We start from the raw sequence: 256049 nt of genomic DNA, 5'->3' as shown, positions 1-256049 counted from the left end.
CAACAGTGCAAGAGGGTTCCCTTTTCTCTGCACCCTCTCCAGCATTTGTTGTTTGTAGATTTTCTTACATTTTTTTAACATCTTTATTGGAGTATAATTGCTTTACAATGGTGTGTTAGTTTCTGCTTTATAACAAAGTGAATCAGTTATACATATACATATATCCCCATATCTCTTCCCTCTTGCATCTCCCTCCCTCCCACCCTCCCTATCCCATCCCTCTAGGTGGTCACAAACCACCAAGCTGATCTCCCTGTGCTATACGGCTGCTGGCTGCTTCCCACTAGCTATCTATTTTACGTTTGGTAGTGTATATATGTCCATGCCACTCTCTCACTTTGTCACAGCTTACCCTTTCCCCTCCCCATATCCTCAAGTCCATTCTCTAGTAGGTGTGTGTCTTTATTCCTGTCTTACCCCTAGGTTCTTCATGACCTTTTTATTTTTTTTCTTAGATTCCATATATATGTGTTAGCATACGGTATTTGTTTTTCTCTTTCTGACTTACTTCACTCTGTATGACAGACTCGAGGTCCATCCACCTCACTACAAATATCTCAATTTCGTTTCTTTTTATGGCTGAGTAATATTCCATTGTATATATGTGCCACATCTTCTTTATCCATTCATCCAATGATGGACACTTAGGTTGCTTCCTTGTCCTGGCTATTGTAAATAGAGCTGCAATGAACATTTTGGTACATGACTCTTTTTGAATTATGGTTTTCTCAGGGTATATGCCCAGTAGTGGGATTGCTGGATCATATGGTAATTCTATTTTTAGTTTTTTAAGGAACCTCCATACTGTTCTCCATAGTGGCTGTATCAATTTACATTCCCACCAACAGTGCAAGAGGGTTCCCTTTTCTCCACACCCTCTCCAGCATTTATTGTTTGTAGATTTTCTGATGATGCCCATTCTAACTGGTGTGAGGTGATACCTCATTGTAGTTTTGATTTGCATTTCTCTAATGATTAGTGATGTTGAGCATCTTTTCATGCATTTGTTGGCCATGAGTCTGTCTTCTTTGGAGAAATGTCTGTTTAGGCCTTCTGCCCATTTTTGGATTGGGTTGTTTGTTTTTGTGATATTGAGCTGCATGAGCTGCTTGTATATTTTGGAGATTAAGCCGTTGTCAGTTACTTCATTTGCAAGTACTTTCTCCCATTCTGAGGGTTGTCTTTTCGTCTTGTTTATGTTTTCCTTTGCTGTGCAAAAGGTTTTAAGTTTCATTAGGTACCGTTTGTTTATTTTTGTTTTTATTTCCCTTACTGTAGGACGTGGGTCAAAAAGGATCTTGCTGTGATTTATGTCACAGAGTGTTCTGCCTATGTTTTCTTCTAAGAGTTTTATCGTGTCTGGCCTTACATTTAGATCTTTAATTCATTCTGAATTTCTTTTTGTATATGATGTTACGGTGTGTTCTAATTTCATTCTTTTACATGTAGCTGTCCATTTTTCCCAGCTCCTCTTACTGAAGAGGCTGTCTTTTCTCCATTGTATATTCTTGCCTCCTTTGTCAAAGATAAGGTGACAATATGTGTGTGGGTTTATCTCTGGGCTCTCTGTCTTGTTCCATTGATATATATTTCTGCCTTTGTGCCAGTACCATACTGTCTTGATTACTGTAGCTTTGTAATATAGTCTGAAGTCAGGGAGCCTGATTCCTCCAGCTCTGTTTTACTTCATGATTGCTTTGGCTATTCAGGGTCTTTTGTGTTTCCATACAAATTGTAAAATTTGTTGTTCTAGTTCTGTGAAAAGTGCCATTGGTAATTTGATAGGGATTTCATTGAACCTGTAGATTGCTTTGGGTAGTATGGTCATTTTCATGATATTGATTCTTCCAATCCAGGAGCATGGTATAACTCTCCATCTGTTTATGTTATCTTTGATTTCTTTCATCAGTGTTTTATAGTTTTCTAGGTACAGGTCTTTTGTCTCTTTAGGTAGGTTTATTCCTAGGTATTTTATTCTTTCTGTTGAGATGGTAAATGGGATTGTTTCCTTAATTTCTCTTTCTGATCTTTCATTATTAGAGTATAGGAATGTAAGAGATTTCTGTGCATTAATTTTGTATCCTGCAATCTTACCAAATTCATTGATTAGTTCTAGTAGTTTTCTGGTGGCATCTTTAGGAATTTCTGTGTATAGTATCATGTCATTGGCAAACAGTGACAGTTTTACTTCTTCTTTTCCAATTTGTATTACTTTTATATCTTCTTTGATTGCTGGGGCTAGGACTTCCAATACTATGTTAAATTATAGTGGTGAGAGTGGACATCCTTGTCTTGTTCCTGATCTTAGAGAAAGTGCTTTCAGTTTTTCACCATTGAGAATAATGTTTCCTGTGTGTTTGTCATATATGGCTTGTCTTATGTTGAGGTAGGTTCCCTCTAGGCCCACTTTCTGGAGAGTTTTTGTCATAAATGGGTGTTGAATTTTGTCAAAAGCTGTTTCTGCATCTATTGAGATGATTATATGGTTTTTATTCTTCTGTTTGTTAATATGGTGTATCACATTGACTGTTTTGCATATATTGAAGAATCCTTGCATCCGTGGGATAAATCCCACTTGATCATGGTGTATGAGCCTTTTAATGTGCTGTTGGATTCTGTTTGCTAGTATTTTGTTGAGGATTTTTACATCCATGTTCATCAGTGATATTGGTCTATAATTTTCTTTTCTCGTGATATCTTTGTCTGGTTTTGGTATCAGGGTGATGATGAACTCGTAGAATTAGTTTGGGAGTGTTCCTCCCTCTACAATTTTTTGGAAGAGTTTGAGGAGAGGTGTTAACTCTTCTCTAAATGTTTGATAAAATTGGCCTGTGAAGCCATCTGGTCCTGGACTTTTGTTTGTTGGAATATTTTTAATTAGAGTTTTAATTTCATTTCCTGTGATTGGTCTGTTTATATTTTCTAATTCTTCCTGGTTCAATCTTGGAAGGTTATACTTTTCTAAGAATTTGTCCATTTCTTTTGGGTTGTCCATTTTATTGGCATATAGTTGCTTGAAGTAAGTAGTCTCTTAAGATCTTTTGTATTTCTGTGGTGTCAGTTGTAATCTCTCCTTTTTCATTTCTCCTTTTGTTGATTTGAGTCCTCTCCCTTTTTTTCTTGATGAGTCTGGCTAAAGGTTTATCAATTTTGTTTACCTTCTCAAAGAACCAGCTTTTTGTTTTATTGATCTTGCTATTGTTTTCTTTGTTTCTATTTCATTTATTTCTGCTCTGATCTTTATGATTTCTTTCCTTTTACTAAGTTTGGGTTTTCTTTGTTCTTCTTTTTCTAGTTGCTTTAGGTGTAAGGTTACATTGCTTATTTGAGATTTTTCTTGTTTCTTGAGGTGAGCTTGAATTGCTACAAAATTCCCTCTTAGAACTGATTTTGCTGTGTCCCACAGGTTGTGGATTGTCATGTTTTTGTTGTCATTTGTTTCTAGGTACTTTTTGTTTTCCTCTCTGATTTCTTCAGTGATCTCTTGGTTATTTAGCAGTGCACTGTTTAGCCTCCATGTATTTGTGTTTTTTACTGTTTTCTTTTCTTGTAATTGATTTATAATCTCATAGTGTTGTGGTTTGAAAAGATGCTTGATACTATTTCAATTTTCTTTACTTTTCCAAGGTTTGATTAGTGACCCAAAATATGGTCTGTTCTGGAGAATGTTCCATGTGCACTTGCGAAGAAAGTGTATTCTTCCTCTTTCAAGGTAGAATGTCCTAAAAAAATCAATTTAGTCTATCTGGTCTATTGTGTCATTTAAAGCTTGTGTTTCCTTATTTATTTTCTGTCTGGATGATCTATCTCTTGGTGTAAGTGGGGTGTTAAAGTCCCACTATTATTGTGTTACTGTCTATTTCTCCTTTTATGGATGTTCGCATTTGCCTTATGTATTGAGGTGCTCCTATGTTGGGTGCATATATATTTATAATTGTTACGTTTTCTTCTTGGACTTATCCCTTGATCATTATGTAGTGTCCTTCCTTATCTCTTGTAACACTCTTTATTTTAAAGTCTATTTTATCTGATATGAGTATTGCTATTACAGCTTTCTTTTGATTTCCATTTGCATGGAATATCTTTTTCCAGCCCCTCACTTTCAGTCTGTATGTGTCCCTAGGTCTGAAGTGGGTTTCTTGTAGACGGCATATATAAGGGTCTTGTTTTTGTATCCATTCAGCCAGTTTGTGTCTTTTGGTTGGAGCATTTAATCCATTTACAGTCGAGGTGATTATTGATATGTATGTTCCTATTAGCATTTTCTTAATTGATTTGGGGGTTTTTTGTTGGTCTTTTTCTTCTCTTGTGTTTCCAGCTTAGAGAAGTTCCTTTAGCATTTGTTGTAAAGCTGGTTTGGTGGTGCTGAACTCTCGTAGCTTTTGCTTGCCTGTGAAGATTTTGATTTTTCCATCAAACCTGAATGAGATCCTTGCTGGGTAGAGTAATCTTGGTTATAGGTTTTCTCCTTTCATCACCTTAACTATGTCCTGCCACTCCCTTCTGGCTTGCAGAGTTTCTGCTGAAAGATCAGCTGTTAACATTATGGGGATTCCCTTGTATATTATTTGTTGCTTTTCCCTTGCTGCTTTTAATATTTTTTCTTTGTATTTAATCTTTGATAGTTTGATTAATATGTGTCTCAGCATGTTTCTCTTTGGGTTTATCCTGTATGGGACTCTGTGCTTCCTGGACTTGATTATTTCCTTTCCCATGTTAGGGAAGGTTTCTACTATAATCTCGTCAAATATTTTCTCAGACCCTTTCTTTTTCTCTTCTTCTTCTGGGACCCCTATAATTCAAATGTTGGTGTGTTTAATATTGTCCCAGTGGTCTCTGAGACTGTCCTCAATTCTTTTCATTCTTTTCTCTGTATTCTGCTCCCTGCAGTTATTTCCACCATTTTATCTTCCAGCTCACTTACTCATTCTTCTGCCTCAGTTATTCTGCTCTTGATTCCTTCTAGAGTATTTTTAATTTCAGTTATTGTGTTGTTCATCACTGTTTGTTTGCTCTTTAATTCTTCTAGATCCTCGTTAAAGGTTTCTTGTATTGTCTCCATTCTGTTTCCGAGATTTTGGATCATCTTTACTATCATTACTCTGATTTCTTTTTTAGGTTGGTTACCTATTTCATCTTTGTTTATTTGGTCTTGTAGGTTTTTACCTTGCTCCTTCGTCTGTAACGTATATTTTTGTCATTTCATTTCTTTTTTTTCTTTTTTTTGATGGTGGGGCTGTATTCCTGTCTTACTGGCCTGACCTCCAGCCTGGGAACCAAGATCCTGCAAGCCATGTGGCACAGAAAAAAAAAAAGAAAGAAAAGTAAAAAAGGGCAATACAATAACAAAGAATAAAAAACAAAATAAAATTAGAAAGATTAAAAAAGATATTAGGAAAAATAGAAATATAATTGAAACAACTGCAACAAGGTAAAATAAAACCACAACAGAAAAAAAAAAAAAAAGGGTGGGGTGGGAGGGAAACAAGCCAAAAGGAGCAGAACAATAACAAAGTACAAAGAACAAAATAAAATTAGAAAAATAAAAGATTTATTAGAAAAAATATAAATGAATCAACAACAATGAATCAACAAGGTAAAACAGAACCCCATCTAAAAGAGGCAAAAAGAAAAAAAAAACCCTTGGCTATGGGGGCGGAGTTTAGGCAGGGGTGGAACTTAGGCAGGGGTGGGATTTAGGGTGAGACAGGACCTAGGCTGGTGGGAGGTGATATTTGAGCGTGAGGTTGGGCCTAGGCTAAGGACCCACGCAGCTGGAAAAGGCCTTGGGGGTGGGGCCTAGGCGGGGCAACGTTCAAGCGTGGGGTGGGGCCTCTGCTTAGGACCTGCGTGGAAGGGGAGAGGCAGCATTTCCAAGGGTGGGGGGGGGCCTCCTGAGTGTGGAGTTCCGGAGTTTGGAGGTAAGGCCCTGGGTGAGGGTGTGTGGGTGGAGTTTAGGCCCAGCGTGTTGGAGGGTGTCTCAGGGGGTCTCTGAGTATCGAGGTGGGGCCCTGGGTGCGGGTATAGGGGCGGGGCTTGGGCTCTGCGTGGCAGGAGGGAGGCTCCAAAGGCAGAGGATTAGGCCTGGGAGCCCAATAGGCTCCCTGGGTGCCTAAGTGGACAGAGAGAGCGCTGGCAGCATTCTCTTCTGTTCCTCTGCACTGCCCCTAGCCCCACCCCCGTCTCCCCCATCCCCACTGGACCCCTAACCATGGGTGGGCCCTGCTGGGTGTAGGAACTCCTCCCCTCCCCCAACCACCCTTCAGGGTTGCCAGTCCTGTAGGTCCGGCCTTTACTTTTGCTCCCCCTTCCCTCCCTCCCACTCCCTCAGGACCCGTGCAGTTGGAGGGGGTGTAGGTGGGCAGAGGGTCAGGCCTGGGATCTCAGCAGCCTCCCAGGAGCTCAAGTGGGCAGGGGAAGCCTGGCCACGCTCCCTTCCGATCCTCTGTCCTCCCAGTAGTCCCCCAATTTCCCCCTTCGAGCATGGGATCCCTTTCCCTCCCCCAGTTGCCCCTCAGGGGCGCCAGTCCCATCCCGCCTCCACTTCCCCTCCCCCCTCACTCCCCTGCATGCCACATATCCTACCCGGTTGCTGAGGGTTCATCCGGTCCCCTTAGGTGTCCGTGGTCCCCCACCGGTGCCAGGTAGGTGCCCTAGCTGTTCAGAGATGCGAATTCCGTGTCCTTCTAGTCCACCATCTTGACTCTGCCCCCTCTTAATGATATTTGATTTAAGCTAATGTGAGATTTATTTTGAATTCCTTGGAGAGCACACTGTGTAGGCAAGGAGATGGGTGGAGGAAGGAGGTCCTACAGGGAAGGATGTCAGTGCTAACTCATACCGAGCAAGTGGAAACCAGGGCTGCATCACTAATGCAGATAGTTGGCAGGAGACAGCACACCCTTGGGGAATTTTGGGACGAGGTTGGGTGGATGTTCTGCACCAATAGCATTTAGAAGACTTGGTCAACAGAAGTGAGACTTAGTTTTACTTGAAATCAAGTACAGAATGCTGGAAGATCAACCCTGCCTTTTGAGGGGATCTGGATGAGGAAAAGAAAGCTTGGGTGAGCAGTTCCTGGGAATTTATAAATCCTCAGCTGTGAAAATTGAAGAGAACATAGAAGAAGGAGACCTGGAGGACTCCATGTGTGGCAAAGCCAGATTATTTCAGCAGAAAACTCAGCGGTAACACTGAGGCCTGGCAGAGTAATAAAGGCAGACTCAGGGAGGCTGGGGCTGGCTCCAGCACTGGGCAAAGGGGTACCACATTTACTTTGGAGATTCCATTCACTCAGCTACCTTTTATTGAATACACACTGTTAGTTATGCTATCCTGGGGAGGAGGGGGGAACCCCACCTTATAAAAAATTTTCATTTTTAATCAGAAAATATTTTTGAAATTCATAGGGGAAAATGTCTACCCCATCCATGTTTTACCATATTCCCACACTCCCCCTCACATATTTCACATCTTTAAGCAAAGTATGAAGTTAATATTATCGAGAGTGGGTTGTGGGCTTGGAGTCTATTAGGAAATAGATGATAATACCCTGGGGTTTTATGAAGACTGAATGAATGTAATATTAAGATTTGTTGAGAGAAGTATGGGCAACATCTATGGAGGTTGCAAATCCATATTTCAACTATTGTTCTTCCTCATAGCAAAGTTGCTGGGAACTCTGGCACGTACCTAACAAATGAGCTGATATAATTTAAGGCTGGGCCTCAGTACAGTCACTCACAGCTCCTGCCCGGGTATGGTTATTTTACATCTCCATGGGCCTGTCTTATCACTGCCTCTTGAATCTCCACAACGTATTCCTCATTCTTGTTTCCTGCTTCTCCAACCAACAGCTATTTTCAGCCATAGTTCATGAAACTAAGTGTATTAGTCTGCTGGTGTTGCCATACAGAATACCACAAAATAGGTATTTAACAATAGAAATTTATTTTCTCATAGTTTTGGAGGCTGGAAGTCCAAGATCAGGATACCTGAAGTTTTGGTTTCTCCTGAGGCTTCTCTCTTCTGCTTGCAACTGGCTGTTTTCTCACTGTATCTTTTTTTTTTTTTTTTTTTTTTTTTGGCTGCATGGCCCAGCATGTGGTATCTGAGTTCCCCAACCAGGGGACCCATGCCCCCTGCAGTGGAAGCTTGGAGTCCTAACCACTGGACTGCCAGGGAGTTCCCTCGCTGTGTCTTCACATGGCCTTTTTTCTGTGCACCAGCACCCCTGGTATCTCTCCCTCTTCTTATAAAAACAAGGACACCAATCCTATTGGATTAGGACCCCACCCTTATGCCCTTATGACCTAGTTTAACCTTAATTACCTCCTTAAAGACCCTGTCTCCAGATTTGGTCACATTAGGGTTTAGGCCTTCAACCCATGAATTTGAAGAGGATACAATTCAGTCCCTAACACTAAGCATGGTTAGTAGTCTCTGCTGGTCCCTAAGCATGCTTAGTAGTCTCTGCTGGGGTCAAGTGGAGACCTGCCCACATGCAGAAGAAAAGCCTCATTGGCAGGACAGGCCCCAGAGAGCAGATGAAGTAGCAGCTGTATCTATAGTGGCTGCCTGTGTGGCTCAGATGTAACAGAGGCTGAAGGAAAGACCCTTGATTAATGGGTGTCTCACTTCTCCACTAGCCTATTTCTGACACAACACTGAACTCAAGTCCATAAAATTGAGTTAATCGTGCTTCTCAGTTCATGGCACATTATCCTCATTAGTTGAGGCTCTTGATTTATTATTTTTTCTCACTTCATCTATTCCTATTACCACTTCCACGTTCCTTTCTCCCCATGGCCATCATCTCTAATGCATTTAACATAGTTTCTTAGACATGTATATATTTTTGAAATACATAGTGTTTTGTATATTTTTAATTTGTGAAACTGTAAACACCACTTTTGCTAATCAACAAAGAGACACAGTGCTGAGAAACTTTGTTCCCTAAAATCACAGATTGTTAGAAACTTTTCTATTTGAAATCTTATCAGTCAGACTGAAACATTCCACGTTTGCCTGGAGAATCTAAGTCATTCTGACACGAGAAGCAGCCAGGTATACACCTTCAGATAAGGGGTTTCTGGACACAACAGTCTATGTTTATCTTAACTGAGTAGTTTCCAAGAAAACAGGACCCTGAGTCTGCTTGTTGGCCCAGGGCTGATGTTAACCCCTTTACATACAGTCTTGCTTTAATCTGAGCCTCAAAACATCACTTCATTTAAACTCTACCTAACCTCTACCTTTCTCCAATATCCTATCGTAACTTGTCCTTTCCTGTGTTTGGTGGGACACTCACGTTTCCTCTGGTGAACGGTCTCCCTTGTTGCCGCAGGTTAATAAACTTGGCTTTGTTGGGCTACGGATTTGTCCCTGATAGTCTTGATCAGATAGGCTTAATAAAAATATACATGCATGGTATGACTAAAGATCTCATTATTTTTTCTTAAGAAAATCTGCACTAGTTTTTCAAAGAGATCTATCCGTGTTGTTATGTGTAAATCTAATTCATTATTTCCAATGACTGAATAGAATTTCATCTTAAAAACACATCCATATGCCACATGCCATATTATTTTTATCCATTCTCCTAGAGTAGACACCCCAGTTGCCTTCCGTTCCTTTGTACTACAAACAATGCATTTCCTGTTGCATTTTCTTTTACGGCCCTGCTTGAGGATTTTCTGGGATATGTATCTGAAGTAGTATTGCCAAGTTCTAAGGTGAACTGCCAGAATAGTTGCTTCAATTTACATCCTTGCCAGCACTTGGTATTATTGTCTACTTTCAAATATTTTCCAGTTTGATAAGTATAAAGTAGTATTCCATTTTGTTTTTTTGGGTTTTTTTGTGGTATGCGGGCCTCTCACTGTTGTGACCTCTACTGCTGCGGAGCACAGGCTCCGGATGTGCAGGCCCAGCGGCCATGGCTCATGGGCCCAGCCGCTCCGCGGCATGTGGGATCTTCCCGGACCGGGGCACGAACCGGCGTCCCCTGCATCGGCAGGCGGACCCCCAACCACTGCGCCACCAGGGAAGCCCAGTATTCCATTTTTGTTCTGATTTGTATTTCTTTAAGTACAAGTAAAGTCAAGCATCTTTTCTATGTTGGTATCCTATTTATTTTGCTTCCATGAGTTGACTATTACTATCCTTGCTCCTTTAAAAAAAACCCTGGGCTTTCTGTCTTTATATTTACAAATAAAGCATAAGAGCTAGTCTTTGCCTTGTTATAATTTAAAATTAAGCAGAAGTTAGAGAACAGTGGAATGCTGTACTATGTGATAATCCCTTGAAATTAGAACTATCATGGGTTGATGTTTTTAGAGGCAGTGGGAGAGATTTGGAAGCATAGGAAAGAGGTGAGTGATGGAGGAGAGACACACTCTATACTGTGGTAGGTAGCATGGACAAATGCCAGAGGAAGAAAGGTAGGTGGTGGTTCCAGAAAAAGCAAGACGACCAGCTTCAGTGGAGGGTATGGTTGGGATCGTGGTAATTAAATTTGGACAAATAAGATTTAATCACTAGGAGGGATTAATAGGTCCCTGAGCAGAGAAGTAACATGGTCAAAAGTGGTTGCTATGGTTTGAATGTTAGGGTCCCTCACCTCTGCCTCTCCCCCTCCCCAGCAACTTTATGTATTGAAATCCTAACCCCAAAGATGATAGTATTAGGAGGTGGGGCCTTTGGGAGGTGTTCTGCCCTCATGAAACAGGCTCCAGAGAGACCCCTTGCCCCTTCCACCATGTGAGGTCACAGTGAGAAGGAGCTTGCTGTGAGCCATGCTGGGCCATGATCCTGGACTTCCCAACCTCCAGAACTGTGAGAAGTAAATTTCTGTTGTTTATAACATACCCAATCTGTGGTATTCTTGTTATAGCAGCCTGAATGGACTAAGATAGTTGTATTTTATAAAGCTCTAATTTTACCCATGGCAAAAGGATTGAGAAAGGTAGACAAGTGATTAGAGTTGATAGTTGGTAAAAAGTGATCATCTATTTGAATTGAACAGAAAATATGAACTGAGTTGTTAATATTGAAGTTGAAAAAGAAAAGACAATTAGAAAGATTTAAGAAAGAAAAAGGATTTGGTGACACTAAGCAAAGGAAGAGTTACTAATTATTCTTAGATTTGAGTCTGAGAGACTGGAAGAATGAAGATATCTAAAAAAGGATAGTTTGGGAGGGGAAATAAATGACAGGGGAAGAACATAGAATGTAAGAAGAGAACATATTATTCACAAGTTCAGGACTTTTCTCCTTTGTTTTTTTTTTTTCCTATTATCAGACTTTTTTCAGGCCCTATTTTTACCTTTTCTTTCTGGCTCTTCTAATCACTCTTGATAAACTCCCATTTATAAAGTAAACACTATTTAACAGTTTCTCTCCATTCCCTTAAATCCTGAAAAACACCACCCAACCTTTTGTAAAAGTTGTCATGTTTCTGTGATACTTGAACACTATATTAAAAAATGGTGAGTACCAAATGATACATTTTATTCTAGTGATTAATTTTATATGGTTTGCTGAATGCATCTATGTTGTAGGCTTTTTGGCTAATATAATTTGTTAAAACACTCTGCAAAGTGCTGTCGCAATGACCATCTTCTGGGACTTGGAAATGGCCTTATTATACAGAATTTAATATTATTCCCTAAGGGCATTTATTAGAATGGAATTCTATATGTATTATTACTTCTGACAGCAGCCTGGCTCTTTTAGCCTCTTCACAGCTTGAGACTTTGGTAATTATGCTAATGCTAGCTGATTCATGAGGACAACTTCCTAAAGTGCACTTAATTAACTCGGAGATTTTGTAAACAGCTGTACATGTAGTTTCTGCAAATTGCAGGGATATGTCAATCTGACATGTGTACAGTCTGCCTTCCTAACCTCGTTACTTTTTACTAAAGCTGAAAACAAGAAGCTCAAATCTGACGTCTTCTGAAGTGAATGCTTGCAAAAGTTTCTGAGAAATGTCACTTTAGCCTCCATGAAGATGGGGACAATCTGATTCCTCCTGTTTGAGTCTGTTGAGCCAGATGAGCCTTTTAAGTTGATATGAGGGAAAATATTAAAGTTTGTTTCTTTAGCAAAGGGTACAGTTTTTCCAACATGTTGCTGCAATGTGATTTTGCTTGTGGGTTTGTTAGTAATGCTGACCAGCAGTGCTCTTCAGGGGACTCCTCTGCAAGTTGGGTTTTACATCCATCGGCTCCCTTGTTTGCTTCCCTTCAGTCCCAGCTGCTGGGTTGATTTGATACTTGACTGACTCATCACCCTACCTTGAATGAAAGTCACCCAACTTTTGACATTTTATTAAAATCTCATACTCCCAAAGTAAGAGACAAATTCATATACATGGAACATTTAACCAAGACTAACAGTGCGATGCAAGACTTTAACACACACACACAATCACACACACACACACACACACACACACACAATTAAGAGAAAAAGTTAGTGAATCATTTCAGAGCCAAGACCAACCTAATCAAAATGGAGAGAAGAAACATCATCAAGAAAGAACGGAAGAAAAATAACCTACTATATGCAATTAGGAGAAATACCAATTGTGCAAAGCTAATGACAATGGAGAATAGGGATGGTTTTTTTTAATAATCTTCTTATTGCCAAGGCAGAAGATCACACTCTCTAGGGTAAATCCTAGAAACTAAGCTAGGGATTTGCCTATGGTTTCTCAAGGGTCCCGGCAAGGTCTTTTCCTCTCATTAGTTTAAGCTACCATCCTGACTACAATCTCTTTGGGAACTAACTAGATTGTATCTAAAGGTAATCAAACATTTATGGCTTAGCCTTTTCTTTGACTTCAATCAGCAGAACCTCTTCCCCAGCCTCCGCAGAAGGAGCCATGCTGATGATGAGTGATTGACGGGTAGTTCCTCTGGGTAAAACTGCCCTTCTAATTGACTGGTGCGCTTCCTCTGCTGTAATAGAACTTGTTCGACATTTGGATGTTTCAAGTGGTTTCTCTGCTGGCTGTCTTCCTTTATCTTCATATTTTTTTCCTTTATCCTCTTCTTCAGAGTTTTCACTTTTTTTCTAGAAGCAACAGTTATTGAAAAGAATTGGTATTGAAATCATAATCAAGGACATTGGAGTCTTTTGATTAATATGCAATAGCTAAGGATCACCACTAAGACAAAGACTGTCTGAATTAAGTTAATAAGGGAATCATGTCTGCCATTGATTATCATTTAACTAAGTTTTCTGATGTGCTGGAGAATGGGGCTGAGCTATCACATTTGAATTCGGTGTTAGTCTACGTCACGTTTTTGTCCCTACCAAGGAATTCACTTCCTATTGACCCTCATGGTCTCTGAATTATTAGACTTAGTGCTCAAGACTCTTTGCTTTTTAAATATTTACTTATTTTATGAAGATGAAATTTTAAATATTTATCTTTTAATAAAAAAGTATTAACCAAATACCATATAAATACTCTAGAATCTCTGGTGTTCCTCCTGCATAAGTTCATGGGAGAACTTCAGGGAGAAATTCATATCTCTTTCCTAGTACAGTCTTCTCCATTTGTCCAATGGGCATTTGATATGGCTTTAGAAACTATTGTATTTAGTGTCATCTGTAGAAATTTCATAGTAAAAAATATACTATGCTCTTTACTGGTGATGCTTGAGATCAGTTTGAGAGAAGCTTGTACCAGGTATGAATGTGTACATATAAAGTTGAGAGCCTTACTTAACATACTGACTTACATAGTTCTTTAACCCCATAAGCCTTTTACACAAAGTATTATTTCCGTGCCGATTAAATAAGGCATTTGGTATACACTGATTTTCATTGCAGTGTTGTGTGTGTGGCAAAGGATGAGGCAAGTTTTAGTCTCTTGAGTGTGACTGACTTTTATAATATTTGCTTTACCAATTTCCTGAAAGAACCACAGCCTCCCATTTCCTACAGTTTTAGAGATAGCATAAGGAATAGATTCAGAAAACCTGAGTTCCTGCTGTTTTTCCGTATCTGCCCTCATAAGCTTATCATGAGAATCAAAGAAATATGAAAAAAAAAAAAGAAAAGCAATAACATTTGAGTTTCTTGACATTTCTAGGAATTGGGAGACAGCTTAGTGTAGGTGTGGAAGTCTGAATACCCGAGTAATAGCTTTTGCTCTATCATTGATTGTGATCTTATCCAAATACATTAATCTGGATCTTAGTTTCTTCATCTATAATATAAAAGCTTGGATGCAATCTATGTGGTTATTTCTGACTTTACATTAGTGATAGTAATTGAATGAATATTAGTGAAAATGTTTATTGGCTTACTGGTAAAATGTCATATATTTATAGGTATATATGTATGTCTATACATATACAGTTGATCCTCATTATTCATGGTAGTTTTGTTCTGTAAAGCTGCCACAAACACTGTTAGCAAACCCTGACCTATCTCTCCTAGGGGTAATGCAGGTTTAGGTTCCTACAAGCCTCTGGCTACAACATTTTTGTCAGCTGCTCAATACATAGCCTTGTGTTATGTGCGTTTCTGTTTAGAGACACCTTATTTGATATATATTGTTTATTCATTACACTGAACTCACAGCCAACAGTACTATGACTCATGCCTGAATGATGCTTATCTAACACACATGTTTCTCTGTATGGCACATCAGAGCATTTTTGTGCTTAGGAACACTAGGTGGTGCTTTGGCGATATGCTTGGGGGCCATTTTTTTTTAATTAATTAATTTATTTGTTTTTATTTTTGGCCGTGTTGGGTCTTTGTTGCTGCATGGGCTTTCTCTAATGGCAGCGAACGGGGGCAACTCTTTGTTGTGGTGTGCAGGCTTCTCATTGCGGTGGCTTCTCTTGTTGCGGAGCACCGGCTCTAGGTGCACAGGCTCAGTAGTTGTGGCTCCCGGACTCTAGAGTGCAGGCTCAGTAGATGTGGCACACGGACTTAGTTGCTCCGCGGCATGTGGGATCTTCCCGGACCAGGGCTCGAACCCGTGTCCCCTGCAATGGCAGGTGGATTCTTAGCCACTGCGCCACCAGGGAAGCCCCATGGGGGCCATTTTTAACAGTGTTGTGGGGGGAGAGGCACAAAAATGCAAAAAACATGGCAATAAATAGACCATGAAAAGATCACTTGTTTACAGTGTGAGAGTTGAAACAAGAAGGCAGAGTGTCTCCTTGTTCAACCTCAGCTGGGAACATGTGCCTCCAGCAACTTAAATTTTTTGCTGCTCTGCACATGTATGTCTGTGAATGACCCCCAAAACACCATAATTATTGATTTTGAGGTTACAAACACATTTTAGTGAGTAGGCAGATTCACAAACACAGAATCCACAAAAATGAGGGTCGACTGTATTTATGTATATATACATTAAAACTATCCATAATAAACCTGTGAGGATTAAATGTGATGTTATGTAGGCATACAGTAAACTAATAATAAGTGCTGTATATAAAGTATTAATTATTTGCATTAGATGAACCCAGATTATCCCAGTGTCTGAGATGGAATTAAAGTAGGAGCTTGTCTGGTCTTTAGTCCAGTGGTCTCTGTTACAGCCCTCCTTTCCCTCTGCCTTATTACCAGAACGGTTTGTTCTCTCTTCAGTGCGAGTAGTCTTGCAAGACCTGCTTTTCCTGAGCCTCCCAGGAGAGCTTTAAACTTTTTGGGTGTCTCTTGTTTTGGTGGGAAGAGAAAGGCAAGTCCTTTATTTGGACAAGTTGTCTCTGTGCCTGGAGCCTTGTTCTTTAGAAGCACTCTGTGGACAAGACAGAAAGGCCATTTCAGATAGCACTGTGAGAGTTATGGAAAAACTTACCAGAAATACTATCATTTCTCCTAATCTGTGAAGTTTTCAATGTATAACTGCATAAGCAGTTGTTTGTTAAGTGTATCTCATGGGTAAAGTTGATTGTACCCACCATAGCACAGTTCTCATCTTAGATTTTACGAAGTAAAACCAACTCCTCTCTAATGGGGTTTTAAAGGTTATACCTGGCTTTCTTCATGAGGAGCTTTTCAGAATCTGGATAATGCACTAGAATTTCTTGGAGGGTCCTTTTGTCCAGAGTTAAAAGATTGGCAAAGCCGTGGGCCACCACGTTGGCAGTTCTACGGTTTCCTCCTCTTGCTGCTAGAAGGCTGTAAGAGAGAAAAATGAATCTTTGCCACCAGTTTCAATCTTCCTCCACCAAAATCTTAAAAAAAAAAAAAATCAAATATTAGAACCATTTATACTGCTTCAGAGATCATTCCCTGGATGTGAGAGTTCAGATGAGTGTGCAGAGAGAGTCAAGATGTGGTGGCAAGAGAAGTGGCAACAGATTTCAATGCATTTTGCATCTAACTCCCACCTCAAATCAAGGCCTTGTAGCCATCAGAGCCCTGGGAGATTCTTCCTCCCAGATTCCAGAAGTGCAGACTCTCTTTGGACTGGGTATCCTCCATTTGCTCTTTCAGACTAACTTTTCATCCTTCCCGATCCTCTTTGCACTCCAGGAAGCTGACCTCTGTGGGCTTGATCTCTGATTTTCATTTGGGTTCAGCCAATGGGAAATACCAGTAGGAAGTCAGAAAGCAGGAAGAGAGTGGAGTTGGCACGTTTCTTCCCCCATACTTCCCTGCCAGGTCTTAAGTTAGCAATGGCTGCAGTTTCTACCAAAATCCACAGCTCCTGGCCATCTCCTGGAAGTACAACTCCCACAGATTTCTTTCTGGGCTCTGGTAATGTGCCCTGCCCTTGTCCCCTTGAGGCCTGGCTGTGGAAACAGCTCCCTTGTAGCTAGCTTCGAGATATATCACCATCTCTTGTTGGGTAGTCTTAGATTTTCCTTCTAATTTCCTTTGATTGGCTTCTGTCAGTAATTCCTTTATTAAAGTCTTCTTAGTTAACTTACTTAAGTGTACCTTCAGTTTTTTGTCTGGACTCTGACAGATCAAGCTCTGACATCAAATCTTAATGATACCCTGGTTACATTAGGTGAATTTAATCTCTTCCTATATGTAACTCCCAGATCAAATATTTTCTCAGTATCATAAATTGCTCTGTAGTATAGTCATTCTCATACAACTTCCCACTTGGAATGTTAGAGAATTCTGGACTTTATATCTCTCAGGGACATAGCTGGGGCATTTTGTGTTTGGGAAGTAACCAATAAATAGTTATAAAATAAATGAACACTCGAGTGAATAAAACAAATGAATATAACTTCTGTCATTCACCAATAATCCGGAAAATAAGGGTTGGTCTTTGAAAGCAAGACAAGAAAAAACACATTTCAAATGTGTAAAAAAAACACTACAGGCTCTGCAGTGAGATGGTAACATGAGATTCAGTCTCTCAGAGTCAACCATTTAGAAATGGAGAAAGAAGGCTCACATTAATAAAAAACAATCTCCAGAGGTGGAAGGGACCGAGAAAGCATTCTGGCAATAGGAATGTTCACGTTTTCACAGCCCTGCCTTTGGGGGCAATGAGATGTGAGAAGCTACGTGAGTGCTGTGCCTGAAGATTGATATCAGACCATGTGTATTTCTCCAGCCGTTGTTGCAGAAAAGGGAACATTTTCGCTGGCTGTTAATCATTAAAAAACTAACATAAGGTTTCAGCTCTGACATGTAAAGAGCTTGGAAGTTGTCAGTCCTGTCCTTACAACACGAAAAAGTTGAACAAACTGAAAACCAATGACTTTTCTCAGAACTGTCAAAGAACTGAAGTTGCAGGGTCAACTCCCATCCAAATCTGGGGAGACAGGTGAATGCAGAAAGCCACAGCCAAACCTGCTTACCTGGAACAGAAGCCCTTGGAGCTGTAACTGGTAGGAATACCTAAATGGTAATTTCGACAAATTGCTGTACGTTGAGAGTGAACTATCAAGAGAGGGAGAAACTCTGAGGGCCACAATTATGGGGAAACTGATACTTTTATAGGTTTTACCTTGAGAAACTTCAGCAGATTCTCATGATTGAGAGCCAAGAAAGATCTGCCTGTTGCTCGGGCAGTAGAAGGGGATAATTAATCATTGTAAAATACACCCAGAATATATTTGTTCTCCATTACAAAGGTCTACTATCCAGGGGAAAATATTACCAGAGTCTTATCCTAGCTGGAGGAAGGGCATTTCTCTCATCCCAGGCACCTCTGGCCTTCCTGCCTAAGGGGATAAGAAACACCTGTGAAGATCACACCCCAGGGACATAGATCCATTAAAAGACTTAGATTTAATCATAAAGTTAGAGCTTTTCCCCATACCTGAGCACTATACCAAAGGGGCTTCTGTATGGTAACATTGGGTTATAACTGCAAAATGCAGACTTTCTCTGAAGAGCAGTACTGAGGGAAGGCCAAAGTCAACAGAGGAGATAGAAACAAGGTCACTAGAGAAATTTAGAAGCTCTAGCACCTACAGCTACAGCAAACATTAAACACAGCCCAACTCCTAGCCAGATTAATATAAAACCTCATTCTAAAGACCTGTTTACCTCAGTTCCTACTACCTATTACGTCATGTACAGCTTTCAACAAAAATTACAAAGTACACTAAAAAGCAAGTAAAATACAGCCTGAAGAGCTAAAGAAAGCATTAGAACCAGACTGAGATATGACACAGATGTTGGAATTATCAGACAGAGAATTTAAAATAACTATGATTAATATGTTAAAAGATCTATTGGAAAAAGTAGGCATCATACAAGAACAGATGGGTAATGTAAGCAGAGAGATAGAAATTCTAAGATTCAAAAGGAAATGTTAGAAATAAAAAATACTATAACAGGGCTTCCCTTGTGGTGCAGTGTTTGAGAGTCTGCCTGCCGATGCAGGGGACACGGGTTCGTGCCCCAGTCCGGGAAGATCCCACATGCCGCGGAGCGGCTGGGCCCGTGAGCCATGGCCGCTGAGCCTGCGTGTCTGGAGCCTGTGCTCCGCAACGGGAGAGGCCACGACAGTGAGAGGCCCGCGTACCTCAAAAAAAAAAAAAATACTATAACAGAAATGAATACTGACTTTAATGGGCTCATCAGTAGACTGGGCATGGCGAAGAAAAGAATAGATGAGCTTAAAGATAGGTAGTAGAAAGTTCCCAAATTGAATGCAAAAAGAAAAAAAAGGAATGGAAAAAAAGAAAACCAAAAATCCAACCAGAACAGAACATCAAGAACCACAGGACATTTTCAAAAGGTATTTTATATATATGATATATACATAAACATGCATCATTCTCTAGTATTAGAAGAACCAGCTGAAGTAATAATGGCCAAGAACTTTTCCAAATTAATGACAGACAACAAATCACAGATCCGGGAAGCTCAGAGAATACCAAGCAGAATAAATACTCTCCCACCCCCATTCCTAGGCCCATCATATTCAAAGTGTAATAAACTAAAGACAAAGAAAATCTTGAAAAGAGCTGAGGGGGGAAAAAAGCCATACATATAAAGGAACAGGAATAAGACTTATAGTGGTCTTTTCATCAGAAACACTGCAAATAAGAAGAGAGTGGAGTGAAATACCAAGTATTGAGAAAAACAAAATCACCAACCTAGAATCCTATGTATAGTGAAGTTATCCATCAAAAGTGAAGGGGAGATGAAGATTTTCTCAGAAAACCAAAAACTGAGGGACTTTAACATTAGCAGACATACCCTTAAAGATATTGAGACAAATTCTTCAGGAAGAAGGAAAATGATACAGATTAAAAATTTAGGTCTACATAAAGAGTGAAAGACATGGGAGAAGGAATAAGCAGAGGTAAAACGAAAGTCTTTTATTTTCCTTATTCTTAATTGATCTAAAATATGACTTTAAATAATAAAGTAACACTGCATTGGGTGATTGTAGCATATGGATAAGTGAAATGAATGATATCAGTGTCTTAAGGGCTGGTAGGGAAGGGCTGTTATAATGTTCCTGCACTATGTGTGAAGTGGTATAGTGTTAATGTGAAGGTAAACTTAGTTTAAAATGTGTATGGCAAACACTGAAGTTTTTTGAAAAGAATTATAATTGATAAACTAAGAGAAAAGAGAAAATGGAATCTCCTTTCCTGAGGTTCTCCCCAAGACAAGCTCTGCCTTTGCCCTTTTTGAGAAGTAAATTTTACTCTGTCATTCATCCATCCATCCATCTACCTATCTATCTACCTACCTATCTTCCTGCCTATCTATCTATGAAATGGATGTTAATATTTGAAGGATAATGATTGGATGAGCCTATTTCATTCACATTCCTGTCGCCTTGGACATAGGGCAATCCAGTAGTTAGGCAGGGCTGGATGGCACTGGGGAGCTTAATTTGGACCTGAGACTGTCTCTGTGTGTGTCAGACTATGAGAGCAGAACGGAAATAACATATTTAAATGTCAAGTTATTTTGAGATTTCTCAAGCTTTAATTAAACTTGCCTACAGGTTACACATTTGGAGTGCTTGATGAGTTTTTGAACGGAAGAAATAGTCTGTCTGCCAGATGGATTTTGCCCAAACTCTCAGCAGTGTTTAAAATAGCATCGTTTTTTTCCCTCCTGTCCACAAAATGCTTCTCCAGCATTCCACCAATGGAAAGTTTCACTCATTAAATAGCTTAGTAAGAAGATCCCTAAATATTCCCAAGCCCACATAGTTTCTGAAAGAGCACGTGCTGGAGGACAAACAGCCGAGGTTAATGGTAAGTGTCCCCAGGTCAAAAATACTGAACAGAGCAATGGCCCAGGAAACAAGGGAATGGATTCTAATTCTAGGTCCACCTTTGTTTGCTGTGACCTTAAAAAAGAACTTAAGGACCTTTTAGATTTTTACTCCAATCATGTATTTATTAAGTGCCTATCATGTATTCAGCAGGTAAAGTAGTGCAAAAGGAAAAATAGTAAAGCATGGTATGGTTTGTGGAAAGAGTACAGATTTTGGAACCAGATAACTCTACGATTTTATTTATTTATTTATAATGTTTAATTTAAAAGAATTTAAATTGAACTATAGTTGAAATCTACCATTTATTAAGTGTATTTCTGAGCAAGATACTTAATCTCTCTTTTGGATTAACAAGACCACCTTTTAGTACCTTCTGTACTATAGGTATCTGATTATCTTTAGGGAGAGATAGGTGTGTTTTTTTTTTTTTTTTTTTTTCTGTACGTGGGCCTCTCACTGCTGTGGCCTCCCGCGCCGCAGAGCACAGGCTCTGGATGCGCAGGCTCAGCGGCCATGGCTCACGGGCCCAGCCGCTCCGCGGCATGTGGGATCTTCCCGGACCGGGGCACGAGCCCGTGTCCCCTGCATCGGCAGGCGGACTCTCAACCACTGCGCCACCAGGGAAGCCGAGAGATAAGTGTTTATAGACCCCTGACATTCAATTATGAAGGTGTAATTAGGTAAAACTCCTGGCTGAGAAGTTTTAAACCCTAATTTGGGGTATGTAACTGTAACAACTAACAATAAGTATAATAAATTTTATTACACAGGGTTCTCTAGAGAAACAGAAAAAATAGGACATATACAGATATATATAAAAGGAGATTTATTATGGGAATTGGCTCATGTGGTTGTGGTGGTTATGGAGTCTGAGAAGTCCCACAGTCTGCCATCTACAAGCTGGAGGCCCAGGAAGCTGGTGCTGTAATTCAGTCTGAGTCCAAAGGCCTGAGAAGGGGAGAAAGAGGAGTCTCTGGTGTAAGTCGAGGTCTGGGTCTGAAAGTCCAGAACCAAGAGCCCTGATGTCTGATGTCTGAGGGCAGGAGAAGATAGATGTGCCAGCTCAAGCTGAGAGAGTGAATTTGCCCTTTCTTCACATTTTTGTTCTATTCAGACCATCAGTGGATTGGGTGATCCCTACTGCATATAGTATACATATAGTACATACATATAAATATAATATGTACATGTGCACATATACATATAAACAAATGTATATATACATATAAACAAATGTATATGTATTTACATATACATATACATTTCTGTGTGTATATATCAGAAAGAGCTAGAATATTCAGATAGTCCCTAGTCAGTCATTCATTTCCAGCTTTTTTCCAGGGCTGCCACATACAGCATCATAAATTGTGCACTGCATACACAGACTATAATGTGACTGGAACACAATGTGCACAGCCCTTTTTCACAGAGCTAGTTTATCCAGAAAGCACTCACAAGGATAAGTAGAATACAAAAGAGCATAAGTTGAAAGGAAGAGCAGAAGAAAAACAAGAATGGAAACATAAAATGGGGTTCATGCAAAAATGCAAACTTTGTTACAAGAGGGCTTCGAATTTGGCTTTGTCTCTTATACCATAAAAATCGATGGATTCTTAGTTTTAAGACAGAAATATATGCTGAAGGGCTTTAGTAGAGAGGCCACCATGTAGCCTGGTGGACAACATGTTCATATTCTATTATAGATGCAAAACTAAGTTTGCCAGCACTGTTTGTGATGTGGTCCTCAGTAAAGGCTGTGTGTCACTCCAAAGTCCAGTTCCATAGGAGCAATGCTGCGGGTGGGAAGGGCAGTCAGTACAGTGCATATCAGATACTCATCTCTCTCTTTGTTTTCAGTGGTATCTAGAATATCTAGAGAAAAATCATCCTCTTAAACATTACCTTCCTCAGCTGGACTTTTGATAAATAGTTTTTTTCTATGAGTTTGAGATTGTACAGACCATTTTACTTTGGAGGCCAATCATGCAGAAGCATATAAGGAGTTCACTGTATAAATTGAAAAGAAAAGGAAAAAAAGAAATTAGTGATAAATTAGAAGTGTGTGGCAATAACATACTCCATAATGACCTAGATACGATGCCAAGTTCTGGGGCTATAAAGATGATTAACATCTGTCCTCAAGCCAAAAGGGAACCCTCCTACACTGTTGGTGGGAATTTAAATTAGTACAGCCACTGTGGAAAACAGTATGGAGTTTCCTTAAAAAAACTAAAAATAGAGCTATCATATGATCCAGTAATCCCACTCCTGGGCATATATCTGGGAAAGAGAAAGATCTAATTTGAAAAGATATATTCACCCCAGTGTTCATAGCAGCACTATTTACAATAGCAAAGACATAGAAGCAAACTCAGTGTCCATTAACAGATGAATGGATAAAGAAGATGAGATATAGATATAGATGTATAAAATGAAATATTACTCAGCCATAAAAAAGAATGAAATAATGCCATTTGCAGCAACATGATGGACCTAGAGATTATCATTTTAAATGAAGTTAAGTCAGACAAAGACAAATATTATATCACTTATATGTAGGATCTAAAAATTAGTACAAATAAACTTATTTGCAAAACAGAAACAGACTCACAGACATAATACACAAACTTATGGTTACCAAAGGAGAAAGGGGGGAGAGATAAATTGGGAGTATGAGATTAACAGACGCATACTACCATATATAAAATAAACAAAAGGATTTACTGTATAGCATAGGGAACTATATTCAATATCTTGTAGTTAACTATAACAGGAAAGGATCGAAGAAAGAATATAGATATACACATATATGTATAACTGAATCACTTTGCTGTATACCTGAAACTAACACAATATTTGTAAATCGACTATATTTCAATAAAAAAAAAATCTGCCCTCAAGCTGTTTGTAATCTAGGAGTGGGATAAGCGTGGGCGAGGGTTGTCTAGTCGACTAGCAAATATTGATAATAACATTAGTAATAGTAGTATTACTAGCTAATATTTTTAAGTGCTTACCATGAGCCAGGTATTTTTCTAAGTTCTCTTTTGTATCAACACATATAATGCTTTTCAATCCTATGAGGTAATTGTGTATTATTATTACTCTGTTTTAATTGATGAAGAAATGAAACCTCAGTTGAGGACCTCACCCAGAGCCACACAGCTCATTGTTGTGGAGTTGGATGCAAACCTAGACAGACTTCTTAAACAGATAAACACAATTCAGAATGATTAATGCTTTGATAACTGTAAAAAAATGAGAATGTTTCCTAAAATGAAGAAGTTTCTTGTCTAAAAGCATACTCTCATGTAGAATCGTTTCCTATAATAGAAATAAAACTATGAATACTATCTATGGAAAGAAGATCAATCACATCCAATGCTGAGTGAGAGATTACAACTTCATATATCTGTTCTCATTAAGCAAATTTCCAACTGGATTATATTTGGAGTGCAGGAGGTTAGGTCACCTGTGTAGACTTCTATGAGATATTCTTTTACTCTTTTCAGTGTTATTGGAAAACACTTTGTTGCTTGAAAATTTTTACCACTTCACTAAATATAAATCCTAACAAAACTTTTGTGGGTGAGCAAATATCAGAGGATGTTCTCGTGTCACCTCTGCCCAGACTGCTCGCTCTTCGCAAATACTTTGATAGTCATAAAACCACTGCAAGGCAACACATGTTAACCTAGATTTTTGAGAAAAATCTCTATGTATGGATTTTTATCGGAGTTAAAGAGTTCAGATTTCACAGATACAAAACAGTCCTCTTTCCCCCAGGAAGTCTTGATTTCAGAGTTGAATTGGCCTTAGAAGAAGTGGATAATCAGGATTTCCCTGGTGGCGCAGTGGTTAAGAATCCGCCTGCCAGTGCAGGGGACATGGGTTCGAGCCCTGGTGCGGGAAGATCCCACATGCCGCGGAGCAACTGAGCCTGTGCGCCACAACTACTGAGCCCGTGTAACAACAGAAGCCACCACAATGAGAATCCTGTGCACCGCAACCAAGAGTAGCCCCCGCTCTCCACAACTAGAGAAAGCCCACAAGCAGCAATGAAGACCCAACGTGGCCAAAAATAAATAAATTTATTTTTAAAAAAAAGTGGATGATCGATGAAGAATCTAGGTAAAAATTCTAAAGAAGAGGGGAAAAAAGGAATAACATGCACAGTTTATTCCTTGCCCTCTTTATTTATATCAAGTACCCAGGAGGATATATGATACTCTGGCTGGAAATTACTGTATCAAACAAACTAATATTCTAGCTTAACTATGTGTTTCTTTGGGGTCAAAATAGCTAACGATGTCATATATTAATGACCACATGAAACTGGTGAGGTAGGTTCTTACCTACACTTACTGACATGGAAATTGAGGTCCAGAATCTAGTGAAGTGACTTATTCCAGAACAAATACTTACGAGTTTCATTGCAGAAATTCAAATCCAAGACCAGAGCTGACTTCAAGTCATGGAGTCTTTTCTTTACACCCTAAACTCTAATGCTGCTAATGAAGCCATTGTTATTGTTCTAATGATAGAGATTTGCACATGGATATTAGAAAAATCAAGGAGGAAGCCAGTTGGGCTGGTCGTGATAAGCTCTACCAATGTCTGACAATCAGATTCTTTACTCCCTCTCTGCTATTCCAAATGGTGGTAAAGAGCCTTGATTTTCATAGAATTAGAGTCACCAGATGAAGTCAGTTTAGGAGGAGTCCTGAGAATATTTGAATACATGTTTAAACAATGGTACTGATAATGTAGTGGTTCAGAGGAATATTGTGAAACTTAGGTGAGGTTTGCTTTCTGCTCTAAGCAAAAAATGCTACACAAACAGAGACTGTATATTAAAGAAGGTAGTGAAAAATATAAACACATATTTTAACACAGGTAGTATGCACAGGATTGAGCCAGAAAAAAATGGAAATGAAAAGTTTTCTCCCTCAATATTTATCAATCTTCTTACCCCTGCTCATACTTCCAATGTATCTACTATTTCTGTCTTTTAGGAAAGGCAGGGTAGTGGGTGAAGGAATAACAGAATTATTCTGATGAAGAATAAGAATATGGAATTAAAATAGTCCAAAAAACTAAAAGTCTACCTTGGTACTCTCATTTTGAAAACTGAGTACTCAGGGAAAATAGGCAAACATTGCTTGGAGGGAACAAAGAGGTTTAAAATTATTCTTCAAAATATTTGGCCTTTTCACAATGGTATAGAGAAAATATTTGTTAAATATGCAGAATGGGTGATTTGACCAATATAGCTGGTGAAAAGTCAGAACTTAAATACTTTAAATAAAAGCCAGACTATCTAAAACATATATCACTGCCTAAATTCTGCCCAATAACTTGTTATATATGATGAAAAAAGGATATTGTACAATGAAAGAAACGCAGAAAATAAATATGATCACGTTTGTGAAAATAAATAGGCCCAGAGAAAATTAATTGATTTATCAAATATTTATTGAGGACCTATTATTTTCTAAGCACTATTTAGAGAAATGCAAATTAAAACAACTATTAAAGTGCAAAACCAACTGAGAATAATGAGGTAATATCACTGGTACTAGAGAAAAATAGCTATACATTGCATGTTGTATCTTAAATTGGTTCAGTTTTTCTAGAAAATCATCTGCCCATATATTCCAAGAGTTATAGAAATGTTTCTACCTTTTGACCTAGTTATTTCATTTTGGGGAATAAACTTCAAAGAAATAAAAGAAAAGCAAAATGTTCTTACAAAGATAAACGTAGCAGTCCTATTTTTTTTTTTTTTTTTTTGCGGTACGCCGGCCCTCACTGTTGTGGCCTCTCCCGTTGCAGAGCACAGGCTTCAGACACGCAGGCTCAGCAGCCATGGCTCACAGGCCTAGCCGCTTCGCGGCATGTGGGATCTTCCCGGACCGGGGCACGAACCTATGTCCCCTGCTTCGGCAGGCGGACTCTCAACCACTGGGCCACCAGGGAAGTCTGCAGTCCTATTCTTAATAATAAAAACTGACAAAAAGGGTACGAGGCTGAATATGCATATTCATGACAAAAATGAATGTGTATTAGTACATTTGCAAAGATAGAAGATAATTACGTTAATTTATTTATAACAATGACTATTTATTAGGCACTTATGTGCGCCAGGCACTCCCCTGAGGGCTGGGGATCAAGTGCAGATCGGGTGTGTGGTGTCTGCTAGGGACTGTGTCTGTGTACAAAATGGAAAAATACAGCCTCTCTGGCAAATGCAGTCCTATAGGTGTAAAGTTTGGCCAGAAAAATACCCCCTTTTGCAAAGTAAAGGGCACCTGTGCATGAGGGGGAGTGTAACAGTGGGGCTCATGCTCAGGAGTGGAGTGCAGGCTGCATTCCAGTTCTCTCAGGACCTGCCTGGACATCCTGATGCAGAGCACAACTGTCACAGCCATACATTGTAGTCCTGGTGCTTATGAGTTAGTGAGGAAGGAAGAAAGACACTGAAGAAATAAATGCACCAGCAAGTGCGTGATTACAAAGGTAAGTGTTCTGAAAGATAGGAATGTAGTCCAACTAGAGAATATAGCAAGGAGACCTGGGTGGTCCCTATAATGGAGAAAAAGAAGTCCTGAAAGTAGGTGAGATTAGGTTAAAGGGGTGGGAAACCTATATGGGCAGAGGTAAAAACTCCCCATGGCTGCTATGGAAAATAGTATGGAGATTCGTCAAAAAATTAGAACCGCCATATGATCCAGCTATTCCACTTCTGTATGTTCATCCAAAGAACACAAAAACTAATTTTAAAGGATATATGCACTCCTATGTTCATTGCAGCTTTATTTACAATAGCCAAGATATGGAAACAGCCTAGGTATCCATCAGTGAATGAATGGATAAAGATGTAGTGTATATACACAATGCAATACTACTCAGCCATAAAAAGATGAAATCCTGCCATTTGTGACAACGTGGATGGACCTTGAGGGTTTTATGCTAAGTGAAATAAGTCAGAGAGAGAAAGACAAATACTGCATGTTTTCACTCATAGGCGGAATATAAAAAGCACAAACAAAACAAAATAAATGAACAAACCAAACCAAAACAAAACAAAAACATAGATACAGAGAACAGAGTAGTAGTTACCAGAGGGGAAGGAGGGTTGAGGGAAGGCAAAATGGGTAAAGGAGGTCAACTATACGGTGACAGATGGAAGCTAAACTTTTGGTGGTGAGCACACTGCAGTATATGCAGAAGTCAAAATGTAATGTTACATGATACATATAATATTATAAACCATTATTACCTGAATAAAACAGTCTTTAAATTCCAAAATTAGGAAAAAATAAACCAACTCTCCATGGTTGGATGGCATGTGGCACATTCAAGGAACTAAAGTCTGGATTAAGGAGAGCAAGGGGAGTGGGCTACACCCTACAGTAGAGAGGTAGGCAGGGGCTAGACCCTGCAGGATCTTGTAGGTCAGGCAAGGACTTTTAGATAAAAAAGAACATGTGAAAACATTGAGTGGTTTTAAGCAGGAGGGCAATGACATGATCATACCTGTTCGTGAAGGATCCTTCTGGCTGCTAGTGGGGCCTGGATTACAGAGGGTGTGGTGGTTGGAGTGGGAGACTTGGAGCAGCCCTGCAGTTGTCCAGTGAGAGACGGAGGTGGTGTGGACAGAAGTGGGGTCAGTGGAGAAGGTAAGGTGCAAACAATTGGAGACACACTTTGGACGTGAAATTGATAGGTCTTTGAGGTGGACTGGCCATGTAGGGTGAGCTGAAGGAGTGTCAAGCAGACCTTTTCTTTTTCCCCAGTAAATTTCAAAAGTTAACAATGTAAAAAGATTAGTATTATATTAGTTTCCTGAGGCTGCTGTAACAAATTACTGTAAAACCAGTGACTACCAACAACAGAAATTTATTCTATCACAGTTTTGGAGGCCAGAAGTCAAAAATCAAGTTGTTGGCAGGGCTGTGCTCCCTCCAGGGACTCTAGGAGAGAAGGCTTTCTTGCCTCTTCCAGCTTCTGGTGGCTCCAGGAGTTCCTTGGCTGTGGCTGCATAACTCCAATTTCTGCCTCGGTCTTCACACGGCCTTCCCCTCTTCTCCCTGTGTTTGTGTGTCTTCTCCTCTTCTGTCTCATGTGAGGACACTTGTCATTGGATTTAGGGCCCATCCAAAAAAATCAAGAATGAGCTCACCTTAAGATCCTTAGCTTAATTATATCTGCAAAGACTTTTTTTTTCTTCTTTTTTTCTAATAAGTTCACATTCACAGGTTCCAGGAGTTCGGGCATGGATATATCTTTGGGGGGGCCAACATTCAACCTACTACAGGCATTATGTGAATACTCCTTTACATACACCCTTGTACAGGCTATCAGGACTGACCTTTGTGCACACATATTGTCTGCACACATTTTTTTCTCCACATGTCATTTGAGAAGCACTGAAAGGTCTGCCTTCAGTTCTCAAATAACCTCAAGCAGTTGCTCAATCTGAAGGATTGGTCCTTGTGAAGGCTTTGTACTCCATAACATCCTGCGTATGCTCCATCATTGAATGCAACCCATACATTTCACCACCTAGTATTGGAATCTTTTTGTTTCCTTGTCTTTTGTTTATAAGGCCCTTGAGGGAAGTGATTGTTTCTTGCTCACCATTCTTGTTCACCATGCCAGGCATGGCCTTCTTTGAGGCACTTCACATTATACTGTAAGGCGTAATGAATATAATTTTCTGCTTTTTTTTTTTATCAAATCACAATTAACTACTTAATTAATCAGAAATTTCTGAATAGCACCTGCAAATTATTTTGAATGGAGGCAGAATATCAATGAAAATCAACACATTGTACAGTTTTTATATAGCTGCTGGTGACATGAAGATGGAAAGTTTTAGTTCTTACATTTTAATAGCTTAGTCTGTTGAGGAGATCCATTTGAATGAATTGATTATAAATTAGTGGTAATTCCTGTAGTAAAGTCACTAATGAAATACTATGAAAGCATAGAACAAGGAGCAACTAGTTGTTTGGGGGGGGTTGGTTAGAGATGGCTTCAGAGAGATGACATCTGAATTGAAGTCTTGAAAGGTGAATAGGTATTTTCCAGGGGGAGGACATTCCAAAGGGAGATGAAACCAGTAGGGATTTCTATTGAAATCATAATAGCACTAGCAAGGATAAAAATTCAGATGCATTTCAGGAAAAGTGAGATTTTAACAGATGAAGAAGGAGGATAGGAAGTGGTTAAATACATTCGGTGAATAAGACTTGGCTATAATTGTAATTGTGAAAACAAACAGTGGAGTCAGTACTGCTACAAGGCTATCCCCCGGCAGACCCTGAGTCTCTCTATTAAAAATGGGGTGTCTGAACTCCTCAGATGTTAATTGGAAATGTGGTCTGCGTTTTCTCCATGACAGGCTGTAAATCTATATTTTAGTCAGTGCTTTGCTCTTTTGGATTAGTATATAATGTCCTTGAAAGCCCTCAGTTCTTTTCTTTCTTATTTTTTCCTAAGAAAAAAGAACCTTCGTTAAAAAGCTACATGATAGTGCTGGATTTAGCTCATTTTAAAAAAGGTCACAGGTTTTTTGAGTAGTAAACACAATTACTAGATCTTTCCAGTATCTAGATGTTTGGCAGGCATGCCTCCATTGCTGGAATAAATAACTAGAGCTCCAGGGGCATATGACAGCTGTGGGCCTGTGAAGCCTGAGGGTATCTGGGAAGAGGCAGATGTATCGTATTTCTCCTCAACCACAGCCAAGAAGAGAATCAAGGCAAAAACCTCCCTTTTGCTTGAATCAGCCAGATTACTGAGCGAATTTAGAGCTTGTCTGGTCTACTGGTTTCAATTTGGCCTTAGAAACCCAGTGGGTAATAGGAGATTTATTTGAGAAGCTGCTGTCAAGAATTTAAGATTCCTTTCAATTGCAACTCAGCAGCACCTGGATTGTATTCTTAGAATATTTCCTACTGTGATGATAATATCAGCAATTAACATATTTGTATTTATAAAGCTTTATTCTTCAGGGAGTACTCAACCCTTGGGAGAGGTCAGCTAATTAATTTCTGCAATGTTTGAGATTAGACTGTTGCTTGTTTTATGACCTTGAAGATTACAGTGATTATTAAGTCACTAAAATATTAAATCATTTTTGCAAGTACTCCTAGTAAAGAAGCGATAGAAAATAGGCAAAGAACACACAGATCTGGACATTCTGAGAAGTGTTTCCACCACTGCCCCAGAGCAAGACCCTCACACAAGTGCCCACCCAGTTTTAAGCAAGGAGGAAAAATAAAAAAGAGAAGGCACATTATCAACAGAGAATTAACATGATTCAACATTCTAAGGAAACCCTAATTATGCCAATATAAAGTCATCTGAAATTATTCATATCTCTGGAACTCTGAAGATAACTTCTTAGCAGCTATGAAATCAGAGGTTGGATGAACCACCTTTCTTCTGTGGTGTGGTGGAAAGATCACTAGGCCCTGATCCATGAAGCTCGTGTTTGAATATTGTCCCTTTCACTTACTAGCTATGTTATCCTGGGCCAGATAATTGACACCTTGGAATTGCAATTTTTCCAATCATGAAATGGATATGTTAATAACTGCCTGACAGTGCACTCTTGTCTTTACCCTAAGAGACAGCATCCTAGTTCAAGACTCCATCATCTTTCACTTGAACCACCGCAACTGACTTCTAATTGATCTCTATTTCATTCTCGTTTCTTTACTGCCTCTTTTGCACATAGCTGTTAGAGTGGTCTTCTAACATCATAATTCAAATTGTATCATTCTTTTGCCTAAAATCCTCCATTGGTATCCATTGGTATTTAGAATAAAATACAAATTCCTTACCATGGCCTAAAAGGCCTGTACAGTCTTGTCTTTGAGCACCTCTTTGGCCTCATCTCGCCACAGTGTCCCTTAGTCTCTGAACTCCAGCCATACTGACCTCTATGATGTTCAACCAGATACGCTTGCTCTACCTCTAGGCCTCTGCCCTTGCTATTCCATCATATGGGAGGCTCTTCCCCCATGTCTGGATGGCTGCTCCATTTACTCTCTCAAGTCTCAGTTGGAATATTATCTGTCCAAAGAGGTATCCCTGGCCATTATATGTAAAGTAGCATCCCCAGTCTCTAACAATTTTTACCTCTATAGCAGTTATCACAATGTGATTTTATCGTCTAGTTTATTTATTGTTAGCTTTCTCCCTCAAGACTGTAAGCTCTTGTTTACTGTTTTCACAGTACATTCCCAGAGTTTAGAGCAATACCTGACCGTCTAGCATGTACTAGGCACTCAAAATAAGTGTTTATTGGATGAATACATGAATATGTTTAAATACAATAATACATATGGAATGTTTAGCCCACAGAATGCTTGAATTTGCTGTCTGTAGTGTTAGACCTTTGTATCCATGGCTTGTGCATTCACATATGGGTCGTGCAATCCAGTTTATTGAGTCCTGGTGTGTGGAACCCTCAGATGAGGGACCCACAGATGCAGATGGCTGACTCTACTACGCCATTTTATTTTATTTTATTTTATTGCGGTACGCGGGCCCCTCACTGTTGTGGCCTCTCCCATTGCGGAGCACAGGCTCCGGAAGCGCAGGCTCAGCGGCCATGGCTCACGGGCCCAGCCGCTCCGCGGCATGTGGGATCCTCCCGGACTGGGGCACGAACCTGTGTCCGCTGCATCGGCAGGTGGACTCTCAACCACTGCGCCACCAGGGAAGCCCTTCTCTTCTAATTATTAAGATGAAGGACAAAGCGGTCAAGTAACAAAGGAGCAAAGATTGTAAGTGGTGGTACTGGGGTTTGGACTCAGGCAATTTTGTCCCACAATGATAATCATTATCACTCACCTACTCAAAACTATTGTGTTAGCCTGGCATTCAAGTTCTCCAACAATCTGACGACTAACTCTCCCAATCTCCTCTTTCATCATTCATCCATTCATTTATTCACACATTCATTATTCAACATATATTGAGCATCTACTTTATGCTAGACACTGACCTAAGTCCTGGGCCTAAAGGGCTGAATGAGCTAGTTCTTTTGGGGAAGGGAAAGGATAAATAGAAATGTGAAAATCCTTATTTTATCAATGCTGTCAGCACAATCAAACCATTGGTGAATTTGAATGGGAACTTTACTTATTTTATGGCCCAAGACTTTTCTTTTATAACAAATGACAGACTTCAATATTACAAGGTGTCTTTTCGATACCTGATTTCTCCAAACACTGCTCCAGCTTTCAGAGTAACCAGAACTTGAGCGCCATCAGCTCCTCCAAGAACTTGGACTTCTCCTTGCTTAATGATATACATTTCCTTGCCAATTTCTCCCTATATGCCAAATGTAAAGAGGAAATGGTAGTCACTTTATTCTTGACAATTATGCCCCAAATTAAAAGATATAAACTCTTTTAGAGGAGTAAATGTAAATGAAGGAAGCAAGGAATAGAAGTGTAATAATAATTATCTTAAGACCTGAGGTAGTTATGGACATCAGTTTGACATAACATGTGAAAGGAAATTACAAGGAAAGTGATACCTTCTAGAACCTGAGCACTGTGTGCCATCACTGGACAGGCAAAGATACTTCAGTCAGCACATTGTTTTAAGAATGGGATTGGAGAGAGGAAATAACAGATTGTAAGCATATTCACCTTAGCTTTGGTGACGGCTGCTATGCTTTGAAGAAGTTGCTTAGTTTATCCAAAGAACATGGGTTACAGTCATCTAAAGGTGAACTCTACTCTTCTGCCTATAGTACTGAGGTCTGATTTTAGTAATTGGGGCGTATGAGACCCTTAAGCTATTATTCTTGTTCCATGTTGAGAAGAAAGTGTTACTGCAGCAGGTTTATATATATCTTTATTGGAGTATAATTGCTTTACAATGTTGTGTTAGTTTCTGCTGTACAACAAAGTGAATTAGCTATAAGCATACATACATATATCCATACATATGGATACATACATATATCCCCATATCCCTTCCCTCTTGAGACTCCCTCCCATCCTTCCTATCCCAGCCCTCTAGGTCCTCACAAAGCATGGAGCTGATCTCCCTGTGCTATGCAGCAGCTTCTCACTAGCCATCCATTTTACACTTGGTAGTGTATGTATGTCAACGCTACTCTCTCACTTTGTCCCAGCTTCCCCTACCCACCCCGTGCCCTCAAGTCCATTCTCTATGTCTGTGTCTTTATCCCTGCCCTGCCACTAGGTTCATCAGTACCATTTTTTTAGATTCCATATAAGTGCATTAGCATATGGTATTTGTTTTTCTCTTTCTGACTTACTTCACTCTGTATGACAGACTCGAGGTCCATCCACCTCATTACAAATAACTCAATTTCTCTCCTTTTTTGGCCGAGTAATATTCCATTGTATATATGTGCCACAGCTTCTTTATCCAATCATCTGTCGATGGACATTTAGGTTGCTTTCATGTCCTGACAATTGTAAATAGCACTGCAATGAACATTGTGGTACATGTATCTTTTTGAATTATGGTTTCCTCAGGGATATGCCCAGTAGTGGAATTGCTGGGTCATATGGTAATTCTATTTTTAGTTTTTTAAGGAACCTCCATACTGTTCTCCATAGTGGCTGTTTCAATTTACATTCCCACCAACAGTGCAGGAGTGTTCCCTTTTCTCTGCACCCTCTCCAGCATTTACTGTTTGTAGATTTTTTGATGGTGGCCATTCTGACGGGTGTGAAGTGATACCTCATTGTAGTTTTGATTTGCATTTCTCTACTAATTAGTGCTGTTGAGCATTCTTTCATGTGTTTGTTGGCAATCTGTATGTCTTCTTTCGATAAATGTCTGTTTAGGTCTTCTGCCCATTTTTGGATTGGGTTGTTTGTTTTTTTGATATTGAACAGCATGAGCTGCTTTTGTATTTTGGAGATTAATCCTTTGTCTGTTGCTTCGCTTGCAAATATTTCCTCCCATTCTGAGGGTTGTCTTTTCATCTTATTTATGGTTTCCTTTGCTGTGCAAAAGCTTTTCAGTTTCATTAGGTCCTATTTGTTTATTTTTGTTTTTATTTCCCTAACTCTAGGAAGTGGGTCAAAAAGGATCTTGCTGTGATTTATGTCATAGAGTGTTCTGCCTATGTTTTCCTCAAAGAGTTTTATAGTGTCTGGCCTTACATTTAGGTCTTTAATCCATTTTGAGTTTATTTTTGTGTATGGTGTTAGCAAGTGTTCTAATTTCATTCTTTTACCTGTAACTGTCCAGTTTTCCCAGCTCCACTTGTTGAAGAGGCTGTCTTTTCTCCATTGTATATTCTTGCCTCTTTTGTCAAAGGTAAGGTGATCTTAAGTGTGTGGGTTTACCTATGGGCTCTCTATCCTGTTCCATTGATCTATATTTCTGTTTTTATGCCAGTACCATACTGTCCTGATTACTGTAGCTTTGTAGTATAGTCTGAAGCGTGATTCCTCTAGCTCTGTTTTTCTTTCTCAAATTGCTTTGGCTATTTGGGGTCTTTTGTGTTTCCATACAAATTGTAAAATTTTTTGTTCTAGTTCTATGAAAAATGCCATTGGCAATTTGATAGGGGTTGCATTGAATCTGTAGATTGCTTTGGGTAGTATAGTCATTTTCACAATGTTGATTCTTCCTACCCAAGAACATGGTATATCTTTCCGTCTGTTTGTATCATCTTTGATTTCTTTCATCAGTGTCTTATAGTTTTCTGCATACAGGTCTTTTGCCTCCTTAGGTAGGTTTATTCCTAGGTATTTTATTCTTTTCTTTGCGATGGAAAATGGGAGTGTTTCCTTGATTTCCCTTTCTGATTTTTCATTTTTAGTGTATAGGAATGCAAGAGATTTCTGTGCATTAATTTTGTATCCTGCTGCTTTACCATATTCATTGATGAGCTCTAGTAGTTTTCTGGTAGCATCTTTAGGCTTCTCTATGTATAGTATCATGTTATCTGCAAACAGTGACAGTTTTACTTCTTCTTTTCCAATTTAGATTCCTTTTATTTCTTTTTCTTCTCTGATTGCCGTGGCTAAAACTTCCAAAACTATGTTGAATAATAGTGGTGAGAGTGGGCACCCTTGTCTTGTTCCTGATTGTAGAGGAAATGCTTCCAGTTTTTCACCATTGAGAATGATGCTGGCTGTGTGTTTGTCATATATGGCTTTTATTATGTTGAGGTAGGTTCCCTCTATGCCCACTTTCTGGAGAGTTTTTATCATAACTGGGTATTGAATTTTGTCAAAAGCTTTTTCTGCAGCTATTGAGATTATCATATGGTTTTTATCCTTCAGTTTGTTAATATGGTGTACTGCACTGATTGATTTGCATATATTGAAGATAAACCCCACTTGATCATGGTGTATGATCCTTTTAATGTGCTGTTGGATTCTGTTTGCTAGTATTTTGTTGAGGATTATTGCATCTATGTTCATCAGTGATATTGGTCTGTAATTTTCTTTTTTTGTGACATCTTTTTCTGGTTTTGGCATCAGGGTGATGCCTCATAGAATGAGTTTGGGAGTGTTCCTCCCTTCAGCAGGTTCTTTTTTTTTTTTTTTTTTTTTTGCGGTACATGGGCCTATCACTGTTGTGGCCTCTCCCGTCGCGGAGCAACAGGCTCTGGACGCGCAGGCCCAGCGGCCATGGCTCACGGGCACAGCCGCTCCGCGGCTAGTGGGATCCTCCCAGACTGGGGCACAAACCCACGTCCCCTACATCGGCAGGTGGACTCCCAACCACCGTGCCACCAGGGAAGCCCCAGCAGGTTCTTTTATTCAGTTCTTGTTTATCTCTGGGGACTCTGGAGCCAGGGCAATGACATTTGTTCAATGCCTTGAGAACTAAACTCCTGGAACGTTCTCATAGACACTGGTTAATGTTATTCTGTATGCCTCAGGCAGTGTGGCAGGATGTACCAGGCTGTCAACACTGTTTAATGTAAACACAAAGATTTATGGTGTGTGATTTGTATCTAGTTTGGAGTCTGAACAATGACTGGTCATGTAGGTATGTGACCAGCCCCATTTAAAAACTCTGGACTCCAAGACTTAGACAAGCTTTCCTAGGCAGAGATATTTTTCTCTTGTCTCTATGGTCCACAGTAGGAGATAAAAATGCATTCATGTGAGCCTCTCAGAAATAGGATCTAGGAAATCTGCACCTGATTTCTCTAGTCTTTGCCTATGCATATCTTTTTCTTGCTGTCCCTGCATTGTATACTCTGCCTTAATAAATCTTAAGTGATAAATATAACTTTATGTTGAGTCATGCAAATTACTAAACTAGTGGGTGGTTGTGGGACCCTTGGAACACATCTCACTCCAGGATCCAAAAAACATAACTATGTTTTACAAGAGATCTAAATGGCACTTGGGTGAAGAAAAGCTTTTAAACTTTAAATAAGCCAGTTCTCATAATACTAGGCAAACTATTTGGATAACAGTACCTATATATGTCTTAGTGAGTTGAGTCTTGATCACCCTGAGCTATTAAAAATAGCATAAATACAATAATAAATTCTCTTATATTTGGTTCAGGAGGGGGCTGGATTATTTGAGTTCATAAAACATTCTTGTCAACCATATTTTCAAAGGAGTAGAATACACTAAAATTAATTTAGGATTAAACAATGTTGATTATAGTTTATGCTCTGCAATGGCTGAGACAATGTCTACTTTGTTCCACTGCTGAGCATAGGAATTATGACATAGGCACTCATTTATGAATAATTTATAATTCAGCTATTCTCTGGGAAGTTTTGAAATTCTTTAATACCAAGGGTTATTCTCCTGAACATTACTTATTGTCATATTATAATTGTTAGGTTAAATTTAAAGTTTTCAGACTCTACCTCTTAGTTAACATCTGTGACACTGAAATTCTCATTTTATCTCCCCATGACTTTTATGAGGAAGCTAGAGTAGGTATTATTATTTCCATTTTACAGAAAGAAAATAAAGGCACAGATTGGCTTACTGGCTAATATTTGGCTGAGTAACCGTTGCTCCATGATAGTAAATAGAAGCAAAAGGAAGCCTAGAATGCACATCTCCTAACTAAGCAATGCAAAAAGTATACTTAAATTTTGCATTGTGTATTTATACCTTCTATAAATAGATATATTTATTCCCAAATGTAGATTTAAGTAGAAATTCCAATACAGATAGATCTAATTATAGTTATTTCCACATTATCAGTGCTAATAATACATCTTGCATTTGCAAAGTACTTTTAAAATCATAATATCAGATTTTACATTGCTCCTTATTTTAACGCCTGTGTTTGTTTTATCAGAACATGCTACTTTGAGGCTTCCCTGGTGGTGCAGTGTTTAAGAATCAGCCTGCCAATTCAGGGGACGCGGGTTCGATCCCTGATCTGGGAAGATCCCGCATGCCGCGGAGCAACTAAGCTCGTGCGCCACAACTATTGAACCTGCGCTCTAGAGGCCGCAAGCCACAACTACTGAGCCCACATACCACGACTACTGAAGCCCACGCACCTAAATCCTGTGCTCCACAACAACAGAGGCCACTGCAATGAGAAGCCCGCGCACAGCAGAGTAGACCCTGCTCACTGCAACTAGAGAAAGCCCACGCACAGAAGCGAAGACCCAACACAGCCAAAAATAAAATAAATAAAATAAATAAATTAAAAAAATAAAGGAACATGCTACTTTATAGCTGCAAGGTATTTTCATAGATATTAACTCACTTATTTCTTGCAAAAATCCCAGTGAGGTCAAATAGGAAAGATATCATTATTCTTATTTAAAAATTGGTAGTAGAGACTTGAAAAGTTAAGTGTCTTGGGCAAACGTACGAGGCTGGCAGATGATAGCATTAGAACTAGCAACACCTATGTCACCTGATTATATTATATGTACAGATCATATCTAATGAATCCAATATCAAGACTGATCTCTTTAAAACCAACACAATATCTATGAATTATTTTAAAAATGAGCGAAAGTGTCTAAAAATTAGCTTTTCAAGAGATACTCCAAGAAGTAATGATTAGGACAGGGTCATATTCCTTAATTCTCTGCATGAAGTAATTCTCAAGGAACTGGAATGATTTTTCAAAGGCAGTTATTACAAATGACTGGAGGTAGAAGTACATAATGGGTACTTAAATATAGTTCAGCACTTTTAATTATTTTTTAATGGTCATTTCAATAATTTTCCAAGGAGATCTGGCATAATCAACGAACCAAAACTTCCACTATTTCTTGCATATTTCTAGGCTAATTTAAAACTTTCCTGCAAGTTTAATTGGCATTCAAATGAAGTAGACATTCCTTAGAGAGCAACGTCTGACAGCATGTGCAAAATAAGATCAAACCAAGCTCTTCTGGTCGGTTTATGTACTAATTTGGAGAAAGTGTAGAAATGCAAGCGCTTCATGTAACCCTTAGTGAGAGAGCACTTCAAATTTTCGGGGTTCCTGTGTAGAAGGCTATTTCCAAGGTTGACGGGCATTATGATGCTCAAATTAATTCTTGCAAATTAATCCTGGGAAAATTCCTAAGTACTCTTTGAAGCAGTCCAAACTACCCACTTGGTAAGTTTAAGAGCCATCCTGAGGATTAGATAGGTCAGCAAACTCAGTCCTGAGCCCTGCCATTTCTTCAATTATTTAAACAACTGCTAATGGAACATGTTTTCTTTCGTTTTTTTTTTTTTTTCTTCTTCCATTTTCCTACAATGATTTGGGGAAATGATAAAAAACAAAGCTGAACTTGGCTGTATAAAATCTGGACAAGTAACAACTTTTCACCTCTGTCTATGTCTACTCTTAATTAAATCCCTTCTTAAAAACAGAAACAAAGAAATGTGGCTTGGAGTCTCATGTCTTTTCATTTCTGCTCTTCCCTCTGCTTATTTTTTCCTTCCTTCATTTGTGTTCACTGACCTGTTTTTATTATTGAGTGATGGATGCGATGTGAGGAAGAAATTAGAAATGAGAACGCTGCATCTACTCTGCATTTCACACTTTGTTAAACAAATTTTCACTGATTGTGGGCCCAGATGCTAAAGTTTCTATGAGTTATCTCAATTTTCAGTCCCTGCTGCTATTGGAACAAATTGAAAGGCCATTTTGATGCATTAAGGTCATGTTATCCTAAATGCATCACTGCCCGAAAGGGGTCCTTAAACTGAGCTGTGGTTTGTATTTCCCATTTTAATGAAAATGATTTTATATCATCAGTATGCCCACATTTAATCTGGACTAATTTGTGTGGGATTCTAGATTCCTGGTTTCATTAATATCACAATCTCTATTTTTCCTCTTTACCTCTGACAGCTCCTACTCAGTTGCCCTCTGTGATTCTTCTTCATTGACCTCTTCCATAAATACTGGTATTCTTCAAAGTTACAGCCTTGGTCTTCTTTATTTACCTTTTCTTGAGCTTCTTATGATATCAGTTTCCATCATATGCCGGTTTCCAAAGATTTACCTCCAGTTCTGTCCTCTCTCACGGGCTAGACTGATTTCCACCTGTGCACTAGGTATCTCTACCTGGATGCCTTAAAGTACCTTCACTCTATTTGACTTTGTCTTTCACCATTATCCTAGTTGATCATTTGCTTCCATTCCTTAAACAAGTCAAGTTCTGTCCTGCCTCATGGTCCCAAGTCTTCATCTAAAATAGTGTCCTCTCCAGTTTTTTTTTTTTTTTTTTAAACTAGAGAACTATTTCTCTTCAGATTTTCACAAAGTTCATGCCTGAGAGCTTGACAATCTCTCCCTGTCTGAGTCCCCCAATCTAAAGTAAGTGCCTTTGCCACCACGCACTCTCCTGGCAAATTGTTTTTGCTGCATAGAAACTTAGCACATTTTGGAGTTACACAGTAATTTTATTTGTTTATTGTTTGTTTCTTCCACCAGGCCAGTGATACTCAACTTTGGCTCAATTTATAATCATCTGGGAGCTTTAAAAATATTGATATGTGGTCTCCACCCAGACCAATTAAGTTACTGGAGATGGAGCCCAGATTTCTAACTTCAGGTGATTCTGATGTACACTGTGAATTGAATACCCTGGCACTAGACTGTAAGCCCTTGAAGGACAAGAACCACCTTTTTATGCTCACTGCTGAATATATCCAGTACCCAGCACAGTGCCTGGCCCATAGTATTTCAAAATTATTTATTGAGTTTCACTGAATAAATGATACTAAAATTTTCTAGCTTTTGACTTATTGTAGTTCCATACACTCCCTCTGAAGACAGAGTCCCTTCCTTTCTGCCTTGACTCATGTGAATTCTTTCCTCTACCTGGAATGCCTGCTTCTTCTTTCTCCTGGTTCATGCTGATTCATTTTTCAAGACTTAGCTTGACCAGCATCTTCTCCAGGAAATCTTGCCAGTACCCCAGTGCAGAAGTGTCCTTACTCTGTGTCCTACCACAGCTTGTGCTTACTTCTACCATCTAGCACATTATTTTGGAATGATATAAGTACTTCTTACCCTCACTCATGTGTGAACTCCCCAGGGTTTTGGATCATCTCTCATTTCTTTGAACTGTTCATCTTTCTCTACTTTTTATTTTGATTATTGTCTTCACTATTGATTTAATATCTCAAGATGTATCTCAAGGTCCCAAGGTCATCATTCCTTCTCTCCCCCTTTGAGTTAGTAATCAGAGATGTGCAAAATTGTTTATTTTAAAGTTATTTGTAATAGCAAACACTTGGAATTGATTATGATATATTCATAGACTGGAAGATTATGCAGCTTTAAAAAGGATGTTGTAGATTACTTAATAATATGTAAAATGTTCCCATGATATATTGTGACATGACAAAAGAAGTTTCAAACATAAGCGAGGTATGGTGCCAATTTTATAAAACAAGCTCTAACTATCCATCAGTCGATATAAAAAGATAGGTTGAAATATATTAATAGTGGTTATTTCTGGGTGGTGGAGTTTTTGTCTTTGTGCTTTTATGTGTTTCCCATTTTAAAAATAATGAACGTGTATTACTTTGTAATCATAAAAAGCACAGTAAAATTAAAAAAAAATGACATTGATTATTTACTAACTGGGTGAGCTAAATGGAGGTAACTGATAGCTTGCTGAAGACATAAAAAGGGCAGAACCACCTTTCACTTCTGTAACTTTTCCCTCCACCTTAAGTATTTGGAGTTAATGGGGTGTGACAATTGATGATTTACATTTACACAAAGCAACTTTTCAGACCACCCACACTTATATCCTATAAGTAATGAAATCCATATTGTCTTGTTCCATTTTGAACTCTGAGAGCACATTATAGTTTTACAGAATTGTATATCATGATTATTTCCATACTATGGAATTCACCCTGGACAAGTTTTGTTTAAACTATTCTCTTGCCTTATATCTGAACTCCTCAGATGTATTTATTAGTCATGCATTAGAAAAATAGCATGAACTCACCTTTTTGCAGACAAAGTCACCAGGTAAATAGACAATGGATTTCAATCTTAGCAACATGTCATAAATCATCTGTGTATCACAACCCTAAAGAAAAAACAGAGAAAAATAATTCTCATAGACACAGCTAAAAGGCCAATATTCCAATTGATTTTAAAATGCAATGGAAATAAACAGTAATAGATGTTGTCTGTGTTAACATTAAAATATTAGTTGCCGGTGGATATGGACTTGTCTTGACCCAAAATTTAGAAAAAAATACCTATGATATGATGGCTAGAATTTAGATCCTGGTTAGATATATTCAGGTTTGAATCCTGTTTCCACTACTTATTGCTATGTATCTATGTATCTCATGTCCTCATTTTCTTAATCTGTTAAATGGGGGTGAAAATGTTACTAATCTCATAATGGTAAAATTTTACTCATATAAAACTTAACATAATGCTTAGTAAATGATAGGTATTAAAGATTACGGTAATATAGTGAACGATTGATTATTAATATATTAACACTGACAGATAAAAATCTTTGCTGAATATTTTTCTTTTTAATAACGTCTTTCACACTATTGTTAGATATTATTATTTAACTTTGCAAGCTTGTATGTTTTTCTTCCCGAACTTAATTGTCATCTTCTTAAGGCAGAGTAACTGTACATGAGAGATACAAAAACAATATCTGTTAAACAAATGACTGTTCATCTCCACTTCAATAGTGTAAGAAACAAATTTGATTTATTAGAAAATGTGTCTATATTTGTTTTCTGTCTAAATAATTGTAATTTATCTATATGATAGGCTAAAGAAAAATCTGTAGATGCTTCAAAACTCTCACTTTACATAGCGATTTTGAATCTTCTGCTTTCGTCAAATATTTTTATTTTTTCCTCTCAGAGCTGTTAACATGTAGCAGCTTTCCTTTTGTCTGTCCCTTAGGGGAAATTATTATTTTGCAGAGAACTAATCCTAATCAGTAGCAGAGGAAGGAGGCGGAAAAGTAAAGGACCTACCCCCAGTTTGTGGATTGGCTAATCATTCCTTTAGCAATCACAGGTTTCCATAATGATTTTGGTAGCAAACACTTGACCTAGATCCATATGAAATTTAAACCTTGGGGTTGCTTGACTGATAAGGAGAGTTAATGATTTATGATTGAAGTATTTTCAAGTAGCCATGGGTAAGAAGCATTCAGATGAAATTGAAGTTAGAATTTTAAAAATTTATTTGAGAAACTATAGCTTTTGGTTCTCTCGGATAGAAAGAAAGGCAAAAGCCAACAGGAATACCTTCTTAATACAGTCCAACAAATATTCATGAAAGCTGCTATGAGCAAGGCTTTGAACAATGCCCTTGGTGCAATCAGAGATGACAGAGAGTAAGTCTAATTGGGATAAGGTTTTAAGTATACAAAAAAGCTGTAATTTGTGGTAAAAGTTAATCATATCATAAGATATCCCAGGTAGGTATCCATACAACTTTCAAGAGGTGGGGCTATTACTTCTGTCTTGGAGTGGGGATGAGAGAGAGGGGAAGCATCAAGAAGGTGCTCGTGTGGGTGACACAATTTGAGTCATTTGAAGATGAGTATGATTTTTATCTGCCAAGATGCACAAAGGTCCTTTTAGGCATAGTGAAATGTACATTTTCTTTCCTTGTCATGTATTTGTTTTGTGCAAAGTATATAATTGTTATTTATATTTATTTTATCCCTACCATGTCTCATAGGTTATCATATTTGCTAAGGCAAATGACAAAGATTAATTTCCTTCTAAAAATTATTTTGTTTTTAGTAAAAATTCTCTAACTATATGGCTCATGTGCCCTACTTCTTTTAATGCTGTCATTGATTCACAGTAATTTCATTTCAGAAACTGGTGTTCTGATCACTCAGAACTCTCTTAGGAAAAAAAACAAACTGGCTTGATTTTAAGATTCTGCCCACTAAAGAAAGTTAGTGTCCTTGATATTTTAGAGAAAATTCATTAGAAATATATTTGGAAGTTCTTAAGCTTAAACATGTCTAGAATATCATTGCAATGAAGGTAACTCTCAATCATTCATATCCATGGAGAATAATAGCATTATAAATGATCAGAAAGAGAAGATATTTTTAAAAAGCCCACTTACATTTACTTTCACAAGCACAGTTTGATGTTTTCAGCATTAACTTTTAGTTATAATTTGTAGGCCAAAGTAAAGTTTTCATTCCTTGAACAATTCCTGCTGGAATGAACTTTGATGAAAATTCCCAACTGTATTAAATTGTATTCATAGGAATTACTAATGATTTTAAATGCTGTTTTCCTATGGCAATAATTCCATAAATGTACAAAGATGTGAGTGGCAGTATTATTTTCAGTACTGAAAAAACTGGAAACAACAAAATGGCAATCTGTGGACAGGTAAAAATATTGAAGATTTGTAGGTTGCAATACCATAAAGTGGTTAAAATCAATAAATCAGTTCTCTCTCTCTCTAGATGTGATTGAATTCAACAAATAATGTGGTCTGCACAAAAGCAAGCTATAGAATATATTCATTATGACTCCAACTATGAAAAAATCTGTACAAAATAATACTACCGGGCTTCCCTGGTGGTGCAGTGGCTGAGAGTCCACCTGCCGATGCAGGGGACACGGGTTCATGCCCCGGTCCTGGAAGATCCCACATGCAGTGGAGCTACGCCTGTGAGCCATGGCCGCTGAGCCTGCGCGTCCGGAGCCTGTGCTCCGCAACGGGAGAGGCCGCAGCGGTGACAGGCCCGCGTACCTCAAAAAAAAAAAAAAAAAAAAATACTACCTGTAATTGATGTTTATATAGATAAAAAGTAAAATAAAAATGAGTATTGGAAGGACATCCTTAAAATCATTTTAGTGGCAACCTCTGAGGAGGGAGAAAGGAGAATAGAACTGGCAAGAAGAATTGATGAGACTTTAACTTTTATTAAAATTAATAAAAGTAAAGTAAAACATGCATCCCAAGATTGTTTGTAGGAACAAAATCCTCTTTGAGAAGGAACACATTTCATCTTTTCTCTTCTTTCAGGTTAGCTCACTGGCAGAAAGCACTCTAAAGAGACCCAATTAATGGAAGTGTTGGAACAAATTAGGAGATAAGTCTTAAAATAGATTGACAAACAATTAGTACTTTCATCAGTAGAAATGCCCAAATACTTAAATGGAGAGCTGTTAGCTTATGGCTTGGATTTCCTCAGAGAAAAGCATTTAAACCGTTATAAATGTGAGTTTTTATCAATGTACTTGCATAGAATATGTATTAGCTATGTAAACAGAACATAGCAGTTGTATGTAATAAAAAAATTACAATTTAAGCTTCACCAACTAAGTGATTCTTTCCCCTAATGATTGCTTTGTGGATAGGTGCCACCAGCCTTGGGGCAACTGTGATTTATGACTAGATCCTTCCTTTCTGTATTTTGGCTTAGTGAAATCAAGTTTGCCTTATGAAGTCATTATGTTTTATGATGTATTTGAGAACAGTTATCTCCTCCCTCCCCCACAAAATGACTATTTTCTTGAGATACAGTGTGCTCCATTATCGTATGATAAAAAAGAATTACATCCCAGGGCTAGCATTTTTTTCTTTATAATGCAGCTCCATTTCCTTTATAGAAGTAATTAGGAAGACTTCTGATTCACAGAAAGAGCCCAGTCATTGTTTCATAAATGTTCCTTTTTTTTGTAAAGTGAGAGTACCTGTGTAAATGTCAATATTAACATTGTATTAACACAACATTTGTATTACATTTTATTTTCTTATTTTCATCTATTTAATTCTTTCATCCTTTCTGTGATGCTTGGCATTAATTAATATATTGTTAACACTCTTGGTTTTTAGATGAGGTAACAGAGGCTCAGGCAGTCTATTGACTATTTCACTAAGGTCACACATGCAAGAGATGTCAGAGGAAGAGACTCGTGTGTGTGTGTGTGTGTGTGTGTGTGTGTGTGTGTGTTTGATCTACATTCTGAGCAACTCAAGGGCAAGATTTGTATATTAGTCGCTTCCATATGCCCACGGTCCTGCCAGGGCATGGGGCATGCCAGGCACTAAATAAATATGGCCTGATGTATAGAATGAAGTTATTAGAAATTATTCCTTTTTCAACAATGGGAAATTCAGTGCTGTATAAAAACTGTGTTACAGATTTGAATAAGGCTTTTGGAGATTTGAATGAAGTTGGGAGAAATTTTATTTTTATTCAAAACATAACCTATACTTTAGATGATGGGCCTATACCCAGGAAGTTCTTCTTTTAATACTTGCAAGCTCTGAATGCAATTGTAAAGTTGGTAAAATTTACCTTTGGATGTTTACTTTCTCAGTCCTGAAGGATTCCTTCACTTCTAGGCTCATTCCTCCTTAAGTTCTTCGGAAAAGAACTTAAGATATTATCAGTAATATATAACTCACTGTAACTTTAAGTCACCCTTAAGTATAAACAGTCTTCAGGGCTCTTCTCAGCTCAGCCTTGTTTATTATAAAAGGACATGCTTTGTCACATCTTAAACTCCATTCCCACTAAGCAAATGATGGGTAATATGTCTAGGGCAGGAATTCTGAATCCAGTTACCCATGCTAAAGTCAAATGTGATAAATAATTTGCAAGGTACTATGATGTCATAACTTATTGAATTCTAAGTGATATCAGACCCAACCTTATGCTTAACATTTGCAAACACAAGTAAAGTCATCTCCATCAAGCTTTCCTGAGAACTGACAATAATTCTATTTTTCTAGGAGCCTCAGTATCACATAGTCAAAGTGAGAAGTCACAAGTTGGATGAAACCCTGAGGATGAATCTAATCCATCTTCCTATGATCAAGCACAGCTACACACTGATTTTACCTGTGTGAAAACTCCCCTGTGACTGAATCAGTTTTATTTCTCAGTAATAATAGCAATAATAACAATATAACTTACTATATCCAAGGTATTGAGATAAACACTTTATATGTTTTGAGTCACTGAATTATCACAGAACAGCTAAGGATGTCATCTTATTTATATAGAATTTCCCCACACTTCTGGGAGGCAGTAGAGAGCAGGGACTATATGCGTGCAGTATCTGGGGTACCCCACTAGTGCTTTGGACAGAGTAACTGCTCAGCATGTGTAGTTGAATGGAGTTCATCTGGGTTATAAGCTTATTGTTCAAAATACTTTAAAAAGTCTAGACACAATACCTTATTACGTTTACCACCAGGGTTAAAAATAAAGTTAAAAATGAAATGTAGTAACCCTCCCTGTAATGCTCTGATTTCAGGCCCTTGGAAGGAAATATGTGATTAGGATGTCACTGACAGGGGACCCTTGTGTGAGGGGAAGAAATAATTTTGCCATTCCCATTTCATTCCTGGCTCAGTCTGCCACTCACATACAAAATTCTTTCTCCACATATTTCCTATCACTGAAGTCAAAGCCTTTCCAGGCTCTACTTGCCATATAATGACAATGAGTCACAGATCCCAGTGAGGTGTCCTGTTTGGGATGGGTTCTCCATTTTTACCAAAGCAGCGTATTGTGCTTTCCTTGACAGACTGGTGGTACCAACATTCCCATTTTGGTGTCTTTCCTTTCCATTAAGCAGGGCGCTCTTTTTCAGTTTCTAAAGGATGCAATTTAAATTCTAGACACTAGGTGGCGCAACAGAACTTTTATTAAATTTTCTCTTATTTCTGGTAATTTAGTGGTAGAGGCAAAATGTGATTTCCCTAGCATTTAATTTGATAAAACGTATTTAAAAATCAATATAAAAATAATAAATCATCAGAAATGAGGGGAAATTGCCCAACCTCATAGAAATGAATCACTCCTTGTTAGGTTAATACTTGAGCTTGGGCTGGAAAAACATGCAATCTGAAAGGAAGAGAATTATTTTTGTGAACAATTTTTAAAAAATGACTATTCATCTCTAAGCTCTTTAGAAACTCTGATCACCCCATGTAGAAGTAGCAGATCTTACTAATTAACCATAGTTGATTGAAGCAAAGTTTTGGTGAAATTCTGTGACTTTAATTCTACCTGCTTTGATTAAGAGGGAGAAAAAAAAAACACATGAGATTCAAGGTCTTTTCTTAGTAGGAGAATAGCACAGTGTGTGTGAAATTAGGTATCTGGTGTGAAACTAACTGGCATGCCAAGTCTAAGTCTGTGAAAATCACCAAAGGATGGCCTTGAGCTTACATTGCTTTTTTTTTTTTTTTTTTTTTTTTAACATTACATTGCTTTTTGACTCTAGGGAAAATTCTCAGCGTCTTATCACTTATCCAGACAGGGCTGGTGGAGAACTGAAAGGTGGCTTCATTGAAGGGTTAAGACTGTAGACTGTAGCATAAGAAAAATCAGTGCTCAAACCCTGTCCCGTTGCTTCTAGCTCTTTGGCCTCAGTCAGGTAAGTAGTTTGTACTTTCTGTAAAATGGGGTTGGGGTTGGGGTGGGGGTGGGGTGGTCATAAACCTTTTCTCAGAGGCTTGCTGTGAGAATTAATTGAGAGAAGGTAACAAAGAAGAAAACACAGTGTAGCACACAATGAGAACTCAGTAAATAGCAGCTATTAGGTTTGAGAAGATACAAGTATCAATTTTAAAATTGGGGGGACTTCCTTGGTGGTCCAGTGGTTAGGACTTGGCACTTTCACTGCCGTGGCCCTGCGTTCAATCCCTGGTCAGGGAATTAAGATCCTAAAAGTCATAGAGTGCGGCCAAAAAAAAAAAAAAAAGGAAAAAAAAATTGGTCTTAGCAACAGCTTGGTTTCTTTGACAATTATATTCCGTACAGCTTGACAGTGTTTGGGGGGCTGTGACGGTTAACTTTGTGTCAACTTGGCTAGGCCATGGTACTCAGATATTTGGTCAAATACAAGTCTAAATGTCATTGTGAAGGTGGTTGTTTTTTTTTTTTTTTTTTTTTTTTTTTTGCGGTACACGGGCCTCTCACTGTTGTGGCCTCTCCCGCTGCGGAGCACAGACTCTGGACACACAGGCTCAGCGGCCATGGCTCACGGGCCCAGCCGCTCTGAGGCATGTGGGATCCTCCCGGATTGGGGCACGAACCCGTGTCCCCTGCATCGGCAGGCTGACTCTCGACCACTGTGCCAGCAGGGAAGCCCGTGAAGGTATTTTTTAGTTAAGATTAACATTTAAATCAGTAAACTTTCAGTAAAGCAGGGTACACTCCGTTATGTGGGTCAGCCTCATCCAATCAGTTGAAGGCCTTAAGAGAAAAAAGTCTGAAGTTCCCTGAGGAAGAGGGAATTCTGCTTCTAGACTGTCTTTGGACTTGAGCTGCAACATTAACACTTCCCAGGTTCTCCAACATGCTGACCTGTCCTGAAGGTTTTAGACCTGTCAGTCCTCATGATTGCATGAGCCAGTTTTTAAAATAAATCTCTTTCCCTGTCTCTCTCTCCCCCACCTTCTCTCTCTCTCTCTCTCTCTCTCTCTCTCTCTCTCTCTCTCTATATATATATATATATACACACACACACACACACACACACACACACATATCTCACTGATTCTGTTTCTCTGGAGTACCCTGACTAATACAGGGGCCATGTGAGTATTGGGTATAGCAAGGTATATGGTGACAGTACTGGGAATGAAGGATCATGGACAGTATGGACCTCCTTCATGTAACATTGTCCATATTATAATTTGTGATACTCCAGCATTACTTATATTACTTTTGTTAAAGCATTAGGATACTCACTGTTCCACTAATATATAAACAAGTTTCACAAGGCTAAAAGGAAAGAAATATAAGCACATTGTCCTTTTTGGAGTATTAAAAATGGAATACAATGCACAATTAAAGTTACAGACATATTTCTGGAAAAACTGAAGCAAGTTTATTTAGCATAGAATTATTATCTGGTGCTGCATTGCAAACAAATTCTACTACATCTATATCCCTTCACAAATTTACAAAATGGAGAAAAGTCCTTGTGAAATTTTTGACTGAAGGTCCAAGATACAAACTTAAAATATTCTTTAGGACATCTTAAACTAGGTATTTGTGAGTTAAATGATTTTCAAGTACCTTTAACTTATCCTAATCCTGAAGATTGGGAAGACACAAAGCATGCCTGCTAGCCTCCAATCTTGGTGTCAGATCTCTCTGTCTCTTTCTCTGTCTCTCTCTCTGTCTCTTTTTTCTGTCTCTTTCTCTCTCTCTTCCTGCCTGCCTGCCTTTTAAAGATCTGGAAGATTCATTTTCAGGGAGAATTCAAGATATGGAGGCTTTCAGCAGTTGAGTCACCCTTCTTTATTATCCCTGGATATTCTGATTTATTCAAAGTGTCCCCATTTTTTGTCTTTATAAAACTGAAATCTGTGCTGTCGGTTTCCTCCTTTCCAGCTTCCTTGGCCTATAGGATTGGGCCCACACACTATAGCCTGGCTTCAGTTGACCTTTCTAGATTCATCTTTTGTTGTCACCCCATGTTTTGGTCCTAATGAGTGATAATGAGGCTCCTGCCCGGGAGCCTCCCCCTTTTCACTCTGAAGCTTCCTGAGCATCCTCTGGGCACACACGCTCCAAAGGTTTCCTCCTTTGTGCCTCAGCCCCTTGAGGCCATAGGTGGCTCTCAGTGAACGGTGACTGAATCAGAAGCAACACGAGTCAACTGGGTATAATTTATGAGGTAAGCATATAAGATCCCTAGTCAGCATATTTCCTCCCTAAGAAAATAACAAATTTGTACAAACCACTAAGACTGTCTTAGCAAGATTTAGAAAAGAAATAAATTTAGAAAGCTTCCATACCTGCTTATTTTCTACTTCATTTGGCTTTAGGTAAAAAAATAATTTTTTCATTTAACAGAAATATAAATGGAAATGGTTTCTTTCTGGAAGGAGCTACATCTTTAATGGAAATGTCAGGAAAGAATGAATCTATATTTATGTACGTTAGCAACATGTGAAGATTTAACATTTTTTTCTCAATCAGATGTTGCTGATTTTATGGATTTCCAAAAATATATGTAAAAACAAAGGAAAAAACTCTGAGGTTGAAAACTGATAACTTCCCAGATCAGAGATAACCCCATACAAGTCACTGGTATATAATTTAAAGCTTTTATTTTCTTTAAAATGTAGCTGGTTCTCACTTATTCTCATTTATTCTCAATTAAGCTAGTCCTTAAGTTGTAAAAAATTTTATAGCATTTAAAAATACTGTTAATTTAGCCTTGTGGCTTTCATACCTTTTTTGACCGTAACTTGTAGTAACAAAGACATTTACATTGTGCCCAGTACACACATAGATATGTATATGTGTATTACAAAAATAAATAACTGAAACAAAAATTTTGTAATACAGTGCTTACCCTTACTTATGTGTGAGGCACTCTGATATTTTCTTGTCTACTTTATATGCTGTTTGTGACCCATTTAATTGAATTCATGATCCCTAAATGAATTGCAAGCTGCAGCTTGAAAACCATTTATCTAGATGAGCCTGTTAACCAAGGTAGAAATTCCTTTCCCAGTCTCCCTGGTAGAAGATCAGAAAACTGTTTGAATACATTCCGTGGTGCTTCTACCTCACCAGAGCTTCCACTGTGGCACTCGCACTAGAAATTGGGAACCACTTTCCAATTAGGAAACTCCTTTCCTATAATCTCCAGGAATTGACCCCAGGGCATCCTCCCTCCCATCCCCTCTCTTCCTTCCTAAGGCCGTTTAGGACACTGTACGGTAACCTAACATCGAGGGTGACTCTGCCTAACCATTTTACCATACAGAGTCTGCTTCTTCATCTTGCCCAAAATGGTATCGATTATGTATTTTCAAGGCATATCTTTCTGTCTGGGTTACATAATAGGGGATAATATCTAGTCCCTAGCTTAAAATCCATCAATATGTTGATTTGCCCAAATTTATGGCTCCAGCTTGGACCTCTCCTCTAAACTCAGATTTATTTATCAAACTGCCTACATGACATTCCATCTAAAGTCTAACTCTCACCTCAAACCAACACATCCAGAAACAGTCTATTTCTACCCTCGTCACCCTACACTTACTCTAAAATTTCCTATTTTGCAAATGGTATCTTTGTTCCTCAGCTTAAATCCTGAATCATCCTTCATTTCTGTCTCTCTCTCCCTTCACAAAATCAAACAGCAAAAACTGTGGGCTCTTCCTTTGAATACATCCAATATTTGGCCACTTTTTAACTCTGCTCCTACTATTCTGGGTCTGATCACCATCATCCCTATAGACGTCTAAAGATGTTATCCCTCTTTGGCCTCCCTGACTTCCATATTTGCTCCACAGAGCAGGAAAAAATCCCTTTCAAACAGATCTCAAGTAGATCATCTTCTGCTCAAGATCTTTAGTGGGTTTTGCATCTCAGAGTACAATCCAAATTTTATGCTACAGCCTCCAAAGCCCTCCATTAACTTGCCCCCTGACTCATCCTTCCTGTTTTTACTTTCCTCTGACTACTCTTGCTTTACATCACTCTGCCTTTGCTCCAGCCTCCCAGATCAGGGCTTCATCTTGTCCATCCTCCTGTAATATTCCCTCTCTGTCCATCCCTCCTCTCCCACTCCCAATATCTGCATAGCTCACTCCCTTGCATCCTGAAGTCCTCTGCCCAGATGCTCAATTGCACTTCATTAGAACAGACATTTCATGCCCAGTACCTCCCTCATCCTCTTTAATCTGTTTAATTTTGTTCATAGCATTATCACCTTCTCACATATTACATATATTTTTTTCATTCCTCTCTTTTGGAATTTAAGCCCCATGTGTGCAAGTATTTGTTTTTAGAAGTTGAATTCCTAGTGGCTAATATGGTGCCTGGAACATAGTAGGAACTTAATAAATGTTCGTTGAATGAATTAATTAAATAGACGAATCAGTAAATGCCACACACAGAATAAGTGTTAGGTGAGAAAAACTTCCATATAGTATAATGCATTGAAGAGAGGGCAGAAAATTAAAAACATTCAAAACATTAAAATTTTCTTTGCTATACATTTTTTCTTTTAAAAAAAACCCTCTAAATTTGAATTTGGCCATGTAAAAAATCTAAATCCTAAGCATTTGTATTGGAGACATGATTAGGCATGATTCTCCGACTGTCAGGCCAAACCAGAGCTAATCTGGGGCCTGATTTGCCATGCATTGCCAAGGCATATTCGTAAATGGGAGATGACATGTGTAGTAGCAAAGATATAGAGCTGTAGAATTTAATTATATTTAAATTAATGCAAGAAGACGTTGAAGAACTCTTCTTCTTTGACACCAGTTAGGAGAGAGAGGCTTCTAAACAAGTCATCTGCTGAAGAGAGATCCGTAGTTTATTTGATTCTAATTTCACATAAATTCTCTAGATTATTTTGATGTTGTAAACATAAAGGCAAAAAAACCATAAATGCTGTATTCAGCAAGAGCTTTTTTGTTTGTTTTGGGTTTTTTTCCAATAAGAATAATAGTTTATTTTATATCAGAACAATGGAGGACAGATGACAGGGAGACAATATAGTGTAAATGCTCAAAGAACAAATTATCAACCAAGAATTCAGCAAGAGCTTTGATTTTTACAGAGTAATTGATACAGTGCCTTCCTATGAATTGGAAAAACACTTGCCTTGAACAAGTCGACTTTGCTGATGATGCTGAAGTTCACATCAATGGTGAGGGCTAACTGCATTGTAGTTGGCAGTGTCTCAAGTAGGTCAGATTCATCTTCATAAAGATAAACACATCAATCCATAAAGGAGAATAATTAAGGAAAAAACATCAAAGTTCAAGGACAATTAAAAAAATAAAGGAAACAAAATATCAACTCTTTTTATAAACAGCTGCATCACAGTCTATATTTTCATTGCTTCTATTGGACATACATACTTATCATAATAGCACTATTACTTGCATGAAAGAAAAGAAGTATTTTCAATATTGGTGACATAATAGTTCTGAATAATTCCAGAATTTTGTGTTTGCTGAAATTTTAAAGCTTAGTGATGATGGGACAAAGGCTAGCGAACAAACTGGGATGGGAAAAGGATCTAGTTCCTATCTTCTGATTCTGCAGACCAGCCCTAACATCCTAAGGATGGCAAAGAATAATGAATACTGTGTAGCTTACAGAGTCCTGTCATGATCTTATTGGACCCTCATGACAACCCTAAGGATAAGTATTCTTACTCCTACTTTCTGGAAAGAAGAAACAAAAGGGGAACTGAAACTCAGAGAGGCTGTAAGTGATTTACTCATCTGTGCATAAGTGGTGGGTGGCTGAGCTGGGAGTGGAATCTAAAGAAGAAATCTGTTAAGTGAGTAAATTCAAATTATTGTTATTTACTTGCTTATTAACTCAATGAAGTATGTGAATACATTAAAGATTTTTCTACACGTGAATTAAATGATGGGCCTTCAGGCTGATAAAATGGTCCATGAATAAAACTGCCTATTTTTAGTCTGCAGTATATTATGGGTTTCTGAGAGCTGATTACTTTTGATGTTTTCTTGCATCCATTTTAGAAAAGAAAAAAAATTTTTATACTATATCCTTATTTTGATTCCAACATGGGTTCTAAATATGAAAATCTTTTCTATAAAAACACAGCTCCTTGTTTCCAAGGGTTTTTTTTCTCTAGTTCCTTCCTAAATGAAGGAGTTGGAGCAGTGTCCACAGGGACAGAGGGAAGGAGCCTGTTACTGCCCCTCTTCCTCCCTGCTTGAGATACCCGCAGGAATAGCTGTGATGTTTAAGAAAAAAGTTTGCTGTTTTTGTCATTTAGATTCAGGAAGAGGTTCTAAACCTGTGGTTGGAACCTCTTAAGACTGGCAGAAAGGAGAAGATAAGGTCCTACCGTCAACAACCAGTGATTCTTACCTGCTTCTAAGAAACTTTGTTTTGTTTTTGTTTTTTGAATTTTATTTTACTTAGTTTTTATACAGCAGGTTCTTATTAGTTATCCATTTTATACATATTAGTGTATATATGTCAATCCCAATCTCCCAATTCATCACACCACCACCACCAGCGCCCTGCTACTTTCCCCCCTTGGTGTCCATATGTTTGTTCTCTACATCTGTGTCTCAATTTCTGCCCTGCAAACTGGTTCATCTGTACCATTTTTCTAGGTTCCACATATATGCATTAATATACGATATTTATTTTTCTCTTTCTGACTTATTTCATTCTGTATGACAGTCTCTATATCCATCCATGTCTCTACAAATGACTCAATTTCATTCCTTTTTATGGCTGAGTAATATTCCATTGTATATATATGCCACATCTTCTTTATCCATTCATCTGTTGGTGGGCATTTAGGTTGCTTCCATATCCTGACTATTGTAAATAGTGCTGCAATGAATATTGGGGTGCATGTGTCTTTTTGAATTATGTTTTTCTCTGGGTGTATGCCCAGTAGTGGGATTCTGGGTCATATGGTAGTTCTTTTTTTAGTTTTCTAAGGAACCTCCATACTGTTCTCCGTAGTGGCTGTATCAGTTTACGTTCCCACTAACAGTGCAAGAGGGTTCCCTTTTCTCCACACCTTCTCCAGCATTTGTTGTTTGTAAATTTTCTGATGATGCCCATTCTAACTGGTATGAGGTGATACCTCATTGAAGTTTTGATTTGAATTTCTCTAATAATTAGTGATGTTGAGCAGCTTTTCATGTGCTTCTTGGCCATCTGTATGTCTTCTTTGGAGAAATGTCTATTTAGGTTTTCTGCCCATTTTTGGATTGGGTTGTTTGTTTTTTTAATATTGAGCTGCATGAGCTGTTTATATATTCTGGAGATTAATCCTTTGTCTATTGATTCGTTTGCAAATATTTTCTCCCATTCTGAGGGTTGTCTTTTTGTCTTGTTTGTAGTTTCCTTTGCTGTGCAAAAGCTTTGAAGTTTCATTAGGTCCCATTTGTTTATTTTTGTTTTTATTTCCATTACGCTAGGAGGTGGATCAAAAAAGATCTTGCTGTGATTTATGTCAAAAAGTGTTCTTCCTATGTTTTCCTCTAAGAGTTTTATAGTGTCCAGTCTTACATTTAGGTCTCTAATCCATTTTGAGTTTATTTTTGTGTATGGTATTAGGGAGTGTTCTAATTTCATTCTTTTACATGTAGCTGTCCAGTTTTCCCAGCACCATTTATTGAAGAGGCTGTCTTTTCTCCATCATATATGCTTGCCTCCTTTCTCATAGATTAATTGACCATATGTGCGTGGGTTTATCTCTGGGCTTTCTATCCTGTTCCATTGATCTATATTTCTGTTTTTGTGCCAGTACCGTATTGTCTTGATTACTGCAGCTTTGTAGTATAGTGTGAAGTCAGGAAGTCTGATTCCTCCAGTTCACTTTTTCTTTCTCAAAATTGCTTTGGCATTTGGAGTCTTTTGTGTTTCCATACAAATTGTGAAATTTTTTGATCTAGTTCTGTAAAAAATGCCATTGATAATTTGATAGGGATTGCATTGAATCTGTAGATTGCTTTGGATAGTATAGTCATTTTCACAATATTGATTCTTCCAATTTGGGAATCGCATTGTAATTTGCATTCTGAGGGCAGTAGCTTTATTGGCTTCTCAGTAGCACTAATTCCTAGTTTTATATGGTGAGGAGCAAACTAAAAGTTGAATCTGATTATTGTCAACTAGCACATTAACTTACTTTACATCTTTAGTAAACATTATTTTTAACTCCAGTGTTATAGTCCTAATAGTAGACACCATGAATGATTAAGGGACTATTAGAGGAGACCTGTAGCAGGTTGAAAATGGCTTGAAAGATTGCTGTTCTGAGTACTCACTGTGCTCTGGGAAGAGGATGATATCACAGAGAGAGCAAGGGTTTGGAGGAGAACAGGTGCATGTCTCAGTTCCGTTTAGGCCATTTGTCTAAGGACTCTGTGTCCTTGGCCAATTTTTTCAGTTAGGAGCTGCCATTTCCTTGTCTCCTAAGAGGGGGTTGATGACACCAAATTTTCCCCATTTTTTTTTTTGATGACGATTATATGAGCTAATGTGTGTAATATCTAGCATCTGGTGGGCACTGAATAAAATTTAGCCTTTGCTCTTGAAGGATTTGCATAACCCATAAGTTATGTCTGAATATTTAAGGAAAAAAAGCCCATGTTATTAAATTAATGCTTTAAAGATTATTTGGTTGTTTCCCAATCTTTTTCAAACCCAGTTAGTTGCCATTGCTGCCTTATAGGATTTTCATTATAGGACACGTTTTACAGGGTTTTAGTCAGTAATTTGCCGTGCTTACCTAGCATTCTTTGAGAGTCCCATGTATATTTATACCAAGTCCTGACCCGATTCTGCACAATCTTAGGAATGGAATAAGTGTTCATGTAGGCAATGGTATGATCCATGCAGGTGCGGAAGTTGCTCTGATTGGCTGTAGCTGCCCCAATTACATCTTGCATCTAAAACCACAAACATGGTCACTCCACACCCAGCAGAGGAAGTGGCAGAGTTACTGTAAGCCCAGTTGAATTAAAAGTTCTCACATGATACATTCTATTCTAATCCCTGACTACTTGATTTTTAACACACTGATATTGGGTCCTACTTTCAGCCATTTACCTATAAAATATTGGGCAAATCGTATCCTCTTTCTGACCCAGTAAGGACAATAGAACCTGTTTTACCTACCATGTGAGGTTTCTGTGAGGATTCAGTCACATAATGCATGTGACTGCACACAATCTTCTTTGCAAACTTGTATATTACTGCAAAGATGTTAGTTGATATTTTAAAAATTATATAGCTGTGCTTATGCAAGAAATGTGCAAAGAAAGTTGAGCAATTACCTGGCAGAACGGCTAGTCCATTTTGGTGAGTCTCGCTTAGAAAGCATCCTTCATAGATTTTGCAGTGTGGCTGGCTATATAGACTCAATTCATCATGAAATTGCAACCTCTATACTTCCCTTTGTGTTGCTTAGACAGATAGAATCAAATCTCATTATGCTTAAGGCATAGTATTCAGCAGAAGTTGAAATGTACTGAAATTACTGAAGCATCATCTACTGCTGTGACAATACTTAAGGAACTGTCAGGTTTTAGTTCTCGGATGTTTATAACTCAGCCATGAAAACCCACTCTAGGTTAAAAGCTGATCTTTAAGGCCTCAGCACAGAAAAGATATATAGCTTGACTCTTCATCTCACATAGAGGGAAGCAAGTGGTTGTAAATTTGCTTTGACTATGGGTTTATAATACAGAGGAAAACCTGGGCGTCACTTTCGCTCATTCATTCTAGTAGCTGAGCCTTTTCTGCTTATGGAAAAACTACTCATTTTTTGAGATCTAGATCAAATGGCTCTTTTATTGTGATGCCTTCCTCGGTTTCCATTTCAGAGTTAATAGGTTCTTCTGCTTGTCAAAAGTGTCTGCCGAGTAGCTATGCAGAGAGTCAAACTGGATACTTTTTCAGTTTCTAACCTACTCCTCGAGGGCTGTTCTTCAACAACCTCAGTTCCTAGATCTCCTTTTTCCAAGCCATTTCTGACAGATGATGAACATTACCCAGTCACCTAAGGCCTTGAGAACTGGGAGATCAGAGATTGGGTTGGGAAAGTTAATAGAGTTTTAAATTGGGATCCAAGGACAATTAAAAGCATTATTGATCAGTGTTGGGGGCGGATAATTTGTAGTGACAGTAATCTGAATGTTTTATGTGCAATGCTGAATTTTGATGGTGCAGATGAAGAAGACATATATTCTATGATGTGTGTTCCAGATTAGAGGAAGAAAAGGTCACTCTCTCTGAGTTGTATGTGAGAATAGAATATTGCAGTTAAAATGAGATGATCACATCCAGGGTGTAGTTCTTGGCGTGGTTATATACGGGAATTTTGAACAAGTGGAGGTTTTGTCCAGGGCTTTCTTACTTTCATTTCTAACTGTTCTCCTTCTCAGCACCTTTATTTAATTCACTGTGAGAGTTAAGGCACAAATCTCTATCTCCTGCCTCAATCTTTCTTTTTGGCTCTAGTCCTACATGTTTAGCGGCTTGATATTTCTTCTTGTTCCTTGGGTCCTCAAAATCACTGTAGGGCTTCCCTGGTGGCGCAGTGGTTGAGAGTCCACCTGCCGATGCAGGGGACACGGGTTCGTTCCCCGGTCCGGGAAGATCCCACATGCCGCGGAGCGGCTGCGTCCGTGAGCCATGGCCGCTGAGCCTGCGCGTCAGGAGCCTGTGCTCCGCAACGGGAGAGGCCGCAACAGTGAGAGGCCCACGTACCGCAAAAAAAAAAAAAAAAGTCACTGTAAAGGCAGGTGCAGTGTGGGGTATAAAGCTGCCCTTTCAAACTTTCATGTGCATATAAATCACCTGAAGATCCTATTAAAATGCAAATTCTGACTCAGTAGGTAAGGGGTGAGGCCTGAATTTTGAATTTCCCAGGTGATGCTTCTACTGTTAGTCCAAAGACCACTTTGAACAGAATTTTAACTGGAGCTGGACATAGTTTTTAATCTTGTAAAAATTTCCTTGGACATAGTAAGTGCTAAATACATGTTAGATTTTACTATTTTTATCAATATGATATGGCCTTATCATATGACTATGAATTACATGTATGAATTAGGGTTGCCTCTTAATCTCTTTAAACTGGGGTTGACTCAACTGCAAAACTGAGAAAACATTGAAGGGGGTCTGGCTACCTCACATATATTTTATAAAAATTTATTAAATAATATGATTTTTGCCATTTATATTCAAATTAATTGCATTTTTCTATAAACAAGCTTCCTATTTTCTTTTTAATATTTATTTATTCATTTGGTTGCACTGGGTCTTAGTTGCGGCAGGCAGGCAGGCAGGCTCCTTAGTTGTGGCATGCATGTGGGGGGAATCAAACCCAGGCCCCCTGCATTGGGAGCATGGAGTCTTATCCACTGCACCACCAGGGAAGTCTCCGCAAGCTTCCTATTTTCAATCACTGTTAATGTAATCTCCCCAGGCAGTAAGATTATAATTTGTGCTTGTAGTTTTTAACTGCTTGGTGTTCATTTTCCAAACCTAAACATTTTCTAAATAGAGTTTCCTTTACAGTCTCTCTCTCTATTCGATTACCATGTTCAGGCTGAAGTTGCCATATCCCTGAGCACCATGTTTTTTTATTTTCTGTATTTTGATTCTTTGATTTCTGGGACTATCCCTCCCAGAGTTAGCTGATTCCTAAAGATAGCAAGCTACTGGGAGTGTGCCTTTCATATGCAAAATAGCCAACCCTGAGCCCATACTCCCAACAGCCTTCTTTATTGGGCTCTCATATTCTAGGCTACTATCCACCTGCCCCAATTACTCCAGGGCCAGGTACCAGACAACTAGAGACAGTCCCTACACCCCAGCACCTGCTGAAATTATCCGAACTCACCAATCTTAAACCCCCTTACCCTGCTTGATCAGTTCCTTTCCTTGTGCCTCCCTATGTAGCCCTATTGGCAAGGTGTGACCCCCTCTTCTTGGATCTGTTTGTATAACAGACTGTCTTTTCAATGTAAATGGTCTCCTGATCTGTTGGCCTCACCATCCATAAATGATAATAAAACCTACATTTTAAAACTGTATGACCCTACCAATTTATATTATATTTGATTAATCTTCCTTAAATCTCTTATTTGTTAAAAATCCTTCCCTGGCTGATTTCCCATTGCCCTTAGGATAAAGTTCAACATCTTTAATTTAACATTCAGAGCCCTTAAAATATCTTGTCCTTACATACATCTCTAACCTTATTTATAGGTGTCCTTCACTCCCATCGTTCTGGTACTTCTTCTATTTTCTCAAACGTATCTTGTGCTTTATCATTATCTTTCACACACTGTTTCTGATTGATTGAACTATCTGTCTATAACTACTGAATCCTATCTGGTTTTTTAAATACATTCTCCTCTATGAAACCTCCTGGGAAGCTTCCCTTTTCTGACCTAATACAGAGCTTTCAAACTCTCCTCTGGAACTTACCAAGGATAGCAGCCCCTTGACATTCATGGATGTAGGATTTGAGTTATATTTGTTATCAGCTTCAAATATTATAATGAATAGTTTTCATTGCTAAATTTTGTTAAAACATGAGTTTTATTCTTACCACTGTCAGTGTGGTGAGTGGGAACCAATAATTTATCTAGTGGTAATAATCATTTTGTGATTTTGTCTAACTATTTACCCCGTACACAAATCTCAACATGGCTTTTGCTCTCAGACATATAATATGTAAAGTACCTTACAAGGAAGTATAACGTCTAAAGATGCTATGCTGCGAGCTTTTTATTTCTTGTGAATCTGGGAATTTACAAAGGTGTTGGGCTCTATCCCTTGCAAATGGCATCTACCTTGCAATAGAGTTATTTGGGTATTTGTTTTACTTTCTTACTAGACTGTGATTCCTTGAGAATAAGGCAAGGAGATATCATAAACGTTTATGAACCAATGATTTTTTAATTAAATTAATTTAGACAGCATTTGGTAGCCTCTGGTTTAAATGACTTTTGAAGTTGATTTTAAGCCAGGGATTTTATGACAATATTTGAAGTTTAAGTAAAAAAAGAGAGCTTCTAAAGTTTTCAGGAAACACCAAATAAGAAGTTAACTTAGAAACGTGACCCTCTGAGAGTCTAACGCAACACTCATTGTGTACAAGTCTTCTGAAAAATCTGATGGTTTAAAAATTGAAAGACAATGTTGATCTATTTACCTCCCCATTCAATTCATCAAAATAGATGGAAATTAGTAAAAAAAAAAACCCACCAGATAGATTTTGATTTTTTCTCTGTAAAGTTTATAAAGACTTGTTAGACTTTCAAAAATGACAGCATTGTATATCCAGGGATTCACATCTCAGTTTACCTGACCAATTAAGCTGGAGAACACAAAAACTCCAGAAAAAAAATTCAACAGTTGAAAAACAATTTCAAATGAAGTTTGTGGTTCTGGAAGGCCCCCAATGGTAATTAAAGTTCGAACTGCCCAATAATAACATCTCAGATACCTGTGAAAAGAGAAGATATACATTTTGCTCTTTACTATAACGGTAAAATGCCACTATGCTTGGGAAAATAGATTACTACTAGATTTTAACATATTTCCTGCTAATCGGGATTTTCTTTCTGTAGGCAGCATTAGCAAATACCATGTATACTAATGTAAACTTCTTTTTTAAAGTAAACTTCTTGATAAACATTGTGAAATGACTAAACAAACCCAAGGATGGTATTTACTAGCTGTTCCACTTATTTCTCGCTGCAAAGCAAATCACCCTAAAGTTTAGTGGTATAAAACAACAACTATTTTACTAGGCTTATCATATTGTGGGTCAGGTATTTTGTAAAAGGCCCCCCAGAGATGGCTCATCCATGCTGTATGATGAGTGGACCCTCAGGTGACTTGAATAGTTAGAGAAAACTGGGAGGACTTGATTGAGGCCAAAGTTCTGAGGCCTTGGTTCTAACTGTTGACGGGGTTCCTCTGTTCTCCATGTTATATCTGTTTGGAATGCCCAGGGTATCTTCTCTCACGGTCTGAGCCTGGGCTGGAATGGTTGGAACAGCTGGGGCTGGCTGGGTATTTTCATTCGGTCTCTCCTTATGTCTAGCTTGGGCTTCCTTACAGCATGGAAGTTTTAGGGTAGATGGACTTTTTGTCTGGTGGCTGGTTTCCCCCAGAGTGATAGCAGCCCAGGCAGTAGCTATAAGGCTTCTTATAACTCAGAAGCCCTGCAATGTCTTAATCTCTTGCCATGTATATTTGCCAAGCAAGTCCCTAAGACCAGCCCAGATTCAAGGGAAGGGATATTTGAATATACCTCTCAATAAGAGGAACAGTAAAGGATGTGAGGCTACCTTTAAACTACCCCACTAGTGATTAGTGAGGAATATCATAGACAACAAATGTGTTTATGGAGATGGGAGAGCCCTTTACAGTTTAGAACCAGTTATTTTTTACTTATGGGAAGTAGAGCAAGTAGGTATATACTTCTCTATTTTCTACTCATATCTTATTATGTTATTGAATATATAAACCGTGGCAGAGACAGAGGAAAACTGAGTTATATCTTAAAAGGGGAATTACTCTTGGGTGTAATAGGTAACTTATCTAGAAATTTAGTATTGAAGATAACCAATTATGCTCAGAAATATACTTGGTAAAGATTCTGTACCTAACTCGTGCAGTTGCAAATGGAGAGACAGATCATAATAGCCCAGATGGGAAGAACATCATGAACCAGGGCAACAGAAAAGAATATGATAAAGATTAGGACAGAACATATAAGATTCACTTAGCTATATTTGATCAAGGGTTTCATGTATCCAGAGTGAGGTGGGAATAGAAGTTAGTATTACAACCCCATTGTATATATATATATATTGTAATTTTGGTACACAATTAGGTATACTACTGGGTATATTCCATACAGCTCTGTTAACATGGTCTGGATCAGACATTTCCACTGAATCCTTGAAGAAAAATATCCCATATATAGAGACCATCTTCAGATGTTGTTACAGAGAGACATTTGGATTTAGTGGGTTTACTCTAGTTTCCAGAGTAAACACAGAAAAGCAGCACTTTTTACAGAATCCTGCCCTAGTCAGGCTTTTATTTCTTGTCTGGGTGTGCGACATAAACATTTGCAATTTAAGTAATGGTACATTTGTCTTTGAACAAGGATGGTCTTTTTCTTGTGAAAATAGATTACAATTTTCAGATCTTCAAATACTAAGAATTTGAGGTTTACAAAGAAAGAATCAAACTGCAGTTAAAGTCAGTATTCAAATAAAAACAGATCTAGAAAGAAATCACTTGTTTTGATATTCAACACCTTTCGAAGGACCTGAGTTTTTGTTTGTCTGTTTTACCTGGTAGATATAGGAACAGACAAAGAATTAACTCTTTGGTAAGGTTTGAAACCTCTGTGCCAAGAGAATAAAAATATTACTACTCTGCAATAGTTTTTCTAGCAGGCTTCCTTAGACTTACAAATATTATAGTGAACTTGATGTCAAAGAGAACCACCTTGAAGAAGTATGGAATGAATTTTATGGATTGCATTTTAACTTTTCAATTCCAATTTATAATTTCCTGTTACCTGATTTAGTGTTATCACAGGTCCTGGACCTGTGGGTCTCTTTGAATTAAGGAAATTTATTGACCCCAATACAGCCTAAGAGTGAGACAGGGACCAGATTCTCTCCCTACATGGCAATTGCATTTCAAGTGTTGAGATTACTATACCCTACAAAGTCCCTCCAGTGTTAAGAGGAGCAAACACATGAATTACTTTCTCTCATTTTCTTATTTATGGATGTTAGAAAATAGCAATTAAATGTAGAACTTAGGCATTGATTTTCCAAATCTGAAGGGTTAGCCTCAAACTATTTTTTCATACTGAAACAGTCTGCTATGTTAATTGGAAGTTTTCTGCCCGGATGCTTTGAGGTTTATTTTGGGATTCTTTTCTCAGTCATGTCTTACAGCCAGACATGCACAACCAAAGGTAAGATTTGTAATTTAATTAGATGGCATCTTATTGATTTTCTAGGATTAGCTTAATTAGTCAAGTGTATCCACCTCTAATATTTACATCCTGGGCAGATAGATCTTTTCAAGGAGATTCTATCTGGCTGATTTAATACATGAGCTGTCTTACAGGCTCTATATATACAGCCCCAAGTTAAAGCACTAAGGCAGAACTTGACATAAAACCATAAAAAAAATTTAGTGTGAAAATAGAAATTCTTCCTCTGTGAAACAAATGCAGCATTAAACTTTTCCCCCAACATTTTGTTTTGAAATATTTCAAACAAACAGAAAAACTGAAAGAATTTCACAGTGAGCACCGTATATCCATGACCTAGACTCTATTATGAACATTTTACTCTACCTTCTTTGTCACATATTCCTCCATTTTCCATCCATCAATCCATCTTATTTTTTGGATGCATTTCAAAGTAATTTGCAGACAGTAGACACTTCCTCCTAAATACAGTACTTCAGAATATTTATATATATATAAAACTCAGAATATACTTCAGAATATATATATATGTTAGAATATACTTCAGAAAAAAATATATGTACTAGAGTTAAGTATTGGTAAAGAGTTATTTTAAAATTTTGAACATACATTGAAAGCACAAATCTTAAGTATACTATCTGATACTATTTGATGAATTTTGACCAACCCGTACACCTGTGTAACCCAGAAACCCATCAAGACAGAGAACATTTCCATCACTCCAAAAAGCTCTCTTTTCCCAGTCAATCCCTGCCCGCACAGGCAACTACTGTTCTAATTTTTTTCTGTCTCAGATGAGTTTTGCCTGCTGTAGAATTTCACACAATGAAATTACACAGTATATACACTGTTGTGTAAGATGTCTTTCACTCAAAATAATGTTTTTGAGATTAGGTGTGTTTTTGTGTGTATCAGTACTTTATTCCTTTTTATTGCTAAGCACTATCCCTTGAATGACTATGGCACAGTATGTTTATCCATCTTCCTGTGGATGAACACCTAGGCTGTTTCAAGTTTTTGGTTCTTGTGAATAGACATTCTATGAATATACTTACATAATTTTTTTAGACATATATTTTCAGTTCTCTTGGGTAAATATTTAGGCTTGCAATTTTTGTTTTTAAGGTAGGTGTTATATTTAGTTGTAAAAGAAACTGTCAGATTTTATCCCTCCAACAATGTATGAGTTCCAGTTCCTTCATATTCTTACCCCAAGACTTGGTACTGTCAGTCATTTTAATTTTAGCCATTGTGGTGGATGTGTAGTGGGACATGCAACTTTTAAAAGTACCCAATTTGATACTTTATGACTGGACTTTTAAACTACCCCAATCCATCTTAGTTCTAGGTTTCTGTAAATTTATCACTGAAGGCATCGTATATGGAGGAGAACGGTCTCATTAGAAGATAAACTCCTCAAAGACAGGTATTACACAATAGGACTGTAATATATTTGTTAAATGACCTGAAAGAATAAGTGAAAGGTTATGCATACTTAGACTTAAGAACATAGGAAGGCTGTATCTGTGAGCACATCTATGCAATCCCCTTCTATACATGCTGCCAGCTGCCTTTCATCTCCCTTCTGGTCAACTGAATTCTGCTGTTCTGGAGGTTTTGTTACATTTTTCTAAGTGTCTAGTGTAAAGACCATTCTTTTTTTTTTTTTTTTTTTTTTTGTCAGTGTCTGAACTGAAGTATCTAGGGGACCCTGAGTTAATACCTTCATCTACCCTGGTCTCATCTTCCTCCTGTGTAAAAAGAAGGGAGTAAGTTATCCTAATTTTCCCTAACACTAAGATATGGAGATTCTGACTCTTTCTCCATCCCATCTAAAGTCATGATTCCCATGACAAACTTGCTTGCTATTTTTACTTTTTCTTTTGACGGTCTATGTGCTAGGTATTTGCTAAGAGGTTTGTGCACGCTGGGAAATTTATGTCAGAAAATAAATAAATTGGGGTATATATGGATTAAGGGACATTGGGAACATTTCTGGGTACCAAATAACCTTAACTACTTATGTTTTCCTTTTGAGCTAAGTAAGCCATTTCCTACTTTGTCAAATTCCACAGTCAAATGAAGGATGCCATCTACTTAGTATAAATGAAAATGACTTCTTGTCTTCTATTGAAATGAACAGACATTGTTATTCTGATGAGGATTAATAAAATAGTAATAAATGACTCATTTTAAATGCTCACAATGCTCCACTTATGCCCCACAGTTGCTGCATAATTCTAACTAGGAGAAAGTTTACAAGTCCAGTGACTTCATAAGCAACCTTCAATTTATAGGTCATCAGAAACCATCACGAGGGTTAACTAAAAAAATGCTTTAAGCTTACACGGTCAAAGGGTAATATGGAATAATAGAAGGGGCAGGTGATGCTTAAAAACTGTGGGAAAATGTAAGTATGTTAATAACTGCCATTTGCAAATTATCTTAAAATACATATAAATGCTGCTTTTAAAGACATTTTATTTGTAAGGATGTGTCCCTGACAGCTGGTAACAGGATTATTGGACCTTTGGTTTTGGGTGAGAACCCTCCTGTCTAAAGCAGCAGAGAATGGGGGCTGTATCATACCAGTGCTGTGAAATGTATTGAGGCTTGCTTTTTGGCCTAGAAAATGACTACTTTTTGTAATCTTTCCATGAGTAATTAAGAAGAATGAGTGGTTTCTTTTTCCAAGGAGAAAATGCAGATGGCCTATAGATATATGAAAAGATGCACAACATTGCTAATCATCAGGGAAATGTAAATCAAAACCACAATGAGATATCACCTCACACCTGTCAGAATGGCTATCAAAAAGAGCACAAATAACAAATGTTGGCGAGGATGTGGAGAAAAGGGAACACTTGTACACTGTTGGTGGTAAAGTAAGTTGGTATAGCCATTGTGGAAAACAGTATGGAGGTTTCTCAAAAAGTTAAAAATAGAACTACCATATGACTCAGCAGTTCCACTCTTGGACATATATCAAAAACAAAAACGAAAACACTAATTCAAAAAGATACCTGCACCCCAATGTTCATAGTAGTGTTGTTTACAATTGCCACGATATGAAAGCAGACTAAGTGTCCATTAACACACACTGGAATACTAAGCCATTATAAAGAATGAAATCTTGCCATTTGCAACAACATAGATGGACTTGGAGGGCATTATGCTAAGTGAAATAAGTCAGACAGAGAAAGACAAATACTGTATGATATGTGAAATCTAAAAAATACAACAAACTAGTAAATACAACAAAAAAGAAGCAGACTCACAAATATAGAGAGCAAACTAGTGGTTACCAGTGGGGAGAGGGGAGGAGGGAGGGATGTTATAGGGATAGGAATTGAGAGGTACAAACTATTATGTGTAAAATAAGCTACAAGGATATATTGTACAACACAGGGAATATAGCCAATATTTTACAATAACTATAAATGGAGCATAACCTTTAAAAATTGTGACTCATATTGTACAGCTGTAACATATAATATTGTACAGCAACAATAACTCAATAAAAAAATTTAAAAAATTAATGAGTGGTTTCTAATTCTTGGGTACAAAGTTCCATTTATATTTGTTAAATCAAGCTTTTTAATGGGTTCTCAAATCTTTTATATCTTTACTGATTGTCTGTGGTTGCTTGATCAGTCAATAGTTGTGTGTTGATGTCTCACACTTTGATGGTGTATTTGCAAATTTCTCTTCCTTCTAATAATTTTTGCTTTATGAATTTCTTTGATTCATCATAAGTACTTTGCATTAGGTGCATGCACATTTAGAACTGGTAAATATTGATAGTGAATTGAAACTTTTACCATTATATGATAACCTTATTTATCCCTAAAATAATTTTTGTTTTAAAGTCTATTTTGACTAATATTATTTGACAGTCTCTTTTAGGTGGTGAATTTAATTCATATTAACTTATTCTGCTTACTGATATATTTTAAGTTGTTTCTACAATCTTATCTTTTTTTTATTCTACTGATTCAGAAGTTATCTTCTCTATTCCTGTTCCTTAGTGATTATCTTACCACTCTACTCCAGCTTCAGTACCCACATTTGTTTTTTAGACTTTGGAGATTCCTTTTACTTTCTAGAGAGTTTAGCAATCATTGAAAACTGTTGTGATTATAATTTATGTAGAAATGTATCTTATAACAAGTAATTGCAATAACTAATACAACAAAAATTTCAAGTAGTTTATCTTCTTGTATTTTAGTGAGAGGGCTTTGAATATCTGGTCTACACTGTAGCTGGAATTAGACGTCTAAAATATTAGAACAATGTAGCTTCAATTTCTTATGGGTTGAAACTGAGGTTTCTTTCTTCTTGTTATAATATGGATTTGGTCATTCCTTCCTTTTTTCTTTACTCTCTCTCACACACTCACTATATGTTAAGTATTTAAAGAACACAAGTAGGAAGAGAGAGTAAAGAAACTTCCTTCTTGCCTTCTTTAAGTACCTAACATATACTGAGTGTATGTTATATACTTAACAATGTTCTAGGCACTGGGAACAAGATATATTCTCTAGAAATGCTGCAGAAAGGCATCCAGGTACGAAAAGAGAAATAGCTCCACTTTTTCTGGATGGCAACTGTATATTATTTTGCTAATTTGATAAAAACACTTATCAGACCTATGGGTCTAATGATGTTGAATTACATACTTCTAGGCAATATTTAATATAGTTGGTATCTTACTCAGTTTTCTTTGTAGTTACTTATATTAAACTAAATACATATTTAATTCACATTCTAAAGGGAATTATTTATAGATTTGGTTATACACTTTCTTCTTGTTGTGTGTGTTCGTGTGTGTGTGTGTTTGTGTTTGTGTGTGTGTGTATTTCCCCGATCAGTGGGCCTTCTGACTTTAAATTTTTAAAATTAGTTCTGGTTAAAAGTTCAAAAAATGTTATAATCCCTCATTCAGATCCTGCTCACTCTAGCTAGGGTGTAATTTTGTGAGGTATCTTTACTGTTTTTGTTCTATCCTATAATTGCTTTCCTTCCCAAGGCTGCTGTGAGTTGCCCTTCAAAGTCATGCTGGGACCTGTTATTTTCCAGTAAGGACATTGCTTTATAATAGGCTCAATGTCATTTCACTGGAGCAGAAAGTTAGTGGAATCTACTTTATGCCAGGCCTTTGTATCTACCAAAAGGAAATTTCACTATTAAATAACTCAGTTGCCATTATTGAGCCCTGATTCTACTGTACCAAAATTTTCAGACAATCTCTTATTCTCAGGGTACTTGCATATCTAATTGCCAAGTTTAGTATATGATCCTTGTTACTTTGTGTTTAATTGAGTTAGTGGTTATAGCTGACTCATAAACCCATAAAGCTCTTCAGTGGTAAACTAATTAGCCACTGCATCTGCCCTCCAAATAATTAACATTCTTCATTACTAACAATCATCATAGGAGTTATTAAAAGTTACCTTACCACTCAGCTGTCTAAACACAGACTTTCAAACTTTTTTGTTCATGATCCTGAGTAAGAAATGCATTCTACAGGTTAATCCAGGGCACACACACACACACACACACACACACACACACCCCCACACCCACACACACACCCACACCCACACCCACGCACCCTACTCGGTATGACAGACTAGGATAATTTCTATTCTGTCCTCCTCTATTCTATCCTCTTTCACTTAAAAACATACTGACCTACTAATAAAGAGTTAATGGATTGTGATTTACAGTTTCAAAAAACACTAGCTTAAGAAAGCTCAAACTGAAACATAAAATTAAGAATAATCAATAAACATTTCCTTCAAAATTAAAACTTACTTGTTTCCTTCACCATCATACACCCATCTGGTAGTTCCAATTCCTTCATAGTTTGAAGCCCAATAATACATACAGGCATTAATGTGCAGAGTAAAGAGCAAGTATCCAGTTGTTCGAATGCCTCTGGCAAGGAGAATAAATGCAAAGTAAGACTCATGTTGTTTCTGGAATACAGCCTATTTTAACATTTTATTTTCCTTAAAGTCTCTGCTGAATCTCCTTGCTTTAAATTTGTGAACTGTTAACTCTCATTAGTACAATATAAAATCATGGTGCCTTCACATGTTTTCTGACTGCAGTGTCTTGACTGGGACTGACAAGAGTAGAAAAAAAAAATCCTCTCTTTTCACAAATGGTATGAGTCAACTCCCTGAAAGATATGCCTCCAGGGTCACCTCTCCACTTTGAGTCCCGTAAAATACAGCATGCTGATTTCACTGGATATCTCTGAAAAGCTCATGGGATTTTATGCTACGATTAACTGACTAGAGGTCTCTGGGCAAGTTAAGTTCAGAACAGCAAATGAATGAAAATTCAGACTAGAATGAATTGTCATGAGAGAGATGTAAAAACTTGTGAAAGAGCACATTTCTCTGTCTTTGTTCTGACTGAAGCAGGTAATATATCCTCTTTTTCAGTCTTGTATTCTTCTAAAATCTAATATAATTTTCATACTTTTATCTTACTTCAAAATGTTCAAATCTACTTTAGAACACAGCCCAATATTTTACATAGCCCCAAATCTGAGATTATTCCCTTCTCTTTTGCAGGGAGGCCATATTCTTCCCAAGTACTGTCTAAAATATTTCACCATTGCTCTCTCTCCCAGCCCTGAAGTACATTGAGTTATACTTTACCTGTAGATATATGCCTTGTTCATTATAGACTCTAGGTGATGATTAAACTCAAAAAATGAAGTGTACTATGTAGAAAACAAGCAAAAGAAATCCAAAAGTGCATTAGTCTTAAATACATCTATTATATTTAAATAAAACAATATAAAATAGACTTTATTTGTTACTGAAAATAATTCTATTCATGTCTTAAAAAAACTAAGGTCTGTCAGTGGTATTTTCCTCCAGTTAGTGCATTTTAACAAGGTGCCAAACTTTCAGAGCTTCTTGCTTTATTTTATTTCTACCCTCTAGTTACAGTCTTGTTTGTAATGCTTGTTGAAAATCAAGCTTAAAAACATTTCTTTCCTTTTTTTTCTTTTTTAAAGCATGTGGTAGAACTTTATTTTACAATAATTAAAAATCATACCTCCCCCCAAAACATAAGTAAGATAGTAAAAGCATAATAAAATACACTGAAATCATAAATAGGTGTTAAGGCCTGTTGCTCAACACTAGCATTGTTTTTAAGCAAGTTGCATTACATGTGTATTTATTTCAACAAAATTTGAAGTTCAATTAATACTAGCATTTGTTATCTATTCTTGACATTGTTCAAAGACATAGAGAGTTTATATGCATTTAATCCAAACAGTTGTTATTTGCCTCAAGGTTTTCTTCTGCTTACACCCACTTCTATAGCAACAGATACTCCCTACATGCACTCTTACCCTCTACTTTCTCTTTTTAATCTATAGGCTGTAAAATGCAAGAGCAAGAGCATGAAATCCAGAGCCAAACACCAATTTCCTCTCTGCCATTTATTAACTGTGCGACCTTGGAAAAGTCACTTAATATTTCTGTACTTTGGTTTCCTCATCTGTAAATTGGGGACAATAAGAAAATGTACTTAGACTCATAGGATCTTACAGATAGGAAGGGCTGTTAGAGATTATTTAGTTCAAAGATTATTTAGTTCAAAATTTCATCCAATGTAGATAAGACTGTAATAGAACATTTGGAATTAGAAAACAGCTATAATAGCAATGACTATTTAGCTAGAAATATACACAAATGATTTCTTTATCCAGAATTCCTGAGTAGGAAACATCCATTAAGCATTCAGATTAAGATAATTTCAATTTGTGGTAACTTGTTTATTGTGCTCTTAACAGAAGTTTTCACAAAGGCACATTTTAAAATTTAGCTTAAGTGTTCACTGTAGAGAAAATTTATATTCTTAATTTGTTTTCTCATATATAATTTGGAGATAGGTAAATGATATTTTCCCTAGAGAACTGCACATTAAAATGACACACTTATGTGAAGATGACTGGACTGTGGGGTTATGTAAAGAAGATTAATGTTGGCTTTCAGGATCTCCTATGTTATAAAAAAAACTACCTAATATAGTGAGTAGGTTTTTGGACACTGAAGGGACACAGAGATGGGGTTTGAAGAGTTAGCATTTTATAAATTTTTATTATAATGCCAGACAAACACTCAAATCCATAGGAACCTGAGTCTCTCTCAAAGTTGGTTACCTCTGAGCAGTGACCTCCAGAAACATCCATTCTGCACTAGAAATTTGATGATGGATGGCCAGCCCACCAAGCTGCTGGGAACGTTAAGTTCTGCTCAGTCTAGACCTACATTCTGTGGTCAAAACAGAAGTCTCTAGAGCTGTCTTGGATGGACGAGAATATAGAGTAAGGTCCCTCTTGACTTGGAAAAATCATGGGTGTGGAAGGAAAGCTCCTTCAGCCTGAAGTTTATTTGCCCTTCTGATTATAGTAAGGAATTTGGAGTCAGAAAAAATATGTGATAGAATCCAGATACTGCCACTCACCAGAGTGTGTCTGGACAGATTTTTTTACTCTGCTAATTCTCATTTCCCTCATCTCTAAAATGAGGTTGTTTGGAGGAATAAATGAGATAATGAATACGAGGTTTAACAAAGTATGTAGCTACAAGTATGTATTCAACAGATATCAGCTGCAGCTGTGTTAGGATCCACCCGAGTCTCCAGATTATGTCATCTTGTTTACCCAAGGTGTCAAAGCGATAACCACCTAAAACTGATAAAATCTTTGGTGTTCCTTTTAAGAAGGCTGTCTTTGGAAATACAAGCTATCGTTGCTATTATTAAAAATTTATATGAAATTTCACATCCTGACTCTCCTCAGATTCCTCTTAGGTATCTGATAAAGCTACGAGTTATAAAATATTTATGTCTTAGAACCTTTTTGAATAGGTAATACATTCACATAGTTCAAAAACAATAGGAAATATATACCTTCATAGCCTTTTCTCCTATTCCTGCCCCTACCCATCCTGCTTTTCCCTCCAGCTTCCCATCCTTACCTCAGTTAACCATTTTTATTAGATTTTTTGGGTAGTCTTCCACTGTTTATGTAATATAGAAAAATAGAATATTTTCCCCTTTCTGTTACAAAAGTTAGTATTGTTCTATAAACTGTTCTGTAACTAGCTTTTTTTTTTTAACTGAGCAGTTTGTCTTGGAGGTCTTTCATAGAAAACTTCCTCTTTATTTTTGCATTACAAAGTACTCTATAGATATACTGCAATGTATTTAACTATTTCCCTCTTGATGGACATTTGAGTTGTATCTAAGTATATAAATAATTTTGTTATGCAAAACTGTGCTTACATTTTTCTATAATTATAGAATTTTTGATGAGTGAGATAACTTAGAGGTCAGCTAAACTAATACCCTCATTTTACAGCCAGTATTGCAGGCATTCAGTGACTATGTAATAAATAGTGACAAGTGGAATAGAATAAAATTATAAAATATTCATTTGTAATTATAGCTGTATTTCAAAATATAAAAGCATTCCTATTTTAAGTTATAAAAATAGCTGTTATGAGATATAGACTCAAAACAACCAAAAGCAACTTCCATTAGTAGAAATAGGGATATTTTTCCTTCATTCAGCTTTTAAAATTCTTAGCATTGATGAGGGCATAAAAATGGAGGATAGTTTACGAAAAATTAAGAATATGATACTTTTAGGATATTTTAAAGTACTTTGAGATTTCCATTATTATAAGAAGACAGTTAAGTATAGTTATCTTACCTTTAACATCCTATTTGTCCTAAATATTGGATTAAACCCAAAGAAGAGGTAGAAAACATCAAATGGCATTATTGATGCCACATCCAACTGTTGGAAGAACACATTCACAATTATGTTGTGTTTACATGCTTTTTAGGACATGAATTTATTTATACCAATGTATGTAAAGGCTGACCAGTCACCATGATTTATTTGTTGCTTAATACAAAATTGCCTTCAGTTTCATATGCATGGTGTCACTGAAAGGTGTATTAGCACCCTGAAAACAAGAACACTACTTCATAGCCTACTTCCAATGAATTTCATTTCCAGCTTCATTCATCTGATCTTGGGTTCAGCACTGCATTTTCTGGGATTTTGTTGAGCTGTCACATATATTTAAGAGATGGCATGGTTGCTACTGTTAAAATACATTTTAATAGTGTTTTAAACTTGGGGCTTTTGGACTGAAACTCAAGCCCATTCTTGATTTTATGTGAAATAATTGGGCATTCATTGTAGTGATATATTTTTATGTTTCAGGCAATTCTCCAGTGTGGAGGGCTAATTATATTGTTGGTGGTTCATCCAGACTCTTCAGTTCTTTCTACTACTGTCTACTTTGTATCATATTGCTAACAATAAACTGCTGTGAACATATCTATCAGAGACTGTACAGGCTAACAGAGAAGAGAGGAAAGAAGTCAGTCCCATTTACAGTTATCAGTTCCGATGGGAGAAGGTATTGAAAGTACTATTATAGCTAAAGATAATATATCTTAAATTTGTGATGTATTTAAATTATTCTGGCCTTCCATTAATCTGGTAATTGTGAAATGACACATAACATTTGCATACTTTCCTGATTGCAATGATAACAATAAAAAATTCTTTTACATAAGACAATTATTCATTTTCATTATTTTTTACGTCATCTTGAAAAACAGGGTACATTAAAAAAACGTTTAATTTATTTAAGACAATTAAGAGGAGTTAAGAGTTTTGTGTAAGGCCATAAGTATGAAATGGAAAGTTGAGATAATTAATTGTGTACTACAATTTCAAAGCCTAGTGCTATTGAAAAGGAATGGGACTTTCAGTTTGAATGAACACACATTGGCTACTATAAACAAATTACTTACTAAAATAATTGGCTTAAAAATTGCATAATATCATCAAACCTCATTGATTTTACCCTACAGATATTGAGCCACATAACAAGTTGAGAGGTACACAGAGCAGTTACTAAAATAATGTCTTATAAATAAGGAAGCAGGAGCACAGAACTGTTGATTTGTCTAGTGCTATTTCAGGATCCAATTGCTCACATACTCACTTGACTTTTCTATGCAGAGAGTTATTAATCATGTGTGATATTAATACATTAATGTGGATTTGTATAGAGATGATTTATTTCTCAATGAACTGTAGAAAATTGAATTAAGTACTGACCAACACTGTACTCTGTACAAGGAACTTTGCAAAGGCATGTTGGGGTTGAAATAGCAGTAAGATATTGTTTCTGTCCACAAGAAGTTAACAATCTAATGGTGGAATAACCAAGCGCAGAAATAGTGTAATACAATGCCATAAGACATACAGGATGTGCTAAGGAAATTCAAAAGGCATGACTTCAATTAAATAAATTTAAAAGTTTACATTTATGAACCCAAATTAAATATATGAGTTAAGTTGCCCTTATTCAAATTCAAGAAAGTGATTAAGTGTTTGGAATAAGGTCTGTGGCACTTACAAAACTATTCATCCTCTTTGTAGAGTTCATCAAAGTAGTTTAGATCTTTTATGAATATGTCTAAGTCTGTGGTAGTTTTTTACAGAGAAAATTAATTGGAGATAAAAACGAATTGAAAGAAATTTTAATCACCATAGATCGCCAGTAGGGACAATTTGGCACCTAAACCGAGATTTGTATTTTTAACAAAATTTGAGGCCACTAAAGTGTTGTCCTTGAAATGTGAGGTTGGAGTTCACTCATACAGATTAGGTAACCTTGGAACACCCTCAAATCTCTGCCTATTTCTCGGGGTTAGGAGGAACAATAAAAGATAATAAAGTACTTTGCAAATAATTATGGGTGAAAAAACTACACATGGGTGAAAAAATAATATTATACTGTTATTTGAGAAAAGGAAGATGCCATGTTATCTAAATAATTGCTTCTTTTTTTTTTTTTTTGCTGTATGCCATTCTAACAATTTCCAGTGGTTTTATTTTTAAAATTATTTTATTAAAAATTTTTAAAAAATTACATATTGGAGTATAGTTGATTAACAATGTTGTGTTAGTTTCAGGTGTATAGCCAAGTGATTCAGTTATACATATACATGTGTCTATTCTTTTTCTAATTCTTTTCCCATTTAGGTTATTACAGAATATTTAGCAGAGTTCCCTGTGCTATACCATAGCATATATTTTGCTTATATGAACAAGAAAGAAATAGGAGTAGAAACAATTTTGTAGACTTTTACATCATCATGCTACATGAATTGGAGGCTAGAATTATATATGGACAAGACAAAGTACACCCCATACTCCTTTGTTGACATTTAAATTGGAATTTAAATGTGGGCACTAAGATTTTGTTCTGCCTAGTAAAGACCCATATATTGAATTACACATTTGCACATACTAGGAAGTATATTGTATAATTATTGAGAAGAAAAACTCTGCCTAATAAAACTTCACCTGTATAAACTTTGTTACAAGGGCTACAATTTTTAAAGGAAATAGATTTTTTTTGGTAGAAATTTATAGATGGAACTTAAAGTCAAAATTGTAATGGATTAGTTGAACAATTTTGGAATTGTAAGTCACCTACCTGAAATTTTGTAGAACTCCAGTAGTGTCTCTTTAGTTCATTTGAATCCACCTGAAATATGTTATATTTATAATTCATATTAATTTTAGCCAATTTCATTAAACATTTTCTCACTTTAAAAATATTTATAGCTATTCCTTTCTATTAGTTCCTTCTAACATCAGCCTATAAATATGCTCTATCTTCCCATATCATAAATTTAAAAACCTTCCTTGGCTTTGTTTTCTTTTTGTATTGCTCTAATTGTCACACTAACGCTTCTTAAGAGAGTTATCTACCTTGCTTTGCTCCACATCCTTTCTTCATATTTATTCTTCAACTCATGGCAATTTTGGTGGTGATTTGACTTTTGCTCACTTCTCTTATTCCATCAAGACTACCATTGTGAAAGCCACCAATAACCTCCTAATGATCATACCCAGGGAATCCTTTATATACTAACGTTCTTTTATGGCACTCACCACATTTTGAAATCATACATATATGTCTTGCCCCATTTATTTAAGATCAGTCTATTCCATGAAATGGTAATCTATCTCAGGACAGGGTTGATTTTGTTTAGCAACTGTATATAACTAGTGACTATAATATATTAAAAGCCCAATAAATATTTGAGTGGATGAATAGGTAAAGGCATGAAGAGATGAGTAAAACTTTTGAAGCATTTGACTTTTGGGGGACAATTTTGTCCTTGGAACTTTCTCTTTCCAAAGAATCTGTAATGCCATTCTTGGTTTACTTTACTTCTTCAGTTCCAGTTTTCAGGGTCCTTCTTTTTTTTTTTTTTTTTTTTGTGGTACGCGGGCCTCTCACTGTTGTGGCCTCTCCTTTTGTGGAGCACAGGCTCCGGATGAGCAGGCTCAGTGGCCATGCCTCACGGGCCCAGCCGCTCCGTGGCATGTGGGATCTTCCCAGACCGGGGCACGAACCCGTGTCCCCTGCATCAGCAGGCGGACTCTCAACCACTGCGCCACTAGGGAAGCCCCTCAGGGTCCTTCTTGCATCCTATGGCTAGCCATTTAAAATCAATATTTCCCAGGATTCAGCCCTCTTCTCTTTTCTCTTCATATTTACTTCCTGGGAAATTTCATTCACTTTCATTATTTCAAAGATCACCATGTATGTGGATGCTACCAAACCTCTACCTCCACTTAATATTAGTATCTGGAGCTGTTGACCTGTCCAACAACTGATTATTGTCTCCCTCACTTAGCAGTTCTGCTCATCTCAAATTTAACCTACAACAAACCTGAATTCATCATCATTCTCCATTTCCCCTAAAGCCATCCATGCTCCTCCTCTTATTGAGTATCATATGAGGATCCTCATCTACACTAGTCAGTGATCCTACACCACTCACTCTCCCTTAGCCTTCATCCAACCAGCAACCAAGTTCTACTGATTCTCCTTTCTAAAATTTTCTCATGCTTATTTTCTCCTTTTGGCTTTGGTTTCCTTGCCTTTATTCTTGCTTTCCTTGATCAGTTCTACAATGGCAGTGAGATGGTCTCTCTAGATCAGATCATTAACAATTCTATTTATGTCAAATTCTATGACTTCACATGACTTAAAGAAAAAAAATCCAAGCTCCCTTTCATGATATACAAAGCTCTATTTTCTCTGTCTCACTCACCTCCTGAAGCATCTTATACTTATTCTGTTTAGCAGTGCATAGCAGAGTTTCTTACCTTGATGCCTTTACCTATGCTGTTCCCAGAATTTAGGACATATTTTTCCCTTTTTTATGGGGACAAAAGTGTGCAGATAATTTGAATTAATCCATCAAAATTTGGACCAGGTGTTCCCTCCTTTATCTGGTTTTCTCTGCATCAAATAGCACCAAGGGCTTACCTCTGTCATGACTTACATCACAAAATTGCACCATTTTTCTTTTGTCTGTCCATGCTTCATACTCTGAGCTACTTAAAAGGGTAGGGACAATATATTTATCCTGTGTTTCTCAGTTCCTAACACAATGTCTAACACACAACATGTGCTCAGTAAATGTGTGGTAAGAGATAGAGGAATAGGAAGGTATTTGTTAACATTCAGAATTAATGCTAATATTGGGATTATACTTTTCTATTTCACTTATAGGTAGGAGGAAATTGTCTGTGTACTATTAATTATTTGACCAAAGTATTATAACTTGGACACATGGAAGCAGCATCTTCTAATAATTATTATCCAGGCTGTCCATGTTCAAAAATTTTAAATTGCTGTTGAACAATGTTTAAGATTTATTAGCCAAGTTCCCAATTCCTGCCCCACCACCCCATTTTTTTGGCTATAATTTCTACCCACGTGCACATACTAAATTTTACAGAAATACATTAGAATATATATGACATGCTTATTTAATGATTCTTTTCCCTTAAACAAAATGTCTTACTGAGCCACAGGCAGATATAGGTATATGTACAAGTTTATGCTGAATCATGCACCAAGCTTGAGTATAATGAGTCAGCTCCTTCAAAGCTTATATGGAACAGACAGACATATCAAGTGCACATATCAAGTGCTCCTTCAAAGCTTATATGGAACAGACATATGGAACAGACAGACGTATCAAGTGCTAAGAAGTTAAGTTGAAGTATGACCCCATCCTCCAACTCTGGAAGAATGTTCTTAGCATATTTATCCCTTGAGTGGAGCTGGGTATTAGCATTGAGATGGAGATCTCTGGGAGAGCTTTTGCCACTTGATATTACGTGGAGCTGGGAGGTTTCTTGTGGACCAGTGTCCTGAACTTGGCTTTCCCACCTCAGAGGCACAGGCCTGACACCTGGCTGGACCACCAAGACCCTGTCAGCCACACAGCTCAGAAGAAAATGGAGTGAAAAAGAAAGAAAGAAAGAAAAAATAAAATAAAATAAAGGTATTAAAAGAAGAATAAAAAAGTTAGTAAAAATAAAAAATTTAAAAATTAATAAAAAAGAGAAAAAGAATGAGCAATGAAACCAAAAAACAAATCCACCAATGATAACAAGTGCTAAAAACTATACTAAAATAAAAAAAAGAAAACCCCAAAAAACAAAAATGGACCAACAGAACCCTAGGAAAAATGGTGGAAGCAAAGCCATACAGACGAACACACAAAAAGCATACACATACACACTCAGAAAAACAGAAAAAGGAAAAAAAAAAAGTATATATAAAAAAAGGAAGAGAGCAACCAAATGAATAAACAAATCTACCAATGATAACAAACTGTAAATACTAAACTAAGATACACATAAAACCAGAAACAAATTAGATGCAGACAGCAAACCCCAAGTCTACAATTGCTCCCGAAGTCCACTGCCTCAATTTTGGGATGATTCATCGTCTATTCAGTTATTCCAGAGATGCAGGGTACATCAAGTTGACTGTGAAGATTTAATCCGCTGCTCCTGAGGCTGCTGGGAGAAATTTCCCTTTCTCTTCTTTGTTTGCACAGCTCCTGGGGTTCAGCTTTGGATTTGGCCCTGCCTCTGACTGTAGGTTGTCTGAGGGCATCTGTTCTTCACTAAGACAGGACGGGGTTAAAGTAGAAGCTGATTAGGGGACTCTGGAGCACTGAGGCTGGGAGGAGGGAGGGATATGGAATGCGGGGTGAGTCTGTGGTGGCAGAGGCCGGCATGACATTGCAACAGCCTGAGGCACGCAGTGTGTTCTCCCGGGGAAGTTGTCCCTGGACCACAGGACCCTGGCAGTGGCGGGCTGCACAGGCTCCCAGGAGGGGAGGTGTCGATAGTGACTCGTGCTTGCACTTCTTGGTGGCTGCAGCAGCAGCCTTAGCTTTTCATGCCCGTCTCTGGTGTCCGCGCTGATAGCTGCAGCTTGTGCCCATCTCTGGAGCTTGTTTAGGCAGTGTTCTGAATCCCCTCTCCTCACGCACCCCGAAACAATGGTCTCTTTCCTGGACTCCCTCCCAGCTAGCTGTGGCACACTAGCCCCCTTCAGGCTGTGTTCACGCAGGCAACCCCAGTCCTCTCCCTGGGATCTGACCTCTGAAGCCTGAGCCTCAGCTCCCAGCCCCCACCCACCCCAGCAGGTGAGCAGACAAGCCTCTTGGGCTGGTGAGTGCTGGTCAGCACCGATCCTCTGTGCGGGAATCTCTCCGCTTTGCCCCCCGCACCCCTGTTGCTGTGCTTTCCTCCGTGGCTCTGAAGCTTCCCCCATCTTCCACTCCCTGTCTCTGCCGGTGAAGGGGCTTCCTAGTGTGTGGAAACCTTTCCTCCTTCACAGCTCCCTCCCACTGGTGCAGGTCCCGTCCCTATTCTTTTTTTTTTGTGTGTGGTACGCGGGCCTCTCACTGTTGTGGCCTCTCCCGTTGCGGAGCACAGGTTCCGGACGCGCAGGCTCAGTGGCCATGGCTCACGGGCCCAGCCACTCCGCGGCATGTGGGATCTTCCCGGACTGGAGCATGAACCTGTGTCCCCTGCACCGGCAGGCTGTCTCTCAACCACTGCGCCACCAGGGAAGCCCCCGTCCCTATTCTTTTGTCTGTGTTTTTTCTTTTGCCCTACCCAGGTATGTGGGGAGTTTCTTGCCTTTTGGGAGGTCTGAGGTCTTATGCCAGAGTTCAGTAGGTGTTCTGTAGGAGTTGTTCCACATGTAGATGTATTTCTGATGTATTTGTGGGGAGGAGGGTGGTCTCCACTTCTTACTCCTCCGCCATCTTGAAGGTCTCTCTGTAGGCACTTATTTTTAGTATGTAACCCTATTTAATTCTCTCTGTCTCTTTTAAGTCTCATTATTATGCAGGCAACACTTATTCTGAGGAAGTTTACTTTAGAAAGGGTATGATAATTGCACTTAAATCTTTTTCAAACAGATAGTCTTTGAAGACCCTCATCTAAGGTATTATTATATTTATTTATTGTTTACCTCTTCTTTTAAATAATTCATAGAAAATCCATAATTTCACATAGAACAGATAAAAATGTTTCAAAATAATAATAATATATAATACTACTACAAGGTAAACTAAACTGTTATTCAAGGGAAGAAAATCCTTGAACCAAGACTGCCATTCATTCACTCCTTTAAACATTCTTTAGTGTACCCTCTGAATTCCTAGGATGAATAGGGAAATAAATTGAATACTGTCCCTACTCTCAAGAAACTTACTATCAGGTAGCAAAGTGAGCTACCTATGCAAATAGGAGACAAGAGGAAGTTAGTGTGTGGACATTCATTCATTTGATTCAGTCAGCAATTCACTGCTCATCTTCTAGAAGCCAGACCCTAGGCTAGGTGTTCACATTGTCTTACTTAATCTTCACAATAAGTTTATGAGGTGGGTGGTACTAGTTCTATTTTACGGATGACAAAGATAGTACACAATGAAAGGGTAAATTTTTTTTCTCAAGTATTGCTGTAAGTTAATTTCAGAGGTGAAATTTGACCCTGGGCTATTTGTTTCTGCTACATCATAGTGAACTTAATTGTTATTTAACAATTAAATAACAGAAGTGTGAGTAAAATGTGCAGAGCACAGAGAAGGGAGTTGTTAATTTTCTCTAGATCAGTTTATAAATAGTAGCTAAAGGACCAAAAGCAGTTGACTATAATGACAGGCCTGATAGACGTGGTCACTAGAAGGCTCTGAGCGTTTCCATGGATCATTGTGATTGGAAGTCTTAGCAAAGTGTTGTGGGTGCAAGTCTCATATCTACATAACGTCCATGGTGTCATTCCCAGCTCTATTCCTGCTGTCTATAAAGGACATTTTAAATAAGAGACTCCTTCTGTTGGCCCTTGAATCAAAGTTCTGTTCTCTGTGCAGCACCGTTCTCAGAAGAAAGATACTGCACATAAATGCTGTGGAAAACTTGTAAACCCTCCCAATTCCCTCTGTTGTGGCCTCTAGTACCTCGATCTGGTATCTGTTTTCCCTCAAGCCCTTGGGGAATTGATATTTCCATCCTCCAGTTCTGGAATATCTGTCAACTATAGGTATTTAATAAATGTTTGTTGAATGAATGAATGAATGAATAAGTTGATGGTGTAAAACAAAGTTTGCATAGATAGCTAAATGTAGTGAGACTTTCAGGTTGGATACTCAACTTGCATAGTCCTTTTAGCAAAATGTAATCAAGTTTAAAGGCTAAAACTATCTACTCTACATTAAAGAAACCATTAAACTTCATTTGAACAAACAAAGCAATTAGTTCCTGCTCTATATTTGTAGCTTGTGATAATGCATTTTAAATAGAGACCATTGAGTGTGTTTTTATTGGTTATTTTTCTTGGTTTTAACACTCCATGTGTGCAAAGACCTCTTATAAAATTGAAAATAAAAGTCTCTCCTTACTGATTTTGTCATTTTCCATTTGTCAAATATTGATTTTCTCCCTCCTTTGTGCATCTAATGGAGGTTGAAATTAGTGCCCCCTTTTTTGGGTGTTATTTCTTATTTGTACACATCATCTTCATTCATCAAACTGCCAGTGAACTTAGGGGATCATGCTGGTGAGTTAACTAATGCTCTGAAGTCCACACAAGGAATATTTTGAATAGATTTTTGCTATAGCTTTAGCTCTTGCCTTTAGAATTTCTTCCTAGAAAAGATTTCAAATATAGGGGGCATTCCTCAACAAATTATATATATATATATATATATATATATATATATATATATATACATTTTTTTTTTTGTGGTACGCGGGCCTCTCACTGTTGTGGTCTCTCCCGTTGTGGAGCACAGGCTCTGGATGCACAGGCTCAGCGGCCATGCCTCACGGGCCCAGCCGCTCTGCGGCATGTGGGATCTTCCTGAACCGGGGCACGAACCCGTGTCCCCTGCATCGGCAGGCGGACTCTCAACCACTGCACCAGCAGGGAAGCCCACAAATAGTATTTTTTAAAGAAAAAAATAACCCAAACTCCTTTTAGCTTTTTGATAACTTAAAATCATCTGGAAATTCAAAAGAAAATATTCAGGAGATTAAGGAGACTACCTCTCTTCTTCAAAAACATATATGAACCCAAGGTGCCATACACTTGGTTGCTCTGGTCTTCCTACTTTGACATTGGAGGAACTGTTCCATGCAGCCCTCACTGCGACTGTGATGAGGATATCACAGTGGATATCAGTTGGAAAGGAAGCATTGTTCTAGTTAGCTGGGGAAGGGCCCGGGGGTGGGGTGCAGGGTATAAGAGGCTGTATGATTTGGATGTGTACTTGTGAAAACATAGTCTTCTCTTTCTGTCTTAGATTGATTGAATTGGCTCTGAAATTCCCTCAACAGTGAGAATAAATCCAGGGGAAGATGATTTCTCCTAAGGGTAAGAATGATATTTCTGAAGTGGACCAAACACTGCATTTGATGATGAGGAATGAGGTGTGATGAATCTGGAAAGTGATGAGTGAAAAGAAGATAGGCACCAGACACAGTTCTAGGCACCCTACCTGCATTAATTCATTCAGTCTTCTCATCAGTATTATGAAGGTACTATTGTTATTCCCATTTTTAAAATGAGGAAACTAAGGTACAGGGAGATGCATGGTCCCCAGCACGTGGTGAGTGCTCAGTGGTTGTTTTGTTATTGTTGTTGTTATTATTATTGTTATTATACTGGTGGTTCCAGTGGTTAGAGACTCATACATGCAGACAATCAGTCAGACATTAAGTAACACAATGCTGTTAATTTGTTTTTTTGTAGTTCAATCTGATATTCCTTTGTCAGTTTGTGCTTCTCCCAAACCCTACTTACTATTATGTCTCCTCTTCTAATAAACTGGAGTCTGGGCTGGATTAACAGCAAATCGAAAAGGTAGATGGCATCACATATGATGTCCGTAATAAGCCAGTAGCGTGCGTTGTTTGGTGTTTGATATGGGAAGATGATGCGCAACGGTATAAGCCAGCAGTTCCAGTTAAAGGCAATGGTGACAAGCAAGAGCCACAGGAGATAGAATCGATCTAGAAAAATAGAGACTGGAGTAATCCACATGGTAGGTAAAAAACATTAAAATAATTCTGTTGCTTAGTTTGGTAAAGTTGGGGCACTACCTACTGGAGATAAGCAATTTGTATAAGAGACTCTGTTTAAAACATTCAGCACAATTCTGCCCCTAGAGCCGAGGCACTGGGGTTTACGAGGGATAAGTCACCTTATCAGCTTTTCTGACATTAAAGAGTGTTCTTCCTGTCTCCCAGAGAATGGCCACTGAGTCTGTCCCCATGAGTGACTGTACTATTTAGATGAGGAAAGGGGAACCCAGGGAAAAGTCAGAGGTACCGTGTCCAGGAGAACTGACTCAAAGGGCTTTATGCTGGTTGGTAATTAAGCTGCAGGGTCACCCAGGGCTTGTGAGCCAAGGGCCACATCCTTGCCCACAGGGGTATGACTGAAGTGGGGAGGGGGCAAATCAGCCAGTGAAGGCAGTCTATGACCCTGTACACAGAGCTTTCCTCTGCCCAAGGGAAGCTGTAGGAGGGGATTTGTTCAATTGGATTAATTAACAATGTGAAGCCATGGAAGAAGACAACTATTTTATAATGATTTTTTTTGGGGGGTGTTCAGTGAACATATTACTTAATGCTTTGGGACTTCTTTTAGAAGTTAATTAGGGACAGGACAGGCCCTGGACTATTTTAAAAACACACAAGAATATTTTTATCTCTTATCTTCACTGGAAAGGGGAAAACAACCCATTGCAGATAATACAGTTTAAATTCTGCTTTCTAGATAGGTTCAGATCACTGGCTAGAGAAAATGGAAGCTGTCTGTGACTTTGGGTTTCGGGGGTTCTTGGTAACAGCCAGCCCTCCCACTGAGATAATCCACCATTTGATGGTACCTGTGTACGAATCTATGCTTTTTGGAAGTCTGATTCGCTTTAGGTACTCTGTTAGAGGCACCTTCTGATAATGTTCTTCTTTTAGCTTAGCACTGCTTTCTTGTGTTGATGATACAACTGTGGGCTTTGCTTTATAGGAAAAAAGAGATGAAAACGTTTTTAAGAGGTTAGGTTAGCTTAATGAGAAAAAAGCTTGGATTTCTTGGAATCAAAACATTCCAAAACCTTCCCCTCTCAATACAGGCAGATGAGGCATTTCATGACATTTAAAATATTGCCATTTGTGAAAATATCCAAGTAATGAAAACATCAAAAGTTGGAAATAAATAGCAGGTTAAAGTTTAAATGAAGTGTCCTAAAGATGTTACAAATAGGATATTTTAAATACAAGTTTCATTCCCACATATTTTGGAACATAAATAGTTAGTGCTTTGGATTTACATTGAACAGAAACATTACAAATGTGCACCATTCTACAGGTTTCAGTTTCATGATTCTTTTTATTTTAAGTCTTTATTGAATTTGTTACAATATTGCTTCTGTTTTATGTTTTGGTTTTTTGGCCGCAAAGCATGTGGGACTCAGCTTCCTGACCAGGGATTGAACCGGCACCCCCTGCATTGGAAGGCAGAGCCTTAACCACTGGACCACCAGGGAAGTCCCCTAGTTTCTTGCTTCTTTAGCTTCATTTATATCCTTCCAGTTATGGGTAAGTAAAGCTCAAAATATTCTTTTCAACAAATCTTTATCAAGCTATAATGACTATATGTTAGACCCTTCTCTTTAAAAAGAAACTATATATAATACATAGTTTATTTTGAAAATCCAACTTTCTTCCTACAGAATTATAAGGAAATCTTCAACTCCATCCTATGTAATTAACAATTTTGTTTTTATTTATCTGTTATTAAACAACACACTTTCTTCTCTACTTTTTCTATACATTTATAAACATTATTTTATTAAAGATTTTTTACAAATTAATTAATTAATTAATTTATTTTTGGCTGTGTAGGGTCTTCGTTTCTGTGCAAGGGCTTTCTCTAGTTGTGGCGAGTGGGGGCCACTCTTCATCGCGGTGCGCGGGCTATAAACATTTTATATAGATGTAATTATGATATATATATGTATATATACTATATATACATATATACACCATGTATCTATGTATATATAATGTATATATCACTTTTGTGCTCTACTTTATTGTACTTATTAATTTTTCATAAGCACATTTCTGTAATTATTAGATAGACTGATAATTGTCTCTCTCCTTATGTGACTAGTTCACTGATGTCCTTTGCTGTGTTGTGTACTCAGGTAGTATTCTTGTATTCTTATTATAAGTGCTTTGTTTATTATGGGTATTATTAATTAATATTTACAATAAAACTTTCTATAACAGATATTGTTGTTGGCCTGTGCATATTCTGTGGGCCAGAGGTCATGTGCAGAAGGCTCCTGCATCTCTCTGCCTTGGGGATTTCTCCCAGCTGCCTTGCTTAAAATGCTGGAGTATTAGCAACATTCCCCAGCAGCAACCCTCAGCCAACGAAGGACAGGAGTTGATGGGTTGATACCCCAGCTTCCTCTTCCTTCAGGATAATTCTGATGTGTCATCCACACAGATTTTCAGCTGGCTCAAGCCCCAGTGGCCCACAGCAGTAACGCTTTATTAACACACCTTTATTGTCTTAACTCCCTTCTCTGTCTCTCTTGCCCACCCTCACCTCCTGGAGCACCCTCAATATAAAATATTTATAGCTAAATCATTGTCTTGGGGTTGGCTTTTGGGGAACCCCAAACTAAAACATTTGCAAAATACATGTCCACTCATAACCTCCTTCTTCCTGGTACTTTGAGTTCACACTGCTCACCAGTTTGGGGGCTGCCTTCAGGTGAGGACATATCACCTTCCACCAACTTTCTCTTGTAGAAATCTGTTCTTTGACGCAATCTCCTCACTAGGTTGTGTAGCTGGGCATCGGCATACTCATTAATAACAGGGGCTCCAAGTGGTTTGCTTTTTGGACTAAATGAGAAGAAAAAAAAGGTGACCGAGTTGGACCCATGAGGAGAAACATACAGGGAAGGGATTAAGTCTCTTCACCTTCCTTATATACCCAAGATTATTAACTGCTCCTTTCTGCAATTGGATAGAACAACTTAAGCATTAAATTTGATGGAAATAGTGCTCATGCAATAAGATTTTCCATTGAAAAATTAGAATCCAGAAATAACAAAGGAGTATTCTTGACTGTGGTTCTGCCATTAGACTGTATAGTGAGAAGAAAAAAAGCTATAGTTGACAAAATAGGCAGAGTTGTAAGATGGCTCCTTTGTGTACATGTCCTGCATGATCCCAGGGAAAATCAATATGGTGGATTTTACTCCATAATTAGTTGTGTTATGTGGCTCAGTTGATTTTAAGATAAGGAAATTATATAGCTGGGCCTGATGTAACCAAATGAGCCCTTTAAAAGCAGAGAGTTTCTCCAGATGGTGACAGAAGAAAAAGTCAGAGATTTGAAGCACAAGCGGAACTTTACTTAAGAGAAATTCTCCATTTTGGGCTTTGAAGGAGAAAAGGGTCCCCTGATAAGAATTGCATGAGGCCTCTAGGAGCTGAGAGTGATCCCTGGCTAGTTAACAAGGAAACAAGGACCTCAGTCCTGCAACCATAAAAAAACTGCATTTTGCCAATAATTTGAATGAGATTAGAAGGAGATTCTTCTTTGGTGCCTCCAGGTAAGAACCCAGCCAGGCCTGGCTGACACCTTGATATCAGCTGTGTAAGACCTTAAGCAGGGAACCCAGCCAAGCCCACCCAGACTTCTGATCTATGGAACTGTGAGCTTGTAAATGGGTGTTGTTTTAGGTCTCTAAAATTGCCATAATTTGTTATTCAGCAGTAGAAAACTAATATATCTAGTGTGCTTTAATGAACTTCCCTTCTAAGAAAACACATAAAGCATAACATAAAGTAAGTCACCTACATACGAACGAGTTCCAGTCCAAGAGCATGTTCGTAAGTCCAATTTGTTCATAAGTCCAACAAAGTTAGCCTAGGTACTCAACTAACACAATTGGCTATATAGTACTGTCCTGTATTAGGTTTATAATACTTTTTTTTCACACAAATAATACATTAAAAACAAACAAAAAATAAAGAAAACATTTACAGTTTTACAGTACAGTACCTTGAAAAGTACAGTAGTACAGTACATCAGCTGGCATCCAGGGGCTGGCATCGAGTGAACAGGCAAGAAGAGTTACTGACTGGAGGAGGGAGAGGAGGTGGGAGATGGTAGAGCTGAAGGATCATCAGCAACAGGAGACAGAGGGCAAGCTGCAGTTTCACTCATGCCTGCCATTGATGGCACATGTTCTGGTTCCTCGCTGGATTCAATTCTATCTACTACCCTTTTGAAAAAATTATCCAGTGATGTCTGGGTAGTAGCTCTTTTTCTCATCATAAATGACACGGTAGCACTGGATTGCATTCTGAATGGCTGCTGCAACCTTCATGTACCGTTCTATGTTTTGGTCCTGTGCCTCAAAAACTAACAGTGACTCCTCAAATAAAGAAAATCCCCTTGCCATTCCCTGCATCGTGAATCTCTTTCGTTCTTCAGTTACTTCTTCCTCTTGTCTCTCTTTGTCCTTCCTCTGGGCCTCCAATTCCACCAGGTCTTCATTAGTAAGCTCCTTGTGTTGCACAGCAAGGAGCTCAGTGAAATTGTCCTCTTGCAGATCTAGCTCCAGTTTCTCACTGAGAGTCACTAAGTTGCTGAAGACCTCTTTGGATTCCGCATCCACCTTCTCAAATCCACAAAAATCACGACCAAACTGCGGGCAAAGGTTCTTCCAAACCCCATTCATGGTGACGGCTGTAACCTCATGCCAAGCAAAGTCAATTTTTTTTTTATGGCCTCGTAGATGTTATTGTCCTTCCAAAATTGTCACAAGATTGTTCCTGATTTGTCACTCACCTTTACTGCCTGATGAAAAGTGTGACATAAATATTTCTTGAAAGTCCCTATAACTCCCTGGTCCATGGGTTGGATGAACGATGAAATATTCAGTGGCAGATTCACTACTTTGACGCTGGGATGAAAGTCGTCCATGAATGGGAGGTGGCCCGGAGCATTGTCCAGCAGCAAAAGAATTTTGAATGGGACATCCTTCTCCAAGCAATATTACTCTACCTCCGGGATAAAGGGTGGAAAAACTAATCCTGGAAAATGGCCTGTGCAACCTGGACTTTGGAGTTACTCTTCCACACAACAGGAAGAGAGCCCTTGGCTATGTTTTTAAGGGCTCCTGGGTTCTCTGAATGATAAACTAAGAGAGGCTTCAGCTTCATATCACCAGAAGTATTGCCACGAAACAACAGAATTAGCCTATCCTTTGCTGCTTTATAGGGTGGCATCAACTTTTCCTCCTTATTGATGTAACTTTGGTCTGGTATCCCCTTCTGGCACAGTCCTGCCACATTCACATTAAAAACCTGCTTGGGCAAATACGTGCCTTCATCAATAATTTCTTGAAGCATTTCAGGAAATTCCTGGGCAGCTACCGTATCTGCACTCACTGCCTTGCCACTTACTTTTTTTTTTTTTTTTTGCCACTTACTTTTATGTTGTGAATGTTGGCTCTAGTCTTGAATCGATAAAACCAGCCATGGCTGGCATTAAAAGATGTGCCCTCTGATACTTCACTGTGTTTCTTCTTCAAGTCTTCATAAAGGCTTTTAGCTTTCTCTCAAAACAGCATTAAGCTGAGCAGGACTCAATGCTGATGCTGATCCTGCGTCCACAGGATGGAGAAGTTTCTCCATCTCCTCCATCACTTTTCCACGATTCTTCAATATTATTGTCAGCATCATTGGCACAGCAGACTTCACATGTTCCATGACCTTGTCCTTGTTCTTTAGAATCATGCCGATGGTTGAATGATTTATGTTATAAAAGTGAGCGATGTCTACCATCTTTTCACCTCACTCTCCTCTCTCCGTTATTTTCACTTTTGTTTCCATCATTATTGCTTGGTACTTCTTAGCAGTAACAGCTACATCACTGCTGCTTTTACGTTTGCTTCCAGACATCCTGGGCTTGAAACAAAGATACTGTACTACTGTACTCTATATAATACTGTATACTAAAATACACAAAAGCACAACCACTTGTAGAGAATGCATGCATGTGATAATGTACGCCAGACACATGAACTAACTTAAATGATTGGACATGTGAATGTATGTTCATGTCTTTGAAAGTTTGCAACTTGAAAGTTCATAGGTAGGGGACTTACTGTATAAACTAGTATACTTCATAATGATCTAAGTTTCCTCACAGCTTTTCCTCAAATCTCTAACTCACTCTCTACCTTCCTTCTGAGTATGACACTGGGTCTACACGGGCTCCCATAAGTTCTATACGTTCTCACCTCCTCAAATCCATATTTGCCCTTTCCATCTCACTTCCAAACTGGAACCCATGCGGTTCACATTGGAAATGGGTAACCTGTGGATTCCATTTAAAGAGCCGCTCTCCACTAATATCCATTTTCCACCAGGTCCACAAATATATCATAAATCTAGTTGTTTACAAATTCCCCAATCATTGGTGTCTTTCTCTCTCTCCTTATAATTATCATAGTATAACTTATACCTCTTTCAAATGTCTAAAGCCCTGCTTCAGCATCAAGATTCTTCAAGTGTGTCCCACTAAGACCTCTATAAACCATTCAAGAATGGAGAAGGTGGAGCTGCAGTGGAAGAAAGTCTGATACATCGTACACAATACAGAAATAGGAGGACATTCAGTCTACAAAACCAAGAAAACTTTTTTTTCTGAGTAAGATGTGTTGTCATTTATATCATTTAATAAATTTCTGCTTAAAAATCTTAGTCTGCTTAGAAGTTTATTCATCCATCAAACAGTTATTGAGTTTCTACTTTTTGTACTGGAAATAGAAAGATAAGTTAAACAGATACTAGCTCTATGGATGTTCATAGTTTAATGGGGGAGGCAAGGATGTAAATAAGTAGCTAATAATAAGTAATAAAAATATGTACAAAATGCTATGCTCACACTGAACTTGGCCTGGGGTATCAAGGAGTGGCTTCACAGAGAAAGCATCCTAAGTCTGGAAGGATTAGAAGGTCTTTGACAGAAAAATGAAATAAGGGCCTTCCAGGCCTTGAGAACAATATATTCAAAGATGTGAAAAAAATATGACATGTTCAGCAAGTATTTTGGCGTGACTGGAAGACAGTGTGTATGTGGAGGGCACCAGGTGGTGGGGTGTGTCAGAAGTGATGGTGGTTAGGTCTGGAAAGGTGAGTGGGGTCAGCTTATGATGGTTCCTGTATGATCTGCTTAGGAGTTTAAACATTGACCTATGGGCTAAAGGGAACCAATAGAGAATATTAAGCAAATGAGGGATATGAGCAGATAGAAGTTTTGGAAAAGTAACAATAATCCAATATTATATACTGTGTTCCAAGGCCACAACCTCGGAATTTGCTGACATTTAAGGAGTAGCACAAGTAAAGGAACCGAGAAGTAGCAGTGAGAGAGGTAAAGCTGAGAGAGAAAAATATCGCAGAAGTTGGGGAAGGTAAGAGTTTGACAAAAGAAGTCAGTACACAAAGTGAGTAAGATGGGGACTAGGGGAAGACTTTAATTTAGCAAGTAAGATTTCATTTTTAAGAAAATTGGTTGGGGAAAAGTGTAATGTCATCAAATTTTGTCATTTTTCTCTTCATTTGTCTTAACAAGTATTTTGTAAAAGAAGTACTTAGAACCTGCCTTTGTTCTCTAAATAATATTTTAGATTTCCATTCATTAGTTCCTAAATTCATTTAAAAGAAGTATTTATTTCTTATAATAAGATCTTCTTGAATAATTTTTGGCTTTTGCAAACTTTGCTAGATTCTTCTTAATTAATGCCTAATTAAGAATTAATTCATTTTTCAATGACAACTCATTTAAAAAATTCCAGTTGGTCAAAGTCTTTAAAACCTGCTATTTCTTTCTTGAATAACAGACAGGAATTAGGTAAAGAAAATTATACTCCAGGAAAGGTGTGACCAAAATGGAGTAGTAGGGAGACCCTGAATTCACCTCCTCCCACAGGTACATCCAAATTACAACTATCTATGAACAACTATCTAACAGAGCAACTATGTATGAGAAAGACCTGAAGACTAGCAGAAATAATTTTCCAATTAAAGATATAAAGATGGGACCACAACAAGATGGGTAGGAGGGGTGGAGACATGGTATATTCAGGACCCACATTCCTGGGTCAGTGATCCACAAATGGGAGGAATATCACAGTCACAGAGGTCCTCCCCAAGGAGTGAGGGATCTGAACCCCAAATTGGGCTCTTCAGACTGGTGGTCCTGCGTTGGGGAGATGAACCCCTGTAGTGTCCAGCTTTGAAAACCAGTGGGGCTTATGTTTGGGAGAGCCAGAAGACTACAGGAAACAATGACTCTGCTCTAAACAGGTGCATGTAAAATCTCACTCTCTACGTGTCTTAGCACAGAGGCAATAGTTTAAGAAGAACGTGGGTCAGATCCCCTTGCTCATCTTGAAAAGCCTCCTGGAGAGGCAGGAGGCAACTGGGCCTCCCCCTGGGGATGGAAATGCTGGCTGCAGCCAGTTTTGGGAGCTTGTTGCACTGTGTGGGCACTGGTGCTGGAAAGTGTCATTTAGGAATCCTCCCTCTAGCATATTAGCACTGGGGGCTTACCTGCCTACCAGTGGACTGGCACCAGACCCACTGCCTCTTATCCATGAACGGATCTGGCTGTGACCACTGGCAGGCTGGTACTAGTCTTGTGGCCCCATGACCCCAGGCTTAGCAGCCAGGCATGTGGGGACGCACCCCACCTACCACTGGGCCACAGTCACTGCATGAAGCAAGGCCTTGTAGTCAAGTGGGCTGGGGAAAGCCTTGCTTAACAGCGTGCCCACAGAAGTCAGACCTACCACAACGGACGGGGGCTCACAGCCCACATGGGGCACGCTTACAGCATATATCTCTGGTGACCACAACAGTATGAGACTAGAAATCAACTACAATTTTAAAAAATGCAAAACACACAAACACTTGTAGTCGAAACAATATGCTACTAAACAACCAATGGGTCAATAAAAATATCCAAGAGAAAATAAAAAAATACCTGAAGACAAATGTAAATGAAAACACAACATTCCAAAATTAATGGGAGGCAGCAAAAGCAAGTTCTAAGAGGGAAGTTTATAGAGATACAGACCTACCTCAGAAAGCAAGGAAAATCTCAAATAACACTCTATCCTTAAATCTAAAGAACTAGAAAAAACAAGAACAACCAAAACTCAAAGTTAGAATGAAGGGAGTAATAAAGTTCCGAGCAGAAATAAATGAGAGACCAAAAATAAATAAATAAATAAATAAATAAATAAATAAATAAATAAATAAAATAGAAAAGATCAATGAAACTAAGAGCTGGTTCTTTGAAAAAATAAACAAAATTGACAAACCTTTAGCCAGACTCATCAAGAAATAAAGAGAAATAAATAAATAAAATCAGAATAAATAAAATAAAATAAAATAAATAAAATCAGAAATGAAAGAAGTTTCCTTTGATACTGCAGAAATACAAAGGATCATAACATGAGCAATTATACACCAATAAAATAAAAAATCTGGAAGAAATGGATAAATTCCTAGAAATGTACGATCTTCCAAGAGTGAATCAAGAAGAAATAGATAAATATGAACAGACCAATTATCAATAATGAAAGTGAGTCTGTACTAAAAAATCCCAATGATCCCATCTTGTCCAGGACAAGATATTTATGATAAAAACTCTCAACAAAGTGGGTAAAGAAGGAACATACCTCAACATGAAAAAGGCCATGTATGACAAATCCACAGCCAACATCTTACTCAATGGTGAAAAGCTGAAAGCCTTTCCTCTAAGTTCAGGAACACGATAAGTATACTCTTGCCACTTTTATTCAACATAGTATTGGAAGTCTTAGTCACAGCAATCAGACAAGAAATAAATTAAAAGCTTTCAAATTTGAAAGGAAGAAGTAAAACTGTCACTATTTGAAAATGACATGGTAATATATATAGAAAATCTTTGACACCAGCAAAAAACTATTAGAACTAATGAATGAATTCAGTAAAGTTGTAGGATACATAATTAATATACAAAAATCTGTTGCATTTCCAAACACTAATAATGAACTATCAGAAAGAGAGTTAAGAAAACAATCCCAGTCACTACTGCATCCAAAAAAAAAAAAAAAATACCCATGAAAAAAATCCTACCAAGGAGGCAAAAATCTAGTACTCAAAATATCAATGTCATTTTTCACAGAACTAGAAGAAATCATTCTAAAATTTGTATGGAAACACAAAAGATCTCTAACAGCCAAAGCAATCCTGAAAAAGAGAAATGATGAATTTATCATGCTTTCTGATTTCAAACTTTGTAACAAAGCTAGTGTAATAAAAACATTATGGTACTGACCAAAAACACACACATAGAACAATGGAACGAAATAAAGACCCCAGAAATAAACCCACACGTATATGGTCAATTAAATATGACAATGGAAACAAGACTATACAGTGGAAAACTCTTCCATAAATGGTGTCGGGAAAACTGGACAGCTACATGCAAAAGAATCAAACTGCACTACTTCCCCACACCATATACAAAAATAAACTCATAATGTATTAAAGAATTAAATGTAAGACCTGAAACCACAAAACTCCTGGAAGAAAAAATAAGCAGCATGCCCTTTGACATTGGTTTTAGCAATATTTTTTGGATCTGCCTCCTCAGGCAAGGAGAACAAAAGCAAAAATAAACAGATGTGATTACATTGAACTATAAAGCTTTTGCACAGGAAAGGAAACTAGCAACAAAATAAAAATTCAGCTTACTGACGGGGAGAATATATTTGCAAACAATATATGCAATAAGGGATTAATATCCAAACTATACAATGAGGTCATACAGCTCAACATCATAAAAACAAAAAAACCTGATTAAGAAATGGGTGTAGGATCTGAATAGACATTTTTCTAAAGAAGACATACAGATAACTAAAAGACACATGAAAAGTTGCTCAACGTTAGTAATCATCAGGGAACTCCAAATCAAATCCACAATGAGATATCACCTCACACCCATCACAATGGCTATTAAAAAATTACAGGAGTATGTGAGGATGTGGAGAAAAGGGAAACCTCATGCACTGTTCATGAAAGTGTAAATTGATGCAGCCACTATGGAAAACAGTAAGAGGTTTCTCAAAAAGTTAAAAATAGAACTACCATATGATCAAGAGAATCCACTTCTGGGTATTTGCCCAAAGAAAATAAAACACTAATTGGAAAAGGTATATGCACAGCAATGTATATTGTAGCACTATTTACAGTAGCCAAGATATTGAAGCAACCTAAGTGTCCATTGGTAGACAAATGGATAAAGAAAATGTGGCATATATATATAAAATATATTATTCAGCCTTAAAAATAATAAAATATTGGCATTTTTTACAACATGGATGGATCTAGAGCATTACCCTAAGTGAGATAAATCAGCTAGAAGAAGACAAATAATGTATGATCCCAATTATATGTGGATTCTAAAAACAAATAAATAAAACAAAAGTATAACAGGCTATAGATACATAGAACAAATGGGTGGTTGCCAGAAGGGAAAAGGTAGGGGTAGGTAAAACTGATGAAAGGGATTAAGAGGTACAGACTTCCAGTTATAATATAAATAAGACACATGATGTAATATACATCATAATAAATATGGTCAATAATATTTAATAACTTTATCAGGGGACAGATGGCTACCAGACTTATGGTGGTGATCATTTCATAATTTATGAAAATGTCAAATCTCCATGTAGTATACTTAAAAATAACATAATATTGTACATCAACTATATTTCAATAAAAAAGAATATTATTTTCTAATTTGGGAAGTTTGGGATGGGGAGAGGAGCAGGTCAGTTTTTTCAGTCTTGTATTTGTATTAATTAATGATAAATTCAGAGAGATGTCCTCAAAAGTTACATTTGAAGAAAAGAAATCTGATTTGAATAAGTGAAAATTTTTGTAGGATTAAATTTCTGAACAAAAATACTTGAAATTTGCACAAAATTCTGATTTTTATCAATGTATCTTGTGCTCTATCATAAAACCTACAAATTTTAAGCAAAAACTTGGGTCATTAATATATAACTTAACCAATTCTCACTTTGCTGTCTTCTCACATTTACCTCTAAATACTGTGAAAACTTTGAGTTGCTTGTCACATTTCATTTCTACATATGGTATAGTTTGTAAACATTAATTTGTACATATGATAATGTACATATGGATATTACGATCCACAAGTTCCTAACCTAAATTATTCTTGATCTGTGTAGGACAGCGTATGATACATTTATGGCTACAAATCTTGTTTGCAAACCTCTTCCAGCAGTCTACTCTCTAGATCTCTTCTTCTGTTAATCTGTAAGTGCTGGAAGTTGTGTACATAACACTTATTTTTATTGTTATGAACCACATTCTAATGGTCCATAATAAGTGTGGTGGTGCCTAAGTTTGTTAAAAGTTAAGTGACTACTTAAGACTAAAGTCACCAAAAAGTTACAAAAATATTGCCACATAGATTTTAAATTTATATCCGTAAATCCCATATGTACACGTATATGCACACATATACACATACAAACACATCAACAACATAAGAAGAGTAACCCTTTCCAAATCTTTACCCAATTGGAAAGAGAATTTGGGTTTCTTTCATAGCATATCAATATCAACATGAAATAGTCTTAATACTAATACATTTCATTTTAATAAACATCTTAAATTCCCTAAAGAATTTCAGGTTTGAGAGTAAAGTAAGCAACAACTGTATAATTTATTTTATACAATACCAGACTGAATGAGTCAAAGAATATGTTCACAAATGTTCCTGAAAATTGGTGTCTTGGGGAAGTTGAGATGCATTTTGAATGTCACATTCATTTATGCTACAGATATTTTTGCACACTAGTTTTCATCAGGAAAGATACCATACTCTGTATTCACTTTGAAGATTCTTTAGTTAATAGCCCTCTCTTTCATTTTACATGTGCCCTTACATTTGTTCTTACTTATTAGCTTCCTCTGAGTAAATTGCTCTTTTCTTTAAGAATTGATCTGTTAGAATGTGCTATGGACTGAATATTGTCCCCCCCAAATTCATATGTTGATATCATAACCCCCAATGTGACTATTTGGAGATGGGACCTTTAGGAAGGTAATTAAAGTTAAATAGGGTCATAAGAGTGAGATCCTAATCCAACAGGATTGGTGTCCTTATAAGAAGAGGAAGAGACACCAGAGAGATCTCTCTCTCTCTCTCTGTACATTTACAGAAGAAAGGCCAAGTGAGGACATAATAAGAAGGTAGCTGTCTACAATCCAAGAAAAGAAATCTTTACAAACTACGACAGTCCTTTGATCTGGACTTCTGGCTTCCAGAACCGTAAGAAAATAAATTTCTGTTGTTTAAGCTGCCCAGTCTGTGGTATTTTGTTATGACAGCCTGAGCAGACTATTACAGAATGCTTACATGTCTAGAAAAAAAAAGGGTAAAGCTATTTTAAAAAGCAGATAAAAAATTAGATCAAGAAAATAGGCTGAATGCCATAAATCTCTATAAATGACAGAAAAGATAATTAAGAAAATCTACAGTGATGGAAAACAGGAAATTGTTAGCTGGAAAATAGGAAATGTGAGAAGTTTCTTAGTGACAGAAGGTACATGGCTTCATGTACTCATTAACTCATTTAATTCTCAAAAATTCTCACAAATTGTGAAGCTCTTAGAACAGGCCACTGTTGTTATTATTAATGAAGAAAACCACTACCTAAAACACTCACAGATGTTTCTTGCAAAGTGAGAAGGGTTCTGGAAGTACTCTACCCTTGAAGAGGGTGGTTCAAGAGCCACAGTCTACCATTAGGGTGATTATATGAGAAACAATGTTCACAGTAAGTGAAGTAGGTTGACTTCTTTCTCACCAAGTCTGCATGGAGCGGATGAAAGCAGAAGCAATTGTCTCTAGGGTGGGGCAGTAATATGGGCTTTGGACTGGAGAAGCAGAGCTGTATCCCAGGTGTTTGGCAAAACTCAGAGGGAATAGGGGACTATATGCCCAGACAATGAGTTAGTGTTATAACCTTAGCAATTTTTAAATTAAAGTATAGTTTATTTACAAAATTGTGTTAGCTTCAGGTGTACAGCATAGTGATACAGGTTTTTGGCTGATGTAATTTCAGATATTCCATTATAGGTTATTACAAGATATTGGGTATAATTCATAGTGTTTTACTGTAATCCTTGTTGCTTATCTATTTTTTTCTTAGCAATGTTTTCCCCCACAATCACTGTAGAAAGAAGACAGTAAATGGAACAGAATCCATAGCAATGGCTTATCACATGGTGGGATGAATTGAGGAGGTAGAGTGAGAGAGGGTTTAGTGGGACTGATCTTCCCCAGGTGACAGCAATTAAGGGGGGCAATGTCTGCAGAGAATTAAAAAAAATATACATAAGTAAAAGTCAGTCTTTTTATTGTCACTATGTGCTGATAGTAAACAATGTTGATTATAAAATACTTCCATCCCTAAGGTAGACCACATCTATTATCTCCCTTTGTATATAGCTGATCTACTGAAGTTATAGAGAATTTCAATACAATGATGATCACACAAGCCAAAGATTGTCAAACAATTGTGCAAAATCAGCACTATGAGAAGCATTAAAGAAAACAAAAACTAATACCTGAGGAAATGAACAAAACAGACAATAATTTTTATAAAAGATTTATATCTTCATGGAGATAAGAGAGGGAATCTATTTTATGTTACTTAGAATGTTAATTGTGAAAGACAATCAACTAGAGACTTGGAGATAAAAATTTTAACCATCCAAAAATCAAAAATAAAATAACAACAACAATAAAAACAAAAAAATTTATGATATTAGCTAAATTACAGAATGGACAAAACTGAAGAGAGAATTAGTAAGCTGAAGAATTCTCCCAGAATATAACACAGAAGGACAGGAAATATAAAAGCATGCAAGACGTGGTAAGAGGATTGATGGTAAAAAAGGTAAGTAAGGCATGAAAGATAGATCTAGAAGTTCTAACAAAAGCTAGTTAAGTTCCCAAAGGAGAAAATAGAGAAAAAGAAGGAGATAAATTAATTAAAACTATAGAGAAACCTTTTTTATAGAGCTGAAGAAATGCACAAGTCTTTAGATTTAAAAAGGTCACCAAATGTGAGTGAGATAAGTAAGAGAAAACCCAAACCTAGCAAACTGTTTAAATCTCAGAACATTAAGATTAAAGAGAAAAATACTAAAAGCTTCCAGAGGTGGAAAAAATTACCTATAAATAAAGAAGCATTAGATTGGCATGAGATTTCTTATTGGCACTACTGGATACTAGAAATTTCTAGAAAATATTAGAAGACTTAGCAATTTCTAAGGGAAAATGAATTTTTCTTGAACTCCATGGTGTCAAACCTTATGTAAGACCAGCTCTTTGCTTTGCTCAGGAAGACTTAACCTTCCAAGCATAGCTCTGACTTGCTTATAAAGCAGTAAATTCAATATTCATATCAGGTGTTGTATGGAGGCTTCTTCCTCTGATGCTAGGAATATAATTTAAAAGGTAAAATAGTTTAAAAAGAGGAAGCAGATGAAGGAGTTGGGATTTTTTCCTGGTGGAGAATATAGAGCTCCGATAAAAACTATGTTGAGAAATTCAGTTCAGGCCTTGAGACTAAAGTACATTCTCCAACTTTTCCCTGAATCTAAATTGAAGCCACATGCTGAAGAGAGATATGCTATTTCTTCAGGGCAGACTGTGGATCTACTCATCCACCTACTAATCTTAAGTGAAAATATTCCCTAAGTAGAAATCTGCACCCAGTTAGTTTTACTGCATCAGAGAGGACAAAATCTAGAGAAAGGACAAGGCTTGGTTTCCTTTCCTTAAGGCACAGTAATTCCAATCATTACTAAACAATGGAAGATGAATGTTTTGGGTTCTGACTTCTTCTGCTATGAGTAAATTGGGAATGAGACCGTGGATAGCAAGAGGCAGGTGTGACAAAGATAGTGTAGAACAATTTCAACTCCCCCCTCAAAAATGTCAATTACCTTGAGGCATATTTGTAATTGTTTTAGCAGCAGTACATGTTGCTGTGGCCTGAGGATGGAACAGAAGCTCATGATGCAGAGGTTGATTTCCTCCATAAGGATGCCAGTGGAGAGCTCCTGGCAGGAAGGGCTTCCCTTTGGAGCAATTCAATAATTTAAGTGTGAAGAAAGGTAATTTATAGAAAGAGAGAAACCAAGACTGTCTGAGTCAATGAAGCAAAATCACAAGAGAGCCTCAGAGAAACTGAAAATAGCACAGAAATAAATCAGACTAGGCAGACTAGGGAGGAGAATTCAGGGTGCAGATCATCAAATAAGTGGAGTTAGGTTATGATTCTGCACACTGGGGTACAGGACTGTTGAACAGAAGTCTGAACTCTGGTGGCTTGTGTGTAGTTTTGATCAGCTTTTTAAAAATTAAAGTGTAATTGACATACAATATTATATTAGTTTCAGGTGTACAACATAGTGATTCAACATTTACATATATTATGAGATGATCACCATGATAAGTCTAGTTACCAGATGTCACCATTTAAAATTAATACAATATTATTGTATATTTTTATTTTATATTTTTATTTATTTATTTTTTTTGCGGTACGCAGGCCTCTCACTGTTGTGGCCTCTCCTGTTGCGGAGCACAGGCTCCAGATGCGCAGGCTCAGTGGCCATGGCTCACGGGCCCAGCCGCTCCGCGGCATGTGAGATCTTCCCGGATTGGGGCACAAACCCGCGTCCCCTGCATCGGCAGGCGGACTCTCAACCACTGCGCCACCAGGGAAGCCCTATTGTATATTTTTAATACAATATATTCCTTATTCTGTGTATTACATCCCCATGACTTATCTATTTTATAACAGAAAGTTTGTACCTCTTAATCCCCTTCAATTATTTCGCCTATCCCCTTACTCCTCTTCTCTCTGGCAACCATCCATTTGTTCTCTGTATCTATGAGTCTGTTTTAGTTTAGTTTAGTTAGTTTTGTAAGTGAAATCATAAGGTATTTGTCTTTCTCTATCTGACTTAATCCAGTTAGCATAAAACCCTCTAGGCTCACCCAGTTTGTCCCAAATGGCAAGATTTCATTATTTCTTATGGCTGAGCAATATTCCACTGTATATATGTGATATACATGTATATTACATCTTCTTTATCTATTCATCTATCAATAGACACTTAGGTCGCTTCCATATCTTGGCTACTGTAAATAGTGCTGCAATACACATTGAGGTGCATATATCTTTTCCAATTAGTGTTTTTATTTTCTTTGGGTGAATACCCAGAAGTGGAGTTCCTGGATCATATGGTAGTTCTATTTCTAATTTTTTGAGAAATTTCCATACTGTTTTCCATAGTGGCTGTACCAGTTTATACTCCTACCAACAGTGAACAAGGGTTTCCTTTTCTCCACATTCTCACCAACACCTGTTATATTTTGTCTTTTTGATGATAGCCTTTCTGAACCCTCCTTGAGTCCCTGGAAGAAATCCCACTTGATCATAGTGTATGATCCTTTTAATGTATTGTTGACTTTGGTTTGCTCATATTTCATTGAGGATTTTTGCATCTATGTTCATCAAGTATATTAGACTGTAATTTTCTTTTTGTGTGTGATGTTTTTATCTGGTTTTGGTATCAGGATGATGCTGACCTTGTTGAAAGAGTTTGGAAGCGTTCCTTCTTCTTCAATTTTTTGGAATAGTTTGAGAAGGTTAAGTGTTAACTTTTCTTTAAATGATTGGTCAAATTTATGTGCACAGCTGTCTTGTTCTGGACTTTTGTTTGTTGAGACTTTTTTTTTTTTTTTAGCACTGATTCACTTTCTTTACTGATAATTGGTCTGTTCATATTATCTATTTCTTCCTGATTCAGTCTTGGAAGATTGTACATTTCTAGGAATTTATCCATTTCATCCAGATTGTCCATTTTGGTAATTTCTTATGATCGTTTGTATTTCTGTGGTGTCAGAGGCAACTTCTCTTTCATTTCTGATTTTATTTATTTGGGTTCTATCTCTTGATGAGTCTGGCTAAAGGTTTATCAATTTTGTTTATCTTTTCAAAGAGCCAGCTCTTAGTTTCATTGATCATTTTTATTGTTTTTTTGGTCTCTGTTTCATTTATTTCTTCTCTGATCTTTTTTATTTCCTTCCTTCTAACTTTGAGCTTTGTTTCTTCTTTTTCTTTTTGTAGTTTGTAGTATAAACTTCCCTCTTAGAACTGCTTTTGCTGCCTCACATTGATTTTGTAATGTTATGTTTCCATTTTCATTTGTCCCCAGGTATTTTTTTTATTGCCACTTTGATATTTTTAGTGACCCATTGGTTGTTGTGTAGCATATTGTTTAGACTCCATCTGTTTTTTTTTTTTTTCAGTTTTAAAAATAATTGTAGTTGATTTCTAGTCTCATACTGTTGTGGTTAGAAGTGATGTTTCACATGATTTAAATCTTCTTCAAATTACTGAGATTTGTTTTGTGGTCTAACATGTGTTGTATCCTGGAGAATATTCCATATACACTTGAAAACAATGTGTACTTTGCTGTTTTGGATGGAATGTTCTCTATATATCTATTAAGTTTACTGGTCTAATATATCATTCAAGGCCCGTGTTTCCTTATTGATTTTCTGTCTGAATGATTTATCCTTTGCTGTAAGTGGTGTATTAGAGTCCCTTACTATATTGTTTTATTGTCAATTTCTCTTTCTATGTCTGTTAATATTCTTTTATATATTTAGGTCTGCTATTTTGGGTGCATTAGTATTTTAAAGTGTTATATCCTCTTGTTGGATTGATCCCTGTATCATTATGCAATATCCTTTTAAAAATCTCTTTTAGAAACTTGTTTTTATGTCTGTTTTGTCTGACATAAGTATTGCTACCCCAGCTTTCTTTTTGTTTCCATTTGCGTATAATACCTTTTCCTTTCCCTCACTTTCAGACTTTGTGTATCTTCAGATCTGAAGTGTGTCTCCTGCAGGCATTATATAGATGGGTCTTGTTTTTGTGTTCACTCAGCAACTCTATGTGTTTTTTTTTTTTTTTTGCAGTACATGGACCTCTCACTGTTGTGGCCTCTCCCACTGCGGAGCACAGGCTCTGGACGCGCAGTCTCAGCGGCCATGGCTCACGGACGCAGCCGCTCCGTGGCATGTGGGATCTTCCCGGACCGGGGCATCAACCCATGTCCCCTGCATTGGCAGGCAGACTCTCAACTACTGCGCTACCAGGGAAGCCCTATGTATTTTTATTAGAGCATTTAGTTCATTTAAAGTAATGATACATATGTACTTATTGCCATTTTGTTGTTTTCTTGTTTTTATAATTCCTCTCTGTTCCTTTCTTCTTCTCTTGTTTTCTCCCATTGTGATTTTATGACTATCTTTAGTGTTACACTTGGATTCTTTTCTCTTTATTTTTTGTGTATCTCTTATAGGTTTCTGAGTTTTGATAGCATATCTTACATCTTTTTATTTTGTGTATCCCTTAACTAATTATTGTAGACATAGTTGATTTTACTACCTTTGTTTTTTAACATTCATACTAAATTTGTAAGTCATTGATCCACTATCTGCACTATATTTTTGTGTTTACCAGTGAAATTGTTTGTTTCATGTATTTTCTTATTGGTAGTTATGGCATTTTCTTTTTTGCTGAAAGTTCTTTTAACCTTTCTTCTACAGGCAGGTTAGTGGTGATGAACACCTTTAGCTTTTGCCTCTCTGGGAAACCCTTTATCTCTCCAAATCTGAATAATAACATTGCAGTTAGCATATTCTTGTAAGTTTTTTCTTTTCAATACTTTAAATATATTGTTCCAGTTCTTTATGGCCTATAATGTTCCTGCAGAAAATTTCCTTATACATTACTAGTTGTTTTCTTCTTATTGCCTTTAAGATTGTGTGTTTAACTTTTGACATTTTCATTATAATGTGTCTTGGAGTGTGTCTCTTTGGTTCATCTTATTTGGGACTCTGCTTCCTGTACCTGGACATCTGTTTCTTTCTTCAGGTTAGGAAAGTTTTCAGCCATTATTTCTTCGTATAAATTTTCTGTCCCTTTCTGTCCCTCTTCTCCTGCTGGGACCCATATAATGTGGATGTTAGTATGCTTGAAGTTGTCCCAGAGATTTCTTAAACTACCCTGTCTTTTTAAAATTCTTTTTAAATTAATTAATTAATTAATTAATTAATTAATTAATTTGCTGTTCTGATTAGGGGATTTTCACTACTCTGTCTTCCAGTTCACTGATCTGTCCTTCTGAATCAGCTTATCTGCTGTTAAGTTAGTGTATTTTTCTTTCATTCTAGTTATAGTATTCTTCACCTCTAAGTGGTTCTTTTTTATATTTTCTATTACATTGTTGAAATTCTCACTGTGTTAATTCAGTTTTCTCCTGATTTTGGTGAGCATCTTTATGACCATAACTTTTAACTCTTTATTAGATAGATTATCTCAATTTCGTTTCATCCTTTTTCTGAGGTTTTGTCTTGTTCTTTTGTTTTGACCATATTTCTCTGTTTCCTCATTTATCCTACCTCTCTGTGCTTACGTGTTAGGTAGATCATCTGTGTCTCCTGGTCTTGAAGGAGTGGCCTTATGTAGAAAGTTGGGGCCTAGAAAAGCAATCCCTTCTTGTTAGTAGATCCTGGTGTTCCAGATGTGTCCCCCATGTAGCCTGTATGTGGCCTTTATTTTGGTGGTGCCATGATTGTTGGGGGTGCACTGGTGGGTAGGGTTGCCCCTGGGTTGGGAGCCACTTTGGAGAGGTGCCTGTCTGATCCAAGGATGCTAACTGGGTGTGGTAAGTTGGAAGTCACTCTAGGAGGGGCACCTATCCTGGCAGAGGCCACTGGCTGAGTGTGGAGAGGGAGTAGCTAATTTGAGGGGTGCTAGTCTGGTTCTGGGCAACCAACAAAATGTGGCAAGGTGGGAGCTGCATTGGAAAGGTGCTGACTAGGGCAGGCTGGTTGGGTAGGGCAGGTCAGGAGGGGAATGCCAAGGTGGGGCAAGGGGTGCTAGCAATATAGATGGTGAATGTCAGAAATGGAGCATGCCAGTGCCAGGCCAGCTAGGTAGAGGAGAATAAAAATGGCATCCACCAACACTTTGGTCCCCAGATAAATTTCCAGCAGACCCTTGCCTTTTTGGCACTTGCCCTAAAGTTAGTCAATAAATCTTCACTTATGGTCAGGTGCTTTTCAAACTGCTGCCTCTATGCTCAGATTTGTAGTGAGTTTGCATGTGAGCCCTTCAAGAGCAGATTCTTGGTTTTCCATAGCCCACTGGCTCTTCTAGATGAAAGCCCTGCTGGTTTTCAAAGCCAGATATTATGGGAGCTTGTCTACTTGGTGAAGGTCCCCAGAGCTGGGGTGCCCAAGGTGGGGCTCAGACCTCTCACTCCTGAAGGAGGACCTTCACGTTTGTGATACCCCTCCTGCTTGTGGGTCACCACCCTGGAGGTGTGAGTCCTGACTCCTAACCATCTCAATGTTGTTTTTTCTTTATATCCATAGTTGTAGAAGAGCTGTTCTGTTAGTTTTCAGGTCATTCTCAGAGGATAGCTATTCTATGTGTAGTTATAGTTTTGGTGTGTCCATTTGAGGAGGTGAGCTCAGGATCTTTTTACTCTGCTATCTTGATCCCTGTCCTGTGGTCAGCCTTTAAAGCCCTGGAGCACCAGGTTACCCATCCCTGCCCATTTAGAAGTTTGGCAGTTCAGTGTCTGGCTGTGCAAACTTCTGGGATAGATTCTTCCTTAAGAGTGATTGAGTAGTAAATGTTAGCAGAGATACATTTCCTTAATTGGAAAATATTTGCCCAGCTTCTTTTCTCTGAAAGTATAGAGATACATCAATTATATCCCAGGTATATAATTAATAGTATCTAATAATGAAAGAGTAAAAAATGAGTATTTAGTTTAATGTTGAAATAAAGGAGAGAGTGGTGCATGTATTTAAGAGATACTCCGAATGTCCAATTCATTGTTTCTTCTTCCCCTTCTTCTTCTAAATGCTAAAAGAGACATCAAGTTGAACTGAAGCACTAAAAAGCCAAACTAAACATGTTAAAGCAGGAGGCTTTAACTTAAATAATTTTAGCATGTGGCTAAAACTTAAATAATTTTTGACCTTTAAACCACTAAATGAAAAGATAAAGTGGCTATTAGAAGTAGATTAATAAAGAGCAAGATGAAAGTAAACAAGTTGCAGTTAACTGCTGAAACCCAGTGAAAGAACTGTGCCAGTAGTCTGGCTCTACATTGAAACTTTCCTTAGGATGAAAGCAGGCCATAATGATTTTCCTTCTCTTCTAGTAATTATATTTTCATAAGGAAATTTGTACTGACTGTTTCACTGCCATAATCTTATTTATTTATTTATTTATTTTGGCCATGCTGTGCGGCTTGTGGGATCTTAGTTTTCTGACCAGGGATTGAACCTGGGCCCATGGCAATGAAAGCACTGAGTCTTAACCACTAGACTGCCAGGAAATTCCCACTGCCCTAGTCTTGATTGCTATCAGTTATGTATTGCAGGGGACAGACCTTCATGTTTGGGGACAAAACATTAATGCTACCATTAAAAATACACCAACTGATTTTTGACAAAGGTATGAAAGCAATTCAGAGGAGGAAGAACAGCCCTTTCAACACAACATTCTGCCACAACGGGACATCCAAGACAAAAAAAATGAACTTAATCCTAAACCTCATACTTTATATAAAAATTAACTCAAAATGGATCATAAACTGTGTGTTGAATATAAAACTATAAAACTCTTAGAAATAAAAGGAGAAATTCTTCTGTGTCTAGGACTAGGCAAAGAATTCTTAACTTTGACACCAAAAGCATAGTCCATAAAAGAAACAAATGGATAAATTGTACCTGATTGAAATTAAAAACTTTTGCTCTGTGGAAGATCCTGTTAGAAGGATGAAAGGCAAACAACAGAGTGGGAGAAAATACTTGCAAGCTACATATCTGACAGAGGTCTAGTACCTAGAGTATATAAAAAACTCTCAAAACTTACTAGCAAAAAATCAAAAGAATCCAAGTATACATTGAGCAAAAGACATGAACAGACATTTCACAAAATAAGATATACAGATGGCAAATAAGCACATGAAACATCTAGAACATCACTGACCATTATGAAATACAAATTAAAACTGCTGTGATCTATCACTACACATCTATCAAAATGGCTAAAATAAAAAAAGTAACATCGCCAAATGTTGGCAATAATATGGAGAAACTGCATCATTTCTTATAAAACTAAACGTGATTATCATATGGACCAACAATTGCACACTTGAGCATTTATCCCAGAGAACTAAAAACTTGTGTTCACACAAAAGCCTGTACACAGATGTTCAATAGCAGATTTTTTTGGGTCATAAGCCCAAACAGAAAAGAACTTAGATGTTCTTCAGTGACTGAATGATTAAACTATGGTACAGCCATATAATGGGTAAAAAAAGGAATGCATTATTTTTTTTAATTTCTTTTTTTTTTGATTGGAGTAAAATTGCTTTACAATGCTGTATTAGTTTCTGCTGTACAATGAAGTGAATCAGCTATATGTATACCTATATCTCCTCCCTCTTGTACCTCTCTCCCACCCTACATCTCACCCATCTAGGTCATCACAGAGCACTAAGCTGAGCTCCCTGTGCTATACAGCAGGTTCCCACTAGCTATTTTACACATGGTAGTGTATTTATGTCAAACCTAATCTCCCACTTCGTCCCACCCTCCCCATCCCCCCCGTGTCCACATCTCCATTCTCTATGTCTTCGTCGCTATTCCTGCCCTGCAAATAAGTTCATCTGTACCAGTTTTCTAGATTACACATATATGCGTTAATATATAGTATTTGTTTTTCTCTTTCTGGCTTACTTCACTCTGTATGACAGACTCTAGATCCATCCACGTCTCAACAAATGACCCAATTTCATTCATTTTTAGCTGAGTAATATTCCATTGTATATATGTGCCGCATCCTCTTTATCCATTCATCTGTCATTGGATGTTTAGGTTGTTTCCATGTCCTGGCTATTGTAAATAGTGGTGCAATATACCCTGAGGAATGCATTATTGATGCACACAATAACTTGCATGAATCTCTAGGAATTATACTGATTAAAAACCAGTCTCCAAAGGTTAGATGTTGACAGTTCCATTTATATAACATTCTTGAAATGACAAAATTATAGAGTTGGAAAACAGATTAGTGATTGTCAGGGGGCAGGGAAGGGAGAGGGTGCTGGGTAGGGAGAGAGATGCTTGTGGTTATAAAGGGCAACAGGAGAGATACTTGATAGAACTCTTTTGTATCTTCATTCATGATGGATACGTGAACTTACACATGTGATAAAATTACATAAAACACACACGCACACACACAAATGAGTACAAGTAATACCGGGGAAATCTGAGTAAGATCAGTGGATTCTCAATGTTAATATGCCAGTTGTGCTATTGCTCTATAGCTTGCAAGATGTTATCATTGGGTGAAAGGTGTATGGGAGGTTTTTATATTATTTCTTATAACTGTATATAAATCTACTGTTATCCCAAATTAAAAGATTCATTAAATAAAAAAACAGCAAGTTACCTGCTCAGTTACATTTAGCATACGTAGGTAGAAACATGGAGTTTTATAATCTTGTCACTCAAAGGGTGGTCTGCGGACCTGTAGTATTGGCATCCCCTGAGAATTTTTCAGAAACCCATAATATCAAGCCCCACCCCAGATCTATTGAAAAAGAATCTGCATTTTGACTAGCTCCTCAGATAATTTGTATGCACAGTAAAGTTTGAGAAATATTGTTCCATGAGAGTAGTCTTTCAAGCTTAAATCTGTAAATGTTGGCAGAAGTCACACTTTTTCTTTTGCTTAAGCACCCATTTTCTCTTCTTGAAGGGAAGGGGGAAAAGTCCTAACTTTTCTTGAATGCTAGCTGTGTCAATATCACACATGTTTCTCACAAAACTCAATGAGATGGACTTTATTATATCCCTTTCCTGATGAACTAACTGAGGCCCAGCCTATATGATTAAAAAACCATGTATGAAAATAAGGGATAGAAGGTTCTTAACAAATTTTGACAGAACTGTAGAAGAAAAAAGGAAATAATTAGAACTCAATGTTTGGTGATCTGTGAAAGGTAAGTATTTTGATTTTAAGAAGCCAAACTAGTCTTGTAGTGAGTTACTTCTCTTAAAAAGTGGAGAATATTCAGAGTACATCAACACAACTGAGTAAGAATCTAGTCATTTGGTCCTATTTTAGCAAAATGAACTGGAAGGTGAACTTGTTAAAATTGAATGACACTAACTTAAAGTTAGTTCGCTTATATGTAAGGTAAAGGGACAATTTTACAGGGGAGAATAAATGATAAACTATGGGAATACATTTGGATCTTTAAGAGGAAAATGTGGAAAACAAAGAAGACCATATGGGACAATAACATAAATTTCCAAGGCTTTTTGGAGAGGCAGCCCACTCTCCTGATGAACATTGTAATCAAGCTTTACAGTCAAAATTACTTACCATGGCATGTCTTGTGCAAATAATTTGCATAGTCTGTCACATACTGTACTACACTGAATATTCAATTCAAATAACCTAGTTTCTGAAGGGTATAACAGCACACAGCAGAAAATCTTACTCATAAATCATATGTGCATGGTTGAGGGAGCTCGCCATTTGATCTATTTGTAGTCAGTACAGATCTTGGATGTGCATCACAGATTTTTATGTAAATCAGGGACATCAATAGTCATATAAATTTGATTCCTCTTAGTGAATGTGACAGAATCACCTTATTGGCTACAAGCAAAATGCAGAAGTAATGTAAAAGAGATTATGGCTTTAAAATATTGCAGACTCCCTATGGCTCTGTTCTTTTTAATTTGATATTTGAGAAGAAGAGGTAATTGTCAGCAGAACTGTGTATGTATCCTTTTGGAAACAGAAATTTATGTTTGGTTTTCTAGCAATAAGCTGGACTCAGGGTGTCCTGCAATTGATAAGTGGCTGGGATTATTATGATTCCTGTCATGCTACCTGTAATACTAGGTTCTTAAACATCTTTCTCAGGTGGTAAGATTATTTGTCAAAAAGGTTTAAGTCAAGCACGGTGACTTTGAAAGCAAAGGAATACACCACCATAGCTGGAGATAGGGATATTTCTGTTATACTCTTGAACAGTAGATATTCTTATTTGCTTGCGTGCAGGGAGAATTCAAGTTTTGTGGGGCTGTAAACATATAATTTATAGGCCCCTTTTAATGAAAAAGAATAGAAAATTGAATTCTAATTTCAACACAATCTTCAGTGAGGGACACTGAAACGTAAGATTTATTAGCTTCACAGTAAATTTACCTCTACAGATGTTAAAAATGTGTTCAAAACTGTCCAATGTTTTAAAGTCACCATCCAGAGGTACCACTTCAAATCCAGTAGAGTGGTTTTAATTAAAAAAATGAAAAATAAGTGTTGGCAAGGTTATGGAGAAATTGGAACCCTTGTACCTCATACGTTATTGGGCATATAGGATGGTTCAGTTGCTGTGGAAAGTAGTTTGACAGTTCCTCAAAAAGTTAATCACAGAATTTTTACATGAGCTCATAACTCCACACTTAAGTATATGCCTCAAATAGTGGAAAACAGTTAAACAAATACATGTACAAGCCTGTATAATAGCCCTATTCACAAGAGCCAAAAGATGGAAATAGCCCAAATGTCCATCAGTGAATGAGTGGATAAACAAATTATAGTATATATACATACAATGGAATATTATTTGGCCATGAAAAACAGTGAAGTACTGATACATGCCACAACAAGGATGAACCTTGAGAACATTATGCTAAGTGAAAGAAGCCGGGAACAAAAGGTCACATATTATGTGACTCCATTTAGACAAAATATCCAGAACAGATAAATCCATGGAGACAGAACACAGACTGGTGGATGCTAGGAACTTGAGGGAGAAAAAAAAAATGGAGAGAAACTGTTTAATGGGTAAAAAATTTACTTTAAAGTGATGAGAATATTTTGAAACTAGATAGAGGTCGAGGTTGAACAACATTGTGAATGTACTAAATACTACTCAGTTGTTCACTTTAAAATGGTTAATTTTATGTTGTATGAATTTCACCACAATCATTTTTTTAAAAAAGTCCACAATTCATTCAATGACTCAGTAACTAATTGTTACTAGTGTTGTAACATTACAATATTACCTTCTATTACAGTGTGCTAAGATCCAAGGAGAACTGATTGAATGTTCATGGGGTCCGTATTATGAAATAGGTATTGTGATATGCTAAAAAGTAAGTCACATTACTTGTTCTTAAATAAGTTAGTATAAAAATTAAAAAAAAACTATAATTGTTAACATATTTACAGAATTGTGTGACATTAACAATGTGTGATAAAGAAATGATTAGACAAGGCTTTGAAAGCAGATAGGCTTGAGATGATTTTAAAGAGTATGTGGTTTAAGTAATGGAGGAAACTAAGGGGGTAAAAGAGTGAGCAGAAGCATGAAGATATGAATGAGTGTGGGTCTCTTGGGAGCTAAAGAGAAGACAAGCAGAGAAATGTTTTGGGTGGCACTTGTGTGTAACGTTTGTTAGTTACTATGGGGTTAGATAATAGAATTGTTGACCTAGAAGAAGGGAGGTGGTGAGGGCATTTTAGTGGAAGAAATAGCATGAGAAAAAGTATGGAGGTGGGAACTATGGAGTTATGTGCTCAGTATACTCCTGTAAAAGTTCTTAACTTAGTCTTCACTGATTATTTAAAGGTTCTTCTTTTGGTTTCAGAAATTCCTTGAAGCCCTGAAATTGCATACAATTTAAAAATGTGCATACATACTTTTCTGGAGAAAATGTCTATATATTTTTAGTAGATTTTCAAAGGGTAGCACCTCAACTGTTAGGATTTAGCAAAGTTCACATGTTGCTAAAAAAATTGCTAGCAAACACTATTCTTCTTTTCACACGTTAGGAACTCTTGTTCTTCATAGAGCCAGAAGTTCTGGCTTACTGGGGTTAAGTTTACTGTAGTTTTATCTACAACAAAAAGGGAAGATTTTTTAATTAGTAGATTTTATTATCATTATTTTTTAATAAAGACTCCATATTTTAGAGCAGTTTTAGGTTTACGGAAAAATTGAGCAGAAAGTACAAAGAGCTCCTGCCTTCTATCCCTCTCCCCCACCCTCCACCCTCCGTTTCCCCTATTATTAACATCTTGCATTAGTGCGGTACATCTGTTACAATGATGAATAAATATTATTATGAACTAAAGTCTATATTTTACATTAAGATTTACTCTTTGTGCTATACAGTTATGTGGGTTTTGACAAATGCATAATGATATGAATCTATCATCACGATATCATATAGAGTAATTTCATTGTCTTATAACTCCCCTGTACTCTACCTGTTTATCCCTACATCCCTCCCACAAATCCTTGGAAAACACTGATCTTTTTATGTCTCTATAGTTTGCCTTGAAGAATGTTGTATAGTTGGAATCATACAGTATGTAGCTTTTCAGACTGGCTTCTTTTACTTAGCAATATTCATTAAAGTGTCCTCTATGACTTTTAGTGACTACACATTTCTCTTTATCACTGAATAATATTCTATTGTGTGGATATACACAGTTTATCCATTTATCTAATGAAAGACATCTTGTTTGCTTCCAAAATTTGGCAATTATGAATAAATAAAGCTGCCATAAACCCCTGTATGCAGGTTTTTGTGTGGACATACGTTTTCAACTCATTCAGGTAAATTTGGGTAAGAAGTGTGTTTGCTGGATCATATATTCAGACTATGATTAGCTTTGTAAGAAACTGCTGAACTGTCTTCCGTAGTGACTGCACCATTTTTCATTCCCACTAGCAGTGAACGAGAGTTCTTATTGTTCCACCTCATTGTCAGCATTTGGTGTTGCCAATATTTTGAATTCTAGCCATTCTAATAGGTGTGTAGTGGTATCTCTTTGTTTTAATTTGTATTTCCTTAATGACAAATGATGTCGAGTACTTTCCATCTGTTTATCTTTGATGAGGTGTCTGTCCAGATCTTTTGCCCATTGTTTTTTTATAATTGAGTTGGTTGTTCTGTTATTGTTGAGTTTTTTTATTAAAGCATAGTTGACTTAATATAATATTAGTTTCAGGTGTACATAATAGTGACTTAATATTTTTATAGATTATACTCCATATAAAATTATTATAAAGTGTTGACTATATTCCCTGTGCTGTACATTACATCCTTGTAACTTATGTATTTTCTAACTAATAGTTTGTACCTCTTAATCTTTTTCACCTGTCTTGCCTCTCCTCCCACCCTAAGGGGCTCTCCCTCAATCTGTGTTCAAGCAGTTGAATGTTTAAAACTTCTACTAGGAACTCTACATTTCTTTCTGGTATATTTCAAAAGAATATTTGAATTGCAGTTCATGATTTTAAAATGGTTTTTATGAGTTTTTCCTCATTTGAATCTCACAACAACCCCATGAATGAAGCTACTTGTGATTATCCTCCTTTTCAGATGAGGAAACTGAGGTTCTAGCAAACTAAGAGGTTTGTCCAAGTCTGTAAGAACAGTAAGTGTAAGTTTGAAGAGAAGAATCAAGTTCCTTTAGTTTCATTTGTTTTAATCTATTATTCCAATCTGTTATTTATTTTTTTTAACCCAATCACAATTGTATCTGCCATCCTGTCTTACTTTGTTTCATTTATAGATTTGGGACTTGTATCATTTATGGCTTTTTCCTAATCACTGAAAAAAAAATGTTGAGCAGCACAATAGAACACATGGAGTCTGTAGTTATGTCATTAGAGATCAGATTTATACTGGCTCATTTATTAAAATTTAGCAGGTATACTTTTTCAGAGAACTATGAATTCACTGAACACATTTCCCTATCTTGCTTGAGAAGATATAAAAAGAGACTGTCAAATTCTTTTTTAAAATGAGGTTAATGGGACTTGAGTTTTAGCAACCCACATTTGCTATCTAAGGAGTGTCATTTATTTTCTAAGTGCTAAAACTCATATTTAACAATCCATTCTAGAGTTCTGCCAGGGACCAACATAGAACTGTGTGGTCTATAGCTTCCACATTCTACATCATACCCTTCTTTGAAAATTAATACATGTGCATTTTTTTTTTTTTTTTTTTTTGTGGTACACGGGCCTCTCACTGTTGTGGCCTCTCCCGTTGCAGAGCACAGGCTCCGGACGCGCAGGCTCAGCAGCCATGGCTCACGGGCCCAACTGCTCCGCGGCATGTGGGATCTTTCCGGACCGGGGCACGAACCCATGTCCCCTGCATCGGCAGGCGGACTCTCAACCACTGCGCCACCAGGGAAGCCCCATGTGCATATTTTTATATAGCAGATTCAAATCAGTTATAGTTGAAGATTCTTCTGAATGTTATTTGTTATTTAGATGTTCCTCGGAAATTAAATATAAATATAATTTTTATCAGGGCAAATGATACTTCTGAATCTACCTGTGTGTGAGCATTATTATGACCTTATAGTCAAGGGTAAGTAATTCTCTTTAGTGAGTGGAATAGAAAGCATATTTCAAGCTTGTTCTGGGTGGAGGCTTTGATTGAGTCAAGGACATCTTTTTAGAAAGAGAGGAAAAAATTGCCTATTGTTTGATTCCTTTGTCCCCTTCCCTTCCTAGCGCTTCCCCTCATGTTCAATGATATTCAAAATTTCTTAATAGGGGAAAATCTTTCCATTCCACAATTAGAATTAGGGTCAACTTGTTTTTTTTTTTTTGGAAAAGAATTATATAATTTATGTTAAGATATAAATTACCAAGATTGTTTTATCTCCTGAAGTAGACTTAGGCATGGGGGTGTAGGTGATGGGGTGAGTGTTAGTGGTTAATGGGAAGGGGTAGGGTGTTAGATGGAGAGAGTATTAAGAGCTTGGGATTTTCACTGTGGTGAAGAGGGTGAAAATAAGTTTAAAAAGCACTACCAGGGTGAAGTCAAGAGCCTCTATGGGCCATGATGATAAATTTCAGCTACTTCACAGTTTAACACGGGGTCACTCTGGACCATAGCAAGTTTACAACTAAGGTGATAAAGATAGTTTGTCATTGAAGGTATTTCTCTCTTCTCTCTTACTTCTTTTCCTCTCTCAAACTTTCTTATTCTGGGCTCTTCTGTGTTCCCTGCCCTCCCCCCCACAGTCCTTATTTATGGTCTCCTCATCTACTTTGGCATATAATTTACTGTCCTGGGTGCTGGGTTTATTTTTCTCAGCTAATATTAGTTTTTTAAAAATAAGTAATCAATAACAGGGGAGGTGATCATTTGGGTACAGCTTTGCATTTTGAAGGTTAGTGAAGTAGAATACTCCTGTAATTAATTTGTTTATCTGAAAGCATGTTTTAAGTTCCTCTCAAGTTGAACCTCTTTTCCTGTTCCAACTATTGCACTTTAGTGTCATATTGGAAATTATAACAGAATTTAAAAATCATCTTCATCATGATTTTATATTACTGTGTTAATAAGTTAAGTATAAATTAATTGGCTCTTATTAAAAAATAAACAATAGAATTAAGTCTATTTAATGTCAAAATATTGCATATGTGAACTATTTCCAACAGACCATATTTTAGCACTTTTTTGATTACTCTCAAGGTGAATGCTTTCACATTTACTTTTAAGTCATTTTTTTACTTGTTAGTTGCCAGTTTTGAAGTCATATTCTGTTTCTTATATTTTCGTATGAGCTTTTCATATGTTATATAAATGTAAACATTTTCTCTGCTTATTGTGTCCCTGCTAGTTTTTTTTTTTTTTTTTTTTTTGTGGTACGCGGGCCTCTCACTGTTGTGGCCTCTCCCGTTGTGGAGCACAGGCTACAGACGCGCAGGCTCAGCGGCCATGGCTCATGGGCCTAGCCACTCCGTGGCATGTGGTATCTTCCCGGACCGGGGCACAAACCGATGTCCCCTGCATCGGCAGGCGGACTCTCAACCACTGCGCCACCAAGGAAGCCCCCCTGCTAGTTTTTTTAAACAATGAAGTTTTAATTTTGATAGTTAAATTATCCACATTTTCCTTTGTCATTTCTTCCAGCATAGAAAGTTCTCCATGTATTTGATGAAAGTTCTCTTTAATTTTCTCATAATTTTTGAAAATTGATTTTGGTTTAAATTTCATGCATCTGAAATCTAGTTGGCTCCTTGGACTGATGTGAGGATCTAAATACACCTCCCTTTCTTCAGAATAGCACACCACCTACCACAATTCTTTGAATAATCTTTCATTTTTCTTGTGATTTATGATGTCATCTTCATTTTCCATTAATGTGTCATTTTTTTCTATTAATCAGATTTCTATTTTAAGCAAGGCTACTTAATCCTTCACATACATCAAATATGTATAAATAAAATATAATTCTTAATTCATAGCTTTATTGCAGGATCCTTTTCCTTCTACTTACAGCCATGGTCAGAATGAAAAACAGTGTGTATGTGTGTATTGGGTTGGTAAAGAGAGATGGGGGTGGGGATGGGGTGGAGAGGAGGAGGAGAAAAACGAGAGCTTTTGATCATTTATTTTTCCATAATAGAAGTTCGCTGAGTGCACACGATTTAATTTCTTTTCTAATCATTTTCTTCTACCCCTTAGTCATTGCTTTACTTTGATCTTTTTTCAGCTTTGCAATTATTCCAATAACGCATGTTGCTGCATTACATCTGGTGGATGGGCACTAGAGGGCAGTGTATGTGCATGTTTTTGGGTGCAAACCTTGATGCTGCTCAAAGGCAGTTCTGAGGAAAGTTCAAGCTTTGTTGTGATTGATTGCTGCTGTGCCTCTTTTTCTTAACAATCCATGCTTTGGTCCAGCAGCCCACAGTACAGTAGGAGCCAGTGCTAGGCAGACTATTGCCGACTGCCATGGAGCTTGTATAATGGAGTAAAACCTCCTTTTGGTCTTACACTATGAACTTGTTCATTCATTCATTTGTATTTTTCAACAAAGAGTGAGTAGTTCTGGTGTTATATCTGACTCTTGTGATTATGAGTGGTTTTTACTTTTAGTTTGTGCTATTTTTCAGATTTCCAGCAGTGGAAATGTATAAAATATGAGAAAGAATAAATGTTATAAAAATTAAGACGCCTTACTGTTTCTAGCAGTGAAAACTTACTGTCAGTTATTAAAAGATTGTGCTTTAATGATAGAGAGAGGGGAAAACATCGTCAATCAAGCTGTATTTTCCTATATTGTTAAGCAGGGATACTGAAAACTTGGCTCAGGCACTGAGCCAAGGAAAGTGTTGGTAGAAAGAAAAGAAAAATGTAAATCACTGGAAATTAGGCTTATTTGAAGCTGCCCAGGTGGGAAGTTCTGCCTTCTGCCAAAAGATGAAAGCTTTGTTGCTTTTGCCACTTCCTTGAAGGTATTGCTCTGAAGGACTTTCTGCCCAGGCTTTGGAACCACATCAGGGACCTGGAGGCTACTCTCTAGGTGATTTGATCCACTGAGGGGAGTTGAGACAGGAGCTCTGTGTCGGGGGCACCCTATCAGTGATGTGTTCCAAGTTGGAACTCAGAATACAATTTCTCATGATTAGTTCTACAGTCCTTTTCAAGTAGCACTGGTCTTAAATAAATGATGATCTAAATTGAATTCTGTAGGTCTACCTTCCATGTGTTACTTTTAACATTGTTACAATGGAAAAATGCATTAGGACTTTCAAAACACCATCTTTTTTTTTTAAATTTGGGGGATCATTTGTATGAGCAAATGACAAGGGTAATAAGTCTCCTTAATTCAGAGGTCACTAGCATTCCAGGAACTAGAAATATGGTATCAGCAGCTACATTTAAGGACATATTAGATTTAAAATTAGATTTGGAATTAATTTAAACTAGCCCATGTCTAAGCATTTACAGCCACAGACAATAAACTCCTCCCCATACCTCTCGAAAAGCATCTTGGAAGAAGCAAATTGCCTAGGAATTCTAATTATCTGAAGTTGTTTGCCAGTATTTTGCTTTGAGTAGAATTCTCATATGTATTTCTGTCAGTGAGTAGGCAGCTTTTTTCTTTGGCCAATTAAAACTCAGGTCTTGGAAAGATTTCATTGTCATTGTTTAATTTTTGTTCAGTTTTTTACTCTATTTGCCCGCCAAAATTATGCTGAGGGTCTGTAAACTTTTTGAATTCTCCAGAGTGGATAAACCTCAGGTGTGAATAAAAGAAAAGGTGGCCCTTCCAAAGGTGTCCGTGCTCTCATCTTTGGAACCTGGGAATATGTTATGTTAATGGCAAAAGGAATTTGGCAGCTTACAGATTTTAAAATGGGAGATTATTTGGGTGGGCCCAGTCTAATCACATAAGCCCTTAAAAGCAGAAAAACTTCTCTGATTGCAAGCAGAAGAGACTGTCAAATCCAAATACTGAGGGCTGCGTTGATATCAGGGACATACCTGACATGAGCGTATGAGGATTCAGAGAAAAATTACAGCCTGAGTTTCTGGGATGAAGCTGCAGATGGTTTACATATGGTACCAAAGGTTTTGGCCTCCAGTGGGCAGTGAGATGGTGAAATGCTAGGCCTGCTAAATTTGTATTTGTCCCAATGCATGGAGTTGATCCAAATGCTGTGGACATAGTGAGACATGGAATAGGAACAGGCAGATGCAGAACCAGATGCTGACCTGAAGAAACCAAACAGAAGCTGGCTGTTCAACCCGGCTAAATTTTCACCAAGTTATTGATGAGCACCAAGTTATTGATGAGCTGATCTGAAGAAATCAAAACAGAAGCTGGTTGTTAAACCTAGCTAAAATTTCACCAAGTTATTGATGAGCAAGAGTTGTTAACTTCAGAACTTTATTGAAGCCCTCTATTAATAGTGAGCTAAGTACGGTAATTTAATTGTAGCTGCCTGCATAAATGGCCTGTTAATCAGAACACAGTTCCTTCCATATTGTAGTTTATATTCCTCAGTGAATCTTTTCAAAATTGTCTTTCTAAGTCAGGAGTGAAGTACTTTGTCAGGTTCCATTAAAACCAAATATTTGATCTAAGAAGAATACATTGATGATCGAGTAATGATTGCTGTGCCTAAGGGGGCCAACTAGGCAAACAGCCCCTCTTCCCCTCAGATTAATGTCTGAACAAGGCCTGTTTCAGTCTACATGAACCATATGTTACATTTCCAGTTCCTTTCAAAACACATGTTGGTACGGTTTAAGCAAAACATTCATTACTTTAAAAAATATCCCCTGATTCTAATTTTAAAAGCATGTGAGTAAATGCATTGCTCATTAGTGGGAGAAAAACACTGCATTGAGCTCCAAGTGGGGAAAAGTGTAACAGCCTTGAGAGCTCTTTCATGTGGCCACCATTTGTATCTTAATCCTGCGAGAAGCACACCTTTCTCCAATTAGTTTTGCCCTGAGTAGAAAGCTTACTGTGTCCCATAGCCTGGTGCTTTTGTTACACAGAGAGATGCCTACCGAAGTCCAGACTTCAACCATTGTTTTCCTTTCATTTGAGTCTTAACTCATGTCCTAGACTCTGGAGGTGACTACCGAGTGCAATCACCTCTGGATTACCGTGCCTTCTCAAAATCTGGTTGTCACATGAGTCATTAGAATGATTGCAGTTGAAACCAACAATTGTAGAGAGGAAATCAAATGCATAACTTCTACTTCTTATACTTATGGAATCAGTTAAAGCATGAGGGTCCAATTTTGTTTTTGACCCCAAATAGCTTAAAAGCACATTAAATTGTGAATTTGCTATGAGACATTGTAAAAAACTTGGTGGTATTTTGTGATAAAAATTTTGTGAAATCAGACATGGAGCTTGATCAAATATATTCATGGAGGAAGATGTGCAGTTACTTAAGAGAAATTAACTTGACAATAGTTTAGATTTAAGAATTTTAAGAGTGAAGTAAATATTTATGGGAAAAGCATTATCTTCCCTCCAAAATTATATAATTTGTGGATCTCAATCATTCAATTATTCATTCATTCACTTATTGTATGTCTACTATACGCCAGGAGTCTTCTGGACATTGGGAATATAGAATTAAACATAATGAAGTCCTTACTTTCTGGTAGGGAGAGACAGACAACATAGACACTTAAAAAATACAGACTATGTCAGGTGATGGTAAACGCAACAAAGAAAAAAAAATCAGGGTAATGGAGTTGGAGGAGTGAAAGACACTGCTATTTTCTATCGGGTGGTCAGGGAAGGTCCCTCCAATAAGGTGAAATTTAAGCAGAGACTTTGAAAGAAGTGAGGGAGGAAGTTATGTGGAGATCTGAGGGAAGCCTGTTCGGGTGTGGCTGGGTCAGAGTGAGAGAGTGAAAGTGGTGGGAGCTAAGGTCAGAGGAGCAGTGGAGAGGTTGGTGGCAGGGGAGATAATGTAGGGCCCTGTGGGCCATTATGAGGACTTCAGCTTTCACTCAGAATGAAATGGGAAGCCACTGGAGAATCTGGAGGAGAAAGGGATGATTTGCATTTCAACACAATCACCCAGGCTGTTCTGTTGAACACAGATTATAGGGGGCAAACAGTGGAAACTAGGTGACCAGTGAGGAGACATTGTTGCAGCTGTGTGTGAGATGCTGAGATGTGGTCAGATTCTGAATATGTCCCAAAGGAACAGCCAACAGAATTTGCTATTGGATTGGCTGTACTGAATGAGAGAAAAAAGAAGGTGAATTTTTGAGCAAATGGAAGAATGAAGGTGCCTTCTACTGAGAAGGGGAAGACGTAGGAGGAACAGATTTGGAAGAAGTGAGGGAATTAAGGGACATGTCAAATAGACACCACAGTGGAAATATTAAGTAGGCAATTGGTATGTGAAACTGAGGTTCTGGGGAGAGATCTGGACTGGAGATATAAATTTGGGAATCATCAGGGTGTCAATGTTGCTTAAAACCATAGGACTAGATAAAATCACATACTAAGAGAATGTAGGAAGAGCAGAGGAGGGGTCTGAAGATTGTGCTTGGAGCTTTCCAAGTTTAGAGGTTGGGGAGATGAGATGGAGCCATCAATGAATGGTGAGGAGAATGTCCACTGAGATAGGGCATAAATCAGAGAGAGAGGCATCTGGCAAACCAAATGAAGATAGTATTTCAAGAAGGGAGTGAGGGATCAACCCTGAATTGCTTCTGATGGGTGGAAAAAAGCAGAACTGAGGCCCGACCATTGGCTTTGGCAACATAGGAGGTATTGCTGACTTTGGTAAAAGTGGACAAAGCCAATAAAAACTTTCATAAAAGTGGGAAAAAAACTGGTGGAATGAAGGAATAAAATCCTGGTTGAAACAGGGTCACGAAGAGATGGGAGGAGGGGAAATATAAAAAGTGAATATAGGTAATTGGTTTGAAGAGATTTGCTGTAAGAGGAGCAGACAAATAGGACAATAGCTGATGCTCACGTGGAACTAAGGGGGGCATTTTGTTGCTGTTGTTTAAATGCAAGAACTGCTACAACATGTTTCGATGCTTATAGAAATGATCCAACAGAGAGGTGGTGAGGGAGAGAAAGGGAACACTGCCCAAGTGACATCCTGAGTAGATAAGGGGGATGGGCACTCCTGGAGGAATCCGCCTTGAAACATGGTGTGTTCAGCTCATCCACTGTAATAGGAGCAAAAGCTAATTAAAAGGGTACAGGCCCAGAGCTTCCCTGGTGGCGCAGTGGTTGAGAGTCCGCCTGCTGATGCAGGGGACACGGGTTCGTGCCCAGGTCTGGGAAGATCCCACATGCCGCAGAGCGGTTGGGCCCGTGAGCCACAGCTGCTGAGGCTGCGCGTCCGGAGTCTGTGCTCCGCAACGGGAGAGGCTAGAACAGTGAGAGGCCCACGTAAAGTGTACAGATCCAGACACACATTACACTTGGTGGTGGAAGCATGTGGAACTTATGATGGCTTCTGTTTTGTTGGCTTGTCCTCTTGCTGCTTTTTCCTTCTGGCACAGTTGTTTTTCTACTGTCTGTCAATGCCTTACCATGACCAGCGTTTGGGAGGGCTCAAAACAGGCCTGTTTTTGTGAGCTGGATGCCCAGATAAGGGCTCTGGTAAACAGTTGCATAAAAAAAGTTAGAATAAAATGAATCATTAGGCTAGGTAGAAGCGATTTACCTAGTTGATGGTTGGCACATAAACTAGTTGTGAAACTATTCCTTGCTTCAGCAGAATTAGGGTGAACATTTATTGGAATAGAATTATTAGACATTTAAGCTCTCCGTTGCATTTTTTACCACATTATATAAGAAACTGGATATTATGGGATGCTGGAAAAGGGTAACAATAAACGAAAACATTACCTTTCATATAAAGATAAAGGAAAAACTGGCAAGACATATTATGATTAGTGAAAACAGCCATATTTGAAAAGATTCCTGTATTTGAAATGAGAACAGTTTTCAGGCATTAAACTATACGTACTCATAAAATTTCTATCAGAAATTTAAAAAATATATATATATGTTTCACTTTGTGATCCCTCTTCTTGAAATCTACTTGGAGCAGAGTAAAATATACAATGTTTTATTCACAAAGCAATTATCTTCAGCTGCATATAATAAGTGCCAGACCCTGTGCTAAACATTTGAGATAAAATTGTCAACCTCTCTGGCAATTGCCCCACTCTAGTAAATGAGCAATTCCCCATACTTTGCTGACTTGCTGAAACATTCAAGCACCTTCCTTCCTCAAGAAGGGTGGAGAGAATGTGGGGGTGTCCGATAAGCTTCCATTTCCCATCCTGATTCCCACAGGCCAGCTTACTTTTAGGTTGCTTATGGGGTTGCTCCCCTCAGCTTATCTGCATAGCATTTTTGCTGCTTTTTAGAACCGATATGCTGCAAATCACTGTGCTAGTTTTGCTGTTCCCCATGGCTGAAATTGTCTCTCACTAGGTGGGAAACTCTTTTTTTTCCCTTTCTCAGGTGATTCAGCTCTTTTGTCAGCTGCTGTCACCAGGTAGGGAGGTATCCCCTCCTTCATCTCTACTCCTTTGTCTCATCATGCTCTTGTCTCCTGCTAATGCCAGTCCTAGGCAGACCCATCATTTTCCTCTTCCCAAGGAGATAAAGATTTAAAAAAACCCAATGACTCATCTAGTTATTCTCTCACATTAGGGAGCTTCCATTTTACCTTTTTTTTTTTTTAACCAAATCTTCCAACTTCCATCAGTCAATGAACTTTCAAATAGAATCAACAAAACCTCTTTTCTAGGCTCTTGCTATTTATGCTATTTGGACTATTATGAATGCATTAAAGAGACTGGCTATAAAAACATGCTGTTCAAATGGAAGACTGCTTATTAAATAATATCAGACAAAAGATATCTAAAATAACTAAAATATAATATCTAAAAAAATAATATAGTATAAACCCAAGTCCTAAAAATAACAAAAATACTGAAGGGAAATGTACAGTTATTAATTATAATCCACAAAATATTCTTATAGTTTTGATTTTGTTCTCTATATGTGCTTCACATTGGGAGCAGCAATAATGAATATTTTTCCTGTGGACCACATCTCTAATTTTATAATGGAATTATATTTTTTAACAGTCAACTTGTTTAGAACTAGCCTACCCTTTTTTTTTTTTTTCACGGTACGCGGGCCTCTCACTGTTGTGGCCTCTCCCGGTGCGGAGCACAGGCTCAGCGGCCATGGCTCACAGGCCCAGGCGCTCCGCAGCATGTGGGGTCTTCCCGGACCGGGGCACGAACCCGTGTCCCCTGCATCGGCAGGCGGACTCTCAACCACTGCGCCACCAGGGAAGCCCTAGCCTACCCTTTTAAGGCAGAGATGGTAGCTGTGTTTTGTTTGGCCTATAGTTTAAAAGAATTTCAAATTATTTTAGTAGTATTCATGGGGTTTTCTTGAAAGAATCAGATAATATTGGCATCACTGGACTCATTTTTCCCTATGGCATCTCTCAGCTGGATTGGCTCTTTAAGGAAAGGAGGAATCCCTGGGTGCACTCCAGTTCACCTCAGTATCCCCTCTTCTCCTGTCTCTTATCATCTTGCTCGCTCTGTTGTTTCCATATCCCGTGTGCTTTATACATGGGTATTATTTGCCTGCCTCATAGTAATCTGAATTTGTCCACTTGCATAATTTTTAAAAACTTTCAAAAAATCCACCAATTATTCTATGGTTCCCTTCACTGTACAAGGTAAATAAGTAGATCGATTTTTTTTAGAAGTCACAATTTAGGTGCCATAAAATAATACAAAATTTGTCTGTTTTCCTTCTCTCTATGCCCCACCCCGCAAAAAAAAAGAAAGTAGACACGAATTCTGTCTGCTCTGGTTTTCTATGGCAACAGGCAACTGACATGTCAGAAGTGATTTAAATAGGGTCACAAACTGTGTCTGTAGGCTCGTTCCTCTCTCAAGGCAACTACGCATATTCATAAAATTTTTGTCTTCTGTCTGCTGACTCATGTCTAACTGCCTGCTAGTAAATCACTCTTGATGTTTCTGATACTGGTCTGTTTCATCTTCATGTGCCACATATAATTTCTGGCACGATATTAATGACTTTTAAGAGTAGAAAGCACAGGTGGAGACTTTAGCAGGTAATTTGTCACCAAATATACTCATATATTATATGTATATGAATAATGTATACATAAGGTATGAATATTATATTATATATAATATATGCATATATATACACTACTAATAATTACTTTTTTTTGAGGTCAAGATGGACTTTCAGATTGCGCTGTATTGAGTGTCAGGATTATTATTTTACTCCTGGGATTACATGACATAGTGGTTTTGCTCTATGCTATTAGGTAAATACATTGTACTTCTGGTATTAGATTTTAAAAAGAGGAAAATAAAATTGTGGTAGTAACATATCACAAAGATATCAACTTGATTGAGTCATTAACAGTTGTAAAGTATCTTAATGAAAAAATTTAAATGTCTGTTAATCCCCAAATAAAATAATCAATCCCCAAAGAAAATAGCAGTGAGAATTTTCATACCTGGATATTTTGCTTATTTTGTCTCTTTTTTTTTTTTGCTTATAATTTTTTTGTAATGAAAAGTTTTTTGTTTGTTTGCTTTGCTTTTGTTTTACATAGTAAAATGTATTAAGCTCTTGCTTTTTTGCTTCTGAATTTTGAATTTGGGGATTAATGTACCTTTCCAGGTTATGAAGGCGTTTGAACCTCTTTTCCTAGTACTTGTGCTGTTTCACTATTTTACATTTAAATCTCTGATTCATTGGGAATTTATCCTTGTGTGCTGCATGAGGGACAGATCCAATTTTACTTTTTTTCTATATGGCTATCCAGTTACTCTAATACCACTTATTTAAATCTACATTTTTTGTACTGATTTTAGATGCCAACTTTATCATACACTACATTTTTATATGCAGTTAGGTCTATTTCTGTATTCTCTATACTATTGGTTTAGCTATTCATGTGCCAATGCCACACTATTTTTTTTTTATTACAAAGGTCTTTAAATAGGTTTTAATATTTGGTAGGACTTATACCACCTACATTACTCTAAAAACTCCATTTTCAGCGTTTTCCTTGCTATGTTTGCTTGTTTGTTCTTCCAAGAAATTTTATAACCAACTTTTCTAGTTAAAAACAAAAAAGGAAAAGAAAAAAAATAAAAGGGAAAAACCCAAATACCTGTTAGTATCTTTATTATTCTATAAGTTTGGTGTGCAATATTTTCATTGTGTTTCCTTTCTGAATATTTTCTAATTTCACTAATGATGTATTTGTTGACCCAAGGGCCACTTAAAAGTGTGATTTAAATTTTAATTATGTGAGATTTTTCAAAAATTTAGTTTTAAAAAAATTAACTTCTAACTTTATTGCATAGTGATTAGAAATATATTCAATGTGAAATCTTTAAAATTTATTAACACCTACTTTAGGTCTCAATTTATGAAATGGTCACTCCTAGTGAAATGGTTCTCTGTCCTGGATGGACCTTGGAATCACTTGAGGAGTGATTTTCAGACACACTAAGGCCTAGAACCCACCCCAGACCAATGAAATCAGTATCACTGGGGGTAGAACACAAACATTTGTATTTTTAAAGAGCTCCTGGGAGATTTTACAGTGTACCTTGTTTGTTCGCTTTTTTTGTTTTACATAGTAAAATGTATTAAGCTCTTGTAATGTTCTAATTTTTGTAATGTTCTAAGTAAACTTGAAATAACTGTTTATTCTTCAGTTACTGGATATAAGGATTCTCTAAATTTCTTACAGATTTAAATTGTCAGTTGTGTTGTTCAAATATAATATATCCTTAATGAATTTTTAAATGTTAAGTCTATGAAAAAACAAAAAGAAGCATTTTAAAATCACCCATCTAGGAGCATGGAATCATCAGTTTCATTTTGTAATTGACAGAATTGCTCCGTGCTCTCTCTGTCTCTCGTCTATCATCTTATAATATTAAAATCATATATGTTTAGTGTATGGAGGTTAAATACTCTATTTTAATTAAATTAGTGTTCTTCAAATATATTTTAACATGCATGTTTAATTAAGAAGTTCTAAAATTGATCAAATTCTTAATTCTTTTTTATGCCAATCACCCTACTGTAGAGGGAATAGTTTAGTTCCATCTCACTTTTTACCCTCAATTTAGACATTATTATAATTATTTCATGGTGTTAATGTATATTTGTATTTATCCACATGCTTGCCATTTTCTCCACTCATTTCTTCTTGAATCTCTGTGCTGGATTGTCTATTTGCAATCAGTGGCATTTCTGTTCCTTTTTATACTTTCCCATGTTATTGCAGTGGCTGAAAGCCTGGGAACCTTATTTTTAAGAATCCCTTGCCAGGAGGGTTCTGATTTAAATTCCACCAATGAGACACATTTGTAGGTGATTTGAAAGTTAAAAGGAAGGCACAGTTCAGTTGTCATCTGGCAAAAGACCAGAGCATACTTTCTTAGAAGCAGCAGATCTTCTGAACCTTCTTCAGACTTTATATTCTACTGCCTGTCTCCAGCTTTGAAATTAAGGGGCAGCTGTGGCTTTGGCAGCTACTTTCTGCACTTTTCTAATTTCTGTGTTGCAGTCTCCACCCTTGAACTTTGCTCTCCTACCTCTTACAAAAATTTTTAAACTACAGAATCCCTTGTATTTAATTACTTCTCATTGAAATATTTAGAATAAATTCTTTTTTCCTAACTGATCCCTGACTACCCCAATTTGAGTCTTTCCTCCTCAGATAATTTTTCTTTTCCTGAAGTATACGTTAAAAAACTTCTAAGCTCCCTTCAGTTTTGCTTGACTGAAAATATCTACACTTTACCCTCTTTTTTGAACAATAATTTCACCTGGTATAGAATTCCAGGTTGACTATTACTTTTAGAATCTTGATAATGCCATTCTACTGTTTACTGGTTTCCATTGTTGCTGTTGAGAACTCAGATGTTTGTTAGTTTACTTCTCCTATTTTATGTGGTCTGTATTTACTTTCTGGCTAATTAAAAAATCTTTTTCTTTTGTACTTTTAAGTTTTATTAGAATATATTTAGGGTTAATTCATTTTATTTATGCTGATTTGGATTTATTTGCCTTACTGAATTTGAGGGCTACTACGTTTTATCAATTGCATTATCTCTTTGAATATTGATTCTCCACCATTCTATTTATTATCTTTTTCTGGAATTCTGATTATCTGCATTTTGTACCTTTTCATACTTTCCTCCACACTTCTTAATTTTAATCTCTTATATTTTCCATCTTTTTTCTTTATGGTGGAAGTTGGGGTGATTTCTTCAGATTTGTCATCCACTTTGCTAACTCTTCAACTCTGTCTAATCTGCTGTCTAACTCACTGACTTTCTAATTTTAGAGATTATACTTTTCATTTCTAGATGTTCTTCTCAGTTAACTTGCAGAAATACCTTGTTAATTCTGACGATTTCTGGTTTGTTGTTTCTTATTTTCAATCTTCTCTTTTATTTCTTTTAATATACATCACATACTTATACAGAATATTGTTTTTGACAAATTCATCATCTGTAGGTTTTCAAGAGTCTGCAGTTTTTGGTTTCTGTTGTCTTGTTCACAGCGATTTATTTCCTCATGTGTTTAGTAATTTTTGACTGTGAGTTCATGTTAATCGAAACTTTATCAATAGGGATATTTTGAGATGTGGTTTTAAAGTTTGTTTTCTTCCAGATTGTGTTGGTTTTTGGCAGATGTCTGTTTTAAATTTAATTGTTTTAATTGTTTAAAATTTTTTTAGCCTCATTTTTTATTCAGAATATAGATAGTATAAGAATTCTGGCTCTAGGTCTGTTTGAATATTGGCTTATGGCTAAGAATTGTTTTTCTTCCCCTTCCTCTTCTCCCCTTCCCTTTCTTCTCTGCCCCTTCCCTCCTCTGTCCTCTCGTCCTTCATTCCACACCCCCTGCCTCGCCCCCAATTTTAAATTTCTTCCATTTTTCCCACTCAAAGCCAGGACAAAGGCAAATATTACTCAAGCTCTTTCCCTCTGAGAAGTAGTTTACCCTCCAGTGGGTTACCCTGTGGAATCCTAGTTTTATGAAAGAGTTTCCAACCTGTGTTTTGCATCCAGTTTAATCCCAGGTTTTGTTTCACTAATGACACATTTCAACTCAGATCTAGGCTGTAGAGTTTGGAAAAATCCTCGGGGCAAACACCAGTTCTTGAAACTTTCTCTCAGTAGAATTTATTTTTCACTAGCTCAGGCATGCATTCAAATGTAGGTTTTATATTTTACCTAGTAGTTTTAATTACATTCTCCCCAAAGAGTTTTCTACAAATGTTTAGTCTGCCATATTGCTAGAAATATAAGTTAGCAATCATTATTAAAATGAGATGCCAATCTGTTGTTAAAATTGTTTGCAATGCCTAATTATAAAAGCATTGCTTACCATAGAGGAAGATTTTAATTTGGGGCTAAAAATAATAGTGCTTCATTTTTTTATTATGCATCCCACAGAATTAGTACATGTGTAGCTGATTTTATTTTTTTACATGCTTATAAATTATTATAGTATAAATAGTATTTTATTTTTATAAACTTGATAGCTGACATTCCTTTTCTATTTCAACTATAAAGTCACATATGGATTTTTAAGCATCTTTACGGCAGTGATTCTTGCTTTTTCTAGCTACAAGACAATACACGTCTGTGTTTATGAGTGCTGATAAGATTCTGAATTCTATTCTGCTCTCATTGTTCCTGCTGTGATATGACTGCCTATTTTAAAACCACCCAAATAGAGACTGATTGCTATTATGAACAAAGAAGGCTATTCATAGAAATAACCTTCCTTCTTGGCATTATGGGTAGCAACGGTGATGAAAAGCCATATACTATAACTGTAAAAGTCAGTCTTGCAGTGCACCCCAGTCATGGGCATTGAACTTTTCACTCGCTTGTTCATCATTTAACCACTTAACCTATCAGGCGTTCAACTCTGTCTCCTTTTCAGACACAGCTATTTGACATTTCCAGGCAAAACACATCTTTTGCTTGCTATTCATTAGTGTCCATCAAAATGCACTTTTTTATATTAAAAAATAAGAATGTGCTGAGATGGAATGCCAGAAACAGGCTGTTTTTCTCGGTAATGGACAAATGGCATCAACGGGACTTTCCAGGGGTGAACCCCATGTCTTTCAGAAGCTAAATGATTCATCTGACAAGATAATGAATTGGTTGCTTTTTTCTGGGAAGATGTGCAAAGAATATTTTTCCCCTGGATAAACAACTTAGAGAACATTCTGAAAGGATATAAAAAAAGAATAAATAAATATATAAATAAATAATCTAGTTTAACACAAATGGATTCCAGTCAGAAATGTGGATATGTAATACTTGGATATCTTGAAAAGAAATCTCCTCCTGGGCTGACATGTATTTGAGATAAGTATTATTACTGTGGCCAGAAAATTAGTTTTAGGTTCTATTTAGAATCTTATTGAGAGTTGGATGAAAAAAAATCACAGAATCACAGAAGTGATTTTGTTTTATGAAATTCACATCTTTATAATAATAATGTCAACTTTACTGACCCCTTCTTTTTGTGTTTATATAAAGAGCTAAATAGACATAACATGTGAATTTGGCTTAGGCATATAACCGTACTCTTGTATCCTTACAAAACAATATTTGAGACAAGGGACTATTTTATAAACAGGATGCCCAACTTTGTAAATAGTTAACATTAGAATTTCTGTTATGTGGCATGATGAAGAGGAAGGTCATTATTATGTATGCCCAAGGGTACTGAGGCTCTATGTTAGAGTTTTGGGTAAGGCTGGGTTGGGTGATGTCTTACTTGTTCAGACTGCTATAACAAATACAATGGACTGGTGGCATATAAACAACAGAAATTCATTTCTCATCATTCTGGAAGTTGGAAGTCTGAGATCACTGTGCCAGCAGAGCTGGGTTCTGGTGAGAGCTGTCTTCTGTTTTGCAGGATTCTTGCTGTATTCTCACATGGTGGAAAGAGGACAAGAGAGTTCTCTAGGTTCTCTTTATAAGGGCACGAACTCCATGCATGATGGGGTTCTAAAGATCCCATCTTCTGATAATGCCACATTGGGGATTAGGGCTTCAAAACGTGAATTTTGAGGGAACACAAACATTCAGTCCATTGCAGGTGAGATGAGAGGACTGTGAAATGGTGAGAAAAGACTGCATTTTAGCATCAGAAAAACTTTCAGTTCCTTTATGTGAGTAATGGAGGTGGTGTGGTAATTGATTTTATGTGTCAACTTGACTGGGCCACAGGGTCCCCAGGTATTTGGTCAAAAGCTATTCTGGGCTCATGCAGCTCAATACCAGAAAAACAAACAACCCAATCCAAAAATGGGCAGAAGACCTAAATAGACATTTTTCCAAAGAAGACATACAGATTGCCAACAAACACATGAAAGGATGCTCAACATCACTAGTCATTAGAGAAATGCAAATCAAAACCACAGTGAGGTATCACCTCACACTGGTCAGAATGGCCATCATCAAAAAATCTACAAACACTAAATTCTGGAGAGGCTGTGGAGAAAAGGGAACCCTCTTGCACTGTTGGTGGGAATGTAAATTGATACAGCCACTATGGAGAACAGTATGGAGGTTCCTTAAAAAACTACAAATAGAACTACCACATGACCCAGCAATCCCACTACTGGGCATATACCCTGAGAAAACCATAATTCAAAAAGGTACATGAACCACAATATTCATTGCAGCACTATTTATAATAACCAGGACATGGAAGCAACCTAAGTGTCCATTGACAGATGAATGGATAAAGAAGAGATGGCACATATATATAATGGAATATTACTCAGCCATAAAAAGGAACAAAATTGAGTTATTTGTAATGAGGTGGATGGACCTAGAGTCTGTCATACAGAGTGAAGTAAGTCTGAAAGAGAAAAACAAATACCGTATGCTAAAGCACATATATGGAATCTAAAAAAACGGTACTGATGAACCTAGTGACAGGGCAGGGATAAAGACACAGTTGTAGAGAATGGACTTGAGGGCACAAGGGAGGAAAGGGAAGTTGGGATGAAGTGAGAGAGTAGCACTGACATATATACACTACCAAATGTAAAATGGATGGCTAGTGGGAAGTTGCTGCATAGTATAGGGAGATCAGCTCAGTACTTTGTGATGACCTAGAGGGAGGGGATAGGGAGGATGGGAGGGAGGCTCAAGAGGGAGGGGATTTGGGGATATATGTATACTTATAGCTGATTCACTTTGTTGTACAACAGAAACTAACACAACATTGTAAAGCAATTATACTCCAATAAAGATATTTTAAAAAAAGTTAAATGCTTTTGCATGACTCAGATAATTGTTTTTTTTTAACATCCTCTAGAAATTGTCTACGTTATAAGCAGAAACTCATTTTAACTGAAAATTACATCATAGCTAATCTTTCCTTGTGCACTTTGCAATGGTCTTTGTGCCAAAGCAATAAAATACAACAGATATATATAAAAAAAAAACAAAAAAAACCCCCCCCAAACCCAACTATTCTAGGTGTGTGTCTGTGAGGGTGCTTTTGGATGACATTAACATTTGAACCTGTACACTAAGTAAAACCGCTTGCCCTCTCTAATGTAAGTGGTCGTCACCCAATCAGTTGAAAGCCTGCCTGAATAGAACCAAAAGGCTGACCCTCCCATGAATGAGAGGGATTCCTCCTGCCTGACTGGGCAGGGACATGAGCTCTTCCTGCTTTCAAACTGGAACTGAAACATTGCCTCTTTTTGGGTCTTCAGCTTGCAGCTTTCACACTGGAATTAATACCATCAGTCCTCCTGATTCTGAGACTTGCAGCCTCAGACTGGAACTATATCATTGGCTCTCTTGGGTTTCTACCTCGCTGACTGGAGATCTTAGGAACTTCCCAGCCTCCACAATCATGTGAGCCAATTCCTTATAATAAATCTCTTTATATATATAATCTTGTTGTTAAAAAAATATATCCTGTTGTGATATCTATATCTATATCTATCTATATCTATATCCTGTTGGTTCTCCTGGTATCTACCTCTGCCTGTCTTCTGTTGAGACAGAAACTAAAGGCATAATCAATAATATCACACTGCACTTCACACACAGAGACTGCAAAATCCACAGCATGCATTCTCCCCAATACAATAGGATGATATTGGTCATCCTAAACACATAATTCCTATTCAAGCCATGGCTCAGGTCAGAGGATAATGTAAATGCACTTAGAATAAAAAATCTACCTTTAAATTTTATTTATTAATAATTAACTTTTTTTGTTACTTCAAAAAGTTGAAGTGAGAGTCAGTCGCTCACACAGCATCTGTATTTAGTGCCTGTAATCAATCAAATCCTTAATGTTTTTCAAGGAGAAAGAGCTTTTTAAAACCTGGCCTTGCCCAAGTTTAAAACTGTTTATTTTTAATAACTGCAAATACCAAAATCATCTTTACTCATTGAGAGTATTGTGAAATAACACTTTTAATAGAAAGTTATTTTATCATTGATATTTTCTAGCTATGTATAGAAACTCTGCTCTCTAGGATTCAAGATGTGGTACCACTGATACCCATGAAATCAAAACAGAAAGGCTTTGGTAAGTCCTCCATGGTATTGGAAATTAAGATTCCCAGTAATATTAGTCAAAAGTGACACTGGAACTCCCAGTGACCCTTTTAAGTTGCTCCTTCAATACAGCTGGTTCTCCCTCAATCTTGAGGAGAAGTGTGGCCAGCCATAAAGCCAGAGCTTTAAACTAACTTGGGTCTACTCAGTTTGTCAATAATTCTCAAGCGACTTTGCTAACTATATTGCAAAATGAATAATCAAACATTCCACAGAATAATCAATTCCTGAGTACAAGAGTCTGAAATAGGACAGGTATGACTGGAACAGGGAGATGGGACAACAGGGAAGGAACTGTGTGTTGGGGAAGACAAAGTAAAACAGGTGGGAAGTATACAAGGCTGTGTCAAGGAGTTTTGTGTTTTTGAGATATGACCCATTTTCTGTGTAATTGAAATGTTTGCATTTTCGTATTTCAGAAGAGTGAAAGTACTATACTGGGTTAAGAAGAATACATCCCTAAAAATGTTAGTTATGGCTTCCACTTCAGTCCTTTGAAAACTTATGTATCACCCTGGTTGTTACAAAAAATTAAATATACTAAAATAAACGCTAGAAAGGGAGATCAGTTCAGAAGGTTAAGATGTTGATTAAAAATGAGTGTATTGGTGGGAGCGAGGAAAAAGTTCCACTCAGGGATCTGAGTCTTTTGCAGTCTGATCTTGGCAGAGCTGACCTATGATTACAGGCAAACTAATTAACCTTTTTGTGCCTTGGCTGCTTATCTGTGGAGTAAAGATAACAATGACTCACTAACAGGACCATAAATCATCTGTAAACACCAACAGTTATAGAAATAATATAATTACTTATCCCAGTTGTGAGAGTCTAATCTTTGCTTCAGAGTTTAAGTAACTTCCCTCTGCCTAAATAATATGTCAGGCTTAATTTTTGTCAAACTTTTTTTTTGTATGTGTGGTAGAGTGAGCTTGTGTTTATTTTCATATATAGTCAAATATATGCTTATTGAAAATGCACTCTTTCTGATGCCTATTGTTCAACCTAATACACCGGGTCCTAGATTATCATGGTGACACCTATTGGCAGCACACAGTTTAATACAGTAGAGCTGCTGAGCGAGAAGTGGGAATGGGGGGTCAGGGGGAGGAATAAGTACTTTTAACTTCTTTATAAATGACAACTCTTCTTGCCTGTTAAATAAGAAGGGTACACTTATTGCAATTACGTTAACTATAGTCAAGCAATTCAAATTGGATCAGCAGGCACATAAACATGCTAAGGAGTGGCCAGATGAAGGAGCTTCTCGTTGGGCTTTATTGTGGATTCACTGATTCACACTGACATTGCCATCTCCTTTGTGGTATTTCCAGTAATTTTGTAGGAAGTATTTATATAACTGTATTCCTTCAGTGGCAAAAAGATTGTCTGCTTCTGTAATTATTCTTGGTTATCATACCACACTTTCTTTAGCAGATGAAAGGAAATAATAATCAATCTTCTGGAACAATAAAATGTTTACAGACTTGGAATAGCCATTTCTTTATGAATTCAGAGAAGAATCATACATTCTCTTCAAGTCCTTTTTAAAAAATTCATGCCTAGTAAATATGTAAGCTGTTTTCAAGCTGATACTAATGACTCAGACATGTGACTACAATGTTTTTGTTGGTGTGCTATGGCCTATGGACAAATGGCTGCCTAGAGATCCTGGTTAGTGGCCATGGCAGGCTGGTAAGGAACAATGAACTGGACAGAAACAACCTTTTAGTTCCGGCCCAGGTCCCTTGTGTTATGTGACTATTGTAGTTCTCCTGACCTTTGCTCAGCTAAAGTGGGGGATAGGTGTTTGAATTTTTGAGTGCAGTATTATGTGTTTTATTGAGTTCTCACCTGACCAGGGCTTCTTTCCCAGTCCCCATTTCCTTCTGCTCTGGCTTTGTTCCAGTTGATTCTGCTGGATTTTGAGAGTCAGGGTTTGTGGTCTTGTCTTCAAGTGTATTTTTCTCACAGATTTTATCTATGGGAAAGAAACAACATATAGATAGAAGAATATATGCCACTTAAAAAAAATAATTAATTAATTTATTTTTGGCTGCATTGTGGCCTCATTGCTGTGAGCGGGCTTTCTCTAGTTGTACAAGCGAGGGCTACTCTCTGTTGCCCTGCGCAGGCTTCTCATTGCGGTGGCTTCTCTTGTTACAGAGTACGGGCTCTAGGTGCGCGGGCTTCAGTAGTTGTGGCACATGGGGTTAGCTGCTCCGCGGCATGTGGGATCTTCGTGGACCAGGGATAGAACCCCTGTCTCCTGCATTGGCAGGCGGATTCCCAACCACGGTGCCACCAGGGAAATCCCTATATGCCACTCTTAATACAGCTATATTGGACAACATAAGTTACAGAGATGCTGCTTGTTCTTCCAGAATAGTTTTCGCAGGAACACCTCCCCTAGGATTCCTCTAAACAAAGTATGACCTTATGCAGGAGGAGTTAACCTGCAGACACCTTCACACTGATGAAAAAATATGCTTAAATTTGGTGTATTGTGCAACAGAAGTCTCACGTGGTATATTTCTTTTTGACATTAGCAAGGCTGAGATTAATAAGGAGCCATTATTCATAAGGCATTTTTGATTCTGCTAAAGTATAATTTATGGCTGAAATTGATGCATCATAAAATTCAGAAAAATAAAATAGGCAGAAATGATGTCATTGACATTATTTTTCAAATTTTGCATTCTAATTTTGTTTTTTGATAAAAATCTTTATTTTTCCTTTGATCATCTTCAGCTGTGACATCTTTTCTGAAAAAGCAATGCAAACTAATATGTACTAGCTTCATTTTCAGTACAAGGATTAAATTTTTTCCTTCAAACCTACAAATACAATTTCCAATTAATATAGTTTAAATTATAATGTACCCAGAGAATAATCAATTCATTGCTAAATATTTGGATTTTAGAGAAGATTTTAATGAAAATAAATAAATTAATATAAAAAGAAAATATAGAGGGAGCAAAGAAATACAATGAACACAATTTAATCCATTATCCACAGTTTCTAATTTATTTTTAATTGGATGTACTGTGCTTAGAAAGTTGAAATGAAGGCCCAAATCATAATTCTTATTTTATTGTAGTACATTATAATTTTTAAAACTTAAGCCCACACAGTATCGAAAGTCTGGGCTTACAAAACTGATAAATCAGGGTATGATCCCTTACTTTACAAAAGTTTTCACCGTACAAGTCCTTTAATATGAAAATTTCTATGATCCATCTAAAAGTTTTCAATATACTGAACTGTTCAGGAACATGTTTCAAGAATAAAATGAATCATAAAGTCAAGCCATTACTTACCATTAAAAAAAATTTATGAATAAGAAAGAATAAACCCCTGAATTTCCCAAGACAGTTTTCTTCATTTTGCATCTCTTATCTACCTTTATTTTGGAATTATACTAATTTTGGCTGGAAGATAGGAAACACACACTTTCCATATGTCATTTTTTACTAAGAGGCTTTTGATAGAAATGAGAGAATTTTCCCTGTGTATTTGGATCAAACTATATTTTTCCATTTCTTTTTATCTACCCCCCCAATCACTTTTCAGATTTTTGACATTGTTCCATGTATTGCTGCCTAAGAAAGTGATAGCCAAATCTTTTTCCTATATCTACAAATATTGGGGGCAATCACTGTACGATATTTTAAAGCAGAGAGTTCTTAACCTCTGGCCATGGATGTCCTGTACAATCATGGATTGGAACCTTTGAGACTGTATGTTGTATATGCATTTTTTTCCATGGAGAAGATCTAGGGTTAACATGAGCTCCTTAAAGGAGTCTGACCAAAAAAAAGGTTATGAGCCATTTTGTGCATGTATACATTTCTAGGGACACCTGTCCTCCAAAGAATATTAGGATTTAAATAGAGCATGAAAAAATGAGTAAAATAATTCAGAAAAAACCCTCCTGAATATAAAACAGGCAGAATCTGTAAAACAGAGTATTCCTTAAGAGGCTTTTAGTGACTGTTTCTTATAGAGGCATATGAGCATAAGCTGCATCGTCCTCTTCCATCGCTCATTCAAGCCACAGCATAGGTATTACATTTGCTGTTACTTTTCTGCTAGTATCAATTACATGACCAATTGTTTTGCAATAGTTCTTTTCTTCCATTCTAATAAGTAATCTTTGTTTATTCTCATAACATTTGGATTAAACTAACTTTGAGTAGATCTTCACACCTTACCAGGTCTCTTCTAGACATTACCAAGCCCTTCTAAAATGATGCTCTATTATGACAAATCTAGGCTATTTTAGAAGTTAATTATAGCCTAATTTGCTTTGTGGATAAGCATTTTATTATAAAATAAATCTTCTATCATAGCTTTTTAAAAAAAATCACAATGCCTCATTCTGTTTTTTTTTAAAGAAATAATTTTTTCTCAAATAATTACCTGCCATACACCAATATTGGCTGAAGGTTCTGAGAATGGGCGTTTGAAGACCCTGCACATTTTTAAGGCAACTGAATTAACTTCAGTGAGATTATTTAGCACAGCGAAGGCAGCTGCCAGTGGGTAAACACAGGAGAAAAGACTCACATAACCAAACTGCAGGAATAACTCCAAGTAATCATCAAAGGTGCCCGAGTAAGTTCCCATTTCCTTTTCCAGAAGGACCTGTTCATATAATGTAGCATCTATGTCTGCCTTTAAAGCCTGCACCTTCCTCTTCACCTGCACATGCTGCTTCTTTTGGAACCAGTAAGAAAGAAGAGATTCTACAATTTGGTTAAGGATTTGAGAGGTAATCAGGAGAGTAGCCAAGCTCTGACGCAAAAGCTTCATATCCCTCAGGACAAAGGCAATGTAGAAGAGTGAGGCAAAGCAATTTAAAAAGTTGAACACTAACACTTTCAGAATTAGGCGATTCTGGTAGGCAGATTCCAATCTGTGATTCTCCCATGAAGTTAAAAACTCCCATGAAGATGAGAAACCAGTTATTTCCATTCTTGGATTCAAGGCAGAACAACCTGAAAAAATACCCATGAGGACCTAAAACAAAAGGATCTCCATGAACTATAGTCAGTATGGGTGTCTTTTTATCCATGCAGCATGTTATTTGTTTGTGGGAACAGATGGTCAGATTGTTTGCATCATCCTCATCATGAAAGAGAAATCTAAAATACGTGGCAAATCTTGCTTTGGTATCGGGGTAAAGTTTTGTGAACTACGCATGGTACTCCCCAGCTTCACACATGGACAGCAGGATTCCCTTTTTTGCAGCTGCCCAAATGAATAGAATAAGTCTTTCTGCCAACTGTACTCTTTGCACATTGTGTAGCAATTGCCAGATCACATCAGTGCACTTGGTCAAATTCTTCCCTAGACTGTGTGCCCGTGGCAGATATCAAAGGGTTCTGATATGGTTGCTTTTATTGAATGTGCAAGAGTGAGTACTGAGTTTGCTCTCCACACACCTGGCTGATTCTGTCTCCAGCCTGGCAGCATCTCACTCTGGGCCTCTGTAATACACTTTCAGACTGTTTGACCCCCTGGTACTGCGCATGGTGGAGGTCTGCACAGGTGTGAAACGCATGCTTTCCTCTTTAAGAGAGGAAATAATTGATACAGAAAGCCATCAACCTTCCACATTTTATCACTGTCACTAAATAATTGCTGAAAAAGGAGGGATTCAAAGAAAGAAATTAATTTGGGAATAAGGTTGTTAATTATGCATTGGTTCAATTGGCCCTTTTTTGGATGAATGTAAAAAGAAGACCTAAAAATGCTTTCATTGGTTGGAATACCTCGTGCAGGTGATAATATCACTTAGTTAAATTTCTAATTCTTAAAACACCAAATACATTGTGGGCTCTGTCTCAGAAACAAATCTCCTTTTATTAGACACCAACAATACCTGAGTGCTAGATGTTAGATGAATTATTAAAGACTAAGTCTGAGTACTTTCATTAGATGCATAAATGATACTATTATTTTCATCTTAATGAATGAACATTTGGAGTTAAAAATGAATAACACAGTTTTAAGAAGTGTATGATTAATGATTATTTTCTGGCACCCAAGATTGTATTTTTGTCTCAGCTTGTGATTAATTTTGTAGTTGCTAGAATATATGTTTTCTTAGAATAATTTTAATTACAGCACCTTGATCACACTTGAAATTTTATTACATCTTTGTAGATTGTCAAATGACATGGAGGAAGTTGACAAATATTGTAGCAGTGCATACACAATGGAATCTGATGGAGTGCCTTAAATGCCATAGCATAGAAAAATGGAGTACTTTATACTAAGAAGTGCTCATGCAATCTATAAAAATCTAGAAGGAATCAGAGTAGGTGAGAGTTCTGGAAACTATCCTATTAGAAGAATGGTTGAAGAACTTATATTCTTTAGCTAAGGTATTGAAGACTAGCTAGTGACCTAGCAGTTATTTGCAATTCTTTGAAGGGCTGTTACATAGACAGGAAAACAAAATTATTTCATGTATTCCAGAAGGCATAAGAGGGATCCATCAATGGGATTTACAAAACGGAAAAACAAACAAAACCCCAAACATTCTAACAACGCAACTTGTCTAACAGTGAAACATACATTTTTGTGAGGCAGCAAAAATCCCATTGCTGGAGGTGTACAGGCAGAAGCCTATGCCAAGAGAGCTAGGATGGGATCCTTGAACCTACTCAGAGGTTAGAGTTCCTCCAGGCAGCCTTAACATGCTAAAACGTCCTGAAGGAATTTTTACATTTAGGCAGATTTTGCTTTAAGGTACATCATCACAAGTAAAGAAATGAATAACTGCAAAGCAAAAAGAATACAGATCCATCTAAGGTAACTTTGGTACTGTGTCAGGATCAAGGAATCCTGTCCTCTCTCAATGGCATGCTTGTTTTCAGAGACCTTTTATTGGGATTAATTCATCTAGAAAATGCATTTTACATACAGGTATTAAGGAATGTGGTGAGTTACTGGTACTGGGTACGGAAGAGAGAGCTCTAATCCTAACATCGCTAATTCTCTGGGGGACTCTGGATAAGTCGCTTTTCTGTAACAGTTTCCTCATCCATAAAATGAGGAATACTTTTGTCATGGGGATTTCTGTGAGGAGTAGATAAAGACTCCGTTCGAGAAAAATGCAATATAAATACAAAGTATTCCACCAGCCAGACTAGGGTAAATTAAAATGATCTTTTTTTCAAAAAATATACATTAACTCCTTCAGGTCTACACAGTATTGATGTATGTGGGGCATACAGGAACTTCTATTTACTTAAAAGAGTTCCAGGGATCAGGAAAGCAGAATGCGATTTCCTACAAATCAGATATATTCTTTAGCAGAAAGAAGATTAAAAACACAGAGTTTGATGTAATTGAATTATGCAAATATATTTAAATCATGAAAACTGCAAAAAAAAATGGCATTTTATCCAAAAAAAAAGAAAAAAGAAAAAAAAGTGAAAACACCCACTTTGGTGAGTCTCAAGTTTTTAGTTTAAAAAATAAGTGGACACTGAGGTATTTTATCATAGTCTCCTCTTCTGTTTGATATTTAAAACAGTGTATGATTTCTCTGCCTAACTTCTCCTTTTAGCTGTTATTGCTCTCTTCATCTCTGCTGTATCACATGCAGGAATGGTTCCTGATTGTGCACACAGCTGGGCACCTGACCTGAAGAAGGTAGCGATCCATGCTGGCTGGTGACCCATATATATGGTCACCTTGAAGGCTCTGCCCCGTGGGAACAATGGTCGTTATCTAAGTCAGGTAGACTGCTCTCTCTGGAATATGGACTGGGAAAAGAGTAGATAGAAAGAGAGCAGTCCAGAGTAGATATATACAGAGAAACACAACAGTCTTGAGAAACGAAGCCATGTTGACTGTGAACAAGAGTCAGAGACAGTAATTAGTTCCTACAGCTGCTTCCATCCCCTGAACACTTTTTCAGTTCCAGTTATCCACAAGTTTTCTTACGATGAGCCCTTGCCATCCAAGGTGCCCTGATTATGCCTATGTCCCAGCATGTCCTCAGCATGGTTGGGAATTTTCTTCATCGTTTCAAACTGCAAAGCCCATGTTACTTATCTTTTTTCTAGACTAAGTTTTCAGAAATTTCACATGCCAAGTTTATTCATTTCTCATTTCTTTTGTTCATCATCATATTAGGTATTAGTTTTGAATGAATATTTCTTATTGAGTTCTATAATTCTAATTGTATACTGTATAAGACTTTCTTTTGGGATGAAGCAGAGAAACATGCTTGAGTAATTTTGATAAAAAGTTTCATTCTTTTTTTTGCTGATGTAGTTTCTATATTCTCACCTTAGCCCTTGGCTGGTGAATAGGACCAATAGTCACAAAGTGGACTATACTGCTAAAATTAGCCATAGTAGTTCCTCTCATGCCTGCCAGTCTGTTTATATAGGGAAGCCTTTACTGATACTTGTAAATTAAATTTCAGTAGACAGTCTGCCTATTTTCCTATTCTACATAAGACAAGTTAAGTTGAATAAGTTAATTGTTACTACCAAGGACTAAAGAGTGGTCTCTTGTTTAAACAAGCTAGGATTTTCCCTCCTTTTTTCTCTCTATATTTTAAAATATAATATAATTTATTTTTTAGAGCAGTTTTAGTTCTAGAGCCTTTTTTTTTTTTTTTTTTTTTTTTTTTTTTTTTTTTTGGTTTATTTGTTTTTGTTTTTTTTGCGGTAAGCGGGCCTCTCACTGTTGTGGCCTCTCCCGTTACGGAGCACAGGCTCCGGACGCACAGGCTGAGTGGCCATGTTTCACAGGCCCAGCCGCTCCGCAGCATGTGGGATCTTCCCAGACCGGGTCACGAACCCGTGTCTCCTGCATCGGCAGGCAGACTCTCAACCACTGCGCCACCAGGGAAGCCCTAGAGCCGTTTTTTGTTTGTTTGTTTTTTAGCTCTCTGGATGTCTGTTCAAACTGAGTTGGCTGAGATGCAGGCTAGGTCAGTTTGGATAGATGGTGGGGGACTGGCAAGGCCTGGGATGCCTCTGCAGACCTGGAACCGTGCTGAAACTGGCACGCTGGGATCTTGGTTGTGGAGAGCGATTTGGCTCAGAAGGTGCAGGGAGGACCCCACACTTGTAGTCTGTTTGCAACATAAAGTCTGGGCTGGAGAGCATGACTGGAAAAGAAGGGAAGACTAAGAGGATAACTAAAAACATCTTGTCGAGTGTTGTCAATGTCCACAGGTTTTAACTACATGGAGTACCTACATGTGGTAGGTTAGAGGCCACAGAATGGTAGTATGGGCTAAATTTGACAAGAATTCAGTTTTCTTTCAATGATGTAAAATAAGGGAATATTTAAACACTAAAAAGTCAATGTTTAAAAACTGGGAAATTTCAAGTTAAGATTTGTATTTGCAGTCTCTCTAGACTGAAGATGAAATGTCTGGCAGCACTTAACCCTCTTCCCCGCATGACAGCTATTGGTCGGAGCCGAGTGACCTCTGGCTCTTTAGACAGGGCATACGTGATCCTCGTTTAAGCTATCTGATTTCTATCAACATTGGAATTTACCAACCTCGATGCTAAATGCTTTATGTATATTAATTAATTTCATACCCACAACCTAGTGATGACAGTATTATCCTTATTTTATACACAAGCAAGCTAAGAGTCAGAGATGTTAAATATCTTGACCAACTAAGGTCACACAAAACTAGTTAAGTAGCAGAGTAATAATTTGAATTCAGGGGTGTCAAACTCTGTTTTCTCTAGTACAAAATACTGCCTTTAGTATTAATTGTATGATTGTTTGGACTGAAAATGTCATTTTCTTAATTGTGACTTTGAAAGTGTGGAGTATTTTAAAGCCATATATGTTAGTTTTCTATTTCTGTAGCAAATTACCACAAATTTAATGGCTTAAAGCAACACAGATTTATTCACTTACAGTTCTGTAAGTCAGAAGTCTAAGACAGGCTGCATTCCTTCTGGAGGCTTTAGGAGAGAATCTGTTTCCTCATCTTTTCCAGCTTGTAGAGGCTGCCTGAATTCCTTGGTTCATGGTCCCTTCCCCCATCTTCAGAATGCATCAATCCAACCTCTGCTTCCATCATCCCATCTCCTTCTTCTGCCTTTGGCCCTTTTGTCTTCTTCTTATAAAGACCCTTTGACTACATTGAGGGCCCCTGGATAATGCAGAATAATCTTACCATCTCGAGATCTTTAATATAATCACATCAGCAATTTTTTCCCATGTAAGGTAACAAATTCATAGGTTTGGGGAGTTGGGGTATGGATACCTTGAGGGGCATTATTGAGCTTACCAAGCCATACAAGTTATGGGCACCAAACTTTGATCCACTTCCACACAAATAGAGTCACTTTATGGCATCATAAATCACTAGGTAAGTCATTTACATATCCTATGCTGGTACCAAAACATTAATTTAAAGAAACATTTAATGTAATATAAGTGAAGTGGAAGCCTAAGAAAAATGATTGTAATCAAAAGAGGACTTTAGTAAGTTATCTTTATTTGAATCAAAAATATGTTGCGCTCTTCATTTCTATGGCAGATATAAATTAAACCAGGCTCTGCAGAAGATAAGAGTTCTATAATCAGAAATCAACATCTGCAGATATTATGACATTGCACCTGCATGTTTTGAAGTGAAGAACACAGAAATACCAACCATGTATAAGAGGCTATATTTAAACAGTAATAATTTTGCTTTTTCAAAACAAAATATCTCAAATATAACTGTTATTCCTATTAAAGTTTCTGAAGACATGCTAAGTCTGCAAATTTAAATGAAACTATTTTTTTTTCCTTCCCACTCAAATAGCTCCTCTATTAAATGAAGTTTCCATGAAAGAGCTTTTATTACCAGCCAGGAAATATTAAGATTACAAACACACTTTGAATAGAGTATAACAAGAATAAGAATAAACTTGTAATCCCAAAGATGTGATTCTTGGTTTCATGTCGTCAAGGTTGTATTTTTATGTGAGAACTACAGATTTGAAACCATCACTATTATAAAATAACTCATAATATTAAAATCTCATCAAAAAATAAAGTACTTAGGAATGAACCTGATCAAGGGGGTGAAAGACTTATATGCTGAGAACTATAAAACATTGATAAATGAAATTGAAAGTGATTTAAAGAAATGGAAAGATATATCATCCTCTTGGACTGCAAGAATTAACATTGTTAAAATGGCCATATTACCCAAAGCAACCTACAGATTTAGTGTGATCACTATCAAATTACTCATGACATTTTTCACAGAACTAGAACAAATAATCCTAAAATTTATATGGAACCATAAAAGACCCAGAAGAGCCAAAGCAATCTTGAGGAAAAAGAACAAAGCAGGAGGCATAACCCTCCCAGACTTTAGACAATACTACAAAGCTACAGTAATCAAAACAGTGTGGTATTGGTACAAAAACAGACATATGAATCAATGGAACAGAAGAGAGCCCAGAAATAAACCCACACACCTACAATCAATTAATCATCCACAAAGGAGACAAGAATATACACTGGAGAAAAGACAGTCTCTTCAGCTAGTAATATAGGGAAAATTGGACAGCTGTATATAAATCAGTGAAGTTAGAACGTAACATCACACCATGCACAAAAATAAACTCAAAATGGTTTAAAGAGTTAAATATAGACACAACACTTTAAAACTCCTAGAATAGAACATAGGCAAAACATTCTCTGACAAAAATCGTACCAATGTTTTCTTTGGTCAGGCTCCCAAGGCAATAGAAATAACAAAAATAAACAAATGGAACCAAATCAAACTTTTATACAGCAAAGGAAACCATAAACAAAACAAAAAGACAACCTACAAGACTGGGAGAAAATACTTGTAAACAATGTGACTGACAAGGGCTTAATTTCAAAAATATACAAACAGCTCATACAACTCAATAATGAAAAAACAAACAACCCAATCAAAAAATAGGCAGAAGACCTAAATAGACATTTCACCAAAGAAGGCATACAGATAGCCAATAGACACACAGAAAGATGCTCAACATTGTTAATTATTAGAGAAATGCAAATCAAAATACAATGAGGTATCACCTCACACAAGTTAGAATGGCCACCATTTAAAGGTCTACAAATAACAAATGCTGGAGAGGGTGTAGAGAAAAGGGAAAACCCTCCTACACTGTTGGTGGGAATGTAAATTGATGCAGCCACTATCGAGACCAGTATGGAGGTTCCTTAGAAAACTACAAATAGAATGACCATATGATCCAGCAATTTTGGAAATAATGAAAACACTAATTCAAAAAGATACATGCATGCCCTAATGTTCACAGCAGCACTTTTAACAGTAGCCAAGACATGGAAGCAACTTAAATGTCTACAGATGAATGGATAAAGAAGATGTGGTATATATACACAATGGAATACAGCTCAGCCATAAAAAAGAATGAAATAATGTCATTTGCAGCAATATGGAGGGACCTAGAGATTACCATATTAAGTGAAGTAAGTCAGAAAGAGAAAGACAAATACCGTATGGTATCACTTATATGTGGAATCTAAAATATGACATAAATAAACTTGCTTACAAAACAGAAACAGACTTACAGACTCAGAAAACAAACTTATGGTTACCAAAGGGGTAAAGGGCTGTGGGAGGGATAAATTAGGTGTTCAGGATTAGCAGATATAAAATACTGTATATAAAATCAATATATAACAAGGTCCTACTGTATAGCACAGGGAACTATATTCAATATCCTGTGATAAACCATAATGGAAAAGAATATGAAATATTCTTTATTTTTGTATAAATATGTATAACTGTATCACTTTTCTGTACACTAGCAACTAACACTACATTGTAAATCGACTATATGTCAATAAAAAAATTAAAATAACTCAAAATAAAACAGAATTATAGTTTGAATTATCTTGACAATTCTGTGCTTTTTTCTTCCTTTGGATATGCAGAGTTGATTTCTACTGTAGGGTGTTTCTCTCTTCCTCAATACCTCCATTTGTTAACCAACAGTTCATTGTATGCAATGAAAATTCTTATATGATCTACAGAAGAACCTTCTACTCCTTTTGAAAAATTTGAAGATTAAATAATGCTATTGATAAAAAGATGTCAAGAGCTGGAGAGGGTGTGGAGAAAAGGGAACCTCCTACACTGTTGGTGGGAATGTCAGTTGGTGCAGCCACTGTACAAAACAGTATGGAGATTCCTCAGCAAACTAAAAATAGAATTACCATTTGATTCAGCAATCTCACTCCTGGGCATATATCCAGACAAAACTATAATTCAAAAATATATATGCACCCCTATGTTTATAGCATTATTCACAATAGCCAAGACATGAAAAAAACCTAAATGTCCATTGACAGATGAATGGATAAGGAAGATGTGGTACATATATACAATGGAATACTACTCAGCCATAAAAAGAACCAAATAATGCCATTTATAGCAACATGGAGGGACCTAGACATTATCTTACTAAGTGAAGTAAGTCAGAAAGAGAAAGACAAATAGCATATGATATCACTTATATGTGAAATCTAAAGTATGACACAAATGAGCCTATCTATGAAACAGAAACAGAATCAGAGACATAGAGAATAGACTGGTGGTTGCCAATGGGGAGGGAATGGGAGAGGGATGGATTGGGAGTTTGGGATTAGCAGATGCAAACTGGTATATATAGAATGGATAAACAAGGTCCTACTGCATAGCACGGGGAACTATATTCAATATCTTATAAACCATAAAGGAAAATAATATGAAAAAGAATGTATATATATGTATATATATATACATGTATATATATATATATCTCTGAGTCACTTTGCCGTACAGCAGTAATTAACACAACATTGTAAATCAACTATACTCCAATAAAAAAATAAAAAAGAGAAAGAGACAACAGGAATCAGAGACTACAAGTATAGATAGCTATTTCAAGCAGTCTTACTCTAAAGGAGAATATGGGAATGAGGCAATAGCCAAAGAGGAAGTGGAATCAAGAGAGGTGTCTTTTGGTTGATGTTTTGTTTTTGTTGAGGTGGGAGGGAAAAAAATGTCAAGAACACATTTTTTTTATTATATCCTCTTGGTATAGGAGTCTTACTATCTGTGGAAGTAACATATGTGTGTGAACTTTTATCAGAAATGGAGGCTTTATGATTATTAAATGTTTCTCTTTCAGTGATACATCATTGTAAACATTTTAAATCAGATAATCTAACAATTGAAGAGCCTAGCTTTAGTAATCAGTTAGGAGGTAGTATTAAACTGCATTCATGTTGAAAAACATTGCAGAACATTTACTTTGTTTTTCTTTCTCCTCAAGTAAGTAAATGATGACTGTTTAGAAGACACTATTTTGCTGTCTTCTTGGCTGAGATGAAAATGCAAAAGAAAGTGAAAAAACCCAGCTGATCTCTATAGACACAGTAAGTATTCTCTACATTCTAATCAGAACAATAAAAACCTAGATTTGTACTTCCAAATAAATAAGTAAATAAATAAATAAAATCAAGAAAACTAAAGTGAATTTTCTTCCCTTGTTTTTAAAAATATATTGTTGAAAGCGGGTAGAGAGGAGATCATGAAAATAGAAGTATGAATTATTTACAAAACTATATCTGTATCTTTATAATGTTACCCTCCAAACTGGGAACATATTATTTTCCTCCAGTTATTCAAGATTATTCTACATTTCTCTGTTAAATTGTTATTTTCTTCACATAGATTCTTTGTTTTTCTTTTAAATAAGAGCAGTCAAGTATAATGACAATGGGACCATTTCTTCAGCATTTGATCGTAGGGATATTCCTATAGAGGAATTTGTTTACTTACAACCTTTCTTGTGATTTGCTTCTTTATTTACAATCTTGCCTGTAATTTTCACGTGTTTCTTATTTTTCCTCCTTAGAGATAGAAATTCTGGCTAGCAAAAACTCAATTGTGCTTCAGCTCCAAAATTTGTTCTAGTAAAAATTATCATACATCTACCTTTGTCTAATAGATGAAAAGCAAAAACATTTACTCTAGTTTTGTAACAATAATTGTATGTTTTCATTGTTTAACAGTAGCATATTCTGTTCTAGTGATTCTTCTATCATTTTTATGTTTTATTGGTGATAATGTAGTGTTAATACTCAGGAGAAATAGGAGAGGAGCTGGTAATAGATTTCATTAGATCCTACCAAATCAGATGAAGTAATTTAGATTTTGTCCTGCAGGCAATATTGGGCACTTAAGGCTCTTTAGAAGAGACTAACAGAGACGTGAGATCAAAATAATGATTAATGGAAACTAATCTGCTAATACTGTTGGGGCTGGATGAAAAGGGGAGAGATTGGGTGAAAGAGTCCTAATCAGAAGAGATCACTTAGAGCCTGGGAGTCATGTAAGCATGAGTTACTAATAAGGATGGCATTAATGGTGGAATTGGAAAGGAATGAAGTGGGTTTGAGGGCCATTATGAAAGGAGATCTGGTGACTAATTTCCTTTATAGAACAGCCTAGATAGAGGAATAAACATGAATTAGGTTTTGAGAGACTGAAAAAATAATAGAACCAGGAATAGAAATAAATCAGGAGAGGGCGCTTAGTTGAAGGGGAAGATAAGGAATTAAATTTTGGACATGCTTTCTTTAGGATGGCAGCAGAACATACAGGTATATTTGTCCAGTGGTTACTTGGAAAATATTGGACAGGGTCTTAAAAAAGAAATTGGTCTGATATGAATTTGGAATCATCAATGTAGAAGTGAGTGTGGTAGCCCTAGGAGTAGATAAGATTTCTAATGGAGTTTCAAGGGTGAAGAGAACAGAACCTTTAAACATGTATAACCCACATCTATTTTAATGTTTTTATAACACTTACCTGAAATTTCATTGTTCGCTATACACTTATGTTAACACAAATTTGGCCCATATTCTTTACCACTGTATCTCCAACCCACAGAACAGGGCCTGGCATGTGGTAGGTGACAAAAAAGCGTCTATTGAATAACTGACTGAATGAAGAAATAATTTTTATAAATATCCAGATCTTCAAATAATCTCAAGTGTGACCCTACATAATTTACCTAGTCAAGGACAGGTGTTTCATCAGACAATACATTTCAGAGAAATATACATTTTATTTTTAGGTTTTTTTTCTGCAGATTTGGGTTCTTACCTTGAATTTTGGTGTATGACTCTTCAGCTGAAACTGGAGGCATCTTGGTTTTGAGAGATTTCTTTTCATTTTTGTTTTCTCCCTTTGAGAAAAAAATAGAGATAGTACATGTGATTTTACATAAAATGAAGTTGAATGTAAAATATAAGAGTTTTTCATTCCATAATCAAGCCAGTCATTAAAATTGATCATTTGTTTATGATATACTAAAAATGATAATTCTTGCACTTAAATGAATGTTCTTGGCTCTATTATTGAATAATCAACTTCAATCTCCACAGTTTGTTGACCACAGTCTGTTTTTTTCACTGTGGTTGCTGCATCTCCCAGGCACATGTTTCTCCCAGTTCTGGTTCTAACTTCCTACAGCCTGGTTCTAACTTCCTACAGCCATAGCATTGGTCCCAGTCTAGGTCTTTAGAGGTAGAATGTAAAATGATGGAAAGAAGAAAGTACCTTGGTGTCTTTACTCATAGCTCTCTTCCTTTTACATTCCATGATTTCATTTGCATCTATCTCATCATTTATCTTAACATTTAAGCTTTCCTTTGAAATGTAAGTATATCTCACTGGATGTGGCCAGTGTATACCTGAAGATTTTCCCATGGGGACAGGGTAAAATAAGATATAAGGTTAGAGCATAGAAAGTTTGGCTCCCAAGCTGCTCACAGCTGCATAGGGGGAACAAACACACACCAGTGCAACTGACATGAAATGTTATCAGTGATGACACAATGTTAGTAGATGCTAGGGGTGGGGCATAAAGGGGAGTGGTCAGTTCTTCTGGAGTTGAAGGTAAAGGAAGGACACTATTCAAAAGGAAGTGACTCCTGAATTTACAAATCAAGATGAGATTTTTGTTTTCCAGATGGACAAGGCATGGGAAATATTACAGGCAGTGGACGTATGTTTAGCAAAAGCCTAAGATGTATGTAGGTGAAGGGAGACTACAGGAGTGCTTGGAAGGGAAAAAGGGTGAGAAGATGAGGCTAGTGAAGTAGGAAGGGATTTTGAGAGTCTTTTAAGCCTTGATGTGAAGTTTGACATTATTTTCAGACACTGTATGTCAGAAACATTTTAAACTGGAAAGCAAATTGATCAGATGATTTAATTTAAGACTCATATGTGTTAGGCAAGGCAGGTATTATTATTCTTATATTATTGAATAGGAAATTGATTAAGTGGTTAGAAAAGTATGGATCCCTGGATAGATTATGAAGTAGTGATAAAGCCTTCTGACTTCAATCAAATACTTTTACATCATGTTATTCAGAAACATTTCCATCATAGTTTTATTGTACATAAATGTAGTTTTATGTGAATAGTGTCTTATTCTGGAGTATGAGAGAGAGTTTGTACTAGTCTGAGTTTGCAGTTTTTGATTTCATGGTTATTGACAAATTTGAATTACATATGATATTTTGGTTTGAGAATTAACTATTTAAATGACACTTAAAATACAATGTAAATTGATTTATTCATTCATAGATTTTTATAGGACTCAAATAATCGATTTGTATTTCAGAAATATGTTGTTTAAATGTCATTTTAAAAGGTTATATTCTGTAGATGAAAAGAGGGTTTTAACTTTGTGTCATTTTTAACATTTAGCATATTTGAAACTGGAGAAAAACTATTTTTCTTTTACCAACATGTTACTGGAAAGAGTAGTTGCAAATAATTCCCCAGTATGACTTTTAAGATATGTGATGCCAGCAGACTTCCAGATTAACATCCACAAATTATGGCTGTCAGGAATGGCACAGGATGTGTCTAAGAGCTGCCCTACTTGTGTCTAGTCTGAGTAGCTCTCCAATATTAATGTTTCTGAAGGAAAGACAACTCTCTAAGGAGTTTCTGCTCATTTTGCCTTCTGTTTTGTATCAATATAACCTAGTGATTTAGCTCTCAGGAACTAAAGTCAGATAGAACAGGGTTCTGATCCAGACTCTGCAATTTGTAAGTTGTGCGTAAGTAACAAATTATAACAGGGCCCATGAGAATTCAATACAGCAGTGCTTGGAAAGGGATAGCACCTTGCTTGGTACATAGTAATTGCTGTTAGCTACTATGTTCTCCAAGAGAATAATGTATTAGCTATTTTTATGTGCTCTGCAGGAAAATAATCATGATGGTAAGTTGGCATATATCACTGTAATGACTTTCCCAGAGAAAAACACAAGGCTAGTTGAAGGGAAGTACCCAGCTCAACACTTGTGATAGTCTATAAGTTTTTAAACATATAAGTAACTTTTAAAGTATGAGATTATTTATTTTGACACAAGTATTAGAAAAGTCAAGGGCACTCTCATAAAGAACATTCTCCACTTCTTTCCACTGCAGAAACAGTCAATGTTAATCAGAAAAGGAAGGCAAATTTTCTAGGGCCAACATTAGGTAATCTCAGTATTTTTTATACTCTAGGCTCATTTAAACCTGAATCATTAGACCATGCTATGCTAGTCCCTGAGGTACCTTCCTGTTTGTATTTGACATCTCTCATCCAGTTCTCCTAGATGTGAAAATAATTCTTGCTCTAAAAATCTTACATAGTGCTTTTAGGTAAATCTAGTGAGCAATTCATGAAAATTGTTCTATAAATAGCTGTAAGTGAATATTGATCATATAATTACCATTTGGACTTAAATCTGTCATAAGAACACAAATTATTAATAATGATGATGATAATAATTACCACTTAGGAATTCCCTACTATATGCTTTATCTATACTGTCTCTAGTTTGTATACCAAGGCTACAAAGCAGGTATCATCCTCATTTTATAGATGAACAGACTTAGAACTTGTGCAAATATTTGTCCAGAGAAGGGTTCCTCCACTTTGGCAATATTAAAAGTTTGAACTGGATAATTCTATGTTGTAAAGGGCTCTCCTGTTCATTCTAGGACATTTAACAGCATTTCTGGCCTTTCCCCTTTAGATGACAGTAACTTCCCTACCCCTGGGCTGTGACAACCAAAAATATCTTCAGACGTTGCTGATTGTCCTGAGTGCAAACTACTCCCTATTGAGAACTCCTGGTCTAGAGAAATTACTGTTAAAATGCAGTTTCTTAAGACCAGGATGTTTGACATTCTCTGTTGGAACTAGATCATATAACCAGTTTAATATTTGAGAAATGATTTCATTTTGGATGATGGTAGAAGTGAAAATCAGCAAGGAGAAGTCTTACTTTGCTTTTCCAAATCATAATAGGGTCTTCTAAACATTTATTATTCCATTCTAAAGCCAATATATGCAGTACGTATAAAATGATAAGGATAAACCCCAAAGACAAACAGTCCATGACCCAGATGGTAGCAAGTAAAACTGCAGAGAAATCACACATCATAGTGTTTATTCAAATTCCTCCCCAGACAAGAAATGATGAGAATCAAGACTGATTTAGGGATGTGGGGAGCATACCTGTCTCGTGGGTTGCTGTGACTTGCTGCTTGGATCAGAACCTTGTTTATTCTCATCGCTCCCATCACTAGGCTTCACCTTGTTGAATCTTATTGTCAGGGATTTAAACATCTTTAAGGTGGTTCTGAAAACTTCTGTTTTTATGACTCTGTGTCTGGAGGTAGAGAAATGTACTTTGTTTTTCTTTTCATTAGTAGACAAGCCAATTAGTTGCTTAATCAGGATTTCGTTCTGGTTAATTCCTAGAGGCAACTCTCTAGCTAGTCAGGGCTTTGGCTTAAAAGCAGCAAATTACTTCTGCTTGGATGATTTGAATTCTGTTTATGAACTTTAGAGAGTCAAAATACCCCTGTGAATAACTTATAAGTGAGAATTAAACAAAACTTCATTGTTGATTTAAATTGTTTAAATGATTGTTTAAATGTGATCACATTACCCATTGGTTTGTTTATTTTTCTTTCTTTCTAATTACCCACCCATCTATCTCTTCTATCTAACATTTGTCAAAGTACTACAGGCAAATGATGAAAAAACAAAATGTGCATAAAGGCTTATAATATAAAGCAACTCTCCCAAAGTCCTCACATGTAGTTCTGTACTGTGAAGTAACTACTTTTTCCTTTTTCTGTTCTTCTGGTGATTCTTTTTTTAATTAGTATTTTACTATTTGATTAGATTAATGATGTTCTTGGAAAATACAGTGAAAAATGAGACATAATGCTTTGCATTCCCAATAGCCTAAACATCCACCTCAGATTCATAATGATAAATACATTAGAATTAAGCAGAGAGAGTATATTAGTTTGCTAGGGCTGCCATAACAAAGTACCACAGACTGGGTGACTTAAACAACATAAATTTATACTGGAGGCTAGATGTCTGATATCAAGATGCCAGCAAGGGTAGTTTCTTCTGTAAGCTGTGCGTAAAGGAACAGTCTCTCTTCTTGGCTTGTGGATGGTCTTCCTCTTCCTGTGTCTTCACAGTGTCTTTACTCTGTTCATGTTTGTGTCCAAATTTCCTCTTCTTGTAAGGACACCAGTTATATTAGATTAAGGCCCACCTCAGTGATCTTGTTTTAACTTACCTCTTTAAAGACTCTATCTCCAAATAAGGTCACATTTTGAGGTAGGGGGATCAGAACTTCAACGTGAATTTTTGAGGAGATATTATTCAGCCCATAACAGAGAGACAGTATGTTTGATGAATATCACTTTGAGGAAATGTAATTCATTGCTCAGAAGCAATTTGTTCCAAAATTTCTTACAAGTTTACTATTTTCTTACAAATTGCTGAAATATTATGAAAGCTATCTATGTGATTACTAGTTTTCTAAGTCTAGATAATTCTGTTGGATTATTAATTTCATAAATTGTAAAAAAAATATGTATCTTTCTCCAGGATGAATTTTTTTCTCCGATTCACACTTTAACCAATAAGCCTAAACTCCTTGAAGGAGGACACCATGCATCACTTATTTTACCACCACAGATCGTTTATACGGAGTAGAAACTCAAGGCTCTTCTGAATAGAATTTAGTTGAAAGCGCTTTAAGAGATCTGACAACTCTAGTCCTCACTTATATCTCTGCTTTAATTCAAAACTAATTAAATATATTACACTTGCAGCATTTAAGTTTATGCATTTCTTAATACTTGGCACCACAATATGCCATTTCTTTCACTAATGTTTTCCTATATCTGTGTCTTCTCCCTAAATAGATGGAAAGATCATTACCATCAGAACTTTGTTCTGTCATTTCTCTTAGTATCACCTTGTCATCTACTATAGTATCCTTTCATTGTATCTGTATCATTTTAAACAGGTATGCAGAATATTCTAATACTTCTTTCACAATTTGACTGGCTAACATTTAGCTGTTTTTGAAAAAAATATTAGAGTTCTGAGAAACTCAAAATCTTGTAAAAGGTCCAAGTCACCAGAGTCTACAGCAGAAGTCTATGAAATTGCAGTGAAGAACTCTTCTTTTTCTTTTTGGAAGCTCAAGATCAAGGGAGGAGTAGAGGAAGGTAGGATCACAGTCTCTAAGAGAGCCATGGAGCTCTCATTTCCATCCTGGTAGTGACATATCTACTAGATGCAAGGAGACCCCAGTGTGAGACCTTAACAGCATTTTGATTATTAAAATACAGTTATCAGGGGCTTTCCTGGTGGCACAGTGGTTGAGAGTCCACCTGCCGATGCTGGGGACACGGGTTCGTGCCCCAGTCCGGGAGGATCCCACATGCCGCGGAGCGGCTGGACCCGTGAGCCATGGCCGCTGAGCCTGCGCGTCCGGAGCCTGTGCTCTGCAACAGGAGAGGCCACAACAGTGAGAGGCCCGCGTACCGCAAAAAAAAAAAAAAAAAAAAAAAAAAAGATAAAATGAGTATTTCAATTGTAGAAATTTATTCTGCTCTTTTAAAAAATAATTGAAGCAATTTACATAATAGAAAATGCTCTTTCCATGAAATGAAAATTTTTTAAAGTGAGATCTTGCTTACTACATGGAGTTCCAAGGACATTAAAATACTAATGAATTAACTACATCTTACCTGTTTTTATGGATAATAAATATTTTATAGAAATGTAAAAAAGTTACTTAAAAAAAAATCCAGGCTTCCAGTTGGGGGCATAAAAATACTTGCATATTTTGACAAGAATTGTCAATGTTTGGCCCTATTAATTGGTGGAATCTTACTCCTTAACTTGCCTTATTTTAAAAAGTAAAATTGACTTGAATTACTCCTGTTTTTCCCCAACTTTATTGAGATATAATTGACATGCACCATTGTGTAAGTTTAAGGTGTGCAATATGATGATTTGATACACATATATACTGCAAAATGACTATCACAATAAACTTAGACAACACATCCTTCACCTCACATAATTATCATTTTGTTGTGTTATATGGTGTGAACGTTTAAGCCCTACTCTCGTAGCAGCTTAACAATACAGTATTGTTAACTATAGTTACTTTTGGTGGTTCTTTCTACATTGTTAAAAAACTCTGCTTATTCTACTCTTTTTGTGTGTGTAAATTTAGACCCCAAACCTGTGTGAGGCACAAGTTCAACATTAAGAATTGTTAAGGATAACTTTATTTTCCTACCCAGAGCCTGGACAAACTTCCTTGATGCTTTGTGACATTGGACAGAGTTTCTTTTTCAGTCCAACAAGGATGCACTTTTTTAAGAGGGTCTTGTCTTTGTTTTTGTTTGTTTTTTTAATGGGACCTCTTCTCTTGTGCACTTTCCAAGTAAAACTAAAGACTTTCAGCACCAAGACCACCCTCCACACCCTCCACACCAGGGCAGCCTGAGTTAACTCATCTAATACTTCTTCCCTCTGTATTTCTGCAACCTGGGGATTTCCTTAAGATAATAGTTATGCATTTTAGGAAAAGAATACAAAAAAGAATATATATGTATATAACTGAATCTCTTTGCTGCACAGCAGAAATTAACACAACGTTGTAAATCAACTATACTTCAATAAAATTTAAAAAATAATTATGCATTTTAAAGTATATTTGTTGTAGAAAAAAATACAGAGGAAAAAATTTTAAGGAAGAATTTTAATTTAGTTTTTCATATTACCAAAATCATAAGTCCTTTACTGATTTTTAAAAGAAATTAGAAGTTTTAATTTTAGATTCAATCCTTTCATCAAAAAGAAACATATAATAAATAACTTGATTGATTATGAATATGACTTAATTTGTATGTCTTGAAAATACAAAATTACTTTTGTTAAAATATGGGTGTTCATTGTTTTAAAAGGCAAAGTTTTCTTTTTTGTTACATTGTTGCTTCAGAAACAATTCTGAATGAATTATCAGATATGTATGGGGTCATTTTAGGAACTTCTCAGATAATCCTCTAAGCCTATAGTTGATTATATTTTCAAATTTAGGATATAAACATCAAAGGAAAAGTTAGCAGCAGGATTGTGACTGATTCTCTCCCTTCCTGGGACCCTCAGAGGAATAAAAGGCCTCATCAGACCTCTTTGTAAATCTGATCATGGTATTTACTCATGGAAAGATACCAGGGAGTCCCTACATATGAAATGTGTTCAGTGGGACATTTTTGGTCTGTCTAGATTGGTTATTGCAAATAAGCCTGTAATTTACTTATTTATGTGGCATGGTGGCTGGAGATGGGTGAAGGAAATAGTATGTAAGCTTTGCAAGGACATGTAAAATGGAGATGTCCTCAATCCAAACTGCTTTCCTTTTGTGAGAAATACCTTTGCCTACTATGCTCAAAAACTCCTTGTACATCTGAAATCAAAGTGTGCCAAAATGCAGGAGAAGGTGGACAGTTTTAAATGCTGTGTCTGATGGTTTTGGGTTTTTCCCAAAAAGGATATTTTATCTCTGTCTGACAGTGGCCTGTATCAATTGAATCATTAATGAAGTTTGGTGTGAGGTAAGCTCTATGATTTTGGGGGAGTCTGCTTTGACAACTCATCCCTTAGGATTTATCACAGGTCATAAGAAAAATGATACAGATATTAATTCAATCATCTTTATCAATGACTTAAAATACTTCCAACATCTTGATTTTTGTCAGTAGATTGGTATCAACATGGGCATTAAAATTACAGATGAATACTTTCACATTGTCTAGATCAAGGGCCTGAAAGTTCAGAAAATGGGCAACTGGAAAGAATTCTAGAATGAGAGATGTGAATTTTGGCTCATTCTTTTTTACTGGATGGATGTGTGAGCTAAATCGAATCTCTTGCCTTAACCTGGATATAAGGTGGGCAAAATAATATTTAAGCTTCCTTCTAACTCTAAATTCTATGATTCTGTGTTCTACAGAGAGGCTTTCCAGTGAGCAAGAAGAAGACAAGGGAAAGGAGAGGGTCTCTTTGCTGGGTGAAGTGGCTACTAGAATTTCACCAATCGCACTCTAAGTTTTTGTGCAAAGTTACTGTATTGCTGCAGTAGTGACTGCCAACATGAATAAAAGCAATCATTCTCCAATATAAATCTGATCATGTGTCTAGATGAAGGCCCTCAGTACTCCTCTTGCTTTTGGCATCATGTCCAAACTCCTACCATGAAATTTCAGGCCCTTTATAATTGATCCTTGCCTAACTCTCTGTTTTCATTTATAACCCCCACTTCTTCTTCCCACTCTCTTCCCACTCTCCCCACTCTCAGCTCTTACCATAATGAAATTAACTTGTGGTAACTTGAATTACTCTACTTTGACTTACCTCTATCTATGTCTTTGCTCATAAGTACTTCTCCTGCCTAAAATGCTGTTCCACTCCTTGTGTATCTAGCTTAAGCTGGGTATTTTCTTCTCCCACCTTTTCCCCCTTTCCTCTCAACAGGTGTGTATTTAATCCCTTCTTTGTTGTCCTGATTGTAGCTTGTGCCATATGCACACCTGAATTTTATCAATTCTCATTTTTAGACCATTTCCAGATCTCTTTTTCCTATCAGAGAGTAAGCTTCTTCAGGCTGAGACTATGCTTTGGTCACCTTCATATCCCCTTTGTCTGGTTCTAGGTACTCCATGCATGTTGGTTGAATTAATGATGAGAGAATGATGGTTTAGACAAACTTTTAGTTCAGGATTAATAATAAAGAGATTCTCTGTGGCAGAGGCAGCATGTAAGAAGTGGAGAAAACTTCTCTGGAGGACAGAGATGTTATGGTCTTGTTAACTTTTATCAGTAGTCATTGTATGCAAGACTTCGTTTTAGGCTGAGAATGGGGTGGGTTAAGAGAAGCATGCATAAAATAATGGTAGATTTTACAATAAATGGTGTTTTAGATTCGATGAATATGGTTTATAAGTGGCACACAGTAATATTTTATATATAACTTTAACTTCTATGGTTTTGTGTTGTTCTGCACATGTATATTTGTATATATCTATACAAATATATGTAATGATAAACATGCACACAGATGGTAACAAAGCCATACTAAAATAAAAAGAATCATCAGGGGCTTCCCTGGTGGCGCAGTGATTGAGAGTCCGCCTGCCGATGCAGGGGACACGGGTTCGTGTCCCGGTCTGTTTAGTTTCAGCAGAAAATTATCCATCATAGCAATGTTGTTTGCATTAATCTTACTGATTTTTGAGTTTTATGTTAAGTTTACAAATAGGTTTTAGCTTTATGGTTATAGAAAATATACAGGCAAATGGAGTCTATATCTAGTTCCAGGTTTGAACATATTTACATCTTATTCCTATAAAATTATTCAAATAAGCGATGGAGCATCCATAATAAAGTTTCCACTTAATAGATATCAAGTTTGAGTTCTAACTTTCTTTGGAATCTTTATTGATCAGATTTCAGACATTCCCACTGAAGAGTGATTTTGAATGAGGAGGCATTCCTAGTAGTTCTAAGGTCACAGCTTCCTCTGCTCCTGAGAGGGGGATGGGTTGGACCTTCCTTCCTCCCTCCTTCCCTCCCTTCCTTCCTTCCTTCCTTCCTTCCTTCCTTCCTTCCTTTCTTTCGGCAGACTATTGGAAATAAACTACAAAATCAGCTAAGGTTGTATGGTTGAGTCCCTTTAGTTGTGCACCTGAAACTATCACAACATTGTTTATCAGATACACTCCAATATAAAAAAAAACATTAAAAAAACCCCAAAACAGCTAAGGTTATATTTTCCATTATGTCTACCAAAGAAAGTAACATTTAGATATTTTTCTGAGATCATTCTGAATTAAATTTAAATAATCTGAGTATTATTGCAATAGGAGAATAGTAGCCACTAAGTTATAAAGGGAATGACTGGTTTACAGTAGATAACCTCAAGTAATAACTTGAATGGAAACAACAATAAATTTTTTCTTTCCAGGTTTTGGGGGCTGTTCTATTTTTAGGATAGGATCATAAATTGATAATAAGTCTGAACTTTGACTAAGTCCTGAAAAATTCACTGCACTGAATACATCATATTTTGTAAGGCAGGGAAGTAGATAAGTTATGAGCATTTTTTTCACTTATAAGACTTTAGAGGAAAAAGTATTGGGCACATTGTCAGGTCACCTGTGAAGCCGGTTTTGGCCCTCATCCACAAAACAGAAGATAGAACAACAAGCTTTTAAGGATTTGAGGAAGATTACAAAAGATAATGAATATGATGACATATAAAAGGTACCTGGTAAAAATTAAAGTGCTCAACAAATATTTGTTAATTGAATAAAACAAATCGTGTTTCTGGAGAGCACTAAGATTTAAAATGCTCTGCTTACTAAAGTATATAATTTTACTGTGCAATAAACATTTGAGTTCTTTCTGTGTTTCAGGTACTCTGCTAGCTGTTGTGGGGTATATAGAGATGACTCACATATACCCTGTGACACACAGAGATTCTTGAGAGATATATGAACAATCTCCATTCACCTTCTCTAATGGACGAATGTGAGTCATGTTATAGTAGCACAGAATAGCAGGTGACCAAGTCTGCCTAGGTGTAAGTGGGCAATAAACTGGAGAGTAAATCTTTTCAGAGGAGTTAATGCTCACAATGGGTTTAAAGGAGGAGGAATTCACTGACTAGAAGTGGAAAGATGAGACACTCCAGACATAGAGACAGCATCAATTAATGAAGGTTTACAGTAAATGGCAGCTAATGTGGCCAGCACATTGCTCTTAGTAACAAAGCTTTATTAAACTACTGGTGAATATTAACAATAAATATGACAGTATACACAATTTTTTTACATTAAATATTAGCCATAGTCCATATTATTTCCAAGGGGGACCAAAGACACTGATTTTATGTTCTTTTCATTTTTGTAGGGTTGGCAAAACGTTAAGTTAAAAAAATAAATATCCAAAGAAAACTTCCAAATGTCTTTTCTTGAGTTGATGACATTGACTATTTAATGATCTTACAAAGTAGATTTATAACAACTTAATTTAGAGAAAATTTTCCATCATAAAAAATATATATAACACTATTTAGAAATATTTGCCAGTGTGATTTTATGTGATGACAAATTTAGAGTAGGTATTTTTCTTGATCACCTGTGGGTTTAATGCGACTCAGCTGACATGAAGAATTTCTCCAACTTAAGTGATTTTAAATATAGTATTTCAGTGAGTAGAAATGCTCTCTGTTTCTCTGATTATAGTATTTTCATTGCTTCTAATTTATAATTAAAATGCATGCGCACCAAATGTAACAAATATTAAGGGTAAAAATACCTTCAGGAAATTGTTAATAACTAGTGGCATCTGTGACTATTGAATGCTATATTGGTTTAGACTGTGACTAATAGAATAAATATTTTGAAAAAAATCCTTATTGTTAGTATTTTATAAACAGTAATCAGGTCATGATGGATTTGTTATTTGGATATGGATGGGGTAACTATGTGAAGTTTCCTCATTCTTTTACAAAGTTGATTAGCCTGTTTCAGTATTTGGTTCTAATTATGGACTATCATTGCTTACTTATTTATTTTTTATCATCAAGTGAGCTAACTGAAAGCACTTCAGTTGATTGAACATAATGATCTACTGTTATGTAAGGAGATTAATAGTGCATTTCGTAAAGAAGATTGTCTATATACAATTAGCTCCCTAGCTAAGCTGGTTTTAACTGGATTTTTTGTTTTTTTTATGTTCTAAATTTATTGGTGATCTAAACCGAATGTTTTAGGAATTTTCAAGCTGTACTAGGATGTTCTTAATTCTAATAAAAAATACATCCAGCTACTAGTGAGGTGGGGGTTGGTTTATGAATAATAGCTGTTGATTACCTCAATAATAAAAGCAAATATATTAATCCTTGACCCAACATGAAGATGTTATTACTTTTCAACACTCGAACTTACCGACAGTGAAAACTTTATTGATTGCTTAGGTGTGAGGGATGAATGTAATATATAGCAATTTGAAAATCTTCTGAGAATGATTATTAGTTCTTAATTTAGAAGCCAGAATCCATTTCACGCTTGGGTCTTAGCCTTATGGTTCCTACAGTCTGCTGGATGTTTAATTTGAAATGCCTATACGCACTTCATGATCAACCAACTTAAAAAACGAATTTATCTTCTTTACCACCAAAGCTTCTTCTGATTTCCTGTTTTATTAAAGGCAGTATCATTATTTTAGTTCCTCCCTTATCCTAATTATGTGAATTATTTATTTGTTTCTTTAATTCCTCCTTTACAATTTCTGCTCTTATCCTTTCTACTTCATTCCCATTTTCACCATTCTATCTAAGCACTTAGAGATTGCTTTATTATTGTAATGACTTCTGGGTTGGCCAGTGGAAGCTATGAGTAATGCATTTGGAATCCAGATGGTTAGCTTGTGTATGTGGAGGAGGGAGAATCTCACCGCTGAAAGGTAATGAGGAGTCCCGCAGAGCAGTTATTGGAGCAATGTTGTCCATATTTTTCTGTAATTTCAAAGAAGTCACTGGTTTCTTTGAATATAAGTTCTAAAATTGATTTATAAATATATCTCATTGAATCTCCCAATGCAATCAGTAGAAATTTAAAAATGAACTTATTTTGAAATAATTTAAAATTTACAGAAAAGTTACAGGGACACTACAGGTAAATCAGTATCTGCCTCATTAACATTCCCCAACTGGAATATATTTTACTGCATTTGTTCCCTCTCTGTCTCAGTGTTTCTCTGTATATATACTAATTATCACATTCTTTTCCTAAACCATTTGAGTGAAAGCTGCAAACATGATACCTTATCACTCCTCAGTCTTCAATGCATGTTTCCCAGAGATTCTCCCCTACATGACCACAGTTCAGACCTCCAGATCAGGGATTCGACATTGATATAACATTGCCATCTGATCCACAGACTATTTAAATTTTGGCAACTGTCTCAACCATTTCCCCTTCCCTTCCTGGTCCAGGGTCCATACAGGATAATGTGTTGCAATTAATTGTCATACCTCGGAGGAGCTTCAAGATGACAGAAGAGTAAGACGTGGAGATCACCTTCCTCCCCACAAATACATCAGAAATGCATCTACAGGTGGAACAACTCCTACAAAACACCTATTGAACACTGGCAGAAGACCTCAGACCTCTCAAAAGGCAAGAAACCCCCCACGTACCTGGGTAGGGCAAAAGAAAAAAGAAAAAAACAGTGACCAAAGAATAGGGACGGGACCTGCACCAGTGGGAGGGAGCTGTGAAGGAGGAAAGGTTTCCACACACTAGGAAGCCCCTTCGCGGGAGGAGAGTGCGCATGGCGGAGGAGAGGAGCTTCGGGGCTGCGGAGGAGAGCACAGCAACAGGGGTGCGGAGGGCAAAGCGGAGAGATTCCCGCACAGAGGATAGGTGCCGACTGGCACTCACCAGCCCGAGAGGCTTGTCTGCTCACCAGCCGGGTCGGGCGGGGGCCGGGAGCTGAGGCTCGGGCTTCGGTCGGATCGCAGGGAGAGGACTGGAGTTGGAGGTGTGAACACAGCCTGAAGGGACTAGTGCACCACGGCTAGCCGGGAGGGAGTCTGGGAAAAAGTCTGGACCTGCCAAAGAGGCAAGAGGCTTTTTCTTCCCTTTTTGTTTCCTGGTGAGCGAGGAGAGGAAATTAAGAGCGCTGCTTAAAGGAGCTCCAGAGATGGGCACGAGCCGTGGCTAACAGCGCAGGCCCCAGAGACAGGCATGAGACGCTAAGGCTGCTGCTGCCGCCACCAAGAAGCCTGTGTGCGAGCACAGGTCACTATCCACACCGCCCCTCCCGGGAGCCTGTGCAGACCGCCACTGCCAGGGTCCCGGGATCCAGGGACAACTTCCCCGGGAGAACGCACGGTGCGCCTCAGGCTGGTGCAACGTCACGCTGGCCTCTGCCGCCGCAGGCTCGCCCAGCACTCCGTGCCCCTCCCTCCTCCCGGCCTGAGTGAGCCAGAGCCCCCAAATCAGCTACTCCTTTAACTCTGTCCTGTCTGAGCGAAGAACAGACTCCCTCAGGTGACCTAAATGCAGAGGCAGGGCCAAATCCAAAGCTGAATCCCAGGAGCTGTGCGAACAAAGAAGAGAAAAGGAAATCTCTCCCAGCAACCTCAGAAGCAGTGGATTAAATCTCAACAATCAACTTGATGTACCCTGCATCTGTGGAATACCTGAATAGACAACGAATCATCCCAAATTGAGGACGTGGACTTAGGGAGCAACAATATATATATATATATTTTCTTCCTTTTTTCTCTTTTTGTGAGTGTGTATGTGTATGCTTCTGTGTGTGATTTTGTCTGTATAGCTTTGCTTTTACCATTTGTCCAAGGGTTCTGTCTGTCCGTTTTTGGTTTTTTTTTTTAGTGTAGTTTTCAGCGCTTGTTATGATTGGTGAATTGTTTTTTGGTTTGGTTGTTCTTTCTTTCAAAATTACTTAAAAATATATATATATATATATATATATATATATATATATATATATATTTGTTTTCCGGTATGCGGGCCTGTCACTGCCGTGGCCTCTCCCGTTGTGGAACACAGGCTCCGGACGCGCAGGCCCAGCGGCTATGGCCCACGGGCCCAGCCGCTCCGCGGCATGTGGGATCTTCCCAGACCGGGGCACGAACCCGTGTCCCCCGCATCAGCAGGCAGACTCTCAACCACTGCAACACCAGGGAAGCCCTAAAAATATTTTTAAAATAATTTTTGTTTTTTAGTTTAATAACTTCATTTCCTTGTCTCCCTTCCTTCCTTCCTTCCTTCCTTCCTTCCTTCCTTCCTTCCTTCCTTCCTTTTCTTCCTTCCTTCCTTCCTTTCTTTCTTTCTTTCTTTCTTTCTTCCTTTCTTCCTTTCTTCCTTTCTCCCTTTTATTCTGAGTCATGTGGATGACAGGCTCTTGATGCTCCAGCCAGGTTTCAGGACTGTGCCTCTGGGGAGGGAGAGCCAAGTTCAGGACATTGGTCCACCAGAGACCTCCCAGTTCCATGTAATATCAAATGGTGAAAATCTCCCAGAGATTTCCATCTCAACACCAAGACCCAGCTCCACTCAAAAACCAGCAAGCTCCAGTGCTGGACACCCTATGTGCAAGACAGGAACACAACCCCATTCATTAACAGAGAGGCTACCTAAAGTCATAATAAGGTCACAAGCACCCCAAAACACACAACCAGACGTGGACCTGCCCACCAGAAAGAAAAGATCCAGTCTCATCCACCAGAACACAGGCACTAGTCCCCTCCACCAGGAAACCTACACAACCCACTAAACAAATCTTAGCCACTGGGGGCAGACACCAAAAACAACGGGAACTATGAACCTGCAGCCTGTGAAAAGGAGACCCTGAAAACAGCAAGTTAAGCAAAATGAGAAGACAAAAAACACACAGCAGATGAAGGAGCAAGGCAAAAACCCACCAGACCTAAAAAATGAAGAGGAAATAGGCAGTCTACCTGAAAAAGAATTCAGAATAATGATAGTAAAGATGATCCAAATTCTGGGAAATAGAATGGAAAAAATACAAGAAACGTTTAAAAGGACCTAGAAGAACTAAAGAGCAAACAAACAATGATGAACAACACACAAATTAAGTTAAAAATTCTCTAGAAGGGATCAATAGCAGAATAACTGAGGCATAAGAACGGATAAGTGACCTGGAAGATAAAATAGTGGAAATAACTACTGCAGAGCAGAATAAAGAAAGAAAAATGAAAAGAACTGAGGACAGCCTAAGAGATCTCTGGGACAATATTAAACACACCAACATTCGAATTATAGGGGTCCAGGAAGAAGATGAGAAAAAGAAAGGGACTGAGAAAATATTTGTAGAGATTATAGTTGAAAACTTCCCTAAAATGGGAAAGGAAATATTTAGTCAAGTCCAGGAAGCACAGAGAGTCGCATACAGAATAAATGCAAGAGAAATACACCAAGACATATAATATTCAAACAATCAAAAATTAAATACCAAGAAAAATATTAAAAGCAACAAAGGAGAAACAACAAGTAACATATAAGGGAATCCCCATACAGTTAACAGCTGATCTTTCAGCAGAAACACTGCAAGCCAGAAGGGCATGGCAGGACATATTTAAAGTGATGAAGGGGGAAAACCTACAACCAAGATTACTCTATCCAACAAGGATTTCATTCAGATTTCACGGAGAAATTAAAATCTTTACAGACAAGCAAAAGTTAAGAGAATAGAGCACAACCAAACCAGCTTTACAACAAATGCTAAAGGAACTTCTCTAGGCAGGAAATGCAAGAGAAAGAAAAGACCTACAATCACAAACCCAAAACAGTTAATAAAATGGTAATAGAAACATATATATTGATAATTACCTTAAATGTAAAGGGATTAAATGCTCCAACCAAAAGACATAGTCTGGCTGAATGTATACAAAAACAAGACCCATATATATGCTGTCTACAAGAAACCCACTTCAGACCTAGGGACACATACAGACTGAAAGTGAAGGGATGGAACAAGATATTCCATGCAAATGGAAATCAAAAGAAAGCTGGAGTATCAATACTCATATCAGACAAAATAGACTTTAAAACAAAGACTATTACAAGAGACAAGGAAGGACACTACATAATGATCAAGGGATCAAGCCAAGAAGAAGATATAACAATTGTAAATATTTAAGCACCCAACAGAGGAGCACCTCAATACATAAGGCAAATACTAACATCCATAAAAGGGGAAATCGAAAATAACACAAACATAGTAGGGGATTTTAACACCCCACTTTCACCAATGGACAGATCACCCAAAATGAAAATAAATAAGGAAACACAAGCTTTAAATGATACATTAAACAAGATGGACTTAATTGATATTTATAGGACATTCCATCCCAAAACAACAGAATACACTTTCTTCTCAAGTGTTCATGCAACATTCCCCAGGATAGATCATATCTTGGTCACAAATCAAGCCTTGGTAAATTTAAGAAAACTGAAATCATATCAAGTATCTTCTCTGACCACAATGCTCTGAGAGTAAATATCAATTACAGAAACAAAACTGTAAAAAAAACAAACACATGGAGACTAAACAATACACTACTAACTAACCACGAGATCACTGAAAAAATCAGACAGGAAATCAAAAACTACCTAGAAACAAATTACAATGAAAACATGATGACCCCAAACCTATGGAACGTAGCAAAAGCAGTTCTAAGAGGGAAGTGTATAGGAATACAATCCTACTTTGAGAAACAAGAAACATCTCAAATAAACAAACTAACCTAACACTGAAAGAAATTAGAGAAAGAAGAACAAAAATACCCCCAAAGTTAGCAGAAGGAAAGAAATCATAAAGACCAGATCAGAAATAATGAAAAAGAAATGAAGGAAATGATAGCAAAGATCAATAAAACTAAAAGCTGGTTCTTTGAGAAGATAAACAAACTTGATAAACCATTAGCCAGAATCATGAAGAAAAAAACGGAGAAGACTCAAATCAATAGAATTAGAAGTCAAAAAGGAGAAGTAACAACTGACACTGCAGAAATACAAAGGATCATGAGAGATTACTCCAAGCAACTATATGCCAATAAAATGGACAACCTGGAAGAAATGGACAAATTCTTAGAAATGCACAACCCTCCGAGACTGAACCAGGAAAAAATAGAAAACATGAACAGACCAATCACAGGCACTGAAATTGAAACTGTGATTAAAAATCTTCCAACAAACAAAAGCCCAGGACCAGATGGCTTCACAGGAAATTCGGTCAAATATTTAGAGAAGAGTTAACACCTATTCTTCTCAAACTCTTCCAAAGTATAGCAGAGGGAGGAACACTCCCAAACTCATTCTACGAGGCCACCATCGCCCTGATGCCAAAACCAGACAAAGATGTCACAAAGAAAGAAAACTACAGGCCAATATCACTGATAAATATAGGTGCAAAAATCCTCAACAAAATACTAGCAAACAGAATCCAACAGCACATTAAAAGGATCATACACCGTGATCAAGTGAGGTTTATCCCAGAAATGCAAGGATTCTTCAATATACGCAAATCAATCAATGTGATACACCATATTAACAAATTGAAGGAGAAAAACCATATGATCATCTCAATAGATGCAGAGAAAGCTTTTGACAAAATTCAACACCCATTTATGATAAAAACCCTCCAGAAAGTAGGCAGAGAGGGGACTTACCAACATGATAAACGCCATATATTACAAACCCACAGCCAACATCATCCTCAATGGTGAGAAACTGAAAGCATTTCCACTAAGATCAGGAACAAGGCAAGGTTGCCCACTATCACTATTATTCAATATAGTTTTTGAAGTTTTAGCCACAGCAATCAGAGAAGAAAAAGAAATAAAAGGAATCCAAGTAGGAAAAGAAGAAGTAAAGCTGTCACTGTTTGCAGATGACATGATACTATGCATAGAGAATCCTAAAGATGCTACCAGAAAACTACTAGAGCTAATCAATGAATTTGGTAAAGTAGCAGGATAAAAAATTAATGCACAGAAATCTCTTGCATTCCTATACACTAATGATGAAAAATCTGAAAGTGAAATTACAAAAACACTCCCATTTACCATTGCAACAAAATGAATAAAATATCTAGGAATAAACCTACCTAAGGAGATAAAAGACCTGTATGCAGAAAATTATAAGACACTGATGAATGAAATTAAAGATGATACAAATAGTTGGAGAGATATACCATATTCTTGGATTGGAAGTATCAACACTGTGAAAATGACTCGACTACCCAAAGCAATCTACAGATTCAATGCAATCCCTATCAAAGTACCACTGGCATTTTTCACAGAACTAGAACAAAAAATTTCACAATTTGTATGGAAACACAAAAGACCCGGAAGAGCCAAATCAATCTTGAGAAAGAAAAATGGAGCTGGAGGAATCAGGCTCCCTGACTTCAGACTATACTACAAAGCTACAGTAATAAAGACAGTATGGGACTGGCACAGAAGAAGAAATATAGATCAATGGAACAGGATAGAAAGCCCAGAGGTAAACCCACGCACATATTGTCACCTTATCTTTGATAAAGGAGGCAAGAATATACAATGGAGAAAAGAAAGCCTCTTTAATAAGTTATGCTGGGAAAACTGGACAGCTACACATAAAAGAATGAAATTAGAATGCTCCCTAACACCATACACAAAAATAAACTCGAAATGGATTAAAGACCTAAATGTAAGGCCAGACACTATCAAGCTCTTAGAAGAAAACCTAGGCAGAACACTCTATGACTTAAATCACAACAAGATCCTTTTTGACCCACCTCCTAGAGAAATGGAAATAAAAACAAAAGTAAACAAATGGGACCTAATGAAACTTCAAAGCTTTTGCACAACAAAGGAAGCCATAAGCAAGATGAAATGACAACCCTCAGAATGGGAGAAAATATTTGCAAATGAAGCAACTGACAAAGGATCAATCTCAAAAATTTATAAGCAGCTCATGCGACTCAATATCAAAAAAACAAACAACCTAATCCAAAAATGGGCAGAAGACCTAAATAAACATTTCTCCAAAGAAATTATACAGATTGCCAACAAACACATGAAAGAATGCTCAACATCATTAATCATTAGAGAAATGCAAATCAAAACTACAATTTAATATCATCTCACACTGGTCATAAAAGCCATCATCAAAAAATCTACAAACAATAAATGCTGGAGAGGTTGGGGCAAAAAGGGAGCCCTCTTGCACTGTTGGTAGGAATGTAAATTGATACCGCCACTATAGAGAACAGTACAGAGGTTCCTTAAAAATCTACAAATAGAACTACCACACAACACAGCAATACCATTACTGGGCATATACCCTGAGAAAACCGTAATTCAAAAGGAGTCATGTACCACAATGTTCACTGCAGCTCTATTTACAGTAGCCAGGACTTGGAAGCAGCCTAAGTGTCCATCGACAGATGACTGGATAAAGAAGATGCAGCACATATATACAATGGAATATTACCCAGACATAAAAATAAATGAAATTGAGTCATTTTTAGTGAGGTGGATAGACCTAGAGTCTGTCATACCGAGTGAAGTAAGTCAGAAAGAGGATAACAAATACCGTATGCTAACACATATATATGGAATCTAAAAAAAAAAAAAAAAAGAAAAAAGTGTTCATGAAGAACTTAGGAGCAAGTCAGGAATAAATACACACATCTACTAGAGAATGGACTTGAGGACACTGGGTTGGGGAAGGGTAAGCTCGGACAAAGTGAGAGAGTGGTAGTGTATATGTGGACATATGTATACTACCAAATGTAAAATAGATAGCTAGTGGGAAGCAGGCGCATAGCACAGGGAGATCAGCTAACTGCTTTGTGACCAGCCAAAAGAGTGGGATAGGGAGATTGGGAGGGAGGGAGAAGCAAGAGGGAAGAGATATGGGTATATATGTATATGTATAAGTGATTCACTTTGTTATAAAGCAGAAACTAACACACCATTGTAAAGCAATTATACTCCAATAAAAATGTTAAAAAAAAACCCTATGCAGCCAAAATAAATAAATAAGTTTATTTAAAAAAAATTGTCATGCCTCTTTAGTCTCTTTATATCTGGAATGAGTTCTCTGTCTTTCATGGCCTTGACAATTTACAGAAGTACCAGCTTGTCTTTCCATAGAATGGCACCATCCATTTTATACAACACTGTCCAATTAGTATTTCTAAAAAGTTTAATCAAATCTCTCAGATAATACCAGTCCAAATCCAAACACTGCCTCTCTTATGCTTACAGTTGAGTTTGGAGGTCAAGGAGTTTCCAAATGTTGCTTTTGTAACTCATGTCATTTATTAGATATCACCACAAATTATGCTTGTTTTCATCCACTTGCTGATATATGGATTCATTTATTCAGTCATTAAATGATTCAGTAAACGCAATAGAGACATTGAAGGCCAGTCACTTTACATGTGTTATTTTACTTAATGTTTAGGATACCTTATCAGATAGGTTTTATTATTGGCCCCAATAATCAGATAAAAAAATAAAAAATGAAACTTACAAGAATCAGGTAAATTGCCCAAAGTCATATAGTTAATAAACAGTAAAGCTGGGACTCTGATGCCAAAGCTATAATGCTTTCAAAAACGTATTTACTGAGCATTGGAGCTGTAGAAATTGAGACACACTTTCTCCAAAATCTTGCAGCTTAGTGGAGGACACAGGCATGCAGATGAATAATGTAAGTATTTAGATGTGGGGAATATAATTCATCCATTTTTGAGCCCTGGCAGTACTTTCTAATATGAAGGCATCCAGTATACCCAGGTAAATAAATAAATGCATTAATGGGAAGAGGTTAAAAAACCACCCTGCTTAGTTACTTAATTATACCTAAGATTTGCAAATCCATTTTAACTTGAAGTATATTTTAATTTCAATATTCAGTGAAAATAGCCTACATTTAAAACTGTATGTAATTTTGAAACAATTGATGCTTTTATGAGTAGTTGCAAACTGTTTCTACACAGGCAGACAAATGTAGAGAATTTTGGTTATTACTAGTAAATTTGTATAATAAATTATTAAATGAATCCTCTTGTGGGAGTCTATATTGTGTTAAATTATTGCATTTAATTCATAAAATACTTTCCAAATTCTACTCCTCACTCTATTTCTATACAGTAATACCAGCTATGTAATTTCAGTTATGTAAATTTATGTAAAGTTTCTGTTATGCCCATTTCTGATTTCACAGAATAGGTGTAACTAAAGGGTTTATGAATGTCAATTAGTCTATTCCTTTCTTCCTAGGCTGCATCCCAAAAGAAACTTGTCTGTATTATTGTGGAAATCTGTAAATCTATCTCGCTTTCTCTTAACATTTTGATATTCAGTACATATTATTTTCATAAAGTTGAAACACCATCGTGAATCATTAGAAAGAGGCAACCTGACCTAGCAGGAAAAATAGAGTATTTGAAATTAGAGAACGTGGATTAAAGAGCCAGTTCGAGCAGTTACTGTGTGGATTTTGGCAACTCACAGCTTATATGAACTGTAATTTTCTCCTCTGTATAAAGTACATAAGTGTGCCTCCTTCATAATATTTCCATCCATAATTAAATATTTTGATATTTAATTAAATGTTTGTGATAGTAATCTGCAACTTTGAAAATGCTTGACAATAGAAGTTTTAATGGTAATTGTAAACAATAGGTTAAAAATAAAAATTAGCACAATATTGAGCACCTTATATCAGGAACACTAAAAATAAGTTATTCTGGTATATATATACTGATTAATGGAGAATCTTGTTAACCCTTGTTATTATAGTACATCAAGATAATTACTTTAACATAATTTTCACCAAGATTTGCTCAGTATTTATTGAAGAACAATAGCTTATTCTACAAATACATATTGAGACCACAGTGAGTTACCACTACATATTCACCAGAATTGCTGTGAAGCTGTGGACACTCATATATTACTGATGAGAGTGTAAATGTTACAACCACTTTAGAAAACTGAGTTACATATCTACTCTGTGCCTCAGCAAGTTTACTCCTAGGAACACACCCAAGAGAAGTGAGTGCTAGTGTCCACATAAAGACTTGTGTGGTAACGTTCAGAGTCCCTTTATTCATAATTAGCTCAAAACTGGAAATAACTTAAATGTCGATTATTGAGAAAATAGTTAAAATTGTGGCCTAGTCATACAAAAAAAAAATCTCAAAGCAGTCAAAAGGAACAGACAACTGATATATACAATAACACGAATGTATCTTAAAACCATTGCATTCAAAATAATAGCGTAATTAATGATTTCATTTATATGAAGTGAAAGAAGAGACAAAGCTAATCTATGCTGATACAACTTAGAAGAGCTGTTGCCTTTAGTTGGTGGGGTGGGATTGGGGGTTGGGGGGAAGTTGACTGGAAAGGAGCAGGAGGGAGTTTTCTGGGGTGACAGAAATGTTCTGTATCTTGATCCGGGTGATGTTTACATGGGGCTATTGTATTTGTCAAAATTTAGCGGTCTATTTTTAATATTTATGCATTTTATTATATATTAATTATAGTTCAATAAAGTACTATGAGCTACATTTATATCTATATTGAGTGCTTTTTTCTTTGAGGCAACATTTCTCTCTGGATTAATCAGATAAACTCCTGCACTCTGGTCACATCCCAGTGGAGGTGGAGAGTGAAGAAGCAGCTGTAGATATTCAATTATACTAATCCTTCAATGGTGGGATGTATACTGTACAGGGACAGCACAAGGATGGAACGATTTACTTATTTGTTGCATGATGTTTTCAGAAGGTTTCCCAGAAGCTGATTCTAGATGACTGAATAAAAACTTGTGGGGAGGTCAAGTAGGGGCAAGGAAGAGACGTAAAGAGAGAGTTCTATTGTATGGAGGTATTGAGGGGGAGCATTCCAGGCAGAAGAGGGATGATTATGAATTGTGAGGGACTGAGCTGAATACAAATGAAGATTAGACCAAGCTACCCTCTAGAATTTGTGTTTCTGGGCTAAATTTCCTATTTGTTTTTTGGTCCTATTAAGGAAAGCAGATTAAATCTCTGAATTAGTTACCTTTTTAAGGTGATACAAAAATCACTTTAGCACTTAGTGCCTTAAAACCACAATCATTTAATTATCTCACAATTCTGTGGGCTGGTTTGACTGATCTCTGGGCTCTTTCATGCATCTATGGTCAGCAGGTGGTCAGCTGGCCCTGGCAGCTGGTGGATTTAGTCTGATGGTTGGTAGGATGTTGATCAGGCTCCCTTGATTCTCTTGCATGTGCCCTGTCATTCTCCACTTTCACTCTGTGTGTGTCTTTAGCTCTGGAGTGAGTTTCTTGTAAGCAGCATATAGTTAGGACTTGTTTTTTCATGCAGTCAGCCACTATATGTCTTTTGACTGGATCATTTAGTTCATTGATATTTAAAGTGATTATTGATAGGTATGTATTTACTGACATTTTGTTATTTGTTTTCTGGTGCTTTTGTAGTTCTTCTCTTTTTATTCTTCTTTTAGTTTCTTCCCTTACGGTTTGATGATTTTCTTTAGTGATATGCTTATGTTTCTTTCTGTCTAATTTTTGTTTATTTGTTGTAGGTTTTTGATTTGTTGTTACCATGGGGTTCATCTAAGTTGACTTATAACTATATCTACTCATTTAAAATTAAGAGTCATTTAAGTTTAAACACATTCTAAGAGATCTACATATTTTACTTCCCTCTCCCACATTTTGTGTTTTTGATGTCATATTTCACATCTTCATATTTATCCCTTAATTGTTTATTGTAGTTATATTTGATTTTATATTCTTTTAATCTTTGTACTATTTTATTTAAGTGGTTGATTAACAACCTTTACTATATATTTGCCTTTACTAGTAGGATTTTTCCTTTCCTATAGATTCTTACTTCTGGTTGTATCCTTTTCTTTTCTTAGAGAAACTCTAACATTTCTTTTAGGGTCAGTTTAATTGATGAACTCCTTGTTTTTGCTTGCCTGTGAAATTATTGATCTCTCCTTCAATTCTGAATGATGATCCTCCTGGGTAGAGTATCCTAATTGGTAGATTTTTCACTTTCAGCATGTCATATATATGATGCCAATCCTTTCTGGCCTGCAAAGTTTGTGCAGAAAAATCAGCTGATAGCCTTATAGGGCTTCCTTTGTATGTGACTGTTTTTCTCTTTCTGCCTTTAGAATCCTTTCTTTATATTTAAATTTTGCAATTATGATTATGATATGTCTTCATGTGGGTCTTTTGGGGTTCATCTTGTGTGGGACCCTCTGTGCTTCCTGCACCTCGGTATTTGTTTCCTTATTCAGGTTCAAGAATTTTTCAGCCATAATTTCATCAAATATTGTACATTTTGACCCCTTTTTATCTCTCTTCTCCTTCTGGGACCCCTATAATATTAATGTTGGTATGCTTGATGTTGTTCCAGAAGTCCCTTAAACTGTTCTCATTTTTAAAAATTTGTTTTTCTTTTTGCTGTTCTGATTGGGTGGTTTCCATTCTTCTATCTTCCAGATCACTTATGCATTCTATATCACCTAGTCTGCTATTAATTCTTTCTAGCATGTTTTTCATTTCAGCTATCTTATTCTTCAGCTCTGACTGGTTCTATTTTGTATTTTCTATTTCCTTGTTAAAATTCTCAATGCATTCATCTATTGTTTTCCCTAGTTCAGTTAGTATTCTTGTTACTAAGGCTTTGAACTCTTTATATGGTAAATTATTTATCTCTTGTTTCATTAGTTTTTTTCCCAGGTGTTTTTTGTTGTTTTGAAACAAACTCCTGTCTTCTCATTTTTCTTAATTTTTTCTGTTTTGGTGAAATTAGGTGAAACCATTACCTATCCTGGTCTTGGAGGATTGTCCTTGTTTGGGAGCATCCTTATGCATTCTGCATGTGCCCATTGGCCTTGTTGGGAGAGCTGGATCTGATGTGAGCATGAGTCGTGTCTTCTCCCAGGGTGTGCTGCCAGCTATCTTCTAGGCAGGCGATGTGGCTAGAGATAGAGTGGCTAGAGCCAGAGCCGGGTATGAGCCTGGGCTTCTCCTTTGCTCAGTGGCAATACCATCCTGTCAGGGGTGAGGTCAGGTCCCAAGTTGCTGGAGCAGAAGCCCTGAAGTTTGAGTCTGAGCTGACTTTGTTCCCTCTAAGGTGTGTATTTCCCCGCTTTGAGCATTGGCACATTTGCCCCAGTGTAGAGTAGTGCTGGAACAAGAGAGGCCAGAGCAGGTGCCCTGTACAGGCTGCAGTGCATGTTGGGGTATTCCTAGAACACCAGTCAGAATTCCAGGCTGCCCCCTGTCTGCTGCTTCCATGAGCACCAATGATGTCTGTCCTTGTACCATTTGGATGCTATGCCAGGTCCAAGATGGCTCCGTCCCTCACAACCGTGCACTCTCTTTGTCCATGGTAGCCTTTACCCTAGTGTGGAGTTGCATTGTGGAGGGGCCAGACTAGATGCTTGCCTTGGGCTACGGTGGGTGCTAGGGCAATTGCAGGAAACTGCCCAGGGCCACAGAGCAGTTTTAGTCTGTTTCCTCTACGTTTTTTAGGGGAGTAAACCAGCACATGTGTACTTTTCATGAGTGTAGCCTAAGTTTTCTAAAGCCCCACTGTCAGTCCCACTGGTTTTTAAACCAGCTAAGAGGACTCATCCTCCTGGTGTTGGACCCCAGGTCCCCAACCCAACATATGGTTCGAACTGCTCGCTCCCAGGGAATCTCTGAGCCCATGTAATCCCCCTCCTCTTCTGTGTCCCCTTCTAGGGACACAGGTCCTGACCTGATCATTTCTCTTCTCTTCCTACCTGACTCTGTGTGGATCTTCTTATAGCCTTGGTTGTTAAGAGTCTTTCTGCCAGTCTACCATTTGTTTTCAGTGAGAATTGATCCATATGGAGATGTCTGTTTGATGTGTTCATGGTGGGGGTGTGTGTGTGTGTCGGTGAGCTCAGCATCTTCCTATTCTGCCATCTTGATCTCCTCTCCTCTCTTACCCTCTTTCTTTCTTTTTTTTGCTTTGTATAATATATATTTTCCTTTCATATACATCCAACTATCTGAATCATTATGTTTTAGATGTGTCTCCCATAAACAGCATATACAGTAGCTGGATATTATTTTTTATCCAGTCTTAACAATTTTTATCTGAACCATTTAGTGTATTTATATTTAATGTAAATTAGCAACATACTAGTTTGAAATGCACCATCTTATTTTGTGCCTTCTATTTTGTTTATTTACCTATTTCTTTGCCAAGGAGAAGGAGAGTAGCAGGAGCAGTTTGCTCTGCTGGTGAGGACCTTATTTTATTATAGATTATTATTTAGCATTGTCAGTATATGATAAAAATAAAATTATTATTATTTAATTATCTAAAGACAATACAGCCCTCTTGTTCCCATAAGAGATTGTCAACTTGTATCACCCCTTCCTCCTTGATACATCCATTTACCTTGTAATATTTTTTAGTACTATTTTTAAATTACATTCTTCTCCTTCTTTCTTTTTTTTCCACTAATGGTGTGGATGATATTCACTCTGTTTCTATTCATTTTATGGTTACCCTAAACATTCCTGCATTTATCCTCAATCTACCAAACTTTGTTACACAATGCTTTCACTCCTCTCTAAGACAATACAACGACCTTAGAATATTTAACTACAATTACTCTCTTCATGACATAAATGTTGTTGTTTTAGCTCTCATCTTTTTATTAAAACCCCATGAAACATTATTCATGTTATTATTTTGCATAGTCAAAGTTCTTTTTAATTTACACACATTATTTATCATGTTTGGCCCTTCAAGTTTTCCTACATCTTAGACTTTTCATCTGACATAATTTTCTTTTTTTCTGAAGTACATTTATTGAAATTTCTTTCATGAGAGTTTGCTAAAGGCAAATTCTCTCATTTCTTTATTTGAAAATGTCTTTATTTCACCTTCACTTTTGAGAAAAAAAATTTCTAGATATATTCTTTCAGCACATTGACAGGTTATTATGCCCTGGCTTCCAGTATTGCTTCTGAGAAGTAAACTCTTACTCTAAATCTTGCCCTTTGAAGATAATCTTTAAAGATCTTCTATCTCATATTGTTATTCTGCAGCTTCACCATGTGCTATCTAGGTGCACCTTTTTATTTATTTTTATGAGATTGTTTGGGCATCTTGAATCTATGGATTAGTGTCTATGACAGACAACCTCCAAGATGACTCCCAGTGGCCCCTGCCTCCTCATATTCATGCACTTATTTAGTCCTCTACCACATTTACCAGGTTGGCTTGTGCTGGCCAACAGAATATGGCAGAAGTGATGGTATGTTACTTCTGAGATTATGCCTTAGCCCCTCTCTCCATATCATTCTTTCTCACTCTTGGATCATCTTCTCTGGGGAAGTCAGCTGCCATATTGTGAGTAGTCCTCCTGATAGATCCATGTGATGAAGAATTGAAGCCTTTCATCAACAGCCATGCTGATGATCTTGGAAGCAGAGTCTCCACCCCAATCAAGCTTTCAGATGCCTGCAGCTCCAACAGACACCTTGATTATAACCTCATGACATGTGAGCCAGAACTATCCATCTAAGACACTTTTGGATTCCTGATCTTGTCTTTGTGACATAGTAAATGTTTGTTGTTTAAGCCACCAAATTTTGGAGTGATTTGTTATACAGCAATAGATAACTAGTACAGTGTTTTTCATAATTTCTGGAAAATTCCCAACCATATCTCTTCTAATATTCCTGTTTTGCTCTGTTCTTTTGCCTTTTTTGATCCTCTCATTTAAAAATCTGTTTCTTTCCCTCTTTATTTTCCATTTTGTTTTGTCTCGTGCTGCATTCTAGATAATTTCTTCTGACTTACCGTACCTCATGAAATCTGACACCATTGATTTTAAAAGAAAGTCTGACAAAATGTTTTCTTATCACATTGATGAAATGTATATACAGTTTCAAAGATATTGAAGTGGAAAGTATTTATTTTAAAATTAGCCTATAATTTTCTTTTTTGATGAATATACTGCAAAATTCTCAACAAAATATTAGCAAACCAAATCCAACAACACATAAAAAAGATCATACACCATGACCAAGTGTGATTCATCCCAAGTTCACAAGGATGGTTCAACATATGCAAATCAATCAATGTGATAAACAACATCAACAAAAGACAAAAACCACATGATCACCTCAATAGAAATTTTGTCAAATGCAGAAAAAGCATTTGAAAAATTCAATATCCATTCATGATAAAAACTTTTATGAAAATGGGTACAAAGGGAACATAACTCAACATAATAAAAGCTAATTTATGACAAACCTACAGCCAATATAATACTCAATGGTGAAAAGCTGAAAGCCTTTCTGCTAAAATTTGGAACAAAAGTGCTCATTCTCACTATGGAGTTCCTCAAAAAACTAAAAATAGAATTACTATATGATCAAGCAATTCCACTCCCCTGCATATATCTGGACAAAACTACAATCCAAAAAGTTACATGCATCCCTATGTTCATAGAAGCACTATTCATAATAGTCAAGACATGGAAACAGCCTAAATGTCCATTGACAGATTAATGGTACATATATAAAATGGAATACTACTCAGCCATAAAAAAGAATGAAATAATGTCATTTGCAGCAACATGGATGCAACTAGAGATTATAATACTAAGTGAAGTAAGTCAGAAAGAGAAAAACAAATATCATGTATGTATAACTGAATCACTTTGATGTACAGCAGAAATAAATACAACACTTCAATAAAAAAAAACATAACTCCATTAAAAAAATAAAGTATGTCAACATTAAGTTCACAAATTCCATTTTTGGCTGTGTTTCATCTGTTTTTAAGCTGAATGATCAAAATATTAATTTTGCTTATTAAATTTTAATTTTAGAAGTTTTATATTATTCTATTTTCAAGTATGCTAGGTCACTTGTTATATATCCTTTTTTTCTGTAGATATCTTTTTTTTTTTTTTTTTTTTGCAGTACACGGGCCTCTCACTGTTGTGGCCTCTCCCGCTGCGGAGCACAGACTCCGGATGCACAGGCCCAGTGGAGATGATCATCTGTTGTTGGCTGGGAGGGACAGAACCTGCTCTGTGCAGGAGGTTCTGTGGGACCGGCACAAAGAGGGCTATGCTGGGGCCCAGGGAACAAAGTCTGCTTGATTCCACATATGAGCTCTCTCACTTTGAGAATCCAGAGTCCATCCACATCTGAGGCATGGACAATGCAGTTGTCATGAAATGCAATGGCAGAGTGAAGCAATAAGAAGAAATAGGCAGTTTTTGTAACAGTGCATAGAGGAAAGGGCAAGCCAGAGCAGGAGATAACTTATAAGGAGTAGGCTGAATTACTTCTCTTGACAGTCTTGATTATGATGTACCACTTTTGGGACAATCAGAGATCAAGGAAAGGCCTTTGAGAGGGGCTGAGATGCTGCTGTGACACTAGAGGGGGCACTTGAGTGTTATAGAGTTGACATACTACTAATAGCAAATGTTTATGTGGCATTTGCCACATGCGAGGGGCTGCCCTAGATGCTTTATATCTATTTGAACCCATATAATCTCCACGCCACTTTATGAGGTAGGTGTTATTTTACAGATGAGGCATTTATGAGGCAAAGGGAGGCTGAAGTGAGGTCTGAGTCTATGCTGTTAACCACCACGCTGCAGTGAGATTCATGAATTCACATAAAGAACTCAGGAACCTCAAAGTCATTTATCAATGCAGCATCCAGTGATGGACTACATTCAGGTATTGAGCTAGGTCCATCACTGTTGCCCAAACTCTGCAAACTGAACTTTTATTAAAAAAAGGTTTAAAAAATCTTAAAAAGTATGAAAGATGGGACTTCCCTTGTGATCCAGTGGCTAAGAATCTGTCTTCCAATGCAGGGGACAAGGGTTTGATCCCTGGTCAGGGAACTAAGATCCCACATGCTGCGGGGCAACATGGTACAACTAGAGAGAAGCCCACACACCGTAACTAGAGTGAAGCCCACGTGCTGCATGGAAAGGTGCTGCAGCTAAGACCCAATGCAGCCAAAAATAAATTTTAAAAAAAATATGAAAGATGGGGCTCCGCCCCTCAGAAATCATGATTTAATTAGTTTGGGGTACTTCCCAGGAGATCTATTTTTCAAAATTTCCACAGAGGATTCCAATTTGCAGTCAGTGTTCACAATTGCTGCCTTAACAAGACTTTTTCCACTAAGTTAAATACACCTTGAATGATTAAGTCAGTGGTTCTCAAAGTATGGACCACTGACTGCATCAGCAGTACTGGAAACTTGCTAGAAATGGAAATACTTTGACACTACCCAGGCTTACTAAATCAGAAACTCCTGAATGGGGTCCAGTAATCTGTGTTTCAATTGGTAATTCTGAGGCATGTTATAGTTTGAGAACCACTGATCTTAGGCAATTACCAAAACTCATTTGTATATAAGTTTTATTTTGAAGTCATTGATGTTAAATATTAGATTGCCCAAATGATTTTCCCCCTTTTTTGAAAAGTAGTATTGTTAGGTTACATTTTGTATTTATTTCTGTATTTTACCCATCTAATTTTCTACATTATTAGATAAGTTCTCAATATGTCCCTTGTAAATTCATGCTAATAGATTTGGTTTTGGACAAGACTGCATCATCTTAAGTGTTATACTGCATTTTCCCTTGATGAGACACACATGGGAATTATGAATAATTAATCATCTACCAATAGGCTGATAATATTTTAGTTAATTAACCTAAAATGTAGGAAAACAGGATAGCTTTTGATTAAGAAAATACCTCTGGGGAATAAGTCAGGAGGTAAAAACTAGTATATAAAATCTAGTCTCCTGTTACTTTTCTGACTTTTTTTGTTATGTGAATTATAGTAATTGTTGCAGTTAGGAAGATAAACACTTGGGAAGTTAGCTCGTGGCTTAGACAAGGTTGGAATCATTATTTGATAAAGTCATCACATTACCAGGTCTGGTTCTTAGCTCTGCAGGCTGAGAAATTAATTTTTCAAGCCTGCCCTTTGGTGACATCCTCTGGGCATTCTTACTACACGAAACTTCTAAGAGACTAGTGCGTTGTCCAGAGTTCTAACTTATTAACTTATCATTTTAAATATTTAACTTTCAGGTAGGGTAGAGTGAATTCTTCCTCTCAGCAAAGCTACAAGAAAAGACAAATTGTAATTAGAAGGATGTTTGGTGAGCAAGGAGCCAGTCCAGAGGGAAAGAATTGAATGATAAATGTCTATTATATCTTTCTTTCACTTGGGGTATGTTTATGAGGGGAACTGGTACTTATTTCTAAAATCAGGATATGCCCTTCTCTGGATCATCCTGGTTGCTTTCTCTTTAGAGTCCCCATCCTATTCTGCCTTTTGATCATTCACTTTTTATTAATATATTTTCTCTTCTTAATGGAGACAATGAAATTTGTTTTATTATATGTTCTAATAGTCCTTGTCTGCTGAGGCTATATACTAATCTCAATGAATACAATCTGAAATTTATCTAACTCCCCAGTCACCAGTTTATAGGCTGTTTTTTAGGGTGGATGATGATGATGATGATTTTTACAGAAAACTATTCTAATTTATTTCATGTTGATTTTCTATACTTTCATTTTATGTTCAAAGTATACTTTGAATGTGCATGTGTGTGTGCACGCTTGCTTGTGGAAATGGAGGTGAATAAGATATTTGACTGTCATTATGCTGTACTTTATCAAATTTAGGACACTGTTATCGAGAAAAAATGTACTGTAGTACTAAGGAAAAAAACTCTGCCAGTCATGACACAATGCTTTAGCACTTAGACCCTTTATTTTATATTTATAGAAAGAGCACTTTTATATTCATTTAAACATAATTGAAAAATATCATATATAACTCCTTTCTGTACTTGAAATAATATAAAACATAAATTGATTAAAATATTTTAAAATGAGCTCAATAATAGAATCCTATTCTTCTGAATCATTTTTCAACTTAGAGCCATTGACAGGTGTGTTTTCAATACAATATCCTCTTCAGTGCCATCAAAAACATTGATAATGCAGTGTTTATTTAAAAGGTGCTCCATTGGTAGTCAGTTTATGTTTTTTTAAAAAATTTATTTTGTTGAAGTCTAATTGATTTGCAATGTTTCATTAGTTTCTGCTGTACAAGAAAGTGATTCAGTTATACATATTTTTTCATATTCTGTTTAATTATGGTTTATTATGGGATATTGAATATAATTCCCTGTGATATACAGTAGGACTCTGTTGTTCATTTTATAAGTTTTGATGCTGGTCTTTTTCTATCTGACTACTCATAATTATACTTTTTTTCCTCCACTGAATCACAAGTAGCTGGAAGGTAAGGGCTTATCGTCAAAGACAGCAGGAAGTTTTGTTTTTCTTCCAGTTTTATTAACATATAATTGACATGTAGCACTGTATAAGTTTAAGGTGTATAGCAAAATGATTTGACTTACATACATCATGAAATTACTATAGTACGTTTACATGCATCATCTCGTATGGATAAAAAATTAAAGAAATAGAAACAAAACTTTCCTTGTGATGAGAACTCAAGATTTACTCTCTTAATAACTTTCATATACAATGTACAGCAGTATTGATTATATTTATTATGTTGTACATTACATTCCTAGCACTTATTTGTCTTATAACTGGAAATTGGTACCTTTTCACTGCCTTCATCTAATTCTCCCTCCCTTTAGCCCCCACCTCTGGTAGGACAAATCTGATCTCTTTTGCTATGTTTGTTTATTTGTTTTTGAAGTATAATTAACTACAACACTATGTTAGTTCCTGTTAAACAACATAGTGATTTGATATTTCTATACATTTCAAAGTGATCCCCATGATAAGTCTAGTTACCATATGTCACCATACAAAGATGTTACATAGTTAATAACTATACTACACACTGTACATTTTATGCCCATGACATTTATTTTGCAACTGGAAGTTTATACCTCTTAATCTTTCTCACCTATTTCTTTCCTTCCCCCAACCCCTTCCCACTGGGAAGAATCTGTTTGTTCTTTGTATCTATAACTCTGTTTTATTATGTTTGTTCATTTGTTTTGTTTTTTGATTCCACATATAGTTGAAATCATACAGTATTTGTCTTTGTCTCAGCAGGAAGTTTTTGACTAATGATAGTCTTATACAACATATAAATTGATCACACCACCTTTCTTTCATTGCTTTGAATTTTTTCCGTTTACTTGGAGGGAACTGGCGATTTACCCCACCTTCAGTTGCACTGCATGGTATGGAGAGAGGGAATATAGGACTTTTCAACATTAGCGTCACCTGTGAGCTCATTAGCAATGTAGGATCTCTGGCCCCACCCAGACTCACTGAATCAGAACCTCCATGTTTAACAAGATCCCTAGATGCTTCAAGTTAGCCATGCATTGCAATGCATTACAACTTTATCCATTTGTGGGACTCTTCTTTTCTTAATTTCTGTAATGTTCTTGATTGCTCCTTTGCAAGAAAATATGGATTTGCAGTAATCCCTCCAACAATGATTATTATTTACTTAATCATTTCACCCACTCCTCTATTTCTATGTCTTTCACACACGTAATAAGTTAGTTTTAGTGATAAATCATAGTCTATTCTTTTTAAGACAGTTAATTTAATTTATTTTTTAACATCTTTATTGGAGTATAATCACTTTACATTGTTGTATTAGTTTCTGCTGTATAACAAAGTGAATCAGCTATACATATACATATACCACAGTATCCCCAACCTCTTGTGTCTCCCCCACGGCCCCCGACATCCCACCCCTCTAGGTGGTCACAAAGCATGGAGCTCATCTCCCTGTGCTATGCGGCTGCTTCCCACTAGATTTCTATTTTACATTTGGTAGTGCATATATGTCCATGCTACTCTCTCTCACTTCGTCCCAGCTTACCCTTCCCCCTGCCCATGTGCTCAAGTCCATTTTCAAGGTTTGTGTCTTTAATCATGTGCTGCCCCTAGGTTTTTCAGAACCATTTTTTTTTTTTAGATTCCGTATATAAGTGTTAGCTTACCGTATTTGTTTTTCTCTTTCTGACTTACTTCACTCTTTATGATAGTCTCTAGATCCATCCACCTCACTACAAATAACTCAATTTCGTTTCTTTTTATGGCTGAGTAATATTTCATTGTATATATGTGCCACATCTTCTTTATCCATTCAACTGTCAGTGGACAATTAGGTGGCTTCCATGTGTTGGCTATTGTAAATAGTGCTGCAATATACATTGTGGTACATGACTTTTTTTGAATTATAGTTTTCTCAGGGTATATGCCCAGTAGTGGGATTGCTGGGTCATATGGTAGTTCTATTTGTATTTTTTTGAGAAAACTCCATACTGTTTTCCATCGTGGTTCTATCAATTTTCATTCCTACAAACAGTGCAAGAGGGCTCCCTTTTCTCCACATCCTCTGCAACATTTATTGTTTGTAGATTTTTGGCTGATGGCCATTCTGACCAGTGTGCACGGGTTTATCTCTGGGCTTTCTATCCTGTTCCATTGATCTATATTTCTGTTTTTGTGCCAGTACCATACTGTATAGATAACTGTAGCTTTGTAGTATAGTCTGAAGTCTGGGAGCCTGATTCCTCCAGCTCCAGTTTTCTTTCTCAAGATTGCTTTGGCTATTTGGGGTCTTTTGTGATACCTCATTGTAGTTTTGACCTGTATTTCTCTAATGATTAGTGATGTTGAGCATCCTTTCATGTGTTTGTTGGCAATCTGTATATCTGCCTTGGAGAAACGTCTATTTAGGTCTTCTGTCCATTTTTGGAATGGGTTGTTCATTTTTTTATATTGAGCTGCATGAGCTGCTTGTAAATTTTGGATATTAATCCTTTGTCAGTTGCTTTTTTTGCAAAAATTTTATACCATTCTGAGGGTTGTCTTTTCATCTCATTTATGGTTTCCTTTGCTGTGCAAAGGCTTTTAAGTTTCACTAGGTCCCATTTATTTATTCTTGTTTTTATTTCCATTTCTCTAGGAGGTAGGTCAAAAAGGATCTTGCTGTAATTTATGTCATAGAGTGTTCTGCCTATATTTTCCACTAAGAGTTTGATAGTGTCTGCCTTACATTTAAGTCCTTAATCCATTTTGAGTTTATTTTTGTGTATGGTGTTAGAGAGTGTTCTTTGTGTTTTTTTATACACATGTATATAATTTTAATATGTTTTTCCATTATAATTATTTACAGGATATTGAATATAGTTCCCTGTGCTATAGAGTAGGACCTTGTTGTTTGTTTTATTTTATTTTATTGTTTGTAAACATCTTTATTGGAGTATAATTGCTTTACAATGCTGTGTTAGTTTCTGATTTATAACAAAGTGAATCAATTATACATATACTTATGCCCCCATATTGCTTTCCTCTTGCATCTCCCTCCCTCACTATCCCACCCCTCTAGGTGGTCACAAAGCACAGAGCTGATCTCCCTGTGCTATTTGGCTGCTTCCCACTAGCTATCTATTTTATGTTTGGTAACGTATATATGTTCATGCCACTCTCTCACTTTGTCCTAGCTCACTCTTTCCCCTCCCCGTATCCTCAAGTCCATTCTCTAGTAGGTTGGGGTCTTTATTCCCATCTTGCCCCTAGGTTCCTCATGACCTTTTTTTTTTTTTTTCCAGATTCCATATATATGTTTTAGCATACAGTATTTGTTTCTCTCTTTCTGACTTACTTCACTCTGTATGACAGACTCTAGGTCTATCCACCTCATTACAAATAACTCAATTTCATTACTTTTTATGGCTGAGTAATATTCCATTGTATATATGTGCCACATCTTCTTTATCCATTCATCTGTTGATGGACACTTGGGTTGCTTCCATGTCCTGGCTATTGTAAATAGAGCTGCAGTGAACATTTTGGTGCATGACTCTTTTTGAATAATGTTTTTCTCAGGGTATTGTCCAGTAGCACGAATGCTGTGTTGCATGGTAATTCTATTTTTAGTTTTTTAAGGAATCTGCATACTGTTCTCCATAGTGGCTATTTCAATTTATATTCCCACCAACAGTGCAAGAGGGTTCCCTTTTCTCTACACCCTCTAGAGCATTTATTGCTTGTAGATTTTTTGATGATGGCCATTCTGACTGGTGTGAGATGATATCTCATTGTAGTTTTGATTTGCATTTCTGTAGAGATTAATGATGTTGAACATTCGTTCATGAGTTTGTGGCAATATGTATATCTTCTTTGGAGAAATGTCTATTTAGGTCTTGTGCCCATTTTTGGATTGGTTTGTTTGATTTTTTGATATTGAGATGCATGGGCTGCTTGTAAATTTTGGAGATTACTCCTTTGTCAGTTGCCTCATTTGCAAAAATTTTATCCCATTCTGAGGGTTGCGTTTTTGTCTTGTTTATGATTTCCTTTGCTTTGCTTTCCTTTGCTTTTATGTTTCATTAGGTCCCACTTGTTTATTTTTGTTTTTATTCCGATTTCCCTAGGAAGTGGGTCAAAAAGGATCTTGCTGTGATTTATGTCATAGAGTGTTCTGCCTATGTTTTCCTCTAAGATTTTTATAGTTTCTGGCCTTACATTTAGGTCTTTAATCCATTTTGAGTTTATTTTTGTGTATGGTATTATGAAGTGTTCTAATTTCATTCCTTTATATGTAGCTGTCCAGTTTTCCTAGCACCACTTATTGAAGAGGCTGTCTTTTCTCCATTGCAAAATCTTGCCTCCTTTATCAAAGATAAGGTGACCATATGTGCATGGGTTTATCTCTGGGTTTTCTATCCTGTTCCATTGATCTATTTTTCTGTTTTTGTGCCAGTACTATATGGTCCTGATTACTGTAGCTTTGCAATATAGTCTGAAGTCAGGAAGCCTGATTCCTCCAGCTCTGTTTTTCTTTCTCAAGATTGTTTTGGGTATTCAGGGTTTTTATGTTTCCATGCAAATTGTGAAATATTTTGTTCTAGTTCTGTGAAAATTGCCAGTGGTATTTTGATAGGGATTGCAATGAATCTGTAGATTGCTTTGGGTAGTATAGTCATTTCACAATGTTGATTCTTCCAATCCAAAAACATGGTATATCTCTCCATCTATTTGTATCATATTTAATTTCTTTTATCAGTGTCTTATAATTTTCTGCATACCAGTCTTTTTTCGCCTTAATTAGGTTTATTCCTAGATATATTTTTTTGTTTGTTTGTTTTGTTTGTTTTTTGCAGTACTCGGGCCTCTCACTGTTGTGGCCTCTCCCGTTGCAGACCACAGGCTCTGGACGCGCAGGCTCAGCAGCCATGACTCACGGGCCCAGCTGCTCCATGGCATGTGGGATCTTCCCAGACCGGGGTACGAGTCCGTGTCCCCTGCACTGGCAGGCAGACTCTCAACCACTGTGCCACCAGGGAAGCCCTATTCCTAGATATTTTATTCTTTTTGTTGCAATGGTAAATGGGAGTGGTTTCTTAATTTCACATTTAGATTTTTCATCATTAGTGTATAGGAATGCAAGGGATTTCAGCCTTAATTTTGGAACCTTCTACTTTACTAAATTCATTGAGCTCTAGTTGTTTTCTGGTAGCATCTTTGGATTCTCTATGTATACTATCATGTCATCGGCAAACAGTGACAGCTTTATTCTTCTTTCCTCATTTGGATTCCTTTTATTTCTTTTTCTTCTCTGATTGCTGTGGGTAAAACTTCAAAAACTATGTTGAATAATAGTGGTGAGAGTTGGCAACCTTGGTTTGTTCCTGATCTTAGTGGAAATGGTTTCAGTTTTTCACCATTGAGGACAATGTTGGCTGTGGGTTTGCCATATATGGCCTCTATTATGTTGAGGAAAGTTGCCTGTATGCCTACTTTCTGGAGGGTTTCAATCATAAATGGGTATTGAATTTTGTCAAAAATTTTCTCTGCGTCTATTGAGATGATCATATGGTTTTTCTTCTTCAATTTGTTAATATGGTGTATTACATTGATTGATTTGCATATATTGAAGAATCCTTGCATTCCTGGGATAAACTTCACTTAATCATGGTGTATGATCATTTTAATGTGCTGTTGGATTCTGTTTGCTAGTATTTTGTTTAGGATTTTGGCATCTATGTTCATCAGTGATATTGGCCTGTAGTTTTCTTTCTTTGTGACATCTTTGTCTGGTTTTGATATCAGGGTGATAGTGACCTCGTAAAATGAGTTTGGAAGTGTTCCTCTCTCTGCTATATTTTGAAAGAGTGTGAGAAGGATAGGTGTTAGCTCTTCTCTAAATGTTTGATAGAATTTGCCTCTGAAGCCATCTGGTCCTGGGCTTTTGTTTGTTGGAAGATTTTTAATCCCAGTCTCAATTTCAGTGCTCATGATTGGTCTGTTCATATTTTTTATTTCTTCCTGGTTCAGTCTTGGAAGGTTATGCCTTTCTAAGAATGTGCCTTTCTAAGAATTCCTTCCAGGTTTTCCATTTTATCGGCATATATTTGCTTGTAGTAATCTCTCATGAACCTTTGTGTTTCTGCAGTGTCAGTTGTTACTTCTCCTTTTTCATTTATAATTCTACTGACCTGAGTCTTCTCTGTTTTTTTCTTGATGAGTCTAGATAATATTTTATCAATTTTGTTTATCTTCTCAAAGAATCAGCTTTTGGTTTTATTGATCTTTGCTATTGTTTCCTTCATTTCTTTTTCATTTATTTCTGATCTGATCTTTATGATTTGTCTCCTTCTGCTAACTTTGGACTTTTTTGGCTCTTCTTTCTCTAATTGGTTTACGTGTAAGGTTAGGTTGTTAATTTGAGATGTTTCTTGTTTCTTGTGGTAGGATTGTTTTGCTATAAACTTCCCTCTTAGAACTGCTTTTGCTGCATCCCACAGGCTTTAGGTCATTGTGCTTTCATTGTCATTTGTTTCTATGTATTTTTTGATTTCCTCTTTGATTTTCTCAGTGATCTCTTGGTTATTAAGTAGTGTATTGTTTAGCCTCCATGTGTTTGTATTTTTTACAGATTTTTTCCTGTAATTGATATCTATTCTCATAGTGTTGTGGTCTGAAAAGATACTTGATAAGACTTCAATTTTCTTCAATTTACCAAGGCTTGATTTGTGATTGAAAATATGATCTATCCTGGAGAATGTTGCATGAGCACTTGAGAAGAAAGTGTATTCTGTTGTTTCTGGATGGAATGTCCTATAAATATCAATTAAGTCCATCTTGTTTAATGTATCATTTAAAGCTTGTGTTTCCTTATTTTCATCTTGGATGATCTGTCCATTGGTGAAAGTGGGGTGTTAAAGTCCCCTACTATGATTGTGTTACTGTCGATATCTCCTTTTATGGCTATTAGCATTTGCCTTATGTATTGAGGTGCTCCTATATTGATTGCATAAATATTTACAATTGTTATATCTTCTTCTTGGATTGATTCCTTGATCATTATGGAGTGTCATTCTTTGTCTCTTGTAATAGTCTTTATTTTAAAGTCTATTTTGTCTGATATAAGTATTGCTACTCCAGCTTTCTTTTGATTTCCATTTGCATGGAATATCTTTTTCCATCCCCTCACTTTCAGTCTGCATGTGTCCCTAGGTTGAAATGGGTCTCTTGTGGACAGTGTATATACAGGACTTGTTTCTGTATCCATTAAGCCAGTCTATGTCTCTTCGTTGAAGCATTTAATCCATTTACATTTAAGGTAATTATCAATATGTATGTTCCTATTACCATTTTCTTAATTATCTTGGGTTTGTTATTGTAGGTCTTTTCCTTCTCTTATGTTTCCTGCTTAGAGAAGTTCCTTTCCCATTTGTTGTAAAGCTGCTTTTGTGGTTCTGAATTCTCTTAGCTTTTGCTTGTGTGTAAAGGTTTTAATTTCTCTGTCAAATCTGAATGAGGTCCTTGCTGTGTAGTCATCTTGGTTGCAGCTTTTTCACTTTTATCACTTTAAATATATCCTGCCACTCATTTCTGGCTTGCAGAGTTTCTTCTAAAAGATCCACTGTTACCCTTATGGGGATTCCCTTTTTTGTTATTTGTTGCTTTTCCCTTGCACTTTTAATATTTTTTCTTTGTATGTAATTTTTGACAGTTTGATTAGTATGTGTCTTGCTGTGTTTCTCCTTGGATTTATCCTGTATGGGACTCTCTGTGCTTCCTGGACTTGATTGACTATTTCTTTTCCCATATTAGGGAAGTTTTCAACTATAATCTCTTCAAATATATTCTCAGTCCCTTTCCTTTTCTCTTCTTCTTCTGGGACCCTATAATTTGAGTGTTGTTGCATTTAATATTGTCCCAGATGTCTCTTAGACTGTCCTCAATTCTTTTCATTCTTTTTTCTTTATTCTGCTCTGTGGTAGTTATTTGTAGTACTTTATCTTCCAGGTTACTTCTCTGTTCTTCTGCATCAATTATTCTGCTATTGATTCCTTCTACAGAATTTTTAATTTCATTTATTGTGTTGTTCATGATTGTTTGTTTAGTCTTTAGTTCTTCTAGGTTCTTTTTAAATGTTTCTTCTATTTTCTCCATTCTATTTCCAAGATTTTTTATCATGTTTACTATCATTACTCTGAATTCTTTTTCAGGTAGACTGCCTATTTCATTTTTATTTGTTTGGTCTGGTGGGTTTTTACCTTGCTCCTTCATCCACTGCATATTTCTCTGTCTTCTCATTTTGCTTAACTTACTGTGTTTGGGGTCTCCTTTTTGCAGGTGGCAAGTTTGTACTTCCCATTGTTTTTGGTGTCTGCCCCCAGTGGGTAAGGTTGGTTCAATGGGCTGTGTAGGTTTCCTGTTGGATGGTACTGGTGCCTCTGTTCTTGTGGATGAGGCTGAATGTTGTCTTTCTGGTGGGCAGGATTGTGTCCAGTGATGTGTTTTGGGGTGTCTTTGAACTTAGCATTATTTTATGCAGCCTCTCTGCTAATGCTTTGGGTTGTGTTCCTGTCTTGTTAGTTGTTTGGCATAGGGTGTCCAGTACTGGAGCTTGATGGTCATTGCATGGAGCTGCATCTGAGTGAGACGGAGATCTCTGGAACAGCTCTTGCTGATTGGTATTATGTGGTTCTGGGAGGTCTCTGGTGGCCCAATGTCCTGAACTCGGCTCTCCCACCTGCGAGGCTCAGGCTTGACAGCCAGCCAGAGCAGCAAGACCCCGTGAGCCATACAGCTGCTAGTGCTGGAGGATCTCCTGCAGAGGTGGGAGGTGGCTGTGGCTCACTGTGGGTACAGGGACACTGACAGCAGAAGTTCTGGGAAGTACTTCTTGGTGTGAGCCTTCTGGGAGTCTTCCATGAGCCCCAGTCTAAGACGTTTTAAATTTCACTCGTAGTACTAATAGTGCACATAATTCAGTTGAAACAATAACAATATGCACAATTATGTTTATGATCTCTGGCCTAGAGTGATTTAAAAATGATGTAACTCACTTTCAGAATGTTAAAATATGAACAAAATGTGTGTGCATTAAGGTTAATGAAATATGGTAATTATTTCATTAAATTCTAGGTTTTTCCTACCCTTTGCTTTTTCACTCTTCTATCCTGAAAGAAAGGAGATGACAGTGGAGTTGAGATTATAAGTTTAGTGTTATGTTTAGAAGATGAGAGTTCTTGCACTCTGCAGAGATAGGAATAGGGAACACTGGAGAAGACTTCAGGATGGCAGATCAAGCCTATGTGTTCAGAGCCAGTTTGTGAAAATAATTTTCTTTCAAAATTCATTCTCAACACAGCAATAACAATTTCCCCTACTCTCTTGGAGTCATAGGTCTCACATTTCCAGAATCTCCATGGCTTTTTGGATGGGCTTCTTACATTTAATATTTGCACTGCCATCAATGCCATCAGGTAGAGTCAGTTACTAGTCCCACAGAGTGGTTCAGGGTCTAAGGCCAGAGATAAAAACCTCATCAAATTAATTTGGCTGAAGTAAAACAGGGATGTGGATTCAGCTTAGTGTAGAGCTGTTGGATTGCTTACCTCATATTTTTTTCTGGGCAGATTCTCAAGTGGTCTGTGGCTACAGTAAAGTCAAAGCACTAAAAAGTTGGAATATTGAGCATAGGAAAATTTAAGTTCATCCACATGAAAGCTTCTAGATCTTAAATACCTCTTTAATTTTCATGCAGTCATTTTTCCCCTTTTGTGTTACCAAATGCCTTGCTCATTGAAATTCTGTAACATTTCTGGGCAAATTTGACCTGTACGTCATGCATTGATGAAAAATGTATCCTTCTGAACTTTACTATGTCTTTCAACATCTTTAGGATAATATTTGTGCTGAAAGGTAACCCATATAATATTTACTAGATTTAATTTTCTCAAATTGACTGGAAAATCCTTGTTAATTTACTTTTCTCTTCAGATATTTTTATATTTAGAGTCAGCTGTTACTGGGGGAAAAATACATATCCATTTTGTGGACAGGGTCCTGTAAGCCTCAGGGCTCTTACACATCAAAGAAAGAAAAATGATGTATTTTTCTTTCTGTAGAGAATGAAAATAGGAGACCCGTTGTTTGCATCGACCTTTAGTAACCTGTAGCTCCCTGGGTAGCTAAAATGTGCCACATTATCAAAGAGATGTATTCCTTAATGCTCTCTCGTTGTCTGCACTTCACCAATACTTTTTTATTCTGCATTGACACTGACTCCAGTTCTTTCATCGTGAATATTTAAAGCTTGTCACTATAAAAATCACATTAGCTAGTTATAGGTGGTACTTGGTTGTCAAAGGGTGGAACTGGGAATAGGTAAAATTAAAAAAAATTAAAGTAGTCCATTCTCTACTACTAGAGAATGGACTTGAGGATATGGGGAGGGGGAAGGGTAAGCTGTGACAAAGCGAGAGAGAGGCAAAACAAAACAAAACAAAACAAAACAATCAGGTGATCGTTTACATATGAAATTCAAAAATTGAAAACAATGTGGATTTATTGTAATTACATTATTAAAGAGTTAGGCAGCTTTATTTTAGCCCAAATCATTATCTTTTTGAAACATTTGGATGGAAACTTATCTGTGCATCAACTGGGACCCTACTTGGATATTATTTGCTTACCTTAATGTGTAATGTTACACTAGTGCATTCAACTGGTTCTCTTGAAAGTTGTCTGTGAAGCTTGTCTGTTGTATAATTACAAGGTTACAGGAAAGCAGGTCTTTTTGAGATTTTAGCAAAAGGCCAATAATATACTTTTAATTCCATTTCATTGCTGTATTTTGGAACTAAATTAACACAAAAATTTGAGAGTTTTTTACAATGTATAAAGCAGGCAGCTTTGCAATATGTCTTCTTAAATAAATAGCATTTAAAGTGAATTCGAAAGCATGTTTAGTGCTTAAATACATGTGAATATTAGAAACACAAGCAAGTAGAAAGGGCTATAACTAACTCAGGCTTCTACTCATCAGAGCTAATTCCTATAAAAATCTTAGTTATCGATCTCTCTTCATATGGGTAGATATGAATAAACATATCAATTGATAAATAGATGTAATATTTGGGATTGTATAGTACATACTTTATACTTTTTTATTTAGTAATAATATATCATGAACATCATTGTGTCAGTAAATATTACACTACAACCTTATTTCCAATGTTGTAATAATTGTATGAATTTAACAAATTAATTAAATTCCTTAATGTTGAACAATTTACAATGAAATGAAAACTTACTAAAACAGGTCCTAGTTACCTTGAACTTTGATTATTAGACTTTGTTTACACAAACAGAGAATTAAAATGTGTGGAGAAAGAAAAGTTTCAGGGGTTAATTATATGTTGCTTATATGCAAGATATACTAGAAAATAAAGTGTGCTCAACTTTCAGGTTAAAGAATGAAGATGGTAATAATATATAATGGAATACAGTTTTCTTCACCACTCATACAGATTTAAGGAAAAGAACCCCAAGGACCCTTGTCACCGACTTGTTCTTAGGCAAGACTCTGAAACATACCCACTGTGTATCTTTCTGCCTTTTGGGAATCTGGAGATATTAATAATTCTAGAGAAATTTAGACTCAAAAAGATTGTGTAAGGACAAAAGAATAAAGATCAGATTTTGAAAGTTGTTTAATCTTGAGTCTATATAATCATATGGAGTTGTTGACAAGTAAGTAGTTCATACCATTCATGAACTAGAACTAGTTCGTGAACTAGAACTAGTTTAGGCAAACGATATACCATAAGTAGATGGTGAAATGCTTTTTTTCATTTTCTTTTTTTTAATTGAAATATAGTTGACCTCTCTTTCTTTCTGAACTTCCACACTTAACTTCCAGACTTAAACCTTTTCCCCCAGTTTAAGTCATTTTCTTGAGGTCTAGACCTATATATCTACTTATCTACTCTTACATATCTCTATTTGGATTTCATAAAGAAAACACAAACTCAATCATAAAAACTTGAACTAGTTTTCTTTCCCCAAATTACTCCTTCTATATATTTTCTATTGGAGGGCCTGGAACCCTCCTCTACCTACTGCCCAAGTCAGAAGATTACCATTTCTCACCCCAGAAAAACATCTGTCTATTCACTGTGGTTATGAGAGACAGAATCAATGTAGCTTCAAAACATTATGGGGATATTTATATGAACTAAGAGCATATTTGGTGAATACAGGAAAATTAACAAGAATTCAAAAGTTTTCTTAGAAATAAGATATTTAAGAAAAGATAGCTGGTGCTTTTGCTAAGATGTTATGGATTTAACACTTAGAGAGCAAGGACTCTGCTGATCCTTTACACTATTATTTCCCCAGTTCTTAGCATGGTGCCTGGCATACAGTAAGGGCTCATTGAATCTCATTGGGGATCAGAAGACACTTGGTAAGAATGGAAGGAAAAGAAAGTAGATAGACCAGTGAAATATTTTATTGAGCTTATTGTAAGAAGAACTATCCTATGAAAGCTAGTGGCCCTACTCACCAAAATTCTAATAATATCTCAAAGTCAGAATCTATCTTGCCTCCAGCTTGCTTCTCTCCCCACTTAGCCACCAACATGGATGGGTTAACCTAAGCAGTTCATGCTTTTCCATTCTCTACTTCATGTTTTTCCATACCTTACATTAATGATATTTGACTGTTAATGATGAGCTGTCTGGGTATCCTGCAATTTCAGCCCCTGACTGGCACATTCTCTAACCAGAGGCAAGCTCCACATGGAGTCACATTATACCATTCTTCCCCCTATGTTAAATAGTTAAAGCAGCTCTAGGGAGTGGGTGATTTATAACTTTAAAAATTTTATCAGAAAATGAGAAAGCTTGAAAACAAACCAGCTAAGCATTCAGCTCATGAAGTTAGAAATAGAGCAATAGAGCAAACCCAAATAAGCAAGAAGGAAAGAAGTAATAAGGGGCAGACATCCGTGAAGTACAGTACAAAAATAACACCAGAAAAAACAATAAAGAAGCTTTCAAAATGGATCTTTGAAATGATTAATAAGATATGGAGATCTCTGGCAAGATTGATAAAGAAAAAAAGAAAAAAGAAAATGACATGCAAATAGACAAAATACAGAATGAAAAAGGGAAAATTTATAATCACACAGAGATTGAAACTAAAAGAAAATTAAAACAACTATACTCTAGCTACTTTAAAATTCAATGTGAAATATATACATACTCGAAAAAATATAAAAGGGCACAAAATTGGAAGAAATGGAAAATCGAATAGACTAATAAACATGTAAATAAATTGAAATGGTAATCAAAGACTCCTCTTTCTGAAATCTGGGCCAAAATTCTACCAAACTTTCAAGAAGCTGTTAATTCCAAACTTATAAAAGTTTTCCAAAACATAAAAAGTAGAAAAAGATGCCAAGCCTATTTTATATAGTTAGCTTAAGCTTGATTCTAAAACTGGGAATGATAGCACAAGAAAAGATGCCCACTTTACTTACTAACACAGATGTGAAATTCCTTAATAAAAAAGCATTAGCCAACTCAACTCAAAAGTGTATAAAAATAATACATTATGAAACAGATTTTATCTAGAAATGCATGGATGTCTGAATATATTAAAACATCTAAGAATTTAATTTATCCATTAATTGACCAAAGGTAAAAAATCATAGTTATCTTAAAATTGCAGAAAGATACATTTGATAAATTCTATATATTATAATACCCTTAGGAAACAAGGAATAGAAGAGAAAGTCCTTAATTTGGAGAGGTTATATATAAATTCTTATTGCAAGCACACCTGATGGAAAAAATAAACATATTCTTTTGAAGATCAGGAATAAGATGAGAATTTCTCCTCTCACTGTCACTGTTTTACACAATATTTGATGTTCTGACCAATACCATAAATAAAGAAAAAAAAAAGGAATGAGTTGTAAGCATTGGTAGGAGAGAAATTCATGTCATATATATTATATATTACAGATATATGATTATCTATTATATTATTTTCCTGGAGCTGGCATTACAAATCAACACAAGCTGGTTGGCTTAAAGCAACAAAAACTTATTCTTTCACAGTTCAGCAGGCCAGAAGTCCAAAATCAAGGTCCAGAATCAGCAGGGTTGATTCTCTCTGGACATTTTAATGGTGAATCTGTTCCATGCCCCTCTCCAAGCTTCTGTTGGTTGCCTTGACATCCCTCGGCTTATAGCTGCATTGCTCCAAAATCTGCCTCCATCATCACATGACCTTTTCTTCATCTGTGTGTCTTCACATGGCTTTTATAGAAGGACAAGAATCATTGGATTTTGGGCACACTTTAATTCAGTATGACCTCATCTCAACTAATTACATATGCACTGACATTATTTCTAAATGAGGTCACATTCTGATGTTCTAAGTGAATATGAATTTTTTGAGAACACTAATTCAGTACATCTGAATAGAATAAAAAATCCAACAGAATCAAAACATGAATTTAGAATGAATATAAAATTTCAGCAACATTGTCAGACACAAAATCAATATTTAACAATCAATGACATTCCTCTACACTGTATCTAGAAAATACAATCAGAGATAAAATATTCACAATAGCAACAAAATTCATGAAGCTTATTGAAATAAATATATCAAAGAATACACAAGACATCTAAGAAGGAAACTTAAATGTTCTTTAAAAGTATGTGAAAAAGATCAGAATAAAAAGAAAGATTTCCGTATCCTTAATAGGGTGGCTTAACATTAAAAAGGCATGTATTTTCTCATTAAAGTATAAATTCAATACAATCATAATAAAAATTCATCTAGTTTTTTTTGAGGAACATGATAAACTAATTCTAAAATTTATGTGGAAGAATAGAGATCTAGGAATAGGAAAACTAATTGTCAGAGAAAAAAGAAGGGACATTTTATATTTTACACATACAAATAAAAATGTATGCATTAATTAAGCATATTAGATTGGATACTTACGCGAAGTTAGGGAAATAGGATTGAGAAAGGCAATAAATACACAAATGAATGAAAAGGGACATTGTTCAGACAGATGTGTAAATAAACTAAGGCTTAAAATAAATTACTTTGAGGGCATAGAGTCAGAACAATGGCATATTTAAGGGAATTTCACTCTCTATAGAAGGGATAATACTTTTGTCATCATTTCCATGTATTAGGTATCTGTGCCAAGCCTGTACATCTCTGCAAAGTTTCTTCCTCCCTCCCTTCCTTCCTTCCTTCTTCCCTCCCTTCCATCATATCTATCTATCTATCATCTATCTATCTATCTACCTATCTATCTATCATCTATCTATCTATTAATCTATCATCTCTCTCTCTATCATCTATCATCTTTATTTCAACTTTAGGTGGCACAGTGTCCCTATTTGGTAAGTATTCTTTTCCAGCATTTAATAGATGACTAACTGTTGCTCAGGGAAATCTTGTGTCTTTCTCCCTCCTCACCTAGTGCAATCTGATTTCTGCTTCCTTTATTCTCCTGCAGTTCTTAGTTGCCTTGTCTGGTGTGTATTTTTCAGCCTAATCGTTACTGGGTATATTTGCATTCTTTATGTTTTTTCCCTCTAATTGCTTACTTCTTTAGGCCAGGATCTACTTGTCCTCAGAGCTCTCTGAGTGCTGCTTATTTGTGTCCCTTGCTATTCCTTCACCTTAACTGTTTGCATTCTTTTCACACTTTTCATACTTTCCTCTTGGATTTGAACATATTCTCCTCAACTACTAGCTGTCTGGATAGATATAGAGATCTGGTAGTTATACTTCTCACACTGGTAGTTATAACTACCAGTTATAACTGGTAGTTATACTTCTCATACTTCTTTCTCGCCTTCCTGATATTGCTTATCCTCTCTCAGACTGGACTGCCTTTCTCTTCAAACCCTCTGCTTCATGACCTTCCCTTCCCCACTCTGTGCACTCTCCTCCTGCTCCCAGGCAAACTCCTGGTTCAAAGAAAGCATTCCATAAATACAGTCAAATGAGGAAAGGGAAGGGACAGAAAGGAAAGGAGGAAGGAAGGGAGGCTCTCCCAGCAGACCACACAAGTAGGAAATGGCAGAGTGCAAGTTCTAATCTAGAACTTTCAACTGCAAAGATTGGCCTCTCCAGTATGTTTTTGTTTTCCAGTACAAAGAGCAAGGCCTGCACACGCCATTTTAGGGAGTGGGTAAGGGTGAGGTGGGGCCATGCCTTGCTTCTATATATGTCTAACATATGTATATGTATAGTCTAGTATGTAGATATGTGCCCAGTATTTGTTCATTATTGACTTTAGCTTTGTAGAGTGACATTTTCTATACTTATCCTGAAAGTCTGAGATTAATTCTTACTTGAAACCTATAATCTGTTGTCAATTGAATAGATTTGGTACCTCAACAAATCATGGCTATGTCTCTAATCCTAACAAATATGTCTTCTTGTGACTCTAGCCAGTTTGGTTAGTTTTTTATGCTTCAAAATAGTCACTTATCTCTTTCACATTCATTCATTGAACAAATATTGTGCACTTGCTGAGTGCCAGGGAGTCACTGGACACTGGGGATATTGCAGGGAACAAAACAGACCAAGTGTCAACATTTAAGTAGTTATGTGGGGCATTGTTGGGGAAGTCAGGCAATAAATTAAAAATACAATGTAATATCCAATAGTGGTAACTGTCATGAAGAGAAATAGAGCAGATCAGAGGATGGGGATGAGGGTAGAGTAGGAGGCCGCTAGTTTAGATGGCATAGCAGAAGACTCCTCTGAAGGTAACATTTGAATTGATACCTGAGTGAAGTGACGGAGTGAAGTCTGCAGCTCTCGACAAGAAGGAGGAATAGCAAGTGTGGGTAGGAGTGTGCTTGGTGTGTTTGAAGGTGCCGAAGGAGGCCAGGGTTACTGGAATAGAGTGAGTGAAGGAGAGCGGTAGGAGATACATTTGGAGGAGTATCCAGATCAAGCAGTAAATTGTAGGTCTGGTAAGGGCTTTGAACTTGAACTTCAAAGGGAGTATAATTTAAGGAGTCACTCAGTGTTAGGTTCCTGCACCTGATACCTCACTAGCCTTATCCCAGACCTGGCTTGCCAGACTGTGTCTCCAGCCTCATCTTCTGTGTCTTTCCCTTGTGCTCACTCCACTCCAGCCACACTGGCCAATCTGTTGATTCTTGAGCATGCCAGGCACAATCCTGCTTTAATGCCTTTGTACTTGCTATTGTTTCATAGCTCTGGAACATTCTTCATCTAGATATTGGAATGGCCTAATTCCTCACTTCATTAAATCTCTGGTCAAATGTCACCCTCTCTGAACAGGCCTCCTGATGATCCTAGATGAAATATCAGCCTCCATCATTTTTTATCCCCTTCTTACCCTTTACTGTTTTATTTTTTCCTCCTAGTACTTATCACTCTTGACATCACATCATTGTTCATTTGTTTTCTACTTTTTCTGCTAGAATGGCAGAGTCTTTAACTTCAATACCATTTATCACCAGGTGTAGAAGTGTCTGGCATATCAAAGATGCTCAATATACACTTGTTAAATGAGAGGATCTTAGGAAAGACTTGGCAAATTTTCTTCTGAGTCACACAGTAAACACTGATCAAATACTTTCTATGAGCCGGACATTATTCTAAAAACTCTAAGTATTTTAACTCATTTCATCCTCTCTATATTTGCAGATGAGAAAACTGAGGCAGGGAGAGGCCAGGTAACTTGACAAACTCACACAACTAGTAGCATCAGAACTGGTCTGAATCTAGATAACGTGGCTTCAGAAGCTGACACTCACCCACGTTTAAGCTCACATTGTATTTTTATTTTTTTATGCTTACTGAAGGATGTTGAAAATTACTATACACTATAGTATGCTATTAACTTTTAAAATTTACTACTACTCTAAACATGATAATAAATTGTTTACTTAAATGAACTTTAATATTATTGAAAGTTTTATTAGGAGTTTATGGATTAAATTATGGGAGAGGGAAAATTTACTGAGCATTTATTAATTCATCTAGGTCAGGTTGTTAGAGAAGTTAAATATTGTTTCCTTTCTGGTGCATTCATTAGGAAAGAATATTCATTTTTAACTTGATTATTCTTTTTTTTCCAGTAAGTCCAGAATGAGAGAAAAGAAGGGAGTAACTCTCATGTGGATAAGCTTCCTAGGGTGGCACAGAATGAGAAATAAGATAAAGGCTAGTTTTATAAATTTCTAAAAATATGAACTTGGGAAAATTATTCTTAATAAGCAAGAGTGTTGACATTTAAGAAATGTGTGCCAGATGGTCTGATGGAAACTCAACACCATTCTTCCCCTCCTACGCTTTCTCCTGAATTCTTGGTAATAACATTTTCCCAAATCTATGCCAACAGGGTTCTGGATTAGATTCCACTGATGAGAGGATCTTGTGCAAGATTTGGAAGGTAGAAGAGCAGCAGAAGCCATTAATGCTCCTGCAGGCAAGTTCATGGGCTTCAGCAGAGGGACATATGTGAAACCCTGCCAGCCGCTTCCCAGCATCCTCCTGTGAATCACCCACTTTGAGGTTGTGGGCAGTTGAGCTCACTGGTGGTGGTAAGTCTGCACTTCCTCATCTCCTGAAAATCAGCAGAGGCTTTTCCTGACCTGCACTGCCCCAACCCTCTAATTGTTTTGTAAACCTCATTTTATTAAATTTATTTCTGCATGAACTACTTTAGACTGGCTTCTGGTTTTCTGACCTGACTCCTAATTGCTCTACACACATTTTCTCAGGAAGAATATTTTATTTGATATGGGTTTTATAATTTGTTTCCTTCCACAAGATATTTAATGGTTAGAAAATGAATGAAGACATTAGTGTCAATTACTGCCTTAAAATGTTTCATTTGGGTCATTAAAATGGGTAAGTCAAACCAGTTATTCAATAATTTATACTTATATAATATTTATAACTTTTTTAGTACTCTTACAGTTTTTACAATAAAGTAGTTGGAGATTTCCTTGGTAAGTAAGCACTGGCAGATTTTCAATACAAAGAAGTGGAAGAGCTTTTCAAATACTGTTTAAAATTATTTGGATGCAACTAATCTCTTCTTCAAAGGAAGATATTTGCACTATCTCTTGATTCTTCTGGCCACTCCTACTTTCAACCATGTTCTATGTCATTAAACTAAGGACAGAAATAAAATGACTCATCTTTATACAGGGCTTTTAGTTTACAAAGCATATTCCATATATGATAACATTGGATCCCCACATGTTTAAGCTCACTTCCTCTATGTTTCCACAAATGTATTGCATTTACACTTTTATGCCTCTTTCACTATCTCTGTATTTCAAACATTTTGAGAACAGAAATCATGTGCTAATGATCAATGTGTGCCTGATGATTAGCCCGGGGCCAACCTCTGAGCAGATACTCAGAGGAGGTATATTTAGTGGATGGATGAAAGAGGCTGAGTTTGAGTTGATCCAAGACATTTTGGATTCTGAAATCCATGACCTTTATATAATGTCACTTTACTTCTCATTCAGAGTATATTTATGATACCAAATAAACTGGTAAAATAATTGAACAAAAAACCTCACAACATATTTCAAGGAAACTACTATAAAAAGAGAAAGTGGTATTTGGCTTTATTGTTATTTTTAACTTGTATTAACCCCAATTTGCCTTTTCACATATGTCTCCCTGATCCCTGCAACATAAATATTCCATGCCATCCAATAGCTGTGAATGACAGGGAGATGGTTAACAAAAATAATTCACGTTATGTGCCTAGAAAACTTGACAAATGCTTCAATGTCTGAGAAATTCAGGGAAGCAGAGAAAAAGCAGTGACAGATGGGGAGGTTTATTTTGAGCCAAGTTTTAGGCAATCTTTATGTTGATGAAGAGTTATTCATTCTGGAACACTACTATATGCAAAGAGTTATACAAGTGCTTAGGAGAAGAACATGTGTTAGGCATGGTGTCTATCCTCAAGGAGCGTAACACCTTGTGGAAGTGCCAGGTATTCAACAGGTAAAATAAAGTGTGACAAGTGCTGAGTAGAAGACTTTATGATGGGACTTTATATTAAAGGATGCTCTTCACACTCGGATTATGCTGGAAGAAGTATCCACTTGATGCCAAGTCAACAGACACAGAATCAAGGAGTAGGAAGGACTGATATTACCTCTACCAATCACCTGCTTCCAAGTATAAAGTACAGTCTACCCTAGAGGCCATTGCCTTGTTTTAGAACAATTGGTTGGGAACAAAGTGTTCCAAGCACAGAAAAAAATTAAATAATTGCTAATGCTTTTACTACTACTTTTTAAGGAAAAGAGAACTTACCCAACTACTTTTAAAGGAAAAGAGAAATTAATGTAAGTCTTTTCTCCTTCTTGCAGGTCAGGGTGAAGTCATATAAAAACTGTGTATCTTCATTTAAATGTTTAATTTGAAGTAATAGTGCCCAAGAATAGGCTTTGGAGTGAGTGGGAAATGTAGTTAAAGTGAAAGTGGACTTAGATTAAGGAATGGGGTTCCTTCATGAATGCAAGGTAATTTCACAGTTCTATTTTGCACTGAATTGAATTCTTGCAGGTGTGTATACTAATGTTACGTATTTTGGATTGTATATCCATAGTAGGAAATTTTAAAAATTATACATCATCTTAATTATAGCCAAAAGATTTCACATGATTTAATCCACTAATTTTTTTTTTTTCCCAAAGCAGAGTGACTTTTTATTTTGGTAGACATTTCTTACCAGATAAAGCACACGTTCATCAAGAATTACTGTGATTGCCTAACAGTGAGGGAAAAAACACTAACCTAAATTAAAAATAAGACTCATTTACTTTAATTATAAAATGAGAATGATTACCACTATTACTGATTAATTAAATATTCATGAGAAAATGTCTCTGAATTTAGATGGCTGTATTTAAAGATAAGGTATGTTTACATTTCTTATAAAGGGAATAGTTAATCCTTTTCCCCATGGTGGAGCTCTGGGAGAGCTATGGAATATGTCTTTCTTGCTTTCTGTACATTTACAGGTAGTGAGTGTCAGTGAGGGAGTTTTTCTCCTGAGTCAAATGGAATGGATCATGATGCTTTGGCCTTAAATGCACAAAAATAATTTATTCTCTTATTCCTTTTGATTGCACATAATGCTTCAAATATTGACTATCTGAATTTTGAAATTTGACATATCTATTTTTAAAATATCCACATAGAGTGAATAGAATATTGCCTGGTGCCCAGGGGAATTCTGTGACTACCTGGTAAATACTGGAAGATCCCACACACCCTGGATAAACTGTTGTTCCAATGCTTAAATGTGAGAGCTGGAATTGACTCTAGGAATAATCCAGTCCAGGCCATAATTTTAGTGATAATGAGTTGAAGAGGTAAAAAGTCAGATTTAGTGAGAAATGAGATCAAAATCCAGGCTTCCAGAGAACCTGTTTAATGCCATTTCTGATGTTTTGCAATTTTTGGGCTTTCTTAGACTTCAGGGATAAGCATTTCAATTCCCACATCTGACTTTTCCTCCAAGCAAGATTATCAATTAGGAAATGTGTCTCTGCCCACAGTATCTCTCCCTGTGACCTTTTTCCCAGTCCACTTTCTTACTCTGTTCCTTGTGCTTTGTCTTGTTCCTCTTTGCCTTTAAAAAATCTGCTATGCCATTAAAGGCTTACCTTTGAGACTGCCATCTAGTTAATTTGTTGATATGATGGGATGGGATGAAATGGTATGGATGAGTAAAAAGACATTCTATCTTTTCCTTGACATTCTCTGAATGTTCTGTCTTGTTTTGATCAATATTTTTAATGAATACTACTATTACTTCCCCTACTAGGTTTTGTGCATCTGGAGGGCAAGGGCCTCAGCATTTTCTCATTTTTCTGTTATTTGGCAGAAAAAGAAGAGCCCAACAAACATAACAAGTGTCAATACATATGTATTTAAGCGGTACTTTAATCAAAGCAGCAGAAGAACACATAACACCACCCACAAGCTCAGTACCAAAGCTTTGTGACATAACCAAATGTGATATGAATGATATAAGGCTAAGGACACATTTCCATTAATTCTTTTTTGAACTTATAAAATCTGCTAACAAGCCATATGTCATCTCAGAAAAGTATAGCATACGTTGTCCAAAGTTTGGTCATGAAAACAAAAACCACTCAAGATATCTCAATCAGAAAAAGATTCAACAAATCAGATGATAAATTGAATTAAATTAGATAAATTTAATTTAATAGATTAGGCTAGATAATGAAGGTAATTAGATGCTTACAAAACCATTAGCAGAGCTGGAAGAGTGAAAGCCAGAATAGGACCATTTACTCCCAGGTGTTGTAGTTTTCAGAAAACCTCTGGAATTACAGGAAACTACAGGTTATATTCACAGCTGCTTCCACAGCTGACTCGGTATTCCCAGGAAAACACCCAAAGGCAGATGTAAAGTATCCCATCTACTGAAGCTCTGCGGCTTTGTTTGCCTCCAGTGGATAAACAATAACATGGTTTCTGCTTTTCTTTTGCCTCTCAAATTTTATGCAAGTGATCCTGGCTGGCACTCTCTAGCTTGTGATCCTGCTCACAGGAATTTTGAGAAATGTAGCTTCTGGGCTTCTAGCTTTGCAACACCAAGGAGAGCGTGGGGCAGGTGGGTAGAAATGGTGCCAGGAGTCTAACGACAATCTAATACATAACAATTTCCACAGCTTTTAATTCCTTTGCTTTCACCAATTATTTTAGATTGCATTAATTAAAAAAAATCCTCCCGGGTATTTTATTCATCTGGTGATTTGAGTATGTAACTCATCTATGCATAATACAGTTCTGATTTTACCAAGAACAGTAGTTTGAGTAATTATTCATTAGACTGTCCTGTAGGAGAGAACATGATATTTGGGCCATTGAAAGAATTCTTCAAATGAATAAAATGGTGTGGCTGTACTCTGACAAACACTCACCTCAGGGAAATATTTTGGCTTGAAAGAGTTTTAGTTTTGAAAGCAAAGTATGATGAATGCAAATCATTTTTAAAACTATTCCTTTTGCTTTGGGGAGAGACTATAACTTTGGGATCAGAACATTGAAATAACTTACTAGTGTTACTTACAGGCGTATGATTCTTCTTTGCTTGTACCAATGATGGTTTTCCAAGTATGACACATACCTCAAGAACTTTCATGGTAACATACAGAACTGCTGATACTTGGGGGATAATAAAGTTCCTTTTGTAGAAAAAAATACTATTTTCCTGCCACTGACCATTATTTAAATATTTAATAATTTACAAATATTTAATAATTTACACTTGTCAAAGCTATCAACATATGGAAGTTAAATATATTTTATTTCCCAGAGAAAATATTATTTCCTAATGGATTTAGAAAGAGAGTCACAAAAAAAGATGATAGAATACTTGTATGAATAATAGTTATCTATAAATAGATCTTCCCACTATTGTTCTTGGAAGGAAAATTGTACTTTTGTGAGTGTGATAGGCTAAAATTTGTTGATGTTGTACCGATCATAGTTTATTAGCTTTGCTGACCCTGAAATTGTCAGTACCAGGATAGGGAGAAGATATTTGTAAACATAGGGAGTCTAGGTAGAAGACAGAGTAGGGAAGTGTTTGGGAGAGAGAGGAATTGACAAACAGGAGTCTCTGGAGCGTGTGTGGGGAGGGTGAAAAATGTTGGAACAAAAAGGATTAGTGAGCGACATGACCTGTGCTCCTTTAATGCCTTTGGAGAGACACGAGGGAGACTGAAATTCTGCTTTATTAATTATTGATATTAGTAATGTTATTATTTGCATCTTTGGACTGTACTTCTTTAAATGTAATATTGACCCTGAATTGAACCACAGGGGTTATGGCTCAAACAAGTTTTATGAGTATGTGAGGTTTATAATTGGAAGACCACACATGGACAGGAGTGGGCCTAAGAGAGCAAGAGAATTTCTGCTCCTTATCTACTCGGCTGGTCAACTTCTATGCATCCTGACACTGGGGCCAGATTTTGGAGACTATGTGCTCATGCAATGAGCAAGTCTTCCTTGTGGTATGAAACTTCAAGGGCTGCTCATCTCATGTTTTGTGGTTGGATAGTCCCACAAAGAGGAGACTGACTTCCATAAATATCAAGCTCATCAGTCAGGTAGCTCAAGAAAACCTAGCTTTTTGTTCAGCCATCCTATTTACTTTGTGTGTTTGAACTTGTGTTTGAATACCCCATGAGTTGATATCCTGGATATGGGGTCTCATTGTCTTGGCCTTAAGGGCCATCCATACTCTTAGACACTTTTCATATGTATGAAGAAGTAGGCTCAGTTTTGGAAATACAATAGAGAAAAAGAAAGGTGAGGTCCCAATCTTCATGGAGCTTTCATTCAAGAGGGAGATATAGACATTTAACAAGTAAAAAAACCTTAAGATACTCACAGACACTGATAAGTACATTGTAGGCAATAAGCAAGGTGATGAGATACAATAGGAGAGGACAACATAGGCCAAGAAAAAACTCTCTCTGAAAAGACAGTTCTCAATAATGAGAAAGATGCATCTGTGGGAAAAGCTTGCTGGAGAATATCTTAGGCCAAGGGATCAGCCAGTATAAAATTCCAGCAGCTAGAAAGAGGGGACCAGAATTTGTCAATATGGCTCCCAGTTTGCAAAGATTTACTTTGGTGACTCTCTTCCTTCTTTCTCTTCCATTTCGTAACTTTGGGAAATTTTACTTAATCTTTCTAAGACTCAGTGTCCCTATCTTCATTGCAGAATGATAACATATTTTAAGATTGTTATGTAAATTAAATGAGACAATAAAACACCTAGCTTGGTCTTCAGCACCTAATAGGTGCTAAGTAAATGATCACTTTTATCATCATCATCACTATTATTATTAGAAAAATAAAAATATAAACTAAAGGTGATGATAAGTCTTCCAGCATTCTGTCTATATCCTTTTGGTTTTATCCAGCTTTTAGAACGGCTTAGGTTGCAACTGATGTTGATTGGAGGTGATCTTAGAGCTGTGTAACTGGGAAAACATCTGGGCAGAAACATTACAGTTGTTGCTATGAACCTCTCCCTGCTCAATTATTTTTACTGTATTCATTGAAGAAGTTTTAGAAAATCACTGCATGAGAGGGAAACACTTTTATCCCAAACCCACGGCTGCCTCAATCCATATGCCATAAAAAAAAACCCAAATCGACTCTTTACCAATGGTTTGGGAAATTGGGCTCAAGATCTGTAATCATGGATATAGAAAACTTAATAGTACTTTATAAATAAGTAATTAATTACCAGTATTTTCAGTTTGATTGTCTAGACTGCAATGACTAAACTGAGGACAGATTTTATACTTGGCATGCTGCCCTGAATATTTCCATGAACTTCAAAACAACTCCCCACTCAAATCAGCTTCACTGGAGTGTGCAGTTAGATAAGCTGATTTCTTCAACTGTGAAGTGTGGATTTCTTCTAATTCATTTCGCTCATGAGACACACTTGTGGAATTCTCATTTATTAAGAAGTACTTTGTAAGAAAAGTAAAATGTACCAAGTTTGTATTTAAAACCCATATGTATGCAAGCCCTGCCTTACCTATCTATCCTTCTTTGAATATATCTATCCTTCTAAAGATAGCAATACTAAGATAGCAATACTAAATAAAGGAAATATATTTTAAAAGAGAATTTTCCTGAAAAAAGGCAAGAGTTTCCATATGGCTACTGGAAGCGGTTGCTGCAAACAGTATTGACTTCTGCATCAGATGAAAGTTTCAGTCAGTTTTCTTTTGCAAAAGGTAAAGTATGCCAGATATAAACTTGGAATAATAATAGTTTACCTAACTTGTGGAGTTATTGGAGGGTTAAATGCATGTGAAGTGATGGCACATAGCAAATAAAACCACCATGACAGACCAGGAGAGAAACTATGGAAGAAAGAAAAAGGTTTATGTTTCAGTACCTTTAATGACACTTTTCCCCTGCTTTTTTGGACACGTGACCCCACATTTTCATTTATCACTGAGACCCCCCCAACCCTGTTCATCTCCATTCTTTCCTTTCTATTGCTATTACCAGTATCTCTCCTACACAGGCCTTTGAAGTAAACTTCCAGATGGTCTTTCTTACCAACATATTAGTTTCTTCTCTCCATCATAGATACCATTTGTCATTTGCCATTAATATCAGTAGATGATTATCATAACTATTAATAGGACTTTCAATAATATGATAAAAATATATAATATTAATAATGTGAACTGACTTGTATAAATTATAGCTTTAGTAAAAATAAGTTAAATACTGTTATGCTAATATACTAATGAGGGGTTTAGAATGAATGACTTTCTGTGCAAGTTGGTATATACATGTAAAAATGTATAAATTGAGATTACTCTGAACAAGAGCTTCAATATTAAGAGAGTGCTTTGAATGTTGCTTAGGTGCAAGTTCTCTGAACTCAAGACATAAACTGAGAAGATAACTTGGTATCCAAGGAACGGCAGTATAATATAGTAAGAAACTAACAGGCTTTGATATTGGAAAGAATGGAGTTTGAATCCCCTGCTGCACCATTACTAGCAGAGTGAGATTGAAAGAGTTACTTAACCTCTGAATGTTAATTCTTTCCTAAAAATTCTTTTCCTAAAAAAAAGTGTCCTAAAAATTCTACTCTCTCTCTCTCTCAGGAGGCTGTTTTAAATGCTGTATCAGTTAACACATACAAATTTACAAATATGTTGTTAGGGAAGAAGAGAGTCAATAAACCATGGTTATTAACACAGCAATGATGTGATATGAATGATATAAAGAATAACTGGTAAAGTTTTGCCATTTTCCTGGACGTTGGGATGCATCAGTATGGAATCATTTGTTAAAAACTGCTAATTGGATCTGGGTAGAGGGAGAGCTGGATTACAAAAGAGATGGAAGAAAATTTAGAGAGAGAGAAATAATTGTGAACTTGATTATGGTGATAGTTTCATGGGTGTATACATTTGTCAAAATGATAAAACTGTACAATTTACATATGTGCACTTCACTGTAGTTCAATCATACCTCAGTTAAGTTGTAAAATTAATACACTTTGTCTAAGAAAAAACAAAACAGAACACTGCTAAGCAAAGGAAATCTTTTCGAAAAGCAGGTAATCTCTGTGTGCAAAAAGGAAGATATGTCACATCTCTGGATTATGAACAATGGAAATGGAATTTGATGAGAGCATGCTATTGAAACTACAACTGGAACTTTCTTTCTTTTCTCTTCCTAAAATACCCAGCCATTTCAGTGCATCCACCAATCTGTGGTAATTTATGAATTGAATGTATGAACTGTATGACTAGGAAGGAGTGTGTGAGTTTATGTGTGTCTGTGAACATTAGTATTTCTCCATTTGGCCTTTCCCCTCTCCCCTGTGATTTTCTGCTCTTCTCTGTTGGACCTGCAATCCTTGTAGACTGAACTCTAAGCACCACATTGCCTGACCTCCTTTGCCCTTTAGCTTTTATTTGGTTCAACCAGTGTTCACCTACTGGCAGGAGATGGAAGAGCGGGTGAGAACGAGGTTGAAGTATTGATGTTCTCCCCACCCCGTTCTCTTCTTGCAGAGTCTCTGTTTGTCAGGGCCTCTCTTCCTTTACCTATGGACACCACTCTTGTTAAGCTCCATTCCTATGGCGATAGATCTCACCAAGTTCAAATAACCCGAATTCTCCTTTTGCCCCTTCAGGGCTCTGCAGATAATGCCTTTCTTCTGTTGCTGGTCCCTGGGTTCCCTTAACCTTGCCTACACTCTGGCAAACAGTCCCTTTGAGGTCTATTTATACTCTCTGAATGTGTCATCTGTGGAACCTGACTGATATATTGTTTGTGTGTGATTATGTAGGTGAATTTCAGAGAAGAAGAGAGAGGAAAAGGGTGATGATTAACTCCTCCATAAACCAAAGTCTGTGGCCTTTTGCAATTTGCCTTGATCACTTCATACCAATATGTCATATTGCAAAGAAGGTCAGTGAGGGAACAGGGAAGAAAAAAAGATATAGGAAAGAGAAAAAAATAAATGGAGGAAAGAAAGAAGTTTTAAATTCTAATTAAATTAAAAAGCACTATTTTTAGAGTGGATTCACTAATGGTTAAAGTAGTAATGAGAGGATAATAGATGGAAGGAACACTAGCTCTATTCATTGTCAGAGGAGTCCCAAGAAGTAGAATTTGTGAATTGCTATCTTTTTCTAGAGATTACCATTAGTAAATATTATCTTAAAAAAAAAGAGTTCAGCCTTTTCATGATTGGCACAGAAATTCCATGGTTGAAAAGTTGTGAGTGAAAATGACAATAATCTTTAGTTGTTTAGTTTTTAGAAACAGCAGGAAAAATCTGGATTTAACTCTTCAAACCAAAGTTGAATTTATTTGTTCTAGAGACACATTAGCTCAGATAAAAGAGCATGGATTAGGGCTTCCCTGGTGGCGCAGTGGTTGAGAGTCCGCCTGCCGATGCAGGGGACACAGGTTCGTGCCCCAGTCCGGGAAGATCCCACATGCCGCGGAGCGGCTGCGCCCGTGAGCCATGGCCGCTGAGCCTGCGCATCCGGAGCCTGTGCTCCGCAACGCGAGAGGCCACAACAGTGAGAGGCCCACGTACCACAAAAAAAAACAAACAAACAAAATAAACCCCAGCATGGATTAATAAGGGACTTTTAAATAGTAGGAGCTCCATTTGTTAAGAGGATCATGTGGAAACAAAAATGATCTATAATGTATTGTACCTACACCCTGCTGCCAGTGGTTGATTAGAAAAAACTGTGTATGCATAAACAGGAAGTAAATATTATAATACTTTGCCTACTTACCTTTGATGATGGGAAAAAATTATTTTGTGTAGGGATACCCTTCTTGAAAGACAGATTCTAAGAGAATTCAAGTAAACAGAATCAGATTTCTCTTTTAGCACACTAAAAAAGAGATAGACTTACATAAAAATATTTTGAGCCCAAGATAAAAGATATTTTAAAATACTGACTTAGAATAATTTATAATATATAAATGTTGTGCAGAAATTATTTTGAGTCTAGATGTTTTGGATAGGGAAATGAAACTCTGGGTTTGTAAGATCTTTTGTAATCAAACTTCAGCTCTTTGTAAATGCTCCCTAACCTTTAAATACTTCTGTTTGAAATGTTTATTTTAAATGATATTTTCTAAATTATGAACCTACTTAACAGTCCTGGATAAGGTTATTCAGTGGCTAGTGATATATTTTGATTTCATCTTTGATAAAGTCTGACTTAGAAAAGGAGAAAATATATTGTTGAAAGGAGAGAGATATTTGTCACCAAAGACACTTTGTTGAGAGGATTTTGCTTTTTTCAGTAGGAAGGTAAGAATTTTGCTCCAGATACTCTTCATTCTGCTTAACATCCGCTAAGATTTGGCCTTTAGATTCATGTTGATCAAATTTTAGATCAAATTTTGGTGGAAATGGGTTCATCAATATGACACTTGATTAACAATTTTTTAAAAGCTTTTTCTTTCAGTCTTGCAGTGGAGGTTGGTGGAGCAGAATTTACTGAGGCTGGAGTACATCAGAATTTGGTGAAAAAGTTAACAATTACCCTACCTACTCTCTTTATGATTTTACAGATTTTGATCACACTTTTAAAAATCTTTAATTATTAAAATTAACTTTTTGGTCTCCATTTGTCCAAATTCAAAGTACTCATTCTTTGGGGAAACATAATTTTTATGGAGTAATTTTTATTATTGACTTGAAGGTCTTAGTAGATCTTCTCTTAATTTTATCTAATTTATTAACATCCTAGCTATGTAGTATTATAGGGTGTTATAATAATATGTTTCCTTCTGATTGTTACAGTTTTGGAAAGCTTGGATTTCTGGTTTGCTGGTTTCTTGTGATTGGAAGAATATTTCTATATGAGATATTTTTCACCAGGGGTTAATTGAATATTATTTGCTGTGTATATTTCTAAAGTATTGATCACTTCAATAATATACTGCTGTATATTTTATATCATAATCTATTAAAAATCAGGAAATATTTATTTAGCTCTAGTACACTGTTTTTTGCAAGTATATATTTTAACTACATGTTAAATAGGCAGTTATTTTGCATGTCAGGATTATATTGTAACATCACTGTGAAGGTCTATTTATTTCTATAAAGGAAAAGATCCAATTTGAAGAACTTTTCTAAAATAATTCAGCTCAAGATTTACTTCTAGTTAGATTGTTTAAAAAAATCTCTTGCATATCTCTTCAGTTTTGTCTGTGCAAAAGTAGATTCAGTTTGAGAATTTTGGTTCTACCTTTTTTCTAAGTCCTTCCATAATTTATATACTTACAGCAATACAAAGAAGTTACAAAAATATTTTCTCCTTATGTGCCTATTGATGAAAAATTAGAAATAATCACAAGAGTCTGATTTTCAGAGACTGTGTTGTACAATATTTTTTTCTTATTTGGATATAAATCAGTTTGTGTGTGCAAAAGCTTTTCTAAACCTCTATTCATTACTTGTTTTGTTTCTAGAAATGTTTGTTTGTTTTCCCAATTTCAGACACTTTAAGACTACTTACCAAACTATATGAGCATTTTCTAAAATTTATGATATTTACAAAGGCCAAATCTTGAAGATATTGCAAACCAAATTTGTAAGCATAGGCACTTTAAAGATGAATTGTTTTATCACATCCTTTGAGGAAGAAATTTTAGTTTCTAAATAATTGTTTGAGAAGAACTTAGCAACCATTTGAAACCTTTTAGTTAATCCCAATTATCTTATTTTTCATTTTATTTCACATGAAATTAAAATTGTAAAACCACTTTAATTTAATGCTTAGTTACATTTAACAACATCTATTTTAATTCATATTAGATGAATCATGTAGCATTAATTTTATTTATTTTACAACTTTTCTTCATTAAAATAATACACATTCATTGTAGAAAATTTGGAAATAAAGGATACTGAAAAAATAGAAAATTAATAGCAATTAAAGATATTTTAATTGAACATTTATTTTAAGGAAAAATGTTTATGCTGTGGGTTAGATTTCAGCTTTTTGAGATGAATGAGCATTACCAGGTATAAGAACACTGGTGGCCTTTTAAATTTTCTATTGTTCCTCATGTGTTTTATTATAATGGCAATCACAAAAATCAAATGTTTCTGCCTTAGTTTGATGCAACTATAACTTAGTAAACTTAGTTTGAGAAAAGGTATGTAATGAAAGAAAAGGACTGCATAGCACAGGGAGATCAGCTTGGCACTTTGTGACCACCTAGAGAGGTGGACTAGGGAGATGCAAGAGGGAGGGGATATATGTATATGTATAGCTGATTCTCTTTGTTATAAAGCAAAAACTAACACACCATGATAAAGCAATTATTCTCCAATAAAGATGTTAAATAAAAAATAAAAATATTAGGAAAAAGAAAAACCAAAAAAAATGAAAACAACCTTTATTATGTTGGTAAAGAAATCATGGACTTTACATGTTCAAGACATTTGATGTTTTAAAATTAAAGAAACATTTTAATTCTATCATTCATAGAGCATTATGTAAGTGTAAGTAAATATTCTGTGTTAAGTTTTTAGAAAGGAGATGAGGACAAATATTAACAAGAGGAATTTCTTTTTCTTTTCCTAAATGACAAAAACCATACAGTTCCCAAGTCCATTAAAAAAGAACAGGAAGGGGGAACCAAGATGACAGAGTAGAAGGACGTGTTCTCACTCCCTCTTGTGAGAACACCAGAATCATAACTAGCTTCTGGACAATCATTGAAAGGAAGACACTGCAACTCACCAAAAAAGATAACCCCACATCCAAAGACAAAGGAGAAGCCACAATGAGACGGTAGGAGGGGAGCAATTACAATAAAATCTAATCCCATAACTGGTGGGTTGGTGATTCACAGACTGGAGAACACTTATACCACAGAAGTCCACCCACTGGAGTGAAGGTTCTGAGCCCCACGTCAGGCTTCCCAACCTGGGGCTCCGGCAATGGGAGTCGGAATTCCTAGAGAATCAGACATTGAAGTCTAGTGGGAATTGACTGCAGGACTTCAACAGGACTGGGGGAAACAGAGACTCCACTCTTGGAGGGCACACACAAAGTAGTGTGCGCATCAGTACCCAAGGATAGGAGTAGTGACCCCAGGGGAGACTGAACCAGACCTACCAGCTAGTGTTGGAGGGTCTTCTGCAGAGGCAGGAGGGGGGGGTCTGTGGCTCACCGTGGGGGCAAAGACACTGACAGCAGAAGTTCTGGGAAATATTCCCTGGTGTTAGCCCTCCCAGAGACTATTAGCCCCACCAAAGAGCCCAGGTAGGCTCCAGTGTTGGGTTGCCTCAGGCCAAACAACTAACAGGGAGAGAACCCAGTCCCACCCATCAACAGTCAAGTGGATTAAAGTTTTACTGAGCTCTGCCTACCAGAGCAACAGTCAGCTCTACCCACCACCAGCCCCTTCCATCAAGCCTCTTAGATAACCTCATCTACCAGAGGGCAGAGAGCAAAGCAAGAAGAACTACAGTCCTGCAACCTGTGGAACAAAAAACACATTCACATAAAGATAGAGAAGATGAGAAGGTAGAGGGCTATGTACCAGATGAAGAAACAAGATAAAACCCCAGAAAAACAAGTAAGTGAAGCGGATATAGGCAACTTTTTAGAAAAATAATTCAGAATAATGATAGTGAAGATGATCCAGGACCGTGGAAAAACAATAGAGGCAAAGATTGAGAAGATGCAAGAAATGTTTAACAAAGACCTAGAACAATAAAGAACAAACAAACAGAGATGAACAATACAATAACTGAAATTAAAACTACACTGGAAGGAATCAATAGCAGAATAACTGGGGCAGAAGAACGGATAAGTGACCTGGAAGACAGAATGGTGGAATTCACTGCTGAGGAACAGAATACAGAATAAAGAATGAAAAGAAATGAAGACAGCCTAAGAGACCCCTGGGACAATATTAAATGCAACAAAATTTGCATTATAGGGGTCCCAGAAGGAGAGGAGAGAGAGAAAGGACAAGAAAAAATATTTGAAGAGATTATAGTCGAAAACTTCCAAAACATGGGAAAGGAAATAGCCACCCAAGTCCAGGAAACACAGTGAGTCCCATACAAGATAAACCCAAGGAGAAACACACTGAGACACATAGTAATCAAATTGGTAAAAATTAAACACAAAGAAAAGTTATTGAAAGCAGGAAGGGAAAAATGAAAAATAACATACAAGGGAACTCCCATAAGGTTAACGCTGATTTCTCAACAGAAACTCTACAAGCCAGAAAGGAGTGGCATGATATACTTAAAGAGATGAAAGGGAAGAACCTACAACCAAGATTACTCTACCCAGAAAGGATCTAATTCAAATTCAATGGAGAAATCAAAAGCTTTACAGAAAAGCAAAAGCTAAGAGAATTCAGCACCACCAAACCAGCTATACAACAAATGCTAAAGGAACTTCTCTAAGTGGGAAACACAAGAGAAGAAAAGGATCTACAAAAACAAACCCAAAATAATTAAGAAAATGGTCATAGAAACATACATATTGATAATTACCTTAAAGGTGAAAGGATTAAATGCTCCAACCAAAAGACACAGGTTGACTGAATGAATACAAAAACAAGACCCATCTATATGCTGTCTACAAGAGACCCACTTCAGACCTAGGGAAACATACAGACTGAAAGTGAGGGTATGGAAAAAGATATTCCATGCAAATGGAAATCAAAAGAAAGTTGGAGTAGCAATACTCATATCAGATAAAATAGACTTTAAAATAAAGAATGTTACAAGCGACAAGGAAAACACTATATAATGGTCAAGGGATCAATCCAAGAAGAACATATAACAATTATAAACATATATGAACCCAACATAGGAGCACTTCAATATATAAGGCAACTGCTAACAGCTATAAAAGAGGAAATCGACAGTGACACAATAATAGCGGGAAATTTAACACCTCACTTACACCAATGGACAGATCATCAAAAATGAAAATAAATAAGGAAACAGAAGCTTTAAATGACACAATAGATCAGATAGATTTAGTTGATATTTATAGGACATTCCATCCCCAAACAGCAGATTACACTTTCTTCTCAAGTGCGCACAGAGCATTCTCCAGGATAGATCATATCTTGGGTCACAAATCAAGCCTCAGTAAATTTAAGAAAATTGAAATCATATCAAACATCTTTCCTGACCAAAATGCTATGAGGTTAGAAATGAATTACAGGGAAAAAACCGTAAAAAACACAAACACATGGAGGCTAAATGATATGTTACTAAATAACCAAGAGATCACTGAAGAAATCAAAGAGAAAATCAAAAAATACCTAGAGAAAAATAACAATGAAAACACGACGATCCAAAAACTATGGGATACAGCAAAAGCAGTTCTAAGAAGGAAGTTTATAGCTATACAAGCCTACCTCAAGAAACAAGAAAAATCTCAAGTTAACAACCTAACCTTACACCTAAAGGACCTAGAGAAGAAGAACAAACAAAACCCAAAGTTAGCAGAAGGAAAGAACTCATAAAGATCAGAGGAGAAATAAATGAAATAGAAAGAAAGAAAATAGCAAAGGTCAAAAAACCTAAAAGCTGGTTCTTTGAGAAGATAAACAAAATTGATAAACAATTAACCAGACTCATCAAGAAAAAGAGGAAGAGGACTCAAATCAATAAAATTAGAAATGAAAAAGGAGAAGTTAAAACAGATACCGCAGAAATACAAAGCATCCTAAGAGACTACTACAAGCAACTCTATGCCAATAAAATGGACAACCTGGAAGAAATGGACAAATTCTTAGAAATGCACAACCCTCCGAGACTGAACCAGGAAAAAATAGAAAACATGAACAGACCAATCACAGGCACTGAAATTGAAACTGTGATTAAAAATTTTCCAACAAAGAAAAGTCTAGGACCAGATGGCTTCACATGTGAATTCTATCAAACATTTAGAGAAGAGCTAACACCCATCCTTCTCAAACTCTTCCAAAAATTTGCAGAGGAAAGAACACTCCCAAACTCATTCTATGAGGCCACCATCACCCTGATACCAAAATCAGACAAAGATACTACAAAAAAAGAAAATTACAGACCAATATCACTGATGAATATAGAAGCAAAAATCCTCAACAAAATACTAGCAAACAGAGTCCAACAACACATTAAAAGGATCATACACCATGATCAAGTGGGATTTATCCCCGAGATGCAAGGATTCTTCAATATATGCAAATCAATCAATGTGATACCATATTAACAAATTGAAGAATAAAAACCATATGATCATCTCAATAGATGCAGAAAAAGCATTTGACAAAATTCAACACCAATTTATGATAAAAACTCTCCAGAAAGTGGGCATAGAGGGAACCTACCTCAACATAATAAAGGCCATATATGACAAACCCACAGCAAACATCTTTCTCAATGGTGAAAAACTGAAAGCATTTCCCCTAAGATCAGGAGTGAGGCAAGGATGTCCACTCTCACCATTATTATTCAATATAGTTTTGGAAGTCCTAGCCACGGCAATCAGAGAAGAAGAAGAAATAAAAGGAACAAAAATTGGAAAAGAAGTAAAACCCTCACTGTTTGCAGATGACATGATACTATACATAGAGAATCCTAAAAATGCCACCAGAAAACTACTAGAGCTAATCAATGAATTTGGTAAAGTTGCAGGATACAAAACTAATGCACAGAAATCTCTTGCATTCCTAAACACTAATGATGAAAAATCTGAAAGGGAAATTATGGAAACACTCCCATTTACCATTGCAACAAAAAGAATAAAATACCTAGGAATAAGCCTACCTAGGTAAACAAAAGACCTGCATGCAGAAAACTATAAGACACTGATGAAAGAAATTAAAGATGATACCAACAGATGGAGAGATATACCATGTTCTTGGATTGGAAGACTCAATATTGTGAAAATGACTATACTACCCAAAGCAATCTACAGATTCAATGCAACCCCTATCAAATAACCAATGGCATTTTTTACAGAACTAGAACAAATTATCTTAAAATTTGTATGGAGACACAAAAGACCCCAAATAGCCAAAGCAGTCTTGAGGCAAAAAAAACGGAGCTGGAGGAATCAGACTCCCTGACTTCAGACTGTGCTACAAAGCTACAGTAATCAAGACAATATGGTACTGGCACAAAAACAGAAACATAGATCAATGGAACAAGATAGAAAGGGCAGAGATAAACCCACGCACCTATGGTCAACTAATCTATGACAAAGGAGGCAAAGATATACAATGGAGAAAGGACAGTCTCTTCAATAAGTTGTGTTGGGAAAACTGGACAGCTACATGTAAAAGAATGAAATTAGAGCACTCCCTAACACCGTACACAAAAATAAACTCAAAATGGATTCAAGACCTAAATGTAAGACCAGACACTATAAAACTCTCAGAGGAAAACATAGGAAGAACACTCTTTGACATAAATCACAGCAAGATCTTTTTTGATCCACCTCCTAGAGTAATGGAAATAAAAACAAAAATAAACAAATGGGACCTAATGAAACTTCAAAGCTTTTGCACAGCAAAGGAAACCATAAACAAGATGAAAAGAAAACCCTCAGAATGGGAGAAAATATTCACAAACAAATCAACGGACAAAGGATTAATCTCCAAAATATATAAACAGCTCATGCAGCTCAATATCACAAAAACAAACAACCCAATCCAAAAATGGGCAGAAGGCCTAAACAGACATTTCTCCAAAGAAGACAGACTCATGGCCAAGAATCATATGAAAAGCTGCTCAACATCACTAATTATTAGAGAAATGCAAATCAAAACTACAATGAGGTATCACCTCACACCAGTTAGACTACGCATCATCAGAAAATCTACAAACAACAAGTGCTGGAGAGGGTGTGGAGAAAAGGGAACACTGATGCATTGTTGGTGGGAATGTAAATTGATACAGCCACTATGGAGAACAGTATGGTGGTTCCTTAAAAAACTAAAAATAAAATTACCATATGATCCAGCAATCCCACTATTGGGCATATACCTAGAGGAAACCATAATTCAAAAAGACACATGCACCGCAATGTTCATTGCAGCACTATTTACAATAGACAGGTCATGGAAGCCAGCTAAATGTCCATCAACAGACGAATGGATAAAGAAGATGGGGTACATATATACAGTGGAGTATCACTCAGCCATAAAAAGGAACGAAATTGAGTCATTTGTTGAGATGTGGATGGATATAGAGAGTGCCATATAGAGTGAAGTAAGTCAGAAAGTGAGAAATAAATATTGTATATTAACACATGTATGTGGAACCTAGAAAAATGGTACAGTTGAACCGGTTTGCAGGGCAGAAGTTGAGACACAGATGTAGAGAACAAACGTATGGACACCAAGGGGGGAAAACCACGGTGGGGTGTGGATGGTGGTGTGCTGAATTGCGCCTTTAGGATTGACATGTATACACTGATGTGCATAAATTGATGACTAATAAGAACCTGCAGTATAAAAAGACAAACAAAGAAACAAAAAAAGCAACTGATACTAAACTTTCTTTGGGTTATTTGTGTGGAAATATGTTAATATAAATGTTTCAGACATTACATGAAATTTCTAAAAATATTATATATTCTGGTATAATGTTATAAGTCATAATTCTAGTTATTACTTTAAAATGTATATCTCAGAAATAGCTAAATTTCCTTGTTAATTGCATTATTATGAACTTCCATCAAATCTTTGTGGTCATTTTTAAGTCTTTTGTCATTTACAGACAGTTCTTGGTGTACTCTGATGCTTTTGCAAAAATGTTCCTATAAAAGGGTTTCATCTTCAAGGAATTCATGGAAAAGACTCTGACAAGTACAGGTTTCTGGTAACTGACTATACTGCTGAACTGAATGAATAAGCATTTTCAGAACTCTAATGGGAAACTGATGAATTCATAAAAGTGCTAACAAAAGATCAAAATGAAAAAAAAAATAATTACATGGTACTGAGTCAACTGATGAGGATGATTATAATTTTTGTGACTTTCTGTTTGAATAAAAATAAATAAATAAATAAATAAATCCCACAAAGACTCAGAAGCAAAAAATATACAAATCAATTTTCACTGCAAAGTAAAGGAGCTGTTACAGTGGAGGATTACTGGACTGACTGTCAGTATTATGACATAGTATGAGTGTGTTTCGTGTTTTGTAATTGCAATCATTGTTGCTTTTGTTGTGTTGTGGTCATCCATTTACAATACTTGGTGTCAGTTTATTTATCTCTTGTAAAAATAAAATACAATGTGTGTGTGTGTGTCTGTGTGTGTGTGTGTGAAAAAATATCTACAAACAATAAATGCTGGAGAGGGTGTGGAGAAAAAGGAACCCTTATGCATTGTTGGTGGTAATGAAAATTGATACAGCCACTATGGAGAACAGAATGGAGGTTCCTTAAAAAACTAAAAATAGAACTACCATATGACCCAGCAATCCCACTACTGGGCATATACTCAGAGAAAACCATAGTTCAAAAAGACACATGCATCCTAATGTTCACTGCAGCACTATTTACAGTAGCCAGGACATGGAAGCAACATAAATGTTCATCAACAGAGGAATGGATAAACAAGATGTGGTACATATATACAATGGAATTACTCAGCCATAAAAAGGAATGAAATTGGGTCATTTGTAGAGACATGGATGGACCCAGAGACTGTCATACTGAATGAAGTAAGTAAGAAAGGGAAAAACAAATATTGTATATTAACGCATATATGTGGAATCTGAAAAAATTAGTATAGACGATCTTATTTACAAATCAGAAACAGAGACACAGACGTAGAGAAAAAATGTATGGATACCAGAGGGGATGCTGTGGGAAAAAAAAAAAAAAGAGCGGGACATTTCTTATGTTGTAGATTTTGGTGGGTTTGTGCTCAAGGTTTAAATCTTCATTAAAAAATAAAAAATTCTAAGTCAATCCTGAAAAGGTACATAAAAAGAAGTTAATTCACAACTAAAATTAATATGGAACAATGGAACTTTGCTATCAAGACTCCATCTAATATTTATCAAGATAAATCATTTCTATATCTAAATGTGTATATAGCTAGCAAGATGTTTAATAAGTTTTTTTTAAAGTTGCCTATGAAGATGGCTAGAAAAATTAAACTCATATATAAGCTCAACAAAGTTTTCCCTGGTAGTAATCAAAGACAATGAATGAAAGACTGAAATTATAGTCAGTAACATATTAGCTGATGTGTTTTAAATGCTCAACATTGTGCTAAAGAAGAAACTATGAAGATGCTATATTCTATTAAAAACTCAAGAAAAACTATATAAGCAGAATATAGTTATGTTGTTACCAATGTTGATTTCCTTCTTGATTTATCTTCACCATGGAGAAACAGAAAAAGAATATTTTCTTGAGCAGAAAATAAAGAGTAAGTTAAAGGAATGTATGTGGTCATCAATAATTGTGGTTATTTACAAGGGGATTAAAGGTGAATTTTCATAAAATGTGAAGACAAATTTTCAATAACTTCTAAATATATTTTTGTTACAATGGTTACTGTGGGATATTTCCTGAATTTTCTCTGCTAATCTTACAAGGACACTGTGAAATATCAAACCAAAGAATTATACAGTAAATGTAAACATCTTTAATAATAGCACATCTAGAATGTAAAATCTTTGATTTCCTTTCCTTTCCCTGTTTGATTAATTTGTAGTGGAGAAATTTGTTGTTTCCCATTATGAATTTAAAAAAGCAAGATACTCTATTTTGTTAATGGAGAACATTGAGTGTGTATTTTTTTCACATTGTGGTTGTAATATTTTTCTTACTTTTGATCTGTCACTTTACCTCTAAAGATTAGTTTTGGTCTTTTTTTATTGTGTAAGTTTCAGGTGTAAAGCATTATAATTTGATATCTGCATACACTACAAAGTGATCACCCCCTAAACTCTAGTTACCATCCTTCATAGTTTTGGTCTTATTTTCCTTCAGAGATTCATCAGAGGCAAAATAACTCTATAATAATCTTCATAGGAAATCACAGATACATAAATTTTTAGAATCGGATGCAGAAGTACTACTGTGCTAGTCATCAAATATATAAATCCTCTTCAAATGTTCACTTTAATTCATATAGTCATTCAAAAATATTTATTAAATACCTCTTCTGACCCAGGCACTTGTGAACCAGTTAAGATATGATCTGGTCCTCAACGGGTTTACAGTCAAGTGGGAGGACGGATATACTTGCATATATAATAAAATGTGCAGAGAACAATGATAACATTAGTTTTAGGGTATTATGATAGCATTTAGAAAGTTACCTAATACCCATGCTTCTGGTGATGGAGAGGCCACTTCACTGTATAATAGTTTCATCTTCAGGCAGCTCTTATAACCAGAAATGTCTTCCTAATTTAACTTAATTTAATTTAATTTAAGTAATTTATTTTGGGTACCTGCATGTTGGTTCTCAACCTTTTTCCCTTTCTTATCATTCTTGAAGTATACTGTCCATTTCCATTAATAAAAATTATTTCATTAGTACTCAATGGGAAGAGATAGGAGCATATATCAAATAGCGGGTGGGCAAGTTATGTACTTTGTATCAGGCTACTTTCCCCACTTAAGTTGAAACCCATAATGTCAGACAACTTAGACCTCTACAGTACCAGGAGAGGAAGAGATCCAATATTCACCCATTACCTGAGACCCCTTGATTGAAGAAAGCTAACTGATGTTCTTTCTTTCCACCAGAGAGGGTTACAGGACTTGTTATGGGCAAAGATAAGGGGCCTATTGCCTGAGTTATAGGTATGCGACACCTACTCCAGTGATTCTGATATGTCTCCTAAAAAGTGAGGTTCACTGGCTTATCTATTTATCGTACTATGTTAGGTGATACAGAAAAAAATATAAGAATATAAAAATGCCTTTAAATATCCTAAAGAGTATCGGATGTCAACTATCAAGTTGTGAGATAATTTACCAGTGGCTTGTGATTGATATTACTTAGACTAATGAAATCTCAAATTACTTAAAATATCAGCGTAAATTAAACTTAATTCCGTTCAATTCTCTACCTTTTTTCCCTGATCTCAATTTGTTTTCTTGAGTGGGAGAGAAAGAAATAGAATGACAGAGCCCAATGACATAGTATTGCACATGTGAACATCATCTCTTTATAATTGCTAAGGAATAAAATGGTGATAACCCACTGTGACAATGAGAGAAGACAAAACCATAGATGGGTATAATTTAAGGCTAAATGTTTCAGGGGTCAGGAGTGATGTAAGAACAGAGGAAAATGGAAATTCTTATAAAAAAGCAATGACATTGTGTTGAGTAATGGGAGAGTAGAGAGAATCCAGAAGAGCTTTAGGAAAGGAAAAGAGGAAAAAATTCAAGATGCATCTTAAATATTGATAGGACTTAGACAGTTGAGGTAATGTGGGCATGATGTAGGATGGTGAACCAGTTTGCTGCAGGCACAGACAACATAAAGGATTGCAAGATAACATCGAAAATGGAAGCTGAAGCCTGATCAGGGTGGAAGAAATCATTTAGATTTTACAGTCTTAGCAAGAGATAATCATTGAGGATTTTGGATTTAGGGAGCAGCTTGATTATAACTGGAAATCACCTTAATTTCAGCCTTATTTCTGCCATCTACCCCTTTCTGATGTCCCCAATCTTTACTCTTTAATTTGATAAATATTTACCGAAGTCCTGCTATATACTGGATATGTTCTAGGCATTGTGACAATTCAGCAAACAAAACAGACAACAATCTCTACCTTCCTGAAGCTTACATTCTTTCCTTTCCCCGTGGATCCCTTCTTTCCATTGTTAACTTTGTTCCCTGAACACACCTCACAATTAAAAACCTCTTTAGGAATTTAGGAGTAAGAGAGAGCTGGGAAGAAAAAGAGATGAGAAATGGCAAGCAATTGGTAGAATGCTGGAGATTGAGTAGGTAGGTAGAAGTGACTGAAGGGTGTCGTTTTGTTTCCTTGTTAAGAACAGAAACGTTTAGTCTTTACTCTTCAGTCATTCAGGTTGCCATAGTGTAAGCTCCCTACATTTCTGCTAATGTTCAGGAAGGCACATGCAGACGACAGCAAAGGAAAAATAACAAATGCTCAACGGGAAACCTATAAGGCAGCTGAGTTTTTCATACCCCACCGAAGCACTAGTGAGGTTGTAGGTTTTAACAGTCAGTGCCTGACAATTCTATTGCCAGGAGCAATAGAATTTATAAAGTTTTGGATATACTGGATGTGAAAGAAAGGAACTTCAAATAAGAGCAGTTGACGGACTCTGCCACCACTGTAAATACTCTAAAATGCTGTGAGAAGATGTCAATGTTTCAAATACTAGTCTTTGAGAGAAGTGACAGGATGCATAGTAAATATAGCATGGTAAATATTTAAAGTCTAAATTAAACTTCTGCTGAGAGCTTTTTCCAATTGAATTTAAGTTCACAGTCCTTAGATTCTGAATGATTGGCTTAAACTGACTGGCATGCTGCTGTGTCTGCTATGGCCTTTGGCAAAAGTAATGACTGTATATTGGACATATTCTGCCTGAGATAATTGCCTAGGGCTTGAGGACTGGTTACTTTCTAAATTTCCAGGATGGGGCCTTTGCAAAATGTGTTGTAGTAACTTTTTGGATTTTTTTAAAGTTAAGCATGTTAGTGACTTGGTGTTGAATGGATTCAACTGCCAATATCCTGAGGGTAACACACTGAGCTGAGTTTCCTTAATTTATGTTGTCCTAGAACATCATCTATTTCATACAGGCTTTTGAATACATATGAGGGAAGTAACCTCTAATCTTGTCTTTTAGTCTTTTCCAATTAATGACTCCTCATTTTGTGCTTTTGTGTGCTCCTTTTCTTTTCTCCTTTAACCTTGATTAGTTTATCTAATGACCTGTCTGCTAAAACCTTTTTTTTCAAAAAATTATTTCTTGCAATCATTTTCATTAATTTATATTTTAATTTTTATCAGTTATTTTTTCTGCTATCATTGTATTGGTTTTCTTTATTTTTTTCAGCTTCTTGAATTGGATGCTTATTTATTTTTGTTTTCTTTTTTCAAATGTAAGTATCAATATTTGAGGTTGTGACTGCTCCTCTCAGCACAACTTTATCACATTGCTTCCAACACAAATTAGTTTTCTTATTATTTTCCAGATGTCTTTTCGTAGATTTTTTTATTTCCATTTTGAATCAACAGTTTTTTTTAAACCAGGTGGTATGTTTTTCGTTTTTCATTTTGTTATTAATTTCTAGTTTTATTGTTTTGTGATCCAAAGTATGTTGCCCTCATTGTTTCTACTTTTTGGAATTTGGTTGAGTTCTTTTTGCCTACTAAGTGGACAAATTTTGTTAATGTTCCATGGACATGTAAGAAATAGGTATAGTTTTTCTTTTTGTGATGTAAGGGTTCAAAGCACAGTGATTACATGCTACATTATTAATTATGCTCTTTAGGATTCCTACATTTTTACTTATTATTTCTCTACTTGATATGTCAGGGATGAGAGAGGTAAATTAATATTCCTTACTACTAATGCATTTGGCTGTTTCTCCTTGTATATCCTATATAGGCATACCTCGAAGATATTGTGGGTTCATTTCTAGACCACCACAATAAAGTGCATATCTCAATATAGAGTCAGACGAATCTTTTGGTTCCCCAGTCCATAAAAAGGTTATGTTTATACTATACTGTATCTTATTAGGTGTGCACTAGCATTATATCTAAAAATTGTATATACCTTAATTAAATAACACATTATTGCTAAAAAATTCTAACCATCCTCTGAACTTTCAGCAAGTAGACATTTTGCTGGTGGAGTGTCTTGCCTGATGCTGATGACTGCTGACTGATCAGGGTGGTGGTTGCTGAAGGGTGGGGTGACTGTGGCAATTTCTTAAAACAAGACGACAATAAAGCTTGCTGTATCGAAAAACTCTTCCTTTCATGAATGGTTTCTCTGTAGCATGCAATGCTGTTTGATAGCATTTTACCCACAGTAGAACTTCTTTCAAAACAGGAGTCAATCCTCTTACACCCTGCCTCTGTTTTATCAATAGAGTTTATATAATATTCTAAATCCTGTGTTGTCATTTCAGCAATCTTCACAGCATCCTCACCAGTAGTAGGTTCCATCTCAAGAAACCACTTTCTTTGCTCATCCATAAGAAATAACTCCTCATCCATTAACATTTTATTATGAGATTGTAGCAATTCAGTCATATCTTTAGGCTCCACTTCTATCTATCTTGCTGTTTCCACCACATCTGTAGTTATTTCCTCCACTGAAATCTTGAGCCCCTCAAAATCATTCATGAGGTTTGGAATCCGCTTCTTCCAAACTCATGTTAACATTGATATTTTGAATTTCTCTCATGAATCACAAATGCTCTTAATGGCATTTAGAATGGTGAATCATTTCCAGAAGGTTTTCAATTTACTTTGCCCAGATCCATCAGAGGAATCACTATCTATGGTAGCTGTAGCCTTATAAAATATATTTCTTAAATAATAAGTCATAATTCCTCCTTAATCCATGGGCTGCAGAATGGATGTTGTGCTAACAGGCATAAAAACAACATTAATCTCATTGTTATCTCCATCAGAGTTCTTGGGTGACCAGGCACACTATCAATGAGCAGTAATACTTTGAAAAGAATCTTTTTTTCTGAGCACTAGGTCTCAATAGTGGGCTTACAATATTCAGTAAACCATAATTTGTTGTTCAATTTATAGAGCCCAGGCAGAGTAGATTTAACATAATTCTGAAGGACTGTAGGATTTTTGGAATAGTACATGAGCACTGGCTTCAACTTAAAGTCACCAGCTGCATTAGCCCCTAACAAGTCAGCCTGTCCTTTGAAGCTCTGAAGCCAAGCATTGACTTCTCTCTAGCTAACAAAGTCCTAGGTGGTATCTTCTTACAATATACGGTTGTTTTATCTACATTGAAAATCTATTGTTTTATGTAGCCACCTTCATTAATTATCTTAGCTAGAGCTTCTAGATAGCTTGCTGACGTTTCTGCATTAGCACTTAACGTTTCACCTTGCACTTTTATATTGTGAAGACAGCTTCTTCCTTAAACCTCATGAACCAACCTCTGTTAGCTTCCAACTTTTCTTACGCTGCTTCCTCACCTCTCTCAGCCTTCACAGAATGGAAGAGAGTTAGGGCCTCGCTCTGGATTAGGCCTTGGTTTAAGGGAATGTTGTGGCTGATTTGATCTTCTATCCAGACCACTAAAACTTTCTCCATATCAGCAATAAGCCTGTTATGCTTTCTTATCATTTGCATGTTCACTGGAGTAGCGCTTTTAATTTCCTTCAATAACTTTTTCTTTACATTCACTACTTGGCTAACTGTTTTGTCCAAAAGGCCTAGCTTTCAGCTTTTCTCAGCTTTAGACATGTCTTCCTCACTAAGCTTAATCATTCATAGTTTTTGACAAAGTGAGAGCCTCTTTCTTTCACTTAAACTTTTAAAGGCCATTGTATGGTTATTAACTGCCCTAATTTCAATATCGTTGCATCTCAGGGAATAGGGAGGTCTGAGGAGAGGGAAAGAGATGGAGAACAGCTGGTCAGTGGAGCAGTCAGAACGCACATAACATTTATCAATTAAATTTACTGTCTTATATGAGGGCAGTTCATGGCACACCAAAACAATTGCAAGAGTAACATCAAAGATCACTGATCACAGATTACAAATATATTAATAATAATAATGAAAAAGTTTGAAATCTTGTGAGAGTTGCCAAAATGTGACACAGAGACAGGAAGTGAGCAAATGCTGTTGGAAAATTGGCACTGATAAACTTGGTCTACGCAGTTACCAAAAACCTTCAATTTGTAAAAAATGTAGCACAATAAAATGTAGCAAAGTACAGGGCTTCCCTGGTGGCGCAGTGATTGAGAATCTGCCTGCTAATGCAGGGGACATGGGTTCGAGCCCTGGTCTGGGAGGATCCCACATGCCGCGGAGCAACTAGGCCCATGAACCACAACTACTGAACCTGCGCGTCTGGAGCTTATGCTCCGCAACAAGAGAAGCTGCGATAGTGAGAGGCCCGTGCACCACGATGAAGAGTGGCCCCCGCTTGCCACAACTAGAGAAAGCCCTCGCACAGAAATGAAGACCCAACACAGCAAAAATAAATTAATTAATAAACTCCTACCCCCAACATCTAAAAAAAAAAAATGCATTCTTTAAAAAAAAAAATGTAGCAAAGTACATTAATTTTGTGAATTTTACTGCTAAGTTATTCGATCATAATTGTAATTCTGTATTTTGGATTATACACATTTTCTTTCTTTCTTTTTTTTTTTTTGCGGTACACAGGCCTCTCACTGTTGTGGCCTCTCCCGTTGCAGGGCACAGGCTCTGGACGTGCAGGCTCAGCGGCCATGGCTCACGGGCCCAGCTGCTCTGCGGCATGTGGGATCTTCCCAGACCGGGGCACGAGCCCGCGTCCCCTGCATTGGCAGGCGGATTCCTAACCACTGTGCCACCAGGGAAGCCCAGTTCATCCTTCTTAATGTGTGTACTTCAATTAAAAATGGTTATGGCATCTGTTTCCTTTCTGTTTTCATTTGCCTTATATATATATGTCCATCCTTTTATTTTTACCTTTTTGATTTGCTTTAGAAGTCTCCATGGTCAAGCTAATAGGTTGAATTTAGCCCACTAGTATAAAAGACATGTTTGGTGTTTTGTATTTTATCATATTACTGCAATTTTTTTGTTTTTACATTTTTATATTTCTGTTTGTTTTTGAAACGCAATGTAGTTTGAATTTGTTTTGCTGCTTTCTTGTTTTGTGTAGTTTATAACTAATTTGTAATTATTTTGATTTTTTCTTAATAATTATATTTCTAACTGTAAATTTATATAAGAACTTAGTTCTTTATTTTTAAATGGAAAGTCTATTGACTAGTTACTGTCTTTAATAATAAAATGATTATATTTCAATGTTTTATCACCTTAGATCTTTCCTTTCTGTACCTGATCTTCATTAATAGAAACACGTTTCTTAGTTTTTACACTTATCCTTTTTATTATTTTCAGACTTCAAGTATCAGCTTTAAATGACTCCTCTTTCCCTTACCCCAGATACAAGAGATATGAAAATAGGAGCTTAACTCAGAAATACCTTGGTGTCAGAAGTTTTGTCTGCATTTTTCCCCTGAGATATCATGTGTCATGTGAATCCATAGATTTAGTATTTTAAAATTTTGAGATAATTTTATTAAACCAAAGCTTTTTATTTTTCTCTAACACTATGTTGGATTTTTTTTATCAACATCAATTTTGCATATAATGGAATCTCATTTCTCCTCCATATGTATGATTTTCTCTAATCAACTTGCTCATTTTTATCTTATTTTCTTCCTTTTCCCAATCCTGCCTTCCATATCCTTTACTGTGTTTTCAGCAATAATTACTTTCTAAGTCTGCTTCCCACATGGACATCATTTCTATGATGGCACCATGATTTTTTCCCCCACTTCTTTTCTAAGTTCAACCATGCCATGTTTTACCTTATTCTGTTTTCCTACTATTTTTCTCCAGAGCTCATGTTTCTTTGTTTTGATATTTTATTTTTTTTGGAGAAATTTATTCATTACATTTAAAAAATTCATGGTGACATTGATGTTCACAATTTTCATTTGCTTCTTTTTTATTGAGGTATATTTGTTTTACAATATTATATTAGTTTCAGGTGCACAACACAGTGATTCAATACTTTTATAGATTATACACCATTTAAATTTATATGCTTCTTTATCAATATTTTTCTAGTGAGTTACTAATTTCTCCTGTTTTTTCACTCCTTTTATTGTCTTTTGATATGTTAGTAAAGACTTGTACAAAATCCTTGCATACTATTACTCATTTTCTTTGACGAGGTGTGTTCTACCTGGACTACATGTTTTCCTTGAGAAAAAGGTCAAGGTAGTCTTCCAAGCTGGTAGAAGTTCTCGTTATAACATTAGCATGTGTGTGAGTGAGATATTTATAGGGTTTACTTCCTCCCAGTCATCTAAGATTGGCAGCTCCAGGGCTATCAATGATTCAGTCTCTTTCTTTCAAACTGTCTCACCAACAGACTGCTTCCTGACAATGCAGTCTGCTTGCGTGATTCCTCATCCATCTCTGCTGCCAGCTTCTGTTTGAGGACAAGCCATTTTGGAGATGCTCCCACAGCTAGCCTGTGTGCTCTGTTCCTGTTAGCTCCTAGTTATCTCCTACTTTAAGACATAAGGGGTTGTTTTTCAGGTTTTTCTTCCTCCTTGTTTTGGATAATTTCTGAGATGAGAAGTGGTCAGCACTATTTTAAAATTAGAAGTCTCATTTTCACTATAGATCTTGCTTATCTAAATCTCTTCTTTATTTTCTATAAATACGACACCATGATTAGTTGTCTGCATTTATTAATCCATTGCTGTAATGCATGGTGTCGTATTTTAAAGCAGTTAGTCCTCTTTGTTCAAGGTTGGAGAATTAATGTGAGGGAGTCATCTTTTTGCTTCTAAGACAGAAGCAGAAATTAATAATGTTATAATTAGCATAATGGCTTTAATGTAAGTTTTGGGACCTCACTAGTAGGATTAGAAATGGGGTCCTATTTCTCACTGGTTATGAAATCTATGTGCCTCAGTTTCCTCATCTATAAAATTTTTTTTTTTTTTAAATCTTTCTTGGGCTTCCCTGGTGGCACAGTGGTTGAGAGTCCGCCTGCCAACTCAGGGGACACGGGTTCATGCCCCGGTCTGGGAAGATCCCACAGGCCGCGGAGCGGCTAGGCCCGTGAGCCATGGTCGCTGAGCCTGCGCGTCCGGAGCCTGTGCTCCACAACGGGAGAGGCCACAACAGTGACAGGCCCGCGTAACGCAAAAAAAAAAAAAAAAAAAAAGTCTTTGTCATACAATTGTTGTGGGGATTAAATTACCTAATACATATAATGTACTTATAACTGTACCTGAACATAATCAGTATTTGATAAATGTAGCTCTTATCTCATCATCATTGTTATTTTCACTATTGTTATGCATGCTTGTTTCATTAAAAATAAGTTTAAATATTTATAGGAACCTCTGTTCACTAGGAAAACTTTTGAAGTCAGTTAAGAAGGAGGTGACCAAATTATAAATTTATAACATTCTAAGTGGTTAATATGAATCTTTTAGGAAATATTTCACAGTCTTCACAACTCTGCATAAAAAATAATGCAGAGATCCTTGTGCTTCATACTTTGTCTAGTTCTAGTGCTTATATCTGACAGCCAGTGCTTCTTTATTGTCTTCTGTATATTGTTTTTGAAAAAGACATAGATACATGTGGAAATCTGAGACAACAAGTGAGGGGTATATAATTTAAAAAAATTATATGAAGGCATCTTGTTTTGGAGAATTATTTCATAACTGCAACAGAAGTTAAGTCTAAACTTGTCATATTGCACTTTAAAATCTAATTCTTCCTAGCAGCTTCCCTTCCTTTAAAAATGCTAATTCACAAAAGTGGTGCAAGATGTAACTGAGGCGTAATTAAAATCAAGTCTTAATGTAAGGTTTTGAAGAAATGATGTGAATACTAATTTGATATAGACTATGTTGAGCATTTATAAGATGTTTAAGAAAGCCAAATGTTTCAAATAGCCCCTTGATTTGATAATGTCGACGTGAAATAATCAACAAAGGACTTTTCAGGTAAGAACTGGTAGGAAGACTTTAGGAATAATGTGATCAATGAAAAGACAAACAATATTAGTTGAACATCCAATCATTATAGAGTAGAGGTCATATTATCTGTTATCTTTTGGAATTATTTTATTGCACATATCTTTGTGCAGGGATCATCAATATTTATTGTTAGTTAAGTAATCATATTACGTATAGAAGAAAATCAAGATTTAATTGATTCTTAAAGTTAAAAGGAATTTAGAGGTCATCCAGTGCAAGAATTCTCTTTACAATACTCGAGGCAGGCAGTAATTCAGCCTTTGCTTAAATTTTACCTGAAAAGCAGGCCTGTCTAATTTGGGACATTTGTAATTGTTACAGAAACTATTGGACTAAAATTTGTGTCTCTATTACTTAAGTCCTTGGAACCAATCTTTCCTCTTCTGCCACATTAAGTATGATCACTTTTCCACTGTAAACATGAGCTTTGGGTTACCCAGTACTGAATTAATATGCTCTCTGTTCTGTTCACTAATGGTATGACAGGTTGTTAATTTTTCTTGGTCTCATATGAATCAGAGTATCTTTGATTAAAGTCTGTTACCCTAAATGCCAGAGGTGGAAACATGGTTATTTTTCTTACAGTTAAATCCTGAGTGATGAACATAGTACTTGGAAAAAATTAGGGGCCTTTATGATGTCTATCCACAGTAGATCATCAATTATGACTCATAATTAGTTCATGAGAATCATTTGAAGTCACCTGATGCACAACTTGGCTTACAACTCAAAGTCTTTATTTAGAGATGTTTTCCAGTGTATGCAATACACATTCATGATGAGACAACCTTATTCTTTCCATTTCCTAATCGTTAATAATCTTCTCTCTACCTTCTCAGGTACTGTCTATTCTTCAAGGCTCAATTCAAATTCCACCATTTTTTTAAGCCTGTCTTGTCATGTACAAAGTCAGTAAGGACTGAGCAATTGAAGTAAGTGACTGTTTCTTGGTGCACTAGACTCTTCTCTGGTAGTGGGCCTTCTTCCTTTTTAGGCAACTTCTTTGGGATAAGTTCTGTGATTTATGGTGCCCCATTGAGTAAGCCCCCAAACTTACTCCTTTTCCTTTCAGATTCTTTTCCTTACATCTTCTTGATCACTCTATTTCTTTCCCCAATTCCCCATCACTACAATCATTCCATTCTTTTTTTATTTTTTCTTAGTAGATACTGAAGACCCATTAAGCTTGAATTATTAGCAAATGAAAACTAGAGGTCAAAAAGGGCAAAATCTTCCAACTCTATCAGAAAGTGAGGGGAAATAATTGTATTCTATTTTTTTAATGCAATAGATAGAAAAAAAACTAAAACAGTTAAGTTTCCAGTAAAAACAAGATGAATGTCCTTATCCCATCACATGATTCTTGATATGTTTATATATTTAAAAAAATTTAACTTCATGAGTGATATATACCTGTTTATCTATCTCTCTATCTATCAATCATCTATCATCATCATCGTTTACTCTACCTGTATAACTTGTCATCTTTTAGTAGCTATCCCCCGCTCATGCAACATAAAAGAGTTTATTATATATATTTTGGGAATGGAAAATTTAGATTATTTTGACTAGCATTTTTAGCTTCTGTTAATCAAGGAACCTGGGAATTTTGGAATAAGAAAATATCTTAGGAAGCCCATTATAACATTTTTACATGCATAATCCATGTTGGTAACAACTGTTCCAACTGCCATCCAGAGTAATTTGGGTCATTTCTGTAAAACTGTAATGAAACAGGCGTTGTTTTTAAAGAATGCAGTCTGTTCATATCTCCTTGAATCATCTTGATTCCATAAGATTGTGTATATGTGATCCAAAGAATTTTTTTTGTTTCAGTTATGAATCTTGAGCACATCTTCAACTCCTAAATATTAATTACTGCAACAACATGAACCCTGATTTTATATTTTGACTTTGTTGATAGTGGTCTGCTCAAAGTGAGTGATGCTCTTGTTATGCTGAAGTCCCTCCTTCCATCCATATGTACCTAAGCAACGAGGACCAGTCCCTATGTAGTCATCAGCTCCATTGACACATTTCAGGAAACTGAAAAGACAGGCTTTCTGTGGTCAGGTCACAGTTTTCAAACTTTCTCTGACCTCAACTAAAATATCCCTTCATGAACTTCTGAACATGGAGGAAAACACAATAATAATATATATTTTTTCACTTTGACATTTAGTCATGGTAGATTAGAATTCTGTTGTTTGGGATTTAGATTTTATGATTTCTTTTGATTTTTCATTTGTCCTGAGTTTTTCATCAGTAAAGTTTAGAAATAAAGTTTGTATTCAAGTTTAAGCAAAGACCCTGATACATATTTTATAAAAATTCTAAATATCACATTTGAATGACCCAATCTGTTTTTTTTTTCTGAAAAGAGTTTATGTAAGAATATCTAACATTAAATAACTAGGGAAAAACAAGTAATATCTTCTAAGCTCAAAGAAGGTGTTTCCTTTTGCTTTTTACAAATGAGAACTGTTTTATTATGTAAGTATGGTGAGTTTGGGGACATAGAACTCAAAATGCACTTTTTTCCTTTTTCTTCATAAAGATCAAAAGGCAATACTGTTTCTGAAAACATCAAAACTCTACGAGAAGATTGATAATGTATTACCAGAAAGCTTTTCTTCCTGAATGTGTCTATGTGCTTTCTTGGGCAGCAAATCTCTGAGAATGTCTCCTAATGCTCATTGACACACTGGTTCTCAACAGTGCAGGCAGATCTATCAGGTTTTCCGAGTAAACTCTTTCTTTTATAATTACCTAAAACTATGTATATGTCCTCATGACAGCATGCAGTGGCTTGTGTATAATGATTGTAATTTTTTTTGTAAAATATATTCTTTTAAAGCACAAAAAATATTTCATTTGCTCATACTTGTAGATATTATTATTTAAAGATGAGAAAAGTGAGTCTTTGAGCATTAAGTAACTTGCACAATCTCCCCCTGTAGAAAGCAGCAGAACTACTGAGTGTTTTTATTCTAGTGACAGGCTCTTTCCATCAAACCATTGCTGGTGCTTTGGGAAACTGAACCCAAAGGATACTCTAAGTCTACCCTTGCTGTGATTGAAAGCTCTTTTTTTCTCTTTGACTTCTTTTCCCTCTCTTCCAAAGTGAATATTCCGTTGTGAAGAACTTCTAGCTCCCATGGTGATCTCTAAATGCAGTGTCTGCTGCAGGGGTTGGATGCACACAGGATAGAGAATGTTATCAAGAGCTCATGAAACCCTTTCTAGGAATAAAGAAAAAATATAAGCTTCTGGGGATATCACCAAGAAATTCTGCCAAAACAGGGAATTAGGTCATTGGTGAAGAATAGATTTTGCCAAGACACAGATTATTCAAGAGGGGTACTGATGACAATATTCTAAAAGTTTATAAACTCTTTTCCCTAGAAAAGAACTGTATATTTTAACAGATTGCTGGAGCAGATGGAGATTTGACATTCACTACCATAATTTACATTAACATGCTACAAGACAGATTTTCCTTGATAAGAAAAAAAGCCCAAACCACTTCAAAGACTCAGAAACAGCTTTTCATCAGTTCATTTCATCTCATTGAAATTTGATTTGATTTAGTTGATTTTGAAAAGAGGGATGTCATAAATTTACACCAGGTAGATGATATACTGTAGCAAAATGCTTTAAAATGTCCCACGTTCAAAAAATGTAATGCATAAAAATGATGATCTCTTACTGCCAAATGTGTCTATTTCATTATGATGTTCCCTGTTTACTGAAATAGAACAGTGAATGATGCATCTGTTCAAGGAAGCAGAGTAACATTTAAACATCTGTCCCGTATCGTCACATATGTTTAAACCTATACTGAAAATTCCTTTCTTTAATCTTGTAGGCTCACTTTAATGGAGTTAAAATTCTTTGTTTTAGATTTTTGTCAAACAACTTAACATTAGAATTCCCTGTACTTGACACGGATAATGTACTCAATCTAATTCAAGCTATTCTGTTATTAACAGTGTTTCAATTATTGAGAGGATGATAGGAATAAAAACATGATAGGGTCAAACAGATGGGATCTAATCATAACCAAAGTGTGAAATAATGGCTGTTCCTGAGAGGAAAATTATCTGGCAAGTCTTTATAGTCTGTTCAGATCATATTTAGATGTTCTATATAGGTGACTTTCTTACAGCACATTCTCAGTATATTAGGTTATTTTGGTTTACTTCATATTGATTGGACATGTTTCCTAAAACTGAGGTAAATTAAAATTTTCTGGGCTTCAAGGTTAATGATGGGCAAATATCACTCTCCTGAGTTTAAACTTAATACAAACAATGTCTGGAGTCTTAAAAATATGGGGCTGTTCCATAGCATATTTCTAATTGCTGTTTCACAGTGGCCTTGTGTTAATCTACACAATAATGAGCTATTGGAATTTATTAAATTGAAACATGAAAATCCATTTGTAGTAGTTTATTCCCATCAAAAGAAAATGTATATACCAAAATCACATGCATTTTTGTTTTTTACTATATTGTATACAAGCTCATTTTTTATCCAATCAGTTGAGACTTGTATATGAATCATCTTTTCCAAAGCAAAGCAAGATTTATGAACTTTGACGCAAACAATGACGTGTGGTGAGTCAGAATAAGATCAAATAAATTAGTCAGTATGTTCAAGTCAGTTTCACACATGGTCTGAGCTTTTATGAAGCTGTGCCTAACTTCTGGGTAATATGCAAGAGCTTATAGCACTCTATATAAGGAAGCTATTAATTATCACCAACTACAGGAAAATGTTTTCATGAAATAAAGAATTTATACTCAGTGAGATGACAAAGCTCACAACTCTTTCAAGGACTTTAGTAGGAAATAAGGCATACTGTGGATAATCTTTAGGAGAGAAAGAAACAGAGACCGAATATAGGTTTACTTGTTGCCTCTATTGGCATCTGTGAAATTTCCCCAGATATCATTTTTACATAAACTCCAATAATGGGTATGATAAAACTTTGTGAAATGCTCTCCCTGCAACAGAAATGCATAATTCTAAACTGGGCATATGTCACTTAGCCAGGAATTGTTTCTAACTCACAACTAAATACAGGCTGATTTAGATACACTATTTCTTTGAAATGTCTGTCACAGGACTTAAAAGATCTCAATTGTTATTTATTCTATCACATTGGTAAGCATTCTGAATTTTTATCCTCTGGCCTGAAATATTCAGCTTAGTCCTCAATAGTTGGATTCTCATCCAAAGATGCTAATATTATATTCATCGTTTATCAAAGTGAAGATCTGTTTGCTTGTCTATCACCTGAATGTGAATAAATACATATAAAGGTCACTATAAAGAACTGTATGAGCTGTGCCTGATGAGGAATATCGGTGCTGATCCACAGGAAAGTGGTAATCAGACCTTCCTGTATTCAACTAATAAGGAACTTTTTGTTTTTGGGAAAATCACTTACCTTTGCAGACTTTAGTTTTAAGAGGGTGAGTGGGTACAGGACAGGGGGATCATGATGGTGAGGAAATGGGAAAAAGGTGACTTTAAGTAAGGTTTGATAGACTTGGTTTGATAGAATTTAAAGATATTGGCAAAGGAATATTTCAGGGATGTGTGTGTGTGTGTGTGTGTGTGTGTGTGTGTGTGTGTATGTGTTTGTGTGTGTGTATGTGTATTTGTATGTGAGCATGGATATGGTGGGCATGGAGAGGGGGGCTCCTGGAAGGGGGACATTATAATTGTCTTCAAATATTTAAAAGACTAATGTTTGGATGAGGGATTAGGTGGTTTGGCATAGGCAGAAAAAATACTCCTCAATAGGTAGAATTAACAGAGAGGGAACTAAATTTTGTTGTTTTTTTTAACATAAAGAAAAGATGACAAACTTATCATTCTAGGATAGAAGGTTCAAATATAAGTTTGAAAAACACTTGAATCATTAATGGTGGGAGAGTTATGAGCATGAACAATGATATTAGGCAGATCTTGATTTGAATACTACCTTTACCACTTAACTAGTTTCGTGACCTTTGGCAAATTCCTTAACAGTTCTCAGCTTGCTTCACTTTCCTGCTTCATAACATAGGGGTAACACGGATTAACCACTGGACTTCTTATGAGGATTAAAAGAGGTAATACATGTGAAATTCTTCAGCATTGTAAGTCCTTGATACTTTATATTATAGGAAAGAGTGAATTAAGTATCACATGGGCGTGGTTGGATATCACACAGAAAACCATGACTAACAAAACCAAAAAATAGCCTATTTCAGCACCCAGATAAGTCCTGTCATTATTAAAAAAAAGTAATTCGTGTATATTGTTAGATAATTCAAATAATACAATAAGGTATACGATTAAAAATTAAAGCTTCCCTCTTCCTGAGTTCTTTTATCCATGATAGTCACTGATGTGAGTCTTTCCCGAAAAATTTTTGGCTTATGCATAGAAAGCTTAGAATGTTTTTGGTTGTAAGCAAGGTAAAGCTCTACTCAAAATGGTTTAAATAATAAAGGGAATTTACCAATGTATAAAGCTAAAATACCCAGAAGGTCAAATTTAGACAAGGGCTTCATCTAAAAGTTTATATTTCATCAGGACCCCAGGTCTGAGTTTTGGGTGTTCTCAACTCTGTTCTTTTCCATGTGTTGACCTTATTTGCAAATTGGCTTCCCTCATGGTTAGAAAAACAAATGATTTCAGCAGCTCCAAATTGTCCAGACAAAGAAAACACCTTTTACAGAAAATTCCAAGCAAAAGTTCTAATATTCGCATTGAATATTAGAGTCTGGCTTAGTTCATGTGCACCTGCATGAACTAGTCTCTGTGACTAGGGGAAAACATTGACAATTAGATTACCCTATATCACTTCTCCTACCCTTGGAGCTGGGGGATGACTTGGTAGTCCCAGAGCTACATGGACTTCAAATGAACTGGGGACATTTGGAAAGTGGAAAATGGGATATGCAAGATGGGGAGGCATTCTGGTTGTCTATTATTGTATGCCAAGCCACCTCCAAATTCTGTGGTTTAAAACAACTATCATTGCAACATGCTCACTGGCTCTGTTTATCAGGAATCTGGACAAGTCATGGTGAGAACAGCTTGTCTTCATAATGTCTAATGTGTCAGCTGGTAATATTTGAAAATTTGGGGACTGAAATCTTTTTGAGACTTCTTTACTCATGTTTCTGGAAGCTGAGCTGGAATGCCACACAGGCTGGTCTCAGCTAAGACTGTTGACCAGAGCACTGTATAGAACCCCTCTCTCACTTTTTCTCTCTTTTGTTAACTTAAGGGAAATTTTATTGTCTTCTTTTTAAAGCAATCTAGTTCAAAAAGAAGTTGAGGTTAAGAGAAGAAAGAACAGGAAACCTTCTAATAACCGAGTAAGACAGACAGACAGGAGGGAGGATAGCACGAGTCAGGAACCTCCATATCAGATCTTTTCCATCTTGGAAATGAACTTGTCACAGATTCTGATCAGTTCACTGTTTTCGTTAGTCTTCTGCCCAATGTTCTTCTCCAGTGAGTGGATGTGTGTCTGCTTCTTCCTTAGGTTTTCCTGGAAGGCCCAGGAAAAGCTGGACCTGGGCGATTTCCTCATTTGCCAGCTTGAGTTTCTCTTCTGCGTGGGCCTTCAGTGCTGGATATCTTTGGCCTTCCTTTTCAATTCTTCCTATGTAATCCTCAACACATTTCTTCAGTGATTCATCATGTGTGTGGTAGCCTTCAATCACCTTCTGTTTCTCAAACTGCTTGAAGATGTCAGAGAAGATTTTTCCACAAAGTTCAAGTCTGTGGTAACTTGGTCCTTTTCCTTCAGAACCTTCTGGATTTGGGGATGTTCCAGTTCAAGATGGCGATGTAGGAGAATCCTGGGCTCACTTCCCCTCACAGGCACACCAAATCTGCAGCTACATATGGAACAACTTCCTCTGAAAAAAACCTAAAAATTGTCTGAGCAACTCTTATTCATCTGGCAAGCAAGAGAAGGTCCATGTCAAAACGAGTAGGAGATGATAGGACACAGTCTCACCATAAACTCCATCACCAGCACAGAGACCCATCATAGGGAGGGGACTCACAACCTGGAGATTCTCCCTGAGGAGCAAAGTGTTGGAACCTCACATTGGACACTCCAACTTTTAAGACCTGCACCTGAGAGATGAGACTCCAAGAGATCTAATTTTGAAATCTAATGGGGCTCATGTCCAAGAGAACCACAAGATTATAATGATCTGAAATGGCTCTTAAAGGGCTCAGATGCTTGGATTCACCTGCTCCAGGGATTAGCTCAGAGGCAGCCTATCGAGAGGGGCCCAGACTTTATGTGAATGTGGCTCACTTGCTAATCTTAAAGTGGCAGCCAGAGTGGCAGGCATCTAAATTAGGACATATCTAGGGGTCTGCTGGCTGGTGGACACCATCTTCATGCTCTTCCTCTATTTCACTCTTAGCCAGCAGACACCATCTTTTCATCTTTTTTTGGTCTTTGTTATCCTCTCTTTTCCTCGAGTGCCAAGTATATATTCCCCCTCTGCCTCATTCTAACCTGTAGGTGCTGTCTTTGCACTCCAGCTGTTGGGCACCCTCTTTTTTTCTTTCCTTTTATTTTCCTTTTCCCCAGTCCATCTACATGCATCTATATGCTGACCTTCTGCCTCATCCCAGCCAGTGGATGGGGTCTTTGCTCTCTCTCCCTCTGCTGCACTCCAGAGTGTGATTATCTCCTAGTGGGGTGTTTTTACACATGTCTGGTGCACTGGTTTTTGCAGCTGCCACCCAGAGGACACCCTCTGTATCGCCTGGCTCTGGAGGTCAGGGGAGCTTACAATCCTGGGTCCTAGGAGACTGTAACAATCTGAGAGACAGTTCTTGGCAGACTACCAACCCAGAGGACTACACAGATAGCAGTCTGAAACACACCCCCAGTCTTTCTATGAAAGACGTCTATTTGCTTATCCAGGAGCTTCAGCCTGAGGGGCAGGCTTCTGGTTTTCCATATAAGTAGGGGCCTATGGAGGTGCTCTCAAGGAATGGAGGCCTGTGGATGCATTCTTTGTGCTCTCCCTCTGCCTTGCTCAAACTCACCTGTTTCTCCCAGAAAGGAGCTCATATCCATGTCTGGAACCCTCGTTTTGCAGACACCACCAGGGGACACCTCTACATCACCTGCCTCTGGTGGCCAGTAGGGCTTATGAGCAGGGGTCCCACAGGACGGTAACAAAAAAATAGTTCTTAAATGGCTATCCCCCTGTCCCCCAGGGCACAGCAAGAGGCAACAGACCCAAGAGCTGTCTTTCTATGAAAGTGACCTCTTAGACTAGCATCATAACTACAACCTGATGAGAAGGCTTCTAATTAAACACACATCTAAGGGCTGACTGTAATCCTTTCCAGAGACCTCGAAGAGTGGGCACTGTCTTCACACTCTCCCCCAGCCATGCTCCACAGCACCAGTACCTCCAGGAGGGGAGATTTTACATGCATCTGGTACTCTGGTTTTTACATAAGGTGCCCTGATTTTTGCAGCTGTCATCCAGGGGACACCTCTTGATCACCTGACTCTGGAGGCCAGGGGGCTGTGTTCTTGGGTCCCATGGGGTTGTAATAATCAAAGAGACAGTCCTTGGCAGGTTACCACCCCAGAGCACTGCAGAGATATCCAACTGAAACATATCCTCAGTCTTTCTGTAAAAGAGGCCTATTTGCTTGTCCTGGAGTTTTGACCTGAGGACCAGGCTTCAGGTCTGACACACAACTAGGAGGTGCTCTCAAGGAATGCAGTCTGGTCAATGCCATTTTTCCACTCTCCCTTTGCCTCACTATAGCTTGCTGATCTCTTCCAGAAAGGAGCTGTCCACAGCCCCAATTTTTGCAACTCCCATGGAGGGGATACCTCCAGATTGCATGGCTCTGGTGGCCAGAAGGGTTTATGCTTGCAGTCTCACAGAGCTATATATATTTGCATACTTTAAAAACTCTTGCCTGAGGGTCTGGCTTCCATTCATCCTGAATCTAGGCGCTGACTGAGATCCTCCCCTTTGGGACACTGGCAGGTCTTGGCACACCCCCAACTACTGAAAGTTACTAAAAATAAAATGTTGCTTGGACAGTTGCAAAGATTTCAGAAAGAACTTGAGAGTTAGGGGAGAGCTGAATGATAAGGTTCATCTCCTACACAAGGCCACTCCTTCAAGAATATGAGAAGTGGCTGTTTTATCTAACGCATAGAAACCAACATGGAGAGTCAAGAAATATGAAGAAACAGAGAATTATTTTCCAAATGAAAGAACAAATAAAACCTCAGAAAAAAATCTTAAACTTATTGAAATGGAGGTAAGTAATTTACCTGACAAAGAGTTTAAAGTAATGGTCATAAAGATGTTCACTGAACTAGAGAGAAGAATGAACACAGTGAAAACTCCAACAAAGAGGTAGAAAATAGATGAAAATACAAAATAGAAATCACACTGAAGAATGCAATAACTGAAGCAAAAAGTACACCAGAGGGGTTCAACAGCAGATTAGATGAGGCAGAAAAAAGGATCAGTGAAATTGAGGACAGAGCAGTGGAACTCAACCAATCAGAACAGCAAAAAGAAAAAAAAAAGAATGAAAAAAGGTGAGGATAGCTTAAGAGAAATACAGAATAACATCAAGCAGATTAACATTCACATTATAGGGGGCCCAGAAGGAAAAGAGAAAGAGAAAGGGGCAGAACATTTATTTGAAGAAATAATGGCTGAAAACTTCCCCAACTTGCTAAAGGAAATAGACGTCTATATACAGGAAATCCAAATACCTCCAAATAAGATAAACCAGAAGAGACTCACACAAAGAGGCATTATATTTAAAATGTCAAAATTTAAAGACAAGAAAATAATATTACAGCAGCAAGAGAAGAACAACTTACTACCTACAAGGGAATCTCCCATAAGACTACCAGATTTTTTAGCAGAAATTTGCAGGCCAGAAGGGAGTGGCACAATATATTTAAAGTACTGAAAGGAAAAATTTCCAACCAAAAACTTTAACAGGCAACAGTGTCATTTAAAATTGAATGAAAGATACAGTTTTCCAGACAGACAAAACCTAAATGACTTCATCACCACTAAACTGGCCTTAAAAGAAATGTTGAAGGGAATTCTTTAAGCTGAAAAGAAAGGGTGTTAACCAGTAACAAGAAAACATATGAGGCGAGAGCTTCAAGATGGCAGAAGAGTAAGAGGTGGAGATCACCTTCCTCCCCACAGATACATCAGAAATACATCTACATGTGGAACAACTCCTATAGAACACCCTCTGAACGCTGGCAGAAGACCTCAGACTTCCCAAAAGGCAAGAAATTCCCCCACGTACCTGGGTAGGGCAGAAGAAAAAAGAAAAAACAGAGACAAAAGAACAGGGATAGGACTTGAACCTTGGGGAGGGAGCTGTGAAGGAGGAAAGGTTTCCACACACTAGGAAGCCCCTTCACCTGCGGAGACTGCTGGTGGCGGAGTGGGGGAGCTTTGAAGCCACGGAGGAGAGCACAGCAACAGGGGTGCGGAGGGCAAAGTGGAGAGATTCCTGCACAGAGGATCGGTGCCGACCAGCACTCACCAGCCCGAGAGGCTTGTCTGCACAGCCGCCGGGTTGGGCGGGGGCTGGGAGGGTCGGAGTGCAGGGAGAGGACTGGGGTTGGCTTTGTGAACACAGCCTGAAGGGGGCCAGTGTGCCACAGCTAGCCGGGAGGGAGTCGGGGAATAAGTCTGGAACTGCCAAAGAGGCAAGAGACTTTTTCTTGCCTCGTTGTTTCCTGGTGTGCGAGGAGAGGGGATTAAGAGCCCCACTTAAAGGAGCTCCAGAGACGGGCTGGAGCCGCGGCTACCAGCACGGACCCCAGAGATGGGCATGAGACGCTAAGGTTGCTGCTGCCACCACCAAGAAGCCTATGTGCAAGCACAGGTCACTCTCCACACCTCCCCTGCCACTAGCCTGTGCATCCCACCACTGCCAGGGTCCCATGATCCAGGGACAACTTCCCAGGAGAACACACCTCAGTCTGGTGCAACGTCATGCTGGCCTCTGCCGCCGCAGGCTCGCCGCGCACTCCGTACCCCTCCCTCCCCTCTGACCTGAGTGAGTGAGACCTGAGAAGCAGCTGCGCCTTTAACCCAGTCCTGTCTGAGCGGGAACAGACACCCTCAGGTGACCTAAACGCAGAGGCGGGTCCAAATCCAAACCTGAACCACGGGAGCTCTGCGAACAAAGAACAGAAAGGGAAAACTCTCCCAGCAGCCTCAGGAGCAGCGGATTAATTCTCCACAATCAACTTGATGTATCCTACATCTGTGGAATTCTTGAATAGAGAACAAATCATCCCAAATCGAGGAGGTGGACTTTGGGAGCAATGATATATATTTTTTTTCCCCTTTTTCTCTTTTTGTGAGTGTGTATGTGTATGTTTCTGTGTGTGATTTTTGTCTGTATAGCTTTGCTTTTACCATTTTTCCTAGGGTTCTGTCTGTCTGGTTTATTTTAAAAATTTTTTTCTTAATACATTTTTATTTTAATAACATTTTATTTCACTTTATTTTATTTTATCTTCTTCTTTCTTTTTTTCCTCCCTTTTATTCTGAACCATGTGGAGGACAGGCTCTTGGTGCTCCAGCCAGGCATCAGGGCTGTGCCACTGAGGTCGGAGAGCCAAGTTCAGGACACTGGTCCACAAGAGACCTCACAGCTTCATGTAATATCAAACAGCAAATATCTTCCAGAGATCTCCATCTCAACACAAAGACCCAGCTCCACTCAAAAACCAGCAAGCTCCAGTGCTGGACACCCTATGCCAAACAACTAGCAAGACAGGAACAAAATCCCATGCATTAGCAAAGAGACTGCCTAAAATCATAATAAGGTCACAGACACCCCAAAACACACCACCAGACTTGGAGGTGCCCACCAGAAATACAAGATCCAGCCTCATCCACCAGAACACAGGCACTAGTCTTCTCCACCAGGAAGCCTACACAAGCCACTGAACCAACCTTAGCCACTGAGGACAGACACCAAAAACAACGGGAACTCCGAACATGCAGAGTGCAAAAAGGAGATCCAAAACACAGTAAGATAAGCAAAACAAGAAGACAGAGAAACACACCAGCAGATGAAGGAGCAAGGCAAAACCCACCAGACCTAACAAATGAAGAGGAAATAGGCAGTCTACCTGAAAAATAATTCAGATTAATGATAGTAAAGATGATCCAAAATCTTGGAAATAGAATGGAAAAAACACAAAAAAAGTTTAACAAGGACCTAGAAGGACTAGAGAGCAAACAAACAGTGATGAACAACACAATAAATGAAATTAAAAATTCTCTAGAAGGGATCAATAGCAGAATAACTGAGGCAGAAGAACGGATAAGTGACCTGGAAGATAAAATAGTGGAAATAACTACTGCAGAGCAGAATAAAGAAAAAAGAGTGAAAAGAATTGAGGACAGTCTCAGAGACTTCTGGGACAACATTAAATGCACCAACATTCAAATTATAGGGGTCCGAGAAGAAGAAGAGAAAAAGAAAGGGACTGAGAAAATATTTGAAGAGATTTTAGTTGAAAAATTCCCTAATATGGGAAAGGAAATAGTTAATCAAGTCCAGGAAGCACAGAGAGTCCCATACAGGATAAATCCAAGGAGAAACATGCCAAGACACATATTAATCAAACTATCAAAAATTAAATACAAAGAAAACATATTAAAAGTAGCAAGGGAAAAAAAAGCATATAACACATAAGGGAATCTCCATAAGGTTAACAGCTGATCTTTCAGCAGAAACTCTGCAAGCCAGAAGGGACTGGCAGGACATATTTAAAGTGATGAAGGAGAAAAACCTACAACAAAGATTACTCTACACAGCAAGGATCTCATTCAGATTTGACAGAGAAATAAAAACTTTTACAGACAAGCAAAAGCTAGGAGAATTCAGCACCACCAAACCAGCTTTATTACAAATGTTAAAGGAACTTCTCTAGGCAAGAAACACAAGAGAAGGAAAACACGTACAATAATAAACCCAAAACAATTAAGAGAATGGTAATAGGAACATACATATCAATAATTACCTTAAATGTAAAGGGATTAAATGCTCCAATAAAAAAACATAGGTTGGCTGAATGGATACAAAAACAAAACCTGTATATATGCTGTTTACAAGAGACCCACTTCAGACCTAGGAACACATACAGATTTAAAGTGAGGGGATGGAAAAAGATATTCCATGAAAATGGAAATCAAAAGAAAGCTGAAGTAGCAATTCTCATATCAGACAAAATAGACTTTAAAACAAAGACTATTACAAGAGACAAGACACTACATAATGATCAAGGGATCAATCCAAGAAGAAGACATAACAATTGTAAATATTTATGCACCCACAGAGGAGCACCTCAATACATAAGGCAAATACTAACAGCCGTAAAAGGGGAAATCGACAGTAACACAAACATAGTAGGGGACTTTAACACCCCACTTTCACCAATGGACAGATCATGCAAAATGAAAATAAATAAGGAAACACAAGCTTTAAATGATACATTAAAAAAGATGGACTTAGGGCTTCCCTGGTGGCGCAGTGGTTGAGAGTCCGCCTGCTGATGTAGCGGACATGGGTTTGTGCCCCGGTCCAGGAAGATCCCACATGCCGCAGAGCAGCTGGTCCTGTGAGCCATGGCCACCGAGCCTGCACGTTCAGAGCCTGTGCTCCGCAGTGGGAGAGGCGACAACAGTGAGAAGCCTGTGTACCACAAAAAATAAATAAATAAATAACTGTAACTACAACAATTACTTAAGGGGTAAACACACAAAAAATTGAAATGTGACTTCAAAAACAAAACTTCTGGGGGTAGAGTAAAAGTGTAGTGCTTTAGAATGTGTTCAAACTTAAGTCGTTATCAATTTAAGTAGAAAGTTTTAAATATAAGTTGATATATGTAAGCTGCATGGTAACTACAATGCAAAACCTACACAAAAGATAAAGAGAAAGGAATATAAGCATAACATAAAAAGTCATCAAACAACAAAGTAAGAGAGCAAGGGAATAAGAAAGGTACAGAGAGAAACTACAAAATGGCCAGAGAACAATTAATGAAATGGCAATAAGTACATACCTCTCAATAATTACTTTAAGTGTAAATGAACTAAATTCCCCAATCAAAAGACTGAGTGGCTAAATGGATTTAAAAAAAGACCCATCTCTGTAGTGCTAAAAGAGACTCACTTCAGATCTAAGGACACAAACTGAAAGTGAAGAGATGGAGAAGATATTCCATGCAAATGGAAACCAAAAGAAAGCTGGAGTAGCAACAGTTTTATCAGACAAAATAGACTTTAAAACATGGACCATGATCAGAAACAAAGGAGGGCATTATGTAATGATATATGGGTCAATCCAATGAGTCTATAACATTTGCAAATATTTATGTCTTAATATTGAAGAACCTATGTATTTAAAACAAATATTAACAAGCTGAAGGGGAGAAATAGACAGCAATACAATAAATAGGGAACTTACATCAATGAATAGATCATGCAAACAGAAAATCAATACGAAAATATCATCCCTAAATGACACATTAGACCAGATTGGCTTGCTCTTTCTCTCTCTCAAACATTCCATCCAAAAGAAAGAGAATGAACAAATTTTCTCAAGTGTGCATGGAATATTCTCCAGGATAGGTCGTATCTTAGGCCACAAAACAAGTGTTAATAAATTTAAGAAGACTGAACTCATATTAAGCATTTTCTCCATCCACAATGCTAGAAATAAATAAGAAGAAAACTAGAAAATTTAAAATGTGTGAAGACTGAACAACATGCTATTGAACAACTAATCAGTCATAAAAGAAATCAAAAGAAGAATCAAAAATACCTTGAGACAAATGAAGATGGAAATGGAACATACCAAATATTATGGGATACAGCAAAAGCAGTTCTAAGAGGAAAGTTAATAGCAATATACACCTATCTCAGGAAAAAAGAAAAATCTCAAATAAACAACCTATCTTTATAGCTCAAGGAATTAGAAAAAGAAGAAGAAATCAAACCCAAAGTTAGTAGAAGGATAAAAACAACAAATATCACAGTGTAAATAAATGAAATAGAGACAACTTCTTAATCAAAAACCTCTTAACAAAAAAGAGTTCAGGACCAGATGGCTTCACTAGTGAATTCTACCAAACATTCAAAGAAGTATTAATATCAATCTTTCTCAAACTCTTCCAAAATAACAGAAGAGAAGGAAACACATGAAATCATTTTATGAAGCCAGCATTACCCCGATAGCAAAACCAGAGAGGACATCACAAGAAAAGAAAATTACAGGCCGATATCATTGATGAATATAGATGCAGAAATCAACAAAATAATAGCAAACAAATCCCAACAATATGTTAAAAGGATCATACACCATGATCAAGTGGGATTCATTCCAGGGATACAAGGATCATTCAACATCTGCAAATCAATCAATGTGATACACTACTTTAAAAAATGAAGTATAGAACTCATATGATCAGTTTGATAGATGAAGGAAAAGCTTTTGACAAAATTCAACATCCATTCATGATAAAGACTCTCAACAAAGTGTGTATAGAGGGAACGTATCTCAACATAATAAAGACCATATATGACAAGCCAACAGCTAACATCATAGTCAATGGTGAAAAGGTGAAAGCTTTCCTTCTAATATCAGGAACAAGACAAGTATGCCCACTTTTATTTAACATATTATTAGAAGACCTAGCCAGGGCAATTAGGCTAGAAAAAGAAATAAAAGACATCCAAACTGGAAAGGAAGGTGTAAAACTGTCACTGTTTGCAGATGACATGATATTATATACAGAAAACCTTAGAGGTTCCACCAAAATACTGTTAGAACCAATAAATGAATTCAACCAAAGCTTCATCTTAATTATAAGGGCAGGGAAAAGAAAACAAGTTTAATTTCATGCTGCCTCTTAAATATTCTGCATGGAGTGACAAATGTCACTTCTGCTCCCAGCTGACTGAAATAAATCACACAAAAATGAGTAAATTCACCAGGATAGTGATATATAATCCTTTCACTTGAAGGGCATCAAGTATTTGGGAAAATAATGTAGTTTTTTTAACAAATACTAACTATATATTTGACTATATTAAAATTATGATGTTAAAATTATGCAAAAGTAAAATAATTATAAGGGATAACTGTAACACATTAAAATATGACATAAGCCTAAATTATCAAAGAGCATGGTACCAGTACATGAATACATAGATTAATGAAAAAAATAGTCCAGAAATGTATGAGCAACACCTCCAAGTAGCAAAGAGCACAATACCAGATCTTGATTTCTAAATACCATTCTTCATGAAAAGGAACCAGATCTTTTTGGAGAAATGGGTTATTATAGGTCTTGGTCATGGAAGTGTAAGGTAAGCCTCAGATCCCTTTTTAGCCAAAACCAAAGAAATGCTCAAAGTCTAATGGTCTCATGTCAAAAGACATATGGTGACTTGGATGAGCTTCTACTAACCTAATTTAGAAAAAGAAAAAGAAAAAAAGAAAAAAATGAATTCAACAAAGTTGCAGGATACAAAAATCAATATACAAAAATATGATGCATTTGTATATATTAATAATGAACTATCAGAAAAAGAAACTAAGAAAACAATCCCATTTAGAACTGCATCAAAAAAAATAAAGTACCTAGGAATAAATTTAACCAAGGAGGTAAAAGTCTTCTGCACTGAAAACTGTAAGACATTGATAAAAGCAAATGAAGAGGATACAAAGAAATGGAAAGATATTCCATGTTAATGGATTTAAAGAATTAGTATTGTTAAAATGTCCACACTACCCAAAGTAATCTACAGATCAAATGTGATCCTTATCAATATGCCAACGGCATTAAAAAAAAAATAGAGCAAACTATCTTAAAATTTGTATGTAACCATGAAAATCCCCAAAATGGCCAAATAAATCTTGAAAATGAAGAACAAAGCTAGAGACATCATGTGTCTTGATTTTAAACTGTATTACAAAGCTATACTAATTAAAACCATATGGTATTGGTATAAAAACAGACATGGAGATAAATGGAACTGAATAGAGAGTGCAGAGATAAACTTGTGCATGTATGGACAATTACTTTATGACAAAAGAACAAAGAATATACAATAGGGAAAGGTCAGTCTCTTCAATAAATGGAGTTGGGAAAACTGAATAGACACACGCAAAAGAATGAAACTTGATCACTATCTTACCCCATAAACAAAAATTAACTTTAATTGAATTAAATAATTTAATGTAAGACCTAAAACCATGACACTCCTAGAAAAAAAACATAGGTGGTAAGATTCTTGACATCAGTCTTGGTGATGATTTTTTTCTTTTTTTAAAGAAGATGTTGGGGGTAGGAGTTTATTAATTAATTTATTTATTTTTGCTGTGTTGGGTCTTTGTTTCTGTGCGAGGGCTTTCTCTAGTTGTGGCAAGTGGGGGCCACTCCCCATCGCGGTGCCCGGGCCTCTCACTATGGCGGCCTCCCTTGTTGCGGAGCACAGGCTCCAGACGCGTAGGCTCAGTAGTTGTGGCTCACGGACCTAGTTGCTCCGCGGCATGTGGGATCCTCCCAGACCAGGGCTCGAACCCATGTCTCCTGCATTAGCAGGCAGACTCTCAACCACTGCGCCACCAGATAAGCCCCAGTGATGATTTTTTAGATCTGACACCAAAAGCAAAGGCAACAACAGCAAAAAATAAATAGGTGGGACCACACCAAACTAAAAACTTTTTAGACAACAAAGGAAACCGGCAACAAAATGAAAAGGTAACCTATGAATTGGAGAAAATATTTTCAAACTGTATATCTGATAAGGGGTTAATATCCAAAGTATATAAAGAAAGCAAACAACTCAATAGCAAAAAATAAACAATTTGATTAAAAAGTGGGCAGAGGACTTGAATAGACATTTTTCTGAAGAAGATATACAAATGGCCAACAGGTACATGAAGTGATGCTCAACATCACTAATTATCAGGAAAATGCAAATCAAAACCATAAGATATAATCTCACACCTGTTAGAATGGTTATTATCAAAAAGACAAGAAATTGAATTAGTTGCAAAACCTTAAATGATGAAACTCTCAGAAGTAAACATAGGAAAAAATACTTGACATAGGCCTTAGTAATGAATTTTGGAAATCACATCTAAAGTACAAGCAACAAAATAAAATAAATGAGTGGGACTACATCACACTAAAAAGCTTCTGCACAGCAAAAGAAACTATCAAGAAAATAAAAAGGTAACCTATGGAAAGGGAAAAATATTTGCAAACCATATATTTAACAAAGGATTAATATCCAAAAAATATAAAAACTCATATACCTCAATAGTGAAATAAATAATCCAATTAAAAATGGGCAAATGACCTGAATACACATTTTTCCAAATAAGTTCTAAGAATAGCCAAGAGGTACATGAAAATATGATCTAAACTACTAGTCATTAGGGAAATGCAAATACCTGTTGGAATGGCCATGATCAAAAATACAAGAGATAGCAAATGCTGGTGTGGATATGGAGAAAGAGAAACACTTTTGCACTGTTGGTGGGATTCTAAATTGGTAAAACATGGAGGTACCTCAAAAAATTAAAAATAGAACTACACTATGATCCAGTAGCTCCACTTGTGGGTATATATCCAAAGGAAGTGAAAACACTAACTTGAAAAATTACCTGCACACCCATATTCATAGCAGCATTATTTACAACAGCCAAGACATGAAAACAACCTAAGTGTCTATCAATGGATGGATGAATAAAGAAATTGTGGTATATATTTACAATGGTATAGTATTCAGCCATAAAAAAGGAATTCCAACCATTTGTGACAACATGGATGGACCTGGAAGGCACTAGGCTAAGTGAAATAAGTTAGATAGAGAAAGATAAATACCATAAGATCTCACTTATTTGTGGAATCTAAAAACAAAACGCCAAAAAACACCTCCCCCCAAAAAAAATCAAGTTCATGGATTTAGAGAATCGATTGGTGGTTGCCTATAGTGTTTGGGAGGGTGAAATGGGTGAAGGTGGTAAAAAGGTACAAATTTCCAGTTATAAAATGAATGTCATAGGTGATTATAGCTAACAATACTGTATTGCATATTTAAAGGTAGCTATGAGAGTGAGGGTGGATCTTGAAAGTTTTCATCACAAGAAAAAAATTTTGTAACCATGTATGGTGATGGAAAACTGGACTTATTGTGATCATTTTTCAATATACTCCTGACCCTTGAACAATGCAGGGGTTAGGGGTGCCATTCCTGCACAGTTGAAAATCTGAGTATAACCTTACACTTGGTTCCCCTGTGTTGTGGGTCTTGTTTTGTGGATTCACCCAACTGTAGATTGTGTAGTACTGCAGTATGTAATTATTGAAAAAAAATCTGTGTATAAGTAGACCTGTGAAGTTCAAATCCATGTTGTTCAAAGTTCGATTGTATACAAATATTGAATTACGTTGCATACCTGAAACTAATATAACAATATAAATCAATTATACTGAAATAAAAAAAAATAATAAATTCAGTTAAGAATGGAAAAAAAAAGAATTAACTTTAGAAGTACTTATTTGTAAAAAAAGTAAGTAACATATTATTTAACTATAAGTTTACATTAAGTTTTCTCTTGTTTTGGACAGGCTTGTGAATGCTCAAATATTTTCCCTCAGTGGAGAGGTGGTACAGGTTTGACTCAGGGGACATGATTAGCCTCACCATTACTTGGAGACTGAAGATACTTCCTGGACCCAAGGGGACAGTTTTAACCTTACCTGAGACACCTGAAAGACCATGGTGGGAACTTGTATAACAGCCTCAGAGTCCTTTGAGTCAGAGTTCTACAGGCACTTATATTGAAACACACTCACTTTAACAAAGATAAACGAATTAAATAGAACTTTCATAAAAAAAAAAGCAAATAAATCAAGGTTTGAATGGTTTTAAGAAAAGAAAAGAGCCTTCTGGATTTACACTTTAGCAAGTTCCTTCTGTTTCTGAACCTCCTCCATCCCCTAAAGCCCATTCATGATTTTCCCCATTTCCTGGTTCTTCATGTGGAGCCCCTCACACTGGCTTTTCATCAACAGGTTCTCCTTTTGTGTTGTTTCCACCACTGCATCCAGGTCTTTCAGGCAGTCTGCAGCACATCCATGATGGGCCCCAAAGGAAGTGGCAGACCCCCAGGCCTGAGGACACATGAGGGTGAACATGCACAGGAACAGCTGGAGCTCCTAATAAATCATGTTCCACCAGTTTTGCCTCAGGCAGAATTCCTGGAGAAGATGTGTCATCAGGTTACAAACTGCTTGTCTCAGGGAAATACCCTAGCTGAATTTCATGCAAAGGCAGCAGCAAGAGAATCTATAAAAATTATAGCACATGTAGATGTAGTCCATTCTGCCCCTTTAAAGATAATTTTTATAGATTCTCCTAGGAGGGGGCCAAGATGGTGGAGTAGGAGGATATGGAGCTCATCTCTCCTCACAAGTACATCAAAAATACATCGACATGTGGAGCTATTTTCACTGAAAGTGACTTGAGACTGGCAGAGAGATTCTTATATAACCAAGGCTGTAAGAAAGAACCACACAGAGTTGGGTAGGAAGAGAAGAGAAGCAATCAAATTAGGACCTGTGCTCTTAGGAGGGGACCGAGCAGAGGAGGGAGATACCACAGGCTTGGAGATCCTCCCTGGGGAGTGAGAATTTAGAACTACATATTGAGCACCCCAGCCCTGGGGAACACCAGGAGAACAAGTCCTCTTAGCTGGTTTGAAAACCAGTGGACTACAGCAGTATTGTAAGAAACTTAGACTCTGCTCATGAAGGGTGCCACACATTTGCTTACTCTTGAAACAAGGTGGAGGAAGCAGATTGAAACTTCCTGGGATTCTGGCTGGTTTCCCATGACCAACCCAGGCACACTTCAGCCTGAGCAGAGCACCTATCATGTCCCCTCTTGTCCCATGGTGCAGCTCCACACCAGGGCAAAGCCTGCAGTGGCTGAGGAGAGGGTGCAACTGTAAGGGACAGAGCCAGGTCAGACCCAGCACAGTATCCAAATAGGGAAAGGGCAAACATTACTGGTTCATGGGGCAGC

The 256049-nt window shown here is 36.8% G+C and overlaps 1 protein-coding gene across 1 annotated transcript; it reads right to left on the bottom strand.

Moving 5' to 3' along the window:
* Positions 1–12822: 12822 nt before the first annotated feature.
* On the bottom strand, positions 12823–154206 carry CNGB3 (cyclic nucleotide gated channel subunit beta 3; the record flags this gene model as incomplete). Its single annotated transcript, XM_079902412.1, has 19 exons — positions 154088–154206; positions 150664–150745; positions 136344–136470; positions 87903–88057; positions 86026–86154; positions 84936–85144; positions 77232–77282; positions 74414–74500; positions 71337–71401; positions 70480–70602; positions 61995–62136; positions 57403–57562; positions 53763–53860; positions 42141–42224; positions 32937–33055; positions 16012–16158; positions 15601–15775; positions 14150–14224; positions 12823–13080 (listed from the first exon to the last, which is right to left on the bottom strand). The coding sequence occupies exons 1-19, from the start codon at positions 154196–154198 to the stop codon at positions 12823–12825; spliced, it is 2397 nt and encodes a 798-aa protein (XP_079758538.1). The 5' UTR covers positions 154199–154206.
* Positions 154207–256049: the final 101843 nt, after the last annotated feature.

Source organism: Stenella coeruleoalba, assembly GCF_951394435.1.
Source record: "Stenella coeruleoalba genome assembly, chromosome: 17".
Taxonomy (NCBI): domain Eukaryota; kingdom Metazoa; phylum Chordata; class Mammalia; order Artiodactyla; family Delphinidae; genus Stenella; species Stenella coeruleoalba.
Note: the sequence above shows the minus strand (reverse complement) of the source record. Positions and strands in the feature narration are given on the sequence as shown.